Source organism: Tauraco erythrolophus, chromosome 17, assembly GCF_009769465.1.
Source record: "Tauraco erythrolophus isolate bTauEry1 chromosome 17, bTauEry1.pri, whole genome shotgun sequence".
NCBI lineage: Eukaryota > Metazoa > Chordata > Aves > Musophagiformes > Musophagidae > Tauraco > Tauraco erythrolophus.
This window is the reverse complement of record NC_141481.1, coordinates 7,431,092-7,719,449: the sequence shown is the minus strand read 5'-3', so window position 1 is coordinate 7,719,449 and position 288,358 is coordinate 7,431,092. Positions and strand designations below refer to the sequence as shown.

The 288,358-nt window shown below is 40.0% G+C and overlaps 6 protein-coding genes across 6 annotated transcripts; 2 read left to right on the top strand and 4 right to left on the bottom strand.

Annotated features, from left to right (window-relative positions):
* Nucleotides 1-65,621: 65,621 nt before the first annotated feature.
* Nucleotides 65,622-74,914, bottom strand: NPTX2 (neuronal pentraxin 2). Its single transcript, XM_086622337.1, has 5 exons — nt 74,462-74,914; nt 73,099-73,315; nt 69,659-69,903; nt 67,762-67,941; nt 65,622-65,849 (listed from the first exon to the last, which is right to left on the bottom strand). Exons 1-5 carry the CDS (start codon nt 74,912-74,914, stop codon nt 65,622-65,624), a joined length of 1,323 nt encoding a protein of 440 aa, XP_086478463.1.
* A 55,930-nt stretch (nt 74,915-130,844) lies between these two features.
* BAIAP2L1 (BAR/IMD domain containing adaptor protein 2 like 1) lies at nt 130,845-171,789 on the top strand. The gene is made up of 14 exons (XM_086622258.1): nt 130,845-130,895; nt 140,302-140,377; nt 144,049-144,135; nt 159,814-159,875; nt 159,974-160,045; nt 160,372-160,509; nt 161,842-161,994; nt 162,472-162,639; nt 163,408-163,561; nt 164,758-164,965; nt 165,281-165,358; nt 165,707-165,872; nt 171,126-171,166; nt 171,714-171,789. Exons 1-14 carry the CDS (start codon nt 130,845-130,847, stop codon nt 171,787-171,789), a joined length of 1,530 nt encoding a protein of 509 aa, XP_086478384.1.
* A 1,958-nt stretch (nt 171,790-173,747) lies between these two features.
* Nucleotides 173,748-188,818, bottom strand: BRI3 (brain protein I3). The gene is made up of 3 exons (XM_086622402.1): nt 188,653-188,818; nt 186,900-187,014; nt 173,748-174,137 (listed from the first exon to the last, which is right to left on the bottom strand). The coding sequence occupies exons 1-3, from the start codon at nt 188,816-188,818 to the stop codon at nt 174,005-174,007; spliced, it is 414 nt and encodes a 137-aa protein (XP_086478528.1). The 3' UTR covers nt 173,748-174,004.
* Nucleotides 188,819-192,998: 4,180 nt separating this feature from the next.
* On the top strand, nt 192,999-219,365 carry TECPR1 (tectonin beta-propeller repeat containing 1). Its single transcript, XM_086622370.1, has 25 exons — nt 192,999-193,053; nt 196,225-196,457; nt 198,179-198,361; nt 198,877-198,999; nt 199,653-199,778; nt 201,253-201,427; nt 201,523-201,623; nt 203,084-203,185; nt 203,581-203,726; nt 204,582-205,108; nt 205,966-206,111; nt 207,066-207,221; nt 207,742-207,891; nt 208,506-208,663; nt 209,875-210,002; nt 210,293-210,395; nt 211,087-211,183; nt 211,586-211,665; nt 211,993-212,049; nt 213,530-213,704; nt 214,873-215,008; nt 215,331-215,423; nt 216,028-216,134; nt 216,578-216,697; nt 217,363-219,365. The coding sequence occupies exons 2-25, from the start codon at nt 196,227-196,229 to the stop codon at nt 217,555-217,557; spliced, it is 3,615 nt and encodes a 1,204-aa protein (XP_086478496.1). The 5' UTR covers nt 192,999-193,053; nt 196,225-196,226; the 3' UTR covers nt 217,558-219,365.
* A 3,680-nt stretch (nt 219,366-223,045) lies between these two features.
* BHLHA15 (basic helix-loop-helix family member a15) lies at nt 223,046-223,546 on the bottom strand. The gene has a single exon (XM_009986684.1). It carries the CDS (start codon nt 223,544-223,546, stop codon nt 223,046-223,048), a length of 501 nt encoding a protein of 166 aa, XP_009984986.1.
* A 5,472-nt stretch (nt 223,547-229,018) lies between these two features.
* Nucleotides 229,019-271,043, bottom strand: LMTK2 (lemur tail kinase 2). The gene is made up of 14 exons (XM_086622485.1): nt 270,893-271,043; nt 256,391-256,515; nt 255,383-255,527; nt 253,152-253,225; nt 252,496-252,614; nt 250,997-251,084; nt 243,687-243,820; nt 240,447-240,531; nt 239,736-239,857; nt 238,099-238,248; nt 234,918-237,840; nt 233,259-233,394; nt 232,612-232,860; nt 229,019-231,479 (listed from the first exon to the last, which is right to left on the bottom strand). The coding sequence occupies exons 1-14, from the start codon at nt 271,041-271,043 to the stop codon at nt 231,451-231,453; spliced, it is 4,530 nt and encodes a 1,509-aa protein (XP_086478611.1). The 3' UTR covers nt 229,019-231,450.
* Nucleotides 271,044-288,358: the final 17,315 nt, after the last annotated feature.

Below are 288,358 nucleotides of genomic sequence, written 5' to 3'. Positions count from 1 at the left end.
ACTTCCGCAGCTGAATAATTCACATAAAATCCCTAGGACTTATCTCATTCTAGATCTCAGGAAATAAGATCAGACTGAAAAGAAAAAAAAATAAAAGCCTTTATGCTGCAACGCAGCAGACACTTGCCTCCGCAGAGGGGCTTGGAAATGAATAACAGGACCCATCAGCTGGTCTTGGCCTCCCAGTGCAAACAGGTGCATCGCTACTTGAAAGGCTTCACTACACTGCACCTCAGACACAGGTCACATCTTCCACATAAAAGATCACCTGTCCCTCAGCACCCGGAGATTCCAATTATCACCCAGCTTTCTGGTGCGCAGCAATACGACAGAAGGAAATGACTGACCCCTCTATTCTGAAGTGATAGAAAATACTTATTCTCAGTGCTGATGACTGCAGACCTGCTGTGCAAACTGGTGTAGTGTCCATATTATTCTTGCACTAGCCAAGAAGTCAACATCTCAGCTGTTACATGAATCTCTGCCAAGTACTTCATCCAATCTCCTATAGTAATTCATGAATATGCAGCAGCCAAATCTCTTTTCCCTTTGACATTATGAGGCGACAGCAAAGGAAAACAAGGTTTTACTCTTCTCATAACACTCTTCACAGAAAAATAGAACAAAACTAGAGATGTCCTTGGACAGGCTCGAAAATTTCATGAAATTTCATTTCTATTACAATTCAGTTACTGCTGAATGAAAAAGAAATGAAAAAAAAAGTTTCACTTCTGTTAAAATGGAAATTAAAAATATTCTAGTGATGTGTGCAAAGACATGCAGAAAAAGAATGATCTTATGGTGAAGGCACTACACTGCTTCTGCAGAAAGCAGAATTAATTCCCTGCTCTGTAAAATGCTATACATATATATTTCATGCTAGGTCTGATCCAGAAACCTTTGAGAATTGAAGGAGCCTGTATATCTAGCAGGAAAGAATATAACTTTAGATTTCATCATTCTTCTTCTCCTTGCCCTGATGCAAGTTCTTTTATTAGGAGGAAATTAAAGCATTAAAATGTTAAAAAAAAAAAAAACAAAACAGTCCAAATAAAATTATGCTCTTTTTTCTGAGTAATTTTAAGTAAATGATGAGATCATTCTCACTTGCTAATTGTTTTTTTTAAAAGAAACAAAAAACAACCTAATTACAATGGACCTTCACTAATTCACATAATGTTCAGGATAACCATTACAAATTACTTGCTAATTTGCAAAATTCAGCAAGGAAACTCACAGAAAAAAGCATCGGAAAATATACTTTCTTCATTTAGATTGTCAACTGTAGTTTATGGTTTCTTCAATTATTTACAGTGTGATAATACTTCCTATTATACAAAATAATGTATCACATTACATTTTGCAAGAATAATGAAATCTTAATTTTGTAAGAAATTTCTGCTAGAAAGGCACTGTTAATAGGTAAAAGAAGAATTGTGTGTCTATCATAGAGTTTATGGGTGGATATCATGTAGCACATCTTCAAATGGGAACTGGAAGAGCAAATCCAGACCTCAGCATAGCAGCCAAATTTCCAGACATCCTTATGCCGAAGAGAAGCCATCAACCTTCATTTACAGGCTTATTTTCCCCACATGAAAAAAAATAACTAAATGCCAGTAAAAATTACGAGATTCAACAAAGAGGAACTGTAGGTCATAATTGGAAGTTCAAAGATATATCTTATTTAAGTTGAGGATTTTTAGGAAGTTTTTGTAAGTGGAATGTATTTGTAGATTCTCATCATCCAAGACAGCATGAAGTCTGACTTAAAACTGGAAAATTTAATTATTGGGAAGTAAGAAAAGCACAAGACTCTGGAGAGAGTCGTTAACTTATGAATCTACTCTGGCTGAGAGGCTGGTGGGAATTATTTTTTTTTCCTTCACACTGTACTCTTCTTACATACACACAAAAAAAAACCCTAAATACTTATTGGAAGGACCCAATGGAGACTGAAGTTGTTCATACTCAAGTTGCTTAGAAACTTTATGCATCCTGAGAACTAATTATACAAGTATAGTTGGGACCATGAAGGCAAATTAAACCTCTGAAGGGTAATGGACATATTCTGTTCATAACACCCCCACAAAAACCAGCCAAAGCAAATCCAAGATAAAGAAACAGATGTGTAGTCTTCAGTTACAGAGATTTATACTTATTTCAGCTGTTCCACAATTCTCACCTACATTTCATTGGAGACATTTCTTTTACAACTAACTTCTTGCACCCCTAATCACTTGTTTACCCAGAAGGAAATAAAAGCAGCGTTTTGATATATCAAAAGAAAACTTTTAGACTTTTCCCCTCCTTTTGCCTGACAAAAACTGTTTCTAAATGATTGTAGTAGCCCAGATCCTGCATTTTGCAGGAAAAACAATATTGGTAGCTGACATTTTACCAAAAAGGTTTCCGAAGTTATTTTATATTTACCTCCTCTACAAACGTTGTGAGGGCAACGAAGATGGGAAAGCCAAGCAATTCTTGGCCACCGCAGCGGTACAGTACAACAACATAGAGAGAAAATATGATTCCACTTTGCTGTTCTTACAAGGGTTAGGACATAAAAATTAAAATTGAGCATGACAGCAGAACTATATTTCCTTCATTTTTCAAGCCTTGATTTGCATTAAGCAATGACAGCTTGAGAAATGCACACAGCAAATGTCTCACTAACCACATTTAACCAGTGAGCAACAGTGTGATGGCTCAGTAAGAAAAGACTTAACTAAAAGTTATGGTGTAGTAGAATTGTCGTTTGCTTGCCTGGAGTAAGAATAGAGAATTTCAGATCCATAATATTGGAATAAAAATAATAGACCAGACGTAAACACAGTTACAGCTGATTTACTGACAAAAATAGTGCTATAACAACAGGACTAGTTTGCTGATTCTCCTATTACAGCTCAAGATACAGTTATTCCGGAAAATGAGTAGTTAGCTTTTAATTTATATTGGTAAAAAATTACATTAGCTAAATCTGAATATTAAACCTTTGCTCAGAAAATGTGTACATACAACTTGCACCAAAACAATAACAGAAAACCCTCAGAAACTGCTTTGATGCGAACATGTTTGGGCGCAAGTGTTGGAGGACTGTGCTGAACCAGAAAGACCCAGCAGCCCCCAAGGGGAAGCATGGAAATACAGATTTGTAGTGGAACATCAAGTCAAATGAATGCGTCTCCAGATGGTCAAGAGCAGATCTGTCAAGTTAAATGTAGTTTCAGCACAGTCAAGTGCAATTCCTAAAGGTTAGCCCTGTATCTCCTTCTACGAGCTCCCTCCCTCGCTACGGACTCTCCTTGGGTTACAGCATTTAGACAAGGAGTAAGCCCATCCCTTATGACCCCATCTGCTGGTGGGGGATTTTGAGTAGTGGGGGGAAAAAATATAAATAAATAAATCAAAATGGAGAGGAGTCAGCAAGAGCTGACCAGATTAGGATTCAGTCGTGGTGCCTGGACCATGAACCAAACCCATTCTAAATTATGAGAAAAGTGGAGGCTGTTCTCTCTCATTCACAGCCAGAGCATCTGATTTTGTAGCTTTGGCAACAGAGTTAGGGAGTTAACAGTCTGTGTGTTAATGAAGGATGGTGGCACTTCATGTGGAAGACTTGATAGAGAGAGAGAAAAAAAAGTTTATCTCACTCCAGCTGGCTTTTCATTCTACTGCTCCTTCCTGATAAGGCTTATTCATTTCTACCCATTCCAGACAGCAGCTGAAACAAAAGCTGATACTGCATAATTGACGACGGCTGGCACACACTGACGACAGCAGTCTGCTGGGTCACTCTAGAGATGCTGCACCTCCACGGGCACAAAGCAAAGGCATACACCTGCCCGAGAGCCTTCTACCTATGACTGCTTTCTTCTGGAAAAGTAAGCACAGCTGAGAAAGGTAAAGGTTAGCAGAGGTTGATTAGATATCCATTTAAAGAAGAGAGGGCAAAGGGTTCGTTTATGAGTACCTTTCATTTGATTTCTGTCCCAATTTCTTTCAATATTGTCATTTTCTTTTGACGTAAATGTTTCATAAAAGATTAAATAACCTACACAAGGGGCCAATTAAGGACAGACTGTGCACAGAAGTCTGGAGTACAGATATAAAGTAACTATACTTTACAGAGTACTTCCCACAAGGCATTTCTACCTACAAGTCCTGCTGCACGTATATCCTCAACCCATCACAACAATCTCACCATGGAAGCACCTACCTACCTACCAATTTCCCCTTATTATAGCAACTAATCACGTATCACTTATTCATCACCACAGATGCTATGACAGACAAAGAAAACTATTCCTGTCTTTAAGAGCTAAACAAGACAGACCAAACCTCAGATGCTTAAGTACTCGCACAAACATGTTTCTTTGCAAATCAAACAGCAGAGGCGTACACGAGCAGATGGGTAGGAACCTCGTGTCTGGAGGTACGACTCCTAGCTCAACATTACATGGACACACAACGACTGAACCAGGCACTGCATCTGGGTAAACAGAGCAAGCACATCTATAAGGTTTCCACATGGGGGCTGTGAAGGCTCCTTTGCTGCCCCTCATCATTCCTTTTTTTGTTTCTATGTTATTTGGTAGGGTTTTTTTCAGTTACGCATACTTATTCCCCTTCCAAGATTTTGTAAATTTGGTAAAGCAGTGCTCGCTTTCTTTAAACTTTCAAGCAGTTCTCTGTTGCAAGTTTGCAGCATGTTCCTTACTCCTTTTTTCTCTTCTATAAATCTTTCAGAAACAGCAGACGACTGTTGAGAGCGTGACAAATATTATTCTTCAGTCCCTTTGTTCTTTGTGGATTTTTTTTTATCACTTATTTCATTTTGCTGCAAACAGCACCTTTGTACCTTGGACAAATTCAATAACCATGACTCAATCTACAACCCATACCGAGATGTCTTCTGTTTCATCTTGCCTATTAAAATCAGCACATAGTGTGTGATGAGTGGAGAGGGGCCTGATTCCAGCTACAGAAACTCTAACGAAGTGGAGGGGCACGCAAGAGCCATGAATGAGACACTGTGTCACCTAGGGCTGTGCACGTCAGTCTGTGCACCTTTCAACATGAGCACTTTCTTTGTCACTCTTTCCACCTCTGGTCTCCGAGAAGCCTCTTTCCATAATTACGCATCGCCTTTTAACTTTCCTTTCATCAGTTGGGAAGGATGACTCTTCCGGCCTGGTGCTTTCACAGTCCACTGTTGCCCAGCGCTGGTCATGTCACTTGCCTAAGTGACAGGAGTGATATTTCACTGTGGCACAGGTCCTGGTTCCATGCATTAAATGTCAGCAGTGGGGTGGCAACAGGAGGGGGGAAAGAGGACTATGGTTTTTATTACCCAAAGCCATTATCCTTTCAACAGCAGTCAAAGGGGTGCCTGAGGGCTGAGGGCTCTTGTTTTCATGGAGGTGATTATTTCTGCTGGATTCAGTCCTAGATCCCTTTTTTCTTCTTTTTTTTTCTTCTTTTTTTTTCTTTTTTTCTTCTTTTTTTTCTTTTTTTTCTCTTAGCCCAAACTGTGCAGGTGCTGGAGAGAAGCCACCCCCCAGACCTGTGAGGGTGCTTGCAAAAGGCAATAATACCACATAATCGCATTTTCAGCAAATATCACTGGCTCTTTGCAAAAGCGATTGTTTGCAGACACTCCTATAATGCAGTTCAGCATTTATAACCGTACGGATAAAAGCAGGTATTACAGTGCTTTTCCAGTACCGTCCCCTTAGTTTCCTGTTTCTCTTCTTAGGGTCCTAGGAGGCTGTGGGGGGAGGTCATACAGCAGCTACAGAAGTAACAGACACTGATGGACATTTACTACTCAGCCATGTGCTTGCACACACAGCACGGTGGAAGACGACCACTTGTGAACACCTCCTGGTGGATGAGGTGCAGCAGACCGGATCCAGTGTCCGCAACACGCACATTTACAGCAACACGCTGCCCACCACTACACCTCACAGCACTGCTGTAGCCAACCCCCAGGTTTCAGCAGCAATTACAGAGTCACATACCTCATATCTTATGCCGATGCCAATACAACTAATTTAAATTGGTTAGTCATCCTTCCTGTTTAAACAGCAGAATTTAGTCTTCAGTATTTACAAAGACTAACTACGCACTTACAGGAAAAAAATAAGATGTTATTTTGGTTCTTGTGTAATGATAATAGAGCAAGTCTAAACTTCCTATCAGTTCCATCTGAATGTAACGCCTTTACATTCAAAAAGCCCACAGAAGATTTAAGTGTGAAAATATATGGTGTTAAAGCACCACAGAGAAGCTGAAAGCACACTGTTGAAGGAAGCTGTATTTAAACAAACACCAGCATTTTATGTACTAACAACCTTACTAAAAAATTTCCATCTAAAGGGCAGACATACAGTAGTAAATAAATACTGGATGAGTTCAGATGTTTGGAGCCCCTAGCTGGGCAGGGGGAGGTGAGTGAAGTCTTCAAAACCTGAATCAGAAGCAGGTAAATATCATTTCATTATACCCTCATCAATATTTCTGCTTAGGAGGAAGAGATTTTTATTATCACAAAGAAGTATGAGGTGAGTTTCATTAGGATTTGGTCACTAACTCCTAATATCACTTTCAATGGCCATATAACTGGTGAATTGAGCTTTAAAAAACAATTGATCATTTAAAATAAACTCCCAACCCTCTCATCACAAGGAGCACAACACAAAAGTAGTACTACCTCAAATTTTCATCAGCCCATGGAGGTGTAGAGACTTTCTGCTATTCATACTTATACAGCATTTGGTTCTACAGTTGACAATAACCAAATAATCCAGATGGTTTCAAAAGGGAGAGAGGCCAGAACTGTTGATAGCACATGGCTGTTGTCAGTAGTGAAAATCTGACGGCATGTAACTCCCAACATCTTTGGTTTGGGCAGGAGAAAGGTGAGGCAATGGCAGCCTGGCTGCCATCACTAGTGCACTGTGCCATGCCAGTCCCTCTGAAATCACAGGTGACACAAGATACTCAACGTCTCTCAGAGCCCCAGTTAAGCTACCATTACATTTAGGGAAAGAATTTTTGATTCTTATATGTATGCAGTATCAATTATTTCTATTGCATTAACATTGCAGCTTTGTGGCTTTACAATGCTTATTATAAAACCAAAATAATGGTGATAGACAACGATTGAAGAAGCTTTTTCAAGCACAGCACTGATAAAGGGATAAAAAAAGGATAAAAATCAGACACACACACACAAAGTTTTCAAAAATCTCCCAATCAGTGAAAGCTGTCAAAAATAAAAAGGTCTACTAGCTAGGATATTTTTTTAGGTAAGCCTAATACATATTCAGATATAATAGGTATCTCTCTTGAATTATAAATATTGTTTAGCAATCCAGGAAAGGGTATGTCCTTTAGTGGCCTAGCAAGTTACTGTTACGGTACCCTAAACATTACAGTAAATATTCCACAAAAGAGTAATCAAATGTTACTTGATCCTCTGATTATTATTCCTTCTAAATGTTAATGCATAAGATTTTACAGCAGATGACAGCTAAAGCTGCAGCTGGAGTATTTCTACAGTTCTGCAAAGACTTTGAGTCCTTTCAAGAGGCATCAGAAAACATATTTACTCATCTAATTTCTAAGAGTGTGTCCAAGAACTGCTGCAGAGTGTAAAGAGAAAAAAAAAAAAAGACAAAGGCACAGCTAACAAGACACAAAATGAAACAAGAAAACAGGCTATATTAGTAGGAGAGGGAAGGTCAAAGAAAGTCAGTTTGCTACACAACAGGAAAGAATGTCTCAGTAAACGATGCTGAGCAGACCAAAGCATTTACTCCCTCTTCTGCCTCAGTCCTCACTAAAAAGATTAATTGTGATCAGAGGGATAACAAAATTGATGCTGGCTCAGAGAGATGAGTTTATGAACTATGATAAAAATCAGAAGAGATTGAAGAATACTTGGCTAAGTTAGAGGGGTTTATATCTGTTGGTCAGGAAGAAAAAATAATCAAAGGAGTATTGAGGGAACCAGTTGTATAGTTCTTGGAGCAGAAGTTGAGATAGGTGAGAATCCAGACTGCTAGAAAACAAATAAGGTAGGATCCAGAGATTTACACATCATTCAGCATACAGAGAAATACTGAAATAAATAATCTGTAGGAAACCAGAAGATGATGTGAAGATGAGCAATAGCCAACATGGATTTGTGAAGAACAAATGCGTGAAGCAAATGTAATTTCCTTTTCTCTGACATTTCTTAATGTTGTTTTACTCGACAGTTCATAAGCAACTCTAGGAAATATAGTCTAGATATACTTACTGTAGCCCAGTCAAGAAAACATACTGATACAATTGAACTGAGAGGATGTACTGGGAAGCTCTTTAGCAGATGCTGCCATTCAGGGCTTTTGTTGCAAATGGATACCTTGGAGCAAGAAGCACTTCCCAACACAGATTCCTTGTCAGCACTCAAGAACTCAGGAACATTTCATTAACTGGTGAATGTGCTTTCAGATTAATTGGCTGTCTTATTTCAGTTGTTTGGCTTCTCTTAAGACCTGCATTTATGTCTTCATATGAGAGTTTATTAGACACATGGGGAAGAGTTACAGGGAGATCTCTCAGTACAAAAGGCTCCAGCTCATACAGGGACATAATGTTCATCATCTTTAAAAAACAGGCAATGCTTCAAAGTCACATGCATGAATGTTTTCAAACTTGTGATGTCACATGATGTCATCTGTTTTGATGTAGGTTTCCTAACTGCAGAGCTGGCAACGAAAGTCAGAAAGCTATGATGAAGTTTTCCATGTAGTCATTACTCCAAAATACATTCATCTGATACCGTCCTGACACAAGCTCTGGGGCTGTTGAGTACCCTCAATTCCTAACAAATTTAGTATAAACTTAGGACACTTGGCAACTCCCAGACCTCGTAAGACATAGTGAATGAGTTTTCTAGTTCAGCAACTGCATTAATACTTCATGCAGCCTTGGTGAGTTACCTGCAAAGTGTACCATCCCATTTGAAACAGAGTATGTAAAAATGAGACAAAGCATGCCATGACTTGATGTGATTGCTTGTATTTTATAAAATATGTCACTCGAAAGCCTGCACTCACGGCCAAGTTGCCGTGTGGGCTTGCCCCTCCAGAGGATGCAGACCTGCTCCTGGCATCGGCAACACCTTCTTCTGTAACGATCCCATAAGTAAGGAGGCAGTGTTACAAGTCTCCTCAAACCCTGGTCTTAGAGATCTCTGCAGGCTGCCCTCTGAAAACATTGGTTAAAAGCCCTTCTGAATTTTAAGCTCCGTTTTTTTTTTCTATTTAGGTATTTAGGATTACCAGTGCTTTACAGGTTTTCAAAAAATCTCATGCTCTAGATACACTTTTCACAGTGGAAACTGCTCATCTCTGATGGCTGGTTATTTTTGTTGATTTTTTTTTTTTTTTAAATCCAACTTCTTAGATGAAAGTTCTTTCTCCATTAAGAAAATTAATTTAATACAGCTTAAAAGAAATTTGAAATATTTACATTTCAGTTTCCCTTTAGTATAATTTAACATACACGCCCATAATTTAGCCACCCTTTAAAAACTTTAGGAAGTTTTTCTATTCCCTATGTAATACTTTACAGCGCTTGATATGTTTTCTATTGTTATACTGGTATTTGATGGTTTTTTCCCCCTCAGAAGGAAAATGACAACTCAGTGTGCCTTTTCTAAATGCACTCAATTCCTTCAGTCTGTATTTGCAAATTGTAGCCCTATGTTCTTCCAGATTGATGCAATTGCTCTTCCTGAACTTTTGAAGACCAATTTTATCTGCCCTCAAAGTCTCAGACTTCTTTTTCACAGGTTTTCACATAGAATGACTCAGAAACATGGAATGAACAGAACTTCCAGGTTTCATTATAACACCTTACAAAATATGAACAGGTTGCCTCCAAAACATTACTAAGAGCAGAGAAACAACTGAAGACTGTAAGGCAATTGAAGCTTTATGGCTGGTAAAAGTAGGCTGTAATGGTTACCAAGCAGTTTGAGAGAAAAAGTATTTTCAATGCATATTAAAATAAATTCAAACATGTTTCTGAATACTGATATCTTTCATCCGTAGTAAGACATGCAGAAATCATTTCTATTTTATTACACAGCAAGAATTTTCACATAATTAGATTAGCTTTTTCCTGTATTCAAACTTCCTACTAATTGGTAGTGCTGGATATTCCTAAATGAATAGCATCAATTTTCTTTATATTTATCAGGACATGATCATATGTTTTATGCTGGGAACATTCCTTCTGCAAAATAAATGAAGTCCCAGGCACAGGTTAATGGAAGCTTCACCACTGACTTCAAAGGAACCAGAATTTTACCCACAGATCTAACAAAAAATCCTCAGAGGTTAATGAGAGTCTTTCCACTGGCATCAGTGTGGTTTGAACAAGCGTAAGAGTTGCTCTAATTCACTACTTTAGACACTTAAGCATCCCTCTAAGTGTGTGCTTCAATATTTTCCTAATTTGACCACATTTATCAGTGATAGGGAAATAAACCAGATACTTTCTTTGAACGATCTTTACTTTGCTGTATGGGCTGAAGATGAGTAGATTCTGGTCATATTCTATTTTTGTAAGGTTAGTTAGAAAGACATCTGGGAACTTTCATTCGCAAGTGCTTTCATCTTACAAGAAATTCCTCTCAACTTAGTTATCTAGTTCCTAACACCCTAATTCCTGAAATACAACATTATATATGCTAAAATAATAACTTATCCCTTGATTATTTTTTTTAGGAGGAATTCTTGCAGATCTGTCAAGGCTATATGAGAATTAACATTAATTACCCTGAGGCATTTCAGACCAACACTTGTTAAGTAGATCTATTAAAACCAATGATGAGTTTTGAGTAAAACCTATGAGACTTATACATGGTCCAGTAAGTATAAAAGTTTTAAATTCTTCTTCCTCCTCTTCCCACTCAGCCCCCAAAGAATATAATGTTTGCAAGATTCAAGTAAGACAGACACTAACTAGGAAACATTATCATGCTTACTGACTAGCATGCAAAAAAGTAGAACCGAACTCCAAAGTATTTTCTTATGAAAATTAAATTTGGGATCTCATTATAGCCATGCAAGAGAAATTGCCATCCTGTCACTTATTTGTAGGACAGTGGCAACAAGAAGTCCAAATCACAATGAGGAAATCTGTATTTACATACATAAGTCCACATCCTTATCGTTTATGACATCTATGGACAAGATAAAGGACCGTTTTCTGTTTTCTACAAAGGTGAATGAAAGCATAGAGAGATCAAGTGACCCTCTGTAGTTTGCACAGGAAGACTCTGGCTGGATGAGAATGCAAATCTTCAAACCCAGTCCTAAATCCTCTTAATCACAACAGTGCCCATCTTCAACTATTTTGTTCCCAAAAGCTTACAAGAATAAGCATGTCTAGTAGCTGTAAAAGACCAAATATTTGAAATACTGCTGAAGGAGAACAGCCAGGTCATGAAACCTGCAGAGTACCGTGCCGCTTAGTCTCCAGAGTAGCAGCAGCAGTGCTTGCTCTGATGGGAGGCTCAATCTCTGCCTATAATTTCTATTTATTTACAAGTCTCCAATGTTATAGGTATCCTTTACGAGCATGTTGCTTGGACACATCAGATCATCGATACGGTTTGACTAAACAACATACAAGTGGGGAGCTTTGCAAAGGCAGTATGGCACACAATGTTTATTCTTTCCCAAATAAAGACAGTAAGTGCACTAGGAGAAACTCAGCGGGTCCTGGAGATGCAGCTTCTGTGAATGAAAAGCCTCCATCCAGTCAGGCGATGTTATTTTGTCCCAGTGCAAAGCAACAACTCCCAGCTCCAGCTGAGTTCAGAAACTAGACAGTGGCTTTCCCAAGGCAACAAGGCCCCAGCTTCTGCCCTACTATTTGAACCCTTCCCACATGCTGTCTGACAATAGTTACTGAATCCCAAGACAATGTTTTTTCTGCCAATGATACAGTGATGTCATTCCAATTGTCCCTTTAACTCCCAGCAGCAAAAGGATTTCAATGGCAGTAGTGACGATCTCTATATAGAGCATTTCTGAAGCATATGAGACTGCTTAATGTAAGACTAGAGCAAATAAATGTCTGTAAAGAGAAAAACAGTGCAAAAATTCTACTGTAAACATCACCCTTGCCATCTCTCTGGTTCTGCCGCCCAGTGTGGCAGGCGAGGCAGTGCCAACCATTGGAAGAATTTCTCTACTAGAGAAGAAAAGAGAAAATAAGAGACTTCCCTCACAGGCAACAGCAACACATACTGAAAACTCAACATTGAATTTCAAGAAGAGTTGTGATGACTGGTCCCCATCTTACAAGGTCATGTCTCATTGTGTACACTGTGACATCTGACCTTTGATTTCAGCTTCTAGACATGCCTAACCCACAGCAGCAGAAATGCAAGTCACAGTCAGCAACCACTCGACATAGTAAAGTCAATGAAGCAACTACTCCTCTGGCATATTTTATAAGTCACTTGGGTTACATCGCATTAGTCATGCTCCTGAGTGTAAGATGTTTTTGTTTTAATTTAGAAAAACTATCACACTTATTCCATTGAGCGGAGGGGGAAGCATTTCTGCCCTACTCTAACCTTATATAGTGATAGGCAAAAAACATAGCCATATGTCTGGGGGAGGCAGTTGGTAGCACGTGGGCTGTGCTGAGTGAGTATTTTACTGGATTTGTGAAGTCCTCGGGACACTAGGCTCTTTGGGCCCCATCCAGTAAGAAATAATTGGAGAAGAACCCAAGTGCAGCTCAGAAACTATTTTTTTTGAGCTTTGGTACAGAAGTAAAGTTTGGGGATTTTTATGTATTTTTCTAGATCCAGATTTTTCCAGGGATCTGTTCAATATTCCAAGACTTGAAGACAAACAGTTCAAAATGCTAGAACATGACAATCCAGTTTCTAAATATAATGCCAATTATGATAAATGTAGCACCATTTGGAACAGAGATATGGTCATAGAATTATTTTCCAGAAGCTGGAGAAAACGCGAGGTTCAGAATAGTGGTATTTATCTCTGCGCAAGCAAAAATAATCTTTTGCAGTTATTGGCCTCCAGCTAGAAACTAGATACTTCTGGGTACCTGAGCCTTATCCCTGGCTAAATGAAGCCTAGAGTAAGGTGGCACAGGGTTCACTGGGCATGCCACCATGGTTGCTACTGCACCACTCTCTTTGAATGGCACCTTAAGAGCCACGTGCACCTAGTGAGGTGCTGCTGCACACACTGCTGCTGGGGGTTCCCAAGCAAAGCCAGCTGGGAAGCCCAGATGTAGGAAATCAAACACTGAGTACTCCTCACATTGGCAGAAGAGAGCTACTAAGTATGCCAATAAACACATTTCCGTTTTGAACCACCAGGGTTTTTTGCTTTGCAAGCACAGATTACACGTATAGGGAAAGCATTATTCTTCTGTTCAAAGTTATTTTTCCATAATTAATGAATAAAGCTAAATTCTCTGTGTATAATGAAATGAAAGTGTCATTTAAGCAGACAGCTAATTGTTTTTCGGTGTCACTAGCCAGCTCTTCTTTGTACCCATCGCTTCCTGATTTCAGGTACATTTTCTGGTCAGGCTATTTATTTATTTTTCAGGTAATACAGCTCTGCAAAGATTTACATAATAGCATGAATGTTTTCTGGTAATATAAGCCCAGTGTTTCACTGCAATACCTCAAGCAATTTGCTGACAATATTTTTCTGCAAAATTAGATATGGAATTTGGAGCAAAAAGCTGCTGCCTTGACAGACACAAATTCCCTTGTTACTGAACAAAGGGTTCCTCTTTTTTTTTCATGGTAATAATGAACTAAGAAGCTTTAAGGGAGGGAAATAACATTGGAAGATTAATGATGATGAACCGATTTGGAAAAACTCCAGCAGAATTGAAGCTTCCTTCCCCCCCCTTCCCGACCCCTTCCAGTATTATTAATGCAAAACAAAATGAAAAAACCGTCTACAGAAAAAGGCTAAGAACTCCCCCAGGGAAGATCTGAAACAATGAGACAAAAACAGAGGATGTGAGGACGCACAGCTCCGAGCAGGAGGGAAATGCCCAGGTGGATTTCAAGGCTGAGAGTGATCTTGAGACAGCCGGAGAGAATGTTTCAAGCAGACGAGGCACAGACCTCGGCTGGAAGAGCTCAGCGTGCCACAAAGTGGCACTTTGCTTCCTTTAGAAGATCCAGAGGATCCATGCAAAGGTGATGGAGCAAAATGGGGACATGGGAACCCAGCTCAGCTCTCTGGAGTATTAGAGCTGCTACATACAAAAAATAGAATGGGACTTAAAAAGAAAAACAACCACAGCCAAAAAAACCTGATCAACCTTTTCCTTTTGAAGCCGAAATATGCCAGCACAGTTTTCAATTTAAATTCACTGTAAAGACAAAACAGTGATTTTTTTTATTTTTTTAATTGGGCACAAAGTTAGCTATTGAATCGGGTTTGTGTGGCAAGGTTTAGGTAGCAGGGGCTACAGGGATGGCTGCTGTGAGAAGCTGCCAGAAGCTTCACTGGCTCCAAGGTGGACCTGCCACCGGCCAGGACTGAGCCCATCAGTGACGGTGGTAGCACCTCTGTGATAACATGTTTAAGAATGGAAAAAAAAACTGCTGCAAAAACAGCAGCAGAGAGAGGAGTGAGAACATGTGAGAGAAACAACTCTGCAGACAGCAGGGTCAGTGATGGAGGGGGAGGAGGTGCTCCAGGCACCACAGCAGACATTCCCCTGCAGCCTATGGAGGTCCACAGTGCAGCAGAGATTCACCCGCAGCCCGTGGAGGACCCCATGCCGGAGCAGGTGGATGCCAGAAAGAGGCTGTGAACCTGTGGGAAGCCTGGGCTGAAGCAGCCCATTCCTGAAGGACTGCAGCCCGTGGGAGGGACCCACGCTGGAGCAGGGGAAGAGTATGAGGAATCCTCTCCCTGAGGAGGAAGGAGTGACAGAAACAACGGGTGATGAACTGACCACAACCCTCATTCCCCTTCCCCCTCGCACTGCTGGGGGAGGAGGTAGAGGACATCAGCAGTGAAGTTGTGCCCAGAAAGAAGGGAGGGCTGCGGGGAAGGTGTTTTTAAGATTTGATTTTATTTCTCTTTATCCTACTCTGATTTGATTGATAATAAATTAAACTAATTTCCTCAAGTCAAGTCTGTTTTACCTATGACAGTAATCGGCAAGTGATCTCCCTGGCCTTATCTTGACCCACGAGCCTTTCGTTATATTTTCTCTCCCCCGTCCAGCTGAGGAGGGGAGTGATAGAGCAGCTTTGGTGGCCACCTGGCATCTAGCCAGGGTCAACCCACCACACCTACATGTACTTAATACTTACTTTACAGAAACGTAATTGCCACATGTAAGAGTGATGCTATTGCACCAATATCTGAAGAGGAGGGATGGCAGAACAGAGCCAGGGCTGTGAAAATGAATGACAGACCTATCCCTCGTCCCTGTGCACGTCCCACAAGATAAAAAGGTTACCAGGAAAAGGATCACTACAAGAGAAACCATAGTTAACTTTCTTCTCTTCTATTTTTCAACAACAGCATATAATTCCCTATGATTTACAGTTTTCTTTTTGCTTTCCCCCCGCCCCCTCATCTCCCCTACAGCCTGGTGATCCCTGTGTCTCCCTCTCAGCAAAGCCATCTCCTCTTTATAGACCCTCCAACTCCATTCACAATGAATCCTTTCTTCTTATCTGTGGAAACTAATTAGAAGCCTGCTTTCCTCCTCAGAGATGCTTTTTAACAGAATTCAGAGCTATCTCATATCTTCGAGATAGAAAGCAGGCTGAAGTCTTCAAGTCAGAATTTAATGCTATTTCAAAGCAAGTATGTTCTGTTTGGATAATATTCTCCTCTCTGGAAAATACGACAAAACAGTTAAACTCATGAAGAAATCCCCACAACTTGTGTTTCAATGAAATAGTGTTTTTCCAGTCACTTCTGCTGCCAAGATTATACTTACTCGGATCACATGATTCCAATAATAAAGCAATTGAGCCTTCGAGAACAGAAACTTTTCTTATTCTACATGAAATCTCAGATCGGACCTTTTAAACACACCCTCTTACCTGCCTTCCAAAGCTCCTCTCCTCACACCTGTAAAATTCTCAGATAATGAGGAAACAGAAATCACAAGGTCAGAAGGGTTTGGATACAGGTTACGTCTGGATACGGACAAAATTTCATTCAAGGTGCTTGTCCATCAGTGCCCACTCTCATTCGTACCTTCACATGTCTCTCACCAGAACAAACAAAAGCTGTAATAATTGTCCTTTCATTTAGCAACACTCCTAGCAAGGCTCACACATTTTTACAGCTTTCCAAAACTCAAAAAGTTTGGTGCTACTCAAGAAGCAGTAACTGTATCTGAGGATGCTTTGGGATGCCTTCAGAGGAAATGGGAGATGGAGAACAGAGGGGAAACAACAAAAAAGAAAAAAGCATAACCTTTTCAAGATGTCTCCACAGACTGCCATTACAGTATCATTCTTCCAATGCCAGAATCATACGTTTGCTTTTCCACCTACTGTTTCTATACATGGTGGTATCTGAAGGAATTATGTCCTAATATTGGAGGGGACTACTGCATCACCTAAGTACACTCCTGCTATTTCTGGTTTCACTATGATCATTCATTTATGCTGTGACTTCAGCAAATGTACTTACCTGGCATGGGGATGTTAAAAATATCTGAGGCACATGATAATGGAACAGTTTCTATTATGAGAGATTTTCTCCTGAACATATGTTATAAATTGCAAGTATTTATTGTACTTGCTGTAAAATGCATTAGCTAAAATGAACAAATAGACCAATTATTACACAAAATTTTCATTGCAAAATCACCTGCTATGCTATTAATGTTAGTGATGCTAAATTGTTCTGTGTAATTCCAATATCCTTCCACCTACAGAAGTAATGCACTAATACTCTTATTTAACTACTTATTACTGTTCCTTATGGTCGTGGGTCTTTAAACAAGTTATATGGTTATATGGTTATATTCCCTTTTACTAATTGTGACCAGACATGTATTACAGATACCAAGATACATAGCCAACTAGTCAAAGTCTCAAACACTTGCTATCTAATCATGTAACTGTTGTGGAATAAAAAGTTGAATAGTCCAGAGCATTTTGATGAGCACCAATTGAAAGCAAAAGCTACATAAACATGAAAAACACGGGATAAAACAGCAAATTAATACTACAGAGGATTACATGAAGCTATCACGTAGATGCGTGTAGAATTCAGAAAAATGCCCGAGCCAATTGCTTCCTGGAAAACAATGAGAAAAACAAGAAAGTGAAATGAGGACCTGTCCTAAACACGCAGAAACTCTGAAAGAGCATCAGAAAAGAGAGGGCAATTTTCTGTGCTCTTCTGTCTTTGCCGTTCCTCGTTTCAGAACCCCGCTTCCTTCTATGCTGTTCAGGGGATCAGAGAAGAGAAAAGAAAACATGCAGCGATGCAGGTATCACAAGATGGACCAACTCATCTGTTTGGGTTACCAGGGAAGTCTCAAAACAGTAGCGCGGAAAAGGATTAAGGTAGAGGAAGGCTTGGCATAAACCACAGCTAATTAGAAACATGGCAGGGAGAGCTGGTCGTACATAATTAACCTGCTGAAATTTGTAGCACCAGAGAGCTATGAGCCAGGAGCCACAGTCCTACAGCTCCTCAGTTTACACCAATCAAAGTGGGAAGGCATGACCCTGATACAGTCACTTTCTCCCTTTGCAGGAGAGAACTGCAAAAAGTCAAGCCGAAACAGATCTTGCAACAGACCTTAAAACAAGTACTAGAAGTATTCCGGCAAGCAGGTTAAAAGATGAAGAAAAAAAAAAACACACACAGAAAACCAAATCCAAAACCTGCCATCACTGATGAAGTTTATCTCTGGAACAACGCGTTCTGTGCAAGGTTTCCAGCAGAAAGAATGGCTCTCTGAGTAGTGTCACCCACGCAAATTAACAACAAAAGAAGTTGGAAGAGCTCATGTAAAAAGGGCTGAAATACTCGAGAGGCATCAAGGTAGCATAAGATTTTGAATTGTGACGATTTGGCGCAAAGGATAAGTGAAAATTGCGCTCTGAAGTTACAGCTCTCAGCAGGTGAATTTTTGCTCATCCTCCACAACTTTTCCCCAGACAATCTAGAAAGTTCAGCTTGAGATCTTAGACTTTGTGCTTGGCCCAATTCCTATCTAGTTCTCAATATTAAGTGAGCACTTCCGAATTCCCTATTGAATAATCACATTTAAAAAGAAAAAGCATTTCAGGAATAGCTTAGTGCATACAGTGAATGGGAAAGAGAGAATCAACCAGAGATAATGATGTATTACAGGAGGTCAAGAAGTGTAGAGATACACAAGAGAACTGCAAAAAGTCAAGCTGCATCAGATCTTGCAAGAGACTTTAGCACAAGTAACTAGAAGCCTTCTAGCACGCAGGTTAAAAGGTTAAAATTTAAAAAAAAATTATGTAAAAGAAAAAACAAAACACCAAACCCCCCAAAAAAACAAAACACACCAAAAACCACAAGGATGTTAGGCAGTAAAGACAAAGATGGGAGATCACCCACTGATAGCCACTCAGTCCCTCCTCCTGCCTGGCCTGGCTGCTGAGGCAGCACGTGGAAGGCTGCATTGCTTTGCCCAGCCCGAGCCACCCCAATGCACCACTGGGTGCAGGAAGGGGCCACTGAGTGTCCCACACTGGGCTGAACTGGAGTGAGTTCTCCTGCAAGTTCTCTGGAAAGCCAGGAACACCTTGGATTTGAGGGCAACTTCTACTCAGACAAACGCAGAATAAACAGCATGGTTGCTTGCACGAGCAGCATACCCAGCTCATTCACCCAGGAGTCCTTTCCAGCCTTGAGCTCCTGACTTGGACAAGTGACACCTACAGTAAAGGCAGAGAAACTGAACCTCTGGACAGCTGACGTTTTAGCTATACACAAAATTACTGGTGTTCGTTCTTTATTTATTTAACGCAGATACAAGTCTACCATGTGTCAGGAGACGAATTGAACATGACAGACCTTCCTTCGGTCTGCAATGAAAAGCTTTTCGAGCCTGTATTGGTAAAAGGTGTGCTGGTATCAACAATTCACATCTCAGTGCAGTTCACACGCACAGACTTGCCCTGCGCAGACTACATAATGTCAGAATAAAAGTGTTTCGTATCTCTTACGTGAAAAAGAGTTTCTAAACTACCTCTGGCTAAAGGTAGGGCGATAGCAATTTCAAATTCTCTGTTATGTGCTGCCTTTAATTCAAGTCCTTCAGCAAATTTTCTTTAGTTGCATCCACTATAAAATGCATGGCATGTTCTTGAGAGTCTTTCAGTTCAGCTATGCTGGCTCCTACTGCATCAAAAATAGAACCTGAAGGAACAGAACCTAAGAAGATATATAAGCCTCCTTTATTGTGTCTACTTGACTATATTAGCAGATGGCCATGCCTGAGACTATAAAACGCATAACAAATATTCTCTTTACAAGGGGGAGGAGTGCCTTTCAGGATCCACAGCACTAAACCACTTGGTTTCAGGGTACCACCAGCACTAATGCCTTTGGTAAGAACATTATTTAAGGGAGCTTTGAAGTGGCCATCTTCCCTGTGCTCCCCTCCTGCCCCGGCAGCAGGCTCACCTACATCCTAGAGCATCATTTAAGTTGTTACAGAAGACACTAGTTGTCCCGTGCAGCCATGTGTATGAGCTGCACGCACATGTGAGGAAGGAGACACGTGGCTCCTTTTGCCTGTGAAAGCTGTGAGTCCCACCTTGCACACATACACACTTGTGCAGGAGACCGACCCTGCAATGTTGGTGCTGACAGCTAAGCCATGAGCAGGAGGGAGGGGAATCTCTGGGACACAAGCTGGGAGCTTGCTTTCAACTGCTGTTCAGTTTGTCACCAGCTCTCACTGCTGCTGCACAGGATGTGTCCCAGACGGAAAAAGCGGCAGCTGCTTGTGTGTGGAAGCCTGTTCCAAATCAGACACAAAAGCAGCATTGATAAAAACAGTACAGACTTCATTTAGCTCACACCAGATAGAGGCAAGATCTTCTTGGGAAGATAGTCAAGTAGACACAATAAAGGAGGTTTATATCTTCAGTTTCAATGTCCACACCATCACGTCTCTGGGAAATACTGGTAGCAGGTACGACGTTTGAAGCCATTATAACGAATGAGATGCTTCATTCGCAAAGGCCAAAGCAGGGTTGGGCACCGTTGGCAGCAGCACAGGGGAAGGTGAGAGTGGGGAGGAAGCACGGCTTGGAAATAATTCACTTTTCTTAATAATGGCTTAGTGTGAGATAAGTGTAAATTGGGTTCCTCTTTCCACAGCTATGTACAGAACGCCACTGAAAACCCCTCTGTTTCCTCTACAGTGGCTAAATAATTATTTTGGCTATCCGAAATACATTAACTTAGAAATACCATTACTGCACTTAGTAGCTATAATTTGAGCTTAACTCACTAACTCTATTGTAAATGCCACATTTCTTCTTCTATGTCTCCCACAGTCCATCCCATTTCCATCAGCTGGAGAGAGAGCATGCGAAGGGAACATGAGGAATGGGGCAAGGCAGTTAATAAACAAATAAATAGATATATGCCCAAACTGCAAGTTCTTTGAGGGATTTCAGGTTTTTGCTGAAGTATTCTGGGAGTTAGCAACATAGAATATCTCGAGTTGGAAGGGACTTCTAAGGATCATCAAGTCCAGCTCCCTGCTCCTCGCAGGATTTTGGGGGGGCGGGGAGGGGGAAGGTAACAAACTAAGAAAACCCATTTCTGAGGGAAAACTACAATAATTACGTTATCCTACAGACAGCAGGAGAGACAAGGTCTCAACCCCTCAAAGCAGACAATCCACCAGTAAGCTTTTCTTTACAAGGTTCTTCAGCACCAGGTTCATTTTACTATCAAAACCATAAATACCAGCTTTGATGGATTATTTCAAGCAGATATTAGCGCCTACGTACCTCTCCGTATGTCGGCACTTTGCGAGAGCACAGCTTCCTCATCCAACCGAGTAAGCCCTCAGGGCTATTATATTACAAATTGACCTTTGAGTGCCACGAGAAATGTTACCTTCATCCTTTTCAGGGATGTTTGTTTTTTTTCCAGGAGGGACAAGGGAAGGAGAAAAATCCATTCTGAAGCAGTAAGCTGTTTTCACAATATAAATGCATCTTGATGAAGGGAATTTTCATTATAAATGTGTCTGACCTTTAGTAAATAGACGTGCTCCTTTAAAAGCCTGCCCTGATACCTATTAAAAGCAAGGGAAAGACTTGCAGAGATTTTAGTTATAGATGCATCGAACACACACACAAAAAGATAATCATATAGCATTGGCTCTTCAGCATGCTATTTAAGACATTTTCATTAAATTTTAATATATTTTTAAACTTTAATGTCATGCAATCAGTATGTAGTAATTCAATGCCTTTGAAAAAATTGTCAATAAAACCTGTAGTAGGCAGATAATTTTCTAGATTAATTCTGTTCTTATCTTTTTCGCAAGACTTTATTAAACTGTATTCCTCTCTTTTTGTTACCTATTTTTATGGTAAGTGGGGCAAAAGAGAGCAGAGATACAAATTAGTTTTTGCAACTCCTGCCATGCTGCAGATCCAAAATTTTTGCAGAAACACTTTCTTTTTTATCCGAGGTGTTTGCATGTGAAATGGATTTATGCATGTAAATCCACTGGGCAGCTGTCAGTCAGTAGGAAGGAAACAAGATCTTTTGCAAAGACATTTGTAACTGTAATTGTCGGATTTGGCAAACGAGGAAAGTTGAGCATCATCAGATCTCCACATTACATATGATAACAGGATAAGTAGTCGCTGTCTGGTTTTTGTTCAGCTTGCATGCACAAGTTCTGTTCCTTTAGCTGGAATTAAATGCATGCACTAAAGAAACACTGAACCTCTAAATACTTCATCTCAATAACCAGATATTCTCAATTGATGTGCCAATTTCCTAGACAAATACTTTGTCACTACTGAAGTATCATTAACTAACACATTTTGCTCTCTCCCAAAGCACAGATTTGGCGAATGAGTAATTCTACCACTTTATGGCATCCACAGATTTTGTTCCAAACACCGACAGCTTTCACATAGTCATTCCCACCAAACTGCAATGTATTGCTCTTTAAACCGCATTTCCTTACCACTAAGAAATATTCACGAAGATATGCTACCTATATAAATATTTAAGTTGATATTTTATAACTCCATCCCTGTATTAACCAACAGAAAAATGTAGGTCATAAATTACAACTGTAAGTAGCACTAAAGGTACCTGAAATCCTTGATCAACCTGTTATTGCTGACAATCAGCCTCTACTTATAAAAGAGCAAGGTGTTGGCATCACTTTTCATTATAAATCCCAAAACAGCAGAAGTAAACAAGTCGCTAATATACATTTTTATGTAGGGATAACAAACCACAGATGGCAGAAAGTTTCTGATGAGGCTTTTTACCTCCATTAGACGTGTCAACTTGCTAAATTTTTTCAGTAGGACTGATTGCAGTTTTTATAAATCTCCATTAGGAAATATTTATTTCATCCTGGATGAGTCAGTAATTCCAAGTGGGATGGTGAAGTCTGAGCAGCCAACCCTGCAACAACAAATAGGCTTGAATGTTGGAGAGAGGCAAGGCGCAGACTTGAACCAGGGTGTCCAAGCCTCACACCTGCATTTTCCTGCTTGAGGATGTCTCACTCTTATTCCACTGCCCTCTGTTGCTCCCCACTGCTCCCAGAAAAGTCTTTTAAGACATCTGATCAAAGGAGGATACTGGAAGAGACAGAGGGGTGGAAATTGCAAAGAGGTTTCGGGACAGAAAAGCCTTTCCTACTCAACTCCATATTAAGCTTTTAAAATTAAGCACTGCATCCAGTAAGCTGTGCCATAGGTGGTAATAATGATGCTATTTTCGACCAAATTATTCTGCCAACTATCCTGGAGCAAATCCAATTTAATTCCACTAAACTCAGCTTGAGTTGTTGCAGATCTATGACACTGTAGTGAGAGCTTCACAGAGCACATGGTACCAAAAGATAACGTACCAAGCACAACAGACCCAAGGCTGATTCAGCAGGTGGAGGACCACAGCAAAGGAAGAAATATAAGGAAGAAAGAAATAAATTTCTTCCTTATATATAAGGAAAAAATTTTTCACTCTGAGAGTGGTGAGGTACTGGAACAGGTTGCCCAGAGAAGTTGTAGATGCCCCATCCCTGGAAGTGTTCAAGGCCAGGTTGGATGAGGCTTTGGGCAACCTGGTGTAGTGGAGGGTGTCCCTGTCCATGGCAGGGGGGTTGGAACTAGATGATCTTTGTGGTCCCTTCCAACCCAAACCATTCTACGATTCTATGATTCTAAAGCAGCCCTTGGAGCAACACGTGCTCTTCCAGCCTTGCTGCCTCCCTGAGGTAATCGGGGTATAATATTTTATTTTTTTTTTAATTAAAACAAATAAAACCCCACAGCTATTCCCTGCCAACTGTCGAAGCTGACTCTTTACCTCTGCACAATGACTTTACCTATGCATTGAGAACTGTCCATTGTTTGAGAGGAGGGGACCTTGCCAGGCCTTCTTTACCTCCTATTTCCCAAGTCTCCAGATGGGGCTTACTGGAAACAGGACTGCAGGGGAGCTTGGTTTTGAAATTGGCTTATCTGAAGAGCAATAGCCTATTTATTATCGGCCTGTTAGATGACACCCAAGAGAAGCATTTCTTTTTGGAGATCGCAATTGCTCTCCTTGTGCAAGACAACCAGCTCACCTCCTTAACGCCCATGTTGCCAAAGGAAGAGGAAAAATACCTCAACGCTCCTGCCAGAGCTCCAACTGCATCGGTGCAAAAGCCATTGGGAAATTCTCCAAGCCCTTAAAACTTCATCTTGATCTTCAATAATATATTTTCCTTTTGAGTATTTTCTGATTTGCCTGCTCCAGTCAAGCACCCACACAGAATGATTATAAGGGAGCACAAAGAGGAGAGCACAGAACAGGGGCAAGTCTGCCCCAGCCTGGAAGGAATGAACCCTGTAAGCTGGAGTCAAGCCTGGTTGGCACAGGCACAACTTCCCTCACGACTTGTTTTCCCCAGGCTGTGGTTCATCACATAAGATGAGAAACTCTCTCACCAAACCCCCTCCTCAATCATGAACATCCAGTGAAGATACCACAGACTCTGTGCTAGCAGATACAATGCAGATACTCCTTTGTCAAATAACAACTTGTTTTCTGTGCAAACTGAAGTGTAGTGTATCATGGAAACAGCTCAGATATTTTTAGATGTGAAAACGTATCAAGACAGTAAACTGGGACACAGAAAAGAAAACTAAGCCAGTGTCCAGCAGCATTGCGTTTTGAACGCACTGATTAAGGAATTGTATTAACTGAAGCGTCATTAACTCCGGCTGACATTGGTGGATGGATTCCTGACAAGCTCATCCTCTTTACAAGGCTCGGTGGTTTCACTATGCATCAGAGGCAACCGCCTCAGGAAAGGCAGCCCAGCTTACTTCGAGTAAAAGGCAAAACTCTAAAACAATATTGCCTATAAAAGTTGATTTTACTCCAGAGCAAAATCTAAGCTGCTTGAGTGTCAAACCAGACAGGGTCACCCTCAAAATGGCATAGCAAAGGACAGCCATCAATCAGCAAAGCACTTTTATGTTTAAAGTGTACTTTTAAAGTGTATAGGAGAAAAGCAATTAATGGTAAAGCCCCTATTTACTGCACCAATTTTAACCAAACTTATTACTGTATGGGGCAGTACTGTTCTTTATTTGGATACAATTAAGTTTTGGCAAAGGACTGTTAAACACATCATAAATTTTGTTAAGTACAATCCAGCAGACATTACAAACTGTACTTCAGATTTAGCAACATGCTCTGAGATTAATTTGGCTCTGGACATGAGGAATTCGTTCAGCTCTTACAAAACTCGATGTGATGGGAGTTGGAGCCCACTGGGACAAGGGTGGTCAAGAAATGAAAACCTCAAGACAGACAGGAAAATACCTGAAACTCAGTTTTCCGAGACACTCAGTACTCACCATTCTAGTGTCAGCTCTTACTGACACGGCTGAGGTGTCAGTATTAATAATCAGAGCTTTAACTGATGTGCAATTTCCCAAAGGGCTGGGGACTCCTTGTTTCAAGACATCTCCACAGCCCATACATTATCACCAATTTAGGGAAAAGCAGAATGTTGATAGGATCAACAGTCACCAGTGTAGTTTTCTCCTGGTGAAACTGCATGCTGGGCCACTGAATTCCATGAGGACCCTGGTTTGATTTTAATGCTGACAAGCTTTTACCTTGGCTACAGATAACTAAACACACAGGAGATTCCCAATGTCCAAGTAATAGCAAAATAACTACATAGCTCATTTTAATTATGCTGAATACAGCATGAACAGAGCATGAAGAAACAAGCACAATACTATGCTATTAAAAAATACAAAGGACAGATAAATAGAGAAAATGGAAGAGGAGCAGCAGTCAAACAACCCAAATATCAGCCTTTTTGAGAAAACGTATTTTTAGACCTCTCTAAATTAAAAGGTGTAGAAGAAAACAGAGACCGTTTCCCATCTCAGTGTCACTTGCACTACAGTAACCGTGAAATCTCACCTCAGATAGAAATTATATTTGTACTAAAAATAAGAGAATATAGACCGTAATATGATCACCCAGGAACAAGGCACTCAATATCTTCTGTTCATTTCCCAAATGTACGAATTTTGCTCCCCAACTCATTCTTTTCAACCATTAAAATAAGCCATCATATGAGAGTGTTTGGATGATGGTTTGTTTTCTAATGGCTTTTAAAGCACTAAACCCTTTAAAAAGAACAAAATCCCTTTGATAGTAAATGCTCTTCTATAAATATCCTCAATTTTCTTCTACTCTTGAAACATCATTGGATCCCTTGGGGATAGCCAGATTTGACAATAATTTCACTGACTGGGACAGTGATTCCACCAAGGAATTGTAACAATTGAGATGTTCCTAATCGAGGAGTGAGAAATTCAACTGAGGAGATGCCCTTGCCTCTTCCTGGTCTCTTTTCTGCACTTTGCTGTCAGTGTCGGGAGCCGGACTGGCAGAAGCTGCAGTGGTGTAGCCCTGGCTGCTGAGCTTCTGTCAGCCAAGGGCACCAGTTTGCTCTGGAAAGCATCCATGCAATGCTCCTTAAATTAAAAGCTGTGCAATTTCCTCCAAAAAATGTCATTCAAGTCTGTGGCTTTCAACCCCATTTCAGACACACACATAAAACTGAAATAAAACCCGGAGAGTTGGCCAGGCTTGTCTAGTTTTGTAGCCAACTAGGATGTTCTTGAAGCACAGCAGCTCATTTTTGTCTGGAAGCTCAGGAATAAGCACACCAGATGCTCCAAGCAGCAGCTCTGGATTTCTTTGGGGCCGGCCCAAACTCAGATGCTACAGAAGTAACGAACAATCGCTTTACTCAGGTCACCAGCAATACAGGGTTCAGATACCTCTGCATAATGTTTTCTGCTGCATGAACAGGGCAGGGTCTCCCACGTGCAGCCACGTTCCCTTCACCCCACTGTGGTCTCCAGCCCTAATGCAAGTGCAGTGGTGCCTCAGCTGCAGCAGCTGCTCACGAGGGATCTCCACAGGCAGCACCTTCCCTCCCACACTCCCACTCACAGCTCTCCTGTCTCACCAGTGGAAGTCACAGATTGGACAACATCCATTTCATATACAAATATCTCCAACATACAGTAAAGCCTGCAGAGCTTTCTATCTGTATTCTCATGCAGCCCATACCTAGAATTTATTCAAACTGAATTTCAGTTTAAGCTCTGCTACATTTATAAACGTCTCCTAGAGGCAGGCAAAGACAACTACTTTTATGTTCTTACAGCCCTTTTTTCTCTAGTTTGGTTCATGTAGAATATCATTTCAGATGTTGCTGTTTCTCTTTTTCCCATCTGTAAATATTTGGTTCCATTTTCATTGATTCTTGTCCCTTATCTTTAATATCATATAAATAGAAACCTGCACAGTTTCTCCATTTGCAAATACATGAAGATTAATTTGCATGTTGAAAGCTTAAATCAAATATTTTAAACCGGGCATGGATGAAACAGTAATCCATTGCTGGGCTGAATTCCAAACAAATAAATAAAATAGATTTCACATCAAAGCAATAAACAACAGCAACACCAATTACTCATTAGAATTCCCACTCTGCAAGCTTTATAAAAGCAAGGAAAATAACAACAAAAATCTCAAGCCCCCAAACTATCACTATTCTTCAAACTTTCCTCCTCGTCTAGACTATGTTGGCATGTGTTTCTCAAACACTTGGAGCTCTGAAGCACTTAGGGGTTAGAGTTTATTTAAACACTTGAATCAGTTTATGTGACGGGAAAGGAATCAAAGTATTTCCATTTAATTTCTAATTCACCTGTAAAACAGAAAAATGCCGTAGTTCATTCCTTTTCTGAGCCATCAAGGGTATTGCTTTTAAAGTTGTGTATGTATCTGCTGCAAATACCCATCTTTCTGTGGGGATGGACCGTGAGATTTTAAGTGCTACCCTAAGCAAGCTATTACCAAGCCAAGAGTCACCGTGACTCACACACATCCCCATGTCTGAGTCACAGCTCCTCCTCTGCTCTACTACCTCCTTCCAAGATCCGAGGGAGGCAATCCACTCTCTAACAGCAATTACGCCTATCCAGAAAACAGAGAGGCTCAGTATTGCCAATCTGTAGTATTCAAATATTATGAGTCAGCCCCCCCACACCCCAAAGTCATGTGGCTGGCTTAAAAAGTCACGTAGTTTTAAAAATATGAAGTTTGTGGGAATTTTTTCTATTCACTTTCTGATTGCTATTTTTAGCTAGTTTAAAAGCGTGCTTTTCTCTCCCTCCTCCTCTCTTCCCTGCTCTCTTGCAAAATGAAAGGCGAGATTCTCACGTATCGACTCGATTTCATGCTTCAGAAGAGACACATCATAATACGCTAGGCAGGTTCAGACCATGTGAGGCAGCACCACTGGGAGCAGAGGACCACCTTCCATGGCCCAACAGATGTGGTTCAAGCTAGGACACCAAAAATTCCCTCCGAACTTAACATCTTTTCTTCTTCACCCCTCTCGATGCTCTGCTGGAGGAATAATATTAAGCTGTAGTAGCAAGGAGCGTTTCTGTCTACATCAAAGTTTTGTGGAGGATGGGTGAATTTGTTTCAAGCCCCCAGAACAGGAATACGTACTGAGCAACAGCTCAGTGAAATCTCACTCAAATCCTAAGGCTTCCACAGGTACAATTTAACTTTCCAGCAACAATTCCTACCCACCCACCTTACACTGTGCTTTCTGCTTGGGATGACCACCGCACAGCCAAAATGCATTCAAACACATTGACCCCAGAAGCCCCACGGCCTCCTACACAGTCACTTACATCACTGAATGATGCTGTTAAACCGCAGCTACACGAGCAGAGACAAGAATCTGCTCCGCTTCCATGTAAAAACCACCCAGCCTGTAGATCCTCTCGGATCAGCCTTGCCAGCTCCTCTCTGCATCCCAGTGAGGGCCGAGTGGCCAGATGGGATTTTTGGCCTACGGCCTCGACTTTGTCTCCAGCGTGCTGAAGTCAGACCTAAATATTATACATGGGGGTGGCTATTCAGAATTTCTATGTACAAGGGGAACGAGCACCCAAAAGAGCATCTCTGCAGTAGGCGACTGCCTTTTTGAGTGTTTTTGAGTACCTGCCTTTAGGGCTTCTCTTCTTGAAGACACACATGAGGCTTCTCGTAGCCTGGTAATGAAAATCCTTTCTCTTGCTGCTCTGTAGCATCTCCCTATGTGGCAGAGCTCAAAGCAAACGAGCACTGCCCAGGGCTTCATGAATACTGTAGCCTTGATCTCCTCATAGGTCAATGCTTGTGTCAGAGAGGCTGCATGCTAGCGTCAGGATCCACCCCTGCTGCCTGCAGGATTGGGACACACGTGCTGGCTGTAGGGTCCAAGGATCGGAGGTGTGGCATGACTTCATACTGAAAACACAGGCAAATGCAAGCGCAGAAAGGGAGGCAAGACATGCCGATGTTGTTTCCATCAAAAAGGAAGAAATCCAGTATTCTCTTGAAGCAGCATTTGTTTGCTTTTTAAACAAAGCCAGCAACTACAAAATCACCACCCTTTCTTTTTTCTAGTTCCCACCAGTATCCTGGAGCTCTTTGTCCTGGAATCCTGTCGTGGAGGTGGATTGAAACCTTCGGTCGGGTTAACTTTCAGCATTTAAGCAAACAGCACATACAAGGGCTACGCAAGATGCTTGGCAGCAGTTTCTTTTCCTTTCCATTCACAAGCAGGGTACGAAGTAGAACACAGGAAGGTTGTCCTATTCTACAATCCCCTTCTACGAAAGGGGCAGTGTCTTTGAGTATAACACCATTTTCCATGTTCTAAACAAAAACCTTTACCAGTCGTCAGCTGAAAGCAGCTTTCTCTGTTTCATTATTGAGATCACAAGACAACATATTCTTCCAAGAGTTTTACTGCCAGGTTTAGGCATCTCTGGCTTGTTCATTCTAAAGTTTTGGAGTCCTTCCACTAGTAGTGGAAGATAAATCATATAAATAGAAAATCATATAAATAGAAATCAAGAGAAATCATACAAACATGAAAGAAAAACTTGCCATAGTGCTCTGTATGACTATATACTGTCACAACTGAACTGAGCACCCATACACAGTGATACAACTAATACACCAGTCAAGACAGACCACTCTATAGAAAAAGCAAAATATTATACACTTCTAAACAACAATTTTCCCCATCAATGACATTTTTGAAGGAATAAACAAGAACAGTCTACCCTCACAAGTGCTTAACACTTCATAACTGTGACTCCTGTAAAAAAATTCTAAAAATCATGTTGCAACATGAATATCAATAGATACAGCCACCAGCTCTTCCAACTGGACTTTTGTAGACATTGTACCAGGACATATCTGTGACTAAGTTGTAGCGAACAAGATGTTCTCAAATACTTGATAAAGAAAATCTTACAATAGGGTAAACATTAAATCTATTCGGTGGGCAGTGATGTGTTGCTGTCTGAAAATGAATACTGTTCTCCTGTACCTAATCCCTGATGACTCACACACTCCAGTATTCTTTAACAAAGAGCATGTTGACAATTTTTAGCCCACCTCCCCAAGGCATTATCTCATTGTCAGGAGGCTACCATAAATCCCAAGAGTCCAACTTGCTCTCATCAATGTCAAAAAAGTCCTTTGAGACATTTTTCTCCTGCAGGGAACCCTTTGTATCCTCATCCTAGAAATCCTTGCATCTATTTTTCAGCAGTATCAGTAAAATAATAACATTGAAACGCAATAGTACATCATTTTTAATGCACCTACCAAGCCCCACATGAATCAAGCCACTGGCTGCAGTCAGGCTCCACTCACAGTGCATCAGTGCTGCTTGTAACTACTGTAAATAATCTTAACAAGTACTTTTGTCTCTAAGACTTTAAACCCAACCAAACACACCCTCACCTTTGATGATCCCTTCCGATTCCCACCATGCCTATCACAGAAGCCTGGGTCTAGGCTGCGACATGTGGAAATATAAATAAAAAAACCATTTTGTGTTTCAGTGTGTTCTTGCTTCCTTTTCTCTCCAAGTGGTTGCACAAGGCGGGGGAGGTCTAGCTAGCTCACTTGCTTCCCAACGGTAAGAAAACAAGCTGAGACAAATCAAGTGTTTCTTTGGTGCAATTCTGCTTATTTAAAACACAAAAACAAGGGATACACAACCCTGATTCCTCAACACGCAAGAAAAACAATACAGGAATCTGTTTTCTGTTCAGAAATCAAAGACTGCCTTCCAAGCAAGTGCTAGTCCCATTAGGAGCTCTTGCTTCTGGCTTTCTCCCAGGCTAGGCACTGCCTCTATCCGTTTTCACAGTGTTTTCCCTTAATTTTTACTTCATAAAAATATGGAAGGGTATGGCATCAACCAGTCAAACCAGAGTTTGCAATTAATCTGCAGGAAAACCCTTGTCCATGCAGCTCAGTTGCTCATTAGTTTTGTGCAGCTCATTGCCTTGGGTACCAACTTGCTGTTGTTTCATCTATCACCACACAAAGGAGCACTTAATTGCTCTTTCCATTTACTGTAAATGACAGAGGTTAGTATATCCATCAACTCTAACCAGCGTTGCAAAGGAACAAAAAACACACCCTGCATAACTGTGGCCATTAATACCTTCAAGCAAAGCAATATTAAGCCCTCTTTCATTTTGAAAGCATTAACAACACAATCACTAATTTTTAGCTATTAATGTTTCAGTCCCACAGGAGCATAAGGTTTTACAGCAGTTATGCGTACACGTGAGATCTTTGAGGGACCTGGATACAACACACCAGAAACAATACCACATGTTTTATGCTGCACAGTATTATAATCTGAATGTATTTATAATCTGAATGTCAGTTAACCACTTGGCTTGGTATATGACAATTTAAAAGATTAAATATTGAGGAACATGTGATTTGTTTTTCTGGGAAAATATGCCACAAAATCTGCACATGATAATTCCAAGGTTTTTGTGTTGTTTAAAATTGAATAGTTTTACTACTTTTCCAAGAAATACATGCAAAATAAATCGTTGTCACTGTGTAGTTTATACATGCAATAAAATATACACTGCTCAGCATTCGAGGCAATAATATATGATATGAAATGAATACAAGTACCGTAGAAACTTATAGCATATAAATCGTAAAGAGACCTTATGGTCTGGAACTTGCAAACAATTTCCAAACTCAGAAAAGTTTGTCATACACCATGGATGGAAATACGGCTGCCCAGTGAAGAGTTTTGCCATTATTGCCAGTTTTGTTTGTCCGTTCAAGCATTCAAAAATTATTGGATTCTCCAGGCCTATGATCATGCATGCATGTTTGTAATTTCTTTTATTCAAATGCCTAAAGGAAAGGATACATGTGTTTGCATCTGGACTCTCTGACAAATTCCCAGCTGAAGATAAATCACCATCGGCCACTCTTCTGTTTGCAAACCCCTGGTGCTTGGCCAGTCGTGTGTTCCCATTCAGCTAGCAAAAGGAAAGCTTGATTTTCCAGAAATGAACTTTCACCAATCATAGTGTTACAACCAGCAAACGCTCCATCTCCTCTCGAACAAGAAACTCAAAGTAGTAAACAACTCCCCTGGTTTTCAGGACACAATAAGTATGACAGCAAAGAGCAGTTGATCTTCTGTCCAAACTACGTCCAGCAAGTCAGGTTTGAAGTGCCTTGAAAAGCTGGTGGCAAATTTAGCTCGGTTCAAGTTTTGGTCCCAGTCGGACTTGGAACACGTACAGGACTACAGGAGGGAAGCAATGGAATAACGCAGACCAGAGCCCGGTCTGATGCCAGCCTCTAGGCTTGCTTCTCCATTACGTCGTGCCTCATGTTCTCACTTGTCTCCTTGAAACACAGACGCAAAACATCACCATGCTGGAATTTAAGGCTCTCAGTGTAAAATTGCTAAGCAAAGAAAAATCCCAGCACTTTAAATCTCTCACTTTTCCAAATACATCAAATTCCTTTTCCCTTTTCTCTTTTTAAGAAGGAAAAAGAAAACTTATTTAAAAAAAAAAATCTGTAACATAATCAAAAAACAAAGTAGCTGGAAAAATGAAAGCCCTAATAGGATCTCCTTGGAAGAAAGCAGTTAAGATCTGGGAATACTCATGGACAGGGTCAATTTTTTAAATCCTTAACAGAACTAAGCTTAATCTGCCATTCCTCCACCTCTACTTCTCAGTCCCTCGTTGCTCTCAGTGATAGCCATCTCAAGAAAGCGTCATGAAGATACAAAACAAGAATCTATATTGATTTTTCCTCTCAAGACCAAGAGTATTGTCTCTGGGAGAAGGTACAGAAAGACACATGAAACACCAATAATAGGTTGTACAGAATTTAAATGAGAGGCATTGAAACTGAAGGCCAGATCTTCAGCTGTCAAAAATGAAAGAAAATATATCCACGCTGATTTGCAGCAGCCATCAGGCTAGGCCTGTGCCATTAGTCCCAGTGGGGTCTTTAAAAATATCGGGTTTTAATTGAATAGACCTATAATTGGTATTCCAGCTTCATACAGAAACATACATATACCTTGGAATATTTCTTCAACTGTTCTACTTTTCCAAAATTAGGTCCTTAGAATCATTACATACCAAATATTTTTTTTGAAGAAAAATTTGAAAGCCAAATCTCCACTTGGATTCATTTGTCAAGGCAAAATAAAAATAAAACAAAGCTCAGCTATCATGGCAGGACTGATTTCAAGAAAGCCTCCTTTTAGCTTCAGGTTATATTCCTTTTTCATGCTTGTGGCACACGAAAGTTGCCAGTTAAATTACTGGCCTCCATATTGCCTTATCTAAATTGCACATGACTTCATGGCTGATTTCTTGAGCATCTTTCCAACACAAGAAATCTGGTGTTTCGCTTTGTCATGCATATCATTCAGTTTATTTTTCCTCATTGAGTAGATTACTTTAGAAAAAAAAAAAAAACAAAACAAACTTAGAGAATGCCTTTACAGGGCATACAATTTCTACTGACGCCTCTTCAGTTTTTCTTTTCCAAGAGAGACATTAGTACTATGTCATATTTAACAAAGCACTTTGTAAGCATTCATTAATCATGTAGTGCCTCCGAGAGGCACGTTATGTAATGTTTAATCTGCTCGGCTGAGGCTGTAAGTACAAGAAACCTCTCAAAATTTTATCAGCTTTACAGTACGAAGAGATGCATTGTAAGTATGGCCCGTGCAAGCAAGCAATTGTTGCTCTCTGTCCTCCAGGTTCCTTCACCAACACTAAATTTTCCCCATTGATTGTAACAGAGCTATGTTTATGTTCACAGAAAAGATGCACTTTTTGCTTCCAAAAGCCACTGCAGATTTTTCACATGCATCTTCGGGGTGCCCAAGGGTTGATTTGCAAAGACACTGACAGCTTCCCTCACCAGCCACATACTTCCTAACACCACAACACCTGGGTGGGTTGAAGAGGAGCTCCAAGCAGTGCAGTCCTCCCCAGCGTGAGCTCAGCTTGCAGCCAGCTCAAAGAGCACCAGTGTTGCTCTGTATCCCCTTTTGTGGGTATTTCCTGATAAGATCTCTGTGCAGTAATGGGACACAGGCCACAGGTACCCACAAGTGGGTCATCCATGCTGCCTCTTTCCACACTGCCAGTACAAGCAGCTCTTACAACTAAAACTAAACTCTGCAGCAATCCTTTTATTCCCCCCTTATCCTTACACAGGATAAGCTAGTCCTGACTCTTTGCACCAACATCAGTGTAAGCTTTGGAGAAAAATCCATCCTCAGGAAACATTAAATGGGAAAAGAAGGCAGCTGAGAGCCCCAAAGGCTTTGCATTGTCTGTGTCAAATAGGGTCCAATTCAGTTATTGCATTAATTAATATTCTGTTTTAAAGAATTGTTACTTAGTATTCATATATAGTAACTGAAACAGTAAAGGCAGAGGAAGAGAATTCTTAGGGAAGGTCTCCTTTGTATTTTGTTTGATAATTTTCTTTTAAATCTGCATTATGAGTATGGAAAACATTTTATACAATGGTATAAAAGTGTCCATAATTATTGATAATTTGGGCATGAAAACCTCTTTCCTTTTCCTCCTTACATTTAGCAGAAGAATTTTAAATTCAGAAAACACTTGTTTCCATACAGTCAACAAATACTTTGAAATCACTTCTCAGAGGAATATAAATGATATTTGTGTAGGCACTTGAAGGAAGTGAGTCCTTGACAGCCCCTCTGAAGATGAGTCATTTGTACCATCATGGCCACCTGCATCCACTGGTATAAGACACACACAGTTGTTATCAGTCTTGTTTAGAGGTGGTCCTTCTTTTCCTGAGATGAATGCAGTAAATTTATAAAGACAGATCACCTTTGTAACTCATAGAATGATTGAAGCCTAAAAATAGTAGCATTTTCTAGCACATAGGCCAGCTCTAACCAATTTCATCAGCACGTACTAATAAATGAGGGTTCAACTCTAAGTCCACAGTAAATCCCATGGAAGTACTCCACATCAAGCTGTTATCCAGCTTGATTTTTCTTTTCTGGCAAAAACCAGCTTAAGCAGAAGGTTGCTCGCTGGCATCCTTCAATATGTATTCACTCAGCAGCAGCCATGAGGAATGAACACAAGCAGCAGCTGAGAGAAGAAGGTGACAGTGAGGCACAGAGGTGGGCTGGGACGAGCTCAACAATAGTGGGAGCTGTGCTGCACCGAACGGGGCAACTCGTCGGCACAGTCATGCTGGAAAAACCAAAGGGCTCAGTAGGTTGTCAGAGCTCCCTGCAAAGGTCTCAGGTCCTGCTGCAGGCAAGAGCAGGGAAGGAGTCTGGGCCAGGACTGGGCAGTGCCAGAGCAAAAAGCATCAAAAGAGCAGAACTGCCCTCAGGGGCTCACGGAGCTGAAAGAGGAGAGAACTGCAGCAGCATCTGCAGCGGGGACAGGACTGCGGAAGGGTGGGAAGCTCTAAGAGGAAGTTACAGTCAGTTCCCTCCCTCCTTCTATGCACTTAGTGTTTACTTCCAAAAAAAAAAAATTGAGACCTTGGCTACAGAGAGCTACCTTTCCCAATATGCATGCATGTGTTTTAGGATAGGGGGTCCTTTTAGTGATTATATTTTGCAATCATTAATGGAATGATATTGATCTGCATTTTGATACAATCAGGTAAAATTAAATCATTCCTGATTTAAAGGTGGACAACTGCCCTCATTCCATACTCTATATAGACCAGAAATGGTAAGGGTTTTTTTTGCAGAAAGCTTTCTCTTCATTTCTTGTATTCCCCTCCCATCTCCCAGTTATCAGTATTTCAGTTCCACTACATGAGAAGTTCCTTTGCCACTTGTGTTTCCTCTTTTGCCATGGATCCCTATGCAGTCTTTAAAACTTCCATTTTAGCCAGTTCTCTATTTCAAAATGTCTTGCTTTGTAGAGTACAAAGCTTTTTTAAACATTCATTTTGTAGGTATGGACCTGCTTCCTGAATTGCTTTCATTATTAGCTGGCACATTCAGGCAAAAACTGAACAATAGAATTAAGCTATCAAGACAACAGAGCTGTGTATTTAAAGCATGCTATCTGTTCTACCAGCCTTAAAAAAAAAAAAAAAATCAGCAGGCTCGCACTTGTGAACTAGTTATAAGGGCTTCTGCAGCTCTCCTTCTTGAAAGGATCTATGTAAATGTTGTATGACATCTATTTTCTCTCTGGGAATATCTTTGTAGTGTTTCATCTTTCTTTGCCATCAAAAAAAAAGAGCTGGCTATACTGCAACCCACTGGAGATTGCATATTCTCAGGCTTCCTGGCAGCTGCTAGCATCACTGAATCTAGCACCTCTTTTTTACCATTATTCAATGAAAATTTCAGGGAAATAGCTTAGTTTTCGCTAGGCTTGAATCTTATTGTTCATCCATCACTGCAGAAACGTGTCCTAGCATGCACACAACATCAGGGAGTTGCTGGGAATTAGTAAAAGCAGGAAACGAGGACACCCGAGCTCTAATCTCAGCCCTGACACTGGTACATAGCCGTGGCATATTCTTTGGGGCAGGCCTCGGAAGCGTTTCTACAGCGTCAAGGAACTTGTTGATAATTTTGTTTAGAAGAAAAAGAAAAGCTATGGGGGGAGATTGTTTTAAGTAAATTCTAGAGGATGCGTGACTGGCATCAATTCCTTCAACACAAATAGCATTTGCCCACATTGCAGTTCAAGCTGCCTTCTTGTTTAAATAATTTATACTAAGCCTGAAACACGAGATGACTTGGGGAATGGAGGTTAACCCTAGTTTAAAGCAAGGTATGATTCTTTAATGCTGGACAGTGGAAAAGTAGAAATGCAGAGTACTTATGCCCAAATGCATAATATCAGATCACAGGGGCACAGCTACACACACACTGTTCAGTATCACCAAGCAAGTTCTGCACTGGGTAGAAGTACACATCTACAGAGGCTGCAGGATTATACTGTAGAAAGCAGCTACTGTCCTTCTTCCTCCCGCTCTTTTTCTGTATTCAGCTGGACGCAGCTGCAGAGAGGAAGACTATGCCCCAGGGAAGCATTTCTGAAGCTGCACAGCCTGGAGCCTGCACCCACCAGGTCACGATGACTGGCACTCTAACACTGCTCCGAGTTCACTCCCGTTCTTCACACGCTTCCACCAGTGTGAATCAGAAACACAACCCACTCAAGGCCTGAGGCACTGTGCCAGCATGAACGTGGCATGGCAGGAGAGCACATTGTGCAGGAGGGGCAGAAGAGGCTCGGGCTCGCCCCACGGGGCAGTGCAGCCCCAGGCACCGCAGGGGCTGCTTGTGGGGCTCCCACGCAGCTGGGCAAGGCTGGACCCCACTTCAGATACTGGTGTCAGAGAACCCCAACAGTGGCATCAGCCATTCATTTCCGAGATCACTGTTTTTTGATTTCAGAAACACTTTCTTCAAAGCACTATACAGCAAGATTTTATAAATTGGAGCTCTGAGACTGGGGGATCTCTTTGGTCATGGCAGCAGCAACAGAATACAAATGTGTCAGCTTCCCTGAGAGCCATTCAGGTACCAGCAAAGGAAAATTTCTGCTGGTGTGTCTGCTTATTTATTCGCCTTCCTCTCTCCTTTTTTGGTGGTGTTTGCACAACAGAACCAAGTGTTGTTGAACAGAATGACATTACATGATATAACGTGTTACAATAAGCAGTCTGCAAAGAAAAGCATCTTTGCTTTAAAAGATCACTTCCTAATTGTATAAGATGTAGCAGTGGATGTGCAGGAGCAGATTTGCCACTGGGAGAGAAAATCAACCCACTCTGCTTATAAACTCAAAATTGCAAATATACTTTTCATTGTTTCATCTGATGTTTGTATATACACACACAAAAGCCTCACAGTAAACTGGCATGCAAAACTTTCTATTAAATATACCAGCACTCAGAAAATAACATTCCAGGCTATGGAACAAAGGAGGAAAAAAATCAACCACTAGAATGAGGAGAAACAAGCTCAATTTCCTAAAGCCTGTCTCATTTCATCCTTCCCCAGCAGGGACAGACTCCATCTCCTGCTCTGGGAACCTGCTGAGCTCAGCAAGGCCGTTTGGATAACACCACTGCCCGGATTTGGGTGATATCAGTCACAGAGAAACTAGTTAAGTGCTGTTGTGGGCACTACCATCAGGCTGGTCTGCAACAGCAAAGGGAAGATGTCCCATTACCAGTTGTCCCAATTACAGCAGAGCTCACCAAAACTGAGAGACCAGTCCCCAGTTGTACAAGGCACCAAAAAAGAGGGTGAAGTCCAGTGAAGCTGAAATGCAGACACAAAGGACACCCTGCAGAGTTTGTGGGTCTGCTCATGGGCAGCACCAGGGATTTGTTGTTCGTTCTCACCCCAAGAGTTTGCTCTCACATTATGAATTAGGGACATGTCAAAACTCTCTGTGTGTGCTGAAGGCAACCAGACCTCCAGATAATCGACCGAGCAGTGGACTGGCACTCCTTGGAATTAATGCAGCTGAACAAGGGCTTTGTTGAAATGAGAAAGCCTAAAAGAGATTTGCTCAGATCAAGATTTAAGCTTCGTCAGACATGTTCACCATGGCTCGGAGCTGCCCAGACAAATTGCAGTCAGCAGGCAGCTGTGGTGATTAGAGAGAGGGAAGAGGGGAAAAAAACAAAGACAAGCAAACAAAAAAAACAAACAGTAGTTTGAATCATACTGAGTGGCTGCATCAAGCAGCACAGGATGCCTGCCCCTGTTTTGCCCAGCCAGACCCACCGAGGGCCCCTTTTCCGGGCCTTGGTGACAGCCTCCAAGATGCTGCCAAAGCAAGAGGAGGACGTATGGATTTCACCCACAGCCATCTCTGGTGGCAGGTCTCACCTTTCTACCAGCCAGAAAAGGGGCTCAGTGACCCAACTTTGCAATATTACCTCCATTTCCAGGGCATATCTTCTGTCTCAAGTGAGGACTGGTTGCAGGACACAACCTTTGTTTTAGCTTCACATCAAAAATAAGACTACTGACAATTTCCCATAGGTAAGCTGAGGTCTAGAGCAAAAACACCCTTGAACACAGGAGAACCTCACCACTGATCTCATGACTTTGCCAGAGTAATTTTTAGGAAACTGCTTTCCTTTGCTCTACTCCCAACAGCACTCAATTTATAACACTGACAAGTCTGACAGCAAGGTCCACAGTCCAGATCCTGCTGAAGCCATTGCAGAGGATCCAGCCTGGCGTTCCCACCAGATTTCTTCATCCCAAGGTTCGTTTCAGCTGCTTCCCAGTCTGCTTCCCTCATCCTCCCAGTCTGAGCAGGTAGCAGAAATTCCCAACAGGCAGGGAAGTGACACAGGGAGACATACAGCAGTCGTTCCGCTACCCCTAGGTAGGCTGAGGCATCCTTTGCAGGCTAACAAACAGAATGGGAGAGTATGCCTCATTTGCCTCTGCAATATTTCAGCTCCCTCATTGTGATCAACCACTCTTCCCTCAGTCTTCCAAGCCACCGGCTTGGGAGCCTGGTCACTGCCTCACACAACGAGGCACCTCACCTGTTAGCTTAAAGAGGACCCCTCCTAATTAGCAATGCTGCAGGTGGAGCACACTGTACTTGTAATGGTTTAAACCTCACAAGACTACATTTTAATTATGAGTGTGTTAGAACAGAATCTGTTGCCTAATCAAGCTTAAATTAAATGCATATTTAGCGATTTTCATGCTAGCATTCCCAGAAATGTGATACTTGTGCAATGAATTATTTATTTTGTTTAGACCTTCAGTACTTTTTAAGAACAAACCCAGCAAACTAACACTCCAGAAAGGCAGGTAAATAAGTTAACAACACTTTTCTGAATGACCGTCTTCCCTACTGTCTTGGCAGCCAGGCACTTAGAGCTCTCACAGTACAATGAATAAGAAACATTCAAAACCTGTCAACAAAATTACAGTGTGCATTTCCAGTGTAAACACGGATGGAAGGATGCTTTTATTAGCAACAGCCTACAGGTAATATTTACTTTGTTAGCAAGGTTGGAGCTCCAGAGGCAGACTTGTTGCAGCAGCTGCACTAAGTAGTCCAAAAATAGAGGTTTCCCTGTTAGTAGGTGAGTTTAAAGCTCATGAAAGCCGCTATCTAAAATGGCAGAACGACAATGGCAGTAGCCAGGTATCCTGCTCAGCGCATCATAAGCTGCTTTCAAGGACATACCCTCATCTGTGCACTGATCAGTGACCCCATCCAGCAGAACAGCTAACCTGGAGCCAAACAATAAGTTGGTAAGTAAATCCCATTGATTCCTACTGAATTTTAGGAAGAACCATCTGAAAGTTAATCAAGCTGACAAGGAATTTTGGTTACATAGGTCCAGATTTGGCAAAATATTTAAGTGACTGAACAGGGCTAGACTTAAGCATGTGCTTCAGGTTATGCATACAGATAGCGCTTTGCAAGGCTGAGCATTTCACATCTCTGTTTGTCTTTGTTCCAGCTTACCTGCCTAATAAGCCAGTATCACGGCACTTACTGGGCTGTTACGAAGCACGAATAATATTGCTTAACACTTCAGATCCCACAATAAAAGTGATATGAGCACAAAGTACTGCTATAACAACATAGCATTATACCATAGAAGTAGTAAGTGTCATTAGAATTACATGCAGGAATTTTATTTTGATGCCTTATAGTCTTCTAGCAAGTCCATTAATGATCAGCATTACAGCAACAATAAACCATCTTTTACAGTATTTAAGATTTTCATGTTATAAGCAGTAGTCAAAATTTAGCAGAAGCAATAGGTTGAATTCCCAGTGACATCTGACTTTTGTACATGGGCTGCTTTTGACAAACAGCAGCACAGAAAAAAAGAAATCAATGTAGTAAAGCTTTCACTGGAAACAGAATGATCTTATTTGAGTTATCCATCATAATTCCCACTGAAATCATTAAGAATGAGGGGAGCAGAGAAATCTGTAACAGGGTCTTGGCAAAAGCACAAGAGGATAGTTTCTCCAAGCCCTTAAAGCTATATAGCCCTACTGAAGCTTGATAAGATATGTTTTAATACTTAATGTTGATGCCATTCAAATTTCGTTATCTGTGATTGAAAGTTTGGGTCCAAAGCTATACTTTCCCCTAAGGTACCAAATCATTAGTCAAAGTCCACTGCTAAAATTTTTTTAATTGTTTTGAGTTGGATTCAGATAAGAATGATTCAGATTTTGAAGATCTTCCTTTAAACAAAACCCACACACATACAGGACAGATGGTGTGAGACACATAATACATAGCCTATAGTAGTGTAGCTATATATATATATATTATCTTTGCATAATTTTATAGATAAGAATAGGTTACATCACTTGTACGGTTAGTCACAAGTCTGGCAGGAGGCCTGAAAGCTACAGAAAACTTGGACAAACAGCTGACAAGCGTCTGTTGTCAGGAGATTCCCAGGAACCAGAGGTTTGAGTCTGACTTGTTCCCTTTATATTCCAAGCTTTTGGAAGCCACTTTCAACTAAGTCACAATGATAATTCATAGGTTTAATGCAACTGTCACCTGACAGTCTCCAAGCAAAACCATACAAACTGGGTTACTGCTAGAGAGAAGCTGGGTAAGCAGCCTGGTTTCAGTGCCTCATTTAGATCATCTTAAAGCCCTAAACATGCAATCTCTTGATCAACACGTAGCCTTAGTTTTTCCTTGAAAGCCTCCAGGTCACATGCAGGCCAAGCCCCAGTACCCGAGGCCACAGTCCAAAGGGAGGTGTGAGACAGAGTAAATAGGACATGAATTTGGTTAACAGAGCACAGATCCCGTGCTCCTTGTAAATGGAAGCAGCTGAAATCACATTTTGACCCATTGTCATTGTTAATATTTAAATAACACGCATTTGTGAAGACCAGTATGCGTATTCGCATTTCAGCTTCGCCATTTGTCTGAAAAAAATTCAGTAATACTAAAGGGCATTGTTCCACAGAGCAGAAAGTTAGGCTACACCACCTCCCATGTGAATTTGGTTCTTTGTAATTGGGTAAGCTTGGCCTGCTTTTAAAAATCTGCCTAAAGGTCTGCAGATTCCTTAAAGGCTGTTTGAAAATCCAGAAGAATATGCTATTCCTGGGTAAGTGCAGCACTGGGGACAGGGGCTGCAAGAGGGTTGACTCCATTATTCACAAATGAAGAGAGCCAGAAGACAACTCACGAAAAAGGGACATTAGCGCACCTAATCTTCTGGATGGTTGGTAAACACCTAAAGGAAATTTGGAATTTAATATTAAATAAGACTGCTATTCCCAGAGTAAATAACAGATAAAGTCTCTTAATGCATCGGAAAAGCCCTTCCAGTCTTTTGCAGCTGTGTCCTTTGATATGGGCAAACAATAAATACATTGGGATAAATCTCTCCTAGCACACTACTACTGGTATCAGAGATCAGTGTGACCTATAGCGTTACCTAACCTATAGGGGGGTTACCCTAACATGAACTCACCCATAAGCGTGATGCCAATCCATTTTTAAGGAACGCAGAGGCTGAAGCAGATGTCACTGACATTAGCATCAGGCTCGGTAACTGAGTCATTACATTTGATACAGGATCTACTTACATCCCAGCTAAGATTAACTGGAACATGTGGTTACCTGTCAGATGGATTTTGTTACACAAATAACAGTCATGCCTTCCAAACCATGACAGTGAGACGTGCCACCTCCATCATCTGTACAAGTCAGACTGACAGCTGCAGCATTAGAACTAGCATTAAAATCAACATTAGACAAAAATAAAGTTTAAAATGCACTCCCCTACCTGTTCTCTAACAAAGCCCGTGCACAGCAGTGTTTTGAGAGATACCTACCATTTGCCTGTCCAAAGGGGGTTTGTTTTAGTGCTAGTTGTGCACGGCTATACTGCTGTCCACTAGAGGTGCTTCATACTAATAGAACAAAGATTTCTCCTGATTTATTAGTTAAAATTGAAGTTACTCCCATAATACACATTTTCCCCTGAAAATACTAAGTGCAGGCTACTCTATTACTTTTTTTCTTGTGGTTTTCCTGTTTTTGAATCATCTCAAGTCCTGCAGCTTGTACAAGTTGGTTCAGTAAGCAAGTCCCAGAATCCCTGACCAGGACAGCTGCACCAGCTAAAGCCAGTGCACCAGAAATCATTTGTGCAGTGTCTTGAAGTGAATTCAATGTGCGGCTTTGCAGGTATAGAGCTATTCCCGGGAACATGGCTGGAATAGTAAAGAAGCATTCCCATTTTGGTAAAGCACTCCTACCTACACACGGCCTTGCATAATAAAAATACTTAGAAGGAAAACTGTTGCTATATATAACGAAGCTTTAGGGGATTTAATTTAAATATGTAAAAAAAGCAGTCTGAATATCAGTCTAAAATATCTAGTAGGAAGTAGGATAGGTTCACTATCAAGACTTTCTTTAATAAACCTGCGTGTATCTGTCAGATAGACACATTATCGAGCAACCATACATAGAAATTGCCTTGAATATTTACCAATTTTTGTCCAGACTAAAGGATCAGATCTTGTCTGTACAATACAATCATACTCTTCAAATACTGGAAAAGCAGAAAAGTTTCTAGAGATGTTAAAACAAGGCTGGATAGGATGTTGGTAAACACGCAGAGCTATTCTACAATCAACTCAACCTAGACCACAGCTTCCATTCCTGTGCAGTATTTTGGCAGACACATTAGCTGTCAGTGGCCCGAGCTAAAGCTTTGCTCTACCCTTCATGTCCATATGTCTTAGCTAGATTCTTATGGAAGGCTCTGTCACCTTTACCTACGCAAGGCTGTTCATTATGTACTTGCATCACCATGAAACCACACTGTGCTGGTGAATCATTTTGTTGGACTGCTAAGTCCTGGGCAGTCACATCCCATGATAGAGGGTGATGCAAGTCACTTGGCAATGAACCTAATCTCCTTACTGCTGAAGGGATGGAGGGAGTAAAGCACTGGAGCTTTTGAAATGTAATTAAAACCGTGTTGTCTCTCAAATGACTGCATGATCTTAGAATGATTCTGGGAGCATTTAAAATAAGCTGTGCCCCATAAAAACAAGACCATGGACTACAACAAACTTCAAAAATATTGATGAGATACTGCCTAATTAAAATTAATTTGTCTGGATTAATTAGTGGACTGTTGTTTGTAAAGCTTTGTAGATATGAGACACCTTCAGTACTGAGTATGGTTCATTCAGTGACTACCAAGACTAATCTCAATATGCTTAACCAGGACTCGAGCTCAACAGGGACACGTGGTTATATAAAAATCTCCTTTTAAATTTCCTTTAAAGAAAAATCAGTTTCTAGCTGGGAAAAGGCCTCAGATAATGGCCAAACGCTGAAAAAACCTGAAGGAAGAAACTGTGTAAAATCACCGTACATATAATGTGCATATTTGCATTCTAAACCAAATTTGTGATTTTCTTATGGTATCTAATGCTGAGAACACAAAAATTGTATATAATCCAAAAGCATTCAATAATTTTGAATGGTTTCCTCAACACGTACTAAAAGACATTGCTGAAGGATTCATGTCAGGGCCACAGACCACTGGACACGGATTTCTTTGTTGTGCATATGGCTTCTCTCCTATAGCACTTCGGATTAGATATTAATATAAGGAGCACGGACAGGGACTGTCTAATGTCCTATGATAAGATCCTGTGCAAAAAGCAATGTGATATCTCTCCATAAATTTAATTACCTGACTAAGCTTCCCAAAGAGAACTCCAACTTTTATTGCATTAAAGAAAAGGCACAATTGCCACCACTGCCACTATTGCAATCCTGGCTTTGAGCAGACAGGCATGACATGGAGATCACCCCTGAATGCTACCGTTCTCATTGCTTTAGTCCAGGCTGTTTTAATAACACCAGAACATGTTTTATTCATATTCATAATAAAGCTTTAGAAGAATGAACATTTCACTTGTGTTACTGGATAAATGACTGTATTAAGTATCCTAGTTTTCAATGACAGCCCAACTGGCAGAGCCTGAATTTGAGGAAACAAGTTCAGAAGAGTTTACAATCAAAGGACTCAGTTTTACAGGGGAACAATCTCCATCAATATACTCTTATTTATTTATTTATTTATTTTAATCACAAGGACAATAGAGGGGCTGAATTGGATCCCAGTGAAGCAACTTCCCAACACAAGAGGCAAAAAAGCAAGTGCAGCACTACTCTCATAGCACAGAGGAAGAATATGCTTTAGGTGCTACTGTGCTTCAGAAGTCCCAGAGCTGCTACAACAGCCTCTCTGGGATTTTTTCCACAAGAAAAAGGAGATCAACACTTCGTTATTCTCCTGAATCACATTGACACTTGGCAGGCTAAAAATTTACAAGTGTTAGTCCAAATTGTTTTGTGCAGGACATAGAAATAGTAACTAAAAGTTCAATTGTACAGTTGAATGAGTGAACACGAGTGGATGGTTGCACCCTGTCCTATGGGCAATAATTCAGACTATCCAACATGCTTTTCAGATTTTGAGGTTGTGGAATACATACAAAAATACTTGGAAACTGGTGCTAACATGGTCCCCGATACGTTTGTAAAAGGCACCATAAGGTATTCACAACAGCAGAGATCGATCACAAAGAACGTTTTTTTCTTCATCATATAGCCCTATGGAAGAGTGCTTCACTCTGCCTATAAGTTAGATGAACCTGAATAGGAGCCTAGTTCCCAGGGACATGTCCAGGGGCACAAGGAGGACTGAAGTTCTAAAGATCTGCTATACATAGCTCATCAATAGAACACGATCAGGGTAGGAGGAAAATCCAGACTTCATTCTAGGATAGGTTCAACATGTGCAATTAAAATACGCACCACAATGTCTCTAGTTTTGCTAATCTTACAGATACTATCTCCATTCAAATTTGGTCTTCCAAGTGACTAAGCAAGCCTACTGCACAGGAATATGGACCATGCTGGAAAGGTCAGTCCCACCTCTCACACCCTTAGACACTGAAGGGATAAATGCAGAACTTTCTGCTTCCTGGTGATCTGCTGGTTTTCATCTCAAGAAAGGCACAAGCATAGCAATTGTTCATCTCAATGTGCTTACAGACCGGTAGCTTTCCTTTCCATTGCATTTAATGCTAAATGCTTCAAAGGTTTCTAGGAAAAGAAGCTGTTAATATCCTACCAAACGTTCAGAACCATGCACTCTTTGCCCCAAATATCCATCTTTTGATCATTTGGGTTTTATTTATCAGTTCTAGATGAAGTCTTACAAATTTTGAAAACATTGCTTCTTTAGCCCAGGAGAGCTTGTACAACTTCTGTCCATCCCTTGAGAGATATTTCTAAAAAGAAGCATCTTAGGCACAAAGGAACACACTATCTAGCTACACTTAGATTCTCCACCAAGCTCCTAAGAAATTCCTGTACACCAACCCCTGCCTTCCAGTCATTTCAACAATCTCTTTTATTTGATTTCCAGGGAGAAGTCAAGACATGAGCTAATCAATGTTATGCTCAAAGTAAAAGCATCAGAGACCTAATCCATATAGCCTACTGAAAACAGCATGGACACTTCCCAAAATTGACAGCAGTGAGCTGTTTGGATGTCACATGAGAGTAGCTGAAGAAAAAAACCACAACCCACAACTGAACAAACCTTGACATTAAGACTCTCTCCCGTGACAAGGTAACCGTCTCTGAATACAAATCCCAGCCATCACTCAAGGAAAAGTTTTGCATCACCAGGGTGATAGAGGGTGCTATAGGCTGTCCTGAAATGGACAACTTTTCCAGGAAAGTTCAAGCACCCTTGAGATAGAAAACATCTTCTCCACACACTTCCTCCATTAGTCTTAAACTAACAGCCAGAAATTCTATGATGGCATCTCATGGCGTAAGGCTGATAACCTACTGTAACCTCAGTCTTGCCCTTAAAGCAGTGTTCACAACTTCCCAAAATAGAGCATGCGAGCAGATGTTTGGGAGAAAAGAAAGAAAACATCTGTCCTGCTAGAAATGTAAATCCTCCATACCCACCCCCTGCCACTCTGCAACTTGGCACCAATCCATCCAACTCCTGCAGCACGTGGGCTGACACAGGGAACAGCCCAATCCCCACATCACAGCACTCAGCTCCGCTCTGGATTTTGGGTAACGCACAGCATTACAGCTCAGTATCGCTAATGCAAGCCTGGGCTGGCATCCGTATTAAGCAAACAGGCTTGGGGTCAGCTGGATGTCCTAGCTGTGCTTACCAAAATGAGTTTGGCAAGTAAAAGGAGACAAACCGCTCGACTGTATGACGCTAAGTGCACACGTGAACCATGCATGTACATGCGATTCTGCTTGCGACATGCAATAAAGCTGAACACGTGCAAGAACTCCTGGGAGTGCCAGAAGGAAAATCCTAGCTGTTACTTTAATTGAAAGTGTGCTTGTTTGCCATGTTCTCTGCTGGCAGCGCGAGTGTTTTAAATAAAACATGACCAGTAATTTATTTAGCAAGCAAGTCTTTGAAAAGTTCTTTTGCACAGCTCTTAGTAATTTATGCCACACAAGATTAACCCTCCTTTTGTTCCACATGTCCATGTGCTTGAAGCGACTGGGAGCAAGATCCACATTAAATATTGCTCTAAAATACAGCATTTGGGCACCTTTCTAGTTCTGTTCCAGCCACTTGACTGCCTCAAAGAGCTTCAGAAAAGAAAAGATCCAGCCAAGGATTCACCCCCTTGTTCCCAAGATTCAGTTTGATTCTTATCCCAGTCAACGCTTTTTCTTCAGGAATATACATTATTCATTCTACACACAACGGTGCCGATAAGTGGCTGTAGTGCTCAGACACCTCTGTGCACTCTGCACAACCCCAGCTGTACATCTGAAATAAGGTGAAAGATTTTATGCTGCATACATGAAATATTTACCCGTGCACAGACGCCAAGCACATAGGTATCAGATAACCCACCACGCTAAAGGACAGAGCTCCTGTGGCTCCTTGCAAACATTCCTGGGAAATTCCCCATATGGGAAAGCATGTGCATATTTGTGCATACACAAACAATTTTATATATGTGTGTGTACATACATGTATACATGTATAAAATGTGTTCATACTCGGCAAATATACGCACACAATGTTTGCATAATATTAATGTATAATAATAATTGTGAGGAATCAAAACAAAATAAAAAACCCCACCACAACATTTTGTAAGTCCAAAGTAGTCTGTTTATCCACCCTCAAAACGGCACTAATGTCCGAGATAATGACCACAATTGACCAGCAATTTCTTTGGCATTTTCACCCTGGTCATCTTCCATTTTTATTTTCTATTCTGCCTGTATTATTATCTAAATACACCCAGCCTCTCTTGTGCTGAGGAGGAACCTTAATATTTTGAAAAATTTATTATAGTCTCATGCGATAACAGGGTTAAGTCATTATAATTTAACCTTACTGAAACAGGAGGTACACACTTTTTTTGGGTATCCTGAAGCCTTGGTATAACAACAACAGCTGTTTACAGCTTCAGGAAGTTCATTTCAATCATGGCAGTTTTTCAACCATTTAGTAGAACTTCAGGAACTTCATGCCTGCCTCAAACAGAGTTTCAAGTTTGGTCAACTGTAAGTGTCCAAGGGATGACAAAAGTATATGCCTGTGTATATATATATACACACATGCATAATATATGTATATATTTTATACACAATAAAATACTATATTTGTCTATATAGTTATTATACAGTAATATTTCTAAACTGAGTCACACTTTTTGTAGCATTTCTTTTCAGATCACATTTTGGGAATATATAAGAGCTGGTTATTTGGATTTCTGTTTGTTCCAGCATATTTGGTAGAAATCTTAGGAGCAGATTGTAAATAAATTAAAAATAGCAATTTATAAAATTATAAACAATAATAGGGTTGAAAGTCAGAACTGTCACCAAGAAGAGCTCTTCAAGATTTGCACTCACATTCCACCTCTCATGTCAGTGCAGACCATGTCATTGATGTCAAGAAAAGCAACATTCTAGATACTTATATTTTAGACAAAGTTCAAATTGGGTAGAGAACTGTAAAGACTTGAACAAAAAGAAATCCATTGAGCCCTAGGTCTTACTGCAAGTAGACCATCTGTCATATACAACTTCTTATTTTGTTGGGAAAAGTGAGTTTGTTTAAGCCAATTTCAAAAGAGTATGTATCTCATTTAAACGCTTTTTCTTCTATAAACACTCTAAACATTTGAAGCTTTGTGTTAAAGGTACACAGTTATGAACATTGCATTTGTTCTTAACCGTGCTCTTTCCGATCCTGCTCTTACGTGAGCAGAGAGGTAGTTGGTGTACAGCACAGCTGACTGCTGCCACAAGTCATTTCAGTATAAGGTATTTTAACTGGAGGAAAATCAGATCTGGGGATGTTCAAGCAAATTATCAAATCCAAAAAGACCTTCTGGTGAGAACAGCACGTGAATGCCTTCTTGAACATGACTGAAGTTTAAATTCATCATTAAAAAATGAATTATATTTAAAAAACAATTTGATAGCCAAAGACAGTATGGGTTTTCTGAATCATGTGGATGAAGATCTCAATCAAATCAAGTCTTGATGAAACAGAGAGGCAATTTTAGGACCTAAACTGACTAAAAGCAAGCTCAGTTCTCACTGCAGGGATGTCTGAGTTTCCCACTGCACAAATAAAGGCTGCACACCTGCCTACCTGAGAAGGCATAACACAGGTCAGCTCTGCATGAACAGGGGCTGGTAACAAGCTGGCTCAGGCAGGTGCTTAACTACCAAAAGCACAGCAACAGCTGCACCTGAATTGGAAAGATTTGCACACCTCCTTCCATACAAGGATGCATTAAGCCCCTCTCACTCTGCAGCACTAACTGGACAACTTCTACTTGTGTCCAATAGCTCACTGGCTCTGATCACACTCACGATCTTACAATTTGAGCCTGTGTTCCAGCTACAGCATTTCCAAACAGGATAGGCAGCACTGAGCCATGGTGAAATACATTTTCAGCCAGCTGCACTTGATTATTAGCCCAGGTGTCAATGTGAAACATTATCTCTCCTAAAAATCTTTATTAGCATACGCAAGCATACTAAATACTTAAGGCACAGTTACATGATCTATTGCTTAAAGCGCAAAGAGAAAGCAAGACACTCATCTGTTGAACATATAGCTTGGTTCAGCTTAAAGGACCATTGAGTAACAATCAAGATACAGCAGCGCTGGGGACTGGGTATTCCACAGCACAGCAGAGACCATATTTAACAATAATGAAACAAGGAGGCCCATCACTTTTGTGCCTTCAATTTTATTGTTTTCAATAGCTATGTACGGGGTAGCGGCTTTGGAGAACAGGGTTCAGCCGTACTTTGAAAGAAGTTGTGCAAAGCCTGGATAAGGAAAAATTAAATCTCATTGTAGTCTCTTCAGCCTAGCCAGATGCAACTCCATTGAAATCTTCATAGCTGCATAGCATAAAACTAGCACAGAGATCAGCAGTAAGGACCACATTTAGAAATTACGATGGAAAGAGGAGGTAAGAAAAGCATCGTCCATCATCTCTGAAGAATCTGTTTGTATAATCAGGTAGGTTTTACACTAGAAAACAAGTAATCAACTCAAAATGCTGTATTTAAAATGCAGTGTTATTTTAGACATACTTTGTGAAGTTGGCGAGGCTGGAATAAGAAGGGAGAAATTCTTGGATCTGTACCTCCTCTAGACATTTGAGTGCCCAAAATATATGCTACTTTCTGATATTTGATTTCATGGCAGCAACCAGTCCTTTTCCACAGCTACTGTGATCACGGGCAGCGAAGTCCCTTGGCTCCCTTCAAGCATCCAGCCCCCACCTTTGTACCACTGATACACAGAAAATAAACCTACTTCATTGCGCTCGTATTGATTTTGTAGAGCTAGAACATCTTTGGGAAACGGCATCTACAACTCGAATAAAGATTATCTGATTAACTCTGCAATTTTACTTATTGCTACTAGACCCCTTTTTTCTTCTTAACAGGATTATTGATTTAGAGCTTATAGCAACTTAAATGTAACAACAAGACATGCTGTGCACAGAGATAAAGCAAAAAAAGAAAGATTCACTTTTAACAAGGAGGACAAAATAATACTTCTCTGAGCATATAAATGAAGGTAGCACAGCTGTTAAAATAATTGATTTGTCAAGTATCATCTTGTAAAACCCAGGGATGCATATGCTTTGTGGTGGTCCAAGGGACAGACAGTAGCTTTCACCTGATACAGCAGCACATTGCTCCCTGAATATGCTTCTGTCTTCCCCAAGATGGGTGGCTAGTCCTGGATAGATGCAGCCACGAGGAGAGGCCTGGCAGGGAGGAAGGATGCAAGAACTGCCCATGGACTAAGGTTGAGAGCCTTAGTTTGGACAGCAGAGTCCCCCTGGATTTACACCAGCACAAGGAAAACAGGCCAGTCATCTTCCCTGTCCCATAAATGAGATTTGTAGAATATTGGAGACTCAACAAATAAATGTAAGAAAAACATACCCATTTTTAGCAGTCAACATTATTATTATTGACCCCTGAGTGTTTCTTTTTTAAATAAATACACACAATAGCACTTTAACTGCCTTGGAGTAAGGGACAACAACCAGATAGTACACGCTGCGGGGGTAGGAAATGCAGCAGAAAACCACAAGTTGTCATCCTCGGTGGAGATACTTAGCAGAACAGTTACTCTACATAGAACTTGCATTGTTTTGCAGAGCAAAAATCCAGGCAGGCCCTTCGAGGAAAAAAAAATAAAAGAAAATTACACTGGACTTGATTCACTTTCTTCTCCTTCATACTGCTGTAACTCACGGAGAAAGGGGAGGGGGAAAAAAACCCAAACAAACAAACAAACAAAAAAACCCTACACAACACAAACTTGGTAACTATGCATTTACTCTACCAAAATACCAGTCTCCAGTCCAATTCCACACTTAAGGACATGGTGAAGCATTTCCCTGAATTAAGATGGGGATATTTACTGGAGATTCAAAGTAATCCTTCTATTTCAACTCCCATGAAAGACAAAGTTAACATGTAAGTCACAAGATTTTAAAAAATGGAAAGAAAAGTTCAGAGACATATTAAGGAGGAACTCAATGCTAAAACCCGAGCTTCCTACAGAAGTCTCAATAGAATGTTAATGTCAAGGAAAACAGTATATGCTCTACTGAACAGCCTAAGAGATCCAACTCCTAAATTAAGGGAGTGGAGGGAAAGAGAGAAAGTAAAAGTGAACAGGTATTGATCAGCTCCAGGGGAAGTGCTGAGAGGAAAGACCACACAAATAAATTAGGCAGCTGAAGACTACTGGGATTTTAATTTCAAGATATTTATTGTACCACTTTGTCATTTCAGTTAAAGTACACATTAAACGAATTATGAGTGGGGGGAGCAACAGATCTCCAAAAGTAGATGTCTGCAGGGAGGTATCAGCAAATGACTGTATGTTCCACATGGATTCATACCAAGCCTGGCATACTGATCACCGTCATTTATGATAATGAAATAAATATATATTCTACTAGTAGTGAATTTACAGACTACACAAAGGACAACACAGTAGTAAATAAGGATGGAAAGAGGCCAAGAGAGTCGCCTGGATGGCTTAATAGATTGGGCTTTTTCCAACAAAATATGCTTTGTAGAGCCAAGACACAAAGCTATGTGTCTAGGAACAAGCATTCAGCATGAGAAACTGCATCCTAGAAAGCAGACTGAATAAAGGATTTGGACAACATAAAGAACAAGTAATTTGTTAGGCATTCCCAGTGGCAAAGCTATCCAATATCATCCTTGAATATATGAATCCAAGAACAGCTTCTGGGAGCAGGGATGATATTTGACTTCTCTACAGGGCATCGGCAATAACCAATTCCTGCTTCAGATCTGATGTTGAAGACAAGACTCATGATAGTAGAGAAAAAGGCTGCAGAAGCGTTACGGGCTGCAAGAAATACCAAAAATTGCTCCTGGTGGTTTATGCGACAGGCAGAAGATGGCCACAGTTGACTTGCAAGGAAGGAAGGTGCCTAAGAAATAAGCATGACAAGGACCAACGACTGAAACCTGAAGCCAGACAAAACCAAATTAGGAAAAATAAGCCTACTGCCTTAACCCTGGGACACATTGCAAAGGGAAAATATGGATTCAATGCCTGCTGACATCATCAGACCGCTTTCTGGAGAATCCGTTTTATAAAGCAGATGACAGGCTTAGTGTAGAAATAACTGGCACCTGTGAGGGTCTACGGAGCTTGTTACTTGGAAGATGTTTCAAGCCGAGAATTCCAATTTACTTTCCTTTGGTAGCTGTTGAAATAAGGAGTTCTTACACTCCTGTGCTAGTTTTTTGGAGTACACAGTGTGCAATAAGGAACGTAGCTCTTCAAACTCTTTCCTCTGCCTGTAATGGTACAAATCCTGTCCACCTAATGTTAGCTGTCTTGTGCTTCACCAGGGTTAAGACCATACTCAGAATTGCCAGTCTCAGGGAAAGAAAGCAGTTTTTAAATAACAGCTCAAATCCTGAAGGCATCTTCAGCACATCTCTCCTTTCCACCTGTTAAGGAAAGTTTCTATGATGACTACATCATTAACTTAGATCCCTCAAGAAGAGCTGTTTCTAATGCTAATTACCCGCAGGGGACCAAAAGGGTGCTTCTCCACACCTCAGGCCACTGCGCCATGGTGGGGCCAGGCTGGTGATCTCACTAAGGTTTTTGTAGCTGTAACTTTCTTCTAAACCTTTTTTTAACTGAAGTCAAACACTTCCATTTTATTTTTAACCCCTGTGTAATGACTTTTTTCCTCCACAGTGCACCCCTCTGCATTATTAAATTTGACACAAGATAGTGTCTGCTATTAAAAATTTCATAATAAATATTATTGCCAAGTGCTGATGAGCAGATGTTAAGCGGCATTTAAAGATTACAGGACCAAGGTAGGTCAAGTTATTTTAGTTCTCTCTGGAATCTAGAAAGCTCTTTTAAGCTGATTTTATGACGAACCCGATTGCCTGCTCTCATTACTAGAAATTCACCATATCTAATCCCCTTGTTTCATGTAGCAGAGCGTGCTGAGTGACACATGAGCGTTCCTCTTTGTTCAGTTTAATCAACCAGCTGCAGATGCATTCAGTCACCTTCACTGGAGCATGAGCCTTCACTCACTACCGCTTTCACCTAGAGAACAAATTGGTATGCACAAGGAGGCCGGGACTGCCAACAACTGTACTGCAATGTTGATTCAGACCTATAATAACAGCCTGTTTGCATCAGGGACCCGGGACGCACGTCAACAGTTTGTGTAAGTCCAACAGTAATGGGCAATAATGCAAACTAATTCAGCCTGAAGCCGAACGCAGCGGTACGCTATCTGAATGCCAGGTTTTTTGGTGGAGCATCTGATCAAAGCTAGTAAGAACTCACTTTAGCTTTATGAGGCTTTGTCCTGTCGATAGTCAGAGGGCAGAGAGAGGGCACCCTCTAAAGGACAACAGCACAAAGCAGCCAGCAAACTCACTGGCTACAGCTCTCTGGAGGATGCCCAAAACACACATCCTTCCTTTCTGGAAGTTAACTTTTGTGACCTGTGCCAAAAATCTGTTTCAAGGTGGACTGTATGTGTGTGCCTTGAGCATGTCCTGCTCAAAGACTATTACTAACTTCCTCCTTCCTAATGTTAGCCTGCATGTGGCTTTCTCCTAGCTCAAATTCTCACCAGTTGCTGCAGTTAAAGACTATAATGACACAACTAGCTTAAAAGAGGAGAGAAAGAAAAAGCAGAAACAGATATCACTATCACGATTTTGTTACCAGTAGGAAATGTCAGGGTAACAAAGTCTTCCAGAAAGGACAAAGCCTTTGGACAGACAAATCTGGTCTTTGAGGAGCTGTTACACTGAGATTTAGAAGCCTCACCCACTTGCTTTAATGGAAGTAATCAACAGTCACAATGAAGTTTCCTTTCTCCCATCTTCTACGTGTTTTAGAGGTAGATAGGCATCAAACCCAAATTGCGTGCATTAAAGTATGACCTCTGCAACAATTATGACAGCAAAATATAGAGCAGACCTGAGCTTAATGGCTCTATTCAAGGGTTTTTTTTTTTTGTCCTAAGGGACTGTTTCAGAAATATAGCTGAACTCAGAGGCATGGACTTTGATTTCTTCCCCCACCCTTCCAATTCAGAAAATAATTCAAATTCCAGGAGTGCTAAATTGACCTTGCATTCTCCTCTGTTTGTCTGCTAATTAGAGTTTAACAAGTGGTGCTTCCAGCCCTTCATAGCACGTCCAGAACAGAAAGTGATGCAAACGTGAACTGATAGGATCACAGAGCTTTACCCTACCATCAATTTATACATAAATCCAGATGGGACATCAACAGGAATTTTGCAGACAGTGGATGGCCCAAAGCCAAGATGAAAGCAGCACTAATAAATCTTACTGTGGTCATGTTGCTCTGTTACACTTCCATCCTTTTTGAGGTTTAAAATATTACAGCAATTCCCATCTGGGGCAAGGCCTGGAATGAAATTTCCTTCTCTTCTAATGCTTTCAGCTGACAAGACTGTCAACAGGCAAGTTTCAGTCAGTGAAACCAACATAGCTTCAGTGAGCCAAGAACATTTACATCTTCAGACAAAAACTATGCATTAGCAAACATAACATACTTCAGCACAGCTCTTAATTCAATCAAATTGCAGTTGTCACTTAGGCATTGATAATGCAGCATATTACAGTGATTTTTCTAGGAAGAAAGTGAGGCTCTCTAAAGATTTTCTGCTCCAGCTGGATTTTCAAAGTCCTGTTTGGAATTCACCTACCTTGTTATACCATATCCATGTAGATTGTTCTTAAGAGGTATTCTGATCTAGGTGGTCCTGCTCTGGCAGGGGGATTGGACTAAATGATCCTTTGAGGTCCCTTCCAATCCCTAACATTCTGTGATTCTGTGATTATATGATTAAACAAAGATTTATGTGGTTTTGTTTTGAATTTGTATTTTTCAAAGCCAAAAAGCACACAGAAATGTTTTAATAATGTCTGAAATGCTGCTCAGAATACAGCCAAACAAAAAGAGCTCACGTAACTAGATTTGTGCCGAGCAGTATTATAACAGTGTCGCTAATCCAAGAAGATGCAGAGGTATCAAAGGGATGCTGAGGAAGCACCACAGCAATGTTTCAGAACCAAGTAGCACCTGTCAGCCCTTCAAGATATATAATTTACATACAGTTGTCACCAATAGCCTTTTATGCTCAGGACGGAAAGGAGAAAGCAGTGCTGTCAAACAGTTTTCTGGGAGCTCTACTCTCCCTTATTAGAAGTTAAAAAAACCTGGGATGCAATAGGTTGTGTATTGCATAGACGCCACTGAACAGGGGCACTATATCCAAAGTCGATTAAAGCTGACAGATGGTTCCCAAAGCTTTAGCAGATTCCTGATCAGCCCATCATACAGGCAATTCCCTGCTTTTCTGAACTGTACTGCATACTTTTTGCTAGTTCCAGCTGTTTTTCAGTAGTGAAAATTTTTTTCTCAATATCACAAAAAAAACCCATAAAAACAGCTGAAAAGCCTTTATTGCCAACATAGCCCCAGAAGTGCACAAGAAATATCTGCAAGTCTGACACGGGTTTCTACAGCAACCCGTTTTCACCTCGGTGTTTAATTCAGACTGCTCCAGAGCACTCCTGTCTGCATCTGGAAAAATAAATTATTGTATTTCCTGTCATGAAAAGGGGTTTGATACACACACCCCTCACAGGACAGGAGGATGAAAATGAGCACATCTGAAGCCAGTTGAGGCAGTCCAGCCTCCCGAAATACAAATTTGACTTTTAGGTAAAGTCCAAGGGGAAGACGGTTCTTTCTGTATCTACAACGATCACAACAAACACATTGTTTCCAACTTCTACTTCTGAATTCAGACACGTCTTTCCCCTTACCACAAGTATTGCAATGGTCACAGTTTCCTTCCACTTCTTCCCTCAAGTGGTTTATGCTGTTTCACCCTCCTCCCTGTCCTCCTTCAAGTGCAAGAAATCTGCTACAACAAAAAGGGAAAAATAACTACATAAAAAGAACTGCCACTTCTTAGTCCAATGAATGCCATAGAAATCTGCATCCTTCAATTGAAATCGAGTATATGAATGACCAGCTTTTGAATTCAAGCACTGAATGGAAAATCAGGACCCAAACCAAGACATGTTAGAAAGATTCTGCTATTATTTATTACAACGAAGGTAGATGATTTTTATTTTCATTCCCCACCCTCAGCTGTAGAGAGCTTGCCCCCAAGGGGTAATGCAGGGGAGAGGAGAGAACAAGGAGACGAAGAAACTCCAACACAACCTACTTGCCAAAGAGGCTGCCCCAAGATCCACTAAGCAAATACCAAGCATCATCTAGCTTCCCAGAGAAACAATCAAGGAAGCAAGCAAAGTTAATATTTTAATGAAAACAATAAATCAACCACCTTCTCTTGTTTTCTGAAATGGTTTGATATAAATTCTCATCTACAATATTCTTGCCATGTCAGAGAAGGGACCTGCTCATTTGGCAGTGATATTTATCGTGCTCAGCAAATGCTAGTACATTCTCCCCTTTAACACATATATCCCATCTCTAAAGACTCGTCTTCTCACCATGTCCTCAAAATTACCGAGTGGAAATAAAAAAAAAATAAAAAAAGACACAACAGACTCCAGTGATTCAGAGTAACCTACTCCAGCTTGTGTTTTTAAAAATAGCTTTAAAGTCACACCAGATTTTTTTTTGTTTCATTTTTACCAGCGTGCTCAGACTCATCTCAAACAGTTTCCTGTTCTTCTCCCATTCAAGTCCATATAAATTTTGCCTTCAGTGTAACCGAAAGAGGAAATTCAGTCACATTCATTCCTCTAGGGTAAAGTAACCAAAAAGACATTAAAGGCCATAGCCTAGTGTGGGCACCACTACACATGTCTGTAAAGTCACTTTACAGCGATCCTTTTACAAACTCTGACCACGGTGCAGTACAGAATAGATCCCACTAAATTTCTGGGACCTAAACACCACCACATGTCAATTCAGCTCGCAGATTTGCTCAGGATCAGACGAATTAAAACTATGCCTACAGCCCTCAACAGGTCATCCTTGCAGCATCCTGTATCTTCATCGCTCTGAAAATCCCAGCCCCAGCCTCCAGAAGCAAGCTGCTAACATTTTACCCCTGAACCATCAGATGGCGACCTGAGGTCTAAGAATCATACACCGGTCTCCTCCACTCCCCAAGGGTTGTAAAATTTGGCCCTCGGATGTTTTCACAGGTGTCATGCTGTGGTGGAGATCTGCAGTCAGCCCCACTCACACATTTGATTTGCACTGAAGCAGCTGTGGAAGCCTGTACTCTTCAATAGGATGCTCCGTTTTGTACATCCTACTTCCACTTGCACGCACAAAGCCCTGCCGGCCTTCAGGCAATTCCCAGAACAAATAGGCTGGTTTCTATTTTCAGCAGGAGCCACTGTCATTGCTTGGACTCACGTCAAGGCAATATTTTTCTTATTTTTTTTCCAGATCTCAAGCATAGGGGGGCAAAAAAAAGACATTATCCTCTACGTAACTTGTTCAAACTGATGTACCAGGTCTTAAATTAACAAGCAAGAGCTGCATTCTGTCCTAAATACTTTGTTTAAAGCTCTTCCAAGCTGACCTGTGCAGTCAGTGGTGCCTGAGTAACCATAGCAGCATATTTGAACAAAGCAAATACTTGTGAACAGACACACAAAAATTCAAGAGGTGGAACGCACAAAGCATGGATCTCAGTGAAAAGCAGAACAGCCACCAGAAAAAGCACCGGAGCTGCTGATGAACATGAGAGCGGAGTTAGATCTGCTGTTTATCGAGACCAAAATGAGAGTCATGATGGGTGAGCAAGAGTGCTAGTACAGCTGCAGAACTAAGATGACAGCACAGACATACACAATAAAAGTGGTGACCAAACCAGCTCTGGAAACCCCTTGAGTTGTCTGGATATCTGTGGCCACTACAGTCACCCAACTAGCAAGCTCTGACCACTTCCTTGCAAAAGCCTTGTAGGTTCTAGTTTTCCACTTGACAAGAGCCCCCCAACAGGTCCAAAGTCCAAAGCACATATTGACAGTTGTTTTCCAGTTACATTAAATTATACTTGATGCAGAGAGGTATTTACCTACTGCAATTATCCCTGGAGCTGGAAGTAGCTACAAGACCTTAGAAGCCTTGAAAAAGCTAATTAATGCACTGACATAAATAATTTGATCTCTTAGGAGGATATGTACTCTGTACACAGTAAGGAGCAGCTTTCTTTAATGAAAAAAAGGATGATTTGTCAATGCATATCTGTATTTTATTGTAAGTGTTTATCAACCATTTATAATTTGCCGTACAGAAAGCAGAAAAGGAAAGAGAAACCTTAGTCGAAAACATAGCACATTCTGTGAGCTACACCATCCCTGGAAAGCAAATCTAGGTCTGTCTTATTTTGTCAGACACAAACATCTCCTGCAGGGAAATCTTACGTAAAATTAAGAGTCAGTGCGTTTCATTTCTCCCATACCCCTTTGCAGTTGCAGAGGTAGAAGGTGGCTGCACAGGACAATCTTTTCCGAGGTCTGCACTAGAGAGGAAGCAACTGCCTGCTCTGTGCCCTCTGAAACGGGAGGAAAACCAGTTGATTGCTGTTGCAGAAAAAACATCTATGTCTGGAACCAGAGCACGATGGCATGGCAGGCTTCCCACCGCAAGTCGGCCTCAAACACCAAGTATAATTATTAAAAAAAAAAAAAAAAAAGTTCTAAATCACCTGCTTAGCTTGTGGTGTTACCCAGAAGGTTTTACCATACTCTTTAACACATGAAGTTGCCCTTTAAATAGGTTTCCCTTTGCCCGGTGAGGTCAGGAGAGCAATCTTTTGCTGAGGAGATAAGCCCAGGTGACCAACTCCATTGCAGTAGCAGAAAGATTTTAAGTTACTCATAAGCTGGTTTTAGTGTTTTGAAAGATAAAATGTAAAAGAGTATCTAGTACCTTAAAATCCACTTAAACCCTCCTAAGAAACAGTCATTCAGCTATCTTTCTGAATCCTTATTCTCAGTCAGCATTCCAGAACCACTCGTGGGAACAGAGTAACAATCGAAAAAGCAGGGCAAAACTCTTGCAAACGTATCTTGATACAGAAGAAAAGCACATCCTGTGTGACAGATGCTCAAGTCCGCCCTTTGCAAGGTAAGCTCTGCTCCCTGTGATCCAGTACAAGCAAACCAGTAGTGAGGGAACCAGTCGGTACCGCAAAGAAGGCCGCTTGGCACCCTTCACGTGGCGGGAGCACCTTGGAACAGCACCACTAGGAGCTAAACTGCTGGGACAAACACGGGCTGGGAGCCACCTCAGGTGAAACACCAAAGCATCTCTAATAAAGAAAACAATTTCTCTCAGTGGCATCAAGCCATCAGGGAGCTTCTGTACTTGAAGTTTTGCCAAAACATCAGCCCAGCTCTCCTGTGGGGAAAGAAACGGACCTTTGCACTCCTTGTGCAAAATTATACTTTTCTAAGTGCAGCCTTTTAGAAACAGCTATAGCCAGAGGTGCAATTAATTCAATTCTTTCCAGAAGATTTTGAGCTCTGTAAAACTCATCTATTATTTAAGCCTCACAGCTAAACCATGAACAGTATCAAGGTCCAGCTTTTTCTTTGTGCACACACACAAAAAAATAAAAATCTAGTGAAAGATCTCTGGAAAAATCTTGCAACACCTTCAAATCCCCAGATTCCCTGGCTGTCAACAGAGACCTTTCATTTCTGCAGTGAGTTTGATGGTATCTGACTCTCTCCATCCGGAGGTCACACCTGATTTCAGCAGGTGTGCCCAGCTTCAGATTCCTACAGCAGCATCGGGGGAACATCACCTGTGGTGAAAGCCTCGGCCAGGCTATTTTCTCCTGTATCTGCTCTCCTAGCAAGATTCAGGTCCCCTCAAGGATGATGCAGTAAAAGGCAGCTGATCTTCCCTTCCAATCTGGATAACTGAAATCAGCTGGAAGAATCCTTATGCAGAGATAGGTGCCAATAGCAAACAAGAAATAAGTCTAATCTGTAGTTATAGAAACATTTTTTTAGAACAATAGTTATCCTGATTGAGAAAGTGCCAGCTCTAAACACCTGATACGAAGCACCAGCTTTGCTACTGGCCTGCATTTCACCAGCAGGAAAGGCCTGAGGGAAAACAGCTTTTGAGCAAAACAGCATCAGCTTCTCCCTGGCAGTCTCACATGTTTGAACACTGGGGAAGTGCATGGAAAAATGAGTGCAGAGCTTTACTGGCAAGAATTTCTGTGGTCTTCCTTGCATTTCTGAGACCTAAATTAACAGTTTAATGAGCAAGGGCCGCTCAGCAGAAAGCCACCTGCACAAGGGAGTCAGCCTCCCGTTCACAACAGGATCCCAGAAGCACAGAAGTGGTCCTCCTCCCTTGGGCAACATCCAGCTCTAGTTAGCAAGCGCGTAGTTAAAGCCTTCAAGCAAGCATCAGAACTATTATATGATCCATGTTTTTTAATGGCCAGGCAGTAAGTCAAAAAAACTTGTCTTGGAAGAAAGATAACCTGGATTTAAACATACCAAATGCTAGATCCTTTGTTGCTCAACAGCCATTAAATGCACCAAGTAGATACAAACAGCACAGTGCAACACAGAAACGGACTGAGCAGCATTCACACCCAAGAAGTCACCTGGAGCCCTGGCCAGTTCACAGCTCTTGGCAGGCTGACTTGTTAGGATCACTGGTGCTGCTTTTAGGAGTCTGGGCTCTGTTTGGTTTTGAACGGAAACATGTTTTCCAGAAATCTGTATTACTGCACGTTCCAAGTGCTGTAGCTGTCAGTCAGCTTTCTCTAAGTTATTACTTCTGTGTATTCAGAGCAGTTTGGGAACGGAAGGTTGTCTTGTCACTTCCATGCTCCACAAACAGTATAGATGCTGGAATATGGTAATATTTACTCCTGTTTTGCCATCTGCTTATATATGCACATAAAACACATGACTCCCAGAACGTGGAGCAGCAGAATAAGTCGTAGCTTTTCATCGCAAGATAAAGGTACAAAAATCAATACGCATCTTTCCGTTTTAATGAAAAAGGTACCACTGCACAAAAGAAAGAATATTTATAGTAAAAGACTAAAAAAAACCCCAAACATTTTCAACAGAATATATACTCCTTAGCTTTGGCTTTTATTAAACAGGCAGTGTTTAAAAAAAGACAAACACGAAAACCCTTCCCCCAAATCCCTACCATCCTGCTTATGTAATCAGTAAAAAATAAACAAACCCAAAACAGAGGACTAAGTTGTTTATCTTTAGAAGAAAAGATCCACCCCAGTTCTAGGTCAGGTTGCAACAGGATGAACGTCCCCAAACAGCCTTTAACCTGCGCACCCAGACGTACCTTAGAAAAGAACCAAGTGCTAGTATTGATTTCCACACTGAAGCAAAGTTCTGTTCCACTCCTTCTCCACACAGCCCGAGCAGAACTGAAGGCAGAACACAGCCAGTGTTCCCAGCAGCAGCCCACCAGCAGCCCCAGGCCAGGTATTCTCACCATGCACAAAACAAGGCGATTACAGCCCCCACCCCCAAGCACCTCCCCATGCAGGTGGGGCTTGCTGCTCAGGTGTTTCTTTTAAAGTCAGTGCTAAAAACAGACCTAAGATGGGGAGCGCATTTAAATGGCTCTCTAAATAAATGGAAGTAAAGACCCTCCACTTCCCTCAACCAATGAGTGAATCCCAACACTGCACTGGTGTCTGAAAGGACAGCCCACCTCTGTGCACCAGCTCCAGCCATCCAGAGAAGTGTCCCAGACAATTTCACCATTGCACCTTCCACGAACAGAGTGAAACCTGCAAAAGGTCCTAAAAGGGCAGACCTCAGCACAGGTCATTCCAGACTTCAGTTCCTTCAGGTTATTTTGTAAAAAGCTGATAAAGGTAGATTGAGTGGAGGGCTGATGCCACTGCTGGTCTCCAGCCCGTGTGAGATGAGAATTTTGCACTCTCCCTGATTCTAGAGCACAGATTTTTTAGATATTGAAGGCTTTTGGGATGTTTTGAGGTTTTTTCCTTAGGGCAGGGAAAGCACTGTTGTGGGTCAGGGGGATGGGAATTCTGTTTTAAGGCAAATCACAATGGGAACATTTAAAAATCGAGCCATGTAATGTTTCATGGAAACCTCAAACTCTCCAGTGCCAGAGAAGTATGTCGCAGCTGGATAAGCATTTCTGGCCCAGCTGGCCACCCTCTTACAGGGAGCACCACCAACTTTTATCCATTTTGTTGACTGTCAGATCCCACAGACACTTCACTTTACAACTTGTACCAGCGTACTGCCTCTGCTATCACGTTTCAGCAAGTCATCTCATTGTTGAATGGTTCTTTTCACACTGGTTTGAGACACTTACGTTGCATACAACCAGTACATTCACCCAGAAGGTGTCATACTTTGTTTCTCACAACTGTAAAAATAAATATGAACGTTTATTCTGTGACCCATTCTACTCCAGTGAAACTGCCGTATCCCAAGACATGCCATAGACTGGTGCCCATCAGATCACAGTAGTAGGAAACAGGTCTCAGCCTGAGCTTCAGACACCCCACACCACATCTAAGTGTGGAGACCCTCACCCCAGTAAAGGTTACACACGCACCCCCCAAGCCCCTTTTGGTTGAGGATTGTAATTGAAGACATTTAAGAAATAAAGATAGAAGTACAGTCCTGTAAGAAGCTACCAGTCTAGAGAGACAGTAGCTGAACACAGAGCAGCTATGAAAGAGAACGTTCTGTGTCTTGTGTGACTATAAAGGAATTAAAAGACTCATTTTACAGCGCGTTTTAATTAAAAGTTCATTATAAGAGTTTTCTTTTAAGAACAGCATACTACATATTAATGGAAATATGTAACTTCATCCTACAAATGGGACTGTCACCATATTATTCTTACAATTCAAACATATGAAAAATAAAATATGATATTTAGCTTTATAAATTCCCCCTCCCCCCTCTTTTAATCATTTTTCTTTTAAATAACAAAAGTATTAACTCTTTCCCGGTACAGTGCATTTGCAATCTGCGAGCCACAAACCAAGTAGTCACATCAATGCCAAGTAAACAGCAACATTATTTGCAAAATACTGAGAGAAAATGATAAAAAAAAAAAATATAGTAGTCAGCCCAGTGCTTACAGAAGAGACAGTCAACAAGAATTGAAAAAACCAGCACATTTTCATATTACATAGGACCATTATAATGACATAGAAAACAGTGCAGAAGACTTATGTTGGAAAAATATATAGCAATTCTCAGCAAGCAGAAACTGGACTTTGGCACTTGCTCATAAAAAGGCCTTTCAAAGCGAAACAAAACAGAAATTCACTTAATCACAGCTTGTATATTCAAAAAAAAAAAAAAAGACATTGACTAAAGCAAGAGAAACAATAGAGAAAAGTTTACAAGCCAGGTCACTACAAATTCAGTACATTCAACCTACAGAAAATACAAATACAATCTTTCATCCATCTGTCTACGCTGGGACCTGGCCAGTGAGACAGGCTTTGGGCCAGAACCTTACCTGAAGCATCTCTACCTCAGTGGAGCTATGCTGATTACACAGCCCTTTCTTCACATTGAACTAGAACAGCATGTCTTAAATACTTTGCCTCCTTACCATAAAATAAAGATTTCTAATCTGCAAATTAAGAAGCAAGACCCTTGCACTCAGTGGCTGTTCTGCTCTAACTTTAGTTGCACCATAACCACTGTAGTGTAAGGATTAAGGGATTTCTTTAAAAAGGGCTAGAAAAGAATGGCTTCGATTCAGAGAGGAGATGGTAGACTGGAAGGAAAGATTCACATCTGGCCTGTTCATCTTAGCGGTGTGTCAGCACTGCACGCTGTCAGGAGGAGTACTGAAGTTAAGACGTGCATGGCTGTTCCCCCTCCCTGCTCCAAGAGCTGACGTACTAAACTCAGGCCTAACTGAAAGGCTGCTGCAGGCCAAAGTACATTTTGGGACCAGGTCATAGCAGGCAAGGGCTGCTCTAGTCGAGAAGTGCTTCTTCAACTGTCAGGCTCAATACCCCAAACTAGCAGCTATCTTTGCTCTGAGGCAGCTTACTCAATTTTTTATTCTTTTGAGGAGTTAAGACTGGGGAAGGGCAGAGAGAAAAATAAGTGCTTTGGATTGCACAGAAGATTGTCCTACTGAAGGGGGCACTTGAACAGGAAACAACTGCAGCTATAAATCTAGCAGACGCTCTTCACATGTCTCCACAGGCCATTTAGTAGCACCTCCAAACACATCAACGTTGTTATCAACCCAGGGTATGATGTTGCCAGGCATGTTGGTAGAGCAGTTAGCAATATTCATGATGTCTTCAGCTTTTAAGACCCTGTCCCATATATTGAACTGGCTCATCTCCCCAACGAAGGCTTGAGTTGCATCAAATCTTCCTCCTACTGTGTCCTTTAGGCACACAAGAGTTAGGATTAGATGAGAAGATCATTTCAGCATTTTTGTTTTTCTTCAAACTTGAAGACCCTCCCCCCCAGCCACACTGCTAGAAGGAGGTGCAGAGCTAGGTCAGAGAAGAACAACTTCAAGTTTCTAGAAGGGCTACTTTGAACAAGATGTTCTATGGAACTGTTAAAAGCTCCACTGTGAAACATGTCAAAACAAGTCAAGGCAAACAGTAGTGACTGCACACCATCACGCACAAGGCTATACACAACCAACTCTGCCCCAAGCAGCAGAGCAGGAAGGCAGCTTTAAATAGCGAAGCTAATTTGGGAGCCCTTTTGCAACTTGGCACAGGACAACTTCAGCAACAACTGCAGAGATGCGTAAGATCACTCCAAAAGCTGTACGGCTGTAGATTAAACGGTAACTGCAGCCCTTGACCAATTGTCTGCAGGGTCCATAACATGGGATCTTTGCATCTAAATACATGGGCTTCTGCTAGTTGTATCAAACGACTAACTCCAACTGCCATTGCACAAGTCTAAAAGCATTTGTTTGCTCCATCCACTACTCAAGGAGGGAAAACACATTTTGTGTGATCACAGCAACACGAAACTGACAGCATAGGATAGAACCAAGCACAGGCAAACGGCACGAGAGAGTTACAGAAAAGCTGCCAGCCACTTAATACTGAGCTGGAGCATCTGCTATGCAGAGTGTATTAGGATTCTGAATTTACCACTCTGCCATGGATAAGTATTTACTAAAATCAGCATCAGGACAAAACTGATTTTTCACTGCCTTGCCCTGCTGTGAACCTGAGAATCCTGGAGAAAGGCTATTTCCTGCTACTCATTACAAATATTTTTTTTTTTTTAGTGTATGTATAGCCATACAAAGAACAGGTAGGGAAAAAATGTGAAGATAAGAGCCACACAATTGATAGGTAATAGCTTAATGAGATGTTAACTAGATGAGTGAGATTCAAAATCCTTTTTTTTTCTTCAATATTCAAGAAGGACTTATCCTTAATCTCATGAATGGTTTCTGTTGGCAGCACTAATATTCAAACCTTATTAGCATTTACATTAGGAGAGTTATTTACCTACATCTTTAATGAGAAACCAAATGTCTGATTTAGAGTTCATCCCTTTGACTTCAGACTCATCTCTAAAGTAGACATCAAATTCTGAATGACTGACAGACTCCATTATTCTAAAATGTGTTACATACCTGAAAAGCTGCAGAATTCAATCTGGAGGGAGTTCTCTGCAGCCACCCAAATTATAAAAGATCCTGATATACCCACAAGCACTCCAGTGCCCATAGTTGTTGGTCCCCTCATCTCTATATATACACACTTTCCCTGGTCTATTCCAGGGCTCAAGGACTAACATTCTTACTATTCTCAAGATAAAGAGCAAAGGGCAGTGGAAAACCAGAAAATTACTAAGGAAGACAGTCAATTTGGCTTCAGTTAAAAAAAAACGTAAAAGAAATGAAAGCAATTATACTTGGTCTGTTTTCCTCAAGCTCCTTTTTGACTGCTCATACAACAGCACTGGCCAATTCTGTCCTTTTCTGTAACTTCAGCAGCCACATTGCTAGTTACCAGCAATCCAGCTCAAGGGATTTAGTTTAAGGCATCATTCGGATCACTGGCAAAGTTGCACACTGTAGCATTAAGAGCGCGAATAGGAATAGCTGCAACATGAACGCTTTGAATATTTAATAAATGAAACAAATATACCAATGTGTGATTGCATTAAGTATTTGTTGCTTTGTTTTAATCTTGCTGATACTGTGTATACAACAGGACCAAGTGTTTAACAAAGAAATTTTCTCACAGCTGCTGTTTGTTTGAGGAGCTTTTATCTTATTTTTTTTAAAACCCTGGAACCCCCTGTCATTCACTCACCTGTTCCTGACCCAGGATCAACACACCTCCAGGTTTAATTGGGTGCCAAGGAGCAAGATTCTCCCCAGTGCCAAGCTTCTCTCCATCCTGAAAAGCCTCCCACATTCCATCTCTGGTTGTCCATGTTATACAGATATGATGCCATTTTCCATCACTAACAAAGAGAGGGAGCTGGGCAACCTGCAAAGAATACAGAATAATGCGTGTTGCAAACCAAGTCTACCAGTTCAAGCACAACATTCAAAAAGGGATAGTATTTACTCTGTCCTCAGAAGCAAAAACTTGAGAGGCAGAAGTTAGTCTACACCCTTCTACTTTGTCCCAGCTCCCCTGCATTCAGGGACACAGCCATGCTTTTTATTCTAGATGTGAGCCTCTGTTTTGTACAGAATCAAGTGACACAAGGACCAGAGTATAAGCTGCTATAAATCCACTGATCCTGCATATTAATCTGTGGCATTTGTTGTTTAAATCTCAGTGCTTCGTCCTAACTTTCCATCCAGTGCTCAGGTTACGTTTCTCAAAATCTGAGGTTTGTCTGCACCATTTGCAGTAACAATTCAGACAAACGGATCTGCCTGCTTCCAGTAAAGTTTGCGGGAACTGTTACAAGGGCTCCATATAAGGAGGAATTATGCTCCTTTAAGTTAGCTATAGGAAAGAAATTCTTTACATTAAGAGTGGTGAGGTACTGTAACAGGTTGCCCAGAGAAGTTGTGGATGCCCCATCCCTGGAAGTGTTCAAGGCCAGGTTGGATGAGGCTTTGGGCAACCTGGTGTAGTGGAGGGTTTCCCTGTCCACGGCAGGGGGGTTGGAAATAGATGATCTTTAAGGTCCCTTCCAACCCTAACCATTCTATGATTCTATGATTCCTTTAGGAATTTGGTCAGAAAACTTACTCAAGACAACATAAAGACACAAATACAGTGGGCTATGAAGAAGCTGTGATGTGGGAGAAAGAAAAGCCTCACAGAACGTTAACAGTACTGGCATAATGTTGAAGAGAAAAAGTTATTGCTAATCAGACTCAAGTTTCCTTCTCTTCCCCAAACGATTAAAAATAATTGGCTTTTCCCTTTTATTGATTTGGGAGGATGATAGGACTGTTAAAAGTCCTTAACTAGCCACATGACTAAACCACCTGAGTTGTGTTGTAGATCTGTAAACACCTGATCCCTCAGAGAGCAGCCAGTTATTAGGAAACCCAACTGAAGGTGGGGAGCAAGGAAAAATTTATAATCTTTTTCAATGCCAAGTTTCAACGGGTCTTGTTTTCCTCAAGCCTCATTCTGAAACTTGTCAGAAACTGCCAGTGGTATCAACTAGTGTGAGACAATTGATGCTTTTGCATCTAAAGTCTGAAAAAAAAAATTTAAATACATTTATTATTAAATTAAAAATATTTAAACCGATGTTCTGTCACTAAGCATAACAAAACCAGTCACAATTACACGCTTTTTGCTCTGTGTCTTCTGCGAATTTCATTTTAACATATCTGAACTTCTAGAATGAGAAAGAGAAATACTGTAACTGGCTTAGATCTCACACATTTTGCAACAGTATGGATTAAAATATTGCTTCTAGTTCATAAAACAAAAAAAACCCACAAGAAGCCAAGATCTGCTTGTAAATTCAGGGGACACGGCTAAGTGTGTGCTTATCTAGATGACATGCTACTTTGTCTCAACACACAAATGTATGTACCATTTGACTTTGTTTCGAGCACTTTTATGAACTTGCGACAAACATGCGGACAACAACAGACAAGTAGACTCTACCATCTCAAAGGCTCAGAGCTGGCTTCTCCCAGAGAGAATGAGTGAGTTACTAGAGAGGTACTAAAGGTTTGGTCCGTATTCTGATTACGCACACAAAGAAGAGTTAGTCGATCCTCACCTTATCATTAATCAGCAGTTCAATTGGATTATTCCCCCATTCTATGAGGACAATTTCATTAGCCTGCCCAGGAACAGCGTACGAGAACGGAGTGCCGATTCCAGGAGAAGCACTTGATCTCAGCCACAGGCATACGGTAAAAGCATACAGCTCTGGCAGAGTCTTCTTGATCTTCCCATATAAGTAGTTTGTGCGAAGAGGCAGGGAGACTTTGAATTCATCAGGTGACTTAAATGCACTGTTACCTAGAATTAAATTGAGGAAGAGAAAACTTTAACGTTAAACAAAATGTTTTTGTAATTCAGGTTAAGAAACAATACAACCGATATTGAGAATCTTTGGCATTTCAATTGCTTTAGAGAGGTACACAAAAAATTCATACTGAAGTAGTATTACTGAATGTTGATTTTGCAGCACAGGAAAAAAATCATACTAATTACTTAGTTTATATTTCCTGCTCATTTAGAGCAAAAGAATAGATGAAAGACAACTAACAAGAGGTTGTTAAATATTTTCTTTCTTCATTGCTCAGTTCATGGCTGGAGGCCTGCCTATTTCAAACAATTCAAACTGTTTTAAGAGCTATTTACTGTTACTAAACATGGATTCTCTGGTATGCTCATTATCAAAGCATCACAGTGCTTCAAAACCAGCACTTCTTTTCCTACTACTCCCATCTGCACAGGGAGCTAGCAGCAGCATCTCCATTCCACAGATGGCAGGATGAGAAACAGGTTGATGCTCTCATTTTGGGTGGCCAGTCTGAAATAAGAAAAACCTGACTTCCAGAAAGCAGATTTAAATTCAGTAGAACTGATTTCTGTCCCATAGACAAATCAGGAGGAGACTTGAACAAAAGCATAAAGCTGAAGTTTAAAGTGACCCAAAGAAAACTGCAATATAGAGTAATGAACTATGAAAACTTTAGACATTTATTTTAATATAAAAGCAGAAATTATTAGATTTTTTCTATAAGATGTGATAAAAACCAGCAAGATATTCCACAGAGATGTTTATGAAATCGAGAACTCTTAAGTCCAAAACTTTCTGAAGTTGCAATACTCTGTATTACATAGTTAGTGTATACTTCTGATGTAGTTGCTTGCAAGTAATTTCCTATCATTAAGTATTAAGGAGAGAGAAATCCCACATTGTGCCACAAAATAAAATGCCACAGGGCTGTAGTAGAGTGTCATCCTCAACGTTTTAGCAACCTGTTCTTCTGAGTCCCACTCATTTCCTTTACTCACATTCCCAAAACAAATTCAATCCCCTTGCCAAACTTCACACTCCAATCCGAAAGAAGAGCTGCTGTCACAAAAGGTTGCCACAATTCTCATATGTAATCTTTAAATCATTGGCATTCTCTCAGTTCTCATTCTTAGAAGCAACTGAAGTGTTTTGACTGCATTTTTCACAGAATGAGGGGGTGGAAAAAAAAAAAGCTTGTCTGATTTTTGCATCTGTCTTGAGGAACTTATAGACCAAAATCTGAAATATTCTGAGCAAAAAAGAAACCCTGGGGTCTTAGGGCTACTGTTGAGCAACCTCCACTTGGCTGGTACAAGCAACCTCACATATGAAAAACAGACACATTCTCCATTAAGAGCATCAGTCACTCCCGTCTCCAGCAAAGCTAGGAATCATACTCAAGTCCGATCACTATTAGTTGCAGGATCATTCCTCTACCCAGCCTGGCTTTTTAATGCATCATCTACCACTGTCAATGGAGACCACCAGTGAAGGAATTACCAGAAGACTTTGAGAATCACAACAGTTGTACAAACTCCAAACTCTTCTGCCCCACTAGTAACTAAAGGCAACTGTCACAATTACAGAGAAAACCACCCAAAGCTCATAGTGTCACCTTATAAGGTTAGTTTTTTCCTCCGTTTATTTAGTTTCAGGGCAATGAGGAGCTTATGACACTCTAGTGAGTTGTCAGGAAGAGATACTAGACAATATGGCATTTAAAACAAAAGCACTATAGAAATACTATTTTCAAAAAAAGGTCAGATCACTTCAAACGTTGTCTGCATTTAATCTACAAAATTATTAAGTTAATCATTATTACCCTCACTTTGATTTGACAGAGAAACCAAAGGCACAAAGCAGCTAAGCTGTACTGTAATAGAGAGCAAATTACACCACTGAAAGAAAGCCTGTGTCTTGGTTCTTGGCCCAAATCCTTCACTCCCCTGCAGACTCTTAGACAGTCTTCTCTCCCTACACAAAAAATAAAGGTGTGAACAGGCTATTTTTAACCGGACTAAATTACACATTCTTGTTCTCCCACCACTCCCTTTCTCTTTTTGATGACTCGCTGATATGAGTCACATCTTTCAGAGACAAGGACTAGCAATACTTGTCACATAAGGCATTAACAGGCCGCTGATCTCCACAACTTTAGTTGCAGTTTAGGCTTTCTCTTGGCTTTCAGGAAATACTAAATGTCAGTCAGTAGAAGATCGCTTCTTCCTTCTTCCCTTTTCCCCTCCTTCACACTTTTTAAATGAAAAAAACAGATACAATATTACACAAATGGATCCATTAGGCTGCACTTTAAAATTCATGAGATATGTATGTTTGCACCATCTTGAAAGCATGTCCATTAGGCCGCTTTTAAGCGGAGAGCCTATTCACCTTGGAAAATCATTTAAAGATTGAGCAGTGACTCTTTACTGGTACTCTAGTCCCACACAGCCCACTCTGTAGGTGCAAATAGAGTCAATATAGAAAGACAGTTCTGTTCTTTAGCTTATTTCCATGGGCATTTGTGATTCAAACAAACAGACTCTACTCAAGCACGGAGATCACAGTAATAATTAATTTAAGTACCTGAATAAATGACTGGGATTAAGAGAGTGTCCCCCAGCGGCACCATATGTAAGCAAACTCTGAAGGCTATACACTTGATATAGGACACAACTCAAGTATCTGCAGTTAGCCAAAGTCATAACTAGCAACAAAAAGAAAGACCACCAGCAATACTTCCAAAGTTCTGCTATCAGATGCCATTCATTACATCAAGGGCAGTTGTGCTGATTAAATTTAGCCCATATGATTTTCAGCCCAAATAAAGGCTGCTCTACTTAGATGTGTTCTTGACATTATCTAGGTATTTACCTGACACCAATGTCATACTTGTTATTTCCACTGGCCTCCTTGTAGATCTTTCCATCCCACAAAGAGTTTCATCCTAACCACCCACATATGCCAAATTAAGAGACAGGAAGCTGAAGCCATGCAGAGGCCTGTCAAGCAGGAAGCCTATGACAAAAGGAAAAAGGGAATCCAAGCATTTGCACTGTCACCTACTATTTAGTCCTGCACCTTAACCATCTTTCCCCTCAAGGCTCACATTTAGGCTACAACACTAGAAGGAGGGAGTAAACGAAATTAATCAGCACAGGGAAGTGTTTAGGTTCTGTGCAGATTACCTTTTTCTAATTCAGACACTCTTTCTAGCAATGCATTCAAGGCTGTCTCTGTCTTCTGCCGATGGGCTGACGTCTCATTATGAAGCAAAGACTTTTCATCCTCAAGCTCAGCCACTTTGCTCAGGAGTTGGCGTTCCAGGTCTCCAAGCCTCCGTTGAAGCATCTCTCGAAGGTCATTAGGCAGTGCTGCATAAGACACGTTGGCACGGAGTTGGTGCTTCAGGGAAACGAGAAGAAAAAAAATAACTGTGATTTCTAAAACAGAAACTGTGAAATGTGGGTATGTTCCTGATGGAAAAGGATGAAAGCAAGATCACCGAGTTCTCCAGCAAGTACAAAAGAGGCACTGCTTTTTAATGCTTGTCATGTACAGTGCTTTTAACAGCACTGTAGCTAAACAGGTCCTGAAACAAAAGGGCGCTTTTGTTAGAGGCTTCCAGTGTTTCATATGAAGGAGTCTTCATACATCTAAGTTCAATAAAATCAATGTAGGGAGCCAGGTCTGATGCATTTCCATTAATATGGGTACATGTGGGACATAAGTCAATTTTTCTCTACTTACTGCAAGTGACATTGCCAACACAAGTAAACAGAAAAACTATTATTTCTCTTTAAATAAAAAACTAAACTACTTTAAAAGCAAGTTTACCAAATGAAAGTTTCCTTAGTTTTTATTTGCAGAGTAAGGACAGCAGGAGGACACACATATAGCTCTCAGAGTGTGGAAAGCAAAACAACATCCAGCACGATTCCCGTGGGAATACTCTCTATAAAACGTTTCCATGAGTGCTACTCAACCATAGGCACTGTCCGAAGGCTCATGGAAATGGCTCATGGACCAAATCCCCTTTCTATTCACAGGCATACAAACCCAAGTTCTTTTTATTCTATGTCAGCTCTAAATACATCATCTTATCTTCACAATCTGCCCAACACAATCTCCTCGTTACCACTGGTCTGTTCAGCACCATATGCCAAGGTCTTACTGCCCAAGATGTCAGCTTTATACCTCAAACCCCATGAAGTCACATTCCCAGAAAGAGAGATTTAGTCATATTAATACAGAATCTAAGCTGGTGACAAGCATGAAAACCATAATCTCCCCCATGCAGTGGGGAACACATTCACAGAGGAGCCCTTCTGTTTTTTTACCATTAGAGCAAGCAGACAAATAATGGAGAAAACAAGACAAGCCAACCAAGCAGCTCACTTGCAGGAGCTGGCCAGTTTGGAATGATCTCGCTAAGGACGAAGCGCGCTGGTCGTGCCCGCTCGGCAGCCCAGCGCCGCCCTTACACGTTGAGTCGCTCCAAGTTCTACAGGAGCGGGCAGGGCGGCCGCCCGGCCCCACGCCCGGCCCTACCTCCAGGCTCTCCAGCCGGTCCTTCAGGCTCTGCATGGTGCGGCTCAGCTGGTCGATGACCTGCGCCGGGTCCCGCGGCAGGTCGCCCATCGTGTCCTTGCCCTTGCCCAGCTCCTTCTTCCACGTCCCCGCGGCGGACTTGCCGTCGGCATTCTCGCAGCGGCTCAGCTTGCCGGTCAGCTCCCGGATGGCGTCCCGCTGGCTCCCGATAGTCTCCTTCTGCTGCAGGACGGTCTCCCGCAGCTGCAGCACCGTGGCTTTCAGCTCCTCCTCGGGGGGCAGCGCGCCGCCCTGCATGGGCACCGGGGGCAGCGGGCAGCCCGCGCCGGCAGCGTCCAGCGGCAGCGAGGTGCACACGAAGCGGCTGCCCGGCGGGCTCTCCTGGTCCCCCGCCGCCGACCCCCGGCCGCCCGCGGCTACGACGAGCAGGAGCCCGGCGACCACGGGCAACATCCCGGCTGGCGAGCGGGGCGACGGCTCGTTGCGGGACGCCGGGGCGGGGGGGGCCGAGCCGGCCGCCGCGCTGACAGGGGGCCGGTCCCGCCGCCCCGTCCCGCCACGCTCCTCACGGCGCTCGCGCGCCCGCCGCCGGCCCGCGGCTTTTATGGGCAGGGCGGGCGCGTGGGGGGGGCGCCCGGCTCGCGCCGCGCGCGCTGGTTGGCTGCAGCCGGCGCTGACGCCGCGCGGCCCCGGGGGCCGCGGCTGTGCGGGGGGACCCGGCCGGCACCGGCGGGGGCGGCACGGGGGGGGATGCCCCGTCCGCCGGGGGATCCCGGCTGGAAGGCAGCCCAGCAGGGCTCCAGCGCAGCCCGGGGCTCAGAGCAGCGCCGGCCGCAGTCGGACCGGTGGCTCAGGGCTTGGTCCAGCCGGGTCCTGGAAACCTCCGAGGATGGAAACTGCACCGCCCCCCCGGGCAGCCGGCGCCTCAGGTCCAGTGTCCCCCCGGGGAGGACGCTCCTCCCTATGTCCAGTGAGAACTTCTCTTGCATCGACCTACACCCATTGTCCCTTGTGCCCCCATCACGCATGACGGTGAAGGGCCTGGCTCCATCTCCATGATCTGCTCTGCTGAATTTGCACCGGCTTGTCCATGTCTTGTACTGGGGGGGGTCAAATCTGGACACAGTATCTCATGCGATCCAACAAAGGGCACTGGCTCTCAACCAACTGGCTATGCTTCTGCTGTTGCAGCCTGGGATACCATTGGCCTGGATGGACCAACTCGCTCTTTGAGCTAGAAGATAATGCCGTCACAAAAATGAGATCAGTTCAAGCTACAGATTAGTATTCAGATTTGTGATGGAGGGGAAAAGAGCAGGGACATTTTAAGAAGGAGCTTCAGAAATTTTTTTAGAGTACCATAGTTGTGGATGCCCCATCCCTGGAAGTGTTCAAGGCCAGGTTGGATGAGGCTTTGAGCAACCTGGTATAGTGGAGGGTCTCCCTGCCCGTGGCAGGGGGGTTGGAACTAGATGATCTTTGAGGTCCTTTCCAACCCAAACCATTCCATGATTCTATCATTCTATGATAGGACTATTGTTGGACCAAAAGACCATTATGGTTCTAGCTATATTGTTCATGGTATCCAATATTCTTAATGGTGATCACAATTACTTTAAATTCATAATCCATGAAGGCTTGTCTATTTTTCCAAGTGCCATACAAACACCAGCTGAACAATTCTTGCAAACTTCTAATGGCTATGCAATGAAAACTGTTACCTCTACCGGAAAATAGAGAAACACTTTCCTTAGGCATCAGCAGAGGCTGCTCTTAGGACTCTAAAACCTTTGAGTAGAATTTCACATTTTTAGAAAGTTTACATACAGAAATTAAAGACATTTTACCATAGGGTGAGTAGCTATTACTATGAAATACGTAACTTTTAAAAATAATAATAAATAAAAATAAGGAATAAAGAATATGTTATTGAAAATATTTTTAGGGGGTTTTTTTTAGTCAACATGTGAATTTATGTTACAGAGTGAGTTAGAAAGTTTCAAGGAGTGTGTATCACAGCGACAGTTAAATTTGATTATTTCAGAAATCCAGTTTATTTGTTCAACTCCTCCTGCAATGTCTTGTTGAAAGTCACGTTGGTCAAAGCCAACTGCAGACGCTGTTAAGCCACGGAAGTGAGAGATGCAGCGCATACTGCTTATTCAAGGGGAGAGAACACAGAGGACAGAGTCCAGTAAGCGACCAGAAGCTCCAATTTCTGTCTGAACCCCTTTTGTCTGAAGATTAGGTCTCAAGAGACTGTACTAATTCCCAGTTGAAAAGAGGTACCCACTGACGCACAGAGGTTCTGACTAATTCCTGGTTAGACATCTAACTCCTATTGAAATCAACAGGATATTATTGCTTAATCATTTTGCTGATTAAATTTCTGGATGCTGCAAGGAGGAGGACCATGCAAGTACACTACGAACATCTTGTCTGTCAACAGTGTCTTTCTAGCCAACATAAGCACAAGAAATGTTAAAGTCTATATGTAATAATGCACCAACATTTTTGCTCTACATGTAAGATTATTCATTCACATCTGTATCACATTATAGCTCATTTCTCCTGAATGTCATGTGAAGCAGCATGATAAAACTTAATAAAATAATTATAAAATGTTGGTTTTGCCTGTCCTTTAGGTCTGTCACCCTACTGTAGGACAACAGTAGTCTATTGCTTTTATGCAGTTTGATTGCATCCTCTGTCATATGAATTGTGATGGTTCCCTATGAAAATAACCCCACATGACTTAAAAACAAACTTCAAAATTCTGATCCCAATTTTAAAACCCACTTTACAACTCAGAGCTGTTCCCAAACAGATTTTGTCTCAATGCACGACAGTGATGAAAGCATTGCTCCTTTTTAAATTCAAGCAATGTATAGCTTGAAGGTTTTGCTTAATTATAGATAGATTTTTGTCATAATCTCTTATTCAGGCAAGCTGAGAAGTAATACAAGCAGCAGCAAGCAATAAACATCTGACTTCCAAAGTTCTATAAGGTATATGGTGGTAAACTGCTCATGACAATAAAAGTACTGTCCTTTATTACCATCCTGTTTCTTTTTGACAAGGGAGGTCAGTAAAACAGGACAGAATCCAAAAAAAGACACTCAGAAATATCAGTTACTGCACAGTGGGGGCATAAATGTGGAGGAAGGGTAGATGGACATGAAGAAAGGCAGGTATTGTCCATCATTCTCCTTAACATCTTCAGTATTTTTCTATGGTACTTCAGTGCTTTCAAAAAAAAAACCCCAACCAAACAACACAAATTACCCCACTTTATCCAGATTCTGAGACCTAAATTTAATGCACGTAATAATTTATTGAAACACAGCTTGTGACTGTAGCCAGTGTTTTTTCATGTTGAAGGCCAGATCAATCTTCATTTTGAGTGACTAGCATGCAGCAGTACGTTATCATAAATAATAAATCATAAAGCGTTAAAAAAATTGAGAAAGTCTATCATTTTTACATCAATATACTACATATTAAGGCATAAGCAAGCTTAATACTTGATAATTTAGGATGTTTAAAGAAACAGTTGCAAGGAGGGATTTTTTTCCTTATGATGAAGATGAACAGTTCACAGGCACAGTGACTGTATTTCACAGGAGCATAAACGTTGACTGGAGCGGAGGGCGAAGCTCGGCCAGTACAGATAACTCATTATTGCATTTGAGGGGTTTTTAAAACTTCCTGGCTCTATCGCTGTCAGGCAGCCTAGCATCTTTGCAGCCCACAGAATGGATTTTTAATTTTTAATTGAACTTTGACAGTTTCTACTGCCATCAAAAGGGCTTTATTCTCTTTGGAAAAAGCATTTGCATGCTAGCTGCTACGTGTCTTTATCTTTGATGCGCAACTGTAATCTAATACTGGAGCTTTGATATCTATGTAAAATGCAGTTGGATTCCCAGCAATATAAAATTTTTGTGTTTAGGTTGAAAGTCTGGCATTCAGGAGACCTAACATAAAACTTTGCTAACACTCTCCTGTCTGGCCACTATCACTAACAAAATCTCGCAAAAACTTTTAAATAAATTGGAAGTCTGTGCCTTATTTTTGAAGTGTAGCTTAAGCATATGAAAGGCAGTGTACAAGTGACTTCAGATGAAAGATAGGCTTATTGTTTTGATACTTTGGGTTAGTTCCACTCATCATTGTCCAGATGTTCAGTGAAATATTGGCCTGATCATCTGAAAGGTTCAACTTAGCCTAGACCTACAGATCCAGGTTTAGAACTTTGTAATAGGTCACTTAGAAATTCAGGTCTTCTTGTAACGGAAGTTAATCATTTAACTGCCCAGTGAAATTTTCGAAAGTGCTAACTGTCCAGCTCTGTCTGTAAGTACCTAAATTTTACAGCCTGGCCCTAGGGACATTTAAAAAAAGTTATCTTTGATTTCTCTATGCCTCCATTCTCTGCTTATAAATTGAACATATTATTCCCTTTCCTCTCTAGCCTTCTTCAGATTGTAAACTCTCACCAGGCAGAAATTGTCGATTCCTGTATGTCTGTGCATCACAATGGGAATAGTCTCACCTGACTTTTTGTATCAGAGTAGTGTTTATATTAGCTAGGTTATAGTAGTTTATTTAACCCATTTGCCTCTAAGAAAATGGTACTTGGGCTGCCATTTGCGACTCTCAGAAGTTAAAAAAAATAATGATTTGAGTAATTCAGTTTCACTTGTATCATAGCAAGTCTAGCAAAACTATAGAACTATTCACCAGCAATGAAACCTGAAATCATGAACTTTGTTCAGTGTCCTTCTTAACATGTCTGCTGAAGTAATTAGATATGAACAAACTCTTTACTTAATCTTTAATATCTCCTTCCCACTACAGAAAACTCTTCTGGCTACTGATTCGAGATGTGGCACAAAACTGAACTCCAAAATTTTTAAGCATGTTTCAAGAAACTTCGTATCTAGCAAGTGTTGGTATCAAGAAATTTAGGGGGAAGAGAGGCAATGAACCTGTTACAGAAAAAGAAATATGAAACTCAGGTTTACCTACAGAAGTTAAAAGTCACAGCATCTAGGGATATTGCAGCATGAGGATTTTGTTCTACGTACTTTAGATGTTCTTAATATTCCCACCTTATACAGCTTTTATGGATAAAATACAGATAGAATATTAGAAGAAACCAATCGTTAAGAGACAGACTCCCTTTTTCATTCCATATCCTAGGCTGTTCTATGAAAATCATAAATGAAAAATGTATTCCCTTTTAAGTCAGCAGGATTTTTGCCATTGATCTGAATAAATTCAGGATTTCTCCAGATCATCTAAATGATACACTATTTTTCTGAGAATTGTTAATTAGGATGATCTTCCTTCTAGCACAAGGAATACAGAACTTACTGTAGAGGCAGTCACTGTAAAAACTAACTTTGTCAGAGAGATTCACTGCAGGAACTTTCAAAGAACATCAGGCACTTAAAAGAGAACTTGCTGCCTCCAGCGTTTCCATATGCTGCTGGTGACTAAAGGACAGGAATAGGAGACTTTTCCAAGAACACATGCAAGCTGCCTGTCGCCCTGACACTAATCACCAACCAGAGAAACAGCGGGTCAGCCACTGCAGGACCTGTTATCCTCCCGGTACTCTACAGACATTTAGCCCAAAATGCCAGGCTTAGAAACACATTTGAGAAGTGAAATAGGTTAGCTGCATGGAGAACAAACCCCGAGATCTTCACCTTTATTGCTCAAGTCTTATTAATGAAGTCTCCCTGAAGCTGAAAGAATTTTGCCCAATTCCAAGTGCAATACAAAACACAGAATTTGGCTCGAGATATGCAAGATACATGTCAATGTATTTTAAACTCTGCATATATATAAAATATATTGCAATGCATCAAATGCTTTTACATGTTCAGAACTGGATATTTATTGCTCGTTTCTTTTCAAAACTCTTAGTCCACTTACATCTGGTGGTTTTGCAAAATAAGATGCTACTGTGAAAAGACCTAATATTGCACTTCTTTCTGGAGCAAGTGAGATGCATTTCCTCTCTGCTAACTCCATTAGCACCACTTCCCGCTTGGACCATAGCTTTTAGTGCAGCAGCTACGCCGCAGTTACCAAACTCCAGTGCAGGTGTCTCAGTGCTTTGCACAGGAGCAGGATCGATTACCTCCTGTCACATCTCCAAATAGCGCAGTACGGATAATTATTACAGTCCACACGTGCGCCTGCCTCGGTGGGTTTCTACAGCCAATAAGCTTACGGGAGCCCCTTCAAATCCTTTTAGTCTTACAAACTTTAAAGTCCTGTAGCAGCTGAAGCTTCCCTGTTGCTGGCCAGGAAATTGTGTCCTATGACCAGATGGTTCACTGTCACAATAGCATTGGAAAGTTCTGGTCTCTTTCTGTGATACAGCTACATAAACCACAAATACATGTTTGTGCCAGTCATTTACATTATTGCACAGGTGTGTAGATGCCTGCACACACTCACATATATATGTTAAATTAAATGTATTTTTGAAGTCACCACGTCAGAAATCCACACTTGGATTTAGAGCTAGAATTCACAGAATAGAATGTACCCACCTTGCAACAAAGAATGAAAGAAAAGAATACATGAGAGACTCGAAATCCAGGACAAAAGGCAGAACAACTTGCCGTGCCTTTCCATTAGAGAATGTTACTATAGAAGAAGCTCAGTCTTTCATGTTGGTAAGTTAGTTTTTCAATTCTGTCAGAAACGGAGTGATAACCTTGAGTTCTCTCTACAGGGATTTCCCTCCTCCTTTTACTATTTTTGTGTCTCATTCTGTGGCTGACAATTAGAAATGCTGTTACATCTTGACCCATATGACATGTGAAATGCCAAAGCACCTGGTGTTCTGAGATGATGTGAAGTCACCTCAGTAGGTCTCATCTCAAGTTCTAATGAGTGTGACAAAGTGACAACCCATGGAGAGGCTCCATAGAGTTCTGGCAGGCCGAGAGAAAAAAAAAAAGTCATTGTCTGCGGAGATAGTTTTTGCAAGAAACTAGAATGAGCACAGATGGAAGAAGAGTGATGCAAGGAAATTACAAAGTAAAGAGTTACGTAATTTTAGCTAAGGATTCTGCACCAAGTGTGTTTCAGACAAAACACCTGGGACCAGACTGTAGATTTGATAGTGAATGTGGGGATTGGTTTATTTACACCGGCAGTTAGATTGTGAAGTATTTTGGCTTTACTGTAATCAATGGCAACTCCACTACTGACCTGTGCAGAGTATTTCATCCCCTGGCTCAGGTAAGGTTATTTGCACTAAGAGGCAGTTGTGTGTGAGAAGAGTTAACGAGCCCAAACCTTTTCAGATTATAATTGTCAATTGTACTAACTATTTGGGCAGGCTGCAATCATATTTTCAGAGGTAGATCTAAATAAACTTCTTTAAATTCTCATAACAGATTCACCTCACCCTTCCTTCCATTTGCCCAGTTCCACTTTGATTTAACCTGTCACCTTTTCACCACTTAAGAAGATAAGATCTTTGGGGAAGTGACCGTTCATATCCTATGTACCCAGCTAACTCCTCACTAGCATCAAATACAAATATGCAGTATTGTAATGGTATTACTTCCATCTATATTTTCATTCACTGAATTCACTGGTAACTTTATATTTAATTGATTTGTTCAGTAACTTTCACATAGCATGCCATCATGAAATGATGTCACAGACTAAACTTTCTTTGCAGACCAATGAATGTTCTTTAGAAAGCATATACCAAAATAGCAGTAATGCAACGTAAAAATTTTCAATATTTTGCATTTAAGTGGTTAGTAATATATTAAGTATCATGAAATGAATAGCATTAAGGTAATTCATTTGTGAAACAGATCCCACTTCAATGTTTTCATTCTATAATGCACATCAAAAATTTGCAGTTGCAAATTACATAGATTTCATTTTCAAATACAATGGAAAATATTTTGCTCATAAATCCTTAATCTTCAGCCCATGAAAAATATCCTGGACTATGAAAGAGCATGTTCCACATCCTTGCTGTGCCTCAGCCAGTCTGAAAAAAGGTCTAATGAGTTTGTGAATAGTGTGAAAAAAAAAAAAAAAAAATCACTGTCTGACTAGCTGGCTGTAGGGCAGGAAAAAATCCTATTCATCTTGGTTTGATCGAAACTTGCGTTAACTGTCAGTGCCCACACAAACCGGAAAAATAGGATTAAAGGCCAATGAGATATTAACAGTAGACATGTTGTACATCTGCTTTGACAGATGATTTTCACACTTCACAGGTTTAACTAAAGATCACTTTTGTAGTAGTTCTTACGAAGCTAAACCCCTTCTAAATGAAATTATCAAAAAACAACAGAGTATTAAAGCATCAAAATCTAAGCTCTCATAAAACTATCTGAAATGTTAATAGTAATGATAAACAAAGATAAAATAGAGCATTTACACACAAATTTTCAAAATAATTAGATAATCAAAATCCAACCAATCTGTTTGTACAATGCTAAGAGCCTTAGTCATCTATTTATTTCACTAACTCTTTGAATCATTAAGCATACACCAAATTAATTTTATCTGTGATTATGGAAGTACAATATGATTTCATAGGCTGTTAAAATTGTAAGGATGAGACCATGAGAACCGCCTCAGCTTCTTTCCGCTTGTAAAATGACTGCAACCAGATACCTCCCAAAAATTATGACCTGAAGTTCTCCAGCACAAGCAAGATTATGTCTAACGCAGTTTTAGTCTGGATCAATGGCAAATAATTCCATACAGATCCATTCAGCTACCACAGTCAAATAAGTCAAGGAATTTCTTTTCTGTTGCTTGATCTGATAAAGGGCTTAGTGTCAGAGCTGTTCAGGAAATGCTACAAATCCAGAAGTGTAAGTTCAAATCCTGATCTTGGGTTGTGTGCCAAAGACCACACTCCGTCAGAGCAGTGGTGAAAGAGTACTCAGCTGTTTGAGCCGGGAAGTCAAAGGCACCTGGCACAGCAGGGTGCCACAAGTTACAGATGTGCCTAGCTTGATGTGCTGTCACCACACTGTGAAGAGATAAGTGAAATTCTTAAAACCAGGAGGAGATTCTGGAATCTCTTCCCTAATATATGAAAAAGATGGCAAATATTTATTTTTCTGCAAGAATATTTTTAACCTTTCTGTAAGTGCCACAAACACTAGGCTGCAATAATATTTACTAATTTGCATTCACATTTAATTTTTAGTGTCATCCTGTCATACTGACATAAAATATTGTTTATGAATGAAAGCCCCTACAGGGAATATTCTGAAAATAAAGGGAAAGTAAAGGGACTATTCTTGAAATCTTGTCTGACTTACTTGCCACTGTGCTGCAATTCAGAGTTATGCTTTGTAACATACTGCATTGGGCTCAATCACCAAGCCTCTTCCTCCATTTTCCACGCTAGAAGATACAGTTGGTGTAACACTGATGAAACTAATTGCTGGGAAAACTCAACATCTTCTCTTCTGATCATTGAAGAACTCTTGTTAGAGGCTGTAACATTTCTGCTTAGTCAGAAAAATAGCTCCATTGTGGAATTAGTTATTGGTAACTGCTTTTTCTTCTAGGTAGATTTGACACAAGCTCTTTATGCTTAGGATCTACAAAGAAAAACAGAATGAGAGTAAGTGTAAGCACTGGTCCAGAGAAAGGCAGAGAGAGGGAGCTCTTGTGAATGAGGTTCATTACAAAACCAGGTTTGCTCCACAGTTTGCCTCCAATTGCAGCAAAGGCAAGATTCGTACAAGTATATAATTGCTGACAGCAGCACTGGGACTCTTGAATGGCTTGATCTTTATAGTAAGTGTAACTTTGATATGAAAAGGATTGCTGAGCAGCAACCAGAGGGCTCCAGGTTATGACAAGAGATTATTCCAATAAGAATCACTTAAAAAGCAACTGCCGTCTTCAAGACTTTTTATCTGCAGCGCAGTTTTTTTGTGGCTGCTAAGGAGGTTGGGCAAAGTTTATGAGATATTAGTAATGCAGAGGAAACACTACAGCTTAGAATTCAAAATCTTAACAGGCATACGCTCTCACCTCAACATTATTCTCCTGAGCCACAGTTTTCATTATTGCAGATGTTTATTTTCAATTTGACTCAAAAGCATGAGTACTGCCCAACAGGATACTAATGTTCAGAGGAACGATGTGAAAATGGGAGATGTATTTATCTCCGAGCTGTACCCACGCAAACTCCATGAATACTCAGATGAGTACAAGTCCCTGAGTTAGCATGTCCTAAGTTACCACCCTGCAGGATAGAGCTGCCTAGTCTAAGGCCAACACAGCAATCCTTGTACCTAAGCTGAAATCATAGCTTAGATCTTCTAGTGAGACACATTGTTTTATAATACACTTTATTTACCTAGTGCTATTCATTCAGAAGCACTCCAGTCTTCTAAAAAATAACTCAGTATATCGTATACACTTCTCAACAGATATTGAATTAACTTAAACGGGCATCATAAGAAAAGCAGAGTAGATCCAAGCTCAACTGGGCAAGAGAAAGAGTCCCTGATCTGTCTGAAGCTAACCTGGAGTATCTGGAAGTGTTTGTTGAGAGAGGTTTAAAAATTCAAGTACTACTTTAAAAATGAGAAAACTATTTTGGAATAATCTGTTTCACAGGATACAAGCTGATGCATCCTAGGTGCATCACTGAACTGGCAGAAAGTACTGAGCGTGCTGCAGTGGCAGCCTCTAATTAATCCACTGAGTACCATTAATCCAACCGCCGATGTGTGCGCATTGCTTGCATAGCAAATACTTTGGAACAGCACTTTGCCTTTGAGCATAATGATGTGACTGCACGAGATACTCAGCATAGTTTTAAAAAGGGCATGTTTATATTTGAAAGCCAATATATATCATACTAAGGGGGCATATATTTTGTACGTTAGCTTTCTAGAGGACAATTTTCCATGTTTAATTGAAAGCCCTTTGTATTTCTGTTAATTTGTTAACTCTTCAACACACAAGTCTTCTCTGGAATTTATGCTCTAGTTGTGACTTCTTTCTTCCTGACCATTCACTGGTCTCGTGCAGTATCATTTATCTGTCAACTCGCCTCATCTCCACTGACTTATTCGAGAGCCATTTTTAGAATTTTCTTCTGAGTAGTTAGCATCGTAAATTAGACTCACCTGACTTAATTCTTCAAAGATACGTTTTCTTTTGCTTGTTGATAGGATGAAATTTAAAACATCAAAACTTTTGTGCGGATGCTGTATTTTATGGAGAGTATGGACGTCCTTACAAAGGTTATGCTGTGATTTTTTTGATGAATGTTGCCACTCATAAATCCTGTTGTCTAGAATATTTACAGAAAGCAAATGTAAGAGGCACCAACATGGCTAAACCAAAACTAACTCAACATTCAAACAAATGGTCACAAAACACATTTGTTTAAAGTCTACTCAGATGCATGTGAGATTTTTGAAGCATGTTAAATTTCTTTATAGTGGAGTCACTACACTTCATTCTTTAAACCACTTACAAGTTTTAATTATTTCCCTTATTAAAGCTGCATTTCAATAATCTAACCGGTCTGAGCATGTCCCTTGTTAAAGCTTTATCAATAACCTTGCCTCTGTGCGTTATGTCTGAATAACCTTTAAGCATATTAAGACATTATTTTATGTGGCATTTGTAATATATTATGCACATAGATGAAAGTTGTAAAGGTTTTAGCCTCAACAATGAGGCCTCAAAGGAGCATTTATGGTATAACTACATGGTCTCAACCAGATGTAATTCTTTGGGCTAAAAGACCAAAAAACCTACAATGTATTCCAAGCATTAATTCTCAAGTCTATTGCTGTAGGGTTCAAGTGCATCCAAGAAACAATTTCCTGAATCAGAAGTAATGGGCCACAAATAAGACATGTGAAGGAGTCCTTGTTTTGATGCAAAACCAGATCTTATCCTTCAATTTCAGTTAAAATTATTGCCTTGAGAATCCCAGCTTAAGAAGGAGATTCCGAAGAGATTAAGAAGGAGATGTCAGATACTTGTTGCTTCCAAAAATCAGTTTTACAAGTGCTGAAAATTAAATGTTTGAAAAGTAAGCTAGAACGAGAAGCAATGTATGTCACTTATCGGAGACTGGACCATCATTTACACTTGTGTCATGATGAGAAATTCTACTTTGTCAGCAGTGTTATATCAGTTCTGAAGCTGCCCAAAGTGAAACCAAATATAACACGTTAAATTTCAGGATAAAAATACAACCTTCTCTGCCTAGGACACTATTGTGATTCCACGTCATTCACAAGATTTTGTAGTTGGATTAATTTAACTGGATGTAATAACTCTTGGCATGAGAAAGCATTCTGACTTACTGCTTTGGTCTTCAGTAAACACAGACTTCATTGACTCCATTGACTTCATTTTCAGCAATCAGTTCACTAACTTCCCTCTGTAAAATGAATGGATGATTTTATTTGGGTTGGTTTGGTCTGCAGAGCTAAATAACCAGTTTCTTATACCCCTGTGGATAAAATCAAAGTCCTTTCTAGTCAACGAGAGGGTGATTAGGGCTTTGAGCATACAGATAAGCTTATTATAGCAGGCATGGAATCTGTTCCCATTAACAGTTGTAGAATCTGCTCAGGCACTTATAACACTTGATAGGTGTTCATCTGATCTGCTGCCAGGAACTGAAGCCAAATGTAGATCAGACATTTTCCTATTATTTAAAACTTTAAGTACATATTAGTAATCTAATTACTATCTGCTTAATGGCACTGGGACAGCTTATTCATCTATGCAAAAGGTGTGTTTATAGAAGAAAACCTGGCAGTTTTCTTTTAAAAATATTTAAAGCAATTAAATCGTTCCATTGCCAAACATGGCTGATCTCCAAAGCTTAGGAAGGATCCTGGTTCTCCCTCTGGCTCTGTACTACATTAATAACGTGTTCTTGCAGCTCTGTTCTAGGTCTTAAGAAGGCTGCCCAATAGTTATACATCCACAGACTTGCTCTGATAGCTTTCAAAAACATTTATATTTTTATGAATTTAACAAAAGTATTTTTAAAAATATCTAAGTGGAGACAGACAAAAGAAAATGTGCTTAAAAACCCTCCTTGATGGCACCTTTCTTTCAAAGACTTAAGAACATGTAGAATTATAATTCCACATGGAGCTACAGGAAGCTGATGACTGAGACACATCAGACTGCATTTTAAAAGTACCCAGAGTCTGAAGAAAATCCAAAAAGAGAAAGGATAAAAAATTTGGGAATGAACTATCTAGTATATAAGCACATCTCAGAAAGCAGTCAAGTAACATCTACTTTTGAATGGTCAAATGGCAGGAATTCACAGAGAGCCAGCAAATAATTCAGTCACCTGGAGCAGTCTTAATGTAGAGAGGTACGTGCTATCCTAGAGAACTGGGAGGTGATTCAACTATTCTTCTCTACCATTAGTTTTTCATTCTCTAACTGCAGGAAATATGATTAAAACTATGGTGTTCAGATTACTGACCTCACAAAAAAGAAACTCCCAAGTACTACCAGCAAAAAAGCTGCCAAGGTCTATTAAGTGTGTTGAATTCCCTAATTCACATTAATTTTCTAGCTGTTTAGGTTGCATAGTATAGCCCGTTGCATATGCCCTGTACAGTCACTGTATGACTAAACAATATCTAACACCCCCATTTTTAAGCTAAATTCCCACAACTATAAGCACTCAGTCACTTGTTTATCGTCCTGATATAAATCAAGATTTACAGCTCTTACTTTCCACTTCCAAATATGCCTCTGAGATATCCTCATAGCATTTAAAAGGTGTTTTCTCACTGTACACATATTAGCATATTATGAAAGAAATAATTAGCATATCAAATGCTGGAGATCAATTAGCTGCCAAAGCACCAGTCTAGACACAAGGGCCTGACACTTGTAATAAAATCAAAGCCAAGCTGGCCAAATGCTGCTGCTCACTCAGTAGGCTTCTCAGAACAGAAGCAGTAAATGTTCATTCATTACCCTCTGCACCAACAGTGCAGTAGCTGATTATCATCTGCTTCCATTTACTGCTATTGTTGAGCCAAATCCTAAATGAGTTCACGGATTCGGTGACTATTCTTTTACTGTCTATGTCTATTGACTACGTGGTTTTATTCCACAATTGCCACTTGGGTTCCAGTAACTCCTGCGCTTACTCTTGAGCTCTCTTCAGATACGGCTCGGGAGCTGCCTACTCCAGACCTCCCCATGCTGGAAAACAGACACCTCCTGCAGAGAGCGAAGGATGCACTCCTGGTGCACAATACAGTTCAGCTGCAAAAGTTCTGCTGTGTCAAGACTCTTTGAGGTTTTGAAGGAGTCTGAAGAGGATTTAACTCATGATGATGAAATAGGGCCAGAACACTGCACTGCACAAAGTAGAGATCAAATACGTTTGCCCTCAAAAGAAGCATAAGAAATTGTGAGAGTTGCAATGCCTTGGTGAGCTGAGAATGAACAGCCTGAGGCAATACATGTCCAGAGAGCAGCAAATACAGCAAAACAGCAGCTAAGCACCTCATTCTGCAGTCTAAGTATGACCAATTTCTCATGAGATTTTCCTATACCCAAAAAAGAGGGAAAGTCGTCTTTTCTTTTAAAGGAAATTTAATCAAATCACAGATCAAACCTCTGCTCTGAACTCACCATACGGTTGTATATCAAATGCCTTCTGACAGCTAAGATTCTTCCTTCATCACTGAAGCTTTGCCTTCTTTGAAAAACTTCTAGCACTTTTGCCATAATCACACTTCCAGTGATAGAGATGGATCAAATACCCATTTACTTCCAGAGGACAACAATATTAAAGTACTATTACCAAATTTCTATCTGCAGATACTATTTAATACAGAGTCATATTATATGATCATGCACTCAGGAAATGAAGGCAACTGTCTCTGACTGGAATTTCATCCACGTGTTAAAGCAGAGACAATTCAGGAAAGAAACTGCAGACAATGGTTTAGCAATAGATTTATTCACATTAAAAAGGGAAAACCATGCAAAAGCTAAAACTTGCTGTGACTTGGTTACTTTATGACTCCCACAAAATATTCCCCACACACAGCATTTTTCTCTTCCTTCTTTTCACTTCAAAGAACAAACAGCAGTTCAGCACAGAAACTTATCATTGGTTTTATGTTTTGTTTTGAACTATATCTCCACAGGATGCTGACAGACAATACTAGTTTCTAGTCCTCAACCGGAACCCCTTTACAAATTGACCACTTTGGGAAAATAATTCTGTTTTGACCCTTTATTAAAATGTGCAATGCCCATGTTTTTCTTTTTATACGCTGCAGAACCACCACACCATCTTACCTGTATGCTCTATACGCATATTCAGTATTGTGTACTGATACCACCACTATGAAACACAAAGATGAGCTACTTCTGCTGTTGACCAACTCTCAGATCTATGCAAAGAAAGCATACTACAACCGTTGGCAAGAAAACCCAAGGTTAACCCAATCTTTGCTCCTAAGATTTCACTTTGTAGTTTCCTGATAGGCATTACCTTTTTCACTATTAGAAGAGTGTTTATCTCCCTAAGTGATAGCTGGAACCTTATAAAGATTCATACAGTGGTTTTCAAAGGAAATTATCAAGGACAGCTAATTCATACTTTTGTGCCTAAGACACACTAACAGGCACCTTATACACTAAGGAAGCCAAACGGGAGGGTGTAAAGGACTCCTAAAGAACGGAAGTCAGTGCCACAATGTGTCTTGTATGGTTAGAAATGTTGGGGGCAGGGCGGTGGAGGGAAGGGATGCATTTTGATTTCACTTACTATTGTCACTAGTATGGACTTAATGTAATAACTCAGGTAAGATAAATTCACAAACATTATCCTAGTTAGAAAACACATAAATATATTCATAATTTTGACATTTTGGACGAAATCATGGATTACTTGTCAAGAACTGAGAAACTCCTAAACATCGGCACTGAGCTTATACAAAATACTACAAGTTGCTAAGAATTCCCTGAATATTCATTTCATTTGTTCGTGTTTAATTTGCAGCATATGATGTTTTATGCTAGCAATTATATAAAATCAACAGTTATGAACACAGATAAAGACCTTCACAGAGTCTAGCAGAAAGCATAGTGCTATGTAACAATATAATTCATTTAAAAGCAAAAAAAAAAAAATACTGGCATAATTTCAAAAATGTAAAGCACTCTGTACAGCTGGAAGAAGCATTTATTATTTATACTCTGGAGGCTTTTCATTCCCATCTACCAACATGTTTACCATTTGGAATGAAGATGAATTAGCAAGGCAATAGCTAATTTTTTTTTTTCCTCCAATAAACTTCAAATCCAGTAATATTCAGGGTAGCCATCCACATTTTCCTCTCTAGTGACTGATGGAGATGTGATAGGCATCTTAAGATATGCCTGGATCAAACAGCTAGATGCTATGTCACACTGTAATTTCTGTATTTGTATATACATTCGAGGTTAAATGCTAGAAATACATTTCAGCTTGCCAAGGCAGGTTGGTGTCATGAATAATGTATTGCATTCTACAAGAGAGAAGCCACCATAAAGCCTTTTACTTCTTATCCATTTAACTGCTGATCCAACATACAGAGCACGGATTTTTCACACAAAAACCTCTCTGGGGTTTTTGGCTGTGGACACATGGCAAATGACTGTTCAGAGCACGATTCTGTCCAAGTCAACAGTATAAAAAGTTATCACTTGCAGAAAACCACACAGTTGTTCTAAAATCTGCCTGCATAATTTGTATTATTTTATACTTTTATCAGACACAGGAATAAAATATATGCACTGCAACTAGGGATGTACTCAGATGCACAGAAAATAACCTTTCACCAAACTGTTGAGAACCATTCAATTATGTCTCAGTGGACATAATGGCTGATGAAAAGCACTTGTCATCTAAACCAGTTAGTCTTCACCTTACTTCACATTGTAAAAATGCAAATTCTCTTTTGACCCTTATGACAGTACTGGAAAACTTCAACGTCTGTAAAATATTTTTATTCTATTTGGAACAATTTCTGCATCTACATCTCAATCTACAACCAAAACAGCCTTGCCACAGTTGCTTCCCAGCCAGTGATGAGCCTCTGCTTCCCAGGCACTTTAATTCTGACCTTAAAGCTCCCTGAACACTTAAGAGCTTTTCCTCTGTGCACAGGTCAAATTACCCACTCTGAGCACTTCTAAAATCTAGGGATAATCCCAGGATACGTTCAAGACATCCTCTGTGGCCAGGATAATACAGAGTTGCTAAGTTTTTCTTCTAAGATACAGGTGCTTATTTTGATATGTGTATTTTAATAATGGTCTGGAGATCAGAAAACTCTTCCAAGTAGTGAGAGACCTAGATTCAATTTCCTCATTAGCCTGAAAGGCTGCAAACCGCATCTCTCACCGTCCCAGGAAAAGCTTCCAGGCTGTGACTATTCTGGAAAGCAGGCAGCCTCCTTTCTTGCACAGCAATAGCTCTGCTGCACAAGCAGCATGCAGGATTCACAGATGAAAGTGAAAAAGTAAACATAATGCTATTATTCATATAAGTTATTGAATAGAAATCTAAAACTATTCTACCATTGCGTATTTATCATGCACAGCCAAACTATGTGCCAGTTAGTATCAGCTGGAGGAACAAAGCAACTATTTCACAGCTAATAACACTGACAGAGCCAATACTCGGTTCCAGCTCCAACTAACACTATATGATCAAATTCCTGTCAATAGATACTACTAATGGTGTTGAAGCTTCTAACTTGTTAGCAATCTGCCTCCACAAAACCAAAACGTATACACAAAACATGCCGAGTGGGCATGAGAAAATATCTGTTTACTGATTACCACTGAATAAATAAAAAAAAAAAAGTAATTGCTCTGTCATGTTCTAGTTTTGATGTACTTCAGAAAAAAATTTTCAACCTTCAGGCAGGGGGGAAAAAAAACCACTTAATAAGGTACAGTTTCCCTGAATCTGATACACAGAATCCCAAAGCATCTCTTAAAAAAGTCAGAGCCTGTATTTTACAGATATCTATGCTCCTGGCAAAATACTGAATTATACTTAGCTGGAAAGCAAAATCTACACTGGGCATCAGGGACTAACTTAAAGATGTAGCTGAAATACTTCCTTAGGGGGGGGAAGAAAAAAAAATAAAAAGAGAGAGATGTGTTATAAAGAGGAAACACTGGCTTCATTAGTGTTCAGAAACAATTACCCCTCCATCACATGAACAGTGGGTGAAAAAGACTGAGTCCAAATATAATATGCTATCAGAAGGTGTCTGTAGCTCACATTGTCTATCTAAAAGGGCTCAAGGTGCAGGAAAAGGGAGCTCTTTCCACAGTCATTACTCCCTCACTGATGCAGGCAAGGAGGAAATAGCCCAGGGGAAGAGAGTTGGTGGACCTGGATCCCATCAGCAGCACACCATTACCAGTAGACAAGCTGCAATGAAGGAGTAAACTGTAACACAGTGCAGATCGGTTTGCTCCGCAGAAAACAGTGAGCTAGCGAAGAACTGCAACTGTGAGAGACAAGTTTTCCTCTTCGGCCTGCTTCTGGCATAGCAAATCTGCGTGTAGCACCATGCCTCAGAGCTGACCAGCCAGCTGGGACTTGGAATGGTCTCACCTGGTTTACCGATCATCCTCCTCACCGCGCACAGCGACTTCCTTCCTCACACACGACCCTTGTGCATACACACGTGCAGATGTTCATTCACTGGAACAGAAACACGAGCCTAAACAGATTCAGATAAAAATGGTTCAGTCCAGCTGATTGAAAAAAGAGGCTCATCGTGGTTCCACTCACAGTTCACACCATTCCAAGGAAAGCTCACAGCATTAAGATCAGGACTTCAGGTACTTAATTCAAGCTGATAGTGAACTGTCACTGAAAAGGTGGTCCTGTGCTGCCCTTGCCCCATGCGCAATCATCACTTAGTTAAACTTTCTATGATACAAAAGGAAGACTTTGCAGGGGAAGATTTCTTCGATATTAGATGTCTCCTGCATTTTGCTGTGCAGGAAGTGAACATGGAGTAGAGAGCAGGGAGAAGTATTCCTAAAATGTGCAGTCCCTCTATGGGACTTCTGACACAACAGTCATCTTGTCAGGGGATAAAAGGTTCAGCACTTGAATGGCTTCAGGACCACAGGCTGTGACTGTAATTTAAAGCTGCTTTCTGTACTCTCTCAAGAACACTGAGCAGAGTTCACAGATCAATCCATTGAGGCTCCCGCTACACCTATGCTGAAGTCCGGCATGATAATAGATGCCAAGGTTTTAGCAGCTCTGTGGATAATATTTCTCACCAGTGAAGGCAGGTAGTTGATCTTCCACCTCAAGCATTTTTTACTCATTTATAGGAAAGAATACAGTATGTAAGGAACTTTTTTTTTTTTGTTACATGTTAAAAAAAGGAGGATATGGGAAGTCTAGGGAAGCTGGATATTCTAGGGAAGCCAGCAACAACTGACATATGTAGAAAGGTCTGTATCTTTGTGTCTTTCGAACTTTGGCTTCAACCACTGTCGACAATCCAGAAGCACAAGTATATAATGCCAGTTTTCTTCCCCTCTTCTCCAGACTTTGTTTTCACTGCCTATAAAACAGCACCCTGACAACTGAGAGTATGGCAATATAAACCTCCAATATTAATATTAAAAATCCATGAGTCCATTAATATTCAAATCTATTCTAAAGGGAACAAAACAGCTCACATTGCTCTGAGGGCCCAGTTGAACAGGTGTGCTTTGCTGCATTTCAAAAAGTCACAAGCTTGTTATGGCATCTCCAAAGAAGCCACAAGTTCCAAGTACTACAGCACTATTGGCAAATCTCTGCCAATAATCCTTTCCTAGTCAAACTTACTAATGTCAAATCCAATTCAATTCTCTCTACTGTTGCAGAATGCCATCAGAAGACAGATAGCATCTTAGACATGTCTCAAGATCTATTTTTTCCTGTTTATTCAAATTCAGAAAACACAAAAAAAAGGAAGAAAAATACCTTGGAAAAAATCATAGGACTAGAATTTCATTGTTCTGTCAATATTTCAAAAGAATAAATAGCGTGACTTCTACTGCTATGAGTCATCCACCTCAATACTGATTTCACAGAAAATCACGCAATATCTGACTATATTACTTACTCTTAAAGGATTAATTATATTTTATAGTACTCAACAGGTTTTGAGGGAAGATAAGTCTTGTCAGATCCAATACTCCCACCAACAAATGACAACTGTTAACATATTTCTGAACATGTTCTAAGCTTTGAACTCAATACCACACAAGTTTCTGATTCTGAGAGACAGGAATACTCAAAAGTTATATGGCAATATTAGACTGGAAAATACTTTCTTGATACTACATTTCTAAATAAGCAATTATAAATTATTTGGGTGGAAAAACTACTTAGACGGCTGATTCTCAGCCCATGGCATAATGTATTCTTATACTACAAATGTGGTGTTAAAGCTGATAACGTTTGCAGAAGGAGTAAGGATGGATAGGATGGAGGAGTGAAAAATAACAGAAAAATACAGTTTTCTTGGTAAACTGGACTCAAAGAGTTCTTCTAAACAGTCAAATGCAAAGCTTGCAATGTTGAAATTAAATACTGTAATCCCTGACTCTTAAAAGGACCTGAAGAATTTTTAACAGTAAGTATCTGAATACGAACTACCAATTCACAAGTTGAACCAATAGCTGAGATTTACAACCTGTGGTTTTGTAGAGAAGCATATTAGATGGTCATTATTCCAAATGTTACTACTTGTAAAATCTATAAGTAACAAGTGCTACAGAAATCATTTGTGCTGAGTTTCAGTCATGTAACCTTATAATATATTACATCAGTGATAATGCTGCAGCTGCCATTATTGACAGATTTGTAAATTGGAGTTTGTTCTTTAATGTTTTTGCAATTCTAACTTTGATACCTGGAGCGTATCAGGAAAAAATCTATAGTAGACAGCTATGGGCTTGTCAAACATCTCACATTTAATTTAAAACAAAGCTGCAATGGGCTTGATCAATGAAGTACTATGCTGGTCCTGGACACAATTATTAACAACATCACTAGCGTTTATATAAATAAACGTTCACAATTTTCCAAGTAAAATTACAAACCTCTAATAACAAAAACTTACAGGAGCCAAGTCAATGTCAGCTTACATCACCATATTTTATGGCTACACAGAGCTCATGTATCACTTCTTCATAAACACTCTGTCGGCCTTGATGCAGTGTGGCTGCTCACAGTACAAAAATATAAACCTTTTTAATTATCACAATGAGAGGCAGGGGTAAGGAAAAAAAAATGCTATTCATTAAACCTTCCCTAATTAATTTTTACACAGTTGTTGGGGTTTTTTTATCCAGTAAAGTACAACATAAAACCTAAGTATAACTATTACTATCATTCAATTTTAAGATTACCAAAGAAGAAAACGCTTCAGAATTTGTATCAAATTGAAGAAAGGATGTACAGCTATTTTCTGAGACATTATGGCATAAACAGAAAGAAACACAGATTAAAAAGACCAATAAAAAAATTAGGAAAAAAAAATCACTTACAAAGCCTTGAAGACTGTGGTTAGGAAGCATCTTTCTGGTAATATTTTATAGTAGATATTTGAAACAATGATACAAAGCAAGTCTGTTCTTTTTCCTGGACACAGGACACAGTGTACAGCAGTAATGTTTAAAAAGCAGATCAGTGTATTCTGATCTTCCATTTTAGGAAAAGGCTCAAGGGATTTGTTTGTCTCCACTTTTTCTAATTCTATTAACTGAGCTCTGCCAGAAATTGTATATAACATAAGCTCACCTACAAGCGGTAAACGTTTGTCTTTGTAATAATGCAGCATACACAATGTGCCAGGTATTTTCAAAGTATTTTCCCAGGCACATCACTTCTACCCAATTCTACCCTCACCTTTTTTTTCTGATTCTATATGTTTTTCAGGATCAAAGGCAAACCATGACTATTTTCTGCCTAGTACACAAAACTGTTCACTTAGGAGCATTGCTGACGGTTATGAAAGAGTGTGTTCATTAAGTGGAAAAAACAAATCTTTTCTCTGTAACTGGATTATAATGGTTAATTTTGTTAAGAACCAGTTTCTAAAATAGTGGCATTATCACTGTCACATGATGAACAAAGACGGTGCGAGGTAGAGTGGATGGGGGAGGATACTGTCAGTAAGGCTCAGCATACTCCGGAGACCTTGGAAACATGAGTAATAATCAAGTAATGCTTTCTTGGACAGAGCAAAATGTACTTCCCAACAGCTGGAATCACTGAAGTTCTGCAGCATATTTTACACACCCACTTCTGCTGAAGGATATTTAAGAAATAATTCTACTAAGTTCTAAAAATAAATAGCTTAAATTTTGGGTTTACAAGGATTTTAAGAAAAGAGTACTACAGCACACTTCACACTGACATCAGTAACAAATGTTTAAATCTCATTGAATTCCTGAAAATACTGAAGCATTTCTTTCATTTGAGTAGTTGAAATCAACATATAAAAGGCATATAAAAAGCACATAGGAGGAGATTCTTAAATGGTTTTCTGACAAAGGAAATTATCTTCAATCCAGAAATAAAAACTAAATTCCAAAATAGGCTTAATTATAGATTGAATGTGAAAGCTTAACCTCAAAGAGAAACCATTTTCTATCTGTATAAGAGAAAATTGATCCAATCCAATAGCAAAGCATTACCAAAAAATTAGACAAGTGCTCCAAAGGTTAAAAAGATTAAACGATCACAAGAACCACGTGTCCGAGAGCCTTCTCATGCAATGAGAACCAATATTTTGAAGCAGATAAATAACAACAGGATGAGGTTTTACTAGAATAAGTATGTTGAACACTAACTCCTAGCAACAAAATTATCCAACAGCATCCTATTAACACATATTTTTGACAGAATAAATTGAGATCTTCAAGCAGCTTTGTGCCACTACCCTTACTTTCACTGAGCAAACTAAAACACAGAAAATGAGGTGAAATGCCAAACCACTTAGGAGAGCCAGCACTAGTGACCTCTGTTTTAGTAGAGCAACCAAACCCTTAATTATGCTGCCTTCCAACATTTCTTACACAGCAGTAACAAAGGGCTTTAAGAGGCTTCTGACGTTCAGTCTGTCTGAACATAGTTCATTAACACAATAGCTTTTATTTTTAGAAGTACAAACATCTGGTAATAGGCTTAATAACACAAAGTATCTCACAGAATTACTGTATTTTTACTGCACGTTGGTAACCAGTGCTTACATTGATAGTAGAAAATATTCCTTCTTTACATATTACTTTTTCTTCTTGTATTTCCACTTCTTCATTATCACAATGTATCATATTTCTAGAAAGCATCAACTCCTAAACTAAAAACAGTATCATAATATATACCTAATAAAAAGTTCCTGGCAATGGAATAAAAATTTATTTTTAAGAGTCTGTACTGAAATTACTATGGGACAACTTTATTCCTAAAAACAGTAACCCTAAAATTCCAAAATCCTGTAATTAGATTACGTTCAGTTGATTATTTTGATTGATAAGGAAACTGTCACCCATGAAAATATTAACTTCATGAACTAAAAAAAAAAGAAAAAACTGTATGGCATTAATCTCATAAAGAGATTCTAAATTATACATTTTACTATCCTACAGAGATTTATATTCCCATTATCTCTTACACCCACATAAGATAAAGGAAGTGTAAATCTGTCTTTCTCCATGCAGGGAATTTTTTAATGCTGTATTAGAGAGGTGATTATTCTATCCTCACATTTCATAGCACTGTTTTCTTAACAACCAGAAGCACTCTCATTTAATATTAAGACAGATCTTTTGACTGAGAGCAACTATGGATATGTGCTGAAACAAAACATGAAAAACCTATATGAATAAATATAGAAATGTACATTAATCTTTATTCTAAGGGTTATCTTCCATGACCAAGTAAGATGCTTGCCCAAGATTTCCTCTAAATATTTGCAGCAGCCAAAGAGACTACATTTTTATGCAACTTCTATAAATTACATTTACTCAAATTGCAAAACATCCAATTCTTTCTTCTTCTGTTAATTGTACAGAGGGTAGGGCCATCACATCTGCGCCAATTTACACTCATATAAACAACATAAGTACAGGCTGATTGCTTCTAAATTTAGGCACATTTTTTAACAATGCAAATGGTATGAGAAGAAATTTTTGTAAATATGTCAAATTTGTGTTTGATATATTCTCCTATATCATCCCACAATATGACATACATCATCAATTCAGCTGCAATGGGCTTCTGACTAAAAAGTTAGTTGCCAGCCATTTGCATGTGGTAACTACTTGCTCAAGCTATTAAAAAACTTCAGCTGTCACGATGTTCCCTGGAGAACAAGGGCGTGTTTGGGGTAGGTACTGTCAAGACTTTTGGATCGTTACTGAATAAATTCATACTGTGACTTAGAGATTTAATGGGTAACCCAGTTCAACTATTAGAAAATAGTAGGAAGAACTCCTAAAAAAATCTTTATTGGTATTGGAAATAGTTGTAGGAATATTATAATAAAACAGCAATATTCACAATTCAAAACATATTATGTTTCTCTCAATAGCACTAAAAGGACATTCATTGTTCTGTGACACTTGCTAAATTCACAAATTGCATAGTAACTGCAATGTAATTAATGGAGATGAACTGCAACATGGTTATACATGCCATTTTATAGACACCCGTTACAGGTTTTTATATGAACTAACATTTTCATGTCAGAGAGCAGAGTTTAATGAATTGCAAAATTGTGCACTTGAAGCAGCAGTAACACACCTTAGAGAATACTTTCATCTTGATGCTTGAGAAGGTTTGCATACAAAACAGTACTGCTCAAAATCAAAACACAAAACTCCGGCTTTTCAAGTAAAAGTTACAATTCCCAGACTGAAATTTTGACTGAAGTTGAGATGCACCCACCCTATGCAGCTAGGAGAAGAGGGGGCACATTCCCTGCTCTATCCACTAACCCCACAGCCATCTCAGACCCAGTGCAATAAAGGGCAGCTTTAGGGATGCTCTGCATTGTGCCAGCCCCCCAGGTCATGCTAGCAGTTTACAATCACGTGTGCCCACCAATACTCTAGCCAAACACTTTTCAGTACCTTTCCAATCCAGTAACCCCCTGTTCTAGTTCTATGTCTCCCCAGGAGAGTCCTCCACAGGGAAATCCCCAACCATCTGGTTAGCTCAGCGTTCAACTAGATTTGATCCAACAAAGTGGCTCAAAGCAGTAAGAAAAGAAAAAAAAAAAAGATAGCTATGCCTCTCAATATTTTGCATATATTGAACCAGATTCTGATCCTAATTTGATTAATGTAAATCCAGAAAAACTTCACTGAGGACAGGGATACAGGTCAGGGAACACTATTTTGCTGTTCTGTCCAATATTAAGCACAGCTGGTTTTTAAGTAAACAAAGAAAATACCACCACTGTGCAAAAAATATTCAGCTCCTATAAATCAGCGTAGCTGAAGTCAACTGAGTTATGAAAATTTACATCAGCTACAGATTTTCTCCAGTGCGTAATGAACAGTGTTCTGTTTGCTTCCCTGGATCTCAGCTCAGGGGATGCAACAGAATTTTTTTCCAAAATGAGTATCAACATGTATTCTTAGCTTCTGTACATTGCACATTGCCAAGATGACTAAAAAGGCTGTAAAAAGTAAAAAAATGTTTTTTCAATACAAAACACCAATGACAGGATTTTCTTATACAACTTAGAAAACTCACCTTGTTTTATTGCCATTTATTGTACAAAAATGCTAAAAAAAGCAATTTGCTGTAGAAAATAGATCTCAGGATAATATACAATACTGAATGATATGAAAAAGGAAACTTTGAGACAGAAGAAACAGCATCTCTGAAAAGGCCACACAAAATGATGTGGTATGACTGATTTTAGCCAGGAATTATAAGGAACAAGATACCAATAAAGTCATGATGAAAATATTAAGAGTCTGAACGCATGTAACTAACTGTGATCGTGGAAAGAAAGTTGTTCTTACATTAATTTTATGGATTGAAATTCATGAACAAATACTTGGATTTCAGAAGAGACAACAGACTAAGATCTTCTCCATTAACATGCAGGACACACTACCTCAACAGAGTCCTGAAGTTGGAAGTCTGTTTTTCAAAGAAATTAAAGGTCATATCTGGATGTGAAAAAACATTAATTTATTATGTTTTCACAGAAAAAAAATATCATTAATATTTTCAAAGCATACACAATACATAATTTGCAAATTTCAGGAAAAAGTATACCTTTTAACAAGTCCAGACACTTCTGCATATATTATTGAATTGTCTGGTAAAAAACTTCTAAGCAGACAAAGAAAGGCATCTATTCCATTTCAGCTAATGTGCACATAGTCTGCCTTGAAAAATATGCTTGACTTGTGAAGTCAAGTATGCACCAGTTAGAAAGCATCAGAACTAGATCTGTGTGTTTACTCAACTTGGTAAATCCTTGTGCACATGCTGAAACATGGGTTGTGACCTTGCTTTTAACATGATCTCTTCTTTTAGTGCACAAAACTACCATTCCTCATTGTTAGGCTTGCTGCAGTAACATGAAGGGTATCCTTTTAATACAGAAAATGTTTGAAAAACATAAAAAGTTTTTCAAAAACTTTATGTTTTTCAAACTTTTTTTTTTAAAAAAAACCAAGGCTTATTTCTGCTGCAATGAAGCCATTACCAAAATGTCAATCAAATCCAGTGGGATCATGATTAGTCATAGTAAATCCTGCTTGGAAGTCTAAACCTCTTTGTGGCTTACTAACACTTCTTACAAGAGCCAAGTGGTCAGTGCAGAGGGACAACCTTCTCATCGCTAGTAAAGTCACCTGCAAGCCCAGGAATGAGTCACAGAGTAACACAGCCAAATAGCCTCAGTAGACCCGGAGACTCGGACACCAGCTAAAAGAAAATAACTTACTAGCTCCGTTAGATAGGTAAAAATGATTTATTAAAAGATTTTCAGCCAACTCTAACCAGCACTGTTTCCAATAGAAAGTTTAAATTATAAATGCAGTTTTTGTTAATGTCACAGCAAGAACAGCACTGTCTTGAGGAAACAGACCTTGTGAGGTTAACAATTACAATGGCAGTTCTGGGAATTCATGAAGAAGTAGGATACCATTCACTGAAATAAACTGAATAGTTTCACGTCAAGAATTACCAGAAAAGTAACTCAATTTTTTACATTTTTTATTTTTTAATAATTTAAATCTAAATAATAACTTTACTTAAGTAAAGTGAAGGCCTTTCCTCTAATTTTGCTTTTGGTACAATTTCTATTTAGATAAACGGATTATGAGATATTTTGCAACAGGAAGCATCTCTCCCTTTAAAGGCAGAACATTAGGAATTCCAATGTGGAGAATTTGTGTTAAAATACCTTCGTTTGTATTAGTAAAAATATACAATAACTCAATTTCAAAAAACAACATTGGGATTACAGTGGTATCACCTCGTAAAAACAATCAGGCTCATTGTGGTTAAGAGTATAATGCTGCTAGAAGCAAACGGTAAAACTAGAAATTCAAAGCAGAAGCTTTCTCAGAATACTTACCACATTCTGGTTGGAAACTACAGTGGAGATGTTTGTTTTTCTGAGGAAATTATGAACAGTTGAAAGTAAAGGAGGCAGTACAACACATGGACAGAGAACTGGCCCAGACCTCGGAACCCGTTGGTTTTCCTTCCAGCCGTATCATTAGCTTTCCAGGTGACCTTGGATAAATTGCTGCTTTTCTCTCTGTCTCAATCTTCTCATCTGCAAATAGGTCAATGATCCTTTTTTAAATCCACAGACAGAAAGCACTGCAAGAATTATCCTTTCCCATCACCAATAACAAGTGTTCATAATGGGATGGAGTCTGCAAGATCTTCCAAGCAATATTTTCATGCACTTAATTTATGTTTAAGTTTCTTAATGCAGTTCTGACATATAAGCGTGCGCGTTATGTTAAAAGATATATGACCACAATTTATGATACTTAATGATTAAGGAACACTAATATGGTTCTGTGAAACCATATGCAACATACCTCAGTGCCTCCTGGTACACCTGGGTCTCCATATGTGATTACAAAATAAGCAATAAACCCCCATTAAATAGCTAAAGCAAAATGGCAGTTATCAAAATAAACATCTACATAAATATTTAGAATATATACCACAACGGCATTTTACCTCATCCACCGTGCAATGATCAAATATACCAGTGAGCAACAAATTCTGCTAAAATTATAGCTTGAAAATCCACATTAAAAAGGCAAATTGCAGAAAACAACAGGAAGCACAAAGTGCAGAACCCAATTTATAAATAGGGATGTTTAAATAGAATATACAAATATCGGAGGTTGGGAGCAGCATACTGCCAAGTTTTTCAAGCAGTCTCTAAGCAGGCCGGATTCAGAGAGGGGAATGAACGACAAGAACTGGCTGTGAGATGGCTGCACGGCAGTTAAGCTCATACACCTGTAACCTGTGGCCAGGAAGCCAAGCTGGGGTTCTCCTCAAGTTTCCACACTAGTAGAGTTGAGCAAGTGAGAGTTATCCTACATCATACCCACTGCATCTCCACAGTGCAGAGACAAACAATCTTTCCTTTTCCAAACCTATTTCATTGTTCAGTCTGGTCTATGATGTACTACTTTCAGTGTTTCTGATGATAAAAATCAAATTTTGGTCATTTATGCCTGAATATTAATGTTTTTTAGCCACATCCTTTGAAAATTAAGTCTACAATACCATTTAAAAGTCATTTATTCTTCATATTGATATTTCTCCCCTCTTTTAATTATTCTGAGAAAAAAATGGATGCAGAAAGGAATACTTTCTAAAATACCCAAGGCTGTAAAATGATTCTCTAAGGTGTCTTATGCTGCACAGAAAACAAACTGAAACAAGAGTCACTACCCCAAAAAACCCAACACATGAAGAAGACAGAAAAGTAATTTTAGGCTGCTCAAGTTTTTTAAGCACCCAGTAGGCTGTAGCAACAGAACTGTTTAAATCAGCATCTGCTGAGATGCTTAAAATCTGAAAATAAAAAGATTGCCCCTTTTATCAGCATAGGCAGGTAAAAATATTCCCCTCTAACGATTTGGCAGTTGTTCCAAGTAATTACCAACCTGTGAAATTAGGAGATAAAACAAAAAAGCAGATTACCATCTAATACTCAATTTTCAGTGGTTTGTTTCAAAAAATATAATGTAACAGTATTTTCTATTTTAAAACTAGATATGTACTCTTATTACACCTGAAGCAAAAAAGATCCTACCAATATACCTATTCTGAACTTTGGAGAAGTCTTGATTCTGCTTTGAGTCACTCTAGTTACCTTGTTTGTTCTACATTTCTTCAGAACTAGAGTTTACATCATTAATTTCAGTCCCATTAATATAATTTTGAATATTGCATAGAGTATCTTCATGGAAAGACAGACCTTCTACAAAAAATTCAAGCTTGCTGCAATTGCTTAAGACTCAGGAAATTACAGTTGTAATTCATAATCAGAACCAAAAAGAATACTAGTTTTTGTAGAAATAGGGATGAGATGAGCTCAGAAACATCCCATTAGGATTTGGAAGAGATTATGGAATCATTTGTGTAGGTGAACTGAAATTATTGAGTATCTTATAGCAGGACTATTTACGCTGTGCTCTTTTTTGCTTGGAAGTCCAATTATAGATGCTGCTGTTGATTTGTAAAGTCTAGGCAGAAAGTTACAGACTGTTTCTGGCATAGAACCACCAAACTTGGAACACACTCTAACCCAAATTTCTTAATTTTCTCTTCCCAGCATGAAACCCATCTCCTCCTCAGAATTTTGCATGACATGGATTTGGACTGGAGGCCAAAGTCGTGATAGCTGATGGCAGTTAAGTCATCGTATTGCACTTGTGAGAACCAATACCCTCAGACCTATTTTTAACAACTAGCAGTTGTCATTTTAGCATAGCACGTTTTATGATGTGAAAGTGCTCACAGAATTGGGCAACGCTTCATTTTTTAATAGTACAGAATCAAGAGATACTTTAATTTCTTCTTTAAAAGGATGAAAAGTTTATAGTATTTCTAAAAAGCACTAAAAAGTAATTTTATTCTCTTTTAAAAGTGCTTTCAGAGAGGGTGTTAACAGCTGATTTATTTTATTCCTCCTACATTCGTCTGTTTGTCTTCATCATTACACTTTAAGGAAAAGCTGTTCCACTGTTTTAACTTGTGGGCTGTTATTTTTTTTTTAGACTGACTAGCATCATCACATCCAGTTTCTCTGTAAATTGCTCCATAAGGCTCTGCACCTTTCATGAATTTTACTTCTTCTGCTACTCTTATTTGTAAAGTCTGTATCAGAACAATGATTCTGCTCATCTCATTTGATCTGTTGTACCATATGTCAGTGATATAGTTCCAAAATACTTTTTAAGCTTTGCATTTTAGAGAAATACTCTCACATGTGTTTATTCACAGCAGCAGCTGCTTCAAGAATTACTGTTGCGTTGGGCATCTAGAAGTGTTCAGCCTTAGACAGAAGTGCCCATGATACATTTGTATTTCCTACTTACTTGATGTGAAATTTGCTGTCACTTCCACCACCCATCAGCAGGTAAGCTGATCAGTTTTATAACATTCATTTCCACATGCCCTCCTACCTTCTGCTATAGGGATTGCCTCCATGAGGAAGCATGATTAGCCTTTCATTAGGCAAAAGAAAACAATGCAGAATTCAAGAGAGGCAATTTGCCTGGAAATGGAAGCGATTAATTTGAATGACAAAGCCCACAGCAGCAGTTCATTTATGAACATATTTTTTCAGTGATACGCTATCTGAAGCAAGTTAAAGAAAAAAAACTGATTTTAGTAAGTTTTACAAGTATGCTGGTATTGCTGTGAAGAGCACCCCACTTAGAAATGCAGTTTTTATCATGTTATTTCATTTGATTCAGTTATGATTTTGAAATAAGACAATGTTGTCTACATGGACTTTTACCACAAATATATCAATGATTTTACCACCTCTAAGCAGTAAAAAAAGCTAAATGAGATGGAAAACATTAATAATTTGGATTCACTTCCTTGCTCTTACACAAAAACTACGCTATATTCAAGTCATATAACTTCTCTTTGCCTTAGTTTTCAAGCTGTGAAAGAAACAAGTTTCTGCGCTTACCACACAGTACAACTGTAAGGCTTTATTAATTCAGACTGTTTTTTCATTCCTTACAGTAAGTACCATTTCTACAACTAGTCCCATTAATTCTAGTGAAAATTCTCAGGTGGATTTCTATTGCTTTTTGTACAGGACATAGAAAACTTTTCATTAAGAAACAGCAGTTGCTTTCCCCTCTTTTCTACTTAAAAGTATATTACCTACTTGAGAGCACCAGAAACAAAATTATGTTCTCCTCAAGTTGTATTTCTTACTTGCCCTTCTTAAAGGGGAAAAAAACACCTTACAACTAAGTTAGTTGAAGCCGAAGCCCTGGCAGCAGAAACAGGGATTTTCCTTTCTGCACCACACTTGCAAACATATACAAGTTCCCTCTTCTTTTTCTTTTGGCCTTAGGCTTCCAGTATGTAGAAACCTGCTGCCTAAAATGAAACTTATACATTTAATAAGAATTCAAGGTTGTCTGAAGAGAATTGGCTCTTTTATTAACTACATAAGTCTGAACTCAGTTAGACACTGTTCAGAGTTCTGTAAATATGTCTATATTTCACCATGGACATGTTCAGAGACTTAACAGCAATATAAACAGGGTAATTCCCAAATGAACATGGCATCTTTTTCTCAGTGCAGTCATATCCATCCCAGTTACTGGGTACTTCACTTTGCTACACTTTATTTCTTACAGTGCTCTAGCAGCAGGGTTGAGGCGGGTTTTCTTAGTGCAAAGAATAAGCAGCATGTGAATAGGAAAGTTATTGTTCATGTTTTTATAAAACATTCAAAATTACAGTTACTATACAGACAATGTTGGTACAACACATTGTTTTTGTTATGAATAGAGCTACATTTCTGTGCCACCTAAAAGAAAAAAAAACAAACTGAAAGAGACTGCAAAAGAAAAATTCCTTCCCTGCCTACACTGTAGTGCTGTAATGGCTCCATAGCAGGGTATCGTGCACATGCCGTATCTTAGTACAGCAGCCCTATCTTCATTTTAAAGAAAACACACACAAAAGGGAAACGTCTTAAGCCTAATGTTTCAGGCCACTGTTGCCAATGGCAAAAACATTTTGGGTACAAATGCTGAACAACTCTTAAATCTAAAAAACCCCTGACAAGGTTCTGCTTAGAAACTCAGAGAAAACCACATATTCTCTCTAGACACACTGAACTGGCAACACTTCCCCACAGAAAAGTTCTGAACCTGTCTGAATGGGCAAAAGATGCAACACTTTGACCCCCAGCCAGACACTGTGGATGTGAAGGACTGACAGTGTGGAAGGGGCAGGAGATGAATATGCAACCACCGACTGGCTCTGGCTACTTCTGCACCCTCCTTGGAGAACATCTCACTGGCCAGCCTTACAAGCCCACTGACGATTTCAAACTGCACTGCTGATGGAAAGAGGCAGCACCTCCCAGTCCCAAGCACTCATTTCCATCCCTGTGCCCCGATCTCCCTTCGAGCTAACACAAATACCTGTGGCAGTAAAACTCAAGTCACACGACAGATTATGACTAATGAGCTGAGTCTGCTCCCTCACCCAATTTACCACCTGAACATTGTACCCTACCACCAGGGTGGGAGAGGTGAGAAGAAGGGATTGCACAGCCAGAACAGAAGTTAAGGCAGGGCTGTACCCTTCAGGACTAATGCTGGTTTAATTTGCACAGAGCTAGAACTAGAGTGAGCAAAGCGAGGAACTGAGTGTACGACTGATTTGATCGTCATGGTTTGAATGGGCACAAAAATCACTTCCATAGAGTCTAAAGATAAAAAGGATGTAACATGAGCTCTATGCAGCAAATAAAAACGGCATAAACAGGGACCGCACAACATGGAAAATGTTTGTGGGCCATGAGATTCACAATGTTGAAGGACAAAGACTGCAGAAACTACAAGAACATACATTTCCTACTGAATATGTGCAAATAACTGCAAAATGCAGACTGCCCTGAAGAGTGACATCAAAGGACTTCAATTAAAGATAGAAAGGATTTATTGCTTCTATAATTTTACAACAGAGTTATCAAAGACAATGTATAAGAACTAAAATTGTAAAATATTTTAATGCTTTTAAAAACAGATAGAGAGGAAACCTTTGTTTTTCCCAGATAGTACTAAAACACATTACAGTGAGCAGTCTGTATTAATCCCCTGTGTCGCAAAGCGAGCTGCTCATGTATTATCTGAGTCTGAAGGACAGATTTGACTGTACTGGCGAAACAAAGCACAAAAGGAGAGAATTCCATCAAAATTCTGTGAAAAGGCAACCAATGTATTTAAGATGGCATCACAACCTTGGTTTAAAAACTGTTCCCAATTTTTTCAAATATCCAGAGACAACCAAAAATAGAGACTGAACTTAATTCATTACAAGGCTCCGAAACTATAGCCAAAATTAACTGCAGTGACTAAGCATGCTTCTCTTGCCAGCAATGAAAAAAAAAAGGACATCCTTTATCCAAGATGATTTGAGAATAGTTATTACTAACACAGAACTCAAGTGATCAATGGTCTCTCTCTAAAATACAGAATTTTTCATATTAACAGGTGATAAGCACTTGACAAGGGGAGCAATCTCACTGGAGTCCAAGTATAAACGGATACTGAAAGGGAATATCTCACACTGAATATGAACTGCAAGGACGACATGAAGACTGCTGAAGAGCTGTAGAGAGCACAAGTCCTCTCCAAGACTTTTCCACAGTAGGCAGGGATTGATAAAGCCATGGAGAAAATGTCAATAACGTCAGAATCATCAATAAACACAAGCAGACTATTACTGCTTCAGTAGGCGGCGAATCAACATACATACAAGGCTGCCTGATTTAAGGATCACATTATCAAAGGTGCTATTATCCTTGCTCAAAGGACTGGGACTTTTGGAATAGACTGTGGCAACAGAATTACATGAACATACAGGGAATTTCCCAGTATTTGTTCATAACTGTACATTTTGGCCATCCTTTTTAAACCCATCATCATCTAACTGGGATTGTTTTCCTCTAAAGTTTAATTAATTTCTTATGCATAGATGAAATCTATTCTGTTGCTTAAAATGTATAAAGTCATATGTACTAAATAAATGTGCAGATAAAATCCATTAAAATTTTCTACAAAAATTGTAACATATTCCATATTACATTTATAATTTCAACTATATATATTCCCACAGCATATATACTATTAAGACTTCAAAAAATGTAATGTCATGTCCACAGATTAGCCTGAATCTGATACTGACTCTGAAAAACCTTTTCCCTGGATTTAAATCCAAACTCTGCAACTTCTGAAGTAAACTAGGCCAAAATGCTTAGCCTTTACGTAAGATTCCAAAAATTAGATACGACATGCAGTCCGATCTTAGCATTGTTACTAATTTCTCTTGTGAAATTCAGTTTTAAAAACTAAAATAAGAATAATCCCAAACAATTTTAAAATGTTTGATTTTAAGCCAATCCTATGATTTCAGGAGGGCTGTCTTGCTTCCGAATGCCTGACACTGGCATTGCCGTACTTGGACCTTGCATTAGTGTTTTGAAGATAAACATCACCAGCACAAGCACTATGCATTATCCAACAATATCGCATCAGATGGAAAAACTGAGCTGGCAGTTAAATTTTTTGCTTCATGCCAGAAAAGAGTTATAGCTCCTGTCCTAGATTCTGCAAACATAAGACTGTAATTCTTCCTCAGTCAAATTTCTACAAATGTTTAGAAATTTCTTTCTGAATGTATGAATTTTTTTTTTTAAGTGGTCACTATTTCTTTCATTGTACAAACATTAAAATCTGTTCCTCCCTTTTGGAGCTGTTGCTTTTGCAAGAGAATGTTTAAAAGTGCTGTTATTTCTATTAATTGCCTCTGCTCCCTTATGTTGTCTGTTGATGAATCAGGTCAGCAGCATAGCTTCTTCCCACTCTACTTACAAATTGGAAAGCTCTTCTTTCCCTGGTGTTTTGGATTTGAACGATCTACCAAAAGAAAACACTTTTTGAACTTACTTAGTTTTTCATTGGCAGTAGAATATACAGAGGTTTTTCGTACAGAAATATCTTCAAAGACCTGAAGACAACCAAAAATTGATTTTTCTACTGTGTAAATCACTGTAGGTTTAATAACTTTGATTCTCAGAGTAATGACCTTTTCACCCCCTTTATCAGGGCTTTTTTCCCCCCCTATTGTCACTGTGGTATCAGCTCTGCTTTATTTCTATAGACTGTTTGATATTAGTAGATAAATATATTAAATATGAAAGACTGTAAAAAAACATGGGCAATAATATCAAATTTCCATACTTTGCAATTTTAGGTTTATTATGAATTATTTTTATACAAATAAGCAATAAGTAGGGAAAAACCTAGAAGATATCTGTATCTTAGAAATGCAAACAAGCAATCAAAGGGAATACATAAGCAACTACCTATTTTTTTTTTTTTTAAACAATAAGATTACATCATTTCATGATTTATGTTTCGCTGTGGTAATTTTCCAATTCTACAACTTTTGCTCCTTTTTAAGTGTATTTTAAAAACCTGGAAAGAGCCAAATGGCAAATAACCATGTATATAATGCCTATGCGTATGTACATGTAACACCAAAATTTCCTTGTGAAACCTGAATGGACGTTATCGTCCAGTCACATTTGTGGTTTGGTTCACTTAAAAACACTTTCTTCATTATATAAACCTCTAACGTAACAAGCGGCAACAGGCAGCACAAATGAGTAAGCACAAGGCTAAATACTATCTAAATATCTTTATATTGTTTTTTTTAAGATAAGATCATTCCACAGACAAAATTTTAAATTGGATTTACCTTTGCATTCCAGAGGAGCTACACTATATGCTAGTAGAGAACTCAGAAAAGACTTAGGGTTTAATCTGCAACTATTTATTTGTAAGTGGTCTTACTGCAAACATTTGACAGCAACCACAATATACAGAGTACATCACAATTTCCATTATAACACACAGGTCCTCGAATCTTGCCAGTTATACCCTCTGTTTACCATCTGCAGCAGAGTTTCCAGTGGTTTGAGGAAAGCAGCAGAATTAAAGACGACTGAAAAATACTGATTTTTGTCAGGTGGGCTGAAATTTCCCAGTCTTATTTTCAGTTTAGAGCTGTCATTTTTTAGCACTCAGAAATATGAATTCAGCCGTTTTTTCATTATGGGAAGTGAAAAATGATGCTTACAGCATTACCATGTACTTGTAAGGCTATACCGTGCTCATGCAGCTTGACATTTTGGAACTTGCACATCTTTATGGAAATAGCTTCCCCAAGCTTGGTTAAATCCAATACAACTCAGAAATCTGTTCTCTAGCAATATTGAAAATATATAAGCACCTAAATTCCATCAACACCTATGTTTTGAATACTGAAACTCAGACAGGTTCAGAAGCATTTCCGTGCCTATTCCCAGCTAATGACCATCCCGAAATGCTACATACAGATGCTGCCAGTGCGCCTACATCTCTGCAGAAGCCAAACACAGCAGGAGTCCCCTTCACTCTGAAACTCAGCTGGGAAGGGAAAGATGTTGGTTGCGCTCTCAGACCCCTGGAATATTTGTGCTTCCCGGTGGGTGAATTCCCTGCCCACATAACTCCCAAATAAAGAGATTGCAGAATCAGGTGTTTCTGTTCATGCTTTCCTTCTGGCCCATTCTGCACTGTGGCTCAGAGCTTCAGTAGACTGAGGATGACGCTCTGACTGCTCACCACACTGTCCACAGCTTGTGACAGCAACATCCTTCATTTTGCTGATTTGAGGAGCTGTGAAACAGCCTATTATTGTAACTAATTAGCGTAACTGAAAAACATAAATATAATTTTCAGAAAAGACCTATTTTTCTGGTTCAAAGATTACAACAATCTGTGCATTTAAAGCTTTTACCAGTGAGGTGATATATTTTCTGTTTAGCTTTGTCAGTCTGCAAAGTCAGACAGTTCCTCTGTGCACTCAGGAGCCAAGAACTAAGACCATGTCTGAAAGGAGAGACCTCCCTGAATTTCACAGGTCCGGTGTGAGAACAATGACCTTGGAGAATTCATGACCTCAGTATAGTTGGGATTTTTAATTTTTTTCCTTTTGAGGGAAAAAAGACCAAAAATTTACATAAACATCCGAGCCTTTATTTTTAAATCTACAAGCCAGATACCAGCTTGGCAGGTGGTCCATTGTGAATGAGACTTCTGCGTTTGTAACAAGCCACTCAAATCTGGTAGGGCCTCCTGCACTTGGAACGCTTCATAGCATCACTCTAATCAATGATCAAGAAGTGCAAGAGTACAGCCCATACGATTTTAAAATATCTATGCCTTTATTGCACTTTTTACTATAATCTTTACCTACATAATGAAACCACTGTTTCTCAAATAATCCAATATAATATCATGCACTTTTCTTAAAGGACTCATTTAGAACTGTGCACACTGAAGTGATTTATATTTTAATTCCCATGCACTCACCTAAATTGAATTTAATCTGACATCTTATTACCAAGTTCTATTACATTCTCCTGCAGCTCTTAGTAATCTTTTCTAGTATTGCCTAATTTAAATAAATTTATTACATTACCATGTACTGACATCCTGCTTTTCACCATTACTCCAGACAGATAACACAGTAATGTATCAGTTAGTGTACAGAGCACCAAGTAACCCCAATGTTTGGCTTCTTTCTAGTCCTTCCCAGTCAGAGATCCTTCTCTTTATGCTTCCTACCTCTTCATGCATTTTGCATGACTGGCAAAACTTTCCCCCTGCTTTAGTTGCTCCAACTTTTCCTTAATAATTCTGTATGAGTTACTTCAGCAAAAACCTTTCAAATGTCTAAATGTATTATAGCGCTCAGTTCTCTTATCCCATGTTTCATTAAATCCTTCAAGAATTTGTAGCAGTTGAAAAGACATCATTTAACTTTATAGAAGCTGTGCGGGTTTGTCCTTTGAATAACTTTATACAATATCACTCATCAATACATATATAACAGATTTTTGTTACATTTTATGATCTTCTCAACTGCTTTCCTGGCTCTGAACAACAATTCTTCATATTCTTCTAAAATGAGTTGTTATCTTTTAAAAGGATGACTACAAACCTGAGCACCTGTCAATCTCTGGCACAGACGCAACTGGTAATAGGAAGTTATGGTCTTGCTGTGACTGTTACTCCGAAAAGTCCTGTAAGATTTCTGCTAGAACTTCCATTGGAAATTTATCACGATATAGATTTGAAGCCTAATTTCTTCACTTTTCCCCTCCTTTCTCTCTTCTCAATTTCACTCCCAGCAGAGTAAGTACTATCCTTCTGAGTCAAACTTAATTAATGAAATGTCAGCTAACATTCCTGTAACATCGTGAAAAACATCTTTGTTCTAACATGCTTTTCTCATATTTCCTACGACTTGAAGAGCAAACAGTCTTCATATCATGACTGAGCTCAGCCTAGACTGATCACTCTTGAAACATGCACAAAATTAAACATGCCTATTTGGCCCATTATTGAAACACGTGTATCACTGGTACAATTACTACTGTGGTTATTGGTTAACAATTTAATGAACAGAATAATGCTGCTACAGAGCTTTAAAGATTAAAACCAGCTTCATTTGCAGAGTATTGAGGCAATAAATGTTTTATACTTATCTGGAAAAAATCTTGCTTAAAGATTATCTGCTTGAGAAGGATAAAAATACTAGCAATTCAGAGACAAACCGTAGGTAACACCATATGCAAAATGCTCTTTTATTCTGCTAGACATCAGACGGCTTGATGAAAGCCAAAAGTATTGCAGGTTATTAAAGGAAAAAATCACGTTAATACAGAAGCATAGCAATCCAAAACGTATGCAGCTTCTTCTAATCTATACATTACAAAAGAATTTTCTGTTGAATTAAGTAACCATGAAGGTTTTAACCGTTACTAAACACGGGAGATGATCCCACATAAAGAGAATAAATTATGAAAGATCAAGAACTTACAAGTTCCTTATCTTGTTCTTGACTTTGCAGTAAAGTTTTTACAAGTTGTGTCAGCTGCTTAAAATAAGCTTTAAATTTCTTATCTTCACAAAAGCCTTGAGAGGCCTAAAAAAGGTTTTGATTGAAAACATCTGCATTTGCAGCTCAGAGATACTGCAGGAGTGTAAAGAATCACTTTACTGTTTCCATCAGTGATAACAGAGTGTTTCTGAATTAATACAAATAAATGGATCAGGAACGAAGCCATCCTACAAATTCCAATGAGAGAGGACAATTTCTTACCTAAAATAAAGACTTTTAATGAATTACAGTATACTCTCACCAACAGTTATAACAGTTTTGGCCCAAAGGACTGCTGTATTACCTACCTGAAAAGGTCTCTGTTGACATGGCAACACATTTTCATTAACTGAAACACAAAACTATTGTCAAATAAATCCAAGACTACTGTAATGGATCATGCTGGGTTTTTAAAACTTTTAAATTAAACTGTAAACAAATATGAAAAGGCAAAACACCATTTTCCTAGAAGACTGTGTCTGCAGCACAGATAAGATTCTTCCATAACCCAGGACAGATGCCTACACATGCTGCTCAGCACTGAAAAACACATTTACTTGGCTTTAAACACTGTAAAAGCCTGTTAGAGGAATGATTCCTCAACAACAAACATGACAGATACTGTACTCATTATTCTAAGATTGAGTAAGTAGAAAATATAATAGGGGGCTGTTCCACAAAACAGGCTACAATAAAGAAAAATGGATACAATAAATGGCTCAGGAATGTAAAATCTAAGCACATCTAGCTTTTAGGGGTGACCTATGTCCTATGTAAAAAAAAATGGAGGGAAAGTTAAACCCCTCAAAACAGCCTGCAGAACAGCAATATGCTAAGCACAGAAATAAATGCCTGAAGTCAACGCTTGAAGCAGTTGTCTAGAACAAAACATTGGGATCCATAAGGATAGGTGCAATCCCCATCTAAATAAGGAGGGCTGCAAAACACTACAGCTGCAACCATGTTAATAATAGGAATGTGACATTACATGGTATTAATGAAAAACAGGTACAGAGGTTATAGATACTCATGTACTTCTCTCAAACTTTCAAAGAACTGCCATCTCCTAAAATCTGCTGGTTTCCTTTCAAAAAAAATTAGAAAAAAAAGGCTGCCTATATTCTTCCCCCAAATAGTCGGAAACACTGTGCTCATTGCTCTTTCAGTTTCATAGCTGTTACCTAACACACAACAGACCCAGGTTTGAGCGCTCCCTCAGGGTGAGGTAACTCAAAGCCAGAGCTGACATCTCTCACTAGAAAATTATGCTCAATTAGAGTATTGACTGTTTCTGTATTTCATCTAAAATAATTACTGAATAAGCATTAAGTAAGTAGACAACATACAGAAAGAGCTCTAGTCTAGATTGGAAGGCTCTCCACTCACGGCTGACTTCATGAATCACTAGAATATTACAATCTAGTTCATTCCATCCTTACGTTCAGTAATAATGAATCTCAAATATTTTTCATGGATAGTGGCACACTTCTGACCAAAAAGAACTGCAGCTTCAGGTGTCCTAAAGTTGAGGCCTCGGAAAGTTTTAAGATCACGATTTTAGACAGGAGAGCCTACACTATAGCTAAATTTACTCAGCTTAGGATCTTTTTTGGCTCTGACATTATAGTTCTGAATAATTGAACAGCATTAACTGTCATTTTATAGCACATTCAAAAGAAATTTCATATCTGGACTTCATATCATTTGAAGACTGGAGTTCCTCAAAGTTAGTGGAAGTTGTGACATTTGGCACACTAGAAGATGGCTGATAAATGGGGGCTGAGATTGCGTTTATTTGCCTCCCCTGCTCTTCTCCTTGAAAATACTCAAGTTCAATGGCAATTCTTGGGCTTCTGTAATGTTCCCTGTGGAGTTCTTAAAAATGCTTAATAAAGAAAATAACAATGAACGTTATTTGAATAGAAACTGAAAAAAGTATTTCAGTTCTGTAAGTTAATCAGACTTAAATCTCCATAGGAAAATTGCAACACTTTTCAGTTTAAATGCTTCCCAACAATTTACAGCTTCATTCTGCAAACTTTTCCCCAAACCAAACTCCTTTGAATTTATACCACCTAGAAACTTATTCATACAACAGCACAAAGCATGCAAAGAGGTTTAATATGTTGATGAGAAATAGGGCAGGACAAAGCAGCAGCAGTTCCTGACGAAATAAAAGATAATACATTATCAGAGTAAGTATATTCAGGTAGATTAAGTGACACTTAGTTCCAGTGCCCAGTCACTTCCGAAAAGCAACGCAGAGCCCAGGTAAAGCTCTGAGCAGGAAGCCACCTGAAGTGAAGCAGCAGGAAGCAGTACGGCACTGAGACTCGGCTGGGATCAGACCATCTCAATACAGCACCTTCTAGAAATAAATCACACCGTAGGTGCGAGTAGAAAATACTACGGTATTTTCTTGCACTGTAGAAGATGCTATCTCACCCTTGAACGCCACCTACGCATTTTAATCTATATTATGCCAACACTTACACATGTATGAACACTTACACAAATATTTATACTTAAATTTATAATAAAAGACAGAAAAGTAAGAACAAGAGATGCAAGCAGGCCACAGTGAACATGTCCTTCTAAGCAGGTGTAGGTCTGGGCCTCTTCCTCCTGCTTTTCTGTCACAACGCTGGGAATGTGTAAATCAGGGCCACGGATTGAGAGTACAGCAGACAAATTCTGTGTCTTGCACAAAACTGCAAGACAAACCAGCATCCTGAGGAAAGGCTCCAGGTGACCACAACTAGGAGCTGTATCTTACGCCTATCTTTGCCAAATTGGAACAATCTGCCTCTGACTTGAGACTTGATTCCATGCAAAGTGGACTTCACTACATGTGAAGACGACCACTGAAGTAAGCATTGCAAAAAAAAAGTAAGTGGGTTCAGAGATTAAGGACCTCCTCATTAAACAAACAATGAATTGTCAGCTTTGGCAAATAACAGGAAATAATGTAAGGACGTTAACACAATGTATTTTTGTTACACTGCAGTATTTTTCAATGTTTTCAATTCATAGTCCAAAAATACTAGCACATCTCTTATCTAACACAAATAATAATAATATTAATATTTTACACAAATATCCAAGTTGCATACTGCAATTCCAGGTGCCAGAGGTCTATCCATTTCATTTCTAGATAAAATCAAAGGTCCTCCTTTTAATTCAGATGAATGATACCTTAGTAATGCATCACTACTTTCTATATTTTAGATCAAAATTGGCATATCAATTTTCTTACATTTGCACGTCTCTATGACCAGAAATACTATAATTAGTATTTAGCATTAGGTTTCTCTGACCTAAAGCCCATCATTTGCATCAAGGTGAGAAAAGTATTAGGGAGGGGGACAGATGGAACGATGCAAAAGCTACTTAAAAGATGAACAAAACTCATTAGTTTCTAGCACTTTGTGTAGATCTGCTAAATTGATTTGAACTGTGAAAGTCTCGTAGCACAGAATCTGTTCAAAATCCCTGTTATGTGGAGACTAGGTAAAGAGGAAGTGTGAATCAACAATATGCTATAGCTTAATCTATTTTCCATTTTCCTCTCTAAGCCAAGTATAAAAATGTATGATGCTGGAGCAAATGCCGACACCGTTACCTCCAATACATTTTACTTACGAAGTACACAGGGCTGTGTGATCAACAGAGGAAGGCAATGCTGCCATCAGATCAGCAAGCTTTGATGATCTGTGTTCCCCCCCAGCAAGCAGAAACAGAGCCAGTATATGCTGACTTTTCTTACCAGGCCCCAAAGAAAAGTCAATTCTAAAAGATGAGTTTTGCACTTATATACTGTTTCAGTTCATTAAATTAGCAAAAACTGAACCAAGCCATTAGTGCTGAATGAATCCTGTGAAGGAAGTGGGCACCTGCACCATGAAATCTACAGGTACACTGCTCTACTGGAAGAAAATGTTCTCCTCCTGTTCATGTCCCTCTCTCATATACAGTCAGTGTTCAATTTCCAGTACAATACAGTTGTTATACAAATGTCTAGGCAGAGAAAGCAATACAGCAGGAATCATGAAGATGGATGAATATTAGGATGTGGTCCTTGATGTGGATTTTGTGTTCAGTGATTGTTTATTTGAATATAATCAGAAGACACAAACATACATATATCTTTTGCAATAAGGAGAATTTCAACTGTATGTTCACTACAGATTTTGGGGTTTAAAATGTCTGTTTCCATAGTGAAACAAGACAATAAGGCAAAAATTAAGAAAAAAAATCAGGAACTGATAGTTCTGTTCCCAGCTGAACAGAATTGTATCCAGCAAAAAAATTTTGATGTAACAGAAAACGTTTCAAAATACTTATTTCAGATTTTCATCTTCTTTTAAACAATATGGAGAAATCCAAACATAAAAAGATTTTGTTTCACTGTAATAAATGACATCTAAGCAATTTCAGGACTAAAAAATTATTTTTTTTAATTAAACCATCAGTCATGTAAAAGTTCAATTTCAATTAATTAGCCTTTCTAACAAGAAAAAAATAAAAGGCAATTAGAAAAAGAATTAACTGTTCCAGCTTCAGTAGCTTATAGACAATTGGCAGTTATTTGATGGTTTTCTTCGCCAAGATACTGGGAACTTCATGTTCACCCGCTAGTTCTAAGCGTTACTCTCCGCTCTTCTGGATCTGCATTTTCATGTCAGTTCCTCCAACGGGAGACTGAATTCTAGTACGTGCTTCATCGCTGGCGGTATCTGGTGATTATTCTCACTTTCTTTGCAACAACTGTACTCAAGCTGAACTAACTTGCCTTCCCCAGGCGCAACTTCTGCTACAGGTCAGTTAATAGATTAAGTTCCTGTCTCATTTTAGAAACTCTGTGTGACAGCGCAGTGTTTATAGCTGCAATCTGAAAGTCTGCATTTATATACAGTAATAACACTATTGCACTGACCTCGGATGATTACTGTTAATTTATATACAGGTTAGTCCTTCTTCACCTTCCGTTCCTGTTTAAGAATGTAACAACACAGCAACCTTGACAGAATTGGAATCAACTGTTAATTAGTACTCCATTTAATGGAGATGAAAGCCAAAGCATTCTGACTAAGAGGATACTGCACTTATTACATTAAGCTATATATAACTGCATCAAATGGAATATTTAAGCATTTTAACTTCAGCATTTTATGCGTTAGTAATTCACTTAATTATTTTCTCTAGAGAACAAGCGGTGTAATACCATGCTGGTGCATGGGGAGTTATAGGAATAAATCTTCAGGCATCAGGATAGGATCAGATGCCCAAGAGCCTCACTTAAATCAATAAAAACAGGAGGAAGTAGTGGGAAGGATGCCGCTTCTGGCTTTTTTCACATCACTGTATGTACAGCAGGTACACGAATCATGCTGGAGACCTAGTTGCCTTAACGTCACAAAAACGTAACTTGAATTTTCACACTTTCGTAAAAATAAAGTGCTACCTATCTATGTTACATTCTCATTTAAAATGCATCTGCAAGCCCTCTTCTTTCACGATTATCACGTTCTAATGAATTTGAGCTATTTAGGTCACATATTTCTACACGGTCACTACAACCTCAGAAAACAGGTGAGGATGAATCAGTAAGAAGAGTGAGGGGCATAAAGAAACTTCACTAACGACTCCCTGCAGATGAATAAATTAATGTGTCACTGTTCTCCAACACATAACCTCACTAACTCAACTAAACTTCTCTAAAATGTTTTCAGCACTATGGCCTATTTTTATAGCTCTGAATTTGATATGGGAACTATTACATCTGTAATCAATGATTGCAGAGAGAAATTGAGATGGGAAAGAGCCATAAAGCGAGCAGGAAAGGCAAGGAGAAAGGGAACATAATGTCAGAGATCTGAAAAGGGGGAACAGGACTTCTGTTAGTTTGCGTGTATGTGGCTTATTTTACACAATATTTTCATTTTATTATATTGGTAAATAGTACCTGTAGGTGGGATAGGACAAAATGAAAATTAAAGAAATAGACTAAGAGACTGCCTCAAAATTGGCAAAGAAAAAGGCACTCAGAATTTGAAGCGTACCTGGTCCCAGCTGAATCTGACACCACAGGCTGGGTGGGAGCCAGGGAGCTCCATCTTCAGACCTCGAACTCCACCGCAGCTTTGGTAAAACCCAGATCATGCTGTTGAGTCCGACCAGCATGAACATCAAACTACTGAAGTGATATGTTGCCCTAATTCCTACACTGATACCCACTTTCTTGGTGGACTGTGCTGACAGCTGAGACTAACTCAGAAGCAGGAACAAATTTCCAACTCTCGTTTTGCTCAGGAATTTCAACAGATTGGGCACTGGACAAAAGCTGACATTAAGCTGCTATGGTACTTGCCTGTTATCGAGGGGTCCTCCTGTGTAAGTGGAACTCCTGCCTAGCCACTTTGTCTGCCTTCCCAACCACTTTGTGCTGCTGCTGCACAAGTGATGTGAGCTTGGCCCACATTATCTAGAAACTAAGAGCTAACAAAACATTACACATTTTTACATTAACCCATTACCATTACCCAAACAGCACAAACTGTTGGCTCTACTTAGCAATCTGAATATTTTGGGAAAAATATCCAGCTGCTAGCTGGTGAATCACCATAACAAAATGTTCATTTCTCGAAAAAATTATCCATCAATGTAAGCAATGCGTGGTTTTAAATTCCCAGTTACACAGACCATTTGACTTGGTCATTTTGACGTCATTCCTGGCGTGATGCTAGGTAGTTGCCATAGTTCTCCTGAAGTCTTGGAAAATTCCCCACAATGAAAGCAAACCAAAAGAAATTAACTATTATTTTTCCCCTCCTTGCTGGCAGTTATTCCAGTAATTAGTGTCATTGTTGCTGCTAATCAAGGTGTTAAAGATCTCCTTGTCCGTTTGCTACAATGCTGCCCATCTTTCACCTTTTTGTCTTCTGTGAGTACACACTTTGGTCCTTGACTGTCAAGGATGCTTTTATTCTTTTTATAAGTATTATTTATAAGCATTATTCCATTATGAATACATAGCCAACCACAATAAACCCAGATTTCAGCCCTCCCCTTAGCAGTCCTTGTCATGTTGTCATTGTTGCACTGTTACAGCTTTTATCTTACCTTTATAATCTGCAATACCCTTTTTTGCCTCAAGAGCCATCCATAGGATGGATATAGACAGAGCTAAACTGGTCACACTCCCAGAATGCAGCTCTCATGGTAAAGTAGTTCTGCTGCAGAAAGGTTACAGGCATAATAACATTTAGGGAAAAAACCTTGTAGATACTCCCCTGTACATTTCTGCTGCAGTGCTGAAGATGTACCACTGGGATTGATACTTTCTTTAGCAGTATTAATTCCACATGCCATCTCATCCCTTTGAAATTTCCACAAAAATCAACAAAACAGGTTAATACTTGAAGCATTAGCCATGAGGTTGAGAATTAAAACGGACTAGAGGTATAGGACTTCTTGAAAGAAAGATCTATCCTCAGTTCCTCACAGTGTGGATTTTGAAGGATTCAGAAATTGTAGGAGATAGATGAACCATCTGTTCTGTCAAATGGAGGAGGAAGGAGACTTAGTAAACTGATCTGGAATAAGCTCCCAGTAAAATATTACATCTTCTCTGGCTATTCCAAAAAAAGGGACAATCATCATTGTCTTTTTTTAATTCATTACTATGTATGGTAATACTTTTGTTTCATCCTTGTGTCTTGGTCTGTAAATGCTATATACAGAACATCCAAAAGCAGAACCAGGTCACTCTGACAACTTTTCACATTTAAAAGTATAAAACCAATGTCAGATCCTTGAGCTTCTGGAAATTTAATTTACAAACTGAAATCTAAACTTTGCAGCTTAGGCCTTTCTCTCTATTGTAAAGCGGGGGTTCGAGTGTTTTTTCATTGTTATTCTTTTGATTTACTTCTAGTTGCTAAGCAGTATTACAATAGTAACAATGTGGGCAGAGAGATAAATCTTTATATAAGGCTTTAGCTGCAAAGTATGTATATTCCTTGATACTAATGAAAAATAGCTCTACAAAAAAATTTCATCTCCATACACAGCACAACCAACTGATTGATGAAGAGCAGGCAATAAAAATGTGGCACGTACAACAGCTATCTCCTCATACTTTAAGAGTCGAAGAAGGGGGAAACAGTATCAAATTATGTTTCACAAATCCTATCAGCGTAAAAGTTTCTGAGGAACTGTTTTCTTTCTTACAAGTTCATATGACTAGAAGTTTAACACAAATCAAGAGAATAAAAATGAAAGCTGAGCTTCCTTGAAATAAATTGAAAACTCCCATTGACTGTAGTTCAACCACAATTTTGTCCTAAATTTAACAGAGACACATGAATCTCATACACAAGATTGGCCAAAAGAAGATATACTACAGGCCTTCTTTCCTAGTTTGGACAAGCAGTATTGTCCAGGCTTTCTACACAAAAGAGGTTCAAAATTTAACATATCATTTAGAAAACCTTGAAGCTAATGAGAATCTCGATATTCGATTCAGTGAATTCCATGCTGCAGCATAGAAACAACTCCATTGATCTCCTGCACCAGACACAAGGTTCTCTAGTTCCAGGACAGTTACTTCCAAAAGATCCTCAAGAATACCTGAAACTGAAACTTTAGTCCTTATGTGAAAAGGACAAAAGAAATAGTAAAATGCTTCTTCCTCAGAAGCCATACAACTGAGCAGCTGCAACATCTATATTGTCTCACAACATGAACAATTCTTACCTAATAAGTTATGTAGATAATTCACTGGCTTAATATAATGGAAGAATTCTGCCTTAGAACACCACTGAAAGTCAGTGGCCCACCACACAGTGTTACTCACCTGCAGTGTTACTCACCAGCCCCAAGGATGTCATTGCATCTCCCACAGCCAGGAGGAAATGGCCCGCCTTTTGTAGGCAGGGCCTAAACCTTAATTAGAAAAATCAATCAATTCAACCCAGCTGGGCAATCTGAGCAATAGCCATAGTACAGTTGTCAGAAGCCAACTGCTTTCTTCTCCTCGCATGTCAGGTGAGGACCATAAGCTCCTTATTACACTCCTAGATCTCAGTACCCTGATGATCTACAGAACACGTGCTACTTTACATTCAGGATCTCTTTTGCTGCTAACTTACCTTTAAAATGAAATCTGAGCTGCACCCTGAGAAAAGCACATTGCAAGGACCCACGTTAAAGGCCCCTTATGTACAACCCTGTTGGATTTAGCTGCCTCCTCTCAGCACACTGCTGTAATGCGGTGGAGCTCAGCCCGCCCTCAGACTCGCACGCCCTGCCACGTACCTGCAGTATCATCCCACACAAACGCCACCCAGGCAAGCTACAACACAGCCCTCAGGTTAGCTTAGACACTTGGAACTGAGAAACACAGAAGAGAGTGATGGTTAAGGGTTTACAGCTCCACGGGTGGAGCCCAGCACTGACCCGAACCGAGTGGTGGCCAGCACAGATGCAGTCAGTATGCCCTAGAGCAAACCCACCAAGAAGCAAGTGGATTTGAGTCATCTCATGTCACTTTGCCATGAGGCTAGGAATCACTCCTTGTAATATAGCCCACATATTTTATTTTCAAATGAGAACGCTGAGCAGAAATGATGAATGTCAAGCCAAATTCTTTCAGCAAATCCATAGGAACGGTACTGACTTCAATGAAGACAGTTAATCAGGAGCTGAAAAGTCACCTGTAATCACTCTAACTTCCCTAATCATGCTATGTTCCCAATCTCAATGTGACTGGAAGTGAGGTAGTTTGACCCTGGAGCTACCACCTTTCAGACAACCAGATTAATCATCCTCTCCATCAAAATTTCCAAGATCGCCTTGCAATCTAATCATCATCTTCCCACCTTTGCAGAACAGCCCACTGCCTCCAACCATCTCCCTTCTCAGGCGGTTTGCAAGCCAGATGTGAGACCTCAAGTGGAGACAGCAACTGTCAGAATCCACTCTGGAGTCTGCTACAGAGGCACAGTGCACACCATCAAGCTGCACGCACGCCTGTGATAGGCATGATTATAAATATCCATCACAGCCTGCACGGATTGCTCCCAAGATTTGAGTTGCTGAGCATCAGCCACCACTGCCCATACATTTTCTAGAAAGCGTTGCTAGTCTTGCCACTAGCCAGTGGGTGTCTAGAAACAAGCAGCAGGCAGGCACAGCCGTGTTACGTTCCACTTCAGCAGCTTCCTGAACAGCAACTGAGCATATGAGGAGAAGGTAGGCTCGTAGGGAGGCCACACAAAGAAACGTCAGTATGGTTCAACCCAAAAATATCCATGTATGGTTTTAGAATCATCATATTTTTATTACCAAAACAATAAAAATGGATTACTTTTTTGGTACAGCTTCTAAAAATGTTCACAACTAAATTGTAAGTTACAGGAAGAATGTAATGGTATTTTCTTTGAACTGTTTTTTGTTAGTACAATCTTTCCTGAACATTTTTCTAGTAATTACAGTAGGCTGCACAAAAACAGAGGGGTTAATGAGCTACAAGTTTCTTTTCAATATGGAAATGCAGTTAGAGGATTTTTACCATTTTTAAAGTACAATCAAATTACCAGTATTATGTACTTGTTCTGTTTTTTCTAGCTGTGAAAAGGAAGAGGTAAGGATAGCATCAAAATCTACGTTTGAGTTCTTTGAAAACAACTCACAGAAATGCTGCTTTACACCTGGTGCATGTCAGTTTCCAGCCCAGCAACAGTATCACTTCCCAGTTGAGGTCTTTATGTTCTACCCCACAACAAACATTGATAATTCTTACTCTGGTTACAATGTGCAATCTAGTGATGTTACTAAGATCAGCAATGTGCAGATGCTATGTTTAGCTGCAGTACTCTACACTCAGCCTCAGGCAAAACCGGTTTATCCCTTTGGAACAGAGCACACCTGTCGTTAGTTAATCCCCAGTTGACAAATTACAAAAGGCAGAATAACAAATATGTAGTTATTTAAAATAATCTGGTTTTGGCATGAGTCACCTCATAAAACCCTGGAACTTCAACACATTGGAAGTTTACAAGAGTTTCACCAGGATGTTGGCTTGCTACTAGTGCCGACTTCCAAAATAAAGTTACAGATCCCGAGGCATATTTAGATTTTAACAGCATGAATATCCAAACAGCGCTTACACTCTTGAGAAAAAAGTCCAAGACTGTGTATGAGCAATATAAAGGCTGTTCCATTCGCTTACCACTAGTATCTATCTTGTTATATTATAAAACACTTTGAGAAAGCCTTGAGCATAAAGATTCTGCAAGTTTATTTTGTTCCATCACGCATAGCTTGCTTGCCATCTAGTGGACACACCGCATGAATTAAAGTAAGGCTATCTTCTTGCAGCAAGAAATGAGCAGTCACAATATGTGTGGGTTTAACAGTTTTGAATTAGTTATTTCAATTAGCAGCAGAAAAAGATTAGCGTTGCTAACACTACTGCCTATCAGATTCCCTTGAATGCTAAATTTTGTCTAAATCCTAGGCAATCTCAAAAAAAAAAAACCTTTTAAAAATACGCATTCTTTTATACCATGTATTCTTTCCAGTCTCAAGAAATAAACCACAATGAAGAACTCAAGATTATAATTCATTTTCTAATATTGCCAAAATAATTTGCAACAGGAGACAATTGAGACACAAAGTACAAACATTCAAAGCATTCATCTCCAAGAAAAACCATCATCTCATTTTCAGTCTGGAGAAGGAAGAGTTCGTAAAAAGCATTTTGCACCTCCTTGATTTTCTTCCCAAGAAAGGACAGCGAATTAATTACATGTTTAAATTAGGCATTTGATTAAGTGTCTTCCCTGATCAGAGATCTCAGTATCTTATTGAATTGACCTGTGGCTCTGAGTTACAGCTCATTTGCTTTGGAACCAGCTCGGGACAATGACCAGCAGGGAACAAAACGATTTTGTGCTTGCTTGCATCCGTTTAAAAATGGAAGGAGGTTTAAAAAGCTTCAGAAAGCCTTCAAAAGTTTGATCTACTTCTTTCAAACGACACTTTGTGTCAGTTTCAGTATACTTTTGTATTGTCAGCTTGGAGGGGATTAAAATACTTGACAAATTCCTTGTGTCAACAGAGGACACAAAATATGTATCAATCAGAAAAACAAGCTAGTAGAGTCACTTTAATTTCTTGTTCAGAAAATTTTATTCTGACTCTGAATGTTGTTTGATATCACCAAATAATACACTGTGTACATTTTTTTTTCTTAATTGAGTTAAATGTCTGCTAATGACCACAGGGAATGAAATAGGCCACAGCTGGGCATACCATCCATATGAGATTGCTGCTTAGCCACAATTTATGTAATTAGTTACAGTCATATTAAGCTATTTAGAACACATGGTAAGGATGTAATGACGAGCTGACATTAATGGGTTATTACAGCGTGCTTAAATCGTTTCCAAAGAATATTTGAATATGCCGCTGACATGCAAATAGGACATTTACAGAAAACAATCATATCTAAAAATATTACTGACTTTAAAGAAACACACAAATTTACTCAAAGGATTATTTCTGAGTATGCACTTTTTCAAAAGATATAATGATAATACCCTTTTCTCATTAAACTTCCATTCTATAAAGCCGACAACACAGAGGAAATTCTTATTGTTGCTACTCTCCAAAGCTTAAATGCTACAAAGGAGAACTGGCCCTCTGCATGGAAAAAATGTAAGCACTTATTTTGAGTTAGTCCCTCGACAGCAGTTTTGCTAGCAAATTTCTGCGATGCTGCCTCGGGCCCAGAGCATGCTCTTCCCAGAACTACATGCAGGAAGACAGGCTGGGATTCAGAGGGCTCAGCTCCAGGCTGCTCCCTGTGCCAGGCTATGTGCCTGCAAAAGGCCAGCAGCATCTTAACCATTGCAAGGACCAGACCAGGAGATGCTAAGTCCAAGTTGTCTCTTTTAAACCGTCAGCATCAAGGGGGTCTGTTGGATATTATGCATAATTACAGGCCCACAAATATTTCTATTTGACACCAGGAAAGCGTAATGTGCGGCAGAACGACAGGTAGTGAGGCAGGAGAGGAGCTGTGGATTCTCATTAGGCAATGTGGTACAATCTAATACCAAAGCTCTAGTTACAACCCAGAGGATGTCTGTTACGGAGAGGCAACTCGGTTGGATGGGTAACATACCTCAGGGGACAGCCCCACATAAAACGTAACAAATATTGTCTCCTATAACACTGTAGAGGATTTTCTTTACTTGCTGAGTTACAGGTTGTTTCAAATAGAACTGTTTCAGTTCTGTTCCTCTACTTTTGCTTCCTGGAGCCTCAAAATTCAACCGGATGAAGCCCTGAGCAACCTAATGCTGAAATTAGCCCTACTCTGATGGGAGACTGGAGCAGGTAAGCTACTAACCTGCCAGGTTCCCTCTAACGTGATTATTCTTGAGATGCAGTACAAAGAGCCAACAGACATAATTATACCACAGGATGGGTTCACTGCCAAAGTAAGAATATCTCCTTCTTTGTCTTTTCTGGCTAACGAAATAATATATATTAAAAGTAAGCGTCAAAAAAAGAAATCACACTAATTTTAGTTCCAATTAGTTCAGAGAGCATGTATGACTAGTGATCACCAGCTAGACTCCTGCTCTGAACTCCTCACGCAGAGCAAAGTTGGCAAGTACTCTTTAGAGTCTCTAAGAAATAATTCCAAAATGCACAACCCTGAGGACTCAAACACTGCTGCACCCAAAATCCAGTGCTATTGATGAATACAATAAAACAGAAACTTCTAAATAAAAATAATATATCTCATGAAAATGTTTATTATAAATGCCTGTTGCATGTAGGCAACAGGGCATAAAGATGTACTCATTAAGGTTTCAGTTTTGCAATCTATTAAATATCCTGCCCTGATCAGGCAAAGCACTTTGGTACGTTACCAGAGGACTGCTGCACACACGTTTAAATGTAAGAGCATCCTTAAGTAACTTGCAAAAATGAGATCTCATTCAATCACTCTAAATTCATGTTGTTTGCACACATCAGGATTAACTCCAGCTAAGTCAGTAACGTAACACTGATCCGAGCACAATGCAAGATCAAAAATCCCCTACTAAGAGAACAAAATATTCACATTTGTATTACAAGCTCAAGTAGACTGTTTTCCTGAGTGAATCTGAAAATGTATGATTTATAGCAAGGGTCTGGATATTCGTAAATTAAAAATTGGATTTGTCTTTCAAGTTTTTCAGTCAAACGGTAAAACACAACACTAAACTAGAACAGAACAATACTACTAATTATTATGATTGATACATAAAATATTTCTAACACCACAACAGAAAGAAAATACAGAAAATGCTTCCAAATGCTAAATACACTTGTAATATTCTCAAGATTTGGGAAAAACAATACATTATGGTGAAAAAATGGAAAACATTAATAAAGATACAAAAATTATTTTCCACACTATTGTTTTTACACTAGCATCTAATTTCAAGAATAAAACAGGTTGCTGTTTTCTTCCTCAATAAACACACAACCTAATCTCATAATGGTCTGTAAGTTGTCACTTCTAATGCTCATTTCAGAAATTGAAAGAAACCATTAATTCATCTACTCTACTTTAAAAGAAAGGTCAGTCCTTACATTTTCCATCTGTTAACATTTTTTCCTATGTTAACTATCTCAACTATTTACAGACATTTTTATCTTAACCTGTACAAAGATGAATTAATAGAAGCAATCACTACACCAAAATTAAGGTTTCTTCCTTGCTAGCTTCATTTCCCACTTAGGTATTCTTTAAAAGCTGCTTTTTCTTGTTTTCTTTTTTTCCCTCCACTACTTCACAATTGTATTATTAATTTTGATCTTTGTCTTCCTTTTTCTTTAATAGTCTACAGCACTAAAAACTTAGAAAAGATTATGAAAAACTCTAAAAATGGTGTACATATGAAGACTGCAGAAACTAACACCAAAAGTCAAGACGAATATAAGAGAAAATCAAATTCAAAAATATTTATATCTGCTTACAAAGTGAAAAGACCTTTAGAAATTTACATTTTGAAATATTGAGCATCCCCACCATATGTTTAGTATCATAACATTTTTAAACAATTCTGCCTGCATTAATTATCCCTATTGTTTCTTTCTGATACGCATATTTCATTAATACTTACATTGCCATTTGCTATGACTGAACTTACCATGCCAACTGGGAACAAATACACTGAATCCTAGGTGAGGTCCCAGAGCTCTGTAAGGTTCAGAGGAAACAACACAAATGCGTTGTCCCTAACGGGAGTAATACACTCCCTGCTATACAATATACTCCCACTTCTTTAGCAGGAGTCAGGAAAGGAAAAGTCCTTTCCTGCATCTTCCTTTGGGTACCTGCTCCCTCAAATTTGAATGCCAGCCTGTTAGGAAGGAATATCCTTTTCACACCATTAGCACATGGTAACACAAAAGCAGTAGTACCCAGGCACAGTCTGCTTCCAGAGTTGTAAAAAACTCACAGACAAAAGACTTGGGAATAAACAGTGCAATTCTTCATCCCATGCTCAGGCAAGCAGCTACATCACCTTTGAGAGTACTGTCTGTATGAGCAAACACTGCTCGGTGTGAACATAAATTGTAGACTTGAGGCCAAAATAATTCACTATACCTAGAGCATAACATTATAAATTGGATTACTACAGAAAGGTGATTAACACCATAAATACCAGAAACCTGCAAAGACTTTACCTGGCAATATGAAGTCTCATAAAACTCCCTTCCTGCCCAGCATTTTAGCTGTTTTCCAGATAACGCTCTAAGCGCCAACTTGTTTCTCAGAAGGTAAGTTGTAGTTCTGAAGGTACAAACACCTCCACGTGCTCGAATGAAAACATTTTTACAGCTTCTGAAACCCGATAACAACCTCCTCCCACACCAGAGTCCAACACGTAGGGTTCTGTTCCAAGTCCAGTTTTTGTTGCATGCCTGGCATGACTTTATTGCTACAATAAAGTAGGAGAAACAGAGGGAGAGACAGCGACCAAGAGAAGGATGTCGGATGCGTAAGGATGTCGATTGCACTCAATATCCAGCACTGTCTGAGTTTTAAATACCCAAGATTACACAAGTCCAACAAAGTACTTCGAGATAGTGCTGGTGTTACGTTATCACAAAGATATTCCAACCAGCATACTTTGAATTAATCTCACCACCTTTGGGCAATTTATGGTTCACAAAAATTTATAGCTTACCCCAGCCTGCCTTCGCCCGACCCGTGAAGGTCTCACGCGCCATTTCACAGAGGAAAGATGACTGGGGCACTGTTTTACTGGTGTATATTAAAAAGAAACAGAAAACTCCAGCGTGTGGCACGAAGCTCAGGTGGTGCACTGCACCAGGATGCCGGAGAAAGACATTTCTGTCCCTGCGGGACTCCACCTCTCCCTCACGGGGGGCTGCTGTGGAGGGGAGAAAGGAGACCATCCCCTGCCTCGCTAGCACCGCTGGGGTACGCTAATTAATTCTGACAAGACTAATTCATTGATTCTTACTTAATTGCGGGGAGGAAGAGTTCACCTCCGACTTCACTGGGAGCCCACAGCAGAAAAGGCCGGCACACGGCCCGGGCTGCGCTTCGGCACCGGGTCGCTCCGCGGGGCTGCGGCCACCAGAGCCCCGAGGCCGCGGAGGAGAGGCCCGTCAGCGCTCCCGGAAAGGGCGGCGAGGAGAAGGCGGCGCCGCGGCCGAAGCAGGCGGCAGCAATCAGGTGGAGGCGGGACGGGACGGGACGCCCTCCCGCTGAGGTGAGGCGAGGCGAGGCCGCCCCCGCCGAGCCCGTCCTGCCGCGTCAGGCAGCCGCAGGCCCCGCCCCGGCGGCGCTGCCCGGCCGGTTCCACAAGTTTTTGACAGTTTCTGAGCGGCGGAGGGAGAAGCCGAGTCTGTCGCGGCGGCGCTGGGCTGCGGCCGAGGTGCTTTCCGGAGGACGAAGCCCTTCCTGGCGGCCGCCGCTCCGCCGGCACCATGTCCCGGGACCCCGAGGAGGTGAACAAGCTGACGGAGAGCACGTACAGAGTGAGTTCGGGCAGGCGGCGGCCGCCCCTTTGTCCCCGCTGGCCGGCACTGGGGCGGCGGAGGTGCGGGCTGCTGGCCGCCTCTCCGCAGGCGAGGGCCGGCGGGAGGGCTCAGGGCAGCCTCGGCTCCTCAAGCAGAGGGAGCCAACTTTTTTCTTTTCTTTTTTTTTTTTATTTTTCCTCTTTCCCTCCCTTGTGAGTGATCTCGCCCATCGCGGTGTGTCAGAGACTGCTCGGTGGTAAATAACTCCGGCGGGCTCGGGGCGGAGGCAGCGGGGAGGCTCGGCTGCCCTCGCCGCTCGGCTCCGCCCCGGCATGGCTGGGGCCGTTGGAGCCGGGGCTGCCGCCTTCCCGCTCCGCCGGCAGCGGGCACGGCTCCGCCGCCGCCCCCCGGGCGGGCTCGGGCACGGGCCGGGCCGCTCCACGCTGGGCGCGCCGGCTCGGGGCAAGGCGGGCGTTGAGGCCGGTCGCTCTCCGGCAGGCTCCGCTCTCCAGCGAGCCGCGGTTCCCTCCGTGCGTGTCGGCGATGAGGCGGTTCGGCGGTCTTGGCGCTTGTGGTCCTCTGCTTAAACCGTCTCTCCGTACGGGCCAGAGGCTTAACGTTGCCATCAGTCGCTTGCCCGCGTCCCCAGCTGATCATCAGACTTGCGGTGGCACACCCTGGCACTGCCTCGAAGCACGGACGTGGCGAGCGTAGTGCAGTTTGTCAGTAGACTTTTAACCTTTCCAAAATGCCTAGTTATTTGTAGAATAAAAATATTTTGCATATAGGCACTAGACACTCGTTTTAAACTTTTTGCCTCTATAAACTCAGCCCTTCCAAAACCCACCAATTCTAGTTGGGCAAAATTCCCTGGAGAGTTGTACTTTTGGGTGAGCAGCCAGGGCAGTGCTGGAGCGGTACCGTGTGCTGTACTACAGAAAGCACTTAAATTTAAAAATGCGTTTAGTCATGCAGGTGAACTTATAGCAGCAATGCATTTGCAGCTTGGAGCCCAAAGGAAGGCTTTCCGGGGGATTGCTCTATTCCAGTATTTACTAAACCTTACTGGTTTACTAGAAAATGTTTTCATATTTCTGAAGATGTTGTTATAACGTAAAGCTCTCTAAAAACATTTACTGGAGTGTTTTGCTGTTAGCGTTGTTGTTCTCTGACACTCTCAAGTCAACTTCATTCCTTTAAGCAGTCCAGTTTATGGGTGTGATGTTGTATTTGCTGTTTACTTTCTTTGCACTGAAATATCAAATTAATGCAAAACTACTGCAAAAATGAGGTGACTTGCCTATAAATTTTTGTCCTCTAGAATCGGTGCAGGTCATCTTAAACGGTCTGGTGCTCTCCGATATCAGTTATGTTCATGGCAAGGCCATAAGCAAACACAAATTTCTTTTTCTAAGAAGGGCAGCCTGTAAATACAGGTTCACAGAAGGGAAACCTGGGAAGCTGACTGTTCAGGGCTGTGCCGACAAAGGAATGTCCTACCCTGTCTATTGACTTCCCAAATGCAGCTAAAACAGTTTTACAGAGGAGAGGGAAGAAAATATCTCGTGCGTTTTAATGGATAAAGTATAAAATAAGCTTTAAAGGAATGACAGACTTCTCAATAAACAAAACCTTCCCTGTTACCCAGTACTTATTTACTGTGAAAGTTTACCCTCTTGTTTTGTTTTGTTTTTTTAAACCAATTCAAAGGGATGCTTAAGACTGAAAGAACCAGCAAAAACACAGTAATACCAAGTTAACATTGACAGTATGATGAAACGTGTTCTATGTGGGTATTTTGAGAGGTCTGGTATGTTGCATCACATAGCTAGTTCTCACAGGCCTGGAAACCCTCCTGCCTTGCCCTCATTAAAAATTGAAACTTTATCCAGATAAGGTATAAAGGCAGCTTCGGACAGAGAATGGATTCTGCATCTACTTTAAAGCAGTTATTTCTATATGAAAGTTAAAATCTTGAAAACAATTCTTTACTTCTTAAGGGCAGAGAGCACTAGCCTGTGTATTCAGCCTTTGCTGGGACTGTATCATAACTCCCTCACCCAAAAGAAATGAACACTTCTTTGTGCTGTGCTTTAGCCTGCATGGTAAGCATGCTCTCTGTTTTTTAATACTGTTCATGTAACTTCTACACTTGCTGTGTGCCATCCTGGCAATATAGTGCTTAAAACACTATGCTGGTATTGATAAAATCAGGAGCAGTGTTTGTGTTTCTTCTACCAATAAGAAGAAAGGCATGGTCTGGGGAAACCAATTCAGTGTAGCGTACTGATGGCATCTGTGTGCTGCAGGACAAACCACAGGCTTTCAACTTATCAAAAAAAAAAAAAAAAAATCAACTTTTGGGTGACCTGAAAAAATAAGAGAAAATGAAATTGAATACCTTGCTAGTCTGCTTTCCTTTTTTTTTTTTTCTTCTTACAGTGCTAATCCAGTGGACTTATTAAATACCTAGTAACCTGTGTTATACAAAGCTTCGAAACATACTTACAGAAGTCATCAGGTGGCTAAGTAATGCCCTTGTATTTTTATCTTATTCATCCTTTGTGTTGGCAAAAACATCAGGAAGTGAATATCTCTTGACATTTTTTAGCTAACCTGACTAAATAAACAACATAATCCACAAATACGTGCATGTGTGCACACACAACAACCAAGGCTGACATTTACTCTTTATGTAATAATACCTGAAGAATCACTTTAATGCATGATAGGAATGGCACGTGCGAAATGAAGCCTAAGGGTGTGGGAGCCCATGACTAAGGAGGGCCTCGGCCTCCCTTTTGCCAAGGCACTGATGAGAGGTTCGCTGGTATGACATGGCCCTGCCCTCGTAACTCCCTGCAGTGGGGTGGCATGCTGTGAGGGGACATCGCATGACCCCCTCACACACAGAGACGATGTCAATCGGAAGCCCCCGGAAAGTTGTTCTGTGTTGGTGTGTCACTGCAGCTCACACAGTTCCATTTTATCTGCGGTATGGGGGGGGGGGGAACTATTTGGCATCCAGCTGCAGTACGCACAATGCAGGGGGAAGGGGACAAAACAGGGAAGTACTGAGTTACGGACCCGTCATTCTGCCCGGAGAGTGGAAGGGCTGCGCGGGCACCGCGTGTATTGCTCCTGTGGTCTGAGGTTTCTTGAGCTCTTGATGATAGCGTGATACCTGTAATTCACTGGTGTTGGTAATCTAGGATTTTAAAGATATATTTCTCTATGTTGAAGTAAATCTTATCCAGAAATTTTGCTTGGCAACCAAAGTGTAATTTAAAAAAAAAAACAAACAAAAAAAATCACACCAAAAGCCTGCAAACTTTGTTCAATTGAGTGTTGGGTTTTCCTGAGGGGAATGTGTTTTCTGCGGAGGCACGTAGAATTATTTTGGTAAGCTATATTGTTTTATCATGGAAATATATCTGATAAAATCAATTTTATCCCTAGATGCCATGTTTCCATATTTTAAAAAGGCTTGCAATTAGATTAAACTACCAGACTTATTTACCAAAATTAAAATTCACCTGTGGTCCTAGCGCACGCTGCAGTAAGGCTGTTGTTTTGCGTCACTGAAACATAAATCTAATTTGGGGGAAGAGGAGCCTTCGGGAGTTTATGTGTGTATAAAGTCCAGTTCTATCTTAGTGCAAATTACCTATTTTGACCTTAGAGTCTAAGTAAGCATAACTCTATCCTGAGTCGTGTATTCATAACCTGAAAAAGTCTATGTTTGAAACACACTGCTGGATGGTGTATTAATGTTTCTCTTAAACAAGGAATGTTCCATCAAGCTGACTAATTATTAGTCATAAGAATTATTCTTTCTAAATAAACACTGGCATCCTGATTTTTTTTTTTCATTCTGTTAAACCTGGTTTTTAAAACAATATTAAGCTTACTTAAAACTGAGATAGCTTAACGTGAGATGTGTCAAGGGCTTGAATCATAGAATCATAGAATGATAGAATGGTTTGGGTTGGAAGGGACCTCAAAGATCATCTAGTTCCAACCCCCCTGCCATGGGTAGGGAAACCCTCCACTACACCAGGTTGCCCATCCAACCTGGCCTTGAACACTTCCAGGGATGGGGCATCATGCCCTTCTGAAAACTCTATTGCGGATTTGAAAAGCTAAAGGAGATGGAACACAATAATGTACAAATTGCTGCAAGTGCAGTAGAGCACAGTATGATTTACTTTCTATACAGCTTTTTGAATCTTCTCAAGTGGGTTCTCAGACATAGTTTAGCAAAACTAAAGACTTTTTCCAAAAACTTAATTTTACTGTTTTCCAAATCGAGGAATAACAATTTAAACTAAACTATTAGTAGCTATATGAAGGTTAGCTATGAATAGCTATAGTGATGGTAATATGACTAATGTCAGACATCACAATCTGCTTTCTGTGCTGGCTTTATAACTGCAGATTTCCACGCAAATACATTGTTATCCGCTCCTGCTAAAGTGCCTGCAGGATGTAAACTTGAAACTACGGGGAGTCTATGCATTGTTTAGTTGTGTTCATACCTGCTGAGCTATTGTTCTGCGAGGTGTGTCTTTAAGTGAAAAGCAAAGCTGAGCATTTACAGGAAGGCACTTTTACAATGGCTGTCATTTGTTTTGAAGATTAACGTTGTTTATATGACTATCAGGAACTGGAAGGTATAATACCTACACACAACAAGTCGGAATTCAAGGCTTCTTCCTCTCCAGTCAGCTCCTTGCTGCCAGGCTGGTTAACTCACGTTGGTTTCATGTGGTGAAAGGCACACAGCAACTTTCAGACTGGATTATAGGAGGCTTTAATGACTTGAATGACCAGAATGTTTCTCTTGTGCTTTTTCTAGGAAGGTTTTTTTTGCCAACTCTAAAATTCTCTGCATAAGGAGATGTTTCCTGTTACCTGTTTTGAAAGTGTTTCCCTTTATTTCCATTCATCCTAAATAATAGAAAGCTGTAGGATCTGATCATGTGCTTCCTCTTCTCTTCTAGTTAATTATTCTGTTCATGAGAGGTAGTGTGTCACTAGGATATAGGACACTAGATTGACAATTAGGAGGCCTAGTTTGTGTTCCTCACTGTCGAGGCAAAGGATGTGTTGTGGACTACTTTGTCTCCCAGCTTTCGCCTTACTTTGTCATGTCTATTTGGATTAAGACGAAAGCTTTATTCCCCTGACTTTGTACAGCATGGCAGATAATTTTGTGATATTTTCTGAGACTTTTGGCAATTTTAAATTAGTGGTTCTCTTGATGAGAAATTCCTTGTTCCTCTGTCTCTGCTTTTTGAGAAGTTTTCAGATCTGGCTTTAATGTACAACTTGCGATTTTGCACTGGTGTTCGATCCTAGTAATTTTCATGACCTTTTCTTTAGACTGGAAATAAGGGAAGCTATAGGACATCATCTGAAAATGAATAGCTGTACAAATTGATTTCTGAGTGGCATTTTTTCCCCCTATAACTTCTGAAGTTGAACAACATATTACAATTGTTTTAACTGATCTGAAATGTCTTAGCAATATCAAATTTATACCTGATCCTGGAGAGGGAGTTGCCAGTGACAGTCTCCCTTTTTGAAAAAGTGCTCTAGATATTTCTTCCTGGACAGTACTTCAAAGACAGCAACAGTAGTTAACTGTATAAAAAGAGCACTAGAAGCACAGCCAGGTTTTCGTTTGCTTTGAGAATCTAGTCTTCAATAGAAAGAAAAAAACCACATATTATGCTCCTTTCTAATGCTGAAGAGAGGAAAATCATCTAAATTATTTCATTAGCTCATCTGGGGGTACAAGGGGAGCTAAGTCTTTCTATCAAACACAAGCCCTTAGTAGGAAAGTAGATGAGCCTTGCACAGTGCTGTGAGGATCAGCTAACTGTACCCTGTTTTAAACCAAGCAAATTCCAAAGAGGAATTTCCACGACGAAGGTTTTTGCTACCTCTTGCATGTTCACGTGTAGACACTTCTGCTAACAATCAACCACTGTGGCAGCGCGAAGACTGAAAAACTTCCACAGGCTGCTTGGTCGAATGGGGAAAAGACCCGTTAGTTGTAGGCCTTCCAGCTACTGGGGCACTGAGCTATAAATTGCTTCTTCATCTTTCCCGGCAGTTTTACATATATGTCAAGCAGATGTGATGTACTGGAGCTCTTCCTCAGAGTTGTCCGTTTCAGCAGACCTGTTGTATTTCCACAGTGTGGTCTGTATCTGCTGTACATGAATACTTGATGCGTATCAAGTCTGCTAGTGAAAATGAAGAGCTATAGGGTCTGGATTCAGAGGGGGGAGCTGTTGAGGGCATTTTTGCTGGATTTTGTTTACTTCCTCCTAAATGAAAACAACTAATCACACTGGTGCAATCACTGTTTTCTGTTTGAAATCTGAATTAGATGATGTCAAGAGAACTGGAATCTTAACCCCTGAATCCTTAAGACAATCATTCTGAAAATCAGTGTTTCAAGACCAGTAATTATCATGTTACCGTTACAATTTTTCGGGTAGGTGGCAGTAAGGGTTTTACTCTACAAGCTCTTGTTGCAAGGAACAAGGTAAACAGGCACAGAATCTGTCTTTCAAGAAAATTAATTTCTGTATTGAGTGGCAATTCAAGATGGCATTGGGATTCTTAACTGTCCTGCATACAGACCGTTTCTATTTCATGTATGCTTTTCTTCTTTCCGTATCCTTGGAATACAGGACTCTCTATCCTAACACAATCCTGTAATCCACTCATTTATTTTCTTACGATTCACTGACTCCATATATGCCAACAGACGTCATCTTTAGAACATTGATGGGAAGAAATGGCAAAAAGTTGGATTGGGAAGAGACAATTTAACCCTTGGAACAGAAGCCTCAGCTACAGGCAGGGCAACAGGGGCATAGCAGCAACATTTACAGTAGTAAATGGAAGAGCTGGGGCAGGAAGAGGGATGTTCCTAGACACTAGAGCTTGAAAATCCACACTGTTGAGTTGTTAGGGTAGCCCTTGGCATTGCTGGCCCAACCTGAAACGCGCTTTCCCAAATGATTTCGGGATGAGTTAACACAAATCAAGGGCCTGGGGGCAACAGGTAGTTTGCTTGCAGTGGTTGTGTTTGGCTGGTAAGAGGTCAATGGTGTAGATCAGAAAACAATCCCAGTTGTGTTTAATTTGTACAAATAAAGGCTGTGGGGCTAGGTGTGATTCTTCTGGGTCTGCTTTTGATGCCATGTGTACTATACCAGTACCAGAACCTAATAGTTTTATATCTCTTTCTTTTTTTAATCTTTTACTCAGTATGACTGTTAAAGTATTACTGGTGAAATCTGGAGTTAATTCTTGTCTTTACCTTTCAAATCGACTGGAATTCATGCTTAGCACTGTATTTGAAAAATAATAATAAAGTTCTGTCTGAATGACCTTGCCTGAAAATAAGACAAATGTGGTGGTATTCCTGTTCTTTTTGGATCCATGTATGTACTAAATATAAATATTTTCATTCTGTTAGTAGTATAACATACAAAACCTTGATACTATTTCACTTGTCTTGTATTTCTTGTAAACAGAAAGTGTCTGTTTTGATTTCCTTGAACTTGAAAGTTTTGCTGTGTGAACAGTATCTAGAAAGATGTGAATTGTGTCATAAAAATAGTAAGAATAACAACGATGTCTTCAGGTATCTTGTGATCTTCCTTTCACGACAATAAAATTTTACAGAGTAATGTCACAGCTATATTTTTGTTAGGAAGATTCTGGGAAAAGAAGGTCTAGAATCTGCTGAAACTTTTAAGGTTCTCCTCTATGGAAATATAGGACTTGTATTAAATTTGTTTCTAAAATCAAAAGAAAATATTCATTATCAAATAGTTCCTGAGACTTAGCAGCTGGTGTTATATGAAATTGCATTTTGTGTGGAAGAGATCAAAGAAAGGGTTGGAACACCGTGGTTACCTGACTGTTAAAGGACCAGGCACATGTGGCAAAGTCTAGAATGCTTGTTCAGAGGGGGTGATTTCCATACGTACAGAGGGGTTTTGTTACACAAATATGCTATGTGTTTAATTCTACCTGAAGAAACCAAGAAGCCACCAACAAGTGAAGCTCAGAGGGCTCTTTCAAACTGACAGCATTGTCCAAAAGCTAATTGCAACATCCACCATTTTGGAATACTGCTGTTACGCTCCATGTGTTCGAGACATCTCAAAGGGCATGATTCTGAGGAGTGAATAGCTATTGCATTTGTATCAGCATGTCAGCTCTTCTCTGCTTTTTGCTTTTTTCTTTTTTTTTTTTTTTTTTCCTCCAGTGCTCATAACAAGATAAAACTAATTAAGGAATATTGTTTTGCAGGAAGGTGGGAGAATTATTGTCTTTGACCAGAAAGAGGGAAACTGAAGCTTTCCTATGAGTAGGGACAGCTCAGACTTTGTGGGTGATTTTTCCTTTTGGAGTGGGCAAAAGCTGATTCTTCTTCACTTTTTTTTTTCTTCACAACTTTGGGAAAATTCAAATTTGCATTCATATTTAATACTTATTTTCTACTTTTTGCAAAGACTTGAAACGTTTCTGTTTAATGGCGTAGCTATTTTCTTGCACTATGAAACTGCCAGTCACAATTTCTACCACTTCATCAGTTTATAGAATTTGCTAGGTATGAGAGTAGTCATGCTTGGAGCTGCTGCATTTCAGATTCTAGATGTTTCAGCCAATAATTGTACTTAACGGCCAAAGCAGCTGCAGTGGATTTTTTTTTTTCTCCTTCTATTTAAATAAGGTCATCATTTTCATTTTCTTTCTCAAAGAACTATGGCTTCGCACAAGAGAATGCAGCATTTTCAAAATTAAACAAAAAACCCAAACTAACTTCCCTAAATGCTCTCTGTAACGTAGATGAATAAAGTGCCTAGCAGTCCTCTAATCAGATATCTGGTGAATTTATTTTCTTTTTTCCTCTTCCCAGCTTTTTTTCTTTTTCAGAGCAGGGCAGGGGAGAGGGACTCAAATCTTGAACCATTGTCAGAAAGTTCGTGTTATTGTCTGACTTCATAAAACAATTAGTGGATAAAGGTTTTTCTCTCCTTCTTATTTCCCCATCACATACCATAACAGAAGGATCTGTACAAACTTTTGATCATACCTTTGACATCCTTTTATGTTATAAACAGCCAGATTCCTTTTTACCTCTGTTGAAATAGTTTACCTTTTTTTTATTATTATTCTGTTTGTTGATCTTAAATGCTCAGTTTCTTTCCCTTCTGTCCTTTGCTCTCCTCTTCCTCCCAAGACTTCTATTTTTCATCCATCCACAGACTTTTCGGAGGTATGCTGTACACATGAAACATAAAACTAGACTTAAGTGACACTGAGAAATACTTTCATCCACTGTTGAGCTGCCTTGGTTATAATACAAATTTTGTTTTCTGTTCACTAGAATGTTATGGAACAGTTCAATCCAGGACTGAGGAATTTAATAAATCTGGGGAAGAATTATGAAAAAGCTGTTAATGGTAAGTCTTCTAGGTGCTAACTTTAGAAAGAATGTTTAATTTTCATTTAAATATAGATATTAGATATGAGAGTTGTATATAAGCTTAATTTCCAAGTTGAACTTTGGATGTGTTTAATTAGGGAAAAAGAAAACCCTAACAAAAAAGTGCAAACACCGAAACATACGTACCTTCTTTTTTTTTTTTTCCCACTATCCTGCAGAAGCTGCATCCCAAACACTTAGGCACAGAGCTACTGCAAAATAAACTGAACATGAAGTGTAAATAACCTGCAATAGAATAATAATATAAATAGAAAAAAAAAAAAAGTTCTGTAAATTAGATGTTCCCCTCCTCTCCCCACCCCCCCGAAATATCTTCCAAAGAGATTTCATGTTCTTAGATCTGTTCCCACTCAACTATGCACATCACTACCTAAGTAACCCTGTGAACAGAACAACTTGAAGAAGTAGGAGTGGATTAATTTTTTCCTTATCCATACTAAATCTGATGTATCTTCTTAATGGAGTCAAAATCGGAACGAACAAAATTGAATCTAAGGACCCAGTGTCTCAAACTTTTTACAATGTGGTTTTTGACTTCCATTGTTAACTTCAGAGAAGCTATCTAAGAATGGGTTTCCAAGACTGGGGTCTAGATTCCCAAAGCTTACACTGTAGGACCTGTTAGAGCTTGCTCCATTTCACCTATGCAGACCTGCTGAGCTGCTTGATACCATATTAAAGCAATGTGAAATCTCTCTGATACGGCCTCACTCAAGCCTGTGGCATGTCTTTCCCCTACGTGTAATGTAGTATCTGAGAAATTATGTCATACTGCAGAAGTAGTGCATCGCCAAATAGACACTGAACTCTCTCTTCATGCAAATTTTAGACCAGGCTTGAGAAAAAGATAAAACCAAAGCCTGCTGGAGATGAAAATAGGGAAACGTTGACTTATTTGCAGTGATGCTTAACCTGATGGATTAACATTGTGATTACCTAATACCGAACCTTAGGGGATTATAGATAGTACCAGAATTAATAACAAGTGTTTTCATCTTTGGCTGAAAGATTTTTATACTAGTTTCTGAGGGTTCTGCTTTTCACATACTTTGCTGTCAATAAGTTACATTGTGCCTCTTCTCTCTTCATTCAATTTGTCATCAGTAATTTGCGATATAACTGCGCACAGCAGCACTGGAGAGGCTGACAGGTATTGCGATCCAGCAGGTTTGCCTTTTAAGATTGGCTGATAAAGCACATCTAGCATGAATGCTTAATTTCAAATGAATCAATGTTCACAAGGCTGCAACAACTGTTGCAGAAACCGAAGTCAGCTTTGGGCTCTCAAACTGTTAATCTTTTCTCCCTAAATTCTGAGTGGTGTAATAGATCTGTTACCAGGAGTAAATACTCTTTTGCTAAACAAATACTTCGCAGCTTTCCAAACAAGTCAGAGTAGGCTGACAAAGAACGTAAAAATTAAAAAAACTTCTGATAGGTTTAAATGGTATTTTTATACATTTTGAGGAAAAAAGGTCAAAACTCCTTTTCTGCAGAAGTAGTTTACAAGCCATAGTACTGGTGAAGAGACTGTACAAGTGGAGTTCTTCATTTAGCTTGATTAGCACAGCAGAAATCCCACATTTTCTTCCTTTTTTTAATGCCTGTATTAGGATAAAAGATTGACTTGAGACTATCTTGAGAAAATATTAGATTAGAAGAATTGGAATGGCATAAAAATGGCATACAGTCTTGGTGTCTGGGTGGCATACTGCTCCATCAGTAGCACCAGTATAATTCTGTTCAGGACGTTTGAATATAGAACACCTATGAGATGCAGCTTAGACAGAAATTACCCTTGTCTAATGCAACAGAGCCTCAAAAAGAATCTTTGTTTCATTTGGAAGAGTTTCAGGATTCTCAGTGAATATGCTGTTAAGTAATCAAAGATGTCACCTTTGCTACTAAAAACTATAAAATACAGATCTTAAAATACTGTAATTGGCAATTGCCAGTTGTATTCCTCAGAAAAAAAAGTATTCCAAACTCAGCAGTGAGAATCTGCTTGGCTTCTACTTTAAGTTAAAAACGTACTACTACAAAAAAAATGTGAGGACTGACTTGTAAGTATTTTTCACTGCCTTTTACAATAAAAGCTTGCCAGTTTGTTCTTCTTATTTCCTTGTGGTGTGCAGGTCAGTTGTAGCTACAGTGAAGATGCAAGACAACCATTGTAGATCTACTCCATACGTAAACTGTGTCTCACTGCTGGCCTCCCTGCAGTTTGAATCTTGGTGTTTCCGTGTTCATTCTAGCAAAACTGACTTTGCTGTTTAAATCAACTATAGCCAGGAAATGATTAACTGAGAATAACTGAAACCTCTGTGATACGTACTAAGAGCTTATTGGTCCCTGTAAAACTGGAACTGAACTATGAACAATAAAAAAGGGGGAAACTGTCTGGGAGGTGAGGGTGGTGGGAGTGGAGAAGATGAGCATCTAAGTATTAATTAGGATTTGTCTTTTTGGTCAGGAATGTTAAACCTTCAGGTTTCTGTTTAAACTGTGTATGCACCTGTTGCCTGAGGTTTTTATGGCTCAAAGTACTCATAATACAGATTTCTCTTCCATCCTGAGTTCAGTGACAAAGATAAAAGTAGGCACTTTCCTGGAGCATCAAAATAACTCTGTGCAGAAATTGTATATTTCAGTGCTAATTTTCCATGTCTGCCCAAGAAACCAGAGATCTTCCAACACTTAAGCTCACTAAGTTGCTGAACAATGTAATTTATAATCATCTCAGACGCTGAAAATTGAGAAAAGAATGCCAAACGGGTTATCTCCATAACCTAAACATCATCTTTCAGAGACTTAATTTTTGAAGTTTTAGCTTTTAAGACCTAAAATTTCCTTAAAGTGGAAAAGTTGGTGTTTATATGTAGAATCCTCAGATTTTAATGTTCTGTTTTGACAAGAAATCATATTTGTCATTGCAGTATATGATGACTGTGCAGTTTTATCCATAATGGCAATTTTTAGGAGTAGCTATATCAGATGTATCGAACCTTTCACTTTTCTTTTAAATATATCACACCTGGTGAACTGTATTTCATCATAGTTTTTTTGCAGCAAGTTACTCTTTCAGCTAACTTAAACAGTAAATGACGATTTGCTTTTGAAGGGCTCCGTGTCTCCTTGTTGCAACCGTAGGTCCATTGTCTCACGGCCAGTAGCCATTTCTGAGATCACTGGTCTGGCTGGCCTATTAATACAAGGCAGAGACCTTGGCATTTCTAGTAAGTTTGGGACTGCATTTTTCTTGTTTTCCAACAGTTTTATCTATACCAAGGAATTTTGTTGTGCCCTGACCAATGGTTTATGGCTACACCTACCCATTTGATGCTGATTGCTTCTGGATATGCATGACAGTCGGAACTAAATAACAGGCTGAAACTTCATTGATATATTCTGGTGTTCTATCTTTGTCACCTGGTTTCACAAATTAGCAGGTAGCACAGGAACTTGTGTAACTCTCTCTGATAGCAGGATTTCCTTATTGCCATATATGTCTCTCTTACTACGTACCCTGGATTACAAAACTTCATGGGATTGTAGAATAATGAGCATGGAAAACACTTCGGGTTTTTTTTAATACTTTTTTTTTTTCTCCCCTCCTTCCCCCACAAGCTATGGTAGTGGCTGGAAGAGCATATTATGATAGCCTTGCAAAGATTGGGGATATATCAGCTGATTCTCCAGTTTCTAAAGAATTAGGTAAGTGAAATCTCATTTTTTAAAAATTCCTTCAAAATATAAACTTTTTTGTCTTCCTGCTGGCAGTTCACAGAACTAATGTGAAGTAGAGAAGAATTGGAAACAGTGTGTTTTACTCTTAAATGACACATAGATGGAAAGGATTAGATTCCTTTAAGGTATATTATTTCTCAAGACACAATGTTTTGACAAAATCACCTTTTTTCATACTTTTGTGAATATATTTCTGCCTATGCATTGAAAAGCATGTATTTTAAGTGTGCATCATTCTATAATAAATATGGAAAAATGTGTAGCTTGACTTTTAGTACAGAGATGAATGTTGAAATATTTCTGCAACAGAATATTGGTATAAGGAGTCCTAGTGTATGATAGCAGTTCTAAACTAAAACAATTTTCTGGATGAGTTCCATTGTGAAGAGTTTATTTCTCCTTCACTATTTTCGATCAAGTACATAAGTAAAAGTTCTCAGATGCATTATATTTATTTTCTAGTTGTGCTTTTGAAAGAAAAACTGTAGAGTCAAAGATGTAGTACTTTTACATTAATGTAAAAAGAATCCAAGTTCTGTACTTTGCTGAAAATAATTTCTGAATTTTTGAAAGATCGTCATCACTTAGTTTTGTACTCCTCTGGCTAGCATTGAAATGATACTGCTCAATCTACAAAAGTGAAGTTGTCATCAAAGTACTTGTAATACTTCTGACAAAAGATTCTAACATCGCTATGAAACAAAGAAGTGAGAACTATACTGTAAAGAGGAAACATTTGTTTAAAGCCTTCATTTGCTTTTTGACAAAAATAACTTGATAGTGTCTTGTCTATGAACTTTTATGGGCAATGTAGGACTCTTTCAATGATGTAACATGTATCTGCTCCTGTAAGTCCCAATAGTATGTTAATTCAGCTGATTAAAAAGGGTGTTGTTAGTAAATGGTTTTTTAATGATTTTGCTGAAGCAGAATTGAGGAGAAAGACTCTGCTTGGATGGTGGCCACTGGCTTCCTTTATGATTTGTTCTGAACCCACTTTTGTGTGACTGTGAACGTTCTATGTTGAAAGTTGGGAGCGGCAGAACAGCAAACAGTACAAAGCAAACAGTCCTCATATAGTCGCCTTCTGTATTTGCTTTGCAGGTTGTTTACAGAAAGCAGAGTTGCTGGTTTCAAACTATAGAACAAAAGTATGAGAAAGTTTTATAAGACTGTGCATGGTTATTACTTTTAACTATCAACAAGTGCATAATTACAGTTTTTGTAATGAAGCAGTTGGTCAAATGCATGGAAGTAATCTATTTATTGAACTTTGCGTGACTCTGGGATATTGTCGGCTTGTTTGATAATGTTATCACTGGGTAGTCTTGAGCTGAACTCTGAAAATAACTGTTTTTCCCTATTATCGGGGACAATACAGAATTGCAACTGAAAATATATTTTTGTTTAACTATGAATTCTTCCCTGCAGTCATAAACCTTTTTCTAGATATACACCGTATTGAGAAAACAGGGCCTTCTTCAGGGTCAGGCCTCTAACACTGCTTTCTATCCATCTACTTCTGTTCATCTTCAACTGTTACTGCAGAAAAATCTTTTCTTAAGGAAAACAGCAACTCTGGATTTCTTCCAGCATACCCTCTGATAGAATACTTAATTTAGAGATAAGGAAAGCCAATGAACATTGGAAAAGGCAGGATAATGTGGTTAGGAGTCTGAAAAGATAATTTGCGTTTCCTTGAGAAAATCTTAATAGTTCTGAAGCTGAGCTACAATACTGAACTGTTTAGGAAAGAAATATGATATGCCCCAGATGTCTCTAAAAGTATCTTTGCTTAAAAAGAAAGAATTTACTGCACCTTTTAGTCTTTTAAAAGCATTAAGATGCATGTTGAGCAGTGTCAGTTTTGTAAAGACTAGATCAAACCTTGCTGTGATTTGCTCGTTTGTGGACTCCATTAACCCTAGTGGAGTTACCATAGGTCCAGCCCACTCTGGAATTGTCTCTTCTGTGAGTTCCTCTAGACTTGCCAAAAGACATGTTATTGGCCACTAACAGCTCTGTCGTGCATAATACTGCTGTTATCTTTGCCAAAAAAAAGAGGTCATTAGTCATCAGTTAAGTTTTGTGATATGCCTGTGAACTGCTTTTCTGGAATGTGTTCTCCTGAGCGTCAAGTGAGTTGATACACTAGCTTGTTTTGGAAGAGCCACAGTCTGAAGGTGACTGGCAAAGAGGCAGAGAGGAGCAATTTCTGTAATTTTATGTGTGCGTGTTAGCAACATTCCCACAGATGTCAGTAGGATATCATTATATTTTTAGTATTCAAGACATTATCCTAGCTCTTCACAATGAATTCACCAAGTTCTAAAGCATTTTGGAATGCTTTAATATTTGAGCACCAGATGAGGTACAGTGGTCTGGGTTTCCAGTGTTTAGGTCTTTGGACAACTAGAAAATGTTTTCATTTGAGTAATAAAAAATTGAAACATCCAAAGTAAATACTTCAGCTAATGCTTGAAACTCATCTGCTTAAAAACAAACCAGCCCCTCTCCCCATGGCTTGCCGATTTAACCCCAAGCAGGAGACGGAAAGGCTTCGTAGTCAGAAATCCACGGTGCTGTGTTTTATTTACCTCATTGTGTCATCTACAACAGAGATGAAGGGAAAACATATCTGCTAATTAATTATCTGTGACTCATCGTAAATGTACTTGCCTCCTTCATTAGCTTTGTGCTTCACCCATCAGCCACTAGGTACTTCTTGGTTGTGAAAGAAGACCTGAGAAGAAGATTCCCCCTTTTCTCCCATAGTTAGCATATCAACCTGTAACTTTTGCAGATACAGTTCATATTGAAATCAGCTTTCTGAATAACGAACAGGGGAATGAGGCAAGAACTAAGGTTTCAGGTCTTTCCTGTAGCAACTTCACCTTTAGTAGTGGCAATTGAAAAATAACGTATTATTCTAAATTCAGTGATGTTGCATTAAACTTCTTACACTTAATTATGAAAGGACTACAAGGCTAGGATGGCGAAACCACAATATTCTTTAGAATTTATGAAGAATCTGTACTGAAATATTGCACTGAGTCACTTTACAGTTCAAACTCAAACCTGCTGGGTGACCTAGAGCATATTTACTGGCAAGTGTGATGTAAAGATTTGTATCAGAAACACAGTCAATCTTTCCCTCTCATAAGGAAATACAGAACATGGTCTTCCTGTAATGAGACAGTAAAATGGATACCAACCCCATGGCAGGGTAGAAACAGAAATGGAAAAGAAATAGGGAAGAAAATTTTTGAAGTAGATGGCAAAATGCATAGAGGGCAGAGAAGAAGTGGAGCAAAAAATCAAGTAAGAAGGCCAGAAAGGGCTTTCTTCTGTTGAATGAGATTGGAGCAGAAGAGGGAAGCAAGAGAATGAAATGGAAATCTGGATATTCCAGCTGATTTGGAGCTTTTGTACTCTTAAGTATCTGTCTCTTTCAAGTCTGGTTGAAGCTCTCTGAATTATTTTAATACAGAATAACTTAATGTAAGTTGAGGAAGTAGAAGAATATACTGCATTCATAATACAATCTTTGTGAATAAGAGATAAGTTGGTTTAGGTCAACATTCTTTCTAATTTTTATACTTCCCTAAATATCTATGCTTGTAGTCCTTCAGACTTGGCTATGAGCATTTAGGAACATAACCTGAATTTATGTAGTTTAAGTTATTCTTCAATATGGAATTTGCATATATTTCTTAGACACCTTTCGGAAATCCCATTAGGAAGAAAATATAGGAAACAAGAAACTGCGTGTTTAAGAATGTCAAATTTCAGTGTACCACATCAGCACAATAAAATTTTGTGTTTCAGTAATGCACTGAAAATAACTTCATATAGATACTATACCACTGATAGAGTTTTAAAATAGCAACTTTCATGATGTGTTGCTAGTCTTCTTTTTGTCTTGCCCAAAATACAGGTTTATAAGACTTTGTCTCATCAATTTCCAGTGCTTGTAATTTTAATAATCTCTCTTCTAGTAGCATAGGTTGTCTTTGTAGCCTTCACTTGCTTGAGGAATCAGGAAGTTATTTCTGCTCACTCATTGTATACTACTTCTTGTATCTTCCCAACTATCCTCTTTAGCACCTACCAGTTATTGTAGCTGTAACTCATTTATTAGATTGTGGGTGTAAAGTCCTAATTTGTTTATTGTGTGGCAACTGTATCTGTAGCAGTTACCCACAATTGTAAGAAAAATGCTACATTGCGTGGTCTTGAGCAATGGAAGTAAACTGCAGAAGTTCAGCGTGTTAAAAGGAATATCAGAGGAGACAAAAATCTCTTCCCTAATCTAACCAAGATTGGTAACTTATTTAAAGATTACTCTGTCCTATAGGCTTTTTTTTATAGTCTCATTCTGTTAAAACTTCCCTGGAAACCAGTATGCAAAAGCTTATGCTCATCTACAGTCTGAAATGTAAGAATTTGGAAAAATCTGGGTTCTTTTCAGGAGAAATATTCTGGTTAAAAATGACTACAGGTCATTTTTAAAACACTATCTTGCAAGTATTTGTCATTCAAAACTGCCTATTTCCTTCCTGATTAATAAGAAAAATTGCTATTTGAGCAGGCACTTTCAAAGCTCTAGTTCTCTCTTGCTACTTCTGTGATAGAGCACTGAAGTGCCACTCTTACTGTTGATAAAGCCAAGCAGAAACAGAGAAAATGCCATTGTTTCAAATGAATCTAGCTAGTTGCACTTCAATATTTTTTTTTTTTTTAAAAAGTGTGGGTGGAGTTGTTGGCTTACTTTAGCATATAAATTGACCCTTTCAGCTGGAATCCTATTTCACTTGTCTTAGATGACACCTGGCACCCTTCCCTTCACTGCCTCTTAAACTAAAGAGATCTGTCATGTTGTCCCATCTTACTGCATCAGTGTCATCTCTTCTATAGTGTAAATGTTCTGCTTTTGGAATAGGTTATGTTGGAGAGAAAGGCAAATGAAGTGTGCCAGCAACTACAGAACCCCATTAGCACCTCATCTGGTGGAAACTTCTGGGAAACTAGCTTAGAGGCTGCAGTTTAAATAGTTAGTCTATCAGGCCAGCTTTTCCTATGGAACATTAATAAAACACTCTCCTACTATATCTATAATGAAATTGCATTGGAAGAAGCCACACTGTTATTTTCTTATAAAGGAAAGTACACAGAAAGCTATATTGAAAAGGAAATACAAAGCAGTAGTGTGTTTTCAGGAGTGAGGTTTTGTATCTTCTGCTGTAACAGTAACATTCTGGGTTTGTGCTATAGAGACCTCCAATCTGCTATGAGAAAGTTAGAAGGAGATGAGCCAGCCTTTCTAGATACACCTCTAGCGATGAAAAGAGTAACTGGGTTAGTGGAAACTTCCTGCTGTTCATAGTAATACTTTTTAACGTCACTTATAAGGTTAAAGTGAGCCAAAGAATCATATTGACAATTTTTTTCCTCTAGAATTAGTACTGTGGCTGTTCTGCATTTAAACTTCTGATAAGTCTGCTGGAAGAATGAAAAACTTCAGTCTTAGATTCTCAAATACGAACAACTTAATTCCACATATAATAATTTGCCTGACAACCCATTGGAGAGCTGTTGGAAGCTGTATCTATTCACTGATCTATAAATCAATTTAACTATTCAGATATTCTTTAGCATGTGCCCTGCCAACAGCCTGGCAAGAGCTCCTGCAAGTCAGTGTTCATGAACAGTGGAGAACACTTGGCATTGTGCTATTAATAAACCAAGAAGAAAGGCAAGAGAAACCTGTTACCATGTTGGTATCCAGAACCATATTTATCAAACAAACAAAAAACACAAAGCTATAAATACTCAGTGAAGAAGGTTGCTGCAAAACATGTCCCAGGCAATGGGTGATCAGGTGGCATCATACAGTGGAGCTGAACAAACTGTTGTTAGGTTAAGACCTCTTGGTTGTTCTTTTTAAGTTCTATAATATTTCCCTGATAAAATAGAAACCAGAAATGATCCTGCCAAGAAACAGAGTGAACAAGAGGTGGGTTTGTTGTTAAACAGAAAGAATGTAAATGCTTAAAAACTGATATTGCAGCATATCCTTGTAAGATTACCCAAAGGAAAAATTTGTTCTGTGTACAGTCATGCTGTTGTGACTTCTGTCACCAAGACTTCTATATAAGGTGCAAATTTTCTGAAATGGCCGAAGAGAGTAATAGAATAGGAAAATGCACAAGGCTCTTTGGGAACAATTGCAGGGCACTGGTGTTGCTGAGTACCAGCACCAGGGAAAGAAAAGATGACAATATGTGTAGGACTTTAGTGATATTTTTCCAGTTATTTTTTCAGATTAAATTCTAGATAATGGTCATATTTTTCAGTCAATGTCAGTGTTTTGTTCCTTCTTTTTCTTTCTTGCAGCAACCTGTAAACTGGAGCTGAATGTCCTTATTTTAGTCAGTGATAAGACATGATCATAACACTCTTAGGGTATATAGCCCTGAATTTCTTAGAGTGGTTACCTTAACAGTTCATAGGTAGCATTGGCAGCACTGGTCCTTGTGACTCCTTGTTACAGCGTTCCAGTTGGTGTTACAGCTGTGACACCAGTGCATGTGTCTCTGCACCTGCCACTGTAAGCACACCGACTGGTGTAAGAGGACTCTGGAATTTAGCACAGAACATCCATAATGATACATGTGGCCACACACCACCGAGGGAAAAATTAGATATTCTAAACACCTACAGTGAGTGTGTACTTACTTGGTACCTTCATGCTATGCCTCCAAAGACCTGAGAAAATAATGAAAATACCATGAAGGGCATCCTTAAAGATTTTCTGACTAATTGGAACAGTTAAATTTCACATGAGTCTCATAGGTAGCGAAGACATCTTTCATCTTGCAGTGGAAACCCTGGAAAGGATGCTCTGAACTTCACCGGTGTGTACATGCAATATTTTCTAGATTGTGGCTAGTGTCTGTCTAGAAGAGAACGATTTGGAAGTGTGAGAACTGGCATCCTGCTTGCATGGAGGTGTGTGTTCCCAGCAGCTCTCTGAACTCACCCGAACACAGCACCATCACCAGGGTTGTGGGGCCAGTACCCCGGGCAGGAGGCCGTGCTCTCTCAGCCGATGCTGAGCAATCATAGTTCTTCTTCACTGCCACCCCCAGGCATGTCTGCTGACAAAGAAATAAGCCTGAGAGGCTGTGTAGAGGAAAATATACTTAGTTGTCCTCTCAGTGAGAGAAATAGGTGGAAAGCAAATGACAGCATTTCAAAGAAAATGACATCATATGTGTAACTAGCTTGTAACTCCTTTAACCAAAGGTCTAACTCTGTTTTGTACGTACCGTTCGCTCTTAACGATGAATTATTTCTAAACAAAAAAATCCAGTAGCAGTTGTAGATGTCATTAACGTTCCTTAAGGGGGGGGGGAATGGTGGGCAGAGGCAGGGGAAGGACAATAAACAGTTGTCTTAAACTTCTGAGAAGACTTTTATCAAAACTTTTGGCTCAATTTAGGTGGGGATTTTTTTTTTTTTTTTTTGGACACTGCTAAGACTGGGAAACTCGATGGCAGTTCCAAAGTACTGTAATAAAAATTGCAGTGATTCCTTGCATTTTATTGAATTTCATGAAACACTTAAAATAACTTAAATATTTATCCTGTCTAGTACTGGAAACCTATAAAGAACTTCAGTTTTTGCTGTTTAGCATGATTTGTTTGTTCCAGCTCTGCTGAAAAACAGAGATTAGCTCTGTTGTACGATCTTCCCTAACTAATCTGCCTAAAACCAGCAGTGCTTCATACAGGCAAGCTCAGGCTTGTGGTTGTATTTTAATTTATTTCCTTTGCACCTGACCTGTGTAAGGATTACGAGTCACTTGTTTAACACCACTGCAGCTCAAGTATGAAAAGCTATTGTATGTAAGGCTTTCAAGGCTCTACGAAAGATCAGTCTCTGACATACATACCTTAATATGTTGTGGGTTTATATGTTTGGGTAAAAAAAATAAATGCCTGCAGCAGTCTTCATATTAGTAATGGAGAGACAGGTGGAGAAACAAGTTTGCCATTTTTCATGTATTATTTATGTGGCATATGCTTTTCCTTTCCCATTTTTAACATTAAAGTGTAGTTACTATGCTTACCAATCACCTGAAACGAGATGAAGATTTCATGTTAATTAACGTGTTCAGTGACATAGTAGGTTTAAAATACTCCAATCTCTGAATATTTTTGACTAAGAGATGAAAACAGCTTGGGAGAGAAAGGGGAATTAGACTAGCAGACTGAACTTTGCTAAAACTGTTATAAAGTCACATTCCTCTTTAAAACATAATGTAAGCTAATATTTCTGTTCTGTTCGAAGTTGTAAAATGGGAACATCACACCGAGAACAAACTCACAGTAACTGGAAATCGTAATGGTCTTGACAATCTCTTAAGTATTCACTCTTGTAAAGTCTTAGGTGGGAATAGCTGATTTATGGACAGTTCATTGCTTACTTTATAGCATGTAATGCATGGTATGAATTTTGTAGTACTTTTTAAAATCACTTGTGTCAAGCTGAAAGAATTCGGTATTTTAGTCTAAGTAAAGTATATTGAAAAAGCAAGTTGGTCCTTGGGTTTAACTGAATTTGCCTTTCTCTGTAAACAGTCGTAGATTTGCCAAGTTATGAAGAGCTGAGGAGGTCTTTTTATCTTTTAATACTTAAATATTCCAAAGTTTTAAAGAAAAATCGTAATTTTAATTCTGTCTTATGTATTGGGAAAATACTTCATTATGCAGCCTTACACTGTTTTCTTTCACGTGATCACCAACAAAGCTTTAGGACAAGGAAAAGATGACTGCATAATTTTGATCCTGAGCTCTAAAAGAAAATGCTATCATAAGTAAGAGGTGCTAGGCTACTACAGTAGAAGTGAACTGTGCCCTATCTCTTAACTGTTTGTCTCATTATGAAATGGGAAAAGGATTTTTGAATAGCAACATTCTTTGATTATATTCCTCGCGCTAAGAGCAATGTGTAATTAAGTGTTAAAAAGTATTGCCAAGTATGTGTTCAAGCAAATTTTATTCCAAATAACATACAGCTCAGCTGCTGAGAATTGGTGGTTAGGCTTTTTGTTTTTTCCTTTAGCAATATAAATTCATTTTGGGTAAAATCCCAGCCATGAATTTATAACTGGTCCTGAATCCATTTTTCCAGCCAGTTCCACAACATAATAAGCCTGTGATTAGACAACGGAGGTCCTGGGCAGGGTGGTGGCCACGTCTGAGCTGTCACCACTAGTTACCCAGTCGGCTGTACGCTCCTGGCTGCGTCCAAGCAGCTCACTGAGAGGGAGGATGACCAAGAGAAAATAGTAGTGGCAGCCTGCTACTAACCACCTTTATTTTGGATTTTTTTTTTCCCCTGATGGGTGCAGAAGGAACAGGCTGCCGGTGAGAAACAGATATTTGTATGTATCTGCTATATATGTACATACAAATATGTACGTATTTTGAGAAGCATAGAACTTCGTGTACAGCATTTACTGTAAAAGTAAAATGGTAGAAGGTCCTTTTCTTCCAAGAGAAGAAAGTATGTTGTACCTAGACACTAGTCTCTGCTGATTAAAACAGCTGTGGACTCCTGTTAACATACGTTGGCTATGATGTAGCTAGAAATAAATTATTTGACTGAATAAAAACAAAGGCTGTAGTACTTTTTACATTCCCCCTGCTTCAGGGCACTACAGCTAGCATGTATAGTAGAGTATGATAAAGTGTTTGAAGTCCGAAATCTCTTCCCCTTTTCTCTATTGTAGGTTTTATTCTCTTTTTCTTTTTATCATTCCCCTTCACCTTCTGCAGTCACCTTCATAAAATGGCATTGAATGCTCACGTGTCAATGCCACTTTATAAAATGAACTACAGAGAGACTTACTCCTTGCTTCCTATTTCATGTTCATTGATGCAGTAAAGAAAGGCAGACTTGACCTAGTCCTGTTGATTTATGTGCATATTAGTATTAATTCTACAGATTGTGGAGGGTTTTTTTTCTGGGCAAATTGTATTAGAAGCAAAGTACAGTTAGAGCTTGGGAAGTTTTACATTACTTTGTTCTTCTTTATAATTTTATTCTTTCACATGAAATTCCATTAAGGCTTTTTGCCTTCTTTAAAGTATCTGTTGCACAATTAAATCCTTCCGCAATAAATCCTTCCTATGAAAGAATGATAGATTTAACATATTTGAGGCTTAACAGATGTTTTGTTCAATCATATTTCTTCGTTACACTGTATTCCTTTAAAACTTTCTATTTTACGATCTTTCAGGGGCTACTGGCTTCAAAGTTCTTTGTTTCTAACTTTCCCTTGCCATAAATGCCTTTCTTCTGGGCAAAGGGTAACTTGGAAGAAAGAGAGCACCTTGACAGACACAGCATCTAATAATGCACTTGAACTGTATTGTCCCCATGTGTAGCTCTGACTCAGTCTTTCATTCTTGTTTAATGTAAATAATTATGTGGTCTCATCTTTAAGACATGAAGTTACTAGACCTGCCCTGAATGCAAAATAGGACATCAGGAGTTAAATGAGTGATAAAATGAAGCACTTTGCCCATTTGTAGACATCTAAAAAAGTTTCTCTATTAAGAGACTTGACATTTTTCAAGAGTGACCTCCTCTAAATAAAACAAAACTGAAGTATATTTCGAGTAAGGTGATGCAATTAATACCTTTATTTATTCTAATATAGCTATTTAATATTTTAAGTTTGAGTGATTTTGTTGGTAGTTGTTAATATTTGTTTCTATGAGAGAACTCGATTGAGTTCAATTTTTGTTTCTAACGTGAACTAATTCTTCTAGTCTTCTATTCGTAAGAACAGTTAACATAAGCTAAAAAGATAAATAACCAGCGTAATCACCCAGTGCAAACAGGGAGGCTGAAGTGTAACTGCTGCAAAAGTTCTGTATTCTGGCCTTGCAATGAGTACTTCTGTTAGAAGTTGCTTTCCTTGTTTTTCATCTACTGTGGAGACAGTTTTTTAAGGGTGTCGTCTTGCTCATGGGATGCTGTGTATGGAGAAATAACTGTTACACATATTGGGTTAATGATTTTTTCTTTTTTTTTCTTTTTGGTAACAAATCCAACAGCATTAATGGGAATTCTAGTCTGTCTTATTTTCTACTGAGAAAATTAGATACAACCAACAGCCTTGGTTAAGCCTAGAAATATTCCATGAATTCCTGAAGTTTCAGCTTAAAAGATCTTTCTACCTGTGCATTGAGACCTAATTGAAACTAAAATAAATTTACCATGGAACTTGTCATTACTGTTCATGGTCGTGTTTTCAGATTATAGCTGTACTGCGCAGCATGATTTCAGGAACCACACATGAGAAATATTTAAGTTATTTAAAGTATTCAAGATGTTCTCCCAAAATCCTATCTGAAAGAGATATGTTTCTTCTCTTCCCTGTGGTGCACTTATAAGGTAATAGCAAAATAACAGAACAAGTATCTATAAACATTTACAACACTGTTTTTGTTTTCTAAAACAAATGTGAGACTATTTAACGTACCTCTACTTTGTAGTCAGATTGATTTCATGTTCAGGGTGTGGGGCAATGGAAAGCAGAAAAAAAAGTATCTCTGAAAGGCAAGTATTGTAATAGTTGTGTTTATCATCCAGCCTGGTGGTTTTGGCTTATTAATTCGTTGCATAATATGATGCCTCAATCTGGTTCAAGTTTACAGTACGTCTGCCACAGGCTGGACTGAAGTGGTCTGTTGCCATGCACTCTGGTCACGTCATTAGGTTTGATATGTTTGGGCTTTGCCAAAGGTTAATATTTGGTTATTGTGTCTTATGAACATTCTTATATAAAACCTGATCAAGACCAGTTTTGATACATAACAAAATATTTTAGATGATGTAAGAAATACCTGTTTGTCTTCACCTGAAGTAGTTTTCTATACTTTTAAAAAAGATGAACAATTACTGAACGTTTAGAGCCTGGCCTTAGGTTATGCCGTTATTAATCCCGAGTAACCTGTTGTCTGTCTTAGAGCTATTCTATAATTCACCATTGTAATTAAAATCAAAATATTATATTGAAGTTGTTCAACTTCCATTCCACTTGGACACTGTTACATGTAGGCTAGAGGTTGGCTTGCCTTTCCTAAATTAGTCTTCTACAAAAACTTGTGTCCTTGTATAAATCTCATTTGGGAGGACCATCAAAATGTGGCTAACCCATTATTGTAAACTAGCAATAAAAAACAATGGTCTATGTTCACTGTAAAAATACTCACTATTCATTTGAAGTGCAGAATCTGACCCATAATTTAAACTTCAATTTAAATCTGAATAGGTCGGAGTGTGCTTACTATGGGTTCTTTTCAAAATGTTGATTCAAAACATGAAAGAGGAAACGAAATGGGTGAGCCAGTACATACAGTGCCTGTGGATTACCAGTGGCAGCAAGGAGCTTCCAGCATAAAATGGGTTTTGCCTGATGCGCAGCACACAGGGAGTCTTCAGTTCAGAGAAAAAGAAAACGCAATTAGAGACACAGCCAGTGATATCTAAAAATACTATTTAAAAGTGTTCTAGAACACTCTAAAATAAATGTGAAATAATCCAGCACGAACCATTTTGAAGGAAGCGTAGTTTTTAAAGTTATCTTCATTTCAGGACATGTTTTGGCAGTATTCTTTGTCATAAAGATGAAAAAGCCTGTTTGCAACCAAGCATCTGAGCTGACTGCCGCCTCGCAGTGCTGCGCGAGACAAAAATAACAGCCCCGAACGTCAGGTTTTCCATTCTGGACGCACCAGGTGAATGGGCTGTTTTACTGAGCGTTTACCCTGCGGTGGCAGGGCAGGCCTGAGGAAGGGAGTGAGAGAGCCATGGAGAGCTGAGTCAATACCAGGCGTTGTTGGATGGGATGTCTGTCAGTACTGGGAACGCCAGGGCTGGCGGCATTCGCGCTGCCAAGTATTAGCTAATGTGCTGCTCTGGCAGCGGATTCTCAGAACGGACTTTTTACACAGAGGGAGAATAAGTTCGTTTTAAAAATAAAAAAAAAAAATGTATAAGGGCAATTATTCTGAGAGCCATTTCAATGCTTACTGTGAATTTCTATAACTTCCCAAATAGTTTTCTAGTCTGCGCATTTTAAAACCAAACAAACTTTGTAATTTTACTTGTATTTCTTGATTTTTTTTTCCTGATTTCTTTTAACACTATTTTCCTGTAAGTTGCGGATAAGATTTTACAAAACTCTTCTAATTTTAAAAGCCTGTTATTCTAAAATGTATCTTCTCAGTTGAGTTTGGTGAAACAGAAATACTGCGGACTAAAGTGCATTCACTGCTGCAGCCTTAAAATAACAAGGTGGCTTACTCATGTCCGTTACTTCAAGTGTTTATGTAACTACATTGTATTTACTTTTCTGTTGCATATAAGCGACTAATTACTACAGCACCTCTCACATCTCATAGGATTTATATTTCTGTAGTCACCAGCAACTTTAAATACAAACAAAAAAAGCATAGTACACTGTACAGAAGGACTCAGAAAAACTACACATATATATAAAAATACAGCGCCCCTCTATCTCCCCTCTCCCATCCTGAGTGTGAATTCCTTTTTCTTGCTAATCAAGGGGTTGACTGTTCTCATTGTATCCTGATTCCTCCTTCCTTGTAGCCTGTTGTGCAAAGACAACACCCCTAGAGGTGGGGACTGGGGCATGAAGAGGGATTCCTCAAAAGTCAGGAATGTTTTTTTTCTTCCAGAACTGCCTCATGTTTCCTCATAAACAATAATGCAGACACACATTTTACATTATTTAGTTAAAATAATGTAATTTATTATCTGTGTGTCATACTGCATCGCAAGCCAGGAGATATGGTTCTCATTTCAAAGAAACTAAAATTTTGAGATGTAGCTGGAGAATGACAGAAGAAGGGAGAAAGGGGATAATACATACCCATCTGTGTTACATGGGAGACATGTAACTGACATGCACTTTGGGGAGACAGATTTTGATGGCTGGGGAGATGTTGAGAAAGGAGATGATGAAAAGGATCTCATGAGAAGTTCTGTCATTCATTTTATTTGGCCAAATTTTTTAATTATCTGTGCCTTTTGGGAGCTTTTGTGTGCACTTGAAGGATCTGAAGCATTATAGGATAAGTCTTTGACTAACTCAAGAGAGGCTCCTAAAGAGTACAGATGGTAGAAAACAAGGACTTGTAAAGAAGCATGTTGATCAGTTAATGCATCCTTTCCTTCTTCCTTTGAATAAAGGAAACTGAGAACCAAGTAAGGTAACAAACAGGAGGGGAGACGCAGAGCTGTGCCATGCAGTGACTGCCAGTGAGATGCAATCAGAACTACAGCATTGCGTGTAGCTTTGCAAGGCCTGTCTGTACATGAGGACAGCACCACTGCAAGCACCGGCACGGCAAGAACTTCACGGTGGGACAACTGCAAGGTTGATTGAGGAACAGACAGATTACTGGAGGAAGCATGCCAGTGAACCAGCTGTGGAACTGAACCTGCTGTTCTTGCCATGGAAACGGAATGACAGTAAAACACATCTCTAGTTGAGACTTTTGGATGCGACACAGTTTGGGAATCTGATGGTGGCCCTGGTGCTTTTCAGTTCTTTAACGGCTCCAGGTTGAGACCTGGTAACTGGCTACAGGTCTAATTTGAGTGAAGTCAAACTGGGCACTTCGGGACACTTCCAACTACTTTCCTCAGCAGTATGTTGCAATCTCCCAGACAAGACTGGCACACACGCAGTGTGTCAGTGCCAGCAGAAAGGAGGGAGCGGGGATGATGTGGCCATCTGTATCCAAAGCAGGATGATGTGGCTGTCTGCATACAGGGCAGGACCGCAACAGGCACAGTTAACATTGGTTTGCACGCAGAACCACACCCAAAGGGTTGAGGTGTTTTTCCTCTGTATCCTCCTAAAGCAAAATGAAACGGTGTGGCTTTTAAGTGCTGGTAAGCTGAGTAACTTTGTGCTGGAAGGCAGCAGAGCATGTTTAGGAGCTGTTGAAAGGATCCTGAGAAATCTGCTGCTGCTTGGCTGTTAGTTAATGCTGTGCAGTCCGGCTGTAATCGCTGATAGAGCAGCATGGGAATCAATCAGCACACCCATCAGATCTGTTTTAGCAGGTGTGCTGGGAATCAACTGGAAACGTTACTTTGGTAATTCTGAAGCGGTGTTTAGTTAATAAACATTAAAGTTTAATTTTCAGACTAAAAAATGGATAGCAGCTATTTGGATAGTAACACCTATCTCTAGTTCTTGCATGCCATTCTCTGACTTGGCAAGAAAAGAGGCTGTTACTAAATCAATAGGAGCTATTCTGGAGAGAAGGAAGTATTTATTTTGTCTGGCACTCCAGGTCCCTTTTGCTTAATAATGTATGATTAATTATTCTCCCATCACTTATGATCTGCTTGGTTTGTCTGAGGCCAGATCTAACTGCTGTGATGAGAAACAGTTAAGAAATTTCCTATTCCTCTTAAATGTATTCTAGTTAATATATACATTAGTTAAATATATTTTATTACTGCTCTTTATTAACTAACTTAATAACTCTATGAAAGAAACAAATATGGTTGTATGTTTATCAACAGGCCAAGTTCTCATAGAAATTTCCAGAACCCACAAGAAACTTAATGACAGTCTAGAGGAGAGTGTAAGTTAAACAATTTATTTTTTAAAATTTATTTACTTTTGAAATTATAAATTACTTTTGCCAATTTTTAATAACCCTTCATTTGTTTGCTTTTAAAGTTCAAAAAATTCCATAAAGAAATTATATCTGAACTGGAGAAGAAAACAGACCTGGATGTAAAATATATGAATGTGAGTACCTTCAATTGTAAGTCATATCTTATTTATCTATTCCTAGTCAAAGAATTTTTCAGAAATTGTTCCCTAACAGTTAATTAATCAATACATTAGAATTAAGCTTTAAATACATAAACATGGCCAAAATGTTCATGCTTACTTTGAGTTAAAAAGGGAACCAACGCTTGACTTAATAGCATTTTTAAACTTCAGTTGAGAGAGAAATTAGAAATTTCCGAACTCATTGGGTGGGTACCAGCAGTATCTCGTAGACGATGGTAACGCTTTTTAGCCACTTACCCAGTTACCCGGCTGAGATGTTTTAAACGCTTTGCTTGCAGGCAACTTTAAAGAGGTACCAAACTGAACACAGAAGCAAATTAGATTCTTTAGAGAAGTCGCAGGCTGAGCTGAAAAAAATCAGAAGGAAAAGCCAAGGAGCACGAAATGCAACGAAATACGAGCATAAAGAAATGGAGGTCAGTGTATTGTCTCTGAAGTTATTTGGTTTTTTCTTTATATGAGAACTGGTCAACAGAAGATGTTAAACTAATACAGGTCACATCCGAATCTGTTTTAAAACTTGACTTGTGAAGCTTACCACAGTTTTTGTATGTGCAATGTTATTTAATACGCGTAACTCCTATGTAAGTTGTTTGGCAACAGTTACACTCTACAATTTCAAAGAACATGCATTTTTGGTTCCTCAAAGCTGGTTTATATTAAAGGCACTCCTAGAGTGTGCATTCCAGTTGAAATTAAGCTCTGGACCACTCTGCTGTACGTATTCAGAGACTTCTGCTTCAGTTTCTAGGTTTCATCCCTTGACCACTACTTGATTTTTAAATTTTTTTTTAAGTACCTCTGTAACTACACCCTTATGCAGATGTTTACACAGGGAGTCAGCTATGCTATGCAAACTCAGTAGCAATTTGTTATAAATTAATTTCCCAAAGTAGGCAAATGCCAGCTTCTGTTACCACGTATTATTACCTTTCCTACTGCTCCTAAAACAGCATTGCCATCCTGAGGCGACATAAGGAATGGCAAGGCAGTGAAGAGAAACTTTATTTTAAATAGTAAGTCATATTCTGGTTGTCACGTATCTCTCAGAAGATACTTGCTGGTGATATTGTTATTCGCACAATACTTCTATTTTGTGGTAGCTTATTTTTTTTCTCCATATTTTTCTATTTTAATTTTTATAACAAGCTATAGTAAACAAACAGTACTAGTAGCTATTTTTTACTACCTGTCTTTTAATCTGCATTCATAACAGTTGGGGTTTTTTGAGCTATGGGACTGAGAACTCAAGGATTAACATTTAATCGCAGTTTAGCCATGAATCCTCATAACCTCAGACAAATATAGTTTAGTCTTCTCAGTAACTCATTTTCTCCTCTCTAAAATGAAGTCAAGATTCATCATAGCTTTGTGAGAGTACATAACTACTGTGGAGCAGATGAAGGTAATTAGTCTAATTCCAACACCTGTGGCCTTAAAATTGCTCAGCACATTTGCTACTTTGATGTCACATTCTTATTTACTGCAGCATTTTATTTAGAGGCTAAAAGACTGTTTCTTGTTTGCTTCACTCCCCCTTTCCCCTCCGAATAGATTACTAATTGCCTGTAATGAGAATGTACGTTTACCTGATGAGATTAAGGAAGTTAGGTGTGTGCATGAAATGAGAAAGACTTGGAAGCAGAGCCACCCTACCCCACTCCACCTTTCCCAAAGCTTTTTCTGAGGCTTTTGGAATTCACTTCAGTAATTGGATGGAGTATCAAAAATTTTCTTTTTTTCCTTAGTATTTGGAAACCGTGAGCTCTCGACAGAGCGATATTCAAAGATTTATTGCAGAAGGCTGCAGAGAAGCTCTCCTTGAAGAAAAACGAAGATTCTGTTTTCTGGTTGACAAGCACTGCAGTTTTACTCAGCACATGCACTTCTATCACATTCAGGTCAGTGGCATGAGTGTAAACAGAAATGAAACTCCTGAAATCTCATCATGTAGGAGATCTGAAGTATCTCCTGCAGTATGTAGCTCAGGCTGCCATAAATAGGTAAGGCAGCACTTAAGAACACTTTAGGGCCAGACAAGTGTCGTGATCAGTTCAAAGAAAATGTTTCCAATGCAATATTCTCTTACATGTATTGTAGCAACAATAAAGGGTTACTGTGACTTTTTGAAAAAACATCTATTAAGAAAAAAAAATGTATGGGCTGATGAGGTATTTCCAGTATCTGACCCTGAAAGAAGATAGTCTCTTTCTACAATGTATTATTTGTTTCAAAGTGGTATTACTTATGAAAAATCTTTGAAAAGGCTTCCATTTTGCTGGTGTTATCATATCTATGTAATGAAAATTAACAAGTAGGTCTGTGCAATGTTATGAAAAAGCGTATCTTTGACAAATACCTTTTAAACTTGGATGCAGTGTGCGGACTTCCTAAAATCAAAGCTGCCTGGATGGCAGGAAATCTGCAGCGATGCCACCAAAGTGCCTGAAAAAGTCAGAATGATGATAGACGAAATAAAGACACCTGGTTCCACTCCAATATCAGGAACTCCACAGCCTTCACCAATGATAGAGAGAAATACCATGGTATGTTGTTCTTTGATGGTTAAAGAAACCCTTTAACCTTAAATGGGAGCAGAGTGACTTAGCTGGTTTCTTTCGTACCTAAGCATTTGGGATTGAGAATGTACTTCTGCTGGAATATACTGGGATTGAGTGTGAAAGTAAAATTATTAAACTGAAGCTCTGCTACTAGAAAAATACACAGTATGGTATTAGAATCTATTATCTAGACAAGGCTCAGTTTTCAGTTGGGTGCCTAGGACTTTTTCTGCAGAGCTCATCCTCAGAACTACTTTTGTTCTAACCATTCCATTTCCTACCTTCTTATCTGTAAGTAATAGTAATTACATTCTCAGTAGTTCAATATAAACTTAAAGAAAATGTTATTTTCTATTTTCTTTCCTTCTTCCTTACTCCCTTCATGATTATTAGCATATTAGAGTACACGTTAAATTCTAATTCTACCTACTTATATGTTATGTCACCATTAGTTCTTGAATTCCTAAATGATATTAATAAACTTCTAAAAGAAAATCTGGAGATGAACTAGGTGTAACTGTGCTACTTGTGGAAAAAAGAGCTATCATAGCATTCCCACTAACAAATGTTTATCAAGGGACAGAAGCCTCTTAAAAACTATTCTATCAGCAATTTCATAGAAATGAGTTCTTTCTGACTGGTCTAAATATGTATCATTTAGGAATATTTAAGCTTGCCTTCTAGAATTTGATGTTGCAAACGAGTTGTGGCTGTCCCGTCACTATTGTGATACTGTGGCTTTTGTGACTCTAGATTGGAAATGATTTTTATCCTCATCACGAAAATGCATCAAAGGTGCCCCCTGCTCCTACAGGCAGGGCATACACGAGCCCACTAGTTGATATGTTTAACAATCCTGCAACAGTTCCTCCGAAGACATCTTCTGAAAAACTAAATCATTCCGCAGGTGAGTGTCACTTTGCTGCAAACTATGTAAGTGTAAATGACATACTATAGTGTTAGAAGCTATCTTAGGACTTCTTCACTAAGAGGATGTGAATTCCAGGATGTATAGCAGAGTAGAAAATGATCTTTACAAAGCATTTACAAAAGTTACCTAAAGGAGAAATACGTGTTTTAAGAAGAGAAGAATTGTTTGCAGTGAAACACAGGTCAAGGTAGGTAGATTCTATTTTAGTCGCTTTCTGTGTGTCCCTGATTAGCCCAGCTTAACTGCTTTTCTGACTTCCAATCTTATCAGAAGGATACATTCTATAATTTTGAACAAGATACATCTGAGTGATTATCTCAGTGCATACAAATAAACAAAAACTGCTATTACGGTCTCGTGTCGATTTCCTTTGAAGGCGCGTAGCAGTTAGGGAAGGATGCACATGGGATAAAATGAGCACAGTTTTGTATTTCTTTCCTGCAATGTAAAATCCTATGAAGATTGGTTTTCTAAGTTTCTAATAAATCGATTTTTTTCGCTTTCTCTGCTATATGGAAGGAAGGGAAAGAACTAAGCCTAGATCACAACATAAGAAATGCAGAACTCTTCAATGGGATACTAGCAATTTCAGCATTGCTTCCTCAAAAATGTGTTTACGATATGTTGCACTGGTCAAACAGCATACAATTTTGAGATCTCCTTCAAGTTGTCTTCTGGTAAACATCCCGTGTCTGCAAAATGCCAAGTATCTCCAGCTTTCATCACTTCAGTTGAAGTTGAGTGCTAGGCACATTGGAAAATGAAATCTTGGACTTCATATACAGTTACAATTTTAGAATGAAAAATTTTCAAAGGTCTTTTACAGCTCTGAATGTTTAGCATTTTTTCATGCCAAAAGAGGAAAGAAGTAGCAAGTTAAAAGTTATATAACTTTTTATGTCTGTTGGCTCAACTTCATTGTGAGGAGGGCGTGTGTGTATATAAATACACATACTGTGAAGAACTTCATGGTGGTAAGAAATATTGGCAGATAATTGAGAGGTGTCTAAGTGGAAACCAAACCAGTACAAAGTCTCAGAACTTGATTTGCACTTTGAGTATTCCTTTATCTACTTTTTTTTTTTCCCCTCTGTGAGACTACCAGTTATATTTAACTTGAATAGTTTGTGGCTAATCTTGCTTTTTTGGCTTTTTTTTTTCTTTTTTGACAGAGAATTCAGATGATGCCAGTTTATCGCGTTCAACTTCTGTTGCTACAGGACTAAATATAATGAAAAGGCAAAAAGTAAAGACAATCTTCCCACATACTGCTGGAAGTAACAAGACGTTGCTTAGCTTTGCAGAGGGGGATATCATCACACTCCTTGTAGCTGAAGAAAAGGACGGCTGGCTTTATGGGGAACATGACTCAACTAAAGTGTAAGACAATCAATATATTACCCAATTCAAACATGAAGGAAAAACGTGTCTCATCAGATTTTGTTAGCAGATACTAGTAAATGGTTTTCCACCTTTTTTGCTGGCTGTCATTGACTGGGGACTTGGAATTTTTCTGTAAGGTAAATCACTGCACTCGTTTTAGGGAGATTCTGTACACTAATTTGGTATCGTCAGAAATCAGGTCTTTGGAAGTTAAATCTCAGTTCATTGAGTCTACTGTCTTGTCCACTGTTGTCTTTTTAAAGACCTTTCCAATTTTATATAATATGAAATTGAAAAACTTTCCCATTACAGAAAAGGATGGTTTCCATCATCGTATACTAGACCACTGGAAGAAGCAGCAGAAGAAAAAGCATTTGTCCCAGGGCCAAGGTAATATTTTGGGTGGGACTTGCAGAAACACCCAAATCTTCTCTAACGTTTACTAAAAATGTTATTTTTCTGCTCATTTTCTGTGTTGTTCAGCAACATACGCAGTAAATACTTTCTAACAGTCTGCAGCATGATGCCTTGATTGCATTAACATGTTTTAATGGTTCCACAAAGACCCAAGAACTAGCTGCACCCCAACTTCACAATTTAGAGTCCCACTGACTTCAGTGGGATCCTACGCCTTTACTAACTTTCAGCTCATGCACTTCTGTGCTTTCCTGGGGCTGGAGACAAGTCAGAGATGCATTATAGGAACTGAAAATGTTATTGTTGGGTTCTGTCTTGCAGCCCTGCACCAATCAGAAGTATTAGTTCTGTCAACCTTGTGGAAAAAGGCGATGTTGTCCTCCCACCACCAGACTATCTGGGGTCTTTACAAACAGATAAAAGAATGGAGTCTTCCAAAGGTACTACTGTTAAAACACCAACTGACAGACCAGAAAATGCAGGTCCGGTAAGTAATCAATACCCTGAATCCAAATGTTCTGCCCTGCTTGCTTTTATCAGCCTACTTAGCTGAGCTCTTAAATGAGGCCCCTGGAACATTCCACCTTAGCTACTTGTGCTTGACTTCAGCAGCCCTTCAGTGCAGCTGTCTTCACGACTATCGTGGGTTTTTGGCATTTCAGTCTATCTGTAGTAATAGGAAGGGAGAAGAATTCTTCAGAGATACAACTAGAAGTACTACCAGACACACTCTGCATAGCAAACTTCTAGGGAATGGAATCTGAAATATGAAAAGAAATTCTCACAGAAAGTAGTACAAATCCATCATCTTAAGTATTTTAGGGCTGTAGTGGGACAGGGGATTTAAAGCAGCATAAACTCTGTATTCAGGAATGCTTTACGCAACCCCTTAAATGTTAGTGGTGTTTGTGTGGATGTCACTGAGGGATATAGGTACTAACTAATGTCTATCTTCAGCAAAACCACAGCTGAGTGGAAATACATTTTTATGATTAGAGACATACATATACACACTAGCTATATAAAGCTAGTATTTCAGCTATTAAGTCAGCATTCAAACAATGATTCACAATTAAGACTGATCTAATCAAATCAAGCAATTATTAGTCTTTTTCTTGCTGCTCGTTTAAATAAGTGTTTTGCTTGTTTATCTGATGATGATAAATATTTTTGAGGCTTTCGTCAAAAAGCCTCTTGAAGCAGAGGTCACGTTTTGATGACAAAAAACTTCATTATTTTATTTATATATTTTTAATATATATAAAATATATATATTTAAAATATAAATATGGTTGTCACTACTAAAATTAAGACTATACCAGGGTAAGATGCGAGGTTCCAGCAGTAGGTACCATAGCAAACTTTTCAGATGTGAGGAATCATAGAGTTGGCTGCCAATATCTAAAGAAAAAAATCTACAGTTTATCAGTATGACTAAAATATTTTGTGTATCAGTGTAACATCTAAGCAAATTTGGGTTGTCCTTCTGACATGTTTTTGCTTTCTAAGTAATTTGTTGAATCATACAGTAGAAATTGAAGTGGCCTTTGCAAATTTGTACTTTTTGGAAGTAAAATTAACTAAAGGAACTTAAAAAGCAGAAACTTGAAGTTTGGTGCATCACATTTTGATTAATGGTGAAAGAATCCATTTAAGCTCAAAGGATGACGGAATATTTATAACGGTTCTCTTGTGAAATGGAAAGGCATCAGGAAACAATGGCTGACTTCAATGAAACCTCCTCTTCTGTTTCCTTCAAGTCTCCTGTTAGGATGTCAGGTACATCTACAGCATTTTTTACTTAAGATACTAGGGGCATTGGAGGGAGTTAACAGGTCTTTGTTAAATTGACAAAGAGAGAGAATGAGCTGTGTTTAAAATAAGTAAAAATTGAAACATTCCCTTAACAAAAATATAACTTGCTTCCAATACATCAGTCTAGAACTCTAGAAATAAACTACCATTGGAAAGACACAAGCATGACACAAATTACATCATTTATACACAACATTACAGTTGTCAATAATACCTGTATTTTAAACTATTATCTGCATTTCAGAAGCGTGGAGAAAGGCAGAACTTTAACAAAAGGGAGGAAAGGAAATGAAATGGTATTTTCTTTTTTGAGTAAATAGTGTGTCTTCAAAGAAATCACTTTTGTAATCACATCATAGACTTGTATCTAGTTCTTAAAAGAACAGGTCACCTCAACTTTACAAATATAAAAAATGTGAAAAATTGCTGCAGGTTCAGCTATACAGCCCTTTCAGAAATGTTCTCTCCAGTAGTACTTGGCTTTGTACAGCCACTCCACAGCTATTTCAGAAAAGCAGCTACAGACACACACTTCTACTAACTACTGCCAGAACATCTCTTTCAGATGCAGAAATTGAAACAAAAAAGTATCTTTTTCTCTGGCAGAGAGGAGATAAAAAAAGGCTAGTGCTTTCCATCACAGCAAAATCTGCGTTCCTTAAAATGCATGGAGAACGAGAAGCAGAGCTAAGAGCCTTTCGTAACAGAAAGGATGGAAGTTGCTCGACAGGGACTTGTGAAGCTCTCCTCTCGGAGAACTTGCCCCATTTAGACTAGACTAGTAACATTTTGGGATATTTTTTGGTTTTCATCTAAATATTCCTATTAAAAGATTAGCTTTTTTTTTTGTCAGAACAGGCTAATATTAGCATATATGTATCCGAATATAGCATACTTGAATCCACATTCACAAAAGTGGTTTTATTTCTCAGTAATGAACCTTGTTGTGTAGGAAGTATATAATTTGTGCAGTGATGTTGCGTTTCCAGGACAATGTTCTTCTATGAGGAATAAAGCTTTTCCAATGCATGAAAGTAGTATCAAGAAATAATATCTAAATTTCAGTGTTCAGTCACTTTCAAATCAAATATCTGGGAACTTCTAAAATTATTTTGAAGATAAGCATCTATATTTTGCCACATTCGTGGTTTTCATTTTTTGGACGAAGCAGCAACGAGCCTTAGCAATTACATAATGTCAGATTTACATGTTGGTTCATTTATTCTGTGGCTGTTAAGACCTATGGGATCAACATGTCCTTCAAACATAATTATGTTCACAGTAGTTGAGATGTGTGAGCCTGTGGAAGTTGCCGAGCAAGCAGTACAGCGAGCTCTTTGCCCTGTGACAAGTAAGAGGTGACTTACTCTAGTGCCTTAAAATTATTAAATCTGTTCAATTGTCTCCGTATCGCTGTACGGTGCTGCTGCCTTTAGTATGGCTGACTGTCCTCAGTCAGTTCTCAAGAGCAGTCACCTGCAGGGTTGTTTGGTTTCTTCTGTGGCGTTACTTCAGGAATTTTAGGAATAAACTTAAGGCTTGTGGACTAACATTCTTGTTGAAGTTACAAAACAAGAGGAATGGCAATCATTTAGTTGACAGACTAGGACAGCATTCTGATTACAACAGTATATTCACTTCGGAGGCCAGAATGGAAGCTTATAGCCTCTTAAGAGTGGAAAACAAATACATCTTTTTTTGTGATTCTAAATTTCCACAGGGAAAGCAAGATTTGAAAAAAAAAATTAGGAATTCTGGAGTGTAAAATAATGACTAGTTTTGTTGAGGTACTGCATAACTCATAGCAGCTACCTTTTTACTGTGACCCCATCGTTCTTACCTGTTACCATACCAAACAGGGAAGGGAACTGTAGAGGAGAGTCGCTGCACTTGCACCCAAGTGTTTTGATCCAAGGTCACTATTTACTGTCATTCTTTTGGAAAGTTGCAGAGCTTCCTTGTCTTCCTGCTTCCGTGCAAGTCACCAACGCCCACACCTCCGTAAGGCTCTAGATGTAAACTCAACATTATGCCAGGCTGGTTTGTGGGCTCGAACAGAATTTACGTACATGTCAAACAGTATGCTCACAGTGTCTTTTACGCAGAAGCAGGAAACAATTAATTCGGGCATCTTCTTTTTTGTTTCAGAATACACAGAAAAAAATAGTTCAGGATTTCAAGAAGGACAGATAAGGAATGTTCTTGCGAGTTAAATTGTTCACGCTGTATTATGTAGGACAGTATTATGCAGAACAGTATCAACTAAAAAAGACTTAGTAGTTGACAGAGCTTTGAGGGTCGGTGTTCAGTAAGAAGTAGCGCGTAATTCAGGCATTCATTCATTCTAATTAACTTCAAGGGCTAATTAGGCTTAATTCTAAGGTCTAAGTCTATTTATGACTGATACACATGAGCAATTTCATTGGAAATCACAAGTCAAGCACATGGCTAAGAACCCTGCTGAATTAGGTCCTGAATAAATGGAGATCTCTCCACCTGCATCACGGTATCACGAATGCAGTAGCTAGGAACTACTGGCCCAATGGATGGGGTACTGAAGAGGAAAGGAAAGGCTTACAGGCCTGTGTTCAGCAGTGAAACTCTAAGTGTTAGAAAGAAAAAGGCCATATAGACTGAATGATTAGTCCAAGACAAGCTGCTACATAAAAGGTGATCGCATATTCCTGTTCCTGTATGCAAGAATGTACGTTCAAATTTTCACTTTGAACTTCATCTGACACCTACTAGAAGCAATGCAATTAGCTTGCAGTTTCAAATATGTCATTAAGTCTGATTATTACTAAAAGTTTTTTTGAGTGGGGAGTAGAAATTAACTGTTTGCCCAGACTTCCATGTAGCACAACAGGCTTGTGAAGGGTAAGGCTTTGCAAGAGTTTTCCATTTTTGAGACCTGAAAGACTGGATCCTGGAGCAGCACTGTGACAGCGCGACACTGCCACCTTTGGGTTAGCTTAACGTCAAAGGAATGAAGCACACTTCATCACAGAAGTACAGTGCCAACTGTAGCTAGGAAAACAAGTCTTTTCAGATCGTACACTTAAACATGAGTTTCACTGTAATGAAATATTAGCAATAGCCATGCAAAACTATTCCTCCTTTTGTATCGCCCCCATACAAACAATGTAAGTTATGTGTGTACACGCCATTAGCTGTTCTATTGCTTTTTTACTCACCATCACTGCTTGCAAAAGTCACAGGAGATACCCGAGCTTGTACTTTGTAAATAACAATAGCTAAACAGAGGGAAAAAAACACAAAACAACAAACAAACAAACAAACAAAAAAACCCAAACAAAAACCCACACCACAAAAAACACCAAACCCAAACTAAAACCACCTCTTGATCATAAATCTGCCTTCAGGCTTTTACTATTTAAATATGTCATTATTCTGGCTGCTGCCTTTAACCTCATGACTTTCGTTACAAGATCCGACTCTGTAGGATCTGCTCCCAGCCTTGTTTTGGCATTCTGTGACAACTAGCGGTTCACAAATGATGCTACAGAAGCAGTATGGTGTGATATTTGTCCTCCAAGTAGTTCTGGTGTTTTCTCCTGGTTGGTGGCTGCTGCAGTGACATTTCCTTTGCTACTTTAGAAAATACCCAGCTAGATCTCAGGTCATCACTGATCTTAAACCTGGGAGCGGCAGGTGATGGACACCACAAAACAAAAAAAAAAGCCCGATAATGCTAATACCATTTTTTAAGCTTCTAATTTTGATGTTCTAATTCTCCCCTCCACGACTTGCTCTCCACTATTCAGCTGACCTACACAATAATTACTCTAAATGGCTCAATATTTTAGCCTGCTTGAATGATGGGGTCTCTTTTCCTTAGCAGGACAGTGAGATCATCTGTAGCATGTCTTTGTAAATCTAGGTAAATATCTTTTTTCTTTTACAGAAACCTGATATGAATGGCATTACAAAACCACCTTTTCTAAGGTATACTTTTTAAAGCTTTTACACTAATTTAGTTGTGTTGATTTTTGTATTGGCTTATATTATCATATTGATTCTGAGGGGAAATAAGGATGTTTTTTCTGAATTACTGTGACCTTTCCTAGGCATTGGTAAAACATTATGACTAAAAATGGTTGCACTTGTCTCGAGAGTGGCATCAAGTGGCATACAATGCATAGGCCCTCCTCAGAAAAATAAGTGTTTCTCCAGTAGTTTGGCAGGGAGGGGGACTTAAAGACATAGTTTAAGGGTTAAAAACAAAAAATCTTCGAAGACTGGGAGCTGTTAAAAAGCAAGTCAAGATCTAGTGAATGGCCATTAACTAACTTCCCAAATGTTGGATCGCTGCAAAGTGAGTCTTCATATGTAAGCTTGTTTTAAAAATTCAAGTTAAACCAAGAGTTGCACAGAATCCTTTAGCCTAAAATCATAACTTAGTCTGCAAACAACCTGCATGAAGAAACTGCATGGCTTCAACGTGGCTCTGTACCGCAGCAAGCCTTTAGTAACTTTGTGTCGTTCTTTTCAGTGGGGAAAATCCTTTTGCAACTGTGAAACTCAGACCAACAGTAACAAATGACAGATCAGCACCAATTATTCGATGAAGACACAGGCCATACAGATGTACTTCCTCTGTACAATCACCATTTACAGTAATGACAATTACTATATAAATGTGTTCTAAAAATGTATGTAATTACTGTACAATAGAATCATACTGGAATGGATTCTAATTTTTTTTAAAACCTAGACTTTCTAATGAGCTAATTGCTTTGGGCTAATGTTTGAGCACTTCGGCTTGATTTTACAGTTTGCCTCTTTTGTAGTAGGAATTGTGAAAATACTGGAGATAGTTTGGATACTCTAGCAAACCAGTGTAACTAATAGGTCACGAATCTGAATCTTTGGCATTCATTATCTGGAAACTGCAAGGGTAAGTTCTAGAATATACGCCTGCATACGCCACTTACTAGATAAGAAAAAGATGATTATTTTTTTCCAAACAGAATGATGTAACAACTGCCTTATTCCAGAATAGAGAGTTGCTTGTATAAAGTGATTATACATTATTTTGTTTAAGACAGACACCCTAGGTTATAAATAAATATTTATCCTTTAAGAATAGACAATTTGTAATGCTTTGCTTAATGTTCAGATACAAATTTTCAAGCATTAACATAAACCTATTTTAAGTCTAATGTACTGTCAACACATTCTTCAATGATAATTTTTCTTCAAAACACATTGTCAAACTTTAGTCTGAAAAAAAGTCATAATAAAACAGTGCCATGAATTTTTTTTTCTTGAATGCTAATATAAAAAGCTGCCTTCCAAGTTACTCTATTACTGCAGCCTTCCACAAAAGAAAAACACCACATTAAGTTTGAAAATTTTCAGTTAAAGAGCCTAGCAATGGTGTAAATGCTGGAATAGTATCCGAGTTAAATGAAATACAACTTTTAACTTCAGTCACAAGCGGAGTTATACAGCTACCTCAGGTTCATATTTTCTAAATTCAATGGAGCTAACTTGTCTGAAAGTTCTGCTACAGTAATAATCATCTCAGAAATTAGCCTAGAATGTTAGAAACTGACCTTTCACTCTGCATCAGCATTGGGTGCTTTTATCACTGTGTAGTTCAGACATATTTCCCACCTGCTGTACAAAAGTTTGTATCATTAATACTGCCAGTGATTAATCCTTACTCTAAATCATTCTACTTTACATATGTGCATGCCTCCTGCAGCATCCCATGGACATTGTGCCTGCTTCTACTACTATAAACAGTGAATTGGAGTCCTGTGAAATGCCTTTCAGTTACTTAATATCAAAAAATAGTATATGAGCGTGTGGTGGCTGCAGAGGTAGAGTCCACTCGTTCCACTGCCTCCTCTCACACTCCCTTTCAAGTTCAAGGCTGAGGACACTTAATTTGCTATGGAACCTTGCATAAATATCCATTATCCCATTTTGAAACACCAACTTTTCAGAAGTGTAACCTTTACATAAATCCGTTTTCTAAAGCACTAGATGCAAGTCAATGTAGACTGTATAGGCTTTCAATAATTCAGTATCAGAATTAAATAATATGAAATGCAGAAGTCTTTGCTCAAGGCACTTCCTACTTGCACAGCGCCACAGCCTCTCTTTCTAGACAAGAGTATGCTGCCTCTTGTCTGGAGCTGAGACCAGTGCCACAGTGGTAAGATGCTTCTGCTAAAGCAGACAGGGCACTGCCACTGCAGCCCTTGAAGGGCATGTGTGTCCCCATCAGCAAAACCTTCACTAATTAAAATAGGGCTGTTACTGTTTGTTACTACTAGTGCCTGCAGAAGAGTGAGATTGTCCCTTAGCACAGTGGGGGCACAAACAGCACTTGGAACACTTTCCTCAAAAGCATGTGATGTGCTTAAACAAGTACAGCCCTAAACCATGTCTCTTTTTTTAATCATAAGGATTCTGGACAGTATTTATCCTTCTTTGTAGCTAGGATTACTAACTCCACTTTCAGACTACATGTTATCAGACACATTAGTCATATACTTAATAATCCAGCCACAAGTTGAGGATTGCAAAAGGAAAAGCAGTTTTATTTAGTTGTCAACAAGTGCCACTAAACATGGAAAACAAGTTGGGTTTTCATGTTTTGTAATGCACATGCTCGTAAAAGATTAAATTTAAATTACATGCAAGAGACTAAATTTTTTTCACACTTTACAAAACAGGTCTGAAGCAAATAAAATGATTGTACATGACATTTACATTAGAAAGAGTATGCTAACAGTTGTAGCTTCCATGAGCACGTCCACGTTCATCCTCTTAGCCAAAAGCTGCCCCACAATTAGGGCATCTTCTCTGCCTCAGTGCAAGACAGAACAGAATCCCAATTGGAAAGAATACAATGGCACACAAAACACCAAGACAGGTGAAGGTGTCCTCCAACACGCCAACCCTGTAAAAATGGAAAACAGACTCAGTCAAGGACACTCACCACATTCACCTCAAAGTTACAACTTTGTGATCTGGCAGTCACTAAAAACCACACAGTTTTATACAGCAAGATAAGGCACAAAGTTTGGGTTGTGTTTTATTTTCATAGCTTGTAGCAGGTTTTGAATTATACAGCTTAAAGAAAAACAGGAAACTTGCAGGTGATTAGACTGTAGGTAAGTCTAAAAGTTTTGATTCAAACTAGCTGTTTAGTTCCAGACAGCAACTATTTCTGTATCACTGCAATCCAGGACTAGTTCTTAGAACAAAGGATAGCCACCACAGCTCTGAGCAGCTGTATCCACTCCAAATGCTGGTTAATGCAAGGACACTGAAGAACACACAGGTGTAGCACCTGCTATACAGTGGGAACAAGTTACAGCACTCTCACTGTAGAAAGCTTTAACATGACAGCCTGTGCCACTGCAGCCATCTCCAGTCCCTAAAGAATGTGAAAGTCATGGCTGTTCTCCTGTGTTCTTGCATCCCAGCTCAGTTAACCTTGCCAAGTCACCACACAGCAGTAAGAGATCTCACATTCAGGACAGAAACTGTAAGCAAGCATCAAACTTTATTCCTTGCCAGCCCTTCTTGGGGCCAAGTTTTTCTGTATAGGTAAAGATACAGTTTTCTAGAACTGAATCTTGGTGTCACTAAAGTTTGCTCTCATAAAAATGAAAAGGAGCCTGCTTTTAAAATAATTTACTGACTCTTCTGGAATGATACAGTGCTAAAGATTTAACCAGTATAACACTGGTACAGTTATTGCACAGCAAACAACTCCATTTATCAGCTTTTTAGGTCTTTTCCAACAGGCAGCAGTCACACTTGTGTCATATGCTTTGCCTGCTCAGTTTCCACAATTATCCTGGGGTGAACTCTCTCACTTCATTCAGCCTCAAGTCTCTCGCAGTATACGTGCACTAGAGCTCGCTCTTTTAGGAAAAAAAGTAATCCTTGTCTTCTGAATGTTTTGATCTGTTGATGTGGTGCTTTTTCTCAGCTTCTTCCTAAGAGAAAGGTTTGAACTGGCAGAGAATTCTGTAACACTGGTTAAGGGCTTCTGGTGAAACATCCAGCTTATCCTTTCACTAAGCAAGTGAAAACCACTGCTGACAGCAAGATGCAAACAGGGTTGTTTCAGTCTGTTACTTCAAATTAATGCACAACTTGACAATGTCTCGTTCCTGCAGTTGCCAGCACATCCTCTCAGATGTTGGATGAGAGCACAAGTCAATATAATCCACGTGCAAAGGGCTTGGTGCGCTGGACATTTAGAGCTCTGACCAATTTAGCAGGATAAAGACTTAAAATTCTAACGGTAGATTTACAGTGGAAGAGTATTTCAAATGTCAGCAATTCCTTGCAGAAAGTGTCAGTTAAATAACTGTGTACAGGACTATGCCAACTACTCACATTCAGACTTCCTAAGTCACCGGAACAGCTCGGCACTACTGTCATAAGCTGTTTAACAAGTTTATTTCTGGTAGCTAGAAAAGTCCAAAGGCCAAACACGCATCACTATTAAAATAACCTTTAGTAGGTATTCCCAGTTCCTACTTCCAAAACGTGATGTCCCTTTAGAACTGTAGGAGAACATTGATGTCGTTTGGCTCCACGTGAATCTCCACGCTATGTGAGAAAGCCTGTTTGGACACAGTTCTGTGACAGTAGACGTTTACCTGAACAGACTTATCTTCTAATTTCAGACCCTGACTTCTTTCTGAAGTACTGTATCTAAATATCCCTCAAAATGAAGAGCAGACAGTAAAGCCCGAGTATTCAGACTTAAGAAATTTGAGCAGCTATACTAAATAGTCAAAATTTGGAGTTTAGCAAAACACTTGAACAAGATGTGTCCTCTTAGATTCCCCATACAGTGAAAGCAAACAGAAACAGAGCTGAGTGACCTTGAAATACATGCTACAAGCAAGGTGCCAAGGCCAACAAGTTGTTGTTTCCCTACAGAGCAGTCACAGACAACCTATTGTACAACGTCAACAGAGTTAAGGAAGGAATATGCAGACTCAGAGACCATTTCCTTACTGCAACTGCCTAAAATATTACAACTTGATTAAACTTAACATTCTCTTTCCCCTCAACCATTACAAGAAGTCAAGGCCTTTTCATAGTGTTCTGAATATTCTGCTGCTTATACAACTTCATATTCAGCTTAAGTCTTCAACATCAGTCCTCTTCTTTTGATGAACTTGTGATAGAAGTCTACTTCATATTTGGTATAAAAGTATTTTCAGGGTACAGGTGATCCCAGCAATAGTTTTATAGTTTCACTTCCTCAAATGACACTCATTTAATGCAACAAATTAACAGATCTGGACTAATGCTCAAATCACCATATGGATTCTAGTCTCAGCGCTCAAGTGTCCCAAAGCTCAGACTTCTGTAGCCGGTATTGTTCCTTGTGGCTACTCCTACAAACTCGGCATAACGTTCACCTTGAACGTCAGGCATGTGCCCTACCCGACTCCATCTATCAGTGCAAGCACTTCATTTTGCCACAACAATGTAAGATTACCTTTGAACAGACATCTGCGTGTCCAGAGACATAAGAACAATGACAGATCAGCTCTGCAGAAGAGTTCTGCTTTTATGACAAACTCTCCAGGACTTCAGCTCCTACCATTTTTCCCAGAGCTGGAACACATTTTGTAGAATTGGTTTCAGTGGTGTGGGTACCACCTTTTTTTCCCCATGGCTCTAAAGCACTTCAGGAAAGCATCGTCAAACATGGAAAAAGTTTCACGTCTCTCACCAGTCTCCTTTACCTCCTATATTCCCACACCTCTATCACCAAATCACAAATCCAGATATCAACACTGGCTTAAAAAAAAAAACTTAAAAAGTACCCATGATACTGCCTGAATTCATAAAACCACCTTTCTCCAGGATGGCACCACCATATCCAGCACACTGATACAGTCAGCACAGGTTGTGAAGGACAATGGTTCTGGCATGTCACTCAGTTACTATTGTTAATACAGGAAGTACCAAAAACCACACTAACATTTACTGAGTACGTCATACAATAGTTGCAGTATCAGTAGTATCTTATTCTCCAGCTGAAGCAAAAGCAATGTTTAAGGAATCCAGCATAGGGCAACAGTGGAACTTTTTTATTTATAGATTTCTTTACATCTTCTCCAAAAGGTTGTGACAGTCTCTGCCGATGAGACCTAAACAGAGTGCTGTACCACGCAGTTGGTCCAGCTTACCTACCAGGGGTTTGTGTTTGATTCAGTTACTGATTCTTGCCACAGTGAGTTGCTGACTTACACAATGTGTGGACTTAATGCAAAGAATCCCACCTTTGTTTCTGGTATTTCTACTACAAGTTTTAATACTGACCATCAACTACAGACACGCTGAGCAGCAGCAAGAGCAAGTTTCTTGGAAACAGCACTACTGATTGTCTTTGTGATGCAGTTCACCAGAGCTCTCTTCTGCAGCTCAGGTTTGGCAATGCCTGCATCTGTCCAGCTGATACTGCAAGCATTCCTTCTGGGAATAATGAACACAGTTTTGTGTGCCACTAACCAGCCTTTACACTTCTGCTGGCTTGATGACAAGTATGTTGAGTGAGTTTATAAGGGTCAGAAAGAGAGGCATCATGTACCCCCCACGTGGCATGCAACGCATTTCTACCTCTACAGCACTGAAAGTGCTGACAAACTACACTATATGCCAGCAGACGAGGAGCCAGGCCATTTCTGCTGCAAAGCTGAAACTCACCCTTGTCACATTAGTCGCTGACTCACAGCACTTGCCCTGCATCACCTCAGCAAACAGCACTCAGAGAAACTACAGGCACTAGATTTGCTCAGCTTGGTTAATATTTCCTTTTAGTCTGTCTAGTGTTCTGCTAGAAAGAACTTTAGCCCAGGATTCCCATCAGACCATGGCACTGGTGCCTGCTTCCCTTCCTCTCTTACCACAGAGCATTCCCCAGCAAAGTGAAATACCAACAGGGAAAACAGTCAGAGGGGACAGCACTGCTGGGGAAAGAAATATGGAAGGAGTTACTGAAAAATTATGAACAGAACAGCAGTCACTGTCACTACCAGAAAAAAGGCAAATATCATACAGAGGCATATCATGAAGTAAATTTTGCCCATATACTCTGGATTATTAATCCTTCCATCCAGACCACTGTGTACTGGACTTTGGTCCTCATTTTGGGGGGGGGGGGGGGGGGGGGGGGGAGAGGACTTGGATTACTGAGAGAGAGTCAAAAGGAAACAAAAAATAGAGAAGAAAACATTGCTCCCATCAACTTAACCTTGCTACCCAACTTCCAAGTCCTAATCCCCAATCAGTTGTTATACCATTTGCCTGTGCCAGAAAACATCAAAATCCACTTGCTAGGTTGAGTTCAGAGCATACTAACCCAAACAGAGATGCTTTTATTAGACTGACTTTTAAAGCAGAGTTGAAGAGCCTCCTATTAACTCTTGCTTCCACAGATTTCCAACTAGCTGTCCTACCTCAGCATATTATTGTGTAGGGCAGGGGTTATGTTAGTTTCCTGTTAGCTCAAGGCTAACATGAAAGCTTTAGCATAATTTCTTTGCTGTACAACCTCTTTGCCTAGGGCATTCCCGGACACTAAAACTGTAAAGTTACATTGCAAGTGACCCTGAAAATTAGACTACAATTAAAGAATGGAGTCAGTAAACAAGGCTGTCATACTGTCAACTTCATTCACCAGGGAAAAGCTGTGCTACTGAAAGTGCCATCTCCTGGGAAGAATCTGCTAATAGGACTGAAATGCAAAGTTATTCAAAACTAGCCAGACTGGGTACAGATACAGTGATAGAAAGGACACAAGCGTTCAACCAAAAACGGCAAGCCGGGATGCAGAAGCTGAACGTGGCAATTTGTACTTGTGGAAGTGCATGAAATGCTCAGCAGCCTCAGACCTGTCATGGTTTAGGTGAAATAAAAATCAGCAGTAGAAGTGCAGGAGGTGAGGCCTCTCCTTTTCCCCTTCTCTGCAGGTTAACCCAGAAACATACTGTAGGTACCGAGAAGCTCAAACACAATCTAGATGTTTCTGAGTAATTAAAGATTTGGGTGGGTTTCAGTACTACAGATCCATCCAAGAAAGGCAAAGTCCCTTTTCCAGGCATTTCAATGACACCAAAAATAACATTACTTTGGAAAATGCACACTAAGTGCAGTACATGGCACGTTAAGGCTACTGTATATCCGGTCTTGGTTTGCTGTTCCACTAATGCCATCTTTTTCATTCACACAGACTAAGCATTCCCTTCCTGCAGGCATTCAACTCTTGCTATGTTAGTGTTTTTAAATCTTCTCCTCGTCTCTTCCTAACTCCGTATTCCGTTCCTGCCCTGAAGTCTACCTTTGTGACAAGTCTATCTGTTCAGTTAAGAGTATAAGCAGCCTAATTTTTATCTGACCTCAAAGAATAAACACACTAATTAAACATTCACGAGGGATCAATCGGGGTACTTCTGGTCAGCCTCAAGTCGCTGCAAACCCAAGCACAGATGACTGCTGTCTAACCCATTACAATCAACTCTCTTAATCAGCTTGCAAGGCCCAAGCCTATTGGTCAGCAGATGTCCCTGACACTTTAAATAGAATTTATTTTAAACACCCTTCCCCCAAAACAGAGTTATTCAGGAAGTGTTTTGTGGTAACGAAAATGGCAATTAAGAAAAAAATTTTAAAAATCATTATCCGTATTGAACACCAGGCCCACGGAAAAGGTCCGGCAAAGGACAAAGCCAGCCACAGGAAGCAGGGCTGGTCAGCGACAGAGGAAGACCAGCACAGTACAGCCAAGCAGCAGACAGGTCCACCAGCAACACCCGTTTGGAAAGCTCACCAGAACTGTGTCTGCTGACTCCACCATAACACACCTGTTGTTTCTGAGGCAGTGCCTATCCCATTGACAGCAGTGTGATTACTACTACAGCATTAGGGACACAAACACTTCTTGGCTTCTGGTGACTCGTGTCACCACCTAATTTTGGATGAACACTTATCCAATCACTGCTTAGCCAGTTACTAAATTTAGAAGAAGAAAAAAAAAACAACTTTCTATAAAGGCGAATATCAATATTTTAGTTTTTGCTTGTGTATCTTACCTGAGTTGCAGAGTAATTAGAGACTCCATATTCAAACTGTAGATCCACTAATGTAACCAAACACAAATTTTGTTCTACAGCATAAACCACATAAAAGCTGATTATAACTGCACCACTCCCAATCTAAAAATAAAGTGGAAAGGTTTATTTATACTGCAAGCAGCGTCTTGGATTTAAGCTGTAACTGCAGCTGCCAACTCCATAAAGTAAGGTCAATTATTCCCACTGACAAGTATTTAAAACCAAATTACTTTTCAGACAACCCCCTTCTTGAAAATAAGTCTTTAAACATTAGTATCTTAAGTCGGACACTCAGGATCAGAGGGCCAGTGGCGAGATCTGCAGACACAGACAGCATCAGTACAGTTTAACATGTGCATTTTTAGACTTAACACCACACGGTTAAATGTATGCTTATCAGCATTTTTCATCCCTTACAAATAAACTCAAAAGGTCATCCCAGCTAATCAGAGACAGGTTGGTGGTACGACAAGCTCTGCAAGATGTGAAAAGAAACCGTACTTTGCTTAAGGGCGTCTGTCTCCAGCTGCCTTCTACACAGATACTCCCTCACTGGTCAAGCAAGTGGAATTTTGAGATCAGTATCCCATCTCTCCTGCCACTGTAGCTGGCTGAGTCTTTAACTTTATATTTCAGTGGAAACGTCAGATCAGTGACAAGCACAGACTTTGCAAGCTGCACACCAAATCTTTAATTTTGAAGGTAAAAACAAATGTGTAGCTTTTCTTTACATCTGTCATAGCTAATGCAACAGCAACAGCTAGGTTAAGCATGTTTAAATTTCACCTGCAAAGCAGCAGAAGAGAAAGAATTGAGAACTATATATGCAACTACTGAGTAAGCACGGGATGCTTACAGTTTTAGTTTCCATGAAGAGAGATGCCAGCTCCTCTAGCCTCGGCTTGAAGGCATATTGAATGGCTGTTGATCCACATACACAGAAAGGAGCCCAAATCTGTACACAGCCACTGCCTTGCCCTCCTCAACACAAGCTGTATATCTATGTAAACACAATTATCCTTAAAAGTCACCTTCAAGTAAGAGACACCACAGTATTTGCAGATTGATCTGAACTTCCTTATGCTTTAGGCCCCAATTCCTCTAACAGAGGGCTGGCTGCAGAGCCAGAAAAATTTTGGCAATGGGAACAGCCTTTATCTAGCTGTTGTCTTTCTTGAAATGCCTACAAATCACCAGCCTTCCCTAATAACAGCACCACCACTGCTTTAATTCCAGTTCTGAAAACACACTAATTAAGAGGCAAGCTTCATGGCTTCACACCAACAGTCTAGCCTCATAAACGAGGCTACATGTGCCAGTTAAAATTCCCTGTAGATGGTGGACATGTCTCCACGATGAACTAGCCTGAGACCTGGTGTGTTTTTTCCTCGCTCATCTGCCTACACAGCCGAATCAGTATCACCTCTGGTTACCAACAAACAAGACCAGTTTCCTCCTCTCACCCAGAACAACTCATCGCTACAAGGAAATCCTAGTTAACAGAATACAGACACCAAGACAAATGGTGATACTAATTAAAAAAAAAAAATGCCATCAACTCTGGCCCAGTGACAGACTGGGCATTAGGGACCAGATTGTAATTTTTATATGGTCCCATTAGGGAAAACATTCCTGCTGCATCTTACCAATTGCACAAAGTCTCATTTATTAGAAAACTGTGTTTTGATTACTGTCCACAAATCAGTTCAGACCAGTAGAACAAAAACCCTCAGAAACAGCAAGAGCTATGCTGTTCTCACTTGGGACCCTATTAACAGGCTTAACGCCTCCTCTCTTCTGGGCTCAGGTAAAACCTCCTGCTCAGCAGCTGTGGGCCTCTGCTGTTAGGCTGGGGATGGGGGGCACGGGGACAGGGAAAGTTACAGCTCTCCTAGCCAGGAATTCCAAATGGCAGGCTCATGGCATCTGCTCAAGTCTGCTGCATCAAGGCTTTCTCCTTCGCAGTCACGTGCGTAGTCACTGCTGAATTTCATGCCCTAACTGCTCCAGCCACCAAATTACAGCGCAGCGGGGATGAACGCCCGATGTAGCTCAACAGCACATGTTTACAAAAAGCTGCAAACTGTAGAATTAGGGAGCTACACTGATTCCCAGCACAGGCTGATCATCTTTGTGACAAAAAACAGCGTCAGGAGCTGCTGCTCTATTACAGCTATTCCTCTTTATAGCACTCTTGAAATGGTATTTCAAAGTTGGCTTTACTCACAAGCTTCAAAAGCATCTCTAGCATGTCAGCCTGCTGTTAGGACCGAAAATCTGCAGGTTTTCCTCAGAACATCAGACATGCTTTCTAAACAGCTATGTAAATAGCTATGTTGTTTGTTTTCTTTTCATTCCTTGCACATTTAACCAGTACGTATTATGAAAATATATTAAGAATATGCACATAAAGTTTAAATACAGTTTTTGTGAATAACTATAGAAAACCTATATCCTGAACAGCCCTCTATCAAACCACACACAGCACTTGTGATTGGAATAATTGAAGTAAAACCAGAACACTGAAATTTTGAAGTACTTTATCACCTAAGTGCAATTTTCCCAGAGTCTATTCTCTCCGGAGAGATGCACTTAATTGAAGAAAACAAAATTTCAACCAAAACCTGAGAACTTACTACTTGATAGTAAAGAAATAAAATAAAAAACCCACCCCCCCTCCAGAAAAAAGCCAACAAAAAACCACAAGAAAAACCTGTGACAGGGAGAAGGCTGTAAGAGATCTGAGAATAAATACAGTTTTAATCAAACTTGTCCCATCTTCCAATCCTGAAAGAAGCTTCACTGTTATTTCAATTTGGGACCCACAATACTTCTCAAGCAGATGTTTTGTAACTGTCAGAAGAGAAAGCCCCAAAATGCAGTGGTGTTACGTCTTTTCCCTCACCCTTTCTTCCAAACAGCTGAATACTTGTGAAACAGGAAAATAAAAACCCAACAGGGCCCATCACAGGCTCTGTCCCAGATTTTGGAAGAACCAGCTTTTGCAAACGTTAGATGAAGAGAACGTTTTCACCATTTTTAAAGGGATCTTTCTTCTGTTAAGTAACAGGAAAGCAAATATTCCTTTGCAGTTTGTTCAACCCAGCAACACAAGATGGAGAAAAAGAATATGAACGTGACCACAAGAGAAGGATCCAGACTGCATTCTCCAAGCTGAACAGATGATTACCTGGCTGGATCTCAAGTCAGTGGCTGTAATGATTCAATCTGTACATGGGAACGTAGAATAGTTTAACAGTAGGACTTGGCGGATCCTTAGATGTCAACTATAAACAATAAAGCTGATAAATTCTGCAACTCAGTTTAATTCCTTGTACATCAGAGTTGGAAGATGAACTCACACTAAGACAAGAGGACTACAACCACCCAAGACATTTTAATAATGCAAGGAAGGATGGAACGTACATTAATACTGAAGTCTGTAATTAGAGAGCAACAATGACCAATGATGCATTAGGATGATCCGACTAATGAGTAACTCTAAGCAAGAGGTACAGCTTGCAAGACAGGACAGTCATCCCTCAGATGCAGCAATACTTCAGACAGAAGAAAAAAAATGCAATTATGTAGGGACCAAGGGCATACTACCTACATGCAGAGAGGTTACTTTTGGAGATACTTTGTACTTTTTATTACTTAATACCATAAATCAAGCCAAAAGACTGTACTGTAGCTAACTTATTAATCTCAAGATCATTTCATAGAATGGTTTGGGTTGGAAGGGACCTCAAAGATCATCTAGTTCCAACGCCCCTGCCATGGGCAGGGAAACCCTCCACTACACCAGGTTGCCCAAAGCCTCATCCAACCTGGCTCCTACCCAAAAAACAGACCAATACTACATATATCTCCTATTTTAAGTTGGAAATGGTTTTGATTTTAATTAGCAACTTTCATAAGTGCCATAGTGCAAAACACTGGTTTGTATTTCCGATAGCAGAAATCCTCTCAATAGGCTTTAGCCTACTCTATCAGTTACATTACTCCACAGCCCCAGGAAAGGCTCTTTCCTCCTGATCTAAAGCAGATGGATTTCTCTAACGATCATGCACAGCATCATATCAGAAGAGTAACAGGTTGACTGACTTGGCAGTTTTAATAACAAAGGTTTTTATGTACAATTAATAGCTTTTTATGTTTACCCATGCCCTTTCAACATCTTTTCTGTTCAGTGCTGTATTCAGAGTGTAGCTGCATGTTGCATTCTTTATAAAATAGGTTTCCAGGCCAAGGAAGTAAAGCAGAACTATGTTTAAGGTCTTGAGAAGTCAAAAAGGATTATGAGCTTTCTCTAAGAGAAGCAGCCAGAGTAACCTTCCAGAAGACGAACTCTGACCTTTCGGGTTCCTGTGAATATTTCTAATATTATACACCCAGCCTCCCTGTCCTTCCTCCTGAAGGCCCAGACTATCAATTCCTTAACTAGTCAAAACACAGGCAATCTGAGATTTTCCTCTCCTACTCTGACACTTTGACTCTTCCTCTAAAGACAATTAGGAAAAAACATGGTGATACTGCAAACACAACTGTGGCAGACCATTACTAGATAGTTACTCGTCCTTGGGATTCCCTAATCAAGACTATTTCAAAAGTGCTGAGAAGAGTCCTACAGTTTAAGCAGTGCAGTATTATGCCTCAGAGTAATCAACATGTCATAGTTCTCCTCACGATTTTTTTTTCCCTCTTCCCTCACAAAAAACCTGAGGATCCAAGAGTAAACAAGGTTTTTATGGAGGGTATTTTGCTTTAGAAAAGAGCCTACAACATACAGAGCACTGGGTACCTGCAGCAGAGCAAGTCTGATGACTTAAGAAAACTACTAAAGTGAGGTCGCTTAAAAACACCTTACAAAAGATAGCTCATTTCCCCAGATTTGGCTAAAGTTAGATATTATACTTGCAAATCACTGTTTCAAAGGTGTCTGCTAGAACATCCTAGGATAACCTCAATAAAAAAAAAAATCCTAAGAATAGCAGCAAGAGTCTACCAATCTTCAGTGATTACAAAGACCACTGCCATAGTAAAACATTTTGAGATTTATTAGGCTTGAGGCCAGAAGGTCTGTATAAACACACTGCCTGCCTTTTACCAAGCAATGTGCAACATCTTTCCTGTCTCCTGGCTGAGCTAAAGCATAAGCACTTCAATGGAATTACTGAGGTGGCAAGATCTACCACATCCTCTGAGCAGCTCCGTGGCTGCTTTCCCTCACTGTTTAAAACGTACGACTTGTAGATCAATGCTCCAGCTGGTACAGGTTTTTCAGCCTTAACTCGTGACATTTCAGCAGGCACTTGTTTTTGCATAGCACCACAAGATACTTCTTACCCGAATCCGCCTTTGAACAGGTACTGACTCTCAGACAAACACCGATTCTAACAAAACCAAAAGGTATCTGGAGGACTGCCGCACCACTTGAACAATCTCTACTACAATCATCGCACTGAAACCTGGTATCATGTCAGGTATTCCAGCAAGTCTGTCTCCTACACGTTTTAAAACAGATAAGCGAGGGCTCAGACTTAAGTGCCTCAGAATATTAAGTGCCTCCTCGCAAGACTCCGCAGGGTAACTCCCATACATTTTAACAGAAGGGGAATGATTCTGCATTTGAGTCAGAGCTGGCCAGGCACACCAGTGTCTGAGCTGCACCAGCAGCAATCTGGCTGCCCTCACCCATTAGTCAATATCCTGGGATGAGAAGAACTGAGAAGCACAAAGGGACTTCAGCTGACTTACAGCACTAATGCGGAAACAGAGTGCCTCCTTCCCTTTTTTTATGGCTGCTGATCTCCAAGGGGAAAGTTGCTCTTTTGTCACAACTCCAGCTATTAGCTGATCACTTCTTCTGGTTTTCACCACTTCATCAGATTAACCCTTGACAGAATCAAATCTATTAATCTCCCTGTTCTTCTGTATTAAAAGGACTTTTAAAGCAAGAGATCTTTTAAAGCAAGAGATCTTTTAAAGCAAGAGATCTTTTAAAGCCTGAAGATACTGATGTTTTCAACCAATACAGACAAGCACCCTGCCTGGTTTTGCACAGTCTGGATGTTGGGAATGAGACACACCACAAGCAGCAGAAGCCGTTCCACAGGACTATCAGATAACCAGAAATGACTATGGTCAAAGATCACAGAAAATTTCACAATAAAATCATGCTACTCACTATCACTGGGAAAAAACACATCAGAAAGGACTTCCTGTCATCCTTTCCCTCAAGAGCTGATCCTTTGTATGTGTGACTGAACTGCCTTTTCATGAAAAACACCACTTACGGATCTTGCCCCATCATAAAGAACAGATTCAAGTTTATATATAAAGTCTACTGTATTAATTACAGCTGTTATCACAAGCCCATCAGGGCAGTTCATACTACATAAATTAAAGCACTCCACTGCTGAATTTTAGTGCTTTTTCAATTAATTCAATTCTAATACACACACATAAAGAGAAACTATTGAAAACCAAGGAACTATATGGATACCTCTAATTTTAAAAATAAAACCCAGCACTGAGTTTATTTCTCAACTAGAGAGCTATTTTACCTGCAGGCAGGACAGCCACCAACTACTACTACAGAAGTGGTGGTAGCAGGCTGTTGGATAATGGTGTACGTGCTTGAATAGTTTGGCTGTGATGGTGGTGGAGGAACAGCATACCCTAAAACAAGAAAAAAAAAAACTTCGATCACCGCACATAAGGCATAAAGAACAATTATAATAATTAAAAAGTCCCGAAACAGAACATGGAAAAAAATAAATATAAATGTAGTCTTGATTGAGCACTTTAAGAAGCTCTATCAAAAACAGAGTTGGAAAACACTGCTCAGTACATCTAATAGCAAAGCCACTTCATAAACCCAAGTATCTAGCACAATTTAACCATCTGAAAAGGACACTGAGCTAATAATTAACTTTGAGAAGTTGTTTCAACACTTTCTGAGCACCAGGAAAAAAAACAGTTTAAACAATGATCACGGCTTTCACTTCTGGACATTATGTATCAGGTATGTCCCACTCCAGCAGACACACTAGTTGAAACAGAATAAATCTTTCTCTGGTTTCCAGCTTAGCTTCCACATATTAAGTTTATAATAACAAGGATTATACGGAATGATAAAATGCAAGTGGAAAGAGGTTGCACAGCACAGGAAAAAAAAAAAACAACCAAAAAACACCTTTCAGAAAATCCATGTTGTTAGTGAATGGGTCATTTTAACAGCTGTAGTTAGAAAACACAAGCCCTTAGCTACTGCACTAACATTAAAACTTAAAAAAAAAAAAGCTTTTTAAAGGGATAGTTAGATGTATGCAGTATAATCACACGGTCAAGGTACACTTTGCCCAGGTACAATCTAGCTGCAGCTTCTCTCCCAGGGCACTGTTCTCAGACTTTATTTAATCAAGTTATGCACCTGTAAAGCCACCAACCTCATTATTTAAAAATAAAGTGAAAATAATCAGTAATACTTGTATTGTAGAAAAAGAAGCTGCAAGTTATTAGCAGGAAATCAATCTACGGCCCTAAGATTCAACCCAATGCTGGATGACTGGGGTCAGTGTGTGCCCTATTGAGTGTATTTCTTGTAACTCTGGAAGCATTCCCTTAACTGTACAGAGCCTCTCTCTCTCTTTGGCAGAGGTTAGTATTAATACAGTTAACAAAAGTACTGCGTCTACTCACCTGATTAAGTCTCTCCAAGACTACTGAAGTGTATCAGAAAAAAACAAACATTAACCAGAGTACAGTGAAGTGCATGCAAAGAAAAGTGCAAGTTTAGGGTCTGCTTTACGGCTAGTGCAGCTGCCTCTCTTCGCCATCGTTTTGCGGCTGAAAACTCGCACACCTGAGGGATTCATGCAAACGCGGTCGGTATTTTGGGGAGGGCAAAACACAAACACGAAGTTACACCTCAGAGGCGCCTTGGGAAGGAGAGGAGAAGGAAGGTGGGGCTCGTGAACACCTGGATCCCCTGCGCGGGTTTTAAGCGTGAAGACCGAGACGATCCAGCCGCCGCTCGCCTCGCAGGGCGGCCCCGCGCAAAGAGGCTCAAGAGTTTTTCCCGCTTCTGCCGGGCAGCCCCTCTGCGGCGCAGACCGCGGCCCTTCTCCGGAGCCTGCGGCCCCCAGGGCACCGCCAGCACCGCCCCGCTCCAGCCACCGGGGAGCGTGCGGGGGGAGAGCCTCTCCAGAGCCGCCCCCCGTCCCAGGGCTCGGAGGAGCGGGGCTCAAGATCTCCCCTCACCCCCCCAGCCCCCCTGAGTCGGCGGCCAGCCCTCCCGCGCCGCCTCAGACCCACCTGCGGCAGCCGCGGCGCCCGGGTAGGGGTATGGCGGGGGCGGCTGGAAGCCGGGCTGCGGGGGGGGGATGGCGCCGTAGTTGCTCTGCCCGTAGTCGTAGCCCCCGCCCTGGGCGGCGGGGCTGTAGGCGGGGGGCCGCTCCTGCAGCAGGGGCTTGTTGTCCATGCTGGGGGGCGGCGGCGCTGCCCGCCCGCGGAGCCGAGCGCCGGGAGGGCGAAGAGGAAGCGGCGCCTTCGCCTCAGCGCCCAACTTGGCGGGCGCCGCCCCTCCGCCCCGCCCGGGGGCGCCGGAGCTCAGCGGCGGCGCGAGCGCCTCAGCGGCGGCGCCCCGCGCATTCGGGGCCGGGCGCGAGGCAGCGGCGGAGCGCGAGCGGCCCCCGGCGCGCGAGCGGCCCCTCCCCGAGCGCCCCGCACCGCGCGCGCGGCCCCGGCTGCTGCGCTCGCGGCCGGTCACAAGACTGCGCCCCACGTGACGCCGCTCCCCAGCGGCGCGAGGCGACTCGCCGAGAGGCGCAGGAAACCGTCGGCCTTAAAGGGGCCGCGCCGCCGCCTCGGCACCCAGCGGCACCGAACCGCCGGCGGCACCGCACCGCCCCGCCACCCCTCCTGCCCCCGTCTCCCGCCGCTCCTGCGGTGCAGCAGGGCTCCGAAGGCGCTGCCCTCGCTGGGAGGGTGCCGCGCTCCTCGTGCTGCCCGTGTACGGAGGCGAGAGCAGCTGCCGGCAGAACAGGCTGCCACGCGCCGCCTCGACTCACCGGGCCTGCAGATCAGTTTTTAATTAAGCCGATGATGGATTTTTAACATGCTCGCTGAGGCCCTTTCTAGCGTCGCTTTCCTTCAAGTGCACCTCTCCCGAAATGCAATCCCTGCTGGAAACCGATGGCCTGAACAGGGTGAGGATGAGACTTGTTACTGGTTTGGCCCCAGAAACCGTTTCAGTCGGTGGTAGCTGGAGGGCTGCTCAGGGATGCTCAACCCGGGAGGATCCCAAGAACTGAAAGAGGGATGCGGGAGGTTCTCAATTCTGCACCTGTGGTAACGCCAAGAGCCACTTTGAATCACACAGTGGCCAAGTTACTTCAGCTGAGCTCTGGGAAGATGGAAAGGTTGAGGGAGTGCGTGTGTGTCTGTGTTTACGCAAAACCCTCAGTCTGAAGAAAAAGCAAAAATCAGCAGGAAATAGCGCTGTGTGCTGCAGTGACTTCTGCAAACTGACATCCCCGCTAGGAAGAGCTGCACTTGAGTGCTAAAGGGAAAAAACAAGAGCTCTAGGAGTGGTGCCACAGAATGGGAATGTTGTACAAAGAGGGAAAGTTTTTGAAAAGAGATTGAGGAAAAAGCAGAAGAAAACTCGCATGGTTTGAAGAAACACTAAAGAAACACTAAAGGAAGGCAAGGGGGATGCCGCGTTCTCCTGTGCAGCAAATGAAAGGAATGAGTTCAACGGCGCTTTCACCAGGCTCAGCTGCTGAAATCCAAGTTTTTGATAGTTGCACAACTCAGGGCAGATGTTGAAAGGATCTTAAATGTCTTTTATCACCATCAAAACTGGCCTCTTCCTTCCACACCTTCAACCCTTGAGCTGTCTGATTCACCAAATCTTTTGGGTTTTAAATACGCACAGGTTCGCCCTTCGCTACAGGTACCAACAGGGCCACTATCTCCACGGCAAACTGAGCAACTCCCATGATAGCACCCCTGGGCAGCAGGGAAGGTTTAGCCCTGTTTCATAGAAAGGGGAGGCAAAAAAAACCCAAACACATAAAAAGGGAAGAGATTAAATAATGTGCCTCAAAATCCAACAAATTCTTGAAACAGACAGGGACGCAAATTACACGACCCAAAATCCAAGCCAGCACCAGCACCTGATGGCGAGAGGATCCCTGCCCTCTTGCTTTCCACCTTCTCCCTCCGGTTTGCAGTGCCTGACTCCTATGGAAAGGGCACTGCTCAGGGCTTGCAGTGACATTTAAAGACTGCCCCTACTCTGAGGAAAGCTTTTACTTACGGTAACTGTAGCAGTATAAATATTACATGAGGTTTTTGAAAGAAAAAATCTAAAAGCACAAATGCAACACAGTACTTCCTCATTAGGGGAAAGATACTTCCCTAAAATGAATGTCAAGTGACGAGGAAAAATCCCCCTTTTAAAGAAGTGAGATTTGGGAAAGCATGGAAGAGCCGACAGTAGAAGCTTCCTGTGGAAACCATCTCCAACTGCGTTAGGGTAACGGCCGCAAAACAGTGAAACGGGACTTAAAATATCTTGACTATGCTTTGGACAGAGCAAAGTCTTTCGTAATAACAAGAGATTTAAAAACTCGCAAAGTTAATTTTGGAGCGCTCCAGCCTTGCCGAGGTCAGGATGTGTGCCAGTCAAACGGATAGACCTCTCCTAACTGCATTTTCAATCCAAACCGTGGCTTTGCCGTGGTACGCTGCAGGTTGCATTTAAACAGCTACAATTATGGGCAAAACTGGGGGAAATCTCGACAGCCAACACTCCTTCCTCCTGAGTCACGCAGTAATCACAAGACTGAAGGACAGAAGTAGGAAAGGATATGTGGATGTTTGCTCTCCCTTTTGCAAGGCCTCGGAGCCCTATTCAGGGAAGCCCCGGGGCACTCCCCTCACGGGCCACAGGCTGGAAGCGAGGTTCACATTAACCCAGTGCCCTGGGATTATACAGCAAACCCACCCTTAAAATTGATGGCAAAATGATAATCTGTTTACATTTAGCTGTTTGTTTCTGCAAAACCTTTCTCTTGTTAGCTTCTTACAGAATGAGAATCTCTGCTGCAACAACAGCGTCTGAACAAAGCAGGGCTCAGCACTGGCCACCCAAAGCAACAAAGAGTAATAAGGCATCACTTCATTCTTAAGTTTTACATCAAATAACAGAAGTAGCAGAGCCAGCATACTCGTTAGCTGGGTACAGACCACAAAAAAGTTATGTGCTGCCAGTGAGGAAAGTGTTCAAATGAACACTCAAATGAACACGGAGAGTGTTCATTTGGTTTCATGTGTAAGGTCCTCCTTAAAACAAACATAAGAAAACTGTACTGGCTGTAAATGACTTACCATGCGAACTCCTTGCATAATCAATCATTCATGCTGCCATCCTGTAGGATTACAAGGCTGTGGTTGAAAATCCAAACTGTGAGAAAATCCCAGAACATGATCCTTAAATTCTTCTGCAATCCAGTTCCCATGGAAAACAACGGAAGTCTTGTTTCTACCTGCTTAAAATGGCAACTAGATTGATACATGTCAGAGTATCAGAGTCACAACTGCTATAAATCTTGCAAAATTAATTTCCCAGGATCTAAACAGTACTTGGTCTTTATAAAGATGTTTTACTACAATGATCAAATCCTCAAAACACTACTAGGGAGCATGAATTCTGTGTTGAGGCAGGCACCATTATGCACAAAGGACCAAGCCACAGCAGCGTTGAGTCGAGTGTCCCTGGGGCTCAGAACGAGACGACCCAGACAGGATGGTTTTGCCTCACGGAGGCATCATTCTGGAGAATTTAATGTGTACATGAACCCTCCGCACCACAACCAAAATCATGTATCAAACCCATCTGAACCCACAGGCCACAGCACAAGAGCAAGGCAGACATATTCTTTCTAACCAGCAACTAGTAGCTCCCCAGGCCGGATTCACAATGGATCTGCCAGGTCCCTTTGAAAAAGGCCTGAAATGAAAGACAATTGCGTTTCCACCTTCCTTTACTGCACCTTTGAGATACACAAAAATCTGAGATACATTTTGTTTGCAGATCTCTTTCATGTTTGATATTTGAATAGACAGACATGGAAGTTCTTCCCTCTCGTTAGATTTTCTGACTCATTTCAGAATGCACTGGAATGTGATGCGCAGGTTATCTTTTGTAGCAGAGCAAGTACATGGTGTCCTGCAGTAAATGTTAAGCAGCACTTTTGGTGTCCTGGGAACGACTGCTACAAGTTGTGACAGCAAATGCCATCTCCTTCCTTATCCCTCGTCTCCTTCCTTATCCCTCAGGCAAGACACACTGATACATCAAGCATAAATGTAATTCCAGGCAAACGCTGTTTTCCCTAACTCTAACGACGGCCCTCTCTGCGCAGCAGGCTGACCGCAGGGCTCTGCTCTGCCCGCAAGAGCCCCTTTCCCGGGCGCTTACAGCAGCAGCCCCAGGTCGGGGCCGCTCCGCTCCCGCGCACCGCACGGCGCGCGCGCCGCAGCTCCGCTCCGCCCCGCCCCATGGCGGCGGCTCTCGGGGCGGCCGCGAGGGGGCGCCCCGCCGGCCGTGCGGCGCTGCGGGGCCGCCGTGGCGGGGCGCGGCGCGGCGGCTCCTGCTGCCGGGAGCGGCGCCGGGCGGCGAGGAGAGGCGCGGCCGCCGGGAGGCAGGTGAGGGGCGAAGGGCTGGCCTGGGGAGAGCCGCTCGCTGTCAGCCGCCTGGCCGCTGCGAGTGAGGCGGGCAGGGCAGCGCGGCGCGGCTGGAGATCGGGCCGCCTCCGGGCCCGGCTCAGCCCCCGCCGCCTTTACCAGCGGTACCGGTGCCGGCGGGAGGAGTGAGCGGAGCCGTGGGGAGGTGCCGGCGCCTCTGCGCAGGCCCCCCGGGGGAGGCGTGCGGGGGGCCCGCAGGGCGTTTTCGGGCGGCGGGTTTTCACCGGCGCCACCGGAGACCCGCTCCCGTCTCCTGGCCGCAGCTGACCGCCCCCTTTCCGTGCGGGAGCCGGGTGCGGGGGGCCCTGACCGGCTGTCATGTCGGCCTCGGGGGGCCGGCCCCGCCGGCGAGGAGCCCCCGGGACCGGGCAGGCGGGGCCACAGCCCCGCAGGGCTCTTAAGCCGATCCGGCCTTAATGCCCGCCTGGCAGAGCGGCGTGCGCCCCCCGCTGTCGGCAGCCCGGGCTCTTCCCGGGTGTTATTTCTGCGCGGTGGCTCGGAAAGCGCTTGGAGATCTCCGCGGGTTCAGCGCGGCGCGTACGCGGCGTTACGGAGCGCTGGATAAGCTCGCCACGCGCCTTCCTGTGGAAGAGAGGGAGGGAAAGCTCGTCCGTGCGTGCTTCATCTTGGAACAGATTGAGTCCCGTGGTGCTTCACCCCGCAGCCCCCTCTCTCCCGAGCAACTTCGTTACTTTTATAGTATGCAAGGAGTCGGGATGTTTTTCTTGACGTCTGTAGCAATCAGCGTTATGCCAGGCAGCTGGAATTTTTAATTAAGAACGTATGCTCTTAATTTAAGTAGTTTAACTTCTACCAGAAATGACCTGGCTGAGGTCAGAGATGAGGAAGAATTTTGCAGGTGTGGATCTCATTTTTTCCAGTCCCCCGAGACTTCTAGACGACTTCTGTATCCACTGAAATGCATGTGAGCCACAAGTGCTGAGCATCCTTCAAAGTCAGGCAACGTCTGTCTTCATCGTCTGCAGCACAACCAGTGCAAAGGGGCCTCAATTGAAGTTCTAAAAGTAGTTTATAATCCCAAATGCATTTGGGATTTTCCCATGATTCTCTAAACACTCTGTCTCAAAAGTTCAGAAGAAAGAATGTGCAGAAGCTCTCACTTATCTTGAGTATTTTAATCTAGTTGCATCTGCCTGGATTATCCTAATCCTGTCCCATCTCTATTTTTCCTCACTTCGTAATCTTTGGAACTTTCACTACCTTTTTCTGAACTGTTCCAGGTACTTCTCCACCTGCCTGGACTGTCGTTCCAGGTACACGCCTGCCTTTGTGTATTTGCTCACCTGTAACACACCCAAGCATCACTTTTCTTCATTATCTAGCTAGGTAGATATCCTCAAAGCCTTACCCATAATGCTTCCCTTACCCCAGACTCACTGGCATACTGGTTGCTTAAACTGAAATGCATAATATTTTCCTCTGTTATAAAGACTGTTTTGTAGAATATAGCTAATACTGAAAGGCTTATTTTCATGGCCTTTATTTTCCCACTGGTACATACATTATAATTTTCACCTCATCTTGACTCTGTTCCGTTCCATTTTTTTCCATACTATGTCCTTCTGTACTATCCTACTTTTACCAGCATGGAAAGGCAGGATATAAAGAGGGCAAACGGCTGGTCCAGGAGCAGACAAAGGCAGTAACACATGCTTTCATACTCCCAGCAACAACAACAAAAAAGTCAAGAGAGGCTTCATCATAGTTATGCTGCCACAACTAATAGGAGTATTTTGCTCGTGACCTTCCCCTGGCCTCGCTCATTCTCTGCTGCTATAAATGTTCTTCTCCCTGTTCCCTGTTACTCACCTGGTGGATCCAGGTGTTTAGGTACTTGGCAGCAGTTCTAGGAACCAAAGAATTCTGAAACTTCCTCTCTGGGATCCCATGTGAATTTGCTGTGCTGTTCTATGACACTGGCCTAGCTGTTTCCAGATTCTCCACAGTTCCACCTCTGCCATTCAGGTACACCGTACGAGTGAGTCCCGCTGCACCACCGCTTGTTGCCAGTCAGAAAGCAGGCAGGCAAGTCTCCGTAGGCTCTGGTGTTGAGGGCACAGTTGCCATTTGACAACAAATAAGCAGTGTTTCACACTGACTCCAGGCAGGGATTCCTTTTTTCTTGTGTCGGATCTGAGTCCTCTTTTCTACCCTTTCCCTCCTGGTCCCCCACTATGTAGCTAATAGAACTGGGAGCAAAGTTCAAAATACTCATCAGTAGTTCTGACTGTCAGAGATACGGAGCAACCAAAATTTGTTCAGTTTAACGGCACCCAGAAGGCCAAGTGACAGAAACGTGCTGGCCTTTCTTGACTTCGCAAAGGACTGGCCTACACGTACCTCACATAAAATGCTGACTGCTCCATGAAGGGTAGGACTGTAGTACCCAGAAAATGGCAGGTTATTAAGTGATAAAGCTAGAATGGAACTCAACCACGTCTCTGCTGTCAAACCACACTCTATGTGTACTTAAATAAATACCACACCTATGTACATTAAATAAAGACCAGATCTCAAAGTGGTCACCAGAATGCTTTGGAAAGAGATTTCCTGGCGGCAGTAGGTAGTATGTCCATGGATTAGAACTAGATGTGTGCTTATGGAGAAGGTCCCTTTCACATCTTTTCCTTTGTACCTGTGTAGCTGTGTTAGTATATGCCAAGAGGAGGCAGAGAAGGAGATACTGTAAAATATCATGGCTTTGTGGAGCTGAGATGAGTAGGGTGCACCACCAGCATTACCAGCTCTTGAGAACAAAGCCTTCTGCTATAAAATAGTCCTTGTTACTTCATCTCCGTTCAGTATGGACTTCTGTCCTCAGCCTGCCCAAGTTGCGCTATTGATGTTGTGACTCTTGTAGGATGGACAATAGGGTGCTGGTAGCAAGGTCTTTCACATGGATTTTTAGAGCCATCTAAGAGATGCAACTGCACAGCTCTGGCTGAGAGACATCTGGCTGCCCACTTTGCATGGGTTCTTTCTAAAGGATCATTCTTTACATCTTTATTTAATTTGACTGATGGTGGCTCAGAGCAGGACTGATCTACAGTAGGTTCAAGATCCATTTTTTAAACCTGTCTTTTCTATTAATATCTCCTTTTTGCCTTTCAGACATGGCCATGCCCAGTTCCCTTTTGTGGGCTGTTGACATTTTTGGGAGGGTTTACACTCTGTCTACTGTTGGCCAGTACTGGGAGCTCTGTAAGGACACACAGCTGGAATTCAAACGGGTCTCTGCTGTCAAACAGTGCTGCTGGGGAATAGCCTGTGATCATCAAGTATACACCTATGTCTTCTCGGGTGACGTTCCTATTAGATACCAGGAAGAAACCTATGAGAATCAGGTATGACATGTTAGGTGCTCTATCACCCTGCCACATGTTTGTCAGAAAGGAATGATAGAGAATCCGTACATCAGCTGTCTCTGCATGTTCTTCTCACAGGAAGATTGTTTGGTTTTCTTTGTTTTCATTTTTTACCTGGTGTTTCTGAAGAGCACATATGTGCCAAATAGCAGGTTATGCTTTTAATACTTTAATTTCCAAAGGAAGGTTGTACTTCCCAGCTCTTACCAAAAGCAACGTCGGTGTGTACTACGGCCTGTTTCATGCAAGCCCTTTCAGACTGGAACATTCACCCTCTTCACTTGCTGTGTTCCTTTACCTAGTGGCAAATATACAATTCCCTTAAGAATACGTCCAGTGTAACGTCTAGGCAAAAAAGATACATTACAAAAAATGTATTATTCTTAAGAAAATGCTATTTTTAATGTTTCAAAGAATTCTCTAATAAAGGTGTAACTTTTCATCGCAGTACGTTTCCAGCTTTTTTGCACAGAAGAGTTATTATCATCCTTCCTATATGACATACTTAAAAAGAATGTCTTTAAAATAGTATTTTAAGGGTATCTCATTTGGTTTTAAGTCAACCAAAAGTTATTTGAGAGAGAAAACTGAAGGATTTTCTTGAGCACATTTCTCTGCTTTCTAATGGGTAATGGAATAAATTTTAATTGAGAAAAGACATTAACTTATCTATATGGGTAAAAATACAGCAAACCGATTTTATACATTATTTAACATTGATACTACTCTCCAGCCATTTAAGAATGTTTCTTTTGTTAAGTAAATGTGTTCTTTAAAAATGCAAAACTTAAAAATTTATTTTATTTGTTATTTTAAAACTTTTGTTTTATTTGTTCTTGGCTGTGAAAGAATGGAAACAAAATACTAGAAAGCACAATATTCTGCAAGAGCTAACAACAGCAAAATTAAACTCAAACTCAAATAGTTTACAGATAATGTGCAAAGCAATTCAGCCAGATTCCTAGTAAAAGTAAATAATATTTTGCATTAAAATTATAGAAGGATTTTGAACCCACATTTTCCATGTGCCCTAAAACATAAGACAGTATTATGTGACAAATTTTGCCAGTATTTCTATAGTAGGTAAAAGGGAGGGGGGGGGGGAGGGGATAGAGAAAAATCACAGGTGCATTGGCTAAAACCCCAGCAAGTTATTTGTTCTGTAACTGATTAAAGCCAGATTTGGAAAAAAAAAAATAAAACAACAATCTTCTCAGTATAACGTAAGATATAAGATACAAGGAAGATTTACTGATGCAGTTATCTTGACATAGTTCCTGGCACAGAAGCTGTGCTGTTCTTCTAGTGCAGGCAAGATGTGAGTCATCGTTCTCATGGGGAGTAGATCAGAGATCCCAAGGCCATCTATGCAGCATGACCCTAATGCTGCAGCACATCACCAAAGAAAAAAGCACTGTTTGTAGTAAAATGTATCGTCAGATGTTCCTATTTGTGTAGCTCAAAATTACTTGGTTGGGACTAGCTCTGCAGCCAGTCCTTCTGTGATACCTAAAAAACCTTCCTGCAAAGACCGTGTTAGGTAGGGGCTTACAGTATGAACACTTTCTCAGTCACCCCAGGAATTTATTCCTCTTCTATTGCAGGAAAAAAAAGAAATGTGTCATTTATGACTCCCTAAGCAAATGTACAATGAGATAATGTGCTCTCAAATAAAATACTTTATTTATTATTTCTGGCAGCGCTGGAATCCAGTTGGAGGCTTTTGTGATAAGTTACTGCCCAGTGACCGCTGGCAGTGGAGTGATGTGAGCGGGTTAAAACATCAGCAGCTTGATAGTTTCACACTGCCTTCTCCACACTGGGAGTGGGAGTCTGACTGGTATGTGGATGAAAATATTGGAGGGGAACCAACAGAGAAAGGGGTAGGTGAACAATACCAAAAAGAGATCTATTCTGGGAAACCTTAGCCTGTAAAATAAAGGGCACTTTTATAAAAGTGTAAAAAGGTCTGTAAAAATGAAAGGCACTTAACTTCGCATAGCTGCTGCTTTCTGGGAAATAGCTATAATACAACACAAGGAAAGATCTTGTTTGAAGGCTTTTGAAGTCTATAGGAGCTTCTATAGGAGCTTTTTTCTTTTGATCAGGCCACGAAATGCTGGCAGCTGGATGCCTTTGTTATTGAAGATCTTTACTATGAAGAAAGGAAAATGCTTTACTGTGTCTTGTTTGTGCTGCGTCTATCATACTGAAGAGTTTGGATGTGATTCATAAATCATTCGTGGAATTAGCTGATCTGTTAATCAGGGCTGTTGAGACATGCACAGTACCTCGTACTGTATTTGTAGGAGTGACTCTTGTGCAGAATTGCTCTGAGTTAATGATCTCAAGCTTTCCCTTGGTCCTGATTTTCATAAAAGAAAACCTCTGTTTGCAGGGCTGGACTTACGCCATAGACTTCCCTAGCACCTACACAAAGGATAAGAGATGGAATTCTTGTGTCAGACGCAGGAGGTGGATCAGATACAGGAGATACAAATCACGAGACGTTTGGGCAAAGGTTCTGGCTATCTTTTAAATATTAAATAAACTGATTTTCTGAAATAATCGATTATAAGTGCAGGGAAATTATTTTTGTATCATTGCTCTGTAGGCTGGGCCTGGATTCCTTGGCTTCCAACTAGTAATTCATGCAAGCATAAATGGAAGCCTGGGATTTTTCATAGAAATCTGTGGTAATAAGGTGCCAAATCTCATGGTAATGGCATTGGAGATGCTCAGCTCCTTTGCAAATTTCAAACCAACTTTTTAAGTTCCTTTGGTTGTTTGACAAAGCACTCTATTTCGAGGTGGCACCTGTCTAGCATCATTCACCAGCTCTTTAATAATTATTATTGTATTCTAAGAATTTACAAAAATTGTAATGTGTGATGTTCCAGCTTTCCAATTAAAAGAACTTCTGTATGCACTGTTCTGTAAGCAAAAATTTCGTTCAGTTAGGGGATGAAACACAGACTTCTTGCTGCTTCGGCAGCGTTTCCCCTCTCTCTGCGTATAGCAGCCTTGAAGGAGGGGAAGAGTCTCCATGCTCAGCCACTTCACCAGGAGATACATAAACCAATCTGCAAGAAACAAGTTAGGCCACCAGCCGAATCGCCTCTCTGCTTGCAGTGTCTCGTCTTCACCTCCCAATCTTCCTGCTCTTTGCTTCAGATCGTATCACGTGATGATCCAGAGCAGCTGCCAGACCCTTTCAATGACATCTCTATCGGAGGATGGGAAATCACCGACGAGCCTCTTGGCCGTTTGTCAGTATGGGCGGTGTCTCTGCAAGGAAGGGTACGTGCGTGTTCCCCAAGTTTTCTAATACAAATTACTCCTGAAAAGCAGTTAAGTGCTTTTGAAGTGAGGCAGGTTTGTTACTGTCTTACGTTGGTAAGGAGATAACGCTGTTCGTGCATCTGGCAGGGGATGTAAAAGCTGCTTTGGGACTACGTTATGTAACAAGTTGTGTTGTAAATGGAAGGGCTTAGTATCTCCTGGAGTTGCTGTTTTACGGAAGCCTTACAGGTGAGTCTTAAAAACTCGGGCCAAGTAGTGTCTGATAAGCTGAAAAATGCCCAGAATGTCTGTGCAGACTATGGCACTGGTAACAAAGAGAAGAAGCCTTAAAACCTGGTAAAGATTCTTGCAAAGCATTGTGCAGTGTCTCTGTGGTGGGAGTCAAGATTCAAGAAAGTTTACAAAATGGTGTTCTAAGACTTACTGATCAGAAAATGGTAACTTCCTGACTTGGCAATGTGGAATCCAGCTCTGGAATGTTTGCAGTTTATTTTCTATTGAAACCTATACATCTTTCACTTTTTTTTTTCATTTTTAGGCCTACTGTAAGGTCTCTCTTCTCTTGCTCAGTGCTTTAAAGATTTGATTCTTGCTTTCCTTCCTTCATCCTTGCAGCATGTATCTGACATTCCTTTGTCTCTAGACAATTTCTAACTTGTGGTCTCACAGGGGAGAATGTAACACTTTTAACAGATAGTGTGAGATTTCAGTCACACTTGGCACTGCCTGGAGAGGCAGTTAAATTGTTTAAAATAAAATGCCCTATACCTCATACTTCCCACTAATAAGTGACAAGCATCCCACTCTACAGGCTTACTTGACTGACATTGTAAAATGCTTTCATTTCCCAAGTAAAAGTCCCCAGAGAAATAAAGTGTTTTTAATATGAGGATTTAGCACTCAGCAGTCATGTTCTGGAGCGCTTGTAAGACCAGCATAGGATGACTGTGGTCTGTAGAAAAGTGCACAGACAGTAGGACCAAAACCAGCAAATGGACTGGATGTCACTGAAGGCTGCACAGAGAATGGAATTTTTTATCCATATTGTAGCAAGCTCTGTTCAGTGAAAGTGAGGTCAGGCTATCATCTCACAGTTGTGTTATGTATTTGTTCATTCTTGGGTTATGCAACATGCCCTGAAATACACTGAAGTGGTTTTTAAATGTTGAAATATACACAGAACTTGTAGCAATAGGTCACTGTACCCAATCCAGATTCGCTTCCATGGTAAAAGCTAGTCTGTAGAAAAGCCTCCTCCCTTTGTACATAAGGATATAGTCTTCAACTGCATAATCAACATTAAAAAAAATACCTTTAAAGGTCAGAGTGCGTGCACTGCATAAAAAAATCCTACTGTTAAAGGATGACTGTTCTTTCCAGTTTGTCTTCATGCTTGTCTCAATGGTTTCATTGTTGTAATGAAATTTTTCTAAGTTTTCTTTGTTGTTGTTTTTTTTTTTAACTTGTGTAGGTCTGGTACAGAGAAAATGTCTGCCATCACAATCCAGAAGGTTCTATGTGGTCCTTAATCACTACTCCTGGTGAAGTTGTACAGATCAGCTGTGGACCATATGACCTCCTCTGGGCAACTCTTTGGGAGGGGCAAGCTATTGTGAGAGAAGGAATTGATAGGAATAACCCTCAAGGTAAAGTTTGTAAATTTAGCTGGAAGCCCCTCTGATTTGTATAGTGTTGAATAAGAAACTAACCTACAATGCCTTCTGGGTTTTGTTTATTACAGGAATTTCGTGGAGTATTGTGGAGTCTCCAAGCTCTGAAAATGGGATCATGCACGTCTCTGTGGGTGTTGATGTGGTGTGGTGCGTTACAAAAGACAGAAAAGTAAGAAGTGTCACGCTCTGGTTCTGCTTTTTTTCTCCCTTTTTGTATCTGCTTTTCTCAAACAAGCATGTACCTTTCATAGGAAGCATTGGTGATTCGGACTCTTTATCCCCATGGTTTGGGGAACTCCAGTCCCCCTTGCTGTTACAGGAATGCTCTTGGTTTGTGATATACATACATTTAATTCAAGGGGATTTCTGCTTTACTCTTGGAAGGAATTTTCTAAACCAGGGTCAGACAGGTGTGGTAGGTGAGTGGGGATGTTGCTGGGGATGTAATAAGGGACCTACTTCTAAGGGATATTAAGAATCAAAATTGAAAGGACTCCTAGCTGCTCAGTCGTGTTTCCACATGCTCTGAAGGTTACATCAAAAGCAGCATGGGAATATTTTCATCTACACTTTTCTGTATGAGCATATTTTTTCATCTTCCTACTGTAACTGTTCCCTCTTCATCAGCCTCTTAATGTAGGTTTTTTTTGTATTTATTAAGTGACATATCTGTTACTTGTATGTGTGATTATTTTATTACTGGGGTTTTAACTCAGAGTCATAGAATCATAGAACATCTTGAGTTGGAAGGGAGCCGTAAGGATCATCGAGTCACAGGGAGTCTTAAAGTCTTGCAGAATGTACCAGGGCTCTCTTGTGCTGGTGGCAATCAAATCCCTTCATCCTGAATTCAAAAACATAGATGAATTCTGTGTATGTGTAGCAGTTTTAAGTAACGGAGTTACTCTAGTTTAATGAGTTACTACTTGTCAGTTGAGCCATGGTAATAGACTGTCCAGCCTGCTCCATCTGCCACATAAACCCACTATAATAAATGTAGATAAGCTAGCATGTTTTTCTTCAGATCTGCCGCAGGATAGTCAAGTACACTGTCTGTTACGTGATTCAACCAACGACTTCTGAAGTAGCTGCTTGCCCCTATGTGACCATATGCTAATTGCAGAGAGAAATTTTTCCAGGTTCCCAGCCCACAGACACTTTCGGATTAGTAAAAACTAATCTAAGGGGAGACAATGTAAAGAGCTGTACTACTGAAAAGATCCCTCTGACAGTTCTGTCCATCAGCCCTGCTTCTAGGGTTTGAACACAAGAACACCATTTAGAAGCCCATTTAGAGTCACCAAAAATAGCCTACAGTTGAGACGTATTAGAAAGTGTATTTCCAGTGGCAAAGAATCAAACTCTTGCCACAGAGAGTCGTAACAAAAAGTGTCCCTGTGGGCTGTTTTGGCTGTAGCTGGTCACAAGGACACATAGTCTGTACTATTAAGAGAATTATTTCATCTTTACCTGATAAAGAAAAAGAACCAAGGAGATAACTGACTTCTTAAGGCAATGCAGCAAGTCAGTATTGGAGATTGAGACCTAATTCACTAAAGAAACTAAATTCCAGCTGTCTGCCTGCTAACGCAGAAGGAGCAAAATTCAGTCTTTCTGCTGTTGTTGTAGGTGTGGTTTAGAAGAGGAGTGAACTCACATAATCCTTGTGGAACAAGCTGGATTGAAATGGTTGGAGAAATGATGATGGTAACTGTAGGCTTAAATAACCAGGTAAGAGAGCTGTATACCAGTTGCGAAGATATTTATTTTTCCCTTTGTACAGGCAGTATTCACGCGTGGTGAGGACTGTCAGCAGTGCCGGTATGGACAGCTGAACAAGAGTCCATGTGCTTGAACTGCTAGGAGGGAATGCATGGCTGAATTCTTCACCAGAAGATAACAGCCAGCATGTCTCTTGTGTGGCACATTCAGGTGCAAACAGTTTTCTTTTGATGGTACAGCATTTTAAACTGCATCTACAGTATCAGCATTAAGGAAGAACACAAAAGGAAAATGCTGTGTCCAGCAGATTTTTGTGCTGAATTTTCCACCACTGCACCTTTTTTATAGCAGGTGTCTACCTGCACTCCATGCTGTTTCCTTCACCAAGCCCTTTCCTTCCCTAGGTCTGGGGAATAGGCTGTGATGACAGAGCAATTTATTTTCGTCAAGGTGTCACACCAAGTGAGCTCAGTGGGAAGACATGGAAGGCAATTGTATCTGGCCGAGAGAGTGACAGATCTCAGACTGGGAGCTCAACAAGTCTGCTCAGGTACTTAGTAAAATACCTGCTCGAGACTTTGTACGCCAAGAGTTTCAATGCTAGGAGATGCTTCTTTACATTCAAATGGTATAGACAGGGAGGAGCGGGGAGGCATCTCTAATCATTATGTATGTCAAAAAGCATTTGCATTTTTTGCCATTAACAATAAGCAGCAGTTGTTGCCCTCAGAGTGGAAACTGAAGCCCCCACTTTGGAATTCACTGCATGCATCCAGTAAAGCATATTTCTCTGGGCTTTACTATCACTACCTGGAACTACTCTCTAACAAGAGAAAAAGTTGACTGTGAAATATCGTGAAGGAGTGTCAGCTCTGCTTAGGAATTGCCCTTCTCCTGAGTGTCACTGTATGCTTCCTGTCCTAGAGAGGTTAAATCAGTAACTCCCCACTGACTGCTGGCCTCTTGCCTGTGCAAGACCTGCCAATGAAGCTGGGAGTGCTGCAGAAGATAGCTGTTGGAGTTAGAGTGTGCTCTGAGTAGAAGCCCTCTCCAGCTAAGACAAAAGTCATCAAGTTAATAATGAGCTTTAAAAAATGCTATTCATTATTTCATATCCAGAAAACGTGATGTTGCTTCAGTGTTTTCCTGAGAGTTGCAGGCAGCCAACACCACTGATTGTTTGAAAAGATCAATGAAATTTCCTGTGTTAGATTTACTAGACTGGTCTGCCAGATTTGTGTTGGACTCCTTCCCCTGATGATAGAGTCACTTTTAAAAAAGAAGTCTGCTGTTTCCCTCCTAAAGCCGAAACGCTAGGTTGATTTCTCTATGTCTGTGGTCTAAGGCCTGTGCTAATTTATAATGCTTTGAACGATAGTTAATTAAGTATCTCTTTGTCCTTCAGTGCTGGCTGTTTCTTTACTGAGGATATTCAGAACCAAACGCATGCGATTGTTCAGGGTGATGCAGATACTTCCTCTGATACAGATCTTCCAAGCGTACCCATGAACCTTGCCAGCACTCCCCCGATGGGAGCTGCAGCCAGCAGCAGTGGTAACAGCACAGGCAGCCAGACAGCAGAAATATGTGCAGATTTGACTGTGGATCCTCTGGACTCTAATCAAGGAGAAGCCACTGTTGCCTCAACTAATAATGAGAAAGCTAATCTTGAAATGCATAAATCTTCTACAAACCCAAATCCTTCTGCAGAACTGCAGTGGACAAACATTGACTTGAAAGAGGCCCAAAAGCATCCAGTCCTCTCCGTCAGCACCTTTGCAGAAACATCCAGCCTGTCTTCTCTCGGCATGTTCTCAGTGGGAGCTGAAGAACAGTACGGAGCCGATGAGCACCCACTGTGGGCCTGGGTGTCGGGGGGAGGCTGTCTTGTAGATTTGCACAGCCCGTTGAAATGGTTCACTGTTGCGTCAGGTACTATCCAGTCACCATAACAGACCCCAATTCCCAATGCTCTTAAAGAAAAATGTTGGTTTGGCATTTTCTTTTAACAAAACCATGGCGCAAAACTTCTGATAAGCCGTTTACTCCTGCTGCAGTTCGTTAATACGCTCCATGTCTGAAGATAGTGCTGCGTATATTTAGCTGTACAGCACTTTGGGATTGAGGTACATCAATGTAAATGTGATATTTTCTCTGAATTTCTGTAAGAATTTTGTAAAATAATCTGTGCTGGACCTGCATCTTATTTTTGATTTTACTGAAACTGCCACTTCAGGCACAACCCATAATATCACTGAATAGTAACTGAAAGCAGTGAAAAGGGCTCTCTTGAGAGATGCAGATGCCACAAATAACTGCCTCGCTCCTACCATGCCTACTGAGACAAGGGTAAGATACAGAAATTACTCAGAGGCATTGTGAATGTGAGCTCAGCTGATAACTGGATGGCATTAGAATTTGGATTCTTGAAGGATGGTGGAATATAACCATATTTTCAAAATAAACCATGAACTGTGGCATCTCAGTATTTAATAACAGTGTAACTCTTAATGCATTGTATTACCTAATTATCTTGCAGTTCGGTGACAACGCTCCCATTTTTACAAGGTTATGGCCTTGAAAGATTCTATATCATCACCTAGTGATCCCATTTCTATGCATCATTTACAAAGTTTGACTGTAATACATTGATTCCAAAGTATAATAATTAGAAAAATTATGTTTTACTGGATTGATTCAGTCCAGTGTTCAAAGCAGCATCGTGTTTTACCTTTCAGAGAACTGTATTTGAAGCTCACTGGAGTTTATTTGGTTTGGTTCTGTTCTAGGTTTGTCATCCTCCGTGCAATCTCTGTCTCTGTCTATCACTCCAGCACAGACGGCAGCATGGCGAAAGCAGATTTTTCAGCAGCTCAGTGAAAGGACAAAGCGGGAGCTGGAGAATTTTAGGCACTACGAACAGGCTATTGAGCAGGTAAGCAGCGAGGATGCTTCTCTCTTGTCTCCTAAACACATCTATCGATACTGGGCATCAGGAATGCATTTCTGATGTACTGATCTGAACTTAATGTCAGCTTTACATTCTTATCCTTATTTCTGTCTGTGATAACTTTCCTGGACTAACTGTCTGAGCTCCCGATGGGAAACTGTCAAACATGGAGCAGCAATCTGTATCTAAAAGCATTAGCTGATAGTTTTGTATAGGAGTAAACGAAGCATTGGTCAGCGTTATTTGAGTACACTGAAACCTGAAACCCACAGAGAAATGTGTGCAACAGTGGAACATTGTATGAATTATTCCACCACAAGATGAGGCTTCTTAATTGAAACAGTGACTCACAAGGGTGAATTTTCCCCCTCTGCCACCATTAAGGGATTAATGTAACTTGCATAAATAAAACAATGATGCAAACATCCATAGCAGCACTTTTTTTTTTTTTTTTTTTTTTTTTGTGTTCCCTCTGTTAGGACTCCTTGGCTCTTTTCAGATTCATTCACATTTTTGGTCTCTTCATTGCTTATTGCCAAATGACATCTGGAATTCATTTGATTAAAAAGACTTGGAGTCCAGGGGTTTAATCAAGTTTAAAAAGATTATGTCAAAAGCCTTTAAAGTCCAAACAGAAGTTCTATTATAACAGGAGCACGCTAGAGTCAAATTAGTATCTGTGTGCTACTGCATTCTTGCAGAGGTTAAATGTTAATACTGTTGTACTTATGCTATTTCAGTGCCTTTCTATCCAGTTTTGCCAGTTTTCATTCTGTCTTCAACTTCCTGAGCACTCTGGTATGCTCTGTGTCAGAATTAACTGATATAATACAGACTAACCTGCTGCAGAGATTTCTTATGGTCACAAAAACAGTATTGGGAGCAAGAAGAGGAGTCATGCAGTTTCCTTACTCCTATAAATTTGTCTTTGCATTGCAGTCGGTTTGGGTTAAAACTGGGACCTTGCAATGGTGGAGGAATTGGAAGCCTCATAAGTGGATGGATGTTCGAGTCGCACTTGAGCAGTTCACTGGGAGTGATGGAATGCGCGACAGCATCCTGTTCATCTATTACATGTATCATGAGGAGAAAAAGGTGTGTTCAGCTTGAGAGCCTTGGAGAGAGTTGCGTTTGGCAAAGGAAAACCTTTGAAGGGAAAACGGTTTTCTTAAGGGAGGCAAATTATGGTACACTATTGTTCTAAGTTTTGGGAAACAATTCAAATGTAGCCTAGAGTACTAGCAAATTGCAAGCTTTTCTAAGCTGTAGCTATGTTTACACTACGTCAGAAATACCCAGTCAGGAACTATCCACATTGCTTAAACCATAGTCTTTGCACCAATTAAGAATTCTTTTGGAAGTTCAAAATGTTCTTGGTTATGAAGAATGAGCTTGGCTGGCCAGGATCTTCATAAATAGGGTTAATGCATGTGAGCAATATAAATCAGAGGTAGTGCAGGACTGGAAATTGAGCCCCATTCCTTCTGCACCAAGAACTGATTCTTTGCTATCCTTGGCAGGAATGCCTCATTCATAGTCCTGCAGTGCAAAAATGCTGGCACTGAGGAAGGTATATTTGAGTTTGTCTTAGTCTAATTTTTTTTTCTTGTCTTAGTATATCCACGTGTTCCTGAATGAAGTCACTATTATAGTCGAAGTTTTGAATGAAGCCAAACACTCCTTTGCACTGTATACGCCTGAGAGAACAAAGCAGCGATGGCCAATCCGTCTGGCAGCCACAACAGAACAAGAAATGCATGACTGGGTAATTCTGTGAATTTTTCATGTCAAGCAGGCAATATCTCAAATAAAACATGCAAGCTAGTCTCTGAAATCTCAGTATTACGTTTACAGTATCTAGGCTACTTACTTGTTTTCACAATTCAGGTATTTTAAAAGTCTGTTCAAACTTATTTAGAGGCATCTGAGGCTTCCTACCTCTAGAGTTTGCACACTTTCTGATGCAACAGTTACAGCAAAAGCAATGTTGTTTTTCCTTCCCTTCCTATCTCCAGATATAGATTAGGCTACAAACGAGTTAGGACTTTTTTCAGTTAGTCTGTTCTGCATTGGTAGAAGAACTGTTATCTGTTGTCACTGTTGTAAAGAGTCTTATGTATAGGCAGGCGGGCACATGTACACTGAAGCAATGGAAAACCTGGAAGATACCTCATAAGTATCAGATACTGCAAACCACATTGGTTCCACTGATTGTGTAACGGTTTCTCAAACACTGAATTCCAGTGCCTTTGAGAAAAAGCTACTTCACTTTGCTGATTTGCAAGAACCTGCAAAGGTAAAACTTTGGTTTGTAATACTGAAGCATCTGTGGAGACTTTTGTTCTCACTGTAGATGGTTCTCTGCTTCTTGTTTTGTAGCTGTCTTTGCTGAACATGTCCTGTTGTGAAAGCAGACGGATCCAAGGCCCTCCTTCTCAGTACGCCATTTGGTCGGTTACTTGTAAAGGAGATATCTTTGTTAGTGAGCCAAGTCCTGAACTGGAGGCCGGACCACACCTGATGCCGTGCGATCAAATGTAAGAGCTTTCACAAGCTGTTCTTTCTGCATGGGATGCCATCCAGCAAAGACTGGCTTTCGTGTCAAGTCAGAGGCTTTGATGGGCAGTTGGCCTGTAGAGTACGCTGCAGATGTCTGTCAAGGACAAGGTTAATGGCTGCCTTCATATTTATAAGTACATCTGAAGAAATTCACCAAATCATATTTTAATTCTTAGATGCTGGAGCTATTCATACGATTTCAAAAGCCTTTCTCATTGAGATCCCATTTTTTTTGATTGCACCTTTAATGCCATAATTATTTAAATTAAGAGATGGGCTAGACTAAGATTTAACCTAATCACTTTAGTTGTGATGTAATTTGAGCCTTCAGTTTTATCTGAGTCAGGAAATCTGAAATTCTCAGCTTTCCGTAGTCACTACTGTCCAGTAGCAGCTCCTTGGGTTAAAGGCCAATCTTCAGTTTAAAAAATACCCCCAGTTTCAAGTTACCTGCACAAAGTCTCTTTGAATAATACCTGAGAGATCCTTTAGTCCTTTTCCTTCAGGGTAGAGCACCTTCAACATCTGGAAAATCACAGAGCTGATGTGCTCTTGCATCTTAGTCTGGGGGATCTGTGACCTAGATGATCTCCTGCCATTCTGATAAGTAAAATGCTTCTCTGAAATCTCTGTTTTCCTCATTCTTCCCCAGAAAAGTACTATAGCCAACTGGCTGTGTAAAGCCCCAGAAAAGGATTAACTTGCAAAGATTAGGAGAATACGGAGAGTTAAAGCCCTTCTTTTTTACCAAGCTACATAGCAAATATATAAATCATTTGTTTTATTGTTAGATAAAGGCGATTTCTAGATTTAAAAAAAAAAAGAGGATGAAATTAAAGCTGAGGCAGTTGATGGCCAGTAAGACATAAAGATTCTAGCAAGATGATCCTAACTCGTGTTTAAAAATATATATATATATAAAAAACACAAGCCATAAAATAAAAGGAAGGTCAAAGCCTGAAAATTCCAAGTGGAGGCAGATAGGTTCCTTCCAGCTACTTTTCAGTAGTTGTTCAGAGGGAAATGCTTTCAACTGGCAACTGCCTTCACTTCCAGATTGCACAGAGGCTGAAAAAATGAGCATATAAAGTTTCCTGCCCTTGAGACGGTTGAGTCGTAGGGAGGGAAAGCGTACATTCCTGATGGATGTGGTGCAGAGTAAATGTAAAATGTTGTCCTTTTCTGACAGGTTTTGGCGTCAAGTTGGAGGTCATCTTCGACTAATAGAGTGCAATAACCGCGGCATAGTGTGGGGCATAGGATATGATCACACAGCTTGGGTTTATACTGGTGGATATGGAGGTGGCTTCATTCAAGGTATGGACGATTGGTCTGCTGCAGTGTGCACATTTCTTACTTAGCTTCCTGACTGGGTCAGCTATTCCAGCCATTTCAGCTGTCCTTCCTTTAGCCTAACTAACACATCAGGCTATACAGCGAACGGGCCACACGGCAGGAAGGAATTGGTATTGCAGTTTTATATTTATATTCTCACTGTAAGAGTGAGAAATAGGACAATCAGCAATATTACCGTGGCTATTGGAATTTAAAATGTAGTGTCTTTAAGGTTTAGCTTTACCATAATCCAAATGATTCATTTCTCACAGGACTGGCCAGTAGTGCTGATAACATTTATACACAGTCAGACGTGAAATGTGTTTACATCTATGAGAACCAACGCTGGAACCCAGTCACTGGATATAGCAGCAGGTTGTTTACTCAATTTATTGTATTTATTTACTGTAATTTTTTACTGCTGTCAAATGAAACAAGGGGTTTATTCTAGCTTTTCAGAATAGTTATTACAGTTATTCTGTCTTCAGTCTCCTCCAACGTTTATTGTTAACCTGAGATGGAAGGAGCAGCGTTTCTCAATTTTCTAGTTTTATAATTATCCATTCAAAATGCATTTGTAACAAAACTTTACAGATTTGTGCTTTGCGAGTGCACAAAGTGTGCCTGCCTGCAGTATCTTTCATTAGTAAGGCCATGCTGCAGAGTTCTTACTAGGATCTATATATTCATATATATGTTGTGTTAAATTAATTGGGTCCCTGAATAGTATATTTGAACAGAAGTACTGAAAAAGCATTCACATGTATGGGTGCCTATGTCAGAGAAACTCAGGATTCACTTTCCAATTTTAAATAGTTGTGAGGAATATCACTCTACAGAGAGAAGTTTACCCAGTACTCATGTTTGGTATAACTGGAGCAAGTGTACAGATTCTTTCCCCCTTATCCTCATCACTCACATGGTATTTCTAAATACAGAGATTAATGACGGGAAGACTGTTTCGTGTATGAAAGTGGGAAGTGCTACAAATAGGTGTTTCTCCCCTCGCCTTTTAAATTCTCTGTTGTCAATGACCTTGCATTCCTTGTACACTGTTTCACCACAGAGGTCTGCCCACAGACAGATACATGTGGAGTGATGCATCTGGCCTGCAGGAATGTACAAAAGTCAATACCAAGCCTCCTTCTCCGCAGTGGTCTTGGGTAAATTTTGTCTTAAAAGTCTTTTTACTAATAAGGCGAGGCTTAGCAAGTAGGATACAAGACTTGGGCTCAAGTGACACAGATTTTCTTCCTGGATTTGTTGTAATAGTAACCTTGGTTTCCCCATTTATACAGTAGCAATAATCTTCCATAGTCAAAAGAATGTTAAGGATCAAGTGGGAATTTTTTGTTTAGTGGGACTTAAGACTTCTCTTCTGATCCTTTTCGACTGAATTGAAAAGTCTTGGGAACCTCTGTGTGAATTTCTGTTGCAAGCATTAGAAGGTTTCTAGCAGGTTTTTGCACTCCAAAAGCTGGAGGGAAATGGCGGAGGAGGTTATTTCTGTTACACATTAGGTGTGGATTGTGCTTGTTATTCTTACTGTCTCCTTGTGCCAATAGGTATCCGACTGGTATATTGATTTTAATACTTCAGGCGGAACTGATCGGGAAGGCTGGCAGTACGCAGCAGACTTTCCAGCGTAAGCAGACACCTTCTTCTACCTAAAATCCTGGCGGGCAAAGGCTACACTTAAGCCCTTATTTCTTCTTGTTGGCTGTTTTGCTCATTAACTGTGCTTTAACAGGTACAAGTGTGCCTTGATTTCTCCCTTCTTATGGGGACACTAACATGGAAATTTGCTGGGGAGGTGGCACAGCAAAGTGAGCTTAGCAAACTATAGTTCCAAGCATTTTAAAGGCAGCAGGCATGTCTGGTGGGCATACTGTACATAGTGCTCTTAGGCTGGCACTGAAATTGGCGGTGCTCTGATATCCTCTCAAAGACCTATTTACATCTGTTTTGGTAGGTCCTACCATGGTCACAAGACAATGAAAGACTTTGTCCGACGGAGGCGCTGGGCAAGGTGAGGAGCTAAAATACAAATAAAAGTTTTGAACGTGAATGCTAACTGTTCCCTAGAAGTCTCCTTGGGTTGAGGGGAAGAGTCTCATCACTCCATCAACAGAAGCAATAGCAAAGAAACCTGCAATAAATAACCCATCTCCAGTAGAGAGATTATTTAGCATTATGGCTTTAATTTTAAGCCTTTACAGGTAGGTACCCTAATTGATGTTGTGGAATCTGTAGATAAAAGTCAGATAGTTATTCTCTGCATCTGATTTTCCTTATGGCACGATTAAGGAATAGTAGAGTCTAGGTATAACAGCATATACTAGGTCACTTGTAACAGCTGGTAATATGTCTTGTATAGTAATAGTTTTAACATATGAATTCCACATCCTATGTACTAGGCCACAGATAATCCCAAACTCATTTAAGTCACAGTACACTATATTCAGGTGGAAAATAGCAAACTACCACTATATTCTATTCTATTACACAGGAAAGATTTGTGCATTCACTGTTTTTCTGGCTTTTCTGTGCTTTCTCTACTAGAGTATCTAATAGCTCTGCTAATTAATTGCTGTGATCTTACAGTTCTGCATCGTTCTGTTTGTTATTGGGGCTATAAAGGCTGGCCCTTGCACAAAAATCTTCGAAGTAAGGTCCTGAAGCATCAAACTGTTGTTCCAGGATATGCAACAAAACGAACGACATCCAGTCATCAAAATGGTGACTTGAAATAAATGAGCAACTTGAGAAATACCCTCAGGGCTAAACATTTCCCCTTGTTTTAACTATCAATAGAAAATTGAAAACAAATAAGGAACAGCTCAAGGCTGGATCCAGTTTTTCAGATCTGGAGAACAGAGGAATGTCCTGAATTTTTTAGGACATTCTTCATACACAGAAATTACTGTAGTGATGATAGAATCTAATATTGTTTCCCTAATAGACAGCCCTATTTTGTTGCAGTTTCCACAGAAAAAATACACCAATTCCCAGAGTTACCTACCTCCAACTCTTAGAGCTGCTTATCTCTGCCTGCCTCAGGGATGCTACATAACTTTAACAGGCCCCACCAAAACACTAACTGTAAAATGATTCCCTTAACCAAGACAGAGGAAGGAACGAACCAAGTGTGGAGTTCTCTCTGCAATGGAGAGTCAAATATTCATTACCCAGCCATTGCCCAGTGAGCAAGGTAGGGAGCAGCGTAGCACAAGCTGCAGACTTCTTGGGTGGCCTTGGTTTTATAAAGTGACTTTTTTAAAAAAAAAGAAGCTATGAAAAATCGGTAATATGTCAAAAATTCAAAATCTGATGTAAAACGTCATTGATTGTTGTTAACCACTTGCAAATTAAAAATGCTAATACTTATTGTACCTCCTTAATGAAAAGACTTCAGGATTGTTTGCACTGAAGTCAACGATGGACCAGGAAACAAAATTCAGTTACAGAAAGTACATACTTCTGACAAGTTTGGGGTTTTTTTGCTTCAGAAAATGTAAGATAGTCACCAACGGGCCATGGCTGGAAGTGCCTCCTGTCACCCTGTGGGACATCTCTGTAATTCCCAGCTCAGATGCAGATGATGAAGAAGCAGTAGCATTGTGGGCAATCAGTGACAAAGGAGACGTGCTCTGCAGGCTCGGAGTGACACAGCAAAATCCAGCTGTAAGGCTCCCTGTTTGTTTTTACTGCCTTATTGATGTATTTAATGTAACCATGCAAGTACATACACACAATCATGCGGTGCCTTCTCGTACAGCACCTTGTTATTTTTTTTCCCTTTTATGTCCCAGATTTGAAAAGTACTTGCCCATCTTCTGTAACACAGTTTGCTGCCCACAGTTCCTACAATAGCACTTCTCTTGCATAACCTGCCTTAGCTTGTGCCAGGTCACTCGCAGGAACCTCTCAGCCCCTGTGTATCTTCTCATGAAACATTTTACTTCCACTTTCTGCACTGCTAGCTTAGCTCCTCTTTTTTTTTAAATGGTTGATAATGTGTGTATCTCATTTAAATAAACAGGGATGGAATTGCTCTAAAGTATGGTCCAATGCCTGTAGTTTGTCCCTTGAAATGACTCTGCTTATTTAAAAGACAGGTGGGCCTGGATGCACCTACAGGTTTGACTTTTTTCTATGAACTGGGACACATTTAATGAGTGAATATCCACTAAAGCATGCAGAAAGGAACAAATAGTCCCAATAACTTCAATAGGAATACTTCTTTCCTAATAATAGACATGTGATGAAACACCAAATTAGGGTGTACTAATTTTAAGCTATATTTATAACAGGGGAAAAAAAAACACACTAATGATATATACTTTAATGGAATTTGGAGACAAACTGCAAGAAGTTGAATATTTACAGGAATTACTGTTTTTTCTTCCTGTTCAGTCAGTTGCAATAGCATGGATCTGTATGGCAGTGCAACAGCCAGAACTGGCATACTGTGTCTGGAATCTAAGGCCTCATCATCAGTCAATTTTTGTGAGACTTTTGTTCTATGTAATGAAAAAAGCGGCGGTTAAAAAAAAAAAAAAAAAAAAAAGGGCTGTACCTCAGCTATTCAGAGACATGTAGGTGCCTAAATTCCAGCAATTTCAACAGAAAACACCGTTACAGTTCAACGTAGCTATTGATTTCAAAGAGTTAAATACCCAAGTAGCTGTGAGGATCACAGACCTTGTTTCTGTTCACTCACAAGGTACAGGAATTATTCTTCAGAATATTTTTCACTATCTAGGGTTTTTCCCATTTGGCAATAATCAATTATATTTTCTTGTGGAGTTTTTAACTATTGCTCCATAACTCATCTTCCATGATTTGTTAGGGAACATCCTGGCTGCATGTGGGAACAGATCAGCCCTTCATTTCCATCTCAATCGGAGCATTTTATCAAGTGTGGGCTATTGCTAGAGATGGTTCTGCCTTCTATCGGGGTTCAGTGTCTCCAAAAAAGCCTGCAGGTGAGTAGTCTTCATCTTAGGCATTGTGCAAGCTCTGCTACATTGGCATGTCTGAAAAGGAAATACCTGTTCAGCAGAGGCCTTTGTAAAATATGCAAAACAGCACATATGAATAATATTCATAATTATAGCAGTGAATTTGCTCTTTGCGAGTGTGATTTAAAGTGTTTGTTTCCAGAAACAAGCTAGTAGAAATGGATCGAGTGTAGTGTCATTGACAGTTTTCTTGCACAGCTATGTATTTCAGTTGCAGACATTTCCAAGACTTCTCATGCATAATTCTGTTTTCTCAATGTTTTACTCAAGTATTTCTGACCTTTAGGTGACTGTTGGTACCACATTCCTTCACCTCAAAAACAAAAGTTAAAACAAGTCTCAGTAGGACGAACATCTGTGTTTGTGTTGGATAAAAATGGTAAGGATTTTTAAAAATTATTTATCAATGTTACAAAAAAAAAACTTGCTATACATTGGATTGATTTAAAAAGGAGAGGCTAAGTTAGAGCTTCTGCTTGGACAGATGGTTACTGTTGCTCCAAGAGGAGTAATATTCCATACTGAAAGAGATGGAGTAGGCAGCCCACTTTATTACAGGCTTTGAAGACTTGTTTTTTGTTACATCTGATAGTGCCTTAGGTAGCAACAATGCAGCATCTGTGCTATTCTTGCAGGGAAGACACAGCTGAATCTCAAAAGCCTTTAACACCAGACCCCTTCAGAGATCTTCATCTCATTTGCTGCACTTCTCTAGTGCAGAGCTCCTTACATGAACACCTTGCCCCAAGAAAGTATACAAAGCAGAGCACTTGCTGTCTCCCAGAAAAGTTACAAAGAGTAACTACAGAAATACAAATTCCAAAGCAGGAACTTCGTTGTCCTTCACTGTAACACATCAGTCAAAACCGTAATGCATTTCCACAGAACACAGATAGCATTAGCTACTGATTGGTTATGTTGTTTGGTAGCACTCCATCCAAAGCAGACGTCCGGAGCTGTGACCAGGACTGCTTCTTTTGTAGGCAATCTTTGGTACCGGCAAGGCATCACACCAAGCTACCCTCAAGGATCCTCTTGGGATCATGTTTCCAATAATATCCGTAAAATGTCTGTAGGGCCCCTGGACCAGGTGGGTATTAAGCTTCCTGGTATCTCATTAGTTATTAAAAGTTATGCTTAACAAATTTTTGTAACTAAATTAAATGTTCTTCAGAGTTACTTTTGTTTAACTTTATTTATTCCACAAGGTGATTGTCTTAAATGCTGGAATCCTGGTAGCAGGACAAAAATCCTACCAGTGAAACAGTGATACAGCCAGCTCTTTGCTGTAATGATTTATTTTTTTTAACAAGGCTATTTTTATGTATTTCATCTCTTTCCTGCCAAGTCTCACTATCTGGCAATGCTTTAATTATAAATCTAGTTATTTATTCTGACGTCTCTAATTAAATTAGAGCAGTTTTGGTGTATTCAAGATCAAGACTGATTTCTGAAAGTGGTCGAATAGAATCTTCATGTCTGGGAAGAGCAGCATGAAGAGCACATTTTATTGCCTCTCTTTGCTTTCCTGAGGTCTGGGTGATAGCTGACAAAGTGCAAGGAAGCCATAGTTTGAGCTGTGGGACCGTTTGCCATCGGACTGGTGTTCAGCCAATGGAACCTAAAGGCCTCTCCTGGGATTATGGTATCGGGGTAAGTGCTGGGGGCATAATACTGCCGAAAATTTGTATATCCAAACACCCGTGGGCACGCTTCGAAAGTGTCATCCTGCTCCAGCTGGCAAGCTTTCTAAAACTTGCATATACCTGCAAGAAATTGACCTTTACTCTTCAGTTTTAGGTTCCTTTTTCAAGTTAAGATAATGGGTGATGCAGTTATAGCTAGGAAGTCATTTATTGGCATTTGATAAGTATTCATTTTAAATAGGTATTTTAAAAGTTATAATGTAAAAACTAGTAAAGTACCATTTTTAAAAATCGATTCCTTCCAAGTCTGCACATGACTGTTCCTCGTCGTTTTTCCCTGTATTACCCTCAATGTTTTGACACAAGCTGTTTCAAGGTTTTGGCCCCTTTTTAGGTTGATGGAAAACCAGCAGTGGCTCTGTTATGAACCCCTGACCCTACTAATCTCAATTCCCTGCAGTAAAAATAATCCTCAAGCTCACCACCTGTATACCTCACTGTCAGGGAGGTATGTTGTGTTGTGTTTTACAAGGAGCCTTTTTTCTGATTCAGCCCAGAGCAGGATTACTCCTCACGAAAACAGTATAAAATTAGTAGTGTACGTAAAGCATCAGATATTGTAATTGCAAGGTGATGTCTCTCCTTTTATGTTTCTTTATAAATCTTTTACAGGGTGGATGGGAGCACATTACAGTCAGAGGAAATGCAGCTGAAGCATCTAGAGTGGCTATGCATGACACTTCTGAGGAAAACCCTGCAGTATCAAAGGATTTAGAAGATGAGAGTAAAGGAAAAACAGAACACACTAAAACCCCTCTGGTGGTCAGTGAAAGTGAAGAACTGGACAGAAATGCAGTTAATTGTTAAGTTGTTGCCATCTACATGTTGCAAACAGGCAGTAGTCAGTATAATTTCAATGTCTATTACCTGGGAAGAAAACATGACCTTTTTGTGCTACTAATACATTTTACTGAACTGGAATTTGCAATGGGGTGTTTTAAATATTGATTTCTTCTCCTACATGATGTGTAGAATGTGACTTGAGAGAGCTAATAGTTTCGTCAAAGCAGGCAAGCTGTTTAGCCACGATGTATTTCTGGCCCTTGACCACAGCTGCTACACAATCACACAAATGGGAAGACCTTTGCAGATGATCACCCTCTTTACTTCTTTTTTAATTAATATTACAGTTCCTTTCCCGACATTTCTCTCATATTCACACACCTTGAACACTATTCTTAAGATTCATATCTGAGCAGAAATGAAGATGTCATATCAATTTAAATGAATCATAGGCAGTTCCAGTGACTGGCACTGCAAACATAACTGGTCCTGATGGTACGAGCATCTATACCTGCACATAACTCTGCTCATGCGAGTCCTGCTTATATAAGCATGTCGCTTGGGTCATGTTATTCTTGCTCCCATCAGTAAAATTAAATTCTGTAAAACTCAGCTTAGGGCGCAGTTACCAGTAAGGGCTGATTTTTGCTCTTTCCTCACAATGAGTAAGTGGAACCACTGGCTTCAGCGAGACTAGGGAGAGAGCACGGTCCTGTTCATTCTGACCAAGAGTGGCAAAGTTTCATTCTAAACTGTCAGTCCAAACAGTGATAAATCATGTTTTGTCACCACCTTAACTGGAACCATGACAACTGAGGTCTACAGATGCCTACCTAATGAGGTTTGCAGGCACCAGACACTTGAGGAGTTAAGCTGTGTTGCAGATGACTGCAAATTGTGCTTTCATAGTGTGAAAGACAAGAGGAGGTCTTAAATCAGACTCTGACTTCACAGCAGCAGTAACACAATACAACTTTACTGATGCCAGTGGAGCTCGCCAGCGTATACTGACGTGGGCTGAGAACGAAGCTCTGCTCATTGGTTTTAGTAAGTGATTGATTCATCCCTTTCTCCAGCAAGGAAACACTTTTTATTCTCAAAAGAAGCTTTTTTTCCTGTACTACCATAATTTGACTGTGATGTGAAATTATTATTTGAAATCCAGCCCTTGGGAAGTGCTGAAAAAGCCTCTCCCAGTAGCTTCAGGAAGGCACCATGTTTTTTCCCTGGCAGCCGTTTACAATCATTTTTGCTCTCTGTGTGACTGTCCATGAAGTTATTTTTATATGATGAGCAGTGTGATGTGGTCTCAGTACTGTATTTGTAGAAGTGAAACTTACGTTTGCACGCATTTAAAGAATATATTTGGTATTTTAATGCTAAGGAAAGCACTGTTTCCATGTCCAAATGTGAATGAAGATTCAAGACGCTTTACTGTTTAAAAAAAACCCTGTTAATCTTTACAGTACGTGATTACAGATTTCTGGATTATACATACATTGTGGGAGTACGATAAATAACATGTTTGCATTAATTACTGTAATAGGTTTTGCATAACTTGCACAGTATCTTGTCCAAATAAATGACTTTATTACATGTATTTTTGGAGAATTAATAGGATTGTATTTTGTCTGCATTGTATCAAAAAGATTTTCTGTTTTAATAGCCAATGTTTACATATCCAACAAGCTGATTTCATACAATAAGCTTTATAATGTACCTTTGCATTTTTCCCTACATTGCCAAGTTTCACTTACTTTACTGTAAAAAGCTGAGCTTAAGTGAACAAAAGATAAATTATAAGTTGTTTCTGTTTGAGTACTAAATATTTGCCTTCTGAAACTATTATTTAGAAAATTATTTAATTTTGAATATAATGTTATTGTTATGGCTAGTTAAAATAAGGAAAAGTTACTTTAAATTGAAAGAATTTTGAAAAATAAAAGTAATTTATCAGAAGAAATTGCTTCTTATGAAATCCCTTTTGAAATGTCTGATAAAGCAGCACTTTGTAGCAAAGTACCATTGTGGAACTAGCAATTGTCATTCTATGAAAACACGTATGTCCTCTGCCAGACTATTGATCGGGGATGGCTGTGTTCAGAGAAGGGGTAACCTTCACCTCTGCTACTGTATTTATAGCTGGATATTACATGCCTTTTTGGGCTTAATATTTGCAATAATGCCTCTTTGTTCGCCCAAAATGCTGTCTGAAATACACTGCCACAAGCATTTAAACTCTGTATTTATAACGGCAGTATCAGTAATCAGTTCTTAAAAGTGATGTGCAATTCTTCATCAATGGCACCATTAAAATACTGTTTTTCCAACTCATGGATTTCCTTCCTCTGCTAAAGTAACCAAATAGCAATTCAAATGTGGCTATCCCACAAAAACATTTCAGGGATGACATTTATATCGGGAAACTCTCAGATCTCCCTTGTGATGCACGGGCCTAGAAGAGCAATGACCTTTAAAGAATCCTACCCAAAAAATTACATCATCTACAAGTGCTTAGTCATCATCCGCTGCGAATGACACACCACATGACAGGGAACCACAGAATTCAGGCCGGAGGGGACCTCAGGAAGTCACCTAGTTCAGCTCCCGTAGGGCTAAATCAGGAGCTCCGATCCACGTCCAGTCGATCCCTGAACGCCGCCAAGGACAGAGGTTCCAGCACAACCAGCTGACACTGGTGTTTGAGGCCGCCACTGCTGCAGCACAGGACAGAAGCCCCAGGCCCTCCACAGCCCACCCCGGGGCAGCACTGTCTTTACCGGGGGCTGACACACCGCCCCGCCCCGCAGCACCTCCACGCAGGCTCCGAACGGCCCTCGGCAGCGCTGCCGGGCCGCTCCGGGTCCTGCGGCTGCGTCCCGGCACAAGCGCCCCGTGGGTCTGTCCCTCTTTCCTCACACACCAGCCTCCCCCAGCGCTACCGCCGAAGGCGCCAGAAGCAGCGCTCGGCCCGGCCTCCCCGCCGCTCGGCCCGGCCTCCCCGCCGCTCCCTCACGAACAGCACCGCCCCCCGGCTCCTCTCGCGAGAGGACGAGCCCGCCAAAACACCTCACAGCCGCGGCCGCCCGCTCTCTCGCAGCAACGCGGCGCCGCATCAAAATGCCCGACGCTCCTCCCCCGCCGCACTGCTCCCCGGGTACCTCCTCGCCGCCGCGGCTCGCTCCCTCCGCGGGCGGACGCCGTCGCTGCAGCCGCCGCCGCTGCCCTTTCCGCCGGGGGAGACCGACCCGTCGCGTGCCGCGCGCCACGCCCCTTCTGGCGGGACGCCGGCGGCGCGAGCTGCGCGGAGCCGCGGTCCGGAGGCTCCGAAGGGGCAGCGGTCCCGCTCCGGGGTCCCCATCGCCTCTCCAGCCGCCGGGGATGCCCCGCAGCGCCAGGGCAGAAACTGCTCCCCTCCCCTGCCCGGCTTCTCCCCAGGACCCCGGCGCAGGGCCGCAGTGCAATTTGTGAAAGTGCACGTACCCGATTAGTGCATTTTGACACCCAAATCCCTTTAGTCCACGCACAGTAATTCCCGTGAGAGCCTCCAGCCTGTGCTGGGGGTGGCTGTGCACACTGGCGTTCTCCCAGCAGCCACACCGCATACCACCACAGGCACAGCCCGCCCGTCCATCCCTTCGTGCCACCATTCACCGCTCCCGCCCCTCCACACGCGGGTCTGTCTGCTGTTACCAACAGCGTCGACCTATACGGTGAGAAATGACCGAGTGACACCCAACATGGCATCTCTTCAGGTAAGAGTAAGTGGAACAACTGAAAGAAAACGCCTTGGTGTCACTGCTTTGTCCCGTTATCCTCCGACAACACACAGATACATTAAGGGCTTTACCAATAAGGAGCAGCTGTTGCACAAAGTAAGACAGAGCACCGTTACAAGTCAAATCTGTAAGAGACTAGTCATTAACTCTTGAGTACTGGGAGGGCTAATCACAACTACTGCAGTGTGAAAACTGTTCAGAAACTAAGAAAATCCCAAGTCAAAGCAGGATCCAAATAATTTCTCTCTCCAGTAAGGCAACCACGCACACAAAACATTACGTTGTTCTACATCATACCTGTATGATCACTGCGGTGGAGGAAAATAATTCCCATCCCTCACCAGCCTTTCTGAGGAACCTTAATTTTTAGTCTGAATGAAGTCTTGTCACGCTATCAGCCCTGCTGGAGCAAAATAAATAGCACGTTACAAACCATGCAGTGCAGGGTAATTCTTCTCTGATGGATCTGACCAATCCTTCCTCAGCCACTGTTCCTCCTTGGACAGCCCTACGTTGCAGGGAGAAGGACCACGCTGCAAACTGCTGGTGCACGAGATGCCAGATTCCACCTTTGCTCTGTGCACCACAGAGCAACAGCTGTCCTGCCAGGACAGGACTTGTGTTACAGCTCTTTCTACCCACATCCCCCAAAGGCTCCATACGCAACACAGTTCCAACTGAGGGCACCTCAGCTTGTTCTTCAGGGATGAGAATACAAGAGGAAGTAAGAGTTCCCAGTGACATAAAACTTCTTACAGTAAAACGGGGAGAAAGAAAAAAAAAAAAATCTCATTTTCCTTTTTTGAAGATCTCCTGCTTAATTTATTGTGTTTTATAATACTAGAATCTAGCATTAACCCAGAAAGAATCCTGATCACCTTAGAGCCTTCATTAGCAAATAATGTGTAATTGCATAGTTTATTGTCTAACTTATGACTGTACTAAAGCCTTTTTATCATAGTTTTGCCAAAACTAAGTCCTTTGTCCCTTATTTGTATTACAATGGCACCCAGAGACCCACTAAAGAAAAACTCCATGAGGCTGGATGCTCTGGAAACACAGACCAGAAAACGCCCTTACTCTAGAGAGCTTACAATCTAAGAAAGCTTTGTAGACGTTTACATTAACAAATACTTTAAAAAATTTTATGCTTTGCAAGATTCAAAATGATCAGAGCAGATCGAAAACACTCAAGACAAATATATTCAGATTTGGTGGCCAATTTCCCGTACGTGCCACTTCACTCATCAAGTTACTCGACTGCTGTCATCAATTTTAGTTTCCTCAGTAGCAGGACAGATAAGAACAGAGTCACTGGGCGGTCAGTGAACAGTGCTACAGCTGAGATCCTCTACAAGCTCTAGTGACCTCAGGTGACACAGGCCTCAACGCTCAACTCACAGCCCTTGCAAGGAGGGTAATTTTCACAAGTTACTAAAACTTTACTTTCAAGTCAACTACAGTGTTATAGGATAGGTTTCTGGATCCTGACACACCACACAAATATATTAAGCTCTGAAAAAAATCTTATAATTTAAGGTAATTTGTTTTTATGTGCCATATAAGCTGCAGCCATGAGCGTCACATGTTTGTCACTTTAAGAAAAAATAGGGGACAGCTGGCAGCAAAAGTAATCTATTAAAACCTCTATATACTGACATGTATTACCATGCAAGAAGGAAAAAGAATGACAGTAGTAGCTAACTGTAGGTGTTTTGGCTGAAGCTATGAACCTATGTGGAATATTTTTGTAGATGTTCCTCATTGTCATCATCCCCATGTTGCTGTTGATAATGCTGGTACAATTTGGACCCCAAGGCTGCCCCCATTCCTTCTGCTGCTGGAAAGTGTCCGTTGGACATATTGAGTATAATGGAGGTCAAGGATTTAATGTAATTTTTGGCCAACGTGAGTGTCTCTATTTTGGAAAGTTTCTTTTCAGCTCTCACATGAGGGATCACCTCCCGCAAAGCCTGGAACGCGTTGTTGAGCTTGTGCATTCTCTGCCTCTCCCGCTCGTTGCTTTCCAGCCTCCTCAAATGCCTGTCCTTATTGCTCCAAGGATGCTTGGCTCTGGCTGTAGTGATCTTGCTGCTCTCCTTGTTTCCCCCATTCCTCCCTTCCTTGTGTCGCAAACGTTTCACCAGGTCTTTTTTTCTCATTACTGACTCCTCAGAAAATGCTTCTTTGCCAGCAGTATGCCTTTGCTTCTTTCCTTTGGTTTTAGTCTTCATGTTTTGGCAGATGTACTGGTATTAAGCATCAATGTGCTGTAAAAACATGACACCAACATCTTTAACTGTTGCACAGTTCCATGATGAACAAATGATCTGATGCAGGTTTGATATGTTTGGTTACTTGTTCACTACTGGAAAACCATCACTGGCTCTCAATTTAGTTAGAAGTTGTGAATGTTATTAGTCAAGGTGACCTGTGCAGATGAACAGAGGAGAAAATCCTTTTTCAGGGAACAAAAAATCCTCCTTCAGCTGGAAGGAAGAGGTTACAAAGGAAGCAGAGGCCAAGTGAATGGAACCATTGAAGCAAAGGTGCAGTGAATCACCTACTGGTGTCCTCACATACGGGAAGCCAAGTGAAAAATAGACACCTCTCTACTTTCTTAATAGGCCTCAAACTGAAGGGATTTCTCCTCTCTCACTGCATGTAAGAAAACGGTCTCCAAGCTGATCCAGTCTCCCTGTGGGAAGAGTGAATCACAGCTCAAAAAACATCAGGAGTACAACAGTCAATTTGGTTTGGTAACACATTGCCTCTGGTTTTTGATCTCACATTCTTCTGTTTTCTCCCAGCTCTAGTTACCACAAGTTATAATAAAACCATACACCACCTCATTGTACGTACACAGGCATATGTGTGGGGTGTTAGACAGAACCCTCTGACTCTTGACTTACAAAGTAATTTCTCCTTCAACTCTTCGTAATCGCTATTTATAGGAATAGGCTTTTCATGAGCAGTCCACTAGAGGGAAACATGGCACACCAACTCGTGTTAGGGCTGGGAAACTCCCAGCCAGCAACACGTTTTCATCCACAGCATCTCTGCGTTCCGGGCTAGTCTCCACCACACACACGCAAACACAAAAAAGCATCTCCCTGTTCCAACAACAATCAGGTTGGAATAATAAGGTGGAGCTTAACTGCAGTTTCTGCCCCAGTTCAACAGCAGCAGAGCAGTATTTATTCTCCAGGTTATCCAAAAAGACACAGCAATGTTCCTTCCTCACATGTTAGCAAGGCAGACAACAGCATTAAAATTTTACTCTCCCCTGCCCAGATTCTGTGCCAATGCTACATCTGAAGAAAGCAGCCTCACAGCAACCCTGTCTCTAACACCAGTGGTTACTGAGACTATTTCCAAAATGCTTCCTTCCACGTTCCTCCAGTTCATATAGTCATAGAGAATTTGGGTCTTTAAAAAAATGCATTTTTGTGCTGATGCTATTATGTAGGAGTGGTTAGAGAGTTGGTGAACCAATTAAAAAAAACAAACTAGCCACAGGTGCTTGACTGTCCCAGTACAGGACACCAACCCTAGCTGGAGCAGGTGGTGAGCAGTTCCCGGGTGTCCTGTGGTAACTAGCACTTCCCCTCTCATTTCTTTAGAGTCATCTTCAGCTGCTCAGCATTCACAGGGACTGAGTTCTCTGTCCGCACGGCCATACTAGCCATCCCTGGACTCCTTCCTACCACGGAGGCAACTTTGCCAGAAAGGAGAGGAATTCACAAAGCACTTTGGTTGGGGTAGCACCCAGGTGACAAACGCTGAGAGACAGGCAGCCACCGAATAGCTTGTGCTGCGAGAGCCCAGACGAAATGCTAGAGACACACAGGTGTCTTAAGCAAGAAAATGCAACTGAAGTCAAGCGCTGGGTTTGTTCTGGACTCAGTCTAACTCACTGGCAGAAAAGGCCTAACTGCAGGACAGAAAGCTAGAGGTAGGCGTAAAGGAGACTACTTCCCCCCTTGGCACAAGAGGCACTATTGGGGAGAGCAGAGAAACGAGCAGCTGCTATCCGAAAGGAACACAGCCCACAGGACTTGGTGAAGAGGAGGGCTGCGGAGGCAGCCAGCAGAGCAAGCTGGAAGGACAGTCCAAGATAAAGGAAGCTTCAGCAAACTGTGAGAGCAAAGCAGTCTTTAGAACTGCAGGCTAGGGGAAAGCAAAGTGGATGAGGTGGGATGAAAGGGTGCTTAGCTAGCTGAGGTTTGCTTTCAGACTGCTGCAACCCCGAGAAGCTACCACATGGAGCCACAGCCAGGCTGCTGGGACCCCCAGGGACACGGCAAGTGTGTGTGCAGGAGGGAATGGAAATGGAGAGGGTTAGAGCGACAGTCTGAGGTGGTCAAGAGAAACCAAAGCAAGTAGTCAAATACCAACAGATTTTCCACCCTCTGCACCCATCCATCAGGGCTGATGATGTCTCTCTGTGACTTACCGCTGCCACCAGCTGTGGAGAAAGCGCCTGGGGCCCGAGGGGCGGCATGGTGGAGACCTGCGGGAAGCCAGGAGCAGCAGGAGGGTGCGCGGGGGCAGCAGGGGCACTGCCGGTCCCCCGGGCTGAGCCAGGGCCTGTCGGCCGGAGCCCGCACGGGACCCAGACCTGCCTCAGCCCCGGGGACGGTGAGGAGGCGACAGGAGCCCCCCGGCAGGCGCTGCTGCCGTGTGCGCGGCTCCGGCTCCACTCCCTGCCGCGCCGGTAGGTGGCTGCGCGGCCCGCGCCCGCCGCGACACGTCGCTTTAGGGCGGGGGCGGGCCCGGCCCGGCGCGGGCGGCACCGCGGCCCCGCCGCAGCCGGCCGTGCGGGTTTCGGCCCAAGGAACGGCCCTTGCGGGAACGGGGCGCCCCGCGACCCCGCACGCCGGTACGGAGGCGAAGCACCGGGTCCAGACGAGAGCCGCGCGGGGCCGCACGGCGCCCGGGTGTTGCCGAGACCCTCTCACCCCCCCGGAGGGGGCAGTGCGGGGGGCCAGCAGCCAGCACAGGGCTCTGGGTCCGCGATGGGCACGGGGCTCTCGGCCCGCGCTGCAGCTGCGTGTGTGTCAAGGGGCGCTGAGCCCGGCAGGCAGGGGCACCGCAGGAGGTGGTCTGGCACCCAGCGGGTGCAGTGTCCTCAGGCAGAGGGGCAGTCGGTCTGTCCCAACCCTGTTCTGCCAAGGGCTGTGCAAGTCACCTACCACCCACGTGAAAAAGCCCCCATGCCAAGCACTTCCATCCCTTACAAGGGGGCTGCTGCTGATGGAGATTGCAAGTGCTCAAATTCTTTGACGACAGGTTCTATGTAAGATGACCAATTTAGCACCATGGGATCTTTTACATCTGTTCTCAGTCACAACCACTGTCTTGGTCCAGTTTCAGCCCAGGAGTTACATTTTACCTAACAAAGTTAAGTCATCTTGATAACAGTTTCTCATTCCCAGGTCTCAACAGCTGCCAGGACTCGGAGCAGCTGCAGTATGAGGCTGCCATAACAGCCTCCATTAACTACTGACATTGCTACGTGTCAGCACAACCTTAAGGGTTAACAGGTTGAGAGGAAAAAGCGGCCCTCCTGTCTTGCCTCATGGAGTGCCCAGACCAAAACAGTCAGTCTCACATGAAAAAAGCTACCAATACACACAAGTACTACAGTTAACCTGGTGATCCTGGGTCCATTCAGCACATGCACTTAGATTAACAAAAAACCCCAATCAAATAATCTTTTAGAAATAAATTCAATAAATACTGAGAAAACATATCATTAACCTATTTCCCAAAGGGTACGTACACATTTTGAAATCTCCATTCTTTCTACTGATGCTTAATTCTAAGATTAAAAGCAACATTCAGTTTTTAGAATTACACTGTTTGTATTTTAAGTATTGCTTCTCTACTGACTGCATATCCACATTACCTGAAGTTCCCACACAGGTGACATTAGAAGAAATTAAAGGTGACTACACTATTTAGTGTGGACTCATCTGCTGGGACTGTAGCCTTGAACTTTTGGTACTTTCTCAACCTCTGGACACTAACAAATATGTCTTACAGGAGAACTATACTGTGGACCTGATCCATTGCTGCCATCTGTTTAAGAATGAACAAACAGACAAAGAGATTATAAATATATAACTGTATTTTATTTTTAATATTAAATATTTTTAAATTACAAGCAGTTTCTTGAATCACACTATGCATGATAATCAATATACAGTAGAAATTACAATTTAAAAATGTACACAATTTAAAGACATTTTGACCTGAAATTTCATTAACTATGATATATTGCCATAAACCTCATACCTGTATTAAATTACAATAGGAAAACCTCATACCTATGATTTTCTTACATAGTTTCTCATTTACAAATAGAATTAAACATGATATATACACACACACATCAGTACCATTTATCATTTAAGTTACACCTACATCTGTGCAAGTTCAAACAATTTCATAAACAAAACTAATTGTAAGTCGTATTCAAGTTTCTGAAAAACAGGCTGCTGGTATTACAGATACTTATTTTCAATAAGTTTATATGATGTTTGGCTCTCCTCTAGATTTTTTCCAGTCTTGTACCAAAACTATTAATGTACAAGGATATTTCTGTATGACTTAAAGCTGAAGTAATTTTGAATACTCCATTCTTATTTAAGGCTATTTCTTATAAGGCTAATATACTTGGATTCCACCTTTCACCAACTCCAACAAAAATAGCCATGTCACTAACACCCGACAATGCTGACGTTTTAGTATAGTGCTTAATCATAAAAAAAAAGTCTTCCTACCAACCAGCGTCCTCATGAAAAAGACTGAGTACTACATAAAAATCTGCTAAAAATACTGATAAAAAGAATGAGGCTTAAATGGCTTTCATTAGTGCATCAACAAGGATATGAAAAAATGTTGAATTCGCTCGTTTCCATGAAAATGGCAGTTTCCATAAATGCAGTTATACATGCAACATATCTGCAGCTTGGGGATTTGGGAGAGTACAGGTGTTTCCATTAAAACTGGACACTCTTCTCGCTCTGTTGGCTTCTCACTACAGATGCTCATTTTTAAACAAACTTCCTTAGGTGGGAAAAATCACATCTTTTAAATGACTTTAGTAGCCACATTGAGACAATGCCTTCAGTATTCAAATAATCAAGGTAGCGTACTAGAGAAGGAATTAAAATGTAACCAGTCCTCATAATAAACCATTGAAAATAGATACATGTACTTTTACAATGGAAAACATGCTTAAGTAGCTAGTGCAAGAAATTATATGTAGTTTAATGAATTTGTAACAAATCCCCTTATTGTGATGTAGTATGTTGGAATTACTGATTCGTCTTCGTTGTGCCACTGACTGCTAGGCAGAGATTTAAATATTGCTAGTAGTTGATCAGATTTTTAACTATAAATTTTTCAGAAAAAGATCTTTTATATTATTGCAATCCAGCCTACTGGATTACTGAAATGAAAATTTATCGTTTAAGTGAGGTGAGTCAACTTTAAATATTTTTTTCTCTCTTTGTAGAGCTAAAAGGACATTACCTTGCTTAGTATCATGCACATCCCAGCTCTTTTTGGAAAAAACGCTCCTTTGGCAATTCATTAGCAATGAGTCCATTTGGACAAGGGAGTAAACTTTCACTTCCTATGTATGATCTTCTTTAAACCCAGATAAAGAATAAAAATCTTAGATTTCCATCCAAAGGAAATTCCTGATGTGCAAGATAAACTTCTGATTTTCCAGAATTGTAAGAAACAAAATGCACAATCGAATTGTAACATTCTCGAATATAAGCTTTTATTTAACCTTGGACTATATTTTAAACCAAATTACTCAAAATTAAGGCTGAACTCCAGGTCTGATACAGTAGATTTTTCAACACGCAAGGCAGAAGCCCACACGTTCTTTGCAGACCATTATGGAGTTTCATTCTTGCTATAGTCAGAATTATAGAAGACAAATGACATACTTAATCCAGCTGTATCAAGGAGTTCAACACTGGGACTGTGGAATTTTAAGCACTAATTTGTGCACAAAGTCTGTTACCTATATTTTAAAATATTGAGAGTAGCACACAGCTTCCTTAAAGCCTCTACAGTATATACTGTAAAACCTGTATTAAGAACTACTTGGCTTGGTCTCTTAAATCATGTTTTGGGAAAAGTCCATGAAAAATTCAGTTCCTCACTTCATACTGAAGAACAGCTCTGACTAACTCTGAACCTGAGTGCCTCATCAGAAAGAGTTCTCAACAATACATTGGCAACTTCAAATAACATTAACACTAAATCATTCCCTTTTGATCAGTATGGAAACCATTCTGGTTAAGGGCTAAATAATGCTGGGAAAAAAAGAAAAATAACATATTCCTGTCATTTTAAAACATACTTAAAAAAATCAAAACGCATATAAAGGTATACAAAGACAAATTTTACACATCTGAAAATACCTAGTCCTCCCATATTTCATGTGATGAAAATTCTGATTCTGGTGACTGGATCTGAACACAGGACTTGGACCACTTGGACCACCATTATGCTAAAACCTGCCAAAATAGCCACTACAATACAAAGTACTCAGTATTTTAGTACATTTCTATTTTAGTACACCTGTATTTTAACACACTAAAATACAGAGCCAAGTAAACTGTGCCTAAAAGCGTTTCCTACAGATCCACAGCTGCATAAGGCATTCCAAGAGGTCAGGGATTTTTTTCTCTACTGAACTCACTTTGCAGTAATAATTAAGGATCCTTTTTTCCAAGCAGTTGAAAGGATTAAACTAGCTAAATGCATGGTAGAGTATGAAGGTTAAACCCCCCCACGTTGTACTCCCTTCCCCTACAGACAGCTTCAGAGCAAACTTCACTATACTGCATCTTTTGGTCAGGATGCATTTCTAGATGTACTGTGGAGCCTTGCAGTCACCTTAAAATAGGTCTGGCCTCACAAAGGGTGCAAAATTAGGTATTAACCATTACTCTAATTCTCAACTGTCATAACACCACCAAGAGGTAGATCTGCCACAGGCCTCTGAATGGCAGCCCCCATCTGCAGGCAGCAGAGGAGTGAGCTTGCAAATTCACAGAGTGTGCAACTGAAGGGCCAAGTCTGCCCAAACCCAGTCTACTGAGATCAGTCTTTTTATAATATTCATAAATTCCACAGTTTTGTACAGACAATTTTTCCTCTCCTCTCTCCAAGGCAGAAATTGTAGTCAAAAGTGGAAGGCCCTTAATTATGATATAGTCAGATGCTATTACAGTTTAATCAGTCAGTAGGATCATATTCAGGAATTAAGAGACATTATCTCTTTCACCTAAAAATTCCAGAGTATATCATATATTCTTTTCCAGTTACCTATAAAACATGAACACTAACAATCAATCTATCATCATTATCATTTAGAAATGGTACTGAATATAAGATTTCAGCAAGTCTAACGTAACACTCAGAAGTTATGTACGTTTTACAAGTACCGTGCATAGCAAAGGCTACAAAAAGGACAAATCAAACTGGATAACTGGGCCAATTCAACTTGTCTTATTTTCCTTGAAAGATTTAAGATTTGGATTCTGTACATCATTAGGAAATAAAGGAAGAATAATTCATAGTGCAATTGTAATAAGCAAAGTAATATGTAGTGATATCTTTTTGAATAAATATGGCTCACTACTGATCAACTATCATTCGTACAGTTTCAGCAACACAGACACCTGTTGCACAGGACAGTTATACACAATTCTACAACAGGTGTATGTTCAAATAGATAATGAACTACATGGAAAAATATAAAAAGAATATTATACAATCTCATACATAAACCAGACTGTAGTGTAATTGCTTTACTTGTTTCTTAAGTTATCTGAAAAATACTTCAAGTACTTGAAAACAGCGGCAGAATCATCTTTCAATGAAAAGCAAAATTGCACTGATTTAAAAATACATTACAAAGTTAAATACACATTCAAATTAATGTCCTGATTTAACATTGCTTTCAGTGTTCACTTTCATTTCTTAGTACTTGCTGATTACCTGTGTTACTCCAGGAGGATCCAGAGTTTAGGTAAAGAAGTTTCAGACAAAGTCTGTGTGTATGTAGTCCAAGGAAGTTTTAATTCATTTAATTTTCATTCATTTAATCTTTTTCTCCATCTTCACTGCTTCCTATTGGTAGAGGAAAGGTCATAAGGTACAGCAAAATTCTTCTGCACAATCTCACTTCTTTGTAAGACTTTCTAGAACTTGGCATTCTGCTGTTTCGCACTTCCAAGTTTTAGTTAATCTTTCCCTAGAACTTTCAACTACTGTAAACATTTGGTCCATTTACACATAGACATCTGCTTAAATCGCACAGTTCAATGTCACTTCTTAGGACACATAAGGCAACGTAGGATCTCCAAAATAATCTCTCTTATCTAAGTTACTAAGCAGCAAACATTATCTAATCAGAAGCACAACATCAGAACAATACAACTCTCCGCAGAAACACCGATTACATTTTTATAGTCATTGACCATTACCAAGGCTCAGTAATCAGTAATATTTATTTTTAATAATGCAACATTTTATCAAGATTAATAATATGCTGAACTGATTCAAGTCTGCTTATTTTTACTTCTCTTAGCCCTCAAAAATGTATCAAATCTTAGAAAAAGCTTTTTGTTACAGACAAGAAAGCTTCTGTTAATAAATACTGCTAGTACTCAATATTGCTACAAATAGGTGGTTTAGCTCTTCCAACAGAAACTATCCCATTCAGTTCTAGAAAACATGCTGCAATTCGTGAAATACGTCAAGAATGCACTTTCTAAACAGCAGTATGAAAAGAAACTGAACTGTAAACCAAGCTTAGACAACAACGGCAGAACATCATGTTCCTAGCATACTCACCTTGTGCAACAAAATAACATCGTGACTTATGACAGTGCAATAATGAGAATTATTCAACTGCCATAGTGTGGCAGCTATACACAAGTGCTTAAGCATTGCATAGATTTCATTTATATAAATATAGCACCACTTTTTTGAACAGAAAAATTGTGAGCTTGTCCTGTAAATGTTCCATAGAATATCCAACAGCAAGTTTGTAACAACCTGGATGCAAATAATCTCAATCTAAAGGGAAAGATGTGTCTTAACGAAATACAAGACCAGACACAACTTGTATACTGTTAAAAAAGCATTTCTAAATTAAGTATTTAAAACAGAACAAGACCTGTCATATCTGTTACTTATATCTTTACATAAAATTTTTAATTTGTAGTTTTAAAATAATTCTTATAACTAAATCACTTACCTCCTTGCTCTATATCTGAATCTGTGAGATGCGTAAGAGAAAAGCTCGCCATGTTTGCAGGAGAGATAGAGAATCTGGAATAAGGGGATGAATGTGACCAGCTCTGATCAAGAGTCCGGGAAGGTGGAGGTGGAGAGAAGTACTTTGAGGACTGAAGAGGTGGTTTAGAACTAATAAGACTATTAGCTGCCTCCGATATAAAGGATGGCTCTGGAGAAGAGAAGTCATCATCCCATTCAAAACCCCCACCTTGGGGGAAAAAAAAAAAAAAGAAAAATAAAAAAGAGGCAATTTACAGTAATGTAAAGTCATGACAGTTTTAAAAGCAAGCCCCTGGCAGACTGCATTAACGCAAAACAAAACTTGCAGTTTTTCTGTTCTATCCCTGGGGGTGACAAAGATTTCTCACCCATATTTTGGTTGCCTCTCAAGATAGCCCAGCCACATCAATAAATGACCAACCAGTATGGCCCTGCAAGCTCTGACAATCAGTACCTGAGCCTAGCTCAAGTGTACGCTTAGCGCGCAGAACTGACACCCATGCGGCACGGTGAATTTACACATCACACATAATTTCAATGACATTTCATTAAAAACTATGCAAAAAACAGTCTCAGCCTCTGCTGAGTATAAATATATCCAAGTACCTTCTTCATCTGTTGAGCTTTCCGAATTTGCGAATCTGTTCAAGTAACTAAAACCTGAAGGTGGAACGGGAGCGCCGCGAGAGCCTTCGCCGTTCACGTCTGCCACATGGTTTCCCAGCTCCTTAGTCGGCGTTTCCTAAGGCAAACAAAATCACTTAACTCTTGTGCACACGGTGCATCCATGCCTGAAGATGCAAGCATTCAAAGTACACTCCCCCAGCACCACCATCAAAACTCCTGTGGAATCAAATGGTCTGGAAACTCTTAAGTTATTACCATACAACAAACCTTTTGGTTATGTATTAAGCATAGGCCTGTACTTCTATTTCTGAAGAAAGTTGTATCAAATCTATGCTAAAATGCACGCAGGAAATAACTATTCAAATATTATTTATGATATAAAAAGGTTTCATATTTCTAGGAACAAAGTTAAAACATCTTCTAATTGAAAACAGTTCCCTTATCAGCCTGATATAGGTAGGGTTCTTTTCTATTTAACAAAGCCTTAATCCCATCTCTCAGCATTTTTTTTTTCCTTTTTTCACCCTTTAATCATACAGAGACAGACTTTGTATGACCGGTATTTGAAGGAGCCAACGTTTTATCAGTTACTGTAATAATAAGTAAAGAGTTCAGCAACTAAGAGCAGTTTAAACACAGCAAATTTTTTTCCTTTCCCTCTGACAAAAGGATTACTATTCTACAGATCACCTAAACACAAATATATCACCTATGTTTTCTATTCCAAAACACAATTATCTCAAATATTGTGCATCATCATAAGCAACAAAGCTGGACAATGTGACTGTTCTTTTAAACTCACTGTACTAGTGTAGTTGCCATAATGTCAAAATACAGTCCCCTCTGTATCAAGTTACAGAAGTTAAAAATTGATAAAGCAGATAGGGAAACAAAGGTAACCTTGAATTATAAGCAGATCAGTATTTCACTGAACTTGAATCGCATTGGATTAACAGAAAGTAGCATTACCATCTAAATGCTGTTCTCATCTTTGCTTATACTCTTAGGTAAATTTACCTTAATGCTAAGTAATATAAGATTCAGAGTTAGGTTGTGGTTTGGTGGTTGGTTTTGGAGGTTTTTTTGGGGGGGGTGGGAGGTGGGGGTGTTTGGGTTTTATTTTGTTTTGTTTTCCCCTCCTTTTCTTTTATAAATGCATTTGAACTTAAAGTCCTCAAACTCATTAAACAGATAAACTGCTTCTATAAAGTTACAACAAACCACATTCTGGTAAAATAAATCAATCAAGCTGGTCCATAACCATGCTGTCTCATGTACTGAAATTAAATGCAGCTTCTAAACATCATAAAGGCATCACTAACACCCACGTTTCATTCAGCACATGCAGTGAAGGGCCCAAAAGCAATGGAGATTCAAGATTTGGCAACCAACCCTGCCCAAAGCAAAACTCTCCTTCGCTTCAAATTAGTGCTGCTATTCTGCCAGCAGCACACAATCACACCTAGCCAAGAAAAAGTCCTACATCACAAACAAGCTATAACCCTGCCAAGGTAAGAAAAGGGATCTTGTAACAATGTACCCACAAATATTAATTTATTCTACCACATCTTGTTTAAAAAAAAAAAACACAAACAAATCAATAAAAACTTTACTTAGTAATTAAAAAAAAAAGGATACCTGATCAAACAAATAGACTGTCACATCATCGAAGAACGTTACAGCCTTTTTCTCATTTTTCCAATGCTCATGTTGCCTTTCATTAAGAGATGTTGGAAGTTTCAACAAGCTTCTCAGATGTTTTCCATCATCCTTCTCAGTAAGTATCTCAGGTACTTGATGAACAGTTTCATCTTCACTGTCAGAACTCAGACTATGCATATGAAAAGTCCTCATGTCATCCTCAGAATCACTGTTTTCATCTTCCTCATCTGCATCATCGCCATCTTCTAAATCAAGCATTCCAGAAACATCGAGTTTGCCAAGGTATTTTCCTTCAATATCTGGCTCTTTCAGTTTTTGTCCTTCCATGTGATAGAAGGACTTCTCACTGTTACTGAAATCCAAAGGACTGTGTATGTTGTGCACAGACTTTAAGTCTCTGTGTGAAAGAAGTTCGGAAGTATTAGTGCCAACACAAGAGACGCTTTTATGGGAAGTCTCAGATAGTTCTAATTCATCCCTTAGGTTGCTTTCCATCAATATTTCCAGGGAATTCCGAGTTGCCTCAGCCCACTCATCAGGACATCCCTGCATCCTTACATCCATCTCTTGCATCTCTAATTTGTGATTTATTTCTAGTTTTGCATTTTGATTATTGGTATCCTGGTAATTCCTCGTATCATGCTTTTGCTGTCTCTCTTCAAAACTGAAATCCACTTCGGCGTTGCTCTCTCCTCTATTGGAAGAAACAAGACACACAGTCTCTCTTGACAGATTTACGGTCTCTTCCATTTTTTTATCTGGCTCAGAATCATTATCAGAGAAATAGGCAGAGTCTCTGTATGAGTTTTGACTTCCCCCCAGAAAACCCTTTGGGGTTACTTCAAAATTGCTGTTTGCTGCATCTAAACAAGCTGCTGCTTCTGAAACAATTATGACTGGATTAGAAGGTAAAGCAGTGACGCTGCTCTCACTGACAACACAGAGAGCATTATCTACACTAGAGGCATCCTCAGCAGTGATATGGGAAGTCCATTCTGGAGATTCCAGGTTCTCTGTTTCATAGCCACTGTCAGCAGGTTTATCAGGTGGCAAAAGTTTCTGGGGACTTTGAGCCTGTAAAGACTCTAAAACCTCATTTACATCTAAAGAATCCAAAGAATCAGGTGTCTCTAAAGCTTGGTCTACAGTTTGTACAGGAGATGAGCTGTCTTCCAAAAGACTATCCTGACTTGTACCATCTGAAGTAGCAACAGAAATTAAGGTCACCTCCTCTGGAACATCCTTACAGTTCTCAAAATGATTTGATGTATCTTGGTTTTCCTCCAATAAACATTCATCTTTTTTTAATATGGGAGACTTATCTTGCAAGTTTCTTTTCTCATCTTCCTGATCACTGCATTTTTCTCCACTAAAAGCTATTTCATCAGACTTGAAAAGCATTCCTTGTTCGATTTGTGCATCACACTCATCTGTTTCAACAGCAACACCGTAACATGGATTGTTTCCAACATTATTATTTTTGGCATTATTGGACAGCTCTTCTTGACAGAGAGTATCAGTGTTACAGGACACGACGTCATTGACTTCCACATTTAGAAGTTTTCCATCACCCTTCAAATAAGGAAGATTTTCATGTTTATCACATGACTTAGGTGCTGCAGACGGACTAGAGGATGCCTGCATCTCTACAGTAGTCCGAGACTGAGAAGTTGCATCTTTATTCATTGTCACTGGGTTAAAATTTTCATCTTTCACTGTTTTAAGACTTCCATGGATTAAAGAAGAGACCTGTGCATTTTCAGCCAACATAGGCTCAGGCTCTACAGAGTTTCTATTCGAGGTTTCTAACATACTTTTTTTTAAAACATCTTCTGTTTTTTGCCCAAAATCACTGCTGGTTTTGTTAGACAATAACCCTGTTAATAAGTTTTTCTCCTGAAGAAATAAGAAGTTATCGGAAAGTTCTTCTAAAGTTACCAAGTCAGACTGCTTAGAGATATTTTCACATAAGGAAACTGTTTCATTTTCAGAAGCATGACTAGAACGCTCCTTCTCACAAAGGCCTACTGCCTTTTTAGCATCTGTGCTTGAGTTTAAAACAACTGGTTTAAAGCCTTTAGGAATATCGTTTGTTTCAGCAAAATCAAGTATTTTTCTGTTTGTCAATTCTTCTGATCTGTCAATGTCGTTAAAGATATTCTGGAAAGGACTTTCTGGACTACTAGTAGCAGGCAAAACTTCCTCTTTAGGATCTGTATTGTAGTGGAAGAAGTCCCCGTCAGTGCTAGATTCTTCAACATCAAGATCCCTGAGAACTGTGAAATGAGAATTTTTTTCTTGTACAGCTTCTTGATGATCAACTTCTGTAGTTAGTACAATTGATTGGTTATCAAAATTCATGCTGCAGCCACTTCCTTTTTCTTCTAATTGGATATAGTAGTCATTTCCAACAGAAAGTTTGTGTGCATCAAACACAGGTAACACCCCAGGGACAGCAAGTGATGCTTCTTGACCACTTCCATCCTGTGCTCCCAACCCTTGCTCTGAAAGTGACCGCTCAAAAACCTCCACTGGAAAGAAAATACTTGTGTATGTCATTGCTTCGTCAGGATTCACATGACCACATTCATCAAAATGATCATGCTTAGCTGCCTCCCAGATATATTCAAAGCTGAGACCCTGGCTTGTTTCAGTTACAGTAAGAACTTCCTCCATCTCATGGCCAAGTCTATCTCCTGTGAAGTGATCTAAGATTGGAAATGCAGAATTATTTGTTTCTCTATTTGAGGTGTTTGGTTTAAGAGCATTCCACTGCTGTTCAAAATCAATCTCTGAGTCCCTTTGGCTTTGCATGCGAAGATAAGTTAGAAGTCTATGCACTTCTTCTGCTGTTGGTCTCTTTTCTGGAGGTAGCCAACAGAACTGCAGAACTTCATACCTATACAAACAAGAAACGTTTCAATAGGTTTCACACTGAAAAGGAATTTATAAAATTCAGGTAACTAATAAGTCAAGGAGTAACAATATCACTGGCAGGAACTTCCATCTATGGCAACTTCTTTTACTCCCCTTTATCTAGGGTTTCTTTGCCAGGAGCATGATTCCATGTAGCAATTTAAATATATTTAAGAGAACAGTAATTTGAGAAACTTCTTCAGCAGCTTTAAGAATAAATAAAAACATTTTAAAAGTTTACCATCTATCTGAATATGGCTGCTCCAGATGTGGCTTGAAGAGTTTAACTTGCTTCTCCTTTATGACATGGGTTAGGACTTCCCTGTCAGAAAAGTCTGAGTAAGGCTGTGCAGCACTCTCAAACAGCTCCCATAATGTCACGCCTAGGGACCTGAAAAAGAGCAGCACATAACTGTGCATTCTACCAACTATTTTAAAGCTGCTTTTCTAAGAAAGTAAGGATTATGCAAAACATAACTGGCAAGAAGAAACAAGTATCACTCCCATTAGCTCTGTAACAACTTCAGAACCTGTTAACTTGTTTTATTTGACAGTATGCTAGAAGCCTCAAGAATAAAGTTGCTTGAAGGCAATGACAATGATGAAGGCAACACCAATGAAGGCAATAAAATATAAGAGGCTTCAAACTACGGAAGAAATCCCCACATACTATAAAAGCAGAAAATGCCTATTTAGAGAAGCAAGATGAAAAAAACCTTATAACTAGTCTAACAGTAGGAAAAGCTTTCATCAGAAACTGCAGTTATGGGTCAAACTGCTACAAAACTGATTTTTGTTTCAGCTTTCATAAAATTACTTACTTTTAAGCTGCAGTGGTCAGAAGCCACCTCTTTGCTCAGTGCTGTATACATACTATATACAACACTAATCACACTTTTTCAGTGATTAGAGTTGATGTTGATCTTTGGGCAACCTTTCCTTGCTCAAAATGCTAAGTAAAAGTTGCTGAATTTATTATGGTAGAATAATTTAGACTGGAAGGGGTCTCTGGAATTCATCTAGTCCAAACCTGTTAAAAGCAGCTCTGTATAAGAGGCACTGAAATTCAAGTTGGAAACCATAAGAACCTGGCTGCCTATAGTTTAGATCAACAGTATGGTCTGAGGAAGCCTGCTTGAAGGATGCAAGGAAACCTGTATTCAGATAATTTCTATCTATCCAACTTGCTTTCTGCAACCCTACCTTTAAATTAGCAAATAAAACCTAGTTTACTGTTTAATATCCTTAGAATATAAAAGCAGGAATTTAACTACAATGTTTTCAGAAATGTTAGCCTAAACCCTGATTTCCATCATCCAAATTTCTTAGGACTTGAGAATTGAAGTGGAACTTGGTGATTTCAACAGAGTTCATCTTCAAGACTTTCACCAGCCTTTGTCAATAAGCTCTTTTGGTAGCAAAGACAAACAGTTAATTGCAACCCTCAAACGCTGCAGCAAGAAATGAAGATGTTACTGTCCTACCAATGGAACTTAATCAGGCTCTAGTGGGATCAGCTTCTTATGTCATCCACAGCTATTAGATCACTGGGAAAATAAATTACCATTTCTTTCCCTTATAAACATTTGAAGGTATGTGGCAAGTATGCAGTAATTACTCCTATTAATATAAACATTTACTCTTCTGCTAAACATTTTTCTTAATCTGTTCTCTCAACAGATTGCTGAGCATCTTTCCAAAACAAGATCCATCTCCAGGTTTGTAGAGATGAACCTACTGCATATCTGATCAAATAAAAAAAGCAGTGCATCAGGCCAACATTCAGTTTAACTATAAATATTATTTACTCCTTTGTGCAACATTTGAAAACATGTTCACGAATCTCTCATTGAAGTTATTTTAAAGCCCATGACATACCATATGTTACTGTACTTATTTTGCTCTGCTGATAACAGTCTGTCTTGAAAACTTGTTACTAACTCAGGCGCAGTCCATCGAAGAGGAAGAAGTTTCTTCTCATCTGTCTCAATATAATCTTCCTAAATTATTGATAAAAAAACAGGAAAAGATTGAACAAACATTGGATCAGCTTTCAGAAGTTGACAGTCCTTTCCTTTCCTTTTTATGGTTTTACATGATCCCTATTAATCCCATTTTACCCAAGCAGCAGAGAAAAGGCATTCACTGCAGAGTAGAAAAACTGAATGCCGACTTCTTGTTTAAAGTTTAGTACTCGCAACAATTTTTTAATTAATGCCTTGAATTTTTCATTCTCTTGATATATTTAAGTACTTTGAACATTTTCATTAAGAAATTTGATTTAATTTTTCCTTTCTTAAAACACTTAAATGAATTTGTGCATATTTTAGGACTACTGTAAATCGGACCTAAAAAAGGTAGATTTAACCAGAAGCTTCCTTCTACAAGCACAAACTCCATTCATCTCTAGAAAGACCATCTAACCTGTTACATGAGCTTGCTACGGTTATTTACCAGTTATACTTTGAAAGTCCATTATTCAAATACAGGACAACCTAATATCACTTTATAACTTTAAAGTATGCTTGCTATAACCTTAGGCCCCAAATCCTTTAAAAAAAGAAGTGGTACATGACTAGATTAACTTACCTTATACCTACTGAATCCTATACCATAATCTCCTACTTTGACATTTAAATCAGATGTAAGAAAGCAATTCCGTAAGGCCAAGTCACTGAAAAAGCAAACAAATAAATAATGAGACCAAACCAAGAAGTCTTCAGGGCAAATTAAGACAAGTGGATTAACAGAAGTGACACCACTTAGAACTGTCAGGCCACAGCTTAAAGCACAAAATGAAAAACCAACAAAATTCTAAAGAAACTAAATGACAATTAAAAAAAAAACCACATCAGAGTTACACGCCACAGTAGCAAGCAGCAGGCCATAATAGAAGCAGTTCAGTAACACAAAACAACTAGTGCTAAGGATGCAACATCCACACTACACACACTTCAATGATTTTATCTGCATCTGCTGTACTCTGATCCCATAGACCTAAATCCTACTAAAGGCTGATGCAAGCTAGGTGCAAGAAGGGTGTGCTCCTGGAGCCACCTGTCTCATTGTCTTTGGATAGAGTTAAACCAGTCCATGCACTCCAAAAGACCAACTCATAATGCAAACGTGGGCACAGTTACTGGGGAGATTAATTCCAAAAGTACAATTTTGATTCAAACTACATGTTAAGATAGTTCTCCTGTGGCTTACATTTTCACTAAGTTTTAGAAGCTATATAAGCCAACAATTGATCCCATATCTCACTGCAGTACTGTGGACACCATAGTTCTATATAAACACTCATCACTTTCAGAAAAAAATAAACACTGATAGGGTCTCTCTTTACAGTAGACTTACTAGACAAAATTTGTTTGAAGGCCACAAGGATGATTGCCCTTAGGCCCTCTTACATTTTAAAGAGAGAGTCAATCTTAGAGCCACACAATCTGTGTTCTGGAATCCAAATAAAACTAAATATAGTGACAATGCAATCACATTTAAAAATTCCATACAACAAGTCCTAGACTACTGTGCTGCCCTTTACAAAAAAGTTCAAAATGTAAGTGCTTCTCTAGAATAGTGAGGTATACTCTTAGGCATTCCAGCTGCACACAGAAATTATGTGCAATTATTCCATTCTACCAATAATCCTGTAATGTAGATCACTCAGGCTGTTCACATGCTGAAGTGATGTCGGTCTCTTTACTTAACACTTGTCATTGCATGTCTTGCGTTTTAGTTGTCATAAGCAAAATCTATCAACAATTCAGATCAAGTTTAAATACTTAATTTACAGAATGATGCTAAGCAGCTACTAGTATCTTACACCTACAGTTCAGCTCCTCTAAATACCAAACCCGTACATTACACATGAACTAGAACTACAGAGAGTCTTTGAAAAAGACCATCAGAAAGAGCAATGTACTTCATAAAAAGTCCTTTAATTAAAAGATCATAAAGGTCTTGAATACACACAGAAGTTGCTTCCAGTTTCCACCATAAACCAGACCAAAAGTACTCATAGCCAGCAGTGCTGTTGTAACAATATCAAGAAGCTGTTTTAGAAAATCCATCATGCAAACGCAGAAATTTATGCAAGTTTAATGAAGCTGCATGCATGTGACAGCGAAGAGCTCGGCAGACTAATTAAAATATTTTGCTTCTCAGTTTCACAGAAAGGTACCAGGCAATTAAGTGCACTGGAAGAACTCTACCATTGCTTCTGTGTGGCTTAAAAGAAGCCTCTGAAGTACAGTCTGAAAGCCACACAGTTTCCCTACTTCAAAGAAAGAAGAAAAACTTTTCCTTTCCAGAATCATGGAAATACACCGGTAAGAAACACATTTGTAACCCTCAAATACGCCCCAAAGCTTTCCAACTTGTTTTATACTATTTAAATAAATATCCTGGAAGAGAAAATAAAATTTTGGCTGCTTGAATTTACCACTAACAACAAAATCACTGATGCTGGAGCTTTACCACATACTCTGACAGCATCAGGATAGTGTTGCTAGAAGTAAACATTTACACTGAGATCTTGCAGATCCACAGAATAATTATCAAGTTTAACTGCATTTCACTGAAAACATACTGTTAAATTCAATACCTGCAGAGCCGTGCTGCTGCAGTACAAGAAACAGCGACCACTCAGTTTGACAGGTACAACTGCTACTTCTTTCAAGCCATTTGAAATTGTTAACGGGTTAAAAGAACAGCTCTGCCCTTCAGACACCAGCTGAGTCCAGGCTTTGGAGTTTTCTCAGGGTTTTGGTATTGTTTTACACCTGCACCTTTTAAGACTTCATTTTAATAGTTCAGCTTCTCCCTGAACACAAAGTCTCTGCTTTCTCTAAGTAGCAAGATGCACTGATAAACTCCAGCACAAGTTCCTAACTTGCTGAAGGGGATGATGTAAGTGCTGTTTCTACAGCAAAGAACAGACTGATCCAACATAAAACCAAACTAAAGTAGACCATCTTGTGAGACCCAAGGTTTTCATCAAGGTAAACCATATTTGGGGCGCAAGTACTCTAACATTTTAGTCATTACAAGTCTAAGGTTGATGTCTTCCAGTTCCTTAACACCTTTTCATTTAAAGCAAAAAAATAATTTTTGCATATTTTTGAGCAGTTTCATGAATATGTTTTTCCCAGCCTTTTACTACTACTGTCATTCTTTCCGTATTGACTGCATTAACTTTAATTAAAATAAAGAAATCTAGCATTATTTTCCCCTGATTAAAACAAAATTGTTCTCCTATTATGATTTCTTCCAAATCTGACTACCTCCATTACTGAAGATTAAAAGGTTACATGAACAATAATTTAGTGAGAAAACACACATGCTTCAGTCAGGTTTTCAATCTAAAGTCAGCTTCTCCCTTACTGCATTAAAAAGGCAGCATTTGTATTTTTTTTTCTATTTTTGGTAATAAAGGTAACAGAAGTTCTAAATTTCCATAATCTATAAAAAACACACAACAGGTAAGATTCATTCTAACAAAACTCTAACATCCCTTCTCCCTGCAAAATTCAAAACAAATTTAAACCTGGCTAAGAATTAACCTAACAACCGCATCTTCTGGATCAGCTTAGCAGCAGTGTTCTATGGACTGCAAACCTAAAAAACAAATTATCAGCCTTCAGCCAAGGTGGGAGCTGTAACATCACACCACTGTAGCATCTTTATGAGCATCACACCTTCATGACTTAGGATACAGAAGTTAGAAGTTTGTTAAGAGACAATCTTCAATATACACAGATTTTAATGAAAATATCCACATTAATTTAGAGTGCATCATAACTAAAAGCAATTATCTGGAAAGCATACCTGTGCACAAAATTATGTTTATGCATAACAGCGAGTCCAGCAGCAATCTCGCACGCCATTCTCTGTAGCAGCATTATTTGCGAATCTCCTTTAATGTGTTCCTGCTCATTGCAGATGTAAGTTTTGAGGTCACCCTGTAGAAGAAGTTGAAAATACTTATCAGCTTTGTATGTTGGTTAAATCTGAAAAATATTTAATGAAGAATCAACTAATCACATTATTTATTAACCACATTTATGCTTAATAATAATAAAAAAATCTCCTCAAGTTTCCAGTCTCCATAAGGGTTCTTTTATAAAAGTCCTCTAAGATATATGGTATTGTCCATTTAAGTTTTTTTTTAACCACATCATTTAGTATTTAGCATTCGAGATCATACTGCCACATAAAACCTGTCATACAATACTTTCCATTAGAAAACAGAGCTTGATGAGTTGCTGTTTTTAAATGAGATGAGTTTTCAAGTACTCCAAATCAGCAGAGCTGACTATCTGGAATTTGCAAGAGGATGGAAGGGAAAGACCAGACAGAGTTTCAGACATTGTCAACTCACCAAAGCTTTAGATATAAAAAACATGGTAATACACCTCACTCCAGCCAAAGAATTCAGAGGATGGCAGCGGTTTTACTGAACTTGGGCAATGCTAAGCAATAGTCACATAACTAATGAGTCCACACAAGCACTCCATAAATTACTAAAAGAAGAATAGCTTTGAAATAGAAGGAAAATAACTGAAAGTTGTTCAAACATTCAGGAAAAGTAAGACTATAGTAGGTGAAGCCAAGCAAGGGAAGAGAACAAGTTTCTCATGTCATTATTGTTCCTACTTTCACAGTTGGACTTCTAACCTAGCAGTGCTATATTTTTGTTATTTAAAATATAGATCTTCTGTAAGTTTAGCAAATTATCTCAGACGGTATTTTTGTATTGAGACTGCACAACGTATTACATCACAACTTTTTCATCAACATAACATTCTGTGCTCTAACTGTCCATGTCCATTGTCTGCCTAAACCTTGGGCCAGGGAGGAGACTGAAGTTTTGAGACTGACCAGACAAGAAGGCAGTCTTTGTACTGGCTGAAAAACACACTGATGTTCAGAAAAGACTGAAGATCACTGTTCCTCTGTGCTCACATACGTTATGGAGCAATAACTGAAGCATCTCATTCCTCCTTAACACGGTTCAGTGAGGATGACCATTTACCATTCTGTTAGTTCATGCGGTAGGTGCCTGTGTGGTGCATTAAGATCTAAGAGTGCAGAGAAGCTGAGGCGACTGCCTGGACAGTTGCAAACCCAGGTTATTTTTAATAAAATAAGAAGCAATGGGACAGACAGTCTAATGAAAAGTAGACACTACTCCTATGTAAAACAGCTTCGTTCTAATTTTTAAAAACATGAATAGATTCTACAGTACACACAAACAGCGATTCTATCTTCATCTGGTTTAGACGTACTACTTATGCTGCAAGCAGTTGTATCACCTTGTGAGAAAGCATGCACTACTTCTGTTTAATGTTGTAGAAGTCTTCATTACATTCTCTTTATCCTGTTTTTAGCTACTAATTAGGTAACATTTACATATTTGCATCCTACAGAACTACATTTTTAAAAATGTTTCCCAAAAGCTTCTTCTGACTTACAATTACAGCTTTAATATCACACTGGCTCATGAATATATGTATCAACATTTACATATAAACACACCCCCCTCCTTTTACCTTACCAGAGCAGATTTACTAGAGCCGAGTTCCAAAGAACTACAAAACAAACAGTGTCCATAACAGATTTCCAGCCGCGCAGCCTAACAAATGGAAGCCAGTACAAAGTGCTGAGCTGCAGTGACTCTAGGTGGCAGCAAGCACCTGCAGAAAGTCAAACCCTCCAAAATTGTCATTCACTAAACCAGCAACTGGTTACTTAGGGTTTGTCCCAGGTGGATTAAGTTCCTTAAGATGCCTGAAACACACCAAGGAATTACTTTTAAGAGCATTAGAAACAGTAGTGCTGTGTGGCATCCCTTACTTACTAAATAATTCATGCAGGCACACACTTTTGTAGGAAATACAACTTTTATTAAACCCAGCACCTTGAAACATACTGGTTCTACTCTCCCACTCTATTCTAATTACAGCTGCAATCAAGGTTAAAAACGTCAAACAAGTTTTTTTGGTATTGCTTTAAAAAGACATTGCTTATACCAAACTGAGGGAACCAATGAATAGACTCAAGTGCTGGACTGTCATCCAGGGGGACCTGGACAGCCACACAGTTTCTATCGTTGGATGTTTTCAGGATCTAACTGGACAAAGCCCTGAGAAATCTGGTCTGACCTCAGGCAGACACTGCTTTGAGCAGGAGCTTGGAGTGGAGACCACTCAAGCTCCTTGCTAGCCTGAATTATCCCATAATGCTTCCCTGCCTACAAGCAGACAGTAGCAATACATCAATACTATTCCTGGGCTATTTTATGAGCCACAAAACAGCTCTTCATCCCACAGACTTGTTAACATACTAAATATCAAAGGCTATACATATCTAAACACAGCTCTGCAAAATATAAAAAGCTCGATAACCATGCTTGAGCAAGGCTCCCTCCACTTTCTCACCAACTTCCTCTGCCAGTCTGCCTATTCCCTCCTCTCCTGGGACTCCACGAAGAACTAGGTTTCGCCTTTCCTCCCATCCTTCTCAGTCCTAGTCAGGATCAGTTCAGCTGTCTAAGTCTTAATGTGCTTTTTCTTCGTAACAGTCAGAAGCTGGGGGGACATGTTTACATGCAGTACTTTCAGGCAGTTTTCCTGTTTGTGCAAATTCCACGTTTGGTTCATATGAACACCCAAACAAATAGCTGACATGACTTCTACAAGTAGGTACTGATGATAGGGTTTGAAAAGTGTGAAGAGGTTACCAAATTATGTCTACTAAACACTTTCTACCAAGTTGGAAAGCTACCTGCCAAGTCACACAATACCACATAATTGCCCCTTCTGAAATTCTCAGACAACTAAAAATACTGCCCCTGCCTGCCTCCTCCAATGTTTCTTTGCAGTCCAAGTACCTGCGGCCACTACCACTAAAATGCCTGAAAGTAGCACGTGCAAAAAGCGTCTTTGAACCTAACAGACATGATTTCTCAAGTTGTCGAGAATTGTCAACCCTCCCCTCCTTTTCTTTTTAAACCACACACCACTGATTTATCTACTATCTGCCTGATATTGACTATGATTATTAAACAGATTTGTTGAACTCTTTGGTTAAGAAGTTTTCATTGCAAAGATTCTTTCCTGATGTGAAGATAACATTTTCAAGTGGCAGTAACTAGAAAGCCCAATCGAAAGAAGCAAACACTGCAGGCAAGTACCTTCCATTCAGCAACATCCCTAAAGCAAGCTACAGGGCATTCTAGGCAAAGATCACATTCTGCTGATCTCATCTGCTCAGGGAATTGCAAGACTTCAAGAATTTCTGTAAGAATTTGGTAGGCAAATCAGCCTCACAATATACACGCTACTTCCACATTCGAATAGCTTTCCTTTACTCATAAATTATGCCAATCCATTAGAGGATTCGCTGTGCTGACAAAATGCAGGCCACACACAGCTGAGCAATATATTAAAAGTTAATAAGCCAGCTACCACTATTTTTAACCTGGCATCATTCTACAATGTTTAACAGTGAACAGTTAACTATTCATAGAAGACTGCACCAACATACTAGGCAAAGTAATACGGGGGGGGGAGGGGGGGGTGGTGTAAGAACTTATTGAGCATTTCTTTTTATATTTACCACTTTTTAAACAATTTTAACACGGCAAAGGAAAATAAGGATTTAAAAGCTGTACATCACTTATATGCAAGTGACCTCTCTTGCTTCTTGCCCAGCTCTGCAAAGCAAGGGATGGAGCAACTTGGATTACATTACAAAATAGGCTAAATGCTAGCAAATACAGTTACAACATACACCACCAAGCAATCTCGAGTGACAGACTTGTAAGTAGTTTACACGACCGGGAAAACAAGTTAAGTTAGCCTGCATGACATTCAGCATTGCTACTGTGACAGTTAGCTCTGGTATTTCTGCACTAGTTTCCAATGCCTCTGATCAAGACTTTTCAGTGCCAAGGAGCCTGGGAACTGATAATCCAACATGGCTGCCTGGGCAGCCAACAAGGTCAACCGGTCCTAAAAAGGCTACAAATCCCAGTAAGAGAAGTTGCAAAAAGGGGACATGCTGTGGTAAGTTATGAATTGGAAGGAGCGCGAAGACGACAAGCACTGTACCCTCTGGACTGTGTTGGTCAGTAGAATAGCCACGTTTTTCATTATTTAATATGCCAAATTTGCCAAAGTCTACACTGTCAAGAGCCTCAAAACAACTTGCCATCTGAAGACATTTAAATTTTCTTTGCAACACAGCTGACATATTTGCCACCTTTTTTCTTAATCATCATATTCTTAATCATCTAAGTACAAAAGATTAAAACAAGTTTATTCTTTGTTGCACATACATATACAACACCAGTAACACAAGGTAAAGAGCTTTAGCATAGCAATATACTACTGCTAGCAAAACAGGAATGTGCTTCTCATCCTTCCCATTTGAACAATATATAGTCACCACAGACATGAGAACCTTTAGTCAACCACTTCAACTGTGCCCGCCTCTATGGTATTTCTGCTGAAGCAGCAGACTTTTGTGTTTTTGTAAGCACCTCCATACCCCTTGATTTATCCAATGACAGAAAAAAAGTATAAAAGAAGCTACCAGCTTTCGAGATCACTTATTAAAAGCCTGAAAAACCCAAGTACCTGCCATCCCAGCCACAGCGATAAAAAGCAGCTTCTAGACTATCAGCCTACTGACACTCCACTGAAAACTTGTCTACTAAAAAACCTATCTAGCCATACCTTCTATTCCAAATAGTGCCGTCTGGCTTCCTTCACATTTCTCCCTTCTTCATGTCTCTCCTCACTCCAACATTGCTACCTCCCACACTAGGCCTTGGGACTACAACAAGAATTAGTGCCATAGAGCGATACTGAGCTAACTTACTGCGCTCACCTCAATCTCTGCATAAACTATTCACATGAACACCGTTTTGTCTGCCTGGCCCCTGTGCATTTGTGTGCACAGAGAATAAAACAGTACAATGTCTATGACATACTTAGCTCTACCAAGTAAGAACTCTATAAATGAGCCAGACTTGCAGTATGAAAGTCATTTAGCTCACTGTAACACAATTTTCTAAAAACAAATTTTAGTTTACTTGAAATAAAAATCAGCACAGACATTTATTTTCCATTCCAAAGAAATTACCAAACTACATTCAAATGTATAAAACTACCACTTCAGGCTGTCAAGCTTACTGCCTCCAGTTAAAGTGAAAAACTATTTTATCCCCTTAAGTAAAATCCTTCCGAGATTACTCTGCAGGATCATGACAATTTCTGGCATTAATCATCAGGCATCAAACAAGGATTTCCCCCCTCCTCGTATACTTAAAGTAGGGCAATCTTTAAAAGTTACTCCACCTTCAAATTCAAAGTTGGATTAAATAGCATAAATATTTAAACACATAGCAGCGATTAAATCTGTCAAATATTTGGATGTATATCTGTTAGACTCTATAAAAAGCAATTCTCTTTCAAGGGTCCTTTTAAAGAAACTTCAGTTTGAGTAGCAGGTTTAAAATTTGTAAGAAGTATTCCACTTCTACAAATTGAAAAACTATAGAAACCATTATCTGGTTAACCTTAGACACCTACTTTTTAATTCTTAGCAAAACCAGAACATTTCACTTTGATCAGTCACTTAAAAAGTTCAGGCGTTTATTCCACTTAGAAAAGAATGATTTTATCAGCACTTCTGCCTCATTAATTTACCACAGCTAATAAATTTGAGCAAAAGAGCAGTAATAAAAGTACAGTTATTTAAGGTCACAGATTAACTGATGTTTCTCAAGAAAACTCAAAAGTTCATGTTAAATCTTATTTAAATTGCTTGAGGCAACTGATGCAACTAGAACATATTTGTGCACTGGAGTTTAAAGGAAAATTCTGTTGTAGTGAAGCTGACAAAAAAGGATCTTGCTAAATTTTATAAATGGAAACCACCTTACTTGTGAAAGACTTATTTCTCAGTAACATATACATGCACTTCCGAGTTAGTTTCTGTCTTGACCTTTTTCAAGGAACTCTGCTTTAAATGGTATCTATCTAAACCACAAGCTTTAAAAGCAGCTGTTGAGCCAATGTTTAGACAGCCACCTGCAGTTCTGCGTTTGTTTAATACTGTGGTTTGCTACAATAAAGCAATTTGCCATTCCAGACCATGGATCCATCACCATATCCAAATTTCAGTCTCTCAAGACTCTGTGTAGGTATACTGGGCACAGTTCTAAGATTCTATACATGCATACCACTCCCTTTACATCCATGTAAATTCCAACACATGTCCAGGAATGCAGTGGCTGAGCAAGGTTTTTCTGCAATTATCCCTCCCATCTCCAGTGCCCTTTGTGGCACTAAAAACAGAGCAGAAACCAGTGAGAGTATCTTCACTGTGCTCTTAGCATTTCTTTTGGTGTTCAGAAAGCATAAGGCGGCAGTTGCTGGCAGGGGGGCAGAGGGAGGGAAAGAAAAGAAGGATGAGAGGAGAGAAGAGAAGAATACCGTAATAGAAAGGATCGGGAAGATAACAGGACGATACTGAAAATTCTAGCTATTAGAATACACTCATTAGTGATTCTGGAAGCAAGCCCACCCTTGCATTCTAGCCAAAAGCTGCACAGTATGGGTAAAATTTGGGCACTCTGGAGGTGGGGAGGCAGAAGGGAGGAAATCCTTTCTGTTTCCTCAATTAACATTTTCATAGAAATGATAATAAAAGCACATTAAGGCTACACAGTCAGCAAACAGAATTTAGGATGTGATTGTGAGCATGTGCATGTGATACTGGACTGCAACAAAAAGCTTCCTTCTGTGACCTCCTTTCCCCTCCAAGCTCCCTGTTACATGTAAGGCAGTCTGAAAGAGACTAGTAATTCCTATCAAAGAAAGAACAGCTATTTTCCTCTTCAGAACATTCCACGAGCACTTAGAATTTATATGATGAACTGAAAAGAATATAAATAAACAATTACACTTGTGGTCTGCCTCAAAACCAAAAAAAGACTGTCTTCTGAAACTCTGGTTATTCAAAAAACTTTCCAAAAAAAAAAATCATGAGTGAACGGCAGTAAATACACTACATACAATTTACATCAATGGAAAAACAACCGCAGGCTTTTGTATAAGTACACTTACCAAGTCACAGAACTCAAAAACTAGGAGATAAGGAATGGCTTCCACACATTGCCCAATACACTGGAGGACATTTGGATGCTGAAGAATGCTGGAGTGAAAAAACGCAGTTTAAACCAGAAAGATCACAGTACACATTAGTTGCAGTATAATGCAACACACTGAAGTCCCTACTAGAAGTTTTAACACATAACATCGGGGGGGGGGGGGGGGGGGGCGGGGGCAGAGGGCTGTATGAACAGAAGGTGCAAGTATCCAAAGCCACAGATTCCATTTCTACCTTTGTATCTCCTTTGTATTGCTGCAGCATATCATTGAGAGCAGCTGAAACTCGGAGGATCTCAAAACCACAAAAGCCAGCACTGCCACAAGAAAGCCATACCCATCCTCCCACCATCCCCTATACCAAAAGTAAGTGCATGCAACTGGTTCATGAACTACGCTGAGGAACTGCTCTGGCTAAAAGTTAAACTATTTTTAGCCAGGTCAGTTTCCAGCCAGATCAATTACTTTTTCTGAATTGCTTCAAACACACTTGTGCCCATGCAGCAGGAGGCATGAGATTACGTCTTGTGACAAGCGCCAACAATTTAAGCCTAAGTGCAAATATAATTGGGACATTAGAAAGCATTAAGAATAGAAGCTCTCTATGACCACTCGCTTGCAGCATATTCAGGCAACATAAACCACACTAAGGGTATGTCTAGTGAACTACAACATGCTTCTCTTCCAGTCATCTACAAAAGCCATTAACTTGTGGCAGTTTGCTCTTCAGAGAATTCTCACTATTCCCAAAACATGGGAAGAGAAATTATACACCCTTTTATATAGCAAATTCCTTTCTACTATACAAAGGCTCAACCCCTGGCAGTGAGTATCCTCCAAGCATAATGCAAGAGGAAGAGAACACCAAACCACCCTGTTTTATTGGCATTTTCAGTCAGATAAATGATTTCTCAATTGTAGAGTACTACTGGACTGAAGTTAGTGTAATTCTGGGGTTTTTTGTGTGCAAGCCTCCTTGCAAGCTACCTGAACAAAACTAGTTTTTATCACTGTATTGTATTTAAATTTTTGAAAAAGGGAGCTTTGAAGAAATTAATGTGTATCTGATAGCAGACAAAGTATTGCCAGTTCCCCTGCTTCTAACAGGAAAGCCAAGTACAGGCGTTAAACCTCAGTTCTGAGGCAAGTAATTAGGCATAAGGTTGGTTTGCAACATCAGGAGTTCCAAACAGCTGTAGAAGAAAATCTGATAAACCAAACCAAGTGTATTTTCCAGTCATGAACAATAACTACCAAACACATGTAAGCAAAGAGCTTATTTTTATTTCTAAGTAAACTCAAGTTTTGCTCACTTTGGACTGACTGTATTTCGTTTCTTTAAAGACATGCTTTTCAGTTATAAGGGAGGGCAATTAAAGACAATGAACAAAAGAAATGTCCATAATTCATATGCAGTAGTATGAAGTAAGTTAACCAAGCTGTAAAACATTACTTACTAATATGGTTCTCCATTTCTTAAAAACTGTTCTTGCTCCTTGGGACCTGCACTTGCCTTCAACTCCTTCACTATTACCCTTGCTACACTAGTGCCTGTGTAGATCTCTCCAAGCAGAACCTGAAAAAAGATAATCATTGTGTCTTTAATGAGAGGCAAAAAAGTTTTGTAGTTTCCCTGCAAAGAAAAACAAGAGCTAAAAACATGCTCTAAGAAAGATTTTCTGGCTTTTTTGGTCAATGCATGCAGAGCTTTCGTAATTAAACACTCATTACATTTTGATAATTCATCAACACATCAACATTCAGAAAACATGTTTTCTAGTCAAGACCATATATTTACTTAAGATGTTTTTCCTAGAAAGAATTGGTAATAACAGGAATGTACTAATTCAAATCCATACAAGTGAAAATGTCCACCTAGGAAGTACCTCTGGTAAGAAGCTGCACATAAATTAAAGCAGCACTGATTACTGCTGTGATTACAACTAAAAAGTGCATGCAAGAAAACATCTAATATCAACTTCAGTTTTTCTTATCCTATTACTTTTTTTTTTGAGTATCATTTTAAAGGAAAGACAGTAGCGAAGTTCATTAGGAGAAAGACTCCAACTGCAGTACAAAATTAAAAAAAAAACCCACAAACAAAACTTCTCACCTTTCCAAACCAGCCATTTCCAATTTCCTGGATGTAGTTTAGACTCTGACGTGCAACTTGAGACTTTGATCCATCTATCACACACAACGAAACAAATGCAACATGTATCAAACCACTCAGCCAAAGTTAAGGAGGAAATAATAACAGCCAAACTGTTGAGGAAATAATGCAAGTTCCTACAACATTTATTCCCTATTATGTGCGTACATTCAGACTGAGCAGGAAAAACTAGTTAGACATACATCAAGTATGAAGGAAACATTGTGACAATAGCAGTGAAGTGAAACTTTTCTTAGCTCCAGCTTCCAAACCGTATTAGAATACACCCCATATAAAAATGCAGTGATTCTCCTCATGAAAAGTAAACTTTTAATTTTTTAATGCACCCAGTAAGAAAGTGAAAAGGCTGAGTTCTAATTGCAATATAAAAAGCGGATCATACCCTGTATTTAGGTAGAGCAAATCACAGAATAATTTAGGTTGGAAAAGACCTACAGTATCATCTCGTCCAACTATAAACGCAGCCTCAACCACTTCCCTGGGCAGCCTATTCCAACGCTTGACAACCCTTCCGGAGAAGAAATTTTTCCAATATCCAACCTAAACCTCCTCTGGCACAACTTGAGGCCGTTTCCTCTCATCCTACCACTTGTTACTTGGGTAAAGAGACCCCACCTCACTGCAACCTCCTATGATAAGGAGGAGATAAAGCCTCCTCTCATCCTCCTTTTCTCCAGGCTAAGCAACCCCAGTTTCCCCCTGAGCCACTCCTCATGACACTTGTTCTCTAGATCTTTCAACAGCTTTTACCTTAAATAACCTACTTACAAAAGTTCCTTATGTAAATAAAAGTAGAAAACCCAATAGGACACTCATTGCTTGTACATCTCAACAATTATAGTTTATAGAGGGAGAGTTACCATTGTAAGCGAAAGGGTTTGACTGCTTTACTCTTCAGCCCAAATGCCCTACTTACAGCTACCATCTGGAAGGAGGACATTTTCTAACTAAAAATACTTCACGTAAAGAGCCCAGAGAGGGAAAGGATAAAAAACAAGAGCCAGATCTTGTCAGAGGATGGACAGTAACGGTAGAGTAAGAGACTGAGTAGTGTTTAACCCTCTGCTGCCTAACCAGTTAGGAACACTAATAAACAGACGTACACAAAAACTTTCCATCCTTGCTACTTGTCTGATTGAGACTTCTAGCCCACGTTTTCATTTCCATAAACCACATTTACACCAACATTATTTTACTGGAACAGCTATAGCTGTATAATGTACTGTCAACACGCTCCTAAGCACAGAGAAGGCTGTACCAGTACAACTACATTTTTACCAGTGCACCTTACTCAAGTACACTGTCTCACTTCTGGAAAATAACTTCTCCTGACAGAAAGTATAGTTTTAACAATGAAGGCAACGTAGAAGAGCTGACATAAAATTTTTCACAAATTGTTCTCCCACACACATTAAAACACTGAGGAGTAACGTTTCTTTTGTATTACAGGCACATTGACAATTTCTTGAAATTTGTAGGTACAGCAATTTTACTAGAAGCTTCCCTGAACCTCTAATGATTAAGCAACACAAACAATATATGTAAAAATTGTATTTGAAATAGTATGAGAACAACTACTTTATGCTAAACTACGCTTGTAATATTTAAGATGCTTCCATTTCCTTTTACAAAAATCATATTTCAAAGAATACATTCAAAAAAAACCTTTCACATTGGGAAAAGAAATCTACTGCTCTGTCTTACCAATATCACATTTACAGCATGAAAATTTTACAGTGGCGTTAAGAATGTGACGCAGCTGAAACAACGGCACTGCTATCAAGTAAGAGATCTACTCTTGCTTCCATTTAAGACAAACAGCTAAAATCCAGTGACAACTTAGCCATGAAGAAAACCACTAAAGAGCAGACATCACTAACATCCTACAGTCCTTTAAATCCTTCATGTATACAGACGCATAATGGAAGTATTCTAGAGAGGTTTATTTAAGCTCGTTTCATTCTCTTAAGCTACCTTACGCGGCACCCTGCTGTAAGTTAACATTTTTGAAGTACTATTTCATATTTTATCCTATACCCTACAAAATATATTTACTCAGTTATGTAAGTTTGTAACAATCAACTTGTTAAAGTTGAACATAATCAGCTACACTCCATTTTTGACACTGAAATTGCCTACTTTTGGCTTTTCGTTAAAAAACGGTATTTTACCTGGACGAGATGGAAACTGGGAGGGAGTTGGTAAAGCAATATTGGGAACTGAAAGAGTAAACACTTCTGCTGGAGACTGAACAGATGGAGTATCTTCTGCTGGAGGTGTAAAATCTATCTCATCATCAAAGTTATCTTCAAACTCCTGAAAAAAGAAAAATCTTAGTAAACAAGCTGACCTTTGTCTTAAAATTACCACTAATACATTTCTTTTAGTTTCGAATCCGAACATACAAACTTGAATATAACAAATAATCAGCTGAAGGTAAAAGAGTAAACATGACACATTATAAAGAGCTTGATTTTTAAAGGAGATAACCTAATAATATTAAAAGAAATTACCTAAAAAGCTGAAAATTCTTATTCTTAAAATTTTTTAAAGCACTTCATTTGAACGAGCAATGTTAAGCAGGCTTAGCTTGGAGAGTGGGATGGGTTGTGTTTGGTTTTTACTTTAAATGCTATCCCTGGATTTGAACGAATTACCATGAACTGCTGAAGCCAAACATTTTCCATTTAGAAATGAGAGTAAAACTCGATTTTAGGAACAACAATAACGAATATTCCAAAAGTAACTGTTTTCTGATGGTAACAATTTCTCCTCAAGAGTTTTGCTACAGTGGGTATGTATCTTCAGTATTCTTATTTGACAAAAGTGTCTTAAACCTTGTCACCAGATCAAGAAAAACAAATTAAAAGAATACACAGAAAAACAACAAAAATGTTCTTTAACTACAGCAAAATTGTCTCAAACATACTTTTACTACTGACCCTAATAGCTAGTAACAATTTTGGAAAGACATTAAAGATCCCTACTGCAACATGGAGGGTTGCAGCAAGATTTCACAGCATGTAGAAATACAGTTGCTGGCTATTTCAGAAGAGAGAATGTACAGTGACACCAAAGTGCCAGTAACTGCAGAGTATTAACACAAATAATCAAGAATTCTGGATATCAGAATGCAGCTAAGAATACCACTTGTATATTTGTAATTTCAAGATGCTTACCTTGAAATCTATCTCAGGGTCTTTACAGCAGGAGACACAGTTCGCAAGCAGTATTACCAGTACTACTAGAGTACATATAGACAGAATCAGAAAAGATGAGGAAACTTCAGGTGTAGCTCCTTCTCCTGGAAACAAACATGTATGTAGTACTACATAAATATGTTAAATGTTTTAAGAAGTTCCTTCAAAACATAGTACCTATCTGCGTTTATTTAAAAGATGGAGTTTGAACATTTAACTCTGTCGATATGATCAAAAATAAGAACAGAAAGGACATACTGGCAAAATACCTCTGTGCTCTACCACCTGCCTGCACCGTTCTGGACTTACTTGATTCAAGCTCAGGAGCCAAAGTCAGCTTGATTTACCAGAGTAGGTGATGAACAGCGATAGCCCTAAGTCTCAGAATTCTGTTTAAGTTGACAAATTTGTGTAGGTATCTAAACACGGATATTAGAAAACTGGTCTTTTTGAAGACATTTCCCATGAGCCAAAACACCTGTCCTAACAGACAAGGCAGCTGGAAGGAATCCTCACAAACTGCACAAATTTACAACATAAGGCAGTCCTCTGTCTTTCACGACTAATGACATTCTGCCAAACATACAAGTTGCTTTTGCAAGTGCCATGGATCTAATTGGCTCCACCTCCATTTCTTGTGATTCCTTAGGTGACTTCAATAATTTTAGACATGATTTCTAACCATTTCGCAAACACACTTCCAAACAATTTTCCAAAATTTTATATATAAATGTTCTACAACAATTTTTATAAGATTGAGTCAGGTTATTATTACTCACACAGGATCAAATGCCTCAAATGGCATTTAAAAAAAATTTTAAGTCTTTGCCAGGGGAATTAAACCTATATTCATCCCTGTTTTGATCTGAAGTGGACAACAATGATATGTAGTTCCCTAGGAGATCTCAGTACACATTTTGAGGGTTTGGATTTTTGTTGTGTCTTTTTAAACAGGTACAGGTACTGCCACAGGGAACTGGAAGAGTAGTTGCACCGTATCTGATTAAAATATATTTAGATATTACACCAGTTTTAAACAATGTCATGTGACTTGCACTGACTGGATTTTTTAGGGCACATCTAAGTATCAATGGTAAAGTCTGGCAACAGAATACCATACAAACGATGCCTCAAAAATAAAGAAAAATCAGAAGTTGATCACTAGTTAAGGGACATACAAACTTATATTTTAGATCTTAAAAAAAACCCACCACAACAAAAAGTAATTAAGAGATTTCCAGATCACGTATTTTCTGTACGATAAATTAGAAATTTTATCTATATAACAATAAAAGTTAACCAAAATAGGAAGGCTTTCAAACAAGTGATATTGTTTTCTAGTTTCCACACTAGCTCTGGCATTCTAACCTCAATAGAGAACATGAATACTCCACTTGTAGATATTATATATTGTTCAAACGCAGATCAACCACGACACAAGGCTACTCACTACCTTTTAGTAAAAATTCTGAAGAGGAAAAAAAAATCTCTGAAGAGGACTCTCAGTGGAACAATTCACATTCATTTAAATCAAGTCTTCTACATAATGCCGGTATATTTTTCCATTTGTAAGCAACAAGAAGAAAAAAAGGGAAAGTAGCAGCTGATTTATGTTTACTTCCTTTAGATGTTCAGTAACTTACTAAGGAGATTGAAAATGACCTAAACCACAAAACATAAATATTTTGTGAAGTCATTAGCTAAATTACTGTAACACACACGGAGGCAATATAGCTTTAGATAAAATTGAAGAGATTTCTTTGAACTTTTAACTGAAACCAAATAATAAAAGGTAGCTTTACTACAAAAAGGTAAACATAAATATGTTACCATAACAAATTAAAATTACTTTCACAACATTTTTCCAAAACCACTCCACCTAATTTCCAAACAACTTCCTCACCTTCACCACTAACTTCACCGAAACGAGAAGTCAACTCACCACAGACCATCTATGGAACAGATGCAGGTTTTCCCTGACTAATAAACACCCATTAACACATCACCACAATTACAATATATATTCCTCTCAGTAGAAAATCGAGACTCCTGAACCCCCCAGAACATTTCATCCAGTGAGCCAGATGCATTTGGGAAAGTTAACCAAGCAAAAGGACCCTGCACTTGGCCTTGTTGAACTTGATGAGGTTCTCACAGGCCCACCTCTCCAGCCTGTCAAGGTCCCTCTGGATGGCATCCAGTCCCTCCAGCATGTTCACCACACCATGCAGCTTGGTGTCATCAGCAAACTTGCTGAGGGTGCACTCAATCCCACTGTCCACATGTCCTGGTTTTGACTGGGACAGAGTTAGTTTTTCTTTTTAGCAGCTAGAACAGCTCTGTGTTTTGGTTTTAGTCTGGGATTCATTATGAGAAGAATGCTGATAGCACACTGATGTTTATAGTTGGCACTGAGACATCAAGGACTTTTCAGCTTCTCATGTTTTGCCCGTGTGCAGGAGCACGACAGGCTCGGGGGGTTACACAGCTGGGACAAAGGGTCCACAGCTCCTGTTGTGATTTGAACTTAGACTTATGATTGAGGGCTAAATTGGCCAATTAAGTATTCCATACCATGCAACGCCATGCACAGTTTATAAAGGAGGGTTGACCGTGAAGAAGAGCTCTTGCTCTGCCAGGGGCTGGCGTGCTCTCTCACTCTTTTTGGGCCTTTTGCTGTTCTGGAATCGTTGGTGTTGGGACTTGCCTGTTTCAGGAACGTCTGTCAGGATGGGACAGGCGTTGGTCACTGAGTGGTGAGCAATTATACCGTGCATCACTTGTTTGTATACATTATGATTATACATATATATTCATATGTTATTAATATTATTACTTTTAATTTTATATTACTATTATTATTCAATTGTCCTTATCTCATCCCACAGGTCTTCTTCCCTTTTCCCCTTTAACTCTACTCCTCATTCCCCCAGAATGGAAGAGAGTGAGCGAGTGGCTGCGTGGCATTTAGTCACGGGCTGGGCTAAACTACACCACCATGTTGCTGACAAGATGTTAAACAGAGCTGCACCCAACACCAACCCCCAAGGAACACCACTTGTCACTGGTCTCCACCTGGACGTTGAGTCATTGACCACAACTCTTTGAGTGCGACCATCCAGCCAATTCCTTATCCACCAAGTGGTCCGTCCATCTAAGTGTCTTATACAAGTTACGCTCTTGCCCATAACGTGACCATCTCCTTTTATTGCTGCTGTTCATTATGTTACTTCCCAACCTTACAGACGTTTTATAGTTCCCAAGAAAATAAAGTGTGTGAACTAACAGCAACTAATTGGAGAAAGTAAAAAAATTTAAAAAAAAAAAAGAAAGCAAAAAAGCCAAGATCACCTTTGAAAAGGCAGCTAACCATTATCAGTTCATTAGAAAGATGGAAGCCATCTAAAGTTGCAAAAGCACAAGGAAAATTTCACATATAAAGTTATAAAAAGATGCTTTAATACAAGAAAAGTGCCAATTATCATGGGCAAGTTTCTGCAACACTTAACAGAACAGCATTTCAGATGACTCATATAAGAGCTTCTTACTAAGAATTAGAGAATCCATCTCTATTTGGATAAACTTTGAAGTCTCTCACATAGTCATTAATAAGTGATATTTTTTAATTTGCACTTCTTTTTAAAAAAATTAATGTAAAATTAAGTATAAAATGATGACAACCTAAAATTTATTACAAGTGAAGTTATTTTAATAGCTTGCATAAATACATATTCAATGATGGAAGTCACTGATTAAGTATTGGAACTGCTGTTTGACAAAGCGCTGAAAAAAACCTGCTGCAATATAACCTCTTCTGCATTTTTCAACTATTTCCATCTAATGATTAATTCACGGAAGCTTAGTAAAATGACTCGGAACTGAAATGGTAGATGTTTAGTACCTCCTTTTGTTTGTACTTTGTGAAAGTATGAAGGAACAACGGCTGTTATTCTTATCAGATCCTGACTGAAAAAGCAACCAGAAAGAAATCTGTCCAATGAAACACAGAGGACCATTTTATACAGTTCTTACAGGAAACAGTTTCCTTTTATTAAAAAACTGTTAAAATATATTGTAAATGTAATTAAATTTAATTTAAACCTAGATAAAAAATATCCAACAAATATCACTCAGAATTTCATAATGAATGCAGAAGTTAAGAATCTTAGCATAATAGATTCTATAAATTAGAGAATTTAATAAATTTACTCAGCATATAATCTCAGTTCAAAAACCTACCATATTTAAAGTAACCCTACACAGTAACAACCTACTACATCTTAATACCTATCCAGAAGTCAGAATCTGTTCTTTAAGATGGAACTGCAGAACAGATGCAAAAAATACCACATATAAAACGCCAACACCATAAGGCTTCCTGTCAGTTAATACAAACAGTCTAAACTACTTTCGTCTGGTATATCCAGACTACTTAAGGTAGAGGCCCGGATTATATCGCTGCTGTATTCAAATAAGCAGGAGATGCTGTGTGCCTGTGTTACTAGGTGTTACTGCAAGGTTAATACAACATAATGCTTTGCAAAGAACTCTGCTAGTAAACGGTCCATCTCAAAACAGTACCTGGATGAGCTTAAATTATCAACACAGAAAATAAGGTCTTTTTTCAAAGTCTCAGAGTATTAAACACTGATTCTGTGCTGTTATTTACCAACTTTTAAAAAGCACATGGTGTCATAAACAATTCAAAGCCATGGCTGGGGTAGGTATTTAATTAACAGCTATGGAAGCAGATTCTTCAGCGCCTCTGAAAACTGCCATTTCACAAGCAAGTTTTACACTAAAGCCTAAATTTGAGCACAGCACATCTGAAGTCAAACCCTGTTTGCAGGCAAATACACGAACATGCTCGCTGAAAAAACAATGATAAATTATGTTGGCATTCTCAGGATCAAGTACAGACATGAGAACGCACACTTCAGTACATAATAGCATGTTTCAAGGGGTGGAAAAATGTTATTTTCATACAAAGTACATTTCAAAGCAATTTATATAGGTCAGAATTCTCTATACCTCCCTAAGTTTCTTTCAAGTCCACTTTCTTCACAAAATAGCTCACTGACTATCAAACACAACAAGTTTGTTTCTCACTAGAATTGGTTTCCATCTCTATCCAGTTTCCCAGTCTGCCTACAATATTCTCAAATATCCATCTAAGTCACCCCCCTGTGGCATCCTTTGCTATCACTAATCAGGAGCAACAGGAACACCAGCTAAGCCCAATGGTCCATCCACGTCCACTGAGCCACCACTCAGAACGACACAGGACCAGCTGTGACTGCCTGGCCACACAAGGGATGGCAGGCTCGACTTTCTCCTGTGACCAGATTATGGAAGGCCATGACACTTAAACTCTGACACTCAAATTTGGTTCAGTGTGATTAATCACGCTATTAAGGTCTCAACCTTCAGGAAACTGGGCTGAAAATGCACGACACTACACAGTTCTAGGCTTGGAGAAAGAAGAAAAGCAGATGTAGATGACAGACATTACCGATTACACTGATAACAGACATTCACCACCGTGATAAAGCAGCGCAAGGCCCAGATAAATTCAGCATTATTAGGGCACAGTGAGCTTCACGGGAGCATCTGATTTTAAGCTACTGGCACAGCAGTTGCCATGCGACAACAGTCTCACTGCATAAGCAGGAGCCTCTTTTCTTTCAAGAGCAGCTAAATAACTGGCAGTTCTGCACTAACAGCTGTAACTGTTTCCAGCACAAATCAAGCATGACAGCACTCACTTAAACCTGTCTCTTGGACACTCTCAAATTATACGATCATGAACCGAGATGTCACTTTACGACAAGTTGGAACACAGCAGCCTTTAAAATACTAATGAAGGACCAAAGCTAACTTTGCTCCCTAGCTACTTCCACAATATCTTCCATAAACTTGATCAGTTTACTTACTCCCCATTTAGCAGATGTTAACATAACCAGATTCAAGTGTATTATCACCCTAATTTATAGTGGTTTTGATAAATATGATTTTAAAAGCCATCCCAACTTTCCTAAATAAAGCCATCATTCTCTTCTATGCTAGCAATAAAGTGGGAAAATATTCTCAATTCCTACCCAGTTCTTCACAAATGGGATTGAGGTCATTATCTTTTCCTGACAAAGGGTTTCTCCTGCATTTATTTACTCCCTGAAACCTTCAGAGGTTTGTCACTAATAGGCACAGAACCAACACGTATACAACCAGCCCTATAAATTCTGAAGGCTTACGGCTAACAGGTAGAATACTAAAACAAAAACCTATTCAAAACAATTTTAGACATATCTATTGTGTAATGTCTCATTTGTATAACAGAGTAAAGCACAACATGCATTGCAACTTCTGTATTTCACAAAAAAACAAAACAACCAAACTCAAGAGCACATTCCATTAGCTACTGCATTCCCACCATCTCAAATTTTACTGCTATGCTCCATTTAACAGCTAAGACAAAAAAAACGCATCACTTTTGAGAATAAGTTTCGGCAGAAACATGTGCAGTACCATCATTTAGTTGTGCTACACTATATTACAATAGGATTTAAAATACTATATTAGAACTCCATTCAAATCACCATGAACCTTCAACCAAGACAAAACAGAAGCAGGCAAAAACTTCGCACAAGTTTTGAAGGAGTGTTACTTGCACTTCAGACATTCCTCTGGAAAAAAAAGTGAAGATAATTTTAGGACAAGAGAGGCACTCCAAATTCCAATCAGCCCTTTCATCTGAATGACCATTACCAGTACAACAAGAAGAAACATCTCCAAGATCTCAGATGACTTTCATTGACTTGATGTCCTCAACGCAATGACAGCACCTTAATGAAATCTAAAACTGTTTCCAAATGCCCAAAATATTTCAAGCAGAGACTGGAAATGTTTCTTCACTGAGCAAATCCCTAAGAATAGACATATATAACACTCCTTACTGGACTTAACGAGATTCTCAGTTTATACCTCAACTCTTCAGCTTTCAGATTTTTAGTACTTATTGCCATTCACAGAAAACACAAATGTTTAAAGTTTTAAAATAATAAAAATAATCTGGAACAAGCTATTGAAAATTTTATTAGTTGTAGAGAGTTATTTCAAAAGCCTATCCTCTCATGACATTATTACTACCCTTACATAGGATAATGCAAAGTTTGCATAACAAGTAACCTTCAGTATGGATATTACAAATATATCTTTATGCAAAAGCACTTTATCACCTGATTTTATTTTCCCTTCTTCCTTATAACTGTGGAAAATCCTAATTACAAGATACAGTCTCAAGAAAAAACCTCTTAAGGACTTAAAACTACAGCTGTCCAAGTTACTTGTGCACACTTGCTTTTAATCTTTCTGAATACAAAAGCAGTAATTAACAGCTTGTCAATAAAACTCTTTCCTGCCTAAATCTCAATTGTGTTACATGGCCTAAATCAAAGTCTCACACTTTGAAAGATGTAAGACAAGACTGTCAGAGGTACCGAAACAAAAAATAAACAAAAAAAAAATCACATATCAGTTACTCTGTTACTATACTCTTGTAGATAGAAATTGAAACATTTCACAGCTCTACTCAACTTGTCCATTACAATCCCTATCTTGTCCTACAACTATTATTTAAGACCCTCATGGGGAACATGGGTAGGATGAAAGGCCAATACATGTGCACAGATAATTCAATTCTTTTGAAAAACCACCAGCTTTTCTTCTTTACAACAGTTAATCATCAGAAGTAAGGGTAACAAACACAGCAAGTGGCAATTTCCTGCAGAGTTTTCCATGAAGCAATAAAAACAGAGCTCTGACACACTCTTCCAACCCCCTTTGTGTTCTGGATATAGTTCTACAGTGAGAAAAGCCAGTTTCACAGTTAAATGTGTCTTGTGGACACGTGACCCTGAAATCATTGCTGTCCTATGCAACAAGTTACGCTACTTTGAAGAAAAAACATTAGCTACTTCATATCACAACTGGATGCATAACTATGTCAACAATTCTCGGCAAATTATCTCCGTCCTCCACTTTGTCCTTACAAAGAATACAAGAAGTCTATCCTGCACCCTAAGCCAACACTTTTTCAAACTATTTCATCTCCTGTTCCCCCTAAGTATTTTTACATCATGCTTCAAATAAGCTTCTACAGCTGCTGAAGTCCAATTTGTCCATAAGGGTGGCACAGGTTACACATCCCAAGGTAAGAACATCCAGGGCAACGCTGGATTCTCATGTAGTACAGCATCCTCAGAACAACACAGCTGCCATTCTTATTTTTTCTGAACACTTGTCCTGGCCTGAGTGTTGGCTGAATAGTTAGTAACTAGTAAATGTGAACTCACATTGGTTTTACATTTCTCTCCTTATTCTATTACCCTACAAGTCTTCCCAGTAATGTCAAGGAATTACTCACACAACAGCATACTGCTCAACTTTAATAAGGACTAAATATAGGCTAGTACTTATAAGTGTTTACAGAGCGAGATGTGTTTGAAGTTTCAGTGTTAAAATAGCATGTTTGCACAAAAGCATCTTAAGACAAGGTAAAAAATATACATGTTAAATAACTGTGTGCCCTATGCCTTCACAACAGTTTCTGGAAAATCTAGGTAGCATTATCATCTTGAAAAGGTACCATCTGATTCTTAAGAGTGTACGTGTGTATATATATATATATATATATACACACACATAATTCTGCAGAGCACACTTTATTCTGTACTGCTCGATGTTGGTTTTGACAATCTATTTCTGCTCAAGTACGGTATGTTTTCATCTGCTCTACCATTTCTCCAACACTCAGGCACAAGAGTTGTAGAGGGTTTTTTTAAACAGGGCAGACCACAATCATTTAAAGAAGCATGAGAAGATTACGCATCACGGTATCTCAAATCATCAGAAGTACCCCCACGGAAACCAAAACATCAGGATCTCTTTGTCCCACTGACAGGAATACAACCTATTAAGATGTACTGGTTTTGAAGAGACTAATATCTTTCAGTTCATGTGAAAGGAATCCCTACATGCAACCTTCATGTGACAGGATTTTCAAGAATTTTGATTTTACAGTAGATGCATTTCCAACTCCGATGTACGACTGAGTTAAGAAATGTGGGAAAGAAAAAAGAAGCAGCACTTTGCCAAAAGAGTTTATTCAGCTCTATTTCTCATCCCTATTCATAGCCAAAGGTTCCCTAGGAAGAAGAACAGGCCATAGGATGAAGGACTGACTTTGGAGAACTGGATCTGGTCTGCAGGCTGAAAGCTTAAAAGTCAGCACTCAGAAGAGTCTACTGTTAAAATTTTCTATACCTCTTTCATACTAAAGAAGTTTCAGGGCATAAAGTTAATCCTAAAAAAGTCGCGTCACTGTCAAGTCACTGCAGAGATGTTTCCTTACCACTAAGGAAACTTTCCTAAGTGTAGTAGTGTTGGACAGGGTGTTGCTTTGTACCAGCATTTCATACTGAAAATCCCCCAGAAGACAACACACTGACATAACTCGCTTCACACCAGGCTACACATGTAGACTGAAACAGCTATCCTGACACTCTGTATATTCCTGATTATAAAAGTGTCTACAAAACATTTCCGCTATCACTGATGTTGCTCAAGACCTTTCATAAGCGCAGCACAACGAAAACAAAGAGTTTATACAGAGCAGTAAGAGCATGGAAGCTATTGCAAATTGTATCCAGAAACATATCAAGCTCCAGATACTAGATGCACACACCAAACAAAGGCAGACTCAAAATAAAATGGAAGGAACACTCTAGTATTCCATGAGCTGTTCTCCTGCTGCAAAACTAGAGTATTAGGACTGAAACAGAACTGTCATTTTTGCAGCCTCTGACATTATACTGACTGAGGGTCCCTTTATCCTGCACAGGCAAACCATGTGTGGGCAGTGACGAAACCACACTACAGCGAATGTCCAGAAAATTGCTTCTATTCCAATTTGTCCAACAGTTTTTCAGTAGCCCCCCAAAATATAACTTTGTGTTCTGTGCTTTCCAAATAAAATGCTGGATCTATGTAACACAAACTCTTTTTGTTTTTTCAGGATCTGAGGCAAAATCAGCACTAACTAATGGGCCCTTTCAAATCAATGACCTGTGCCTGACGCTATGACAATATACCTTTAGACTGCCTCTGATCAGTGCTATCTTAACATGCTGAGGTATTCATACCTGAGGCATTATCAAATACACCCAAGCATTCAAGATGTGAGAAACAACTTCAGAAAATGAAGTCCTCCTTTAAGGACCGCTTTAGTTGTAGAAAAGTCCAGCCACTTTACAGCCAGAGGCAGAGAAAGTAGACCAAGCCTGTGAACAAAGCCTTGCATGGAACATCCCTGCAGGTCAAAAAGTCAGAGTTGGCTTCTTACCTCAGAGTCACACTCAGAGATAGAAACAAAAGATAAAAGACAACTTAGCAGCTCTACCTCTAAAATTATTAGGCGTCTCGGACAGAAGCTAGAAGAAGAAATACAGGGACAAGAAAACAAGTTTAGTGCTTGAAAGGAGGAGGAAAGATAGACCACTCCCAAGAAAAGCATATACCACTAATTAAAATCCCTACTCTACAAGAAAGACTGTTCTTAACTTCAAGTGATCCAAGTCGCTCACTTGTATACACTTAGAAAATTGCTGTTCTCATTATACGCAAGTGTCACATACATTTTATGTTGTACCAAACCGCAGGCCACATCTCAAAGTTTTAACTTGTCCTCTATGGCCAGTTGACTATACTAGATATAGGTGTGTGAAGATCTAGATACTCCAGATGTATGTCTGGATACTACACACCAATTTCTAAATGTCTTTACTGGCATTGTACACGACCAAGCTCATCAGCAAGGACTCACTGCCATGTCATTCAGCCGGTGCAGGAGGGAAGTCCCAAGACTGAAGTTCTCAGCACAAAGACAGAAACATGTAGGCATCAGTCCAGTAGCCTCAATTCAACTGAACAGAATGTGTAATTCATTGCAAATGTAAAACTGAACACACCTGCTAAAAACGCTACCACCTATTCAAGTTTTATTGGAAAATAAGAATAGGTTGGAGTCCCTGTTACTTTGTACTTGCAAAGACTTCATATAGCACAGAGATGATAGAAACACTCCATCTGACATTACACACGTACCCTTATTCAGATTCTTGGCTTTCTTGGAGAGGCAGGTGAATTAAGGTCAAGTGTGGAAATCCAAGTCAGAATAACAGAAAGAGAGCCTGAATGTAAATGTAAAGCTTCAGCACAGCAAAGCAGACATGTCAGATTATAATGTACTATGTTTGGCTGCAAAATACTGCTGCTAAAAAGTATTTCCCAAATGCCCTTACTTCAGCCAAACAGTACTAAAAGAACTACTTTCCAGTAGACCTGCCCCGAGCTTTCACCTCCAGCATCAAGCGAAACCTTAAATTCAGAACTATCACAGTACGTATCAGTATACTCATTTTCCAGTCACAGAATAAATTAAATCTAAGTTGGTCAAAGTATTTTTAGCTAGCAGCATCTTCAACATCTTGGTTTTCCTATATTCTACAGTAATCGCTATGAACCCTACCAGAGGAACAGTTAAAGCCTATTTCCTTTACCTCCTCTCCTCATTGCTGATAAGATAAAAAATTAAATTAGTTTAGAAGTATAACCTCCAAAATGCAAGATGAATTAGAACACATCATCGATGCACGCCTTCATCTGCAAACACTATGAAGCCATACTTAAAAAGAGCAGCATCATTCATCTCGATCAAGGCCCGGGGAACTCGACAGTTCCCCAGCCGTACAGTCTGGCATGCTTCCACAGCAGTTCCACAAAATGGAGCATTTTTGAACAAGGAATCCAATCTAGTCTTGCTAGAACCTGCCCATCACCACTTCCTGCTTTCCAGCTTCCTCCTCAAAAGGAAAGTTAATTTTACAGGTATATTCTGTGAACTATTCTGTGAAGTTCACAACAACTACAGACACCTTCCTCCTTTTTCTGTGGATTCCCACCTTTCCTGTAACAAGCTCAGGGCAATGCACATCAAAATGTTTCTTCATTGTCAAAGAAGCAACTCTTCCTGCTACATGACGAAATGCAGGATTCTGAAATAATTCTGAAACCAGTTACTAATTATTTTTATGAAAAGCCCATTAAATTCTTCACAAGTTTACAACTCGCACATATCAGACTGAGCGTTACAGAGAACTGGAAAAACTGCCAAGGCCCAGAATGGAGATCACCAGTGATTGCCAGTCCCACTAAATCAAAGCAACCTGTCATGGGACATGAGAGAGAAATTCACAAAGTGGCTGAAGCTGGTTTTAAACACAACTCATGATTCTTAATCCAGCAAAATAAAGTCACAGTTTTGTCTTCTAGACAGGTTATAAAATGTGCCTAGTATGACAGAGAAGGTTTGAGACAAAATAGTCTCATTGCCATCCACTGGTAAGCTATTCAAAGGAAGGAAAAAAAAAAAAGTCTTGTAGCTTTCTAACTGGTTACTGCTGTAGTGGTGATATGGGGCACGTTGCAGACTAAGAACGTGCTGCACGCAAACCCATGTGCACACCTTATTTCCTTCAGTACGAAGTCTTCCCAGCAAAAGTGATGCCAGTGAAACTGGAAAAGATTCTTCTTGAGGCCTTAAAGGTTTAATTACTAAATATCTGTCAATAAAATAACCCAAATACATTGATTTCTACCGTATCTTTGCCCATATAGTAGTAAGCAGCAGTTTCATTTCCTGAAGTTCACTGGGTTTTCCATGACAAGATTTGGCATGGTTTGCTAAACTTCAGATAACATCCCATGTAAACATACTTTAAGCTAAAATTATAACCAAAGCCAACAGATAAAATTACAATACCTCATTAATTTTGTATTAGTCCAATATTACAACATCATAGGTACTTCTCTTATACTACACCTAACATACCTGATTCAGCCTTTAAAAAAAACAAACCAAAATTAAAAAAAACAATACTTTAATTTGCCTGCATTTTGTCCAATCAACTTTTCATTCTGAGAATGAAGCTTTTTACCAGTGCCATGGAAGTTACATTTTGGTCTTCCAGCTTTGTAAGGTACATAGCATAGTCCTGACAGCAAAGAGGAATTTTTATTTTAAAAAAAGAGAGAACACTGGGTGGAGACACTCTAGCATCCACCTTTACATAGAAAAATTAACCCCATTTCAGGATAAGTAAGACACAGAAAAGGCAGAAAAGACCTTCCTCCACACATAACTGATTCTGCTGTCTTACCTTACAGTTTGATGAGAACTTCATATTATTTGGACAAACTTCAAGTATTTCATAAATGAGAAAACTATCATTTAGTCTCAAAGGAAATACAGATTTGACTGACAGTTTTCTTTTTTACAGAAGTTAACTTCTACAGAAAGTAAGAAAGACCACAAAGAAGGCTGATGGAGGGAGCAATTGATGAACAATTCAGAAGAAGAAGAAGAATTTCTTCTTGGGAAGAAAAGTAACTGGGAAAGAGACATAGGTCAAAAAATACAGGAAGTATGGGTTTCATTCCCAGTTTTGATACTTTCTGTGGAACAGCTGCCAAATTACCTAATGTCTGTGCTTCGGATCTCTCCCTCCCCACTGCTCCTCCTCCTCCTCTCTGAATACATTGTCTACTTCAGCTGTTCATGGCTAGAAATTAATCTCAGTACACAATGAAACCAAACCTAATAAAATTCAGTCCTAATACAGTGCTGTGCTTCCAAGACCCAATGAAATACCAAAAAAACAACTCTGAATCAGAGAGTTACCTATCAGTACTAATAAACCTCTGAACAGTAACTCATACAATTGAGAGGACCTATATTTTAGCTTGAGCTTTTAAGACAAACAGGAAAACAAGCAAGAAAATCGATGGAAGTTAGCGTTACCTAACATAAGAGACAATTAAATGTGAACTACATGACTATTTAGAGAGACCGGGCCGGGGAGGAATCCGACCGGAAAAGAGGGAAGCACCGTCTGCCCTGAAGCGCCTCCACCCAGGACCGGGAGTCCCGGTGATGCACAGCCGAAGTACGAAGAAGGAAAATCACGCTGAGGTCCGTATGTGCCAGAACGGCAGCCGCTACCCACAGCGCCCGTGCGCGTAAACGCACAGGGAGAAGCCCGTCGCTCAGCCCGCAGAGATGGAGACATGGACAAGGCGGTATCGCTCAGCGCCACGAGCACCACCGTGACCGACAGGCCGGGAGCCCCATCCGCCCGCCGTGCCCTTCCCGACGCTTCGGCGAGCGGAGAGCGCCGAGCGCGGCGCGGAGGAGGGACGGGGCTTTGGAAACCCGCAGTCGCCCCGCTCCACCACCGACGCGCCCGCAGAGCCCCGGGCCCAACCGGGGGCACCTCGCTCCCGGGCCCCCGCCGCCGCTGCGCTCCCAGGCCCCACCGCGGAGCCGCCTCCCAGCCCCGCTTCACTCCGCCGCCTCCCGCGCCTCACCTGCACCTGCTCGCGGAAGCGGGACCGCCCCGCCGCTCCCCAAGAGAAGCGACAGCAGGAGGACGAGCCCGAGAGGGCGCTGGGGTCCGAGGGGGAGCGGGCCGCCCCCCCGCTGCCCAGCACCTGCGCCGAGCCCCCCGCGCTGCTGCATGCCCTTCGCTCCCGGCCCGAGGCTCGGCACCGAACGAGGGGCTCGAGGTTCTCAGCGCCTCCGGCGAGCCCCCGCGGCAGCCACTGCCCCCCGCCTCCGCGGCGCAGCTGCCCGCGGCATCAGGCCCCGCTCCCCTCACAAAACCGCGCCGGCCCCTGCGGACGCCGCCGCCGCCGCCATCTTCCGGGCTACCTGACCGGGAGAGGGTGGAGCGCGTTGATGATTGATAGTCCAATGCGCCAATCAACCCGTGCCTCAAGCTCGGGAGGCGGGATCACTGGCTCGGACGGGGCTAATCCGTGATTGACAGCCAAGCCAGCCAGTCACTCCGCAGAGGGCGAGCCAAGGCTGGCGAAGGCTGCGGCGCGAGCACGGCGGAGCGCGTTTGCCAATCAAGCCGTACTTCGGCCGGCGGGAGGAGGGCGGAGTTTCCCTCGGATTGAAGGCGCGCTCCGCCAACCGGCTGGCGCAGCGGCTCCCGAGGGCGGGAGCAGGAGGAGGGGCTCGGCCCGCGCGCAACACACGCGGGAGCAGCGGCCGCAGCGCCGCCTGGAGGGGCGGGCGGCGCCCGCAGCGGCGTCGGCGGGGGCCGCGCTGCGCTGCGCTCAGCGGGGCTGTGCCCGGGGAGCGGAGCGCCGACCGTGCCCCGTGTCTGCGGGGACAGCCGTGTCCTGCGGCTCCCTCGGGGACCGAGCCGGGCCAGGGTGGTGGCCAGGCTCTCCGCGAGGGCAGCCCGCGTTCAGCTGCCCCGCTCTGTGCCCCGCGGCTCGGCTCTGCGCCAGAGGCCGAGAGAGGGACAACAGTAAAAGGCAGAGCCTGGTTTCCCCTGGAGCCCTCTGGCACAGTTTCGCTGAGGAGCCACGGCACCTGCCCTGCGCTGCCCACCATCTCCATGGGAGCGGGAGCGGGCACACGGCGCCTCCGTGTGAGTCCCGACACCTCCTCCCCCTGCGCCGGGGTCAGTCGTGCTCCCCTGCGGAACAGCGGGATGCGTCTCCAGTCAGACAGAAAGATGGGCGTCAACTCCCCTCTGCAGTCCGTGCCTTTCCAAGGCTGGAAATGACCTCGTTAAATCAAAGATCCATGTAGGATTCAGAAATAAACATCATTCTGGTCTAGGCTGAGGTTTGCAGTGCTGAATTTAGAGCACATGAAAACGAGGTGACAGTTTCAAGTAGTATAAAGGGAAGTGTTAATCCTAAGGAATTGAGGGCTCTGTATAGTGAGGAAATAGGGAAACACCATACGGCTAACAAACTAGATCTCCATTTTCCAATAATTTAGCTAAAAGGCTAATTATGTCAAGATTATATAATGACTTTGGGAGCACAGATTGTCCAAAGAAATGTACAATGAGTGCACCCCTGAGACTTCATGAAAGGAAAGTTTTGTGCTCAAAGTAGTACTTAGAACATGATGTCCAGGAAGATACAACATAAACCTAAATCCTTCTCTGTCGCTAAGAATTTTTTCTAGGATAATTTTCCTCCTACCATGGAGATGTGCTTAAAATCAAACTACTTTCTTCTTGACAAGTCTGTGTCTACCCCCAGGTATGCTCCCTCTGGCTTGATGACACTAACTGTACTACCAAATAATCTGTATTTTTTGAAATGTTCTAATTTATGACTATCACCCAGCTGGCTTGAATTGGTAATTACCTAATTAAGGTTTAGGCCCTGCCTACAAAGGGTGGGCCATTTCCTCCTGGCTGTGGGAGGTGCAACAACATTCTTGGAGCTGCAGCCTAGGCTGGTGAGCAACATCTGGTGGCCCTGACGTGATCCTCACAAGAGACTCTGAAGACCTTGACGCCAGAGCCGGAGTGAGAAGTCCTTTGATAAGGAAGGTAAAGCTGCTACCCTGAAAGAGGAAAGTGTGCTGGAGTTAGAATGAATGAACTGGGTCTCTACTCACTGTAAAGCCTTCCTGAAAACCAAAAAAATTGTAAAACAAAAAGGGGGAATTATGGCTATCACCCAGCTGGTTTGTATTGGTAATTACCTAATTAAGGTTTAGGCCCCACCTATAAAGGGTGGGCCATTTTCTCCTGGCTGTGGGAGATGCAATGATATCCTTGGAGTTGCAGCCTAGGCTGGTGAGCACCACTAATTAGTCTTTCTTCCAAAGGAAGTATTTTACTTCAATAATGATATGGAAAACAATCTCCTCTTCTGTCTTTTACTAAGCTATTATTAATGCATTATGCTGCTTCTTGTGAATTGTTTTCTAAAAGCAATATAAACCAATCAACTCTCCCTAAAGCATCCCTTGTCTGGCTGCCTGTAGATTTTACAGACTGGGAAGGCAAAATGTGGTCCTTTCCCTTTGAAATCAGTGATATGGAATATGCAATATGTAACACGTTAATTTTGTTTCATGTACAGCCACCATCTCTATTTAAATAGCTATATACTGATGTAAAACTAATGCTGTGGTGACAAGGATGCTGCCAGGTCTTTCTCTGTGTATACTATAAATATCTAGTGGAAACTTCACGGTTAGCCCTTTATTCTTCACTCTACCAAACCTCCGTCCACTGAGTATGGACATCAAGGCTGGGGCCTCTGGGTGTGAATGTGTCTCCTTGTCTCCTTCTAGCTGACATTATAGTCACATTTTTTCATGATGGTTATTCAAACTACACTGTACTTCTGTGGTACGACTACATGGGGAAATCTAATGTACCTGTCACTACGATGTCAAGGGTTTAAGGTCCTCCTGAGATCTGTCACTGACTTTATGCAAACTTCATATGTAAATAATTTTGAGGTCCATAGCAGCTACAGACATAAACTTTAAAACTTCATTTGTAGCCTACCAGTAGGTTTACAATGCAAGGGTGTTCTGATTTCAATAGTGAAAACAATTCATTGCATTTTAAACACAGTAGAGTGCTTTATTTCCCAACCCACCCTATCATAATTGAATGCTAAGCCTTTGATGTAATTTACTGATAAAACAACATGTTGTAATATCATCTGGGAAGTTATGGCAGCATATCATTAAAGGACTTGTCAGAGCACTGTTCTATAATGATAGTACACTTAAGGTTAGCTGTGAATTAGTCACTGGTAGAAGCTAAATAACCAAACCTTCCAATCCTTTGTCCTATGTGTTAGTCACAGTTACTCCCTATCTTTAAAAACACTTCAAACATCACAAAAAAAAACAAAGATACAAAGCTAATCTTCTCTCTGCCATCATCAGGAATGTTACTATCCACCCATTTACGATTTCTGCAGTTCAATGTTTGCAGTAACCATATGAGACTAAAGGGATGAGCAACCTAATACCAAGTAATCCAAAAGGTACTTAAAAAGAAAATATATTTACTTAAACAAAACTCTTCCTGTACACAAAACTGGATGTATTACCACATATCACAGCCTCGTGTTTCTTGATTATGCGCTGTTATCATTGCCAAATTACTGAAGATGCTGTTCCATGTGGGAGGTGTTAAAACCTTTTTTTAGAGGCAGATAATTGGATAAACTAAAAGGATGTTGATGGCTTTATTTTAAGTTGGTTTTCTTCAATATTTTTGATAACATTATTGGTGTGGAAAGAATATTGTCTAGCAGACTGAGTAAGTTGCCCGAGGGGTGTTAAAGGTCTTCAATGTGACTGTGAATAAAGCCCCGAAAGATTCACCATTTGCTTACTACAAAACAAAGTATCAGAAACAGCTGATTACAGAACCAAGGTCTTTATCCCAGGTCACTGTTTTAAGCATAAAGGTTAGTTTCTGTACACAAGAATATTGAGAAACACACCCTGGTCTCCCTCCCCCCGAAAGAAAAATCTCTCATCCTTTCATGGATAACCTTGTCTTTCCGTGTCAGTGTTGTCTTTATATTTAACAAAGTGATTTGCTTCTCCACCTGACAGAGACAAAATCAATATCACTGATTTCAACCTCCACTTTCAGTCATAAATGACCTAATAGCGTTTTTATATAACTGGAGGCATCTTCCTCTGTTCCAATACTATAGCATCTAAAATTATTTTATATAGCTGCCAAGGAAAACTGGCTAAAGAAAAATGGGTTTAAAATAATCAGTAAAGGAAATTTGCTTATTTGAGTCAAATGTTTTCCCGTTAGTATCTATCTGTCACTCTAAAATGGGCTTAGAACTCTCTGATTTCTTCCCACAATGTTTGAGCTCGCACATGAAGAAATGAATCCCTGAAAAATATGGTGGGGCATATTTTGAATCATTGGTAGAAAATCCAGTTTATATTAATTTTAAAATGTGTTAAATAATGATCCATCAGCTCTTGTTAATCCATTCCTTGTAAATCCATTAGGGAATTAAATTCTTGCTGGGAAATATTTCATATTTGGATTTGCATCTCCCACTAATGTCCTGGAAAATTCAGTACAAATTTCATTTCTGTTTATTTGGGAATACCTGATTTGTGTTTTGATGGGCCTGACCTGGTGTACTTTGAAAAGATTTTAACATTAAGATATGAAGGTGGATCATAATTGTAAATGTATCTTATTCAATTCATTTAAATTTACTTTTTACTTTATCAAATCAAATTCAATTCACTGTAGTCCACCAAACAATGGAGTTAATCAAAAGAATGAATTTTTGTGAAAGAGTATTTAAGTACTCCCTCAAAAGGCATAAGAAGTGCAAATATCAGTATAAATTTCTTCTCAACAGGATTCCATCTTGGCTTAAAAGAAACACAGTCATGAGTGGGCAGATTTCTTTCCCCACGTATTATCTTCTGATGATGTTGCCAGCCAAAATGCCAAATCATGCCAATTTTGAAGCTTGTCTAATGCTGGACTAAAAGACACATCTATGGTGATAGATCTGTATCTAAAAGCTTCCTACAGAAGCTTTCACCAAAATTTTAAGAGAAGAATTATGTGTGTCTGTTCTCTCCAAAGCTATAGACTCATAGACCGGTTTGGGTTGGGAGGGACCTTAAAGATCATCTAGTTCCAACCCCCCTGCCATGGGGGAGATTTAACTAAGTAATTTCCATTACTTAGTCATCCACAGATGACTTCTGTGTAAAGAAGGTGGTGTAAAACTTTTATGCTACACTAGAAATTCCTTGCCATCCTCTCCTATTTATTTTTAGCAAACGCTGAACTGTGCTCTATTAAATTTTGCTCCAGATGCAGCAAAGCAGTACTGAATATAGTGAGAAAACATTTAACCACATGAATGTCTAATGTAGCACTGATCTAAATACACATTATATGTGTGTCAAGGAAAAAAATGGCAAACCAGAAAGAATATTCTCACAAACAGACCAAGTAAGACACAACGGATAAAACAACAAGGTTTCAATTCAGCCCTTTCTCATGCAATACTTTCATTAAGACAATAGTTGTGGAAGCTGCTCAGCAGCTCCCAAACACTTGTTCTGAGACTACTCAAATAAGCAAGTGGTGCTGCTTATGGCTTCACGTGTTCTTACACTGTAGGTGTAACATGACAAGAACAGTACTCCTGCAAAGGAATAGTTCAGCAACATTTCAGCCTAAGTGCAAGGGTTTAGTAAAACTACCTGCAAGTTATGGAACCAGTGCCTCTTTGAAAACAAACCAACAATCTCTAGGCTGCAGTGAATGGTCCTGTAATTAGCCATGTTTAAATGAGTCTCTTGCTGGTATAAACTCTGATCATACAAGCCTGCCAAAAAAGCACTATCTGTTTCTGGACCTCTAAATCAGCAGGAATCTCTTCATCACAAACCCTTTCAACAAAGGAAGGCAAGCATTTGAGCAGAAGATATAATATGATTTGCATGTCCCTCAAAAAAGTAGTTCTAATACTACTTTTAATAAGTATTATACATCACCACTTGAATGTGTCACCTGTTGAAAGAGAAAAATAAAATGAGTCATTCAGAGCTGTTTTGAGTCCTATCAAACAGGGTATTCTTGATCAACCTGCCTATTAATGTAATACTTTCCATTTCCATACCACTTTATACCTAAATTTATAGAAAATAATTAAGAAAAACCCTCATACAAGTACTAGTTCTCATTAACACTGAGCAAGCTGAAGCTCAGGGAAGATTAAAGGACGTTTTTTTAAATATGTAGGCACTCACCTCTCATTTTAAGTATCTTTAATAACCTGATCCTAAGTAACTGCTCCAAAACTAAACCAGTAATTACCTTAGACCACTTGCGTTCCTCTTCAACAGTCTCCCACTGGCTTCCACCCTTAGTTTCAATAAAAGCATAAGCAAAGACTTCAGGCTAAGGATCACTTTATGTATGGGGAGGAAGCTCATCCCAATTTGGAAATAATTTGCAATACTGCCGAAAGGAATTTTAAAAAGAATTTTCTGGAGGCTAGATCCAGAAAGGGATAAATAAAACAAATTAAGCTGCTAACAGACAGACAAATGGTGTTCTTGATGCTTTCAGATAAAGTGCACACTTGGAAGAAAAACACAAGGATTCAAGATTTAAAGGAAGGTGCAGTTCATTGAAGCACTGTAAGGGAAGAACCGATCCCCCTTGTACTGAAATGTTGACGCTTTACAATCTTACTTACTCTTCTTACATTAACGAACGTTGCCTTCCAGAGCACTGAAATGTCAATGTGACCAATTAGGCAGAGAAGAATCGAGGTGAATCAAGACAAATTAAGCAGAAAAAGAAGAATCTTGCCAATTGAGCAAAGAGCACAATCCAATATATCCAGCACATTTACACTGGAAAACATAGTTTTTGATACTTTCATGTATTTTTAATAGTATAGCTTCAAAGGACAAAATTCAGAACAAGAACCATTTATCCAAGGTAGTAATTGGACATAATTTTCTGTAGTATTTGGTAATCTGAACAGAAAGAGGTATAAAATACCTCAGTGAAAATTGGTTGCAGAGAAAGCAATGAAAACCAATGAGCAAAGCTTACACTGCAGACAAGGAACAACTCACTAAAACAAATTGCAGATGCATTTTAAAAAACCTTGGCAGTATTAAGGACAGTGTCTTATTTTAAAAGTTTACTTATTAATTTGGACTGGTTACTTACAAAACCAAACAGACCTGAAATAATGTAGCTTATTTTCCTTATCCTTGCAGTCTGAGAGTCTAAAGATCATCCAAGAATCAAAGACCTCCTATCTTCCACAATCCCTTCTTCATATTTTTAATAGGTTTACAAAATTATTTAAAAGTTTGGAGTTTTACAGGTGAAGTTCCTTTGCTAGTAGGATTATAAAATACGGACAGATAAAAAGATAGTGACAAATTATGCAAGGATCATACTTACTGCAACTGTTTCTTCATCTCCAATACTAACAACTTAATGAGCTCAACTTGCCATGCAGGATAGTCTTCACAGCATCCTAGGAGTTTTGCATGTCCTTTAATTCTGCACTACATTGTTTTGGCCATATCCTACAAGGGAGTAGGGCTGCTGATGTGACTGATATTACTCAAGTGTGCCAGTATAGGCAGAAATATGTCTCATATTTTTACTGATGAACTCTAGGAAAATCAAGGGAATGATCCCATCTTGTATGAGCAGTAGCTACCCAAGCACAAAAGACATTTTTCAAAACACTCACCTCTTTGCCAATTTTCAAAGCTTTGACTAAACTGAAAAGGTCTAATTTCATTCAATAAATGTGAGTAGTTACAATTTTCCTCTTCAACCCAGGAAAGGAAAAATTTGTCCAAATAAAAAATGCATTTATCTTTGGTGTTTTCTTTTGCTATTAATGTAGAAACCAATCAGTATTCCTTAGTAGGATGTTTATGGTATATCAGACAACACATAACCTAAATGACTTCTGAACAGTACCAAGAGGTTTGATGATAAATTGCTGACTATTTATGAATCTTGTGAATCAACCTCTATATACACTGAGTAATTAAGAAGTGGTGGCTGACAAGTTGCATTTTTTTCTTCATAATTTCCAAATGTAAATTATTTGAACATGAAGGAAATTCAATCTAAAGATCCAAAGCTGATCAAAATCCAAGGGCTGGATCTCTTATTCAGATCTGTACACAATACCAAAAGGATGTGCTGTTTCAGTGCTGTAACCTCCATGGGTTACAGTGACTATAACTGTAAACTGAGAAAAAATATCATAAGAGATTAAACTAGATGAGAAAACAGTTAACAGCACCTTCACCAAAATTTTGATTCCTCTGCAACTGCACGCTACCAGTGCTAAATAATTTTGACCATACAAATGTTTTTAGAACATGGCTGGTGACATACCTCCTCCAAGACATTAGGAAATGTTAAAATCATGTCTACTTTAAACTTCCTTTTAATGCAGAAGCAGACTAGGAATTTTAAAGATAAGGGGAAAAAAACTCCCAAATTTATGTCATAAGGTACCATATGAACATTAAACATGATTTCCTCTTGTGTTACGAGCATGTGCCATCAGCACGTGGCTGGAAAGCTGCCTAACAAGCTGACAACTTGTGAATTAACCTTGTGTGAACACAGCTCAGGTTATCTATTTATAAAGTCATGCCACAGGTGTTGCCTACAGTGAGACATTACAATACAGAGCAGTTAACAGAGCTATTCTCATTTCGATGCTACCCAGGCGCTCAGTTGTGCCCTATCAGTCTTTCTAGCTAGTGCTCTCAATTAGAAATTCAGAGAGCCTGGCATCTGGTGCAGGAAGACAACAGAAATTAACATTACCGTTTCCCAGGGGTCATGGATTAAACATGGCTTGCACCTGCTCTGTTTACTGCTGAGCTGGTAAAAGCAAGATTATCATTTTTACCCTTTCACTGGTTAAATTTTACAGCTTAACCATCCAACACAGTATGGATCACTTTTTTAATTTGACCCAAATGTAATCTTCATCCCACACAAACCTCTAGACGCATTTATTTTCATCAAAGACACGTCTTAAAAATGCTGAATCACTGAATGTAGGTAACAGAAAATGTTATTTTTATCAAGCAAATGAACACAACATGTATTACATTCCTACACGTTAAATACTCCTGTCGTGTATGAAAATCTTCCCCTGCTCTTTGTGCATAAGCAGAAACACCAGTGTATCATGTCTGATTTTTCCTCTGCCTAGTATTTGATTACAGTTGTTGGAGATCAGAATCGTTACAAGAGCTTTCCTTTTCACTGGCAGTGTCGAGCAATTAGCTGGTCCCACCACTGGGAATGGGCTTGTACACGCATCCTTGCTGCAATGTGCTTTGCTCCAGCTGGCAAACACAAGCCTGGCAACAATCTATCAGCATTCTCCATGCTGATCTAGGTTTCCTGCCTGGGCAGACCTAGTGGAGAGGTAGATCCATGCTGAGGACTCCTTGTCTCATCTATTGGGAGTCTCATCCTGTAGAGGAGGTGCTAATAGGAGAGAAAGTGGAGAAGAAAGGTCTCTAGAACATCAAGATGATCACTGACAGGCAGGAGATCCTGTCTGTGCCCTACCATCACCTGCCAGGGACTCCCACAGAGATCTGAACAGCACCAGTTAAAGCTCAAACCCAGGCTAACCTTCTCTCTAGGCTTTCGGTGCTGTGGCACTAATGCAGGTGGCTCAATTAATGTACATAATTCTCCTTCTAGTTAGAGTAAACTCTGAGTGAGAAACACACGTGACTTCTGCCATGGATTGGTTTAGTGTCCAAAGAGCTTGCCAGTGGATATTGCTTCCCACATGTGCTCTTAACTGCTCTTCTGCTCTGTCATTCCTGTCCTTGTCTGAAATACAGTTTTATCCACCACTGAGAAATTAAGTTCATCTCCAGCTGGCTCTGAAGATTTGCTTCCTTTAAGCAGAGTTTTGTACTGCTGTACAGAATCCCAAGGCATTACAGAATCCCTGAGAAAGTATGTTCAGTGATGAACAATGAAAACACAACGCTCAGCCGGTTAAAGAGGCTAAACACTAAGACAGACATAGATACGAAGGTCACCATTTGGAACACATAATAACTTATGTATTTGCTGACCCTATGTTGAAGGAATCTTGCATTTAATGATTTATAGATCTATAGAGATCATTCACATAGAGAAAGAATATTCATTACATTCAGAGGACCAATAAATTAGTTGTTGTACACTGCAAATATATGGACAACAAAAACTGAAACCGTTTTTATTTTACTGCTATTGCATAACAAGCAATTAGCATATGCACTTGTGATAATTACAAATTAAAATATGCAATTGGTCATTTATTTTGTGTGTGCAATTTTGAGTCCAATTCATCATCTGGCCCAGGAAATAATGGAAACAGCCATCATTTATAGTCATGTTTATTTACACCACTCTGGAAAAGAAATAGACTCTTACACTGCATCTGATTCTTCTGCATGATCTTAGCGTAAATGAGACACAGTCAAACGGATTTGAAGTAGAACAGGCATTTGTGTGTTCTGCCTACTGCATTACTACTGATTTGCTTTCTGCTTCATGTTACTACGTTTGGCAAAAGAACTCAGGCTGCTGCTCAATCTTAAAAAAAAGAATTATTGAGGAAGGGTGGAAAAGGAATTCCACAGATAGATTTGCCCGTGATAGACATACATAAGAATGTATATAAAATGCATTGTTTCCCAAAGAAACAACGTCTACATTAGTGCTACAAATTCTCTAAGCCTTTAAGCTGCCAGCAGACTATCTCTGATTCTGTACTTTTTTTAACTGCCACAGACTTCAACAGCAGTTCTGGCCATTCACAGAATGAAGGGTCAGCCCCTAAGAGACGGGTAAGATATTGTAAAGATTACTGGCCAGGAAGAAATACACCCACTTAGGGCTTACTCTCCTAAAAAAGGACATTCTAGGAAGAAAACAGTGTCTTTCAAAATGGAACCAAAAGAAGCAGAAATTAGGGATCTGTCATGTGTTGTGCCTATGTTTAGAAGCACAATATGATCTTATTTATACAAGGGCCTCAACTCAAATTAGTTGAGGAAACCTCCATTCCCAAAACTAGGAAAAGAAGATGTAACTTGCATTCACTTAAGACTCCTTTCAGATTTGCTCACCATTCATTATATAATGTTGTAGATGCTGAAAAATGAGTTCCTAACTGAGAAATTAAGAGGAAGCACACTAAGAGTGAAATAAACATAGTATGGGAATGAGATGAGAACCTAAGGAAAATTTCATATCACGTTTCCCAAAAGTGAGCTTCTGTCAGAAAGATGATCATGACTGTATTAACAAGCCCCCTAGTTATTCCCAGCAAATGACTTTCAACAGCCTTGACACATAAAATGACAACTTTGCAGTATTAAAGCTTAATTTGTTGTGAGTAGAATTCTTCCCTGATTTTTCTCTCCACTGAATGATGCAATTAATTCCCGTGACAATGCTGCTTATAAAACCAGATAAGTCATTTTTTTCCCCCTGCCTGCAATATCCTGTGCATATTTTTATGTAGAAACAGTGACTATTCTTGAAAATATTATATAGTTCATGTGATAAGAGGCTGGACTTCTTCGGTTTACATACATATACATTAATGACCTTAAAAAGAAAGTTGCTACAAGTCAGAACTTTATGTAGCTTTCAGAAATAAGAGTCGGATCTAGGTCAAAACTGAAGCTTTAAATAAATACCACCAACGTTGGGGAAATTGAGGTCTAGACTGTGCAGATTTGGTTCTGTAAACAGGAAAGATTATTCTGTATTTTCACTGGCATGTAATTCACATTACAATATAGTTTTGAACAACCAAACACGTGATCACTTATAAAACATTTTTCCTAACTGCTAATGAATCTACAGTGAAACAACAGGCTAGAACGTTGGGATCTTTCCTCTGCGCAACCCTCAAGCAAACATCCCCTGGAAACTCACATTATGTATCTTCAGATGATAGAACAAGGTGTGAGATATTGAATAAGACTTCTCTATCCCACAAGTCAATTGAGTCTTTGCACTTCGATTCTACAGTCAGAAGAACTTCAAATCTATGGGTCTCAATGCTGACTCGTGGATCTTACAAGATCACAATCCTGGTTTGGTAATACTTCTTGAAAGAGTTAAAATCAGAATGAAAGTTGCTATTGCAAAGTTTTTTGTCAAAAACATAATGTGAATATAATGCTTTGGAAAGACCTGGATTGATGCTGTAGACTATAAATAGCTGAACTGGTAACTGCCTTGACTGTGGAGGCATCAAAACTACTTGTTTTTCTAAACTATTCAGTCATTCCTAATTGGAGCCAGGACATATATTGGGAGTTAGGTATTATTAAAATACAAATAGTATTAATGACAGCACCATTAATACTATCACATGCTTGCACCGTTATCTCTAAGAAACATGATACATAGCATGTAGAATAATAAAAGTTTCAGGTTTGTTTTGTCATCTCTCTTAAGCTATCACACATACTGCTGCATGTACAAAACTCCACCTGAGTTGGAGCTGAAAGACGAGGTTCAGAAGCAGAGCACGTATTTGTCCAATTTTCTTCATCAGCATTTAATTATGGTAGTATTTGCAGTGACATACTGCCTAAGAGCTGAAGTCATGGCCAAAATCATTATCTACCTTGCGGAGCTTCAAACCTAAGCAGCACATGGAATTACTCATACGAATCAGACAAGCTGGATCTGCTCACCAACCTTAGGTTAAGACTCATGTTCACTCTTCATCCTAAAATCATAGGCAGAAGATCAAATGTTTATTTCAGCTGTCATTTCCCACTTGCAATTCTTCCATGTGAAACAACCCTCCTACCTCACCCACCTACCAGCAGAGGCATGCAAAAAGAACTGGCAACAATCAGCGTACCAGCCTCTGCTCCAAGCTCTTGCATGCAAATCTATTGACTTCAATGGAGTTACAACAGGTAAAAGATGTTTTGGTTCCTGATGAAGTCAGGCAGAAGGCAAAACAAGGACTTCAGTTGTGCTGCAAATCTGTTAGCAGTCAAGCCACTCCTGAGCATAAGGAAGGATGCTGGCTTTGTCCTATTCTAGATGGATTCTATCGCTTCCTCAAGTTAACTATTTCATCTCTACATCACCTCCAATCTCATTCACTGGAAGTACAAATTCCCCTTTTGCTGTCCCTTCCAGCCAGAAGCAAGCTTAGGATAACACTGTGCAATGTAACAAATATGAGTACTTCCCAGTTAACTCCATGTCAGCTCACCACAACTCATTCTATGCCCTTGTGCCCGTGTTTTCTGCTGTCTTGATTCTAGATGTTTCATTCTTAGAGCCTCACGCAGACTATCTGGTGCCTTGCGAAGAAGACAAGAAACTTCAGATGGTTTCCTGTAATTCAGCTAATGGCAAGAAGGCATAGAAAATTTGTTACAAGCAGGCCAAAAGTTCTTTGCAAACCGTTCTATCATCATAGAAACACCATTGCACTGGTGGTACATCTTTAAACGGTGCTACCAATTAAGACCTACTAAAACCTTTTGCAGATACAACATTCCAGGTAAGTGCCAATCCTTTCTGTAAGTAACATACTACAATGGAAAGGTATGAGAACAGCAGTAGTGAAACATAGACAAAAAGTGTTTTCAGATAACACTGAGGCAGGAGAGTTCTTTATCTGAACTAATAACATTGCAGTTAAAGGAGGCTGTTCTGGCCACATGGAGAAATGCAGTCCTGACCAAAGCTGCTGAACTGTAAACATTGTGAAACTGCTGGGATGTACTCATCTTTGAAGAGGAGTTGAGCTATTTTTGATCTGATCGAATGGTTTGAAGATGAGTCAGATACAAAATTATTACTCTTTCTCCAATTCACTGAACCTTTTGCTGCTCTCCCCCTTTCTAATTTAATTTTACATCTCTGAAAAATTAAGCATGATGCATCGCAACCAGTAGTAAGGGATGAAAGGGAAAACATTACTTCTACTGCACAGCAGAAGCCTCATTCTGATTGAGGAGACAAGAATATCTCTTCCAACTCACTGCCATGCTTTCCCTTTAGCCTCCAGCTACAATGCACGCTGCCCTTAGCTATTATCTAACACTGAAATGCACAATATTTACTTTCTGAAAACAGTTGCTCCTGACCCTATGATGGCAATTCTTCATAGTGCAAACATTTGAAAAATGCTTCGCATCATCCAGCGCTGCCTGGAGGCACTCCCAACAACAGCAGCTGGGTGTGTGCAGCCACGAGTGACTGGAGTGAAAAGAACTTCAGCAATGTCGTTTCTCAACACGTCCTTTATTTTTTGTTTGATGTTGCACACACTGCTGAGAAGCAATCTCTGGTGGATTCAGGGGATCAGGTATGTGGGAGTGTGTTTCTCCCCTGGCCCCTGGCCCTACTGAAATTTATAATCTCAGTGAATACCTACATGATGTGGCTAAAATAATTTCTCTGAAGAAGTAAAGAAAAAATAAGACAGGGAGATGACTCGTTAGCTCAAACAGATCTCTCTGTAGGAATCACCCTGATTATTCTCATTGGCTCTGGTTGCCAGAAAAATATTGAGAAAATGACATCCACAGGGGAACAAATCCAGAAGCATGAAACATAGTGGTTTTGTAACTTCATATTAATATTTCTCTCTGATAATCCTGAGTGGATAGTCAGGGCCCAAGGACCTATGGTGTTCAGACAGACAGCTATATCATCAAATGCCTATTTCAGACCATCTTTGACTGCGAAAAGTATTACCCTTGGCAGTACACAGCTTCTCTTCTGCATGCCATAGACAGGATGTGCGCTGTCTCTTTTGAAAATTGTCTTGCGTAGACAGGACGGCAATGCCAAAGGGAATACTAGGAATTGGAAGCTCGAAGGTCTATACACAACTCTGCTGGAGCATGGAGATGCCTCCTGCGTTTCAGCTGGGCACAGAATATTCCCACTAATGCACTATGTAGGGAGCTTCTTAGGAAAGACAGAAATGAGAGCAGGGGAGAAAGGATATCACTGAATGTTAAGGAAAAGGCTGAGTGTAAAGAAATCTGTGATCACATCAATGAAATAGATTCTGTTTGAGTGGAAATTACTGGGACAAGAGATGACACAAATTGCCCAGGATAGTGCTGAGGATCATTTACAGCCTCCTTCCTCTATTCAAACTTGGATAAATTATAAGGGATGTAAAATTACAGGAAAATAATAAATGCAATTCCTTGTTTACGGAAGATTTTAACTTCCCAGACATAAAGCAGAAAATGAATGCCACCAATGATGGCAGAGCTCCATCAAAGACATAGGGATGGTAAAAGATGTTTTTCTTTAATACTGAATTAACTAACAAGAGATGGTGTTACTTCAGAGTGAGCAAAGAGGACCTTTGCTTTGATTTACACAAGGCTAATGACAGATGGGAAAGATATATAAGGGAAACAGAACGCTAACAGAAATTACAGTATCTTCAGAGAAACAAACTGTATTTCTTAATACAAAAAACATTGAGAAATACATACAATCTCTTCCCTAGCATATTGAAATAACTGGTATATGAAATTCCAAGTAAAAGCAGCCAACGTTTCATGAATTTGATTGAAAGCTTGCCTAGGACTTCAGCATAGCAAATATAATGTTTATATTCTACAAAGTATTTTCAGAAAGTATATATATTCTAAAATGTATTTTTTAAATTCAGTATAATTCTAAGTCTTATAACAAATTTTGAAGGAAAGAACAATTAATTGTAGGGAGGCAAACAGAATGTGAGAAAAAATACATGGTTTACCAAAGTAGAGGATGTCAGACTGAGCTAGTATATTCAGAGTAAGATAATTGTCTTTCTAGAACTGAATAATGCAGTGAGTTCAGTCTACTGAAGTTGAAACAGATAATTTGATACGGTGCTCCATAGGAAATCATTACTGAAAGTGGAGATGATAGGGATTCATACAAAAGCAATGTGAACAAGGAGCAACAGGTTATAATAAAAAAGGAGTTATAAGAACGGAGCAAATTACCGCATGGTGTTCCTCAGGGATCAGTCTTTGGAGCAGTACCATTTAATGTATACTTCCATGGATTAGGAATAATCATCAGGTCCAGCCTCAAAAAGTTTGCATGAGATACAAAGCTGGAAAGTAATGCCAATACTGAGGAGGACCAGGTCATCACACTGGAATTAGATGACCTTCTTGCCTGCAGTGATAGAAATTTAATAATGTGAACTGCAAAGTCATATTCTTGGGATCCACCAGCTGGAAGCAACAGAGAAGGAAAAAGATCCGAGTGTTCTGATAGACTGTCAGTGTGCCAGAGCTGCCAGTATGACACAGCTGAGGAAAGAGATTCTGTAATGTTCAGATGGGTTAGGTGAGATTTTTAGCAGAGAAGGAAATATTGGGACTTTTAGACAAGGCACTGGTAAGATTTTGTGTGAAATATTTATACAGTTCCAGCCAACAATGTTGAAAAAGATTAGCTTAAACTGGAATCAGTGTGGACTGGCTATTAGAACAATCACAGAAATATCAGTCTTAAATAGAGATAAAAAGCATGGTTTGTTCATTGTGACAGTGGAGAAACAATATGCAAGTCCTTTATAAACAGATTTTGAGATAAATAGCATGGAAAAAGAACTAAGTTAAAGGTTAACATGACTGTGAGATCAAATTTGTATAAACTGATCAGCAGTATGTTTAGACTGAAAACTAAAGAAAATATTTCTAACTATTCAAGGAGATCACACATTGGCATGATCCTTCAAAGACAGCAGTAAGGGCAAGGAACCTAAATAGTCTTAAGATGGAACTTGATATACCCATGGAAGAGTTGTATAACTAAGTAAGAAAATAAACGTTTTGGATATACCTAAAGAGGTTTGAAACAAGACTAGATCTCTCTTTCTCTGTATCCCTTGTGTATGGATCCCATGCTTCCCATTCACAGAGCCTTCTGATTGCCAAAAGGTTCCACCAGCAGGGAACCAGTGGGTTCCTCCCAACACATCATCATTGCTGCACAAATTAGCTTCTGAGGTTGTTTCACATTTCTCTGGAACACTGTAGCTTTGCCAATAGCTCAGTTTCACCCCTGAAAGAAGACAGGGAATGCATGTTGTATTGGATGAGACATAGCTAAATGATCTTCTTCTCATCCCAGACAGCTGTGATTTGTACCTGAGCGTACTGATGTGTGGAAGGACACATAAGATGGGACCTCACGGACCAGCTCCTCCTCTCCAGTCCCCTTCTACTGCAGTAGCTCCAGTGCAGTAGCATATCACCTAATAGAGCAGTCTGGCTCTCCCTTTTCTCATGTCATGCACTCTCTTCATTGCCTAAACTAATTATTGGTTGACATTTTATCCTCTACAATCTTACAGCTGAACTTCCATTCCTTAAGTGTTTGCTTTTTCTATTCTTAACTTATCCTGGTATAAATCAGGAGTAGCCTTCCTGTAGGC

Coding starts and splice junctions, on each gene's coding strand:
- NPTX2 (XM_086622337.1), bottom strand. CDS start 74,914: ATGTTGCCCGTGGTCGCCGGGCTCCTGCTCGTCGTAGCCGCGGGCGGC. Junction 73,316..74,461: donor ACCGGCTGGAGAGCCTGGAG/GTAGGGCCGGGC, acceptor GTTTCCCTGAAG/CACCAACTCCGTGCCAACGT. Junction 69,904..73,098: donor AGTGTCTGAATTAGAAAAAG/GTAATCTGCACA, acceptor ATTTAATTCTAG/GTAACAGTGCATTTAAGTCA.
- BAIAP2L1 (XM_086622258.1), top strand. CDS start 130,845: ATGTCCCGGGACCCCGAGGAGGTGAACAAGCTGACGGAGAGCACGTAC. Junction 163,562..164,757: donor AAAACTAAATCATTCCGCAG/GTGAGTGTCACT, acceptor CTTTTTTGACAG/AGAATTCAGATGATGCCAGT. Junction 165,359..165,706: donor GCATTTGTCCCAGGGCCAAG/GTAATATTTTGG, acceptor TCTGTCTTGCAG/CCCTGCACCAATCAGAAGTA.
- BRI3 (XM_086622402.1), bottom strand. CDS start 188,818: ATGGACAACAAGCCCCTGCTGCAGGAGCGGCCCCCCGCCTACAGCCCC. Junction 187,015..188,652: donor GGGCGCCGCGGCTGCCGCAG/GTGGGTCTGAGG, acceptor TTCTTGTTTTAG/GGTATGCTGTTCCTCCACCA. Junction 174,138..186,899: donor GGTGGCTGTCCTGCCTGCAG/GTAAAATAGCTC, acceptor CCATTTTTACAG/GGTTGGCGTGTTGGAGGACA.
- TECPR1 (XM_086622370.1), top strand. CDS start 196,227: ATGGCCATGCCCAGTTCCCTTTTGTGGGCTGTTGACATTTTTGGGAGG. Junction 198,362..198,876: donor GGGAACCAACAGAGAAAGGG/GTAGGTGAACAA, acceptor CTCTGTTTGCAG/GGCTGGACTTACGCCATAGA. Junction 207,892..208,505: donor AACAAGAAATGCATGACTGG/GTAATTCTGTGA, acceptor CTTGTTTTGTAG/CTGTCTTTGCTGAACATGTC.
- BHLHA15 (XM_009986684.1), bottom strand. CDS start 223,546: ATGAAGACTAAAACCAAAGGAAAGAAGCAAAGGCATACTGCTGGCAAA.
- LMTK2 (XM_086622485.1), bottom strand. CDS start 271,043: ATGCAGCAGCGCGGGGGGCTCGGCGCAGGTGCTGGGCAGCGGGGGGGC. Junction 256,516..270,892: donor GCTTCCGCGAGCAGGTGCAG/GTGAGGCGCGGG, acceptor GTTTGTTTCCAG/GAGAAGGAGCTACACCTGAA. Junction 232,861..233,258: donor AAGCTCAACAGATGAAGAAG/GTACTTGGATAT, acceptor TTTTCCCCCAAG/GTGGGGGTTTTGAATGGGAT.